General features: G+C 40.1%; 3 protein-coding genes, 1 non-coding gene and 1 pseudogene across 13 annotated transcripts; 3 read left to right on the forward strand and 2 right to left on the reverse strand.

Moving 5' to 3' along the window:
• Window positions 1-75,394: 75,394 nt before the first annotated feature.
• RABGAP1L (RAB GTPase activating protein 1 like) lies at window positions 75,395-239,236 on the forward strand. 9 transcript variants are annotated; one of them, XM_003587088.5, is made up of 9 exons: window positions 75,395-76,850; window positions 85,392-85,520; window positions 203,770-203,862; window positions 214,529-214,639; window positions 222,699-222,803; window positions 225,098-225,181; window positions 228,567-228,638; window positions 232,327-232,524; window positions 233,838-239,236. In XM_003587088.5, the coding sequence occupies exons 1-9, from the start codon at window positions 76,683-76,685 to the stop codon at window positions 233,988-233,990; spliced, it is 1,113 nt and encodes a 370-aa protein (XP_003587136.1). In that variant the 5' UTR covers window positions 75,395-76,682; the 3' UTR covers window positions 233,991-239,236. The 9 variants fall into 9 exon arrangements, with proteins under 9 accessions (XP_003587136.1, XP_059731788.1, XP_059731785.1 ...); XM_059875802.1 differs by lacking the exons at window positions 75,395-76,850; window positions 85,392-85,520 and adding exons at window positions 133,924-141,372; window positions 143,843-144,578; XM_059875803.1 differs by lacking the exons at window positions 75,395-76,850; window positions 85,392-85,520 and adding exons at window positions 133,924-141,372; window positions 144,366-144,578.
• On the reverse strand, window positions 128,207-128,278 carry TRNAG-GCC (transfer RNA glycine (anticodon GCC)). The gene has a single exon. It is a non-coding gene; the product is annotated as a tRNA-Gly (tRNA).
• On the forward strand, window positions 145,847-197,560 carry LOC132342514 (replication protein A 32 kDa subunit-like; annotated as a pseudogene).
• A 7,459-nt stretch (window positions 239,237-246,695) lies between the features above and the next one.
• CACYBP (calcyclin binding protein) lies at window positions 246,696-257,502 on the forward strand. 2 transcript variants are annotated; one of them, XM_059875559.1, is made up of 7 exons: window positions 246,696-246,870; window positions 248,178-248,336; window positions 250,927-251,146; window positions 253,698-253,794; window positions 254,026-254,125; window positions 255,386-255,483; window positions 256,937-257,502. In XM_059875559.1, the coding sequence occupies exons 2-7, from the start codon at window positions 248,307-248,309 to the stop codon at window positions 257,091-257,093; spliced, it is 702 nt and encodes a 233-aa protein (XP_059731542.1). In that variant the 5' UTR covers window positions 246,696-246,870; window positions 248,178-248,306; the 3' UTR covers window positions 257,094-257,502.
• A 6,216-nt stretch (window positions 257,503-263,718) lies between these two features.
• MRPS14 (mitochondrial ribosomal protein S14) lies at window positions 263,719-283,152 on the reverse strand. Its single transcript, NM_001003902.1, is given in 3 exon segments — window positions 263,719-264,065; window positions 270,862-271,020; window positions 283,021-283,152. Coding segments are annotated over 3 exon segments (387 nt in total). The 5' UTR covers window positions 283,066-283,152; the 3' UTR covers window positions 263,719-263,882.
• Window positions 283,153-288,358: the final 5,206 nt, after the last annotated feature.

Below are 288,358 nucleotides of genomic sequence, written 5' to 3' on the forward strand. Positions count from 1 at the left end.
CAAATTTTATTATGCATTTGAATCACCTGGTGATCCTGTTTAACTGCTAATTAAAATTCCAGTTCGTAGTTGTGGGATATAGAACCTGAGAGTCTGCACATCTCACTCACTCTTAGGTGATGCTGAACTGCCTCCACCAAGCGCATGTTGTGTATCAAGGCTTTAGAGAGCAGCAAACAAATGAAACCCCTGGCAAAGTTCTCGTGTTTTCTTTTACACAGTTAATCTCCTGTACCAACCATCAGAAGTGCATTTCTTTGCAGGGAAGGAAAGGAATCCAGTCTCTCCAGAAGACATTGCAGACTAATGTCTTAACTCTTCACTCTCAGAAGTAACACTGTTTAGAGAATGACATGCAAGACCTACTCATTTATTGCCTAAGCACTCTAACCTCCAGATACTTGGTTGGAACTAATTCAAAATGCAAGGACAAGTTTTATTTCTATTTGTAACTTGTTACCCATTTAGATTGTCTTTAAAATTTTACAGCATGAAATAATGAAAAGCTAACCAGATTAGTTACAAAAACTCAGAATATAAATTCTTTTATTTTTTTTTAATTTTATTTTATTTAACTTTACAATATTGTATTGGTTTTGCCATATATCAAAATGAATCTGCCACAGGTATACATGTGTTCCCCATTCTGAACCCTCCTCCCTCCTCCCTCCCCATACCATCCTTCTGGGTCGTTCCAGTGCACCAGCCCCAAGCATCCAGTATCGTGCATCGAACCTGGACTGGCGACTTGTTTCATGTATGATATTATACACATTTCAATGCCATTCTCCCAAATCATTCCACCCTCTCCCTCTCCCACAGAGTCCAAAAGACTGCTCTATACATCAGTGTCTCTTTTGCTGTCTCGTATACAGGGTTATTGTTACCATCTTTCTGAATTCCATATATATGTGTTAGTATACTGTATTGGTGGTTTTCTTTCTGGCTTACTTCACTCTGTATAACAGGCTCCAGTTTCATCCACCTCATTAGAACTGATTCTAATTCTATAACTTTTACTTGACTGAAATAAGACTTTTGGGGGGATGCATGGAATACACAGTGCTTCTCTCTGGATGTTTGAACTTTGCCCCACACTAATTGACTCTATTTAAACCTGAGTCCTCAGTGCACATATGTGTTCACTGGATCATAGTGTCTGTCCATATAGACAGGAAGGGCTTTATTTGTACCAACATAGAGTTGTTCACACCTGAGCAGTCATCCAGCCCAGTCGCACAGTTTCACAGTCCTAAAGGAAATGAAAGTGGGCATAAAATAAATTCAGCTTTGGAACATATGAATTTGGTTTAAAATGTAAAAATTATTGCCTAGAGAATAATTAAATGGGCAGAACCGTTTTTTCCAAATTCAGTTGGAAGTGGAAAACAGCATTGCCCTTTTTGCCTACCTCCCTTGAGGGTGTCTCTAAGAACAACCTCTTTCTTTTTTTTAAGGACATTCTACTTTTACCTAGTGCACCTCACTGCCCTCACAAGCATTGCTCTGAGACAACTAAAAGGTCATGAGGGCCGCTAGGAATTGTATAGACAATTTTCATTGTCATTCTGTTTGCACACAAGTAGATATCCCTCTCGGAGAAGGCAATGGCACCCCATTTTCCAGTACTGCCTGGAAAATCCCATGGACGGAGGAGCCTGGTAGGCTACAGTCCATGGGGTCGCTAAGAGTCAGACACGACTGAGCGACTTCACTTTCACTTTTCACTTTCGTGCATTGGAGAAGGAAATGGTGGCCCACTCCAGTGTTCTTGCCTGGAGAATCCCAGGGACGGGGGAGCCTGGTGGGCTGCCGTCTGTGGGGTCACACAGAGTCAGACACAACTGAAGTGACTTAGCAGCAGCCGATATCCCTCTAAAATGAGTGCTCATCCTATTGTTTGGGCTTCCCAGGTGGCGCTAGTAGTAAAGAGCCCGCCTTCCAGTGCAGGAGACATAATAGATGCAGGTTTGATTCCTGGGTCGGGAAGATCCCCTGGAGGAGGGCATGGCAACCCACTCCAGTATTCTTGACTGGAGAATCCCATGGACAGAGGACTCTGGTGGGCCACCATCCAAGGGGTCACAGAGAGTTGGTGCTTCTGTTTAGAGTTTAGTCGGTCCTATTGTTTAGTCTCGAAAAGGAACTTTATACTTTGCTAACTTCTTCAGGTTTTTTAGTTCTCTTTCTTTTCTCAACATTTTTGAGAAATAGACTACAATGCTGTTTTGATAAACATTTTTTTTTCCAGTGACTAATCCAGGAAACAAAACAAAGCAAACTGAAACTTTATACACTAGTTCAGTTCAGTTGTTCAGTCGTGTCCGACTCTTTGTGACCCCATGAACCGCAGCACGCCAGGCCTCCCTGTCCATCACCAACTCCCGGACTACTCTTGCCTGGAAAATCCAATGGACGGAGGAGCCTGGTAGGCTACAGTTCATGGGGTTGCTAAGAGTCGGACACAACTGAGCGACTTCACTTTCATTTTTCACTTTCATGCATTGGAGGAGGAAATGGCAACCCACTCCAGTGTTCTTGCCTGGAGAATCCCAGGGACGGCGGGGCCTGGTAGGCTCCGTCTATGGGGTTGCACAGAGTTGGACACGACTGAAGGGACTTAGCAGCAGCAGCAGCAGCATGTCCATCGAGTCGGTGATGCCATCCAACCATCTCATCCTCTGTCATCCCCTTCTCTTCCTGCCCTCAGTCTTTCCCAACTGTTCAAATGAGTCAGCTCTTTGCATCAGGTGGCCCAAGTATTGGAGTTTCAGCATCAACATCAGTCCTAACAATGAACACCCAGGACTGGTTGGATCTCCTTGCAGTCCAAGGGACTCTCAAGAGTCTTCTCCAACACCACAGTTCAGAAGCATAAATTCTTCTGTGCTCAGCTTTCTTTATAGGCCACCTCTCACATCCATACATGACCACAGGAAAAACCATAGCCTTGACTAGACGGACCTTTGTTGACAAAGTAATGTCTGTACTTTTGAATATGCTGTCTAGGTTGGTCATAACTTTCTTTCCGAGGAGTAAACATCTTTTATTTTTATGGCTGCAATCACCATCTGCAGTTATTTTGGAGCCCAGAAAAATAAAGTCAGCCACTGTTTCCCCATCTATTTCCCATGAAGTGGGGGGACCGGAATGCCATGATCTTAGTTTTCTGAATGTTGAACTTTAAGGCAACTTTTTCACTCTCCTCTTTCACTTTCATCAAGAGGCTCTTTAAACCTGCAACCTAAGACTTTTCTTTTTCATGCTTTTCCTGACTGTCTAGCTTTACTTTTATTCATAAACTCACCCGCCATTTACATTTGTAAGATGTCTGGAAACTCCTCCAGTCTCAGAAAGGCTAGATTCTACAGGCATATTCTGTAAATGAGGCTTGGTTCTCAGATGTTGGCCCTGATAATATTGATGTATTTTTTGTTACATATCCTAGTGACCCAGAGCTTAAAAGACAGACATATCTCTAGAAATCAATCTATTCTTTATTTGAAACCAGAAATCAGGTGTTTCTATTGTATTTAAAGTTTAAAGAATCACGGATTGTTCACCTTGGAAAATACTCTGTTGGTAATTCAAGCCAAGAGCCCTTATTTAAAAAGAAGGGGACTCGTGTAAGTATGACAGGACAAGCTATAAGATCCATGGCTGATCCTCAAGTTCAATGCAGGAGAAAGCAGTTTGGTTAGGAATTAAATTGAATACTTTGAGTATACTAGGCAATTCTTCAAAAGCTGTCTGTACTCTTTGGACCAGTGCTACAGTATACTACCTAATTTTTTTTTTTTTTTAACTAGGAAATGTTATAAAAGCCTTGAAGAGAGTTCATAGGTAAACAGTGAAACAATTTACAATAGTACATATGAAGACAGATTGAAGGAATTAAGAATATCTAAACTTGAAAAGGGTGCCTTCAGAAGTATCTCAGTGACATGGAAAACTGCAACCAGGTGTTTTCCATTTCCTTTGCAGACAGAACAAAAGGAAGTAAATGTATACTATAGTAAAAGGAGCAGCAGTTAGATGTGAAGCAGACCCACACAATGAAGCCACTAAACACTGCAATAGAAGGGATGTTCAGCTTCCTGATCGTCTTCCTCAAATTCTCTGGTTATTATCAGTATCTGTTTCCTGTGGTTGAGATTTGACATCTCAAGGCTTGAGTGCAGGCACGTCCAGAGATCGGCCTCAGCCCAGTGACCCTGCACCGTCTAATAGTGACTATTACAGGCAAGAGGGCAGCCTAACCGCGGCAAATTCCCTACATCATCAGTGCAACCAAGCTCTTTTATTAACACAACTTTTAAAAACTGCAACTAGCCATTAAGGAATAAATACTCAAAAACTAAATTAGTCAGCTTCATTATTTTCTAAGAAGCAAAAGCTATAAACATCTCTCTTCTCTATTCATTTTTCAAGTCTATTAATCCTTTGATCTCTTTCTCCTAAAGTACTAGCTATTTATATTTCCTAGTGATCTAAGCTTTTCCTGTTAAGACTGAGTCTTTGATATGATCAATTTGATTGGGAGAAAGGAGAAAAAAATTTTTCGAGAAGTTATACAAGAAGTGTATAGGTCAGCTTTGATCAAAATAGGGAGCAAATTCCTTAAGATCTTGAATAAATGAAATTCCATATATAAATTCTGGGAAGTCCAGTCTTGTAGACTACCATAATAATGTGTTCAGATATGTAGTGCCGAACTGTGTGTCAGGCATTGTTCTAAGTGCTTCGCATTGACTCCTCATAACAGCCCTCTGAGGTAGGTCACTGTTTATGAGGAAACTGAGGCAGATATAGTTTGTAAGGCACTTCTCTAAGTTAGTCAGTTAGGAGGAATTGAAGGATTGATTCAGACTTAGGAAGGCTAACTCTAGAGTCCATCTCAAACCCCCGATACCCTACTGCCTTTTATGTCTTTCATGAAGCTCAAGTATCTCTTGAACTGATAGTAAGGAAGACGAAGTTCTGGACAGTTGCAGGAGTCAGGGAGAGCCAGCCAGGTGGAGCACCTGGCCCTGGCCCCACCCCACCAGCTCAGTCTTTGCTTCCTCACACTTTTCGTCTCCACCCTCTGGAATCCCAGGCAGTTCCAGAGTGCACTCTGCCTCTCTGTTTCTCTCAGCCCCTGGGGGTCATGCTGTTGGCTTTCAGTGTCTTCCTCTCAGAACTCCTGACCAGTGTGAGTTTATTCCTCGAAATCTGCTCAAGCATCCACTGCTTTGTGAAGCCTTTCCCAGTTTATGCAACTGGAACTCGTGTTTCTACCTTCGACTCCCTCTGTGTTGTCATGTACCTGCCTCTCTTGCTGTAGTTCTCTTCATTTGACAGCTGTTTATTGAGCACTACTATGTGGTCACTCACGATGGTGCGATCACTCACCTAGAGCCAGACATCCTGGAGTATGAAGTCAAGTGGGCCTTAGAAAGCATCGCGACGAACAAAGCTAGTGGAGGTGATGGAATTCCAGTTGAGCTATTTCAAATCGTGAAAGATGATGCTGTGGAAGTGCTGCACTCAATATGCCAGCAAATTTGGAAAATTCACCAGTGGCCACAGGACTGGAAAATGTCAGTTTTCATTCCAATCCCAAAGAAAGGCAGTGCCAAAGAACGCTCAAACTACCACACAGTTGCACTCATCTCACATGCTAGAAAAGTAATGCTCAAAATTCTCCAAGCCAGGCTTCAGCAATACGTGAACCGTGAACTCCCAGATGTTCAGGCTGGTTTTAGAAAAGGCAGAGGAACCAGAGATCAAATTGCCAACATCCGCTGGATCATGGATAAAGCAAGAGAGTTCCAGAAAAACATCTATTTCTGCTTTATTGACTATGCCAAAGCCTTTGACTGTGTGGATCACAAGAAACTGGAAAATTCTGAAGGAGATGGGAATACCAGACCATCTGATCTGCCTCTTGAGAAATTTGCATGCAGGTCAGGAAGCAACAGTTAGAACTGGACATGGAACAACAGACTGGTTCCAAATAGGAAAAGGAGTATGTCAAGGCTGTATATTGTCATCCTGCTTATTTAACTTATATGCAGAGTACATCATGAGAAATGCTGGGCTGGAAGAAGCACAAGCTGGAATCAAGACTGCCGGGAGAAATATCAATAACCTCAGATATGCAGATGATACCACCCTTATGGCAGAAAGTGAAGAGGAGCTAAAAAGCCTCTTGATGAAAGTGAAAGTGGAGAGTGAAAAAGCTGGCTTAAAGCTCAACATTCAGAAAACTAAGATCATGGCATCTGGTCCCATCACTTCATGGGAAATAGATGGGAAAACAGTGGAAAGCGTCAGACTTTATTTTGGGGGGCTCCATGATCACTGCAGATGGTGATTGCAGCCATGAAATTAAAAGACGTTTACTCCTTGGAAGGAAAGTTATGACCAACCTAGATAGCATATTCAAAAGCAGAGACATTACTTGGCCAACAAAGGCCCGTCTAGTGAAGGCTATGGTTTTTCCAGTGGTCATGTATGGATGTGAGAGTTGGACTGTGAAGAAGGCTAAGCACCGAAGAATTGATGCTTTTGAATTGTGATATTGGAGAAGATTCTTGAGAGTCCCTTGGACTACAAGGAGATCCAACCAGTCCATTCTGAAGGAGATCAGCCCTGGGATTTCTTTGGAAGGAATGATGCTAAAGCTGAAACTCTAGTACTTTGGCCACCTCATGTGAAGAATTGACTCATTGGAAAAGACTGTGATGCTGGGATGGATTGGGGGCAGGAGGAGAAGGGGACGACAGAGGATGAGATGGCTGGATGGCATCACTGACTCGATGGACATGAGTCTGAGTGAACTCCAGGAGTTGGTGATGGACAGGGAGGCCTGGTGTGCTGTGATTCATGGGGTCACAAAGAGTCGGACACGACTGAGCGGCTGAACTGAACTGATGTGCCAAGTACTGTTCTAAATGGAAAAATCAGTCAGTCCAAACTTCTGAATTAATGAAGCTATCAAAGTTAAGGGGAAAAAAATAGGATTTTGAGCAGTGATTTTATCTAATGTCTCTTTTAAAAGGGTCCCTTTTAACATAGTGGCTGCTGTTTTAACAATAGACTAGAGGACCAACAGGTAGAAATAGGGAAACCAGAAGGCTATAGCACTAATCCACACCAAGAGGGGATGGTAGCTAGGGATAGAGTGGGAGCAGTAGAGATAGTAAGAAATAGGTGAATTATGGATATATATTGAATGTAGATTCTATAAGATTTCCCGATTGATTGATTGGCGGTTGTGAGAGAAATAGAAGATAATTCTCAAGGTTTTTGTCTGAACAAGTGGAAGAATGCAGTTGCATGACAACTGGGGTTGCAAAGATTGGAGGGAAACAGGTTTGTGGGAAAAATAGAGAGTTCAGATTCAGACATGACAGAGATTCCCAAACGGACATGCAAATAGAGATCTTGAGGTAGTTGGATAAATGAGTCTTGAGTTTAAAGGAGAAAGCAGTAATCAGTACATAGTATGTGTTTAAACAGGATTTGATGGGGTCACCTAGGGAGTGAGTGTCAGTAAAGGAGGATCAAATACGGAAGCTATGGCACCCAGCATTTGATGAGAAAGTATGAAGAATCCTGCAAAGGAGACTGTAGTGGTCAGCTTGGTAGGGGATATTTTCATGCCTTTCTTAGAGCATGCAGTGTTCAAAGGCAGAGCTGTGGCTTATTTCTTTATAGTTCCTAATATAGTTGTTGGTAAGTGTTAGTATACTGAAAGAAGGAATAGCTCTTAGTAGGAACACAAAGTGTGACTATGGAGATCTCAGGTGCATGCTCAGTTGCTTCAGTCCTGTCCAGTTCTTTGTGATTCTATGGACTATAGCCCGTCAGGCTCCTCTGTCCATGGGATTCTCCAGGCAAGAATACTGGAGTGGGTTGCCGTGAGATCTCAGGAGAGGGTAGTATTCAGAATGGAAAGCAGGTCCAGTAAAGCTTTCAAAGCCTCACCCAAATAGGTAGGATTTGGAAGCAGGACCTCATTTCCAAAGAGGGGATTAGGAACAATAAGGTCCCTGCCCTAAAAAAGTCTGGAAAATTGAACAAGTTCTCAGGTAAAAATTATAGAACCAGAGGTCAAATAGACAAAGGTAAAAGTTCGGAACAAAGGTAAAATAGACAAAGGTAAAAAGTCAGAACCAGAACTCAATAGGAGATAAAAACTTGCTCTGCACCTCCCAGAGTAATGGAAATAAAAGTAAAAAATAAACATATGGGACCTAATTAAACTTAAAAGCTTTTGCACAACAAAGGAAACTATAAGCAAGGTGAAAAGACAGCCTTCAGAATGGGAGAAAATAATAGCAAATGAAGCAACTGACAAAGAATTAATCTCAAAAATATACAAGCAGCTTCTGTAGCTCAGTTCCAGAAAAATAAATGACCCAATCAAAAAATGGGCCAAAGAACTAAACAAACATTTCTCCAAAGAAGACATACAGATGGCTAACAAACACGTGAAAAGATGCTCAATGTCACTTATTATCAGAGAAATGCAAATCAGAACCACAATGAGGTACCATCTCACACCAGTCAGAATGGCTGCTATCAAAAAGTCTACAAACAATAAATGCTGGAGAGGGTGCGGAGAAAAGGGAACCTTCTTACACTGTTGGTGGGAATGCAAACTATTATAGCCACTATGGAGAACAGTGTGGAGACTCCTTAAAAAACTAGAAATAGAACTGCCATACGACCCAGCAATTCCACTGCTGGGCGTACACACCGAGGAAACCAGAATCAAAAGAGACACCTGTACCCTGTTGTTCATCGCAGCACTGTTTATAATAGCCAGGACATGGACCAACCTAGATGTCTAGATGTCCATCCGCAGACGAATGGATAAGAAAGCTGTGGTACATATACACAATGGAGTATTACTCACCCATTAAAAAGAATACATTTGAATCATTTCTAATGAGGTGGATGAAACTGGAGCCTATTATACAGAGTGAAGTAAGTCAGAAAGAAAAACACCAATACAGTACACTAACACATATATATGGAGTTTAGAAAGATGGTAACAATGACCCTATATGCGAGACAGCAAAAGAGACACTGATGTAAAGAACAGTCTTTTGGACTCTGTGGGATAAGGCGAGGGTGGGATGATTTGAGAGAATAGCATTGAAATGTTTATATTATCATATGTGAAATAGATCGCCAGTCCAGGTTTGATGCATGAGACAAGGTGCTCAGGGCTGGTGCACTGGGATGACCCTGAGGGATGGAATGGGGAGGGAGGTGGGAGGGGGGTTCAGGATGGGGAACATATGTATACCCATGGCTGATTCATGTCAATGTATGGCAAAACCACTACAATATTGTAAAGTAATTAGCCTCCTAATTAAAATAGATAAATTAATTTTCTAAAAAAACTTGGTCTTAAGAGAAAGTCAAAGGACATCTATTATAAATGAGACACAAGATGAGATGAGCTAGGGTCAAAGCTATCTTCATGCTCAACCTATTGAATACTGAATTGTAGAAGTCCTTACCTTTCTGTGTGACTGAGACCTTGCACTAAAACCAGTAAGAATCAGTACACTAAGAATCAGTCTTCCAGGGTGGCACTCAGGAAGTGAACTTACCAGACCCCCCGCTTTGTTATTTTTAACCTGTGTTCCCCAATTTATTATTGAAGAATCTTACAGAGAGGTTGAGACACTTGCCTAAGCTCTGAAACTTTCGGTTTACAGGAGTAATGAATTCTACAGTGAATTTCCAGATTGTTTAATAGGAGTAATTTACTGTGTTTAAATGGGAATGAATTTCACAGAATTAATTTCTGGAATTTCTCCCTATAATTATAGAACTTTTACAACATCTCCTGTATTCTTGGGCTTCCCTGATGGCTCAGCAGGTAAAAAATCCACCTGCAAAGCAGGAGATGCACCAGAGACAGATTCAGTCCCTGAATCAGGAAGATGTCCTGGAGGAGGAAAATGGCAAGCCACTCCATATTCTTACTTATGCCGGGGTCCAGCCCCAGCTGATCCAGGGTATTCAAAGGAGAGACGGCATCGGCGAGGATCAGGAAATAACTGCTTAATTAAACATTAATTAAGGATATAAAGAGTAATAGAATGAGGATAGCTCAGTAGGAAAATTCAGTGGAGAAAAGAGGCCAAGTAGCTTGGTTTACGCGGGAGACCAATAAAACTTCAAGACAAGAAGTTTGCACCACTTACGTAGGCCGCAGGCGTCCTTCCGTTCTCCCGAAGGAGAGGAGACACTGAGGCCTCCCCGGGCGGATCTTAGAAGCCCAGGCATAATTAGTAAGCACGGCAGGTTCCGCGCTCCAGATGGAGACTCAGCCAGAATTTGAGAGAGAGAGTGACATGGGGAGACCAAGTTTCGGTGAACAAGGCCCGCACTTTATTTTCCAAAGTAGGTTTTTATACCTTAAGTTATGCATAGAGGATAATGGGGGAAGGGGTGGAGTCATGCAAGGACAGCAGTTCCTGGTCCTAATCGAAGCCAGGCTTTCAAACTTATCATATGCAAAAGTTCAGGTGATTTACATCATCTTCTGGCCAGGAGGCCTGTTAACATTTTAAGAAACTTATTTTTCTCTAAAGGTGATTATTCCAAAGTCAGGCACCAGCCTCCAAAAGAGCAATGGACAAAGCTGCATTCCTATAGGGCAAAAGTGAGGTGGGCTCAATCAAGAAAAGAATTAACTCAAGGGTCCAAGGTTACAAACATTGAGGCTACTACTTACATTTCTATACACCCATTATATCAATCAATACACTGCCAACGACACAGTAGGTAAGGAGTATGGAGACTTAGCAGCAAACATTGGCCCAATAAGTGAAAAACTCTTCACCAATACAATTTCTAATCAATCTTTTAACTACTCAAAGGAATTTGTGTTTAGACAGTTTAGAACATCTCCTGCCTCTCACAGTTGGGAGGCTCTGAACAATCACATGTGGCCGGAAAAACCTATTCAGGCAGGCTAGAGGATTTCCAAAGGAGTTTGTAGGTCGAAACACTGTCACACCCAGGAATTATTAACTGGAGCTGTAAGCTAACTCTTTTTTCAGAGAGAAGTAGTGGGGGACAGCCCCCCGTAAAGTCAGAGGTGTAGGTGAGAGCACAAAGCAGAAAGTAGGCAGACTCTGGTTTGGGGGGTAGATGCTTGAGAATTTCCAGGGGGACTCCTGAGGCTCGATCCCGCCTTTGCGTATGCCGAGCCTCCTTCCTCATGACCTTTGCCACGGGTGGAGTTCCTCACGCTGGCAGTGATAGAATTCCAGTTGAGCTATTCCAGATCCTGAAAGATGATGCTATGGAAAGTGCTGCACTCAATATGCAATATGCACTCATTATGCAATATGCTGGCTCCTGGCATACCTAGAAAACCCCATGGACAGAGGAGCCTGGGTGGCTATAGTCCATGGGGTTACAAAGAGTTGGACACTCCTGAGCAACTGACACACTCACTGTATTCCTATTGCTGCAATGTCCTTTATTAGTTAGGTCCCTTTGCTTTATTATAGCTCTTACTTTTAACTTGCTTTTTTGTTGTCCTTTTGTCATTCAGTAGATCTTCAGACCAAACTAACTGAACTAATTCTACTGTTTTTTCCTAAATGGAAATATCTCCTCCTCACCATGGCAGGTCAATCTGTGATTTCTTGTATCGTGTGTATTTCTTGACGTGAGGCCAGGATTTCTTAGAAAAGAACTTCCAGTATAAGTGATTCAACTATCTGCCTCCTTTAGATATATATCTTTCTTTTGGTCAGTTCTTAATAAAGGAAAAAGCTCCTCATCCATTTTATAGCTGGCATAATTGTGAATGACCTGAATTATATCCTGCTGCTGCTGCTAAGTCGCTTCAGTCATGTCCGACTCTGTGCGACCCCAGAGACGGCAGCCCACCAGGCTCCCCCGTCCCTGGGATTCTCCAGGCAAGAACACTGGAGTGAGTTGCATTTCCTTCTCCAGAATTATATCCTAGAGCAATCAAATGACTATTGTTCATGGTACCTGAAGTCCTCAGTATTTGTTCCATGGTCACTAATAAAAAAATGATACATAAATGATAGTATGATACATAAATCATAGTACTTAATTGAAGTTATACTGAAGCTCATTTACTTTTTGCTTTCTAAAAAGTGGATAATTATTATGGCTCATGGGTCAGAGGTTGTAGATTTTACATATCCCTGATGTATGAATGGATAAGTAGAAAAGGGAAAATTGTACTTTATTAAGGATGCTGTGGAAAAAATGCTTGACAGGAAACATCATAAAGCTATAGAAAATAGGACCTTTGCCAACTTCTAACTGTTTAGTATTCAAGGAAAATCGGTGCTCATCAGAATATTTTGTTACATTTGAGAATCTGTCATTTCTGTTTTGTTTTGTAAACATTTTTAGTTTCAAGATTAAGTTTTCATATTGTAGTAAAAAATTACTACTATTTTCAAAAGCATGTGATTGTCTCTTCTAGTAAGGAATGTGATTTCTGGTCAAGTGAATAATATATATTTATGTTAAAATTTGGGGCACATTTGTAATTGATGAGCAAATGTTGACTTTCATTGGAATTTTTAAAGGAAATGATATTAATAACTTGTTTTCTCTGAAATCTTTTCTGTTACTAGTTCCACAAAATTAACTTGCTAAATTTAAATTTTCTTCTTAGTTTTTCATTATGTGCTGTTCTTTTTTCACCATTAATCTGCCAAATTTTATTACTTTAAAATTTTGCTGTTGGCATTTTTATTGTGCTGAACTGAGTTTATTGTATTTCCCTGTAGATTCAAAAATAGACAGTTGTATATAGTTTCCTATAAAATAGAATAATACCACCTGTATATAAATATGTACACATATATACATGGAGATAAATCACTGAAGACATTTGTGAAATTGGACAGTAACTATTTTCAACAATTTTCAAAGTGGCCACTTAATATATTTTTCTACTGACAAAAGATGGGGCATATAGATTAGCCTGCAGTGGATCCTAATGTTTATGTTTTTATTAATCATTTTATCAGATATGCATCATATCTCTCCTTTATTTCTGCGTTCATTTAAATAAAAAGTCAGATGTTTCCGTTATAAAATTCACCCATGCAAAAGACTGTGAGTTTTTGGTGCATTGTTTTCTATACATTATGTTTTAGTTTCAATTCATATTATATAGAATTATATTTATATTTTATAATGTAGTATGCTTTTTAGAATTTGCCATATATTTATTTTTAAATATATAAAACTTAACTTATCTTCATATTTTAAGCACATGAGTTTTTTTGCTTCAGTTCAGTTGCTCAGTCGTGTCCAATTCTTTGTGATCCCATGAACCGCAGCACACCAGGCCTCCCTGTCCATCACCAACTCCTGGAGTCTACCCAAACCCATGTCCATTGAGTCGGTGAGGCCATCCAACCATCTCATCCTTTGTTGTCCCCTTCTCCTCCTGCCCTCAATCTTTCCCAGCATCAGAGTCTTTTCCAATGAGTCAGCTCTTCCCATCGGGTGGCCAGAGTATTGGAGTTTCAGCTTCAGCATCAGTCCTTCCAATGAATATTCAGGACTGATTTCCTTTAGGATGGACTGGTTGGACCTCCTTGCAGTCCAAGGGACTCTCAAGAGTCTTCTCCAACACCACAGTTCAAAAGTATCAATTCTTCTGTTCTCAGCTTTCTTTATAGTCCACCTCTCACATCCATACATGACCACTGGAAAAACCATAGCCTTGACTAGATGGACCTTTGTTGACAAAGTAATATCTCTGCTTTTTAATATGCTATCTAGGTTGGTCATAACTTTCCTTCCAAGGAGTAAGCGTCTTTTAATTTCATGGCTGTAGTCACCATCTGCAGTGATTTTGTAGCCCCAAAAAATAAAGTCTGACACTGTTTCTACTGTTTCCCCATCTGTTTCCCATGAAGTGATGGGACCAGATGCCATGATCTTAGTTTTCTGAATGTTGAGCTTTAAGCCAACTTTTTCACTCTCCTCTTTCACTTTCATCAAGAGGCTCTTTAGTTCTTCACTTTCTCTCATAAGGGTGGTGTCATCTGCATATCTGAGGTGATTGATATTTCTCCCGGCAATCTTGATTCCAGCTTGTGCTTCCTCCAGCCGAGTGTTTCTCATGATGTACTCTGTGATGTACTCTGCATATAAGTTAAATAAGCAGGGTGACAATATACAGCCTTGACATACTCCTTTTCCTATTTGGAACCAGTCTGTTGTTCCTTGTCCAGTTCTATCTGTTGCTTCCTGACCTTCATACAGATTTCTCAAGAGGTGGATCAGATGGTCTGGTATTCCCATCTCTTTCAGAATTTTCTGCAGTTTATTGTGATCCACACAGTCAAAGGCTTTGGCATAGACAATAAAGCAGAAATAGATGTTTTTCTGGTTCATGTCCTATTGAAGCCTGGCTTGGAGAATTTTAAGCATTACTTTACTAGCATGTGAGATGAGTGCAATTGTGTGGTAGTTTGAGCATTGTTTAGCACTGCCTTTCTTTGGGATTGGAATGAAAACTGACCTTTTCCAGTCCTGAGGCCACTGCTGAGTTTTCCAAATTTGCTGGCATATTGTGTGCAGCACTTTCACAGCATCATCTTTCAGGATTTGAAAGAGCTCAACTGGAATTCCATCACCTCCACTAGCTTTGTTCATAGTGATGCTTCCTAAGGCCCATTTGACCAGATTCCAAGATGTCTGGCTCTAGGTGAGTGATCACACTATCATGATTATCTGGTTCATGAAGATGTTTTTCGTACAGTTCCTCTGTGTATTCTTGCCACCTCTTCTTAATATCTTCTGCTTCTGTTAGCTCCCTACCATTTCTGTCCTTTATCGAGCCCATCTTTGCATGAAATGTTCCCTTGGTATCTCTAATTTTATTGAAGAGATCTCTAGTCTTTCCCATTCTGTTGTTTTCCTCTATTTCTTTGCATTGATCGCTGAGCAGGCTTTCTTTTTTTTTTTTTTGCATAGTTCAAGTAAAATCTGGTGTATTGATTTACTCATTGTAGAAGCATTGACCCTCTATTCTTAGTGGATTATTACCTACATTAATGTACTTGAAAGGACCATTCAGTAGAGAATTGAATATGTTCCAGTTTTTTATAACACATGATTGGTATTAATAGATTCCAGAGATTATTTAATATCTTCATTTATTTGATCACAAGTTCTAAAAAGCTATACTGAGCTCCATATCAGTGTTATTTTTTAAAGATATATTTGTTGCTTCTATTTCTGCCATCATCTTCAGCTAGTTTCCATATCTCTTAATTAAATAATGCTACAATGCAGCACACAATATTTTCAGTGACATTTAATATCAGGGTTGACTAAGAACTTTCCACATGTGACCTTTAGAAACATTTTAAATGATATGAAATAGCTATAAGCAGACTCTAAGGCATCTTAAGACGTGCTTGTTAGAGGCATTGTGCTATGGTTCCCACACTTGGCTACATATTATAATTACCTGACCCCCACTCAGATCAATAAAATTAGACCTGGGAGCGTTAGGAAAGCTCCCCAGGTGATTCTAATGAGTAGTTATCTTGCTAACTTTAGGTAATGCTCTGTTCTCAGTCTGAATTCATGTTAGAGACTCTTGGCAAGTTCTTAAAAATAGAAGTGGGCAGGTTCTAACCTGGAGAAATTGTTATCTGAGGTGGAACTCCTGCATCTGTGGGTCATAAAAGTAGCACAGGTGATTCTAATGAAAATCCTGGCTTGAGAACTACTCATCTAATGACAAAAGAAGTGCATCAGAAGGAAACTTAACCATTCCAGTTCTAATTCTGTGAATTAAGATAAATCACCTAATATGTTTGAGGTTCCTTTGTAAAATAGAGGTATTACCATTAGCTTATATAGCACCAGGTATTGTTCCAGTTGAACGAAACAGTGTACTCAGAAGTTCTTTGTGATAAAGCCTCTATGAGATGGTAGCAATGAGAGCTTACCATGTAGTGGCTTCTGTAAAGTGGTTCATATAGTTTATTTCTAAGTCCTGTGTTGTTTTTGGCAGAAAGAAAGCTACATCTATCTCTGAAGCAGAAAGAAATTTGGGTTCCTTGGCTATCTCCAGGGTATATTACCCTGGTTTTTAAAGTTTGCCCTACATTCTTTATTCAGACCAGGCTACTAGTGGCTCTCGGTCATAGGAGACCAGCAGTGGAGAGGAAGATGGAGCTGCCCCATCTAGAGATTTGAAACATTTGTGAATTCCTGTAATTAGTAACATTCTTCTCATACCTCCACAGAGACATGGTGGGCAGCCATGGAGTTGTTTACCTGATTTAACTTTTCATTCTCTTTTGCAGTGCTTTGCTCCTGTATCTCTTCCACCTCTACTGTCCCTAGTGTTTAAGCATCACCAACATTTACCCATATACTGAGTGAGGACAGAAGAAAGAGAAAGGGTCTCCAAAGATGAATACACTCATTAGTGGTTTCCCACCATGACACAAACCTCAGGACTTCCGCTATGGAGGGGCAAGATTCACCTGTACAGGGCATTTCCAAAGGTAAATACACTCATTAGTGGTTTCCCACCATGACACAGACCTCAGGACTTCCACTGTGGAGGGGCAAGAGTCGCCTGTGCAGGGCATTCCCTGGTGTGGTAGTCTAGATGCAACTTGCCACTGGATTCATCAATCAAGCAAAATTACATGCAGTTTCTTGAGGCTTTTTAATCCTCTCCACAGTATATTTGACTGACAATTCTTATTTTGTTTCATTTCTTGACATGACTCTGTGTTGCAATTACTTAAAATATCAGTTCTTACTTATCTCTGAAGACGGTGATTACTCTGTGATTGGTTTTGTTTTCCTGATGCACTATACTATAGTTTTCAGATTTGTAAAGAGATGGTGAACCTTCTGGGACAGAAAAAGATGAACAGTAGCATCCTATAATTTAGTGTTACTATCGAAGAGCTTACTTTTTTAATATTTAAGGAGGAACTGAGTGTAACATGTTTATCTCTTCAAATAACCTGAAAAGGAGGCTCAGCAACCAAAAAAAAAAAATATGTAGTTTATATCAAGAAATTTTAGGAAGAAATTAGTTTGAAGAACATTTCATGAATTTTAATTCTCATCAAAGATTTTTCCTTGATCCTGACAACCCTATTTATGTCATCCATTTATTCAACTAATTCTGAGTACCTGCTCTGTTCCAGGTAGGGTCCTAAGTGATGGAAATATACCAGTAAAGACAGGCAGGTTTCTACCCTCTTGTAACTTACAAGGAAATAGAGACTGGTGAATGAGTGATTACCCATCAACATTCTAAAGGAGATCAGCCCTGGGATTTCTTTGGAAGGAATGATGCTAAAGCTGAAACTCCAGTACTTTGGCCACCTCATGCGAAGAATTGACTCATTGGAAAAGACTCTGATGCTGGGAGGGATTGGGGGCAGGAGGAGAAGGGGACGACAGAGGATGAGATGGCTGGATGGCATCACTGACTCGATGGACGTGAGTCTGAGGGAACTCCGGGAGTTGGTGATGGACAGGGAGGCCTGGCGTGCTGCGATTCATGGGGTCGCAAAGAGTCGGACACGACTGAGCGACTGATCTGATCTGATCTGAGACTGAATGCTGTGATGTGGAGAGCGTAGGTGTTTTGAAAGAGATCTATTGAGGGGTGCCTAACCTAGCAGTGGAAAGCCAGAAACCCTCCCAGAGGAATTGGCATCTAATCCCAGACCTAAACAAGGAGAACAATAATTACGAGAAGACGGGAGAGTGTTCCAGGTAGAGAAAAACACCATACAGTAAAGTCCAGAGGTTCAGGGCATGGTCTGATATGGGGGAGTATCTTAAAAACCTATTTCTCATCTCCCCATGGCTGTTAGATCACTAAGGAGGGTGGGATATAGGGGGAGTTGGGTACCACCAGTGAAACCCATAACAAGCAGCAGGGGACAGAGTGCCATTCCCTCCTGACATGGTAGATGCGGTAGCAGCCCGTGAGAGCCTTATCAAAGAGGACTTTATAGTCTACCAGTAGGTCTAATGGAGAAGGCAGTGGCACCCCACTCCAGCACTCTTGCCTGAAAAATCCCATGGACGGAGGAGACTGGTGGGCTGAAGTCCATGGGGTCACAAAGAGTCGGACATGACTGAGCGACTTCCCTTTCACTTTTCACTTTCATGCATTGGAGAAGGAAATGGCAACCCACTCCAGTGTTCTTGCCTGGAGAATCCCAGGGACGGGGAGCCTGGTGGGCTGCCGTCTATGGGGTCGCACAGAGTTGGACACGACTGAAGCGACTTAGCAGCAGCAGCAGTAGGTCTAAAGCTTCTTACTGGGATTACCTAGATTAGCACTGTAAAGGGAATCACGTTTTTCCCTCCTGTTATAGGGAAAAAATCTCAGTTAAGTGTATCTCCTATGTTTCTTCTCTGTGTGTTTCCTTTGCTCGCACACTCCTAACACACTCATATGGAACACTTCTGACACTTTTAATCTCCCAATGTGTGGCTGTTTTTTCCCACACCAAGCATTGCCCTGCAACACCACTTGGGTGTCCCACAATTTACCTCAATCCCAACACCATCTACCTGGATATAGTGTCAGGTCCCACAGGTTAAAGTCTTGCTCCCCCAACTCTGTGCTCCCACCCTACCTCAGATTACAGGTGCAAGTAGTAGCTCCCCCAGGTCACCCACAGTTCTGTCCATTTTGGCTGGACATCAGAGGCTCCCTTAACCCCCTTCTCAAGTTCAATTAATTTGCTAGAGGGGCTCACAGAACTCAGGAAAACATTTACTTACCTTTGCCAGTTTATTGAAGAGTATGATAAAGGATACAAATAACAGCCAGTTGAAGAGATGCATAAGACAAGGTCTGAGTGGGTCCTGAGCACAGTGTCCCCATGGAGTTGGGGTGCATTACTCTCCCAGAGCAGATGTTTTCGTCAACCTAGGAACTTTCCAAATCCCATACTACTGGGATTTTTATGGAGGATTCATAACATAGGTTTAATTGATCATTAACTTTATTTTCAACCCTGCTCCCTACTTAGGAGGGTGTGAAGTAGACCTGGAAATTCCAAGCTCCAATCTTGGCTTGGTCTTTCAGTGACCAGCCCTCATCCAGGAGCCATCCAGGAACCCACCCACAGTTACTTCACTAGAACAAAAGACACTTGTATCACTCCGGAAATTACAGAGGTTTCAAGAATCCTGTGTCAGGAACTGGGGTCAAAGACCAAGTAGTACAACAGAGATGCTCCCAGTGTTCTTATCACTTTGGAAATTACAAGCGTTTCTGGAGCTCTGTGCCAGAGGCCAATATGTATTTTCTGTTGTCTCAGAAGCATATATTTAGTGCCGCTCAGGTTGGTATATTAATATATACCTTTAGTAATAAACTGATACACTCTCACATATCTCTTAGCTACTGGTCTTCTGGAACCATGTTTAGTCTGAAGATGCAGTATTAAATATCTCCATTGTTAATTCAGCTAACTTTTAAAATATCTTCTCACTTTAAATTAATAGCTTCAGATTTGAGGAAAGTGTATAGTGTACCATGGTCCTTTCAAACGCTCTCTGCAGACAGACTGTCTGTCTTGAATCCTAGCTTCAATGATTTATGTGTGATCTTGAGTGAATTAATGAACCTTCAGCAGTGTGTTTCAATTTCTACATCACTTACACATCTATATCCCTCTCATCTCTTACCTTTTTTTAGTTTAAAAGAAAGGTGAAGGTATAGGTACAAGAATTCTGATAGAATTCATATATACTTTCTGGCTTCTGGGTGAGTTGGAAGTTATGGAAGGTAGCAGGAGATAGGAGGAAGGAAAGAATCAAGATCAGCTGGTAGTTAGGAATTGGTGAGGATACTTTGTCCTTATGAAGGGCATCAGTAACACCCCTGCAGCATGGGATGGTTGACAGATAACTGTAGCTAGAAGACAACATAATCCAAGGCTCATCATGACTTAAGGGGATTTGAGGAGAACAAAGGGTGATTGCCAGAGTTCATTGCCAATAGGGCATCTTTATAGAAACTACAACATGTTTTCCAAGCCATAATTCTCCTTTTTTTGCCCAGGGACAATGTTGTCTGTTCACATTTTTATCTCATATTCTTTCCTATCCTTGGAAGAGGATAACTTATCCATCCTTGTAAACTTAAAAATGCTAGTATATAGTAAACAGTTCTCAGAGTGCCTGGCACACAGATTTGATGAATACTTGTCAAAAAACTGATTTATTTCTCTTATTTTACATGCTTTGTTTTTGAAAGGTTTATTTATTTCAGATGTCACTAACTTCTAAGCGTTCTTCCCAGAGTCACACATAATTAAGGACTCAGACTTTGTAGATATACCACTTTTCAGTCGTCGTTGTTCAGTTGCTCAGTCACGTCTGACTCATTGTGACCCCATGGACTACAGCACACCAGGCTTCCTGGTCCCTCACTATCTCCCTGAGTTTGCTTAAACTCATGTCCATTGAATCCGTGATGCCATCCAACTATCTCATCCTCCTGTAGTCCCCTACTCCTCCTGCCCTCCGTCTTTCCCAGCATCCGGGTCTTTTCCAGTGAGTCAGCTCTTCCCATCAGGTGGCCAAGGTATTGGAGCTTCACCTTCAGCATCAGTCCTTCCAATGAATATTCAGGGTTGATTTCCTTTAGGATTGACTGGTTTGATCTCCTTGCTGTCCAAGGGACTCTCAAGAGTCTTCTCCAGGACCAGTTTGAAAGCATCAGTCTTCGGCATTCAGCCTTATTTATGGCCCAACTCTCACATCATACATGACTGCTGAAAAAACCATAGATTTGACTACACAGATCTTGTTGGCAAAGTGATGTCTCTGCTTTTCAGTACATTGTTTAGGTTTGTCATAGCTTTTCCTCCAAGAAGCAAGTGTCTTTTAGTTTCATGGCTGTAGTCACCATCCACGCTGATTTTGGAGCCCAGGAAAATAGTCTGCCACTGTTTCCATTGTTTTCCCCATTTATTTACCATGAAGTGATGGAACCAGATGCCATGATCTTAGTGTTTTGAATGTTGAGTTCACTGAAAAAACGAATCCCTGGTGGTCCAGGAATTGGTTGACTTACCTGGCGGTCCAGTGGTTGAGAATTCACTGGATTCTGTCTTCTAATGCAGGGGATGCAGGTTCTATTCCTGGTCTGGAAACTAGGATCGTATGTGTGGCAGGGCAACTGAGCTTGCAGGCCGCAAGGAGAGAGAAGCCCATGTACCATAAGGAAAGATCCTGTAATGCTGCAACTAAGACCTGAGGCAGCCAGAACTAAAGTAAATAGATAGAATATTAAAAACAAACAGATCTAAGTCAAGCAAAGACAGTCACCCATGACTAAACTCACGCATTCATGTTACATTTACTTCTCGTCCCTCCCCCTTCTCAAACTCTTCTTCACCACTCGACTTAGGAAAAAATTAACAATTCTATAACAAAAAGGAGAATATTTAATAAAACTGGGGGAAGGAAGGGTGACAATCCTCCAAGTTTTTCGTATTTTATATTATTTTAGTGAATTAGTTGTAGACATAAGGGAGGACTTAGCCATGAGAGTTTTAACACATTAGGACTTAAATGAATCTGTATGCAAAGCTTCTATGAAAGTCTCAGAAGTTTTTTTTTTTTTGGTAAAGCTGTTTTTGGTTTTCAGTGCTACAATCCTGCCCTCTAGCGGGCAACCAGAAACATACCAAAAGCCAGAACATCGCATCATTTTACTTAACTACTCCATCAAAGTCCATTGTTTAGTCATTCTAAAAAAATTGAACTTGTAAACTACTTATAATACAAGAAGCACAGAATAAAGTAAAATACTTTTTTGGCTAACATTTACAATGTTCTTGCTATAGGACCTATATTTAAGAGCAGCCAGTACTCTTGCCTGGAAAATCTCATGGACAGAGGAGCCTGGTGGGCTGCAGTCCATGGGGTCACTAAGAATCGGACAGGACTAAGCGACTTCACTTTCACTTTTCACTTTCATGCGTTGGAGGAGGAAATGGCAACCCACTCCAGTGTTCTTGCCTGGAGAATCCCAGGGACGGCGGGGCCTGGACGGCGGGGCCTGGTGGGCTGCCGTCTATGGGGTCGCACAGAGTCGGACACGACTGAAGCGACTTAGCAGCAGCAGCATTTACTTCTTTGTATTTGTGTGGTAATTATCTGTCACTTTCTCTTTTCTGTGGGGGAAGAAAAGAATTTCAGTGCATATCACAGAAGTAAGAAATTTATCAAAGAGAAGCCAAAGGGATTCTTTCTGGTTACCTGATGTTACAAACTATGCCAAATCTGAATGACTTTAAAACAATGATTTTGGAGCAAGACATTATTGATATTATGTAGCTTCTTGATAAAATGGGCTGACACAGCATTGAATCTGGGGTATTTGTGCTAAGAATACATAATCTAAGTTTAATCATAAAGAAACATCAGACAGATCGAATTGAGGGGCATTCTACAAAATAACTGGCCGGTACTCTTGACAAGAGTCAAGTTCGTGAAAGATAAAGACTGAAAACTATCCCAGGAGAAAACCTAAAGAGACACGACAACTAAATTCAATGTATGATCAGGATTAGATCCTGGACCAGCAAAAAAATTGTTAGTGGGACACTTAAAAAAATTTGAACACAACTTTCTTGATTTTGGTGGTTGTAGTGTGGTTTTGTAAGATGTTAACATTTGATGAAGCTGGGTGAAGTTTGAGCAGAAAACTCTTGACACTATTTTTGCAACTTTTTTCCAAGTTAGAAATTATTTCAAAGTGAAAGTTTTTTTTAAAAATTGCGAATATCTATTTATTTTATTAACAATTTCATAACTAGGGGATTTGGGAAGACTTTATCTGTGTGCTTCATCTCTGATCCACTTGGCATCAGCTCGGGCACCTGAGGCTGGAGGATTCACTTTCAGGATGACATCTTCACTCACCAGGGTGTTCCTTGGCCTCTTTCTGTGCACAGCATGTGTCCTGCATGCTCTTTCCTCTGTGTTCAGCCTCTTAGAGCATGGGAGTCTAAGTGTAATGGCACTTCTTACTTGGTGACTGGCTTCCAAGAGGGCACTCCAAGAAATAGGATATAGAAGCCGTCAATCAGTGTCTTACAAGACCTGAGCACAGAATATTGGTATAGTTTCACTTCTATCATATTCTGTTGGTCAAAGCAGTAAGATAGTCTCACCAGATTCAAAAGGAAAGGACCAAGACTCTGCCTCTCAATGGGAAAAGTGTCTGAGAATTATGACCACCTTTCATTCATAACAGATATTTCACCAAAATCTCACTGGCTTTGCAATAGAGATGGAATTGGTGAAAAAAAAGCATGGGCATTTTTTTGTCCGACATACATAAATTCTAATCCCGGCTTTACCATTTACTAACAGTGTGATGTGTATGGTCCTCAATTTCCTTATCTCTAAAATTGTGGCAGTAACATAAATGCCCTAGAGTATTGAGAGAACTAGTGAAAACAGTATATAAAATGTAAGATATGGCAGGCAATAAATATGCAAACCTAACAATAATTGCTGCTGCTGCTGCTAAGTCACTTCAGTCCTGTCCAACTCGATGCGACCCCATAGACGGCAGCCTACCAGGCTCCCCCATCCCTAGGATTCTCCAGGCAAGAACACTGGAGTGGATTGCCATTTCCTCCTCCAAGGCATGAAAGTGAAAAGTGAAAGTGAAGTCGCTCAGTCGTGTCCGACTCTTAGCAACCCCATGGACTGCAGCCTACCAGGCTCCTCCGCCCATGGGATTTTCCAGGCAAGAGTACTGCAGTGGGGTGCCATTGCCTTCTCTGAATAATAATTGTTAGCGTTTATTGAATACTTAGTAAGAGCTCAGTTCATTGAATATGCTTTCTAAATGGTGTCTCAGTGAGTCGTTGCCCCTTCCTGGAGTGACGTGTCCCACACTGGATGGCTCAAAAAGAGCAGCACCCATTTTCTCCAGCTTCAGTTGTGTTCATCCTTGAGTCTGCTCCGTTTACCTGTCTGATCATTTTTCACTGCCTTGTTGCTTGGATCTCCATTTCCACATACTGTTTATTTCCCATTTATGCTGCTCCCTAAGGACCCAAGTGCTGATGCACATTTGGCACTTCTTTGACACTGCCTTCTCCGTGTTTGTTCTCAGTGCTGTCAGGGTGGTTCTTGACAGCTTCTCACACAATCTGTCAGCCCCTCTGAGCCCGCGATTGCCTGCTCATCAGAGCCAAGACACTCGTGTCTTTGTTTCCGTGAGTGCTCTGCTGTCAGCCTTCCTTTATACACGGTGGTGGGTGCTCAGTTGTTGGCCTACCCAGGAACACGATGATCTGCACTTTGGAGCAATTATTTAATTTGAGGCAATTACTTGTAGGTGTTCTTTAAAGTGAAGATTTTTCCAGGCTGTGACTAAATTTTGATACAGCAGCTTCCCAGGCAGTTAAGGAACTACTTCATACCCAGAAGGTTGTCGCTCAGTCTGTTGTCACTGGATAAAGGTGGTGACCCTTTATTTTCGCAGCAAGCTGAGTTTCTATTGCTTCACGTCCTGCAAGCAGTCAGATGGTTTTTGTGTTTTTAATATGGAGACAAATAATAAAATTTGGTTTTGATAGAGGTCACCTATTATTAGTCTTTCTCCTCCTTACTCTCAAAATATCAGTTCAGTTCAGTTGCTCAGTCATGTCCGACTCTTCGAAACCCCATGAATCGCAGCACGCCAGGCCTCCCTGTCCATCACCAACTCCCGGAGTTCACTCAGACTCACGTCCATTGAGTCAACGATTCCATCTCATCCTCTGTCGTCCCCTTCTCCTCTTGCCCCCAATCCCTCCCAGCATCGGAGTCTTTTCCAATGAGTCAACTCTTTGCATGAGGTGGCCAAAGTACTGGAGTTTCAGCTTCAGCATCAGTCCCTCCAAGGAAATCCCAGGGCTGATCTCCTTCAGAATGGACTGGTTGGATCTCCTTGCAGTCCAAGGGACTCTCAGGAGTCTTCTCCAACACCACAGTTCAAAAGCATCAATTCTTCGGCGCTCAGCCTTCTTCACAGTCCAACTCTCACATCCATACATGACCACAGGAAAAACCATAGCCTTGACTAGACAGACCTTTGTTGGCAAAGTAATGTCTCTGCTTTTCAATATGCTATCTAGGTTGGTCATAACTTTCCTTCCAAGGAGCAAGCGTGTTTTAATTTCATGGCTGCAGTCACCGTCTGTAGTGATTTTGGAGCCCAGAAAAATAAAGTCTGACACTGTTTCCACTGTTTCCCCATCTATTTCCCATGAAGTGATGGGACCTGATGCCATGATCTTCGTTTTCTGAATGTTGAGCTTTAAGCCAACTTTTTCACTCTCTTTTACTTTCATCAAGAGGCTTTTGAGTTCCTCTTCACTTTCTGCCATAAGGGTGGTGTCATCTGCATATCTGAGGTTATTGATATTTCTCCCGGCAATCTTGATTCCAGCTTGTGCTTCTTCCAGTCCAGCGTTTCTCATGAACTCTCAAAAAGTTCATGAGAAAAGTATATTTAAAGGCAAGTGTACTCTCAAAATACATTTGCCTTTAAATAGGAAGAATGACTTTAATCCTTTAAGAATTAGAAGCCACATTAAATAATACTCAGCTAAGGTATTCATTCATTCATTCAGCCATCTTCTCTTAACAGTGGTTATGAGTATGACTTCTAGACTTATACTGTATAGGTTAAAATCCACTAAAGAGCTGTATGACCTTAGGAAATATAATTTGACTTCTCTAAATCTAATTTTTTTGTGGGTAAAATGGAATTTCAGGTTGTTGTGGGACTAAGTAAGGATGTGTTTATGGTGTAATTAATTTAGATCTTTACATGTAGGAAATAGTCAATGGATATTGACTCATTTATTATCTTGCCCTTGGAGTTAGACTTTGCATATAAATGGTAAGTAGCCACGACAGTGTATTTACCTGTTATTTTCACTCTTAATAATTCTTTAAATACCTTAGCCCTTTCAATTCTATTAGGAACACTTATTTACCCCTCAGTGAAAAACAAATTGTTATAGATTACATATTTCTGAAGAGGGAGGCATCTTGAAAGTGTAGGACATCTTTTCCTTAAAAAAATTTTTTTTAATATATTTCAGCTTAATTAGACAAATGTTGGACCATGTAAGAGTAAGTGGGCAATGAAATAATGGAGTATTTAGTTCATTTTGTGGCTTGGAAGAGTGAATGGTTGCTTACAATGTACTTCATTGTTGGCTAGCAGGCTGAGGACCAAAGCTTCCACTGACATTGTCATCTTAAAAGAAACCTACTTGTGCTTCCTGAATGCTGGCCTATGGAAGTTACTATCATTTAATGATACCTCTAATTATATTCCTAAATGGGAATAAGTCTTATCTAAAAGAGAAAAATAGATAATTTAAAATATCTAACTAAAGTTGCCTTTTTTATTCTATTAGGAAATCAGGATAGATTTTGTAGTGAAATAAAGAACTTGGCAGAATAGCATGTTTTTTTCTAATTTCCAGCAATCTAGAGGTATGGAAATATTGTGTCTTTGTTTGTATAGTCTGGCCACACTATTCTACTTCAGTTTTTTTTATTTTTCTACTTCAGTTTAAAGCTTATGAAGTCTTTACTTTTCTTCATTTTTTATGATAACATCTAGGGTTTCACATAAGCAGGTACATTATGAACTTAGTTAAATAATTTATTTGTATAAAATTTTCTAATAAATGAAAGTTACCTCTTTAGCTGCCCAAACTTAAAAAAACTACTTTTTATTTAAAACACAGACTGTGCTTTCTTCTTAAGCACAGTGTTTCAAATATAACATAAGCATTCATTAATATTTCTGAGATTATCACAGTAAACTAATATTAGCTCTTGAAGGGCTATTGATGTCATTAGATGAGCCCAGATAGCTATATATATATTTTTTAAAGTTTGCCTTCTATCAAGTACAATATTTTGATTCTGGTAACTGTCTCTATAGGCTATGTCCCTAATCCCGTCTAGCACATACTTTGTCTTTTAGCTTGCTACTTCTGATACCTATAAACAATAAAATCATGTTGTTTAGTTGCTTTAGTCATACTGACTCTTTGAGACCCCATGGACCGTAGCCTGCCAGGCTCCTCTGTTCATGGGATTCTTTGGTAAGAATAGTGGGGTGGATTGCCATTTCCTTCTTCAGAGGATCTTCCTGACCCAGAGATCAAACCCAGGTCTCCTACATTGCAGGCAGATTCTTTACTAATTCTAAGTGTAAGTGAAATTAAAATTTGAATCAGTTTTTTCCTTGCTGTTAGCAAGAGCTGTTTTGGTTATTTACAGATCCTTTTTTCCCTAAATTCTTCTTTGTGTGTTCCATAGCTCAATTGTCCAATAGTTTGAGATCGTTGAAGAAAATGTTACTTACTATTATTTGATGGTGACTCTACAAATTGGTCTAGTTGGGTCCATATGGAAAAGAACAAATCCCAGAAAACTTGGAGATACCTAGTATAGTTTAATCATTTGGTCATCAAATAAGCACTTATATATTTTACACCAACACTGTGAGGTGAAAATGCCATTAGACTACTCATTTGGAAGGCTTTGGAGAATGATCCTAGCCTGCAACTACTAAATGCATATATAACTTAGGTAATCAAGTTCATACTCTGAAAAATGAGAATCGTAATACAGGTTGCTATATGGATCCCTAGATTTCACTCTTTGTGTGAAAGCATGGAGGTGGGGAAAATGTTTGGCAGGAAGGTCAAGAGCATAGCTAAGTTGGCTGAACATGGAGTGGAATACTCTGAAGGGGTCTGGGAAGGAGATGGAAGGGTGGGAGACGGGCTTAGGAGGAAGGCCAGAGGTTTATGGGGATTAGAGAAGTAGAGACAAGAGGTGCTTACATAGTAACAGTGATTGAAAAAAAAAAAACTAAGAATCAGAGACACTGTGGATTTGGTCTTCATGGCAGGTTGATGAGCACAGCACTCCGGTTGGACTATGCCTAGTGGTTGTGGTGTGGGAGATGGAGGGAATGTGAAGCAGGGCCTACAAGTAGGCAGCAGCTAGAGGGCGAGGATCCAAATTTAGATTAGGAAAGCAAATTCTGCTTAATCGTAACCCAAGTTGTTTTATAATTATTATTTTTGTTATTGTTATAGTACTATCTCTCTATTTTTTCTGCTGCTGCTGCGTCACTTCAGTCGTGTCCGACTCGGTGTGACCCCATAGACGGCAGCCCACCAGGCTCTGCTGTCCCTGGGATTCTCCAGGCAAGAACACTGGAGTGGGTTGCCATTTCCTTCTCCAGTGCATGGAAGTGAAAAGTGAAAGTAAAGTCGCTCAGTCGTGTCGGACTCTTAGTGACCCCATGGACTGCAGCCTATCAGGCTCCTCCGTCCATGGGATTTTCCAGGCAAGAATACTGGAATGGGGTGTCATTGCCTTCTCTGGTATTTTTTTTTCTAATGGTGGTCAAAACTAGTCTAGAATCATTGCTTGGTGTGGTAATGAACTCTTTGTCAATTTGATTTTGTCTCCTGGCCTGATTGTGCATTTTACTGCTTTGGTTTCTTAAAGAATTAACTCAGTACATTCAAAACTTTCAACCAAATATTTTGTGTTTATCATTCATCTCTTCTGCCATTACATCATATGTTCGGTCCTAGTCCTAATCCTTGCTTCTGATTTTGGAGATAGTAAAAGGATGGTTCATTAGGAATTCTTTGCATAGCGCATCTAGTACAATTCCATGTCCAAAAGGTAGTTTAGATTATACTTGTGACCAAGCTGAAGAGGGCATGCCACATAGTTATGGGAAGATACGAACTTATGGGAAATATCAGCTCAAATTTGAAAGGTCTTTTTTCTCTTGATTGATGACTTGCATGGCAAAGAAACAGCATATTCTGTGGCAGTTTTGTTTCTGCCTCTGTCATCTTGAGCATTTAAGATTCCTTTCTCTTGACTTCTATATCTCAACATCTCACTCAGAGTCAAAATTCAGCTCCAGTATGGCTTCTTAGCAAGCTGTTTAATTTTTTTTATTCCTGAAGAAATGTTGCTCTGGTTTTCAGGAAGAAAAAGACAAGGAAGTCTAGGAGATAGCTACTAATTACAACCTCTAGTTGTACAAATACTTCTTGAAAACCAACACTAAAACCACAAAACAATTAGCATGGTAGGTAGTAGAAATCCAGTGTGACGCTTACCCCCTCACATAGTCTGCCTCGGTTACCAGAAACACCTTTTGTTCTCTGTTTTGTTTTCGACGGGCAGTGTAACCATATAACACAGATAGGACTTGGAAATTTCACTTAATAATTTTAGACTTCAGTGTCACTGCAGTTTTGATCAAGGAACTTGATTTTTCCAGGCCTTGAACCAGAAATAGACTGGAGAAAAGTAATTTACTGTAAAAACAATAATTTTATGTAAGCACCAGTTAAAAAGGACCTAAAATTTATAATAAGCCTCTCAGAGAAGAAAAATACCTTTAAAAAATCTCATTTAATTATTATTGTATGTGGAAATGAAAACAATCAGATTTTATTAATGATATGTGGAGGTCTTGGGAAAATAACAAAATAGTGATAGATGTGATTATTGATTTTGACTCTCTTTTTCTGTTTCAGGGTTTGAACATAATCTTTCATGTAGCCTTGGCTCTCCTAAAGGTAAGTCCGTTTTTATGTTTAACCAAACTACCGTATCTCTCTGCCCTTGGAACTGAGCATCATTCAGTTTACAACCTTTGACTCATTCTAGATTCTTGAACACAAAAAACGACTTCTCTGAGGAACTCTGCTCTTCTCTCCTCCCATCTTTTGTTGTTGTGTATTTTAAGTTTGATTTTCTTATAATCCATTTAATCTTGATATCATAACACTCTTTTCAGCAGCATATAAAAATATTTCCATTCATTCGAGTTGGATGATATGAGAAAAAGTTAAAACCTGTTCTCTGTCAAAATGATGCCAGCTTTTTTCTTAAAATGCTTCTTACGATAATAACATCTCTAAAGGTAGCTAAACATATAATTGAATTATTAGAAAGCTTCTGTAATATGCTGACTAAAAAAGAAACTGCTACTTGCAATTTGCAGTTCTTTCTCTGATAGCTAGAAATTTATATGACATATCAGAATTCAATTATAATTACCTCTTTGGATTTTATATCAACATATTAATGCAACTTTTAAAGTGTGGTAACAGCAAGACATTTGCTGCAGAGTTGATGAAAATAACCTGATTGGTTTTTGTCCTTTGGTTAAAAATGAAGTTCTATTATTGAGGGTGAAAATTGCCTTGTTTATAAAAAGATGCAGGCTCACCCTTTTCCTAGTAAAATGTAGTTGTTAAAATTGCAGACACTGGACTCAGATAGATTTGGTTCTAATTTCAGCTCTAGTGTATGACCTTGGGCAAATTACACAGTGCTCAGACCCTGAGTTTTGAGATAATAATGAAAACTAATCTGTAGGATTGCTAAATAATAGGATCCATAAAATCCCTTAACGTAATGGAAAGTTGTATTGCCTAATAAATGGTAGCTGTCATTATTGTGATTACTGTTATTTTCATGAAGTTACTCAGAATTTATTACTAGATTCCCCATAAGTCTTCCACATTTCCCCAAAGATCGTAACTTGAAGCTTCAGAGAACCTCTTGATATTTTAGGAGAGCTTTCCTGCTTAACCATTAAATACTTTTATGAAAGCAAAGGCATCACATTACATGGGCCTTATATAACTCAAGACATGGCTACTGCTCCTTATCTCTTATTCTGTTAAAATGTACATACAGTGTACTTCATATTTTTCATTTTGAGTTTAGATATGAACAATTCATTTGACAAAGTTACTTTAGGAGTTCTTGTTTGAATTTTGGCGCTGACCCCACATAGAATCAGTACACATAGGCTGTACCTAAGTATACTTAACTGATCTGACTGCTCCTGCCTAGAAAAAGAATACCCCAAAACACATCTGACAGTGATTAATTTTTAGCTTCTAATCTGTCAGATGAAAGAATGTAAACTTGTTTATATAAAAATAATAAATTTAGGGATAGTGGAAAGTGCTAATGAACCTAGCCTAACCAATTTTCAGTATAGCTGCAGAGGGATTTCTCTCTATTTCTTATGATGAGGGGAATCAGAAAGGTAAGTAACATTACTTGAGCACTCAGTGCTAACACTTGAGCATTGAGTGTTAGCATAGATCATCTCATTAGCATATATTAAATATCCAGATGTTATTTGTAGGAGAACCATAAACTGTATCAGAGAAAACCATTTAATAATTCTCTCCCCCAGCTGATAATTGATAGAACCAAGGCCCCAGATTGTTTGAAATCTTTTGACTTAGCAAAGGTATAGCTGAATTAATAACATTTTTAAACAACATAAACATAGGTGAATGTCTCTGTTGCTCAGTATGATTTATAACATCTGTTTTCTGAATGGGAGCTATTTCCTTTTGGGTTAGAAACAGCCTGCTCCTGCTGCTGCTGCTGCTAAGTCGCTTCAGTCGTGTCCGACTCTGTTCGACCCCATAGATGGCTCCCCACCAGGCTCCCCCATCCCTGGGATTCTCCAGGCAAGAACACTGGAGTGGGTTGCCATTTCCTTCTCCAATGCATGAAAGTGAAAAGTGAAAGTGAAGTCGCTGAGTCTTGTCCGACTCTTAGCGACCCCATGGACTGCGGCCCACCAGGCTCCTCTGTCCATGGGATTTTCCAGGCAAGAGTGCTGGAGTGGGGTGCCATTGCCTTCTTCGAGAAACAGTCTACCAGGTGGCTAGAAAGCTACTCAGCTAAAACAATGATTCCTTATAGTAGCATCATTAAATTATTTAGGCTGTTGGCAGAATCCATTAGGTAGGCTAGGTATACTCCTAAAAATCTAATTTAGTGATTATATGATGCATTCAGTAGTCATAGCATAGTACATTATAATAGATGGGAGATGATCAGTGAGAATTAATCTGAGTGACTTCATATTGCCAGAGAAAACTTCTAATCAGAATAGATTCTTTGCTTTCTGACAAGGATTAAAAGTAAATGGCAGAACGTTTCCCTCCACCCTGACCACAAGCATAGAAACATTACAGAGCTAAAGCCCATTTATAACCCTACCTTAGAGGAAACCATAATAAAAATTTAGTATAAAATCTTTCTCCCATGCTCTAGTCTATTGAATATGTAAGCATGTATTACCTACCTACATGCACTCATATACATATACATGTGTATATAAATAAATATGTTTTAATATGGGTTTGAGGGTTACAGATAAGATGATGGGGAGGTAGTAAGTACATCTTGAAGTACAATGTGAAAGGATTAACATATATTTATTTTCTTTTAAAAATTCTGTTGAACAAGACTTTTCATATAATATTATAAATATCCTTCTGTGTTATAATACATATGTAGTGGTTAAAAGCACAGGGTCAGACTGGTTGAGTTTAAATCCCATCTTACACAATTTGTCCCGTGATCTTAGGTAAATTACAGTTTCCTCATCTTTAAAATGGGAATATTAGTAATACCTATTCCATAGGATTGTTGTGAAGGTTTAATGAGTTAATATATGATTGGTGCCTGTTAACTTAGTAAGCACTACAGTCACCCAGGAGCTATTATTACACATAGAACTTCCTTAGCCTTTTAAATGACTGCTTATTTTTCTATTGTATATATCATAATTTATTTAACCAATTTTATATTTAATTTTTATGGACATTAAAATTGTTTTTAGACTTCCCTGTTAAACAAAGCTGTAACAAACATCCTTAAATTCCATCTTTGCATATGGTATCTTTAGGATAAATTCCTAAGAATGTAATTGTTGGTCAAACTGTAATCACATTTTAATTTTTGATCCATATTGCAAAACTGCTTTCTGTTAGCAACCATACTCTTGAAAAATCAGAATTTCTAGATTCGTACCTTTATAGATCCTTAAATCAGGCAGAAAAACAAAGCAACTTAAAAAGTAATTATTATAATAATTTTGAAATTGCCAACATCCACTGGATCATGGAAAAAGCAAGAGAGTTCCAGAAAAACATCTATTTCTGCTTTATTGACTGTGCCAAAGCCTTTGACTGTATGTATCACAATAAACTGTGGAAAATTCTGAAAGAGATGGGAATACCAGACCACCTGATCTGCCTCTTGAGATATCTATATGCAGGTCAGGCAGCAACAGTTAGAATTGGACATGGAACAACAGACTGGTTCCAAATAGGAAAAGGAGTCCATCAAGGTTGTATATTGTCACCCTGCTTATATAACTTATATGCAGAGTACATCATGAGAAACGCTGGACTGGAAGAAACACAAGCTGGAATCAAGATTGTCGGGAGAAATATCAATAACCTCAGATATGCAGATGACACCACCCTTATGGTGGAAAGTGAAGAGTAACTAAAAAGCCTCTTGATGAGAATGAAAGTGGAGAGTAAAAAAGTTGGCTTAAAGTTCAACATTCAGAAAACGAAGATCATGGCATCAGGTCCCATCACTTCATGGGAATTAGATGGGGAAACAGTGGAAAGTGTTAGACTTTATTTTTTTCGGCTCCAAAATCACTACAGATGGTGATTGCAGCCATGAAATTAAAAGACGCTTACTCCTTGGAAGGAAAGTTATGACCAACCTAGATAGCATATTCAAAAGCAGAGACGTTACTTTGCCAACAAAGGTCCGTCTAGTCAAGGCTATGGTTTTTCCTGTGGTCATGTATGGATGTGAGAGTTGGACTGTGAAGAAGGCTGAGCACCGAAGAATTGATGCTTTTGAACTGTGGTGTTGGAGAAGACTCTTGAGAGTCCCTTGGACTGCAAGGAGATCCAACCAGTCCATTCTGAAGGAGATCAGCCCTGGGATTTCTTTGGAGGGACTGATGCTGAAGCTGAAACTCCAGTACTTTGGCCACCTCAAGCGAAGAGCTGACTCATTGGAAAAGACTGTGATGCTGGGAGGGATTGGGGGCAGGAGGAGAAGGGGATGACAGAGGATGAGATGGCTGGATGGCATCACTGACTCGATGGACGTGAGTCTGAGTGAACTCCGGGAGTTTGTGATGGACAGGGAGGCCTGGTGTGCTGCGATTCATGGGGTCGCAAAGAGTCGGACACGACTGAGCAACTGAACTGAACTGAACTGAGACAAATGAAATGCCTCAGTTTTGAAGACTCCAATGCTATGTACTTTCGTTTGGAAATATCTGGAATGTTTTTAGGGAAGTCAGTTGATTCTGGTTAAATTTTAGAAGACTGAGCCCTGTCTTGGAGGGGCTGTGTATATTATATAAAGGTTATTAATATACCTTTTATATTATTGGCTTTTCAGTGGTCTTTACTATGGTATGTTTCCTTACCATGCTATTGTAGCTTTTTTGATCAAGTCATTAATGAAATCTAGTTGACGTCTTTTCTATTTTTTATCTAACTTGATCTCTCAATAGTTCTCAAAACAGCATTAGCATAGTACTTGCTTTTCTTGCTACTCTTCTTCTGCCTCCTGAGAACAGATCCCATCTTCAACAGTTTATCCAGTGATCTTAGGTAACTTATTGGCGTCCCTGGTGGCTCAGATGGCAAAGAATACACATGCAATGTAGGAGAACCAGGTTCAATCCCTGGGTTGGCAAGATCCCCTGGAGAAGGAAATGGCAACCCACTCCAGTATTCTTGCCTGGAGAATTCCATGGACAGAGGAACCTGACAGGCTATACAGTCCATGGGGTCATGAAGAGTCAGACATAACTGAGCAACTAATAGTAACATTTTAGGTAACTTACATTTCCCCTGTCTTTAAAATGGGGATATTAGTAACACGCATCACATAGGATTGTTGTTAGAGTCTAATGAGTTTATATATGATTGGTGCCTATAACTTAGTAAGTACTGCAGTACATCTGTATGCTATTATTACATGTAGAAATTCTCTCTCTAACCCTTGGTAAAGAATCCGCCTGCAATGCAGGAGACATGGAGACGTGGGTTCTAGCCCTGGGTTGGGAAGATCCCCTGACAGAGAAAATGGCAACCCACTCCAGTAAACTTGCCTGGAAAATTCCATGGACAGAATAGCCTGGCAGGCTGCAGCCCATGGGGTTGCAAAAAAGTTGGCTATGACTGAGTGACTAAACAACAGTTGACTTACTGTCATTTTGTTAATTTTTTCGGGTCATTTTTGTAGCTCCTCTCTGTTCTTCTCTTTCTCTTTTCCCTTGATTTTTTTGGTGATTTTCTTTAGTATTAGATTTCTTTCTCATTTTCTTCTGTGTATTTATTAATAATATAAGTTTTTTCTTTGTGGTTACTATGAGGTTTACATACAACATCCTATATATGTACAGTCTCCATACGTATTATATTTTTAATGACACGTTTTATACCTTTTAGTTTACTACGTATATCTTAATTATTGTACTTTAATTTTATTTAATAATTTTGTCTCAGCCTTCGTATATGCTACCTAAGTGACTGATCCACTACCTTTAGTATTTATTTGCCTTTAGATTGATTTTTAATTTTATATGTTCTCATTATTAATTACCACTTTTTAAGTTTAGAGGGGTCCCTTTAACATCTCTAATAAGGCCAATTCAGTGGTGATGAATTCCTTTAGATTTTGCTTATCTGGAAAATTTGTAATACATCTCCTTAATTCTGAATGGTAACTTTCCCAGTAGAGAATTCTTGGTTGGCAGGTTGTTGGTGTGTGTGTGTGTTTGTTTTTTTCCCAGCATTTTTAATATGTTATGTCACTTCTTTATGGCATGTAAAGTTTCTGATGAAAAAGTTCTACTGATGGCCTTATGGGGTTTTCCTTAAGTAATTAATGACTTTTCTCATGCTGGTTTTAGGAGTCTCTGTTTATCCTTAACTTTTACCATTTTGACCATAATGAGTCTCAGTGTGTTTCTCTTTGGATTCATCCTATTTAGAACTCTCAGGGCTTCCTGGGTCTAGATGATTGTTTCCTTCCCCAGATTAGAGAAGGTTTCAGCCATTATTTCATCAAATAATCCTTCTGGCTTATTCTTTCTTTTCATGTGACTATTATTCCACTTGATCTTGTACCAGAGGCGCCTAACATTTCCTCACCTCTTTTAATTCTTTGTTTATTCTGCTGCTCTGTGGGGTGTTTTCCATTGTTCTTTTAGCGTGGTGATTTGTGCTTACATTTATTAATCTGTTCTGCTGTTGAAGCCTTTTAGTGTGTTTTTCAGTTGACTGTAATTTCTTATATTTTGTTTCTTTGTTGAATTCTCTCTATGTTCTTCCATTCTTCTCCCAAGATCAATGAGCATCTTTAAGATCATTATTTTGAACTCTTTATCAGGTAGCTTGCTTATCTCCATTTCATTAAGGTCTTTTTTTCTGGAGGTTTGCCACATTCTTTGGTCTGGAACACAGTCCTCTGTCTCCTCATTTTGCCTATCTCTCTGTGTTTGTCTGTATGTATAGGTAAAATGGCTGTCTCCCTCAGTCTTGAAAGAGTGGTGTTGGGAAGGAGATGTTCCCTGTGGCCTAGAAACGCAGTCTCCTGTGGTCACTAGAGCCAGGCCTTCTGTGGGTATCTGTCATGAGGGCTGCATGCACCCACTGCTTATGAAAAGGCTGAGATGCTGTGAGGGGAGAATGATAAATTGATAAATGATAAAATGATAATTTTTTTCCAGTTTAGCTTGTGTGATTCTGATTTGGATATCAAACAGAATCTACGTGCTGAACTGAAACATCTCTTTCTTTAACCAAACTTCTCTCATGTCAGTAGCCTGCTGCAGTAAGCCTGATTTTTGTATCATGGAAACGTCTTTCCAGAAATCTGTCTGGTATTTCATAGGAGAAATAATCTTTTGTATTTCATATTTTGGCCTCCTTCTAAACCTTCCAGGTTGCCCTGCTCTCAGTAGGCTGGGAGCTCTCTAATAAGCCATGCCCTGTGCGTCTCAACCTGCTTCCTTATCCAGTATCCTTCTACAGCTGAAATAACCTCTTCCTATACCATTGTAGGACATCCTTGTTTTCTCACCTGTAATAACCTGTCATGTTGTAATCTTCCATTTATTATCTACCAACTCATCTACCATTCCCTCTGGGAGTGGACCCAGTAAAACACATTGTATACTAACAACATTCGTTCATTTATGTGTTCATTCAGCAACGGACTTTTGAACACCTCCTGTGAGCCAGACACTGTGCTTAATGATATGGATACAACAGTGAACACACAGTCCCTTTCCTTAAGTTGTTTGAAGTAGTGTCTGACAGTCCTCTTAATGTATGGAAGCAAATCTCTTTTTCTTGCTTTTCCTTCTCCTCCTTCAAAGAAAAAATAAATCTTCCCACCAATTTTCAGTAAGAGACTATCCCAATTTATTTTAGTTATATCAGAGCATTGTGAGTCCCTTCAGCAATAGATCACTGATTCAATGGACATGAATGTGGGTAAACTTCTAGAGATGGTGAGAGACAAGGAGGCCTGGTGTGCTGTAGTCCATGGAGTTGCAAAGAGTCAGACACGACTTAGTGACTAAACAACAACAACAATAGAACTCAGTGATTATTAATCATTAGTGTACTTTGGAACCACCTAAATCCCAAGTAATTTGTTTAAATGGAACATTTCCAAATTCTTCCTCTCAGCCATACCCCTACCCTCTAGATCTGATGCAGGCAGTTCCAGAACCAGGAGGGTAAGAAGTACATGTGTGCTTAGTGGCTTCAGTTGTGTCCGACTCTGCGACCCCGTGGACCATGGCCTGCCAGACATTGAGTTATTAATGTACAGAGAAAAGATCCTCAGTCTTAACTCTATATCAGAATGTCCTGTAACTAGAGTAAGCTTTAAACATTTTCTGATCCTGAGTTGTACAGAACAGTTTCATTTGAACATCAAGGAACCCTAAGCATCAGTATTTTTAAAAACTCCCCCAGACACCCCTCTGTGCTGCTAAGCATCTACTATACTGTGATCAAACATTCAAAATTAAATTATTTAAAAGTGATAGTGAGGGATGAAAGAAAACACATGAGGAAGGAAGAGGAAAAGAAAACACATGTGCAATTAAAGGAAACATTCACAGTCACACTTAGAAAATGGATGGTTCTTATTTTCATTGTTAGCAGTTGCTAATGTGTCCATTTTGTCTCCATGCTCCTCCATCGCAATGCCCATCTGTAGGATTGTAGCATCTGCTCAGTGGGGCCATGAGAATTACTGGTAGGTTCCTGAGGAGTATATTATCAGTTCAGTTCAGTCGCTCAGTTGTGTCCGACTCTTTGCAACCCCATGAATCACAGCACACCAGGCCTCCCTGTCCATCACAAACTCCCGGAGTTCACTCAAACTCACGTCCATCAAGTCAGTGATGCGATCCAGCCATCTCATCCTCTGTCATCCCCTTCTCCTCCTGCCCCCAATCCCTCCCAGCATCAGGGTCTTTTCCAATGAGTCAACTCTTCGCATGAGGTGGCCAAAGTACTGGAGTTTCAGCTTTAGCATCATTCCTTCCAAAGAACACCCAGGACTGATCTCCTTTAGAACGGACTGGTTGGATCTCCTTGCAGTCCAAGGGACTCTCAAGAGTCTTCTCCAACACCACAGTTCAAAAGCATCAATTCTTCGGCGCTCAGCTTTCTTTATAGTCCAACATTCACATCCATACATGACCACTGGAAAAACCATAGCCTTGACTAGATGGACCTTTGTTGGGAAAGTAATGTCTCTGCTTTTGAATACGCTGTCTAGGTTGGTCATAACTTTTCTTCCAAGGAGTAAGCGTCTTTTAATTTCATGGCTGCAATCACCATCTGCAGTGATTTTGGAGCCAAAAAAAATAAAGTCTGACACTTTCCACTGTTTCCCCATCTATTTCCCATGAAGTGGTGGGACCGGATGCCATGATCTTCGTTTTCTCAATGTTGAGCTTTAAGCCAACTTTTTCACTCTCCTCTTTCACTCTCATCAAGAGGCTTTTTAGTTCCTCTTCACTTTCTGCCATAAGGGTGGTATCATCTGCATATCTGAGGTTATTGAGATTTCTCTTGGCAGTCTTGATTCCAGCTTGTGCTTCTTCCAGTCCAGCGTTTCTCATGACGTACTCTGCATGTAAGTTAAATAAGCAGGGTGACAATATACAACGTTGATGGACTCCTTTTCCTATTTGGAACCAGTCTGTTGTTCCATGTCCAGTTCTAACTGTTGCCTCCTGACCTGCATATAGGTTTCTCAAGAGGCAGATCAGGTGGTCTGGTATTCCCATCTCTTTCAGAATTTTCCACAGTTTATTGTGACCCACACAGTCAAAGGCTTTGGCATAGTCAATAAAGCAGAAATAGATGTTTTTCTGGAACTCTCTTGCTTTTTCCATGATCCAGCAGATGTTGGCAATTTGATCTCTGGTCCCTCTGCCTTTTCTAAAACCATCTTGAACATCAGGAAGGTCATGGTTCATGTATTGCTGAAGCCTGGCTTGGAGAATTTTGAGCATTACTTTACTAGCGTGTGAGATGAGTGCAATTGTGCGGTAGTTTGAGCATTCTTTGGCATTGCCTTTCTTTGGGATTGGAATGAAAACTGACCTTTTCCAGTCCTGAGGCCACTGCTGAGTTTTCCAAATTTGCTGGCATATTGAGTGCAGCACTTTCACAGCATCATCTTTCAGATAGCTCAACTGGAATTCCATCACCTCCACTAGCTTTGTTCATAGTGATGCTTTCTAAGGCCCTCTTGACTTCACATTCTAGGATGTCTGGCTCTAGGTGAGTGATCATACCATCGTGATTATCTTGGTCATGAAATCTCTTTTGTACAGTTCTTCTGTGTATTCTTGCCACCTCTTCTTGATATCTTCTGCTTCTTTTAGGTCCATTCCATTTCTGTCCTTTATCGAGCCTATCTTTGCATGAAATGTTCCCTTGGTGTCTCTAATTTTCTTGAAGAGATCTCTAGTCTTTCCCATTCTATTGTTTTCCTCTGTTTCTTTGCATTGATGGCCGAGGAAGGCTTTGATCGCAGAGGAAGGCTTTCTTCAGATGCTTATATCTTTCCTTTTCTCCTTTGCTTTTCGCTTCTCTTCTTTTCACAGCTATTTGTCAGGGCTCCCCAGACAGCCATTTTGCTTTTTTGCATTTCTTTTCCATGGGGATGGTCTTGATCCCTGTCTCCTGTACAATGTCATGAACCTCATTCCATAGTTCATCAGGCACTCTATCAGATCTAGTCCTTTAAATCTGTTTCTCACTTCCACTGTATAATCATAAGGAATTTGATTTAGGTCATACCTCAGTGGTCTAGTGGTTTTCCCTACTTTCTTCATTTTAAGTCTGAATTTGGCAATAAGGAGTTCATGACTGAGCCACAGTCAGCTTCTGGTCTTGTTTTTGCTGACTGTGTAGAGCTTCTCCATCTCTGGCTGCAAAGAATATAATCAATCTGATTTTGGTGTTGACCATCTGGTGATGTCCATGTGTAGAGTCTTCTCTTGTGTTTTTGGAGTGTATTATAGGAGCTCCTTTAAAAGGGAGACAGAAGAGGTACCCGGGTTGAGGTGTGGATTGTGCTTCAGCTAATTCATGTTGGATTATCAAGGTTGTTGCTTGAACCATAAAACCTAATTTATAAAGCAAAGCTCATCTACTGTTGGTATCTTCAAATCAAGAAAAGAGTCTTAATAGAAAACACCCAAAGTCTAAAATTTGGCCTTGTTCATGTATCTGGAGAAAACCATAATTTGAAAAAAAAATGCATGCACCCCAATGTTCATTTCATTTATTATACAAATAGCCAAATATATTATACAGATTTACAGAGGTCAAACATGGAAGCAACCTAAGTATTAATTGACAGATGAATGGATAAAGAAAATGTAGAATATATGTGTGTGTGTATATACACATACACATAATGGACTATTGCTCAGCCATAAAAAGAAAAAAATAATCCCACTTGTAGCAGTATGGATGGACCTAGAGATATCATACTAAGTGAAGTAGGACAGAGAAAAAGAGCCTCTTGATGAAAGAGAAAGGGGATGGTGAAAGCTCAACATTCAGAAAACGAAGATCTTGGAATCCAGTCCTATCACTTCATGGCAAATAGATGGGGAAACAGTGACAGACTTTATTTTCTTGGGCTCCAAAATCACTCCAGATGGTGACTGCAGCCATGAAATTAAAAGACGTTTGCTCCTTGGAAGAAAAGCTGTGACCAACCTAGGCAGCATATTAAAAAGCAGAGACATTACTTTGCCAACAAAGGTCCGTCTAGTCAAGGCTATGGTTTTTCCAGTAGTCATGTATGGATGTGAGAGTTGGACTATAAAGAAAGCTGAGCACCAAAGCATTGATGCTTTTGAACTGTGTTGTTGGAGAAGACTCTTGAGAGTTCCTTGGACTGCAAGGAGATCCAACAAGTCCATCTTAAAGGAAATCAGTCCTGAATATTCATTGGAAGGATTGATGCTGAAGCTGAAACTCCAGTACTTTGGTCACCTGATGCAAAGAAGTGACTCATTTGAAAAGACTCTTATGCTCGGAAAGATTGAAAGCAGAAGAAGGGGATGACAGAGCATAAGATGGTTGAATGGCATCACCGACTTGATGGACATGAGTTTGAGCAAGGTTTGGGAGTTGGCACTGGTCAGGAAAGTGTGGCATGCTGCAGTCTGTGGGGTCTCAAAGAATTGGACGCGACAGAGTGACTTAACTGAACTGAATTTACATGTGAAGTTAAAAAAAAAAATAGACTCACAGATGTAGAAAATAAACTTATGATTACCAAAGGGGAAATGGGGGAGGCGCAGAGATAAATTAGGAGTTTGGGATTAAAATATGCACACTACTATATATAAAACTAGTATATATAAAATAGATAAACAACAGGGACCTACTGTGGATTGTAGGGAACTATACTCAATATCTTGTGATAATATATAATGGAAGAGAATGTTAAAAAGAATACATACATATATATGTGCTTAAGTGAATCATCTTGCTATATACGTGAAAACTAATACAACATTGTAAGTCAACTATATTTCAATAAAAATTTACAAAATAGAAACACAAATTACCAATAAACATTTTTTTTAAGTAGGGAGTTTCCGAGAGCTCTTTGATGTAACCCATAAATAAAGTAAAATAAAATAGGGCCTTGTTTATTTGAAAGTAAAAAGGTCAGTTTTTATTCAGCACTGTGCTGGTTGGTTAAGTATTCCTTTGACCTTTCAAAATGCAGTTCCCCTTTTCCTTTCTGTTGACACCAGAAAGAAGGATCAATTCATATTCCAGAGGCTCTCTCTCCTTGCGGGACCATATTTGAATACCACACAGGGTTAGAAAACAAGAAGTGAAGAGCAAAACAACTTGAAAATAGAAAATGGATTTTAGTTCTCTCTAGTCTTTGGTTTACCAACTTGGGTTAAAAAAAACAACTGTTTCTGAGGTTGAAGTTGGTGACCTAATGAAGGACTGAAATTAAGGCTGTAGTTTCTGCAGCGGCTATATAGGTTACAAAATCAGAAGATAAAGACCTGAAAATATGAAGTAATGGGTTTGCAATGGTTTTTACACCTTTAGTTAGTTTTGTAACTTTCATGAAGGAATGCCTGTTGCCCTGTAGGTGGCAGCAAAACACTGCTCCTTTTGAAATAGAAACACTAATAGAACTGAACTGACTTGAAATTAGGTGACATTGCTGTTCCTTTGTACTGGTTTCCCCTTTCAACATAATTTGTTGAGTGAGTGTTTAGTTTGTTTTTAATTTTTTCTGTACTGTATTTCATTTTGCAGATAGATTGGTTTAGTATTCTATCCAGTGAATGCTAAAACTGCTAACAAACACAAATTTGGGCTTCTAGCTAATACAAGATAATCAAGGAATTTTAAAGTTTTAGAGTTTTATAAATAATACATTTAATGGATGAGGGATTTATATCAGAAAAAATATATCATCATCAGTCAGTTCAGTTCAGTTCAGTCACTCAGTTGTGGCTGACTCTTTGTGACTCCATGAATCGCAGCACTCCAGGCCTCCCTGTCCATCACCAACTCCCGGAGTTCACTCAAACTCACGTCCATCGTGTCGGTGATGCCATCCAACCATCTCATCCTCTGCCATCTGTTTCTCCTCCTGCCCCCAATCCCTCCCAGCATCAGGGTCTTTTCCAATGAGTCAGCTCTTTCCATGAGGTGGCCTAAGTATTGGAGTTTCAGCTTCAGCATCAGTCCTTCCAATGAACACCCAGGACCCATTCCAATGAGTCAGCTCTTTCCATGAGGTGGCCTAAGTATTGGAGTTTCAGCTTCAGCATCAGTCCTTCCAATGAACACCCAGGACTCATCTCCTTTAGAATGGACTGGTTGGATCTCCTTGCAGTCCAAGGGACTCTCAAGAGTCTTCTCCAACATCACAGTTCAAAAGCATCAATCCTTCGGCCCTCAGCTTTCTTCACAGTCCAACTCTCACATCCATACATGACCACAGGAAAAACCATAGCCTTGACTAGATGGACCTTTGTTGGGAAAGTAATTTCTCTGCTTTTCAGTATGTTATCTAGGTTGGTCATAACTTTCCTTCCAAGGAGTAAGCGTCTTTTAATTTCATGGCTGCAATCACCATCTGCAGTGATTTTGGAGCCCAGAAAAATAAAGTCTGACGCTATTTCCACTGTTTCCCCATCTATCTGCCATGAAGTGATGGGACCAGATGCCATGATCTTCGTTTTCTGAATGTTGAGCTTTAAGCCAACTTTTTCACTCTCCTCTTTCACTCTCATCAAGAGGCTTTTTAGTTCCTCTTCACTTTCTGCCATAAGGGTGGTGTCCTCTGCATATCTGAGGTTATTGATATTTCTCCCGGAAATCTTGATTCCAGCTTGTGCTTCTTCCAGTCCATCGTTTCTCATGGTGTACTCTGCACGTAAGTTAAATAAGCAGGGTGACAATATACAGCCTTGACGTACTCCTTTTCCTATTTGGAACCAGTCTGTTGTTCCATGTCCAGTTCTAACTGTTGCTTCCTGACCTGCATATAGATTTCTCAAGAGGCAGGTCAGGTGGTCTGGTATTCCCATCTCTTGAAGAATTTTCCAGTTTCTTGTGATCCACATAGTCAAAGGCTATGGCATAGTCAATAAAGCAGAAATAGATGTGTTTCTGGAACTCTCTTGCTTTTTCCATGATCCAGCGGATGTTGGCAATTTGATCTCTGGTTCCTCTGCCTTTTCTAAAACCAGCTTGAACATCTGGAAGTTCACGGTTCACGTATTGCTGAGGCCTGGCTTGGAGAATTTTGAGCATTACTTTACTAGCGTGTGAGATGAGTGCAATTGTGTGGTAGTTTGCGCATTCTTTTCATTGCCTTTTTTGGGATTGGAATGAAAACTGACCTTTTCCAGTCCTATGGCCACTGCTGAGTTTTCCAAATTTGCTGGCATATTGAGTGCAGCACTTTCACAGCATCATCTTTCAGGATTTGAAATAGGTCAACTGGAATTCCATGGAGAAATTCCATGACCTCCACTAGCTTTGTTCGTAGTGATGCTTTCTAAGGCCCACTTGACTTCACATTCCAGGATGTCTGGCTCTAGGTGAGTGATCACACCATCACTGATCACCATCGTGATTATCTTGGTGAAGATCTTTTTTGTACAGTTCTTCTGTGTATTCTTGCCACCTCTTCTTTGATCTTCTGCTTCTGTTAGGTCCATACCATTTCTGTCCTTTATCGAGCCCATCTTTGCATGAAACGTTCCCTTGGTATGTCTAATTTTCTTGAAGAGATCTCTAGTCTTTCCCATTCTGTTGTTTTCCTCTGTTTCTTTGCACTGATCGCTGAGGAAGGCTTTCTTATCTCTTCTTGCTATTCCTTGGAACTCTGCATTCAAATGCTTATATCTTTCCTTTTCTCCTTTGCTTTTCGCTTCTCTTCTTTTCACAGCTATTTGTCAGGGCTCCCCAGACAGCCATTTTGCTTTTTTGCATTTCTTTTCCATGGGGATGGTCTTGATCCCTGTCTCCTGTGCAGTGTAGAACTATGTATATATTGTGTAGCACAGCAGATTTCTCGAGGTGATTTCTCATTATTTCTCAGGAGACGGTCCACACTCCCAGGAAGGGAGGATGGTTGATTAAACGTGCGGCGTTCCCAGTTGTCAGTAATTAATATGACCTTGTTGTATCCTAGGAAATATGGGCTCACTTGACAGAAGTAAGAACAATAAAATTCAGTGTCCTTCTATGAGTACTTTTAGCACACTCAAGCCTTCTTTTCTTTTACTTAAAAAAAGGATCTCTCTCCGTCTTCATCCTCTGCTGTGCTTCTGCCTTTAACGAACGTGTGCTCTGCCTTCATTCCAAAGCTAACTTGCCACTTGCAGTCTTGGTCCCAGCTTTCCTGTCTCCTTTTGGAGAAGCTGTGGTGCTTGGTTAGGTCACCTCTCCAACGGACATTCCGTGAGTGCCTACTGCTGACGGGTCCAGGGTCAGGTGGAGCATCCAGAGACGACAGTGTGTGTCCTCAGGGTGTCCCAAGTCTAATGAAGATGGCAGATGAATGGACTGTTCTCATTCAGCATGCTTGTCCTGGGGCTTTAAAGAGGAGCTTCGGGAACCTAAAGGCAGGGGTCCGTGTTCGCTCCAGGGGAACCAGGAAAGATTTTCCAAAGATGACTGAATTTTGAGGCGAGCATTTAGGCAGCATGAGCAGCGTGTAAAAGAGGCATGAGGAGGAAGGGCTGAGGCAGGTTCTTTGCTCTGGTGCATTTGAGGGTGATGCATGGGATGAGGTCTGAAGGGCTTTGATTGCATTTGTGCTATCCATTTAATGTGGGTCTTAATCAAATCATCTAATCTTTCTAACACTTTATTTCCTTATTTACAGCTAAGGGGATAAGAAAACACTGTTTCTAAGGCTCTAAATTTTGTCTTGCTGACTGCTAATCTTTGCTATATGTATATATATATATGTGTGTGTGTGTGTATAAGTGAATGTGTCTGTACCCATATCTGTGTATGTACATGTACAACCACTATATATGCTATACACAGTCATCTCAGTTCTGTAGTGAATAGATAGGAATCATTACCACATTTGTTGTTTAACTCTTTGGCTGAAGTTGATGTTTGTCTCTCTTACAAGAGTTTTGAGAGCAATATAATAAAGTTAGATGCAAAAGAATAATCAATCTATTATAATTAGGAATGAATACCAACAAATTGTTTATAATCTTACTTAAAAGTCCCTTTTAGCAGCACCCTTGAATGTGAACAGTTCATTTGTACTAAACCAGTGAAGTGTCACAGTATGCATGTGTAAATGTGAGGGCGTATGTTTAGTGCATCAGTTCAGCCACTCAGTCATGTCCGACTCTTTGTGACCCCATGAACTGCAGCACACCAGGCCTCCCAGTCCATCACCAACTCCCAGAGCCTGCCCAAACTCATGTCCATTGAGTCAGTGATGCCATCCAACCATCTCATCCTCTGTCGTCCCCTTCTCCTGCCCTCAATCTTTCCCAGCATCAGGGTCTTTTCAAATGAGTCAGGATACACCTCTGTATTTCCATTATTCTTACCAGATGTTTCCAGACACCCAAGTATAAAATGTTGGATCCATATTTTAACAAGTCTAATGACTGTCATCTGAAATTCTCTAATTATACATTTATCATTTATGATGAACTCTTAAATTCACTTTAAAACTAAATAATAAAGTTAATTGTTACACACTTATTATTTGTAAAGCACTTAAAATATACCTGATGCTATACTTTTAAACTAATCTTTATGACCTTTAATTTTTTTTTCTTTAAAAAAAATAATTTTATTTATTTATTTTTGACTGTGCTGGGTCTTCGTTGCTGCACAGGCTTTTTTCTAGTTTTGCCGAGTGGGAGCTACTCTGGTTGTAGCACATGGGCTTCTCATCGCAGTGGCCTCACTTATTGCAGAGTACAGGCTCCAGGGCGTGCAGACTTCAGTCGCTGTGGCACGTGGGCTTGGTAGTTGCAGTTCCCAGGCTCTAGAGCACAGGTTCAGAAGTTGTGGTGCACGGGCCTACTTGCTCTGTGGCATGTGGGATCTTTTCAGACCAGGGATCAAACCTGTGTCTCCTGAGTTGGCAGGCAGATTCTTTATCACTGAGCCACCAAGGAAGCCCAATTTCTTTTCTTTTTTAAAAAATTCTAGTAAAATATACATAACATAAAGTTGGCCACTTGTACTGTTTCTAAGCATGTAGTTCAGTGATGTTCATATATTCACACTGTTGTGCAGTCGTCATTACTGTCCATTTCCAGAGCTTTCTCATCTTCCCAAGTTGTAACTCTGAACCCATTAATTACTCCCTATTTCTCCCTGCCCCAATCAGCTAGCAGCCACCATTCTACTATTTCTCTACAAATGTGACTACTTTAGATATCCCATATAAGTAGAATTACACAGTATATGTCTTCTTGTAACTGGCTTATTTCACTTATCATAATGTATAACCTTTCATTTCAATAGTGATCTTACAAAGATTGTTGAGTCTATATCCTCATTTACAGATGCAGAAACAAAGGCTTTGAGAAACTGAATAACTTGGCTCAAGTTATTCCTTTAGGTGAATGACACACCAGCCTCAGAACTGGGCCTGTCTTAAACTATTGAATTAATTCTTAATCATTAAACTATAGATGTGTAGGTATTTTACACTTTACAGTTACCCTGTGAAGAAGAGATTATCACTCCCATTTGATACTCAATCCCAGAGCTCCCACCCCAAATTCCATGCTTTTTCACGTTGCATAGCAGGGGATTATTATATTGTAGTAAAATCAACTTCCATTTCTCAAATCCATGTTGACATTGTACTATGAATGAAAAAGTTTTCTATCCGTATTGTTTGAAGACTAAGTAGGGGTGGAAGAGTTTTCCTCAACCCTCATAGAATCCATGCCTGGATCTGAATACTAAATTGACAAAGGCAGATTACCAGAAGAAAGCTTACAAATTTATTTAATATATTTTACATGACATAGGAGCCTTCAAAAGAAAGTGAAGACCTGAAGAACCAGTTAAACTTGAGTGTTTTCATGCTAGGTTTCATTAAAAGTGAACAGTTATGAAAAAGTATGATTAACTGAGAAAAATATTGTAAGACCTGTTTGTCTGAATTCTTTGCAGCATCTTTCTCTCTGGGAGATAAGGATGTTTTTCCTTCCAGGTGTAGAAGGGTACCTCTCACATGAGGGTGTTATGATCTGCTTCAGAGGAAAAAGATGGGGGAAGGTCTGGGGGAGGGTGGGAAAAGGCCACTTTCTCAGACTCCTTCAGCTTAAAGTATTCAGCATTCCAAAATGCCATATTTTGGGGTAGTGTGTTTTGAACTCCTTCAACTGCATGTTTAAAGATCAGATCAGATCAGTCGCTCAGTCGTGTCTGACTCTTTGCAACCCCATGAATCGCAGCATGCCAGGCCTCCCTGTCCGTCACCAACTCCCAGAGTTCACTGAGACTCACGTCCATCGAGTCAGTGATGCCATCCAGCCATCTCATCCCTCTGTGTATCCCTCTGTTGTCTCCTCCTCTTCTTGCCCCCAATCCCTCCCAGCATTAGAGTCTTTTCCAATGAGTCAACTCTTTGCATGAGGTGGCCATAAGTATTGGAGTTTCAGCTTTAGCATCATTCCTTCCAAAGAAATCCCAGGGCTGATCTCCTTCAGAGTGGACTGGTTGGATCTCCTTGCAGTCCAAGGGACTCTCAAGAGTCTTCTCCAACACCACAGTTCAAAAGCATCAATTCTTCGGCGCTCAACCTTCTTCACAGTCCAACTCTCACATCCATACATGACCACAGGAAAAACCATAGCCTTGACTAGACGAACCTTTGTTGGCAAAGTAATGTCTCTGCTTTTGTATATGCTATCTAGGTTGGTCATAACTTTCCTTCCAAGGAGTAAGCGTCTTTTAATTTCATGGCTGCAGTCACCATCTAGTCATCCCAATTTTGAAACGTCACTGGTTGAATGGGACAGAAACAGAGCCAGGCAAACTAGGAGCAATTGTTATGTCAACAAATAATTGAATTTAGGCTAATGAAAACAAACTAGCTATCAAGAATGATCATGAGGGCTTCCTTGGTTGTTGAGTGGTTAAGAATCCACCTTCCAGTGTAAGGGATGCAGGTTTGATTCCTGCTCGGGGGCCTGAGATCCCACATGCTGCAGCTAAGCCTGCTAGCCGCAACTAGAGAGCTTGCCTGCCACAACAAAGACCCAGCACAGCCACACAAATAAATATTTTTTTTAAAAAAAGAAGAAGAATGGTCATGAAATTAAAATATTCTCTGCTGTTGACTGGCTAGAATAATATTTGATTCCTAAACTCAGCCTATCCATTTCTTCTTTCATGGCCATTAAGATGTATAGAGCCATCCCTGGATGCTGTTTAATTCCCTACTCAAACTCTGTTTCACTCTGACTAATCATTGTGTGTGGGCTGGTCATAGGGAGATACTATCAAGAGATTTTGTGAGAGGATGTTACTGCCCAATAAGTTTTTATGACCCTTCTTATCTGCAAGAGTTGCTGGCATTGCTTTTCAGCATGAAATAGACTAATTTTGTTCATTAAGGTGCTGACAGAGTTGATGACTCACTGTGGAAATCGATAGATATTATCACAATAGGAGAATCAGTCAGAGGAGATTCAAGTGAAGCATACAAAAATTTGATACTTGGTTTATGCAGGTTGAGAAAAGGTTAAAATATACTCTCTTTACTGGAAATACACTTAACAAAAACTTCATAGTCTTGGTCTTTTTTCTCCTTTGCTGTTTTCCTTTGACTAAGGAAATCTGGGTTTGGCATAGCCAAATGAATTTATAACAAAATCATTTACTTGTGGCCTACGTAACTTTGATTAATTAGGGTGTAGGCTAAGCTGCTATTTAGAAAGCAGAAGAGCACATGAAAGAGAAACCATGAAAAATACGGTGGTTTAAATAAGATAGTCGATTTCTCTCACACATACGTACCAGTCCAAAAAGAGAAAGACTGGCCCAGAAAGGCAGGCAACCCAGCTCTACAGATGACTTAGCTAATGTTACAGCTCTACTATCTCCTAGGATGTCAGTGCCATATCCAAGTTCCAATTCAGAGAGAGGGGGAATTTTAAGCAAATGAAGAAGAAGAATTTTTATTTTAAGCAAATAGTGAGTAATTTGAATGTATTACTTTTGCTCATGTTCCAATGACAAGATGTTTGTCCACGCCACACTGAGCTGCAAGGGAACAAAGAAATACAGTCTGTACCACAGCAGCCACGTGTCCTGTTAAAGCAATTATGTCTGTGGAAGAAGGGGGAAATGTTCTAGAGAACAGTTAACAAAGTCAATCATAGTTTGCCTGCCCTTTGGCCATTCAGTGTCTGTGATCACCTTTTTTCCCACACTCCCTCCCCTCCCTCCCAAGCGAGACATTCAAAGGCCCCCATTCAGTTACTTTATCTGCTCAGAGTCAAGGGTCCCTGGGTGATGCACAGTCCTGTCTGTCACATCTGGGATGGTTCCTCACAGTCCAGTGACGAGGTATCTTTTTCATCTCACATCCAGTGTGCAGACGTGATAGGGAAAAGTCTATGTGCAACAAAAACTCTCATTTTGAAAAGAGAAAATGGGAAACACACTGTAATCGGTGGTCCACAGAAGCATCCAAGGTTCCCTCCTCCAGCAGTTAGAGAAGCCTTCCTGGTTAGCCCATCTGGCTGCCCACTGGTTCTCATCTCCAGCAGCTGTGCCATTATCCACTGTCCTCTGCGATGACATCTAAGTTAGTGTTCGAGAGTACACCCTCCTTGGGGATTGTTTTCAGAGGTGACCTCCTCCTCGTGGAGATTTGGAAGCCTGAGAGTTGTTTTAGTGATCAAATAAATAAGCTGGTCTTATTTAGGCCAGCCTTTTGGAAGTTAATCTCCTCAGTATTTTTGTAGGCTTTGGGATTTTTGCTTCCAGTCAGTTCATTATGAGTAAACTCATAAAAACCCAAATCTTTCTTTTAAAGATAATTCTTAAGTCTTGTAGTATTTGTTTGTTTGTTTTCAGTGGTCCGTCCTCATCTTACCCCATTTTATTAATGGTTTCAGGGAGGCCAGCTCTAAAACCACAAGTTTGGGTAGGAAGCCAACATCCTTCATTTGATCTTTGCCTCTTGACTGTCTCCATATTTTGGCTGAGAAGTCTTAATGAGAGATACTTATGAAAAATTATAGACCCTGTGTATCCTTCTACTGAGGGGACAGGCTAGACTTTCCAACTCTGAGGCGTCAGATCACTGTACTCGGTCAGTTCAGTGTATAGGCCCCTTTCCATCCACTTTCTCTAGAGTGACAGGTGGCACTTCTCCAGTGAAGACAAAATGTCTCCAGACAGTACCAATGTCCCCTGGGGAGCAAAATCACCCATGGTTGTGAACTGTTGCTTTATAACGTCTTAGAATCACCTTTATGTATATGGCCAAAGCAGAATTGGATCCATAGTGAAGAGAAAAACCAACTGATCAAGATGTGCCCAGGTGTTATAATTAGCAGTGACGTTAACATGGAATTATGACTTTGTTTCATATGTTCAAAAAGTTAAGCAAAGAAATTGAAGATATTAAAAAATAGACCCAAATTGAATTTCAGGAGATAAAAATTACTATGTTTAATAGAATTAAGAAATAGTAAATGAGATTAATGGTAGATGTGATATTATAGAAGAAAAGATTAATGAACTTAAAGACATAACAGTTGAAACTATGCAAAATTTAAAGTGAAGATGGGATTTTTAAAAAGAAAGGAATAATGAATTGTTAGACACTGCAAGAGCCTCCTGGGTGTGTTATTGGGGTCCCTGAAGAAGAAACAAGGGAAAAGGGGCAGAAAAACATTTGAAAAAATGATGCCTGATGTTTTTCCAAATTTGATGGAAGCTATAAAATCTACACATTCAAGTTCAGTTAAATTCCAAGCAAAAGGAACATGAAGAAAAATGTACCAAGGCATGTCATAATCAAATTGCTCAAAACCAGTGATAAAGAGAAAATCTTTAAATTGCCAAAGAAAAAAGACATAGTATCTACAAAAGAACAAAGATCAGTATTTAGCAGATTTCTCTTTAGAAACAGTGCTAGCAGTAAGACAGTAGTAGAACAGCATCTTTAAAGTATAAACAAGAAAGGGAAACTTATTTTAAAAAAAAACTGAGGCAAAATACTTTTACAGATAGACAAAACCTGAATGAATTCATCAGTAGCAAATACGAATTGCTGAAAATGTTAAAGGAAGTCCTTTGGCTGAGGAGTGAATATATAAAACCTTTTCCTGATTAATTATCTCTAAAATATAATTCACTGTTTAAACAAAAGGAATAACTCTGTATTGTGCAGTAATTGAGATGAAGCGGATGCTCACAGACACAGTTCAGAGCTATGGTGACTTGATGCTGAGTCCAGTTCCCAGATAAGGAGCTTTGGCGATGCCACTCTCTCCCCTTGGGGTGTGTGTTGCCTCTATAACTGCTCAGCTTGCTGCAAAACAAATGCTTAATGTTGGTTTTGCTTTTTGACTTTTTTTTTTTTTGTAAAAGTGAAAGTCCTCTTTGGATTTCTTTAGTTAGTGAAAACAGATGCTAATGTGAGTCTTTCATAAAAGTGAAGTGCTATAAGTGAACTTTCAGAAAGCACGGGATACCTGGAATAGAATAAAAGCCAGGAGGGGAAGAAATGGTAGTATGACCATTGTACAGCATGTATACTGTATGTGAAGTGTATAATATCATAAGTTAAAGAAATCCTAAGTGAAGTGAAAGTTGCTCAGTCGTGTCTGACTCTTTGTGACCCCATTGGATAGTCCATGGAATTTTCTAGGCCAGAATTACCCCCTGGAGTGGGTAACTGTTCCCTTCTCCAGAGGATCTTCCCAACCCAGGGATCAAACCTATGTCTCCCGCATTGTGGGTAGAGTCTTTACCAGCTGAGCCACAAGGGAAACCCTACTAAAATAACAAAACAAAGAATTACAACTAGTAAGCCAACAAAAGAAATAAGATAGAACCAAAAAAAAATTAAAAGAAACAGGAAGGACTTCCTTGGTGGTCCAGTGGTTAAGGATCTGCCTTCCAGTGCAAGGGACGCAGGTTCGATCCCTGGTTGGGGAACTAAGATCCCACGTGCTCTGAGGCAACCAAGTCCGGACAGCACAACTACTGGGCCCTTGCACTCTATAGTCCACATGCTGCAGCGAAGACCCAGTGCAGACAAAATAAGTAAATAAGCAGGAAAAGAAGAGGGGGAAAGAGTAGATCGAGCAAACAGAGAACGCATGTCAAGATGATAAACGTTTATGCACCTAATAAAGACTTCTCAGCAGACTGACCAGGGAAAAGAACTAGAGAAGACAAAATTACCAAAACAGAAATGAGAAAGATGATGTCACTGCAGATTTTACAAACATTAAAAAGGATTGTAAAAGATTATGAACTACTTTATGACAATAAATTTGACAGCTTGATGAAATGGACAAATTCCTCAAAAAATACAAACTGCCAAAGCTCATTGACAAAGAAAGCGATCACCTGAATAGCCCTCTATCTATTAAGGAGTACTGTTTACGTAATACGTTTAATTTTGAAACTTGAAATTTTTAATAACTGTAGAAATTGAAGCATGTACACATGGGTACTAGATTCCAACATGGGATTCCCTGGTGGCTTAGTGGTAAAGAAACTGCCTGCCAGTGCAGGAAATACAGGAGATGCAAGTTCGATCCCTGGAGGAGGGAATGCCAACCCACTCTGGTATTCTTACCTGGAAAATTCCATGGACAGAGAAGCCTCTCAGGCTATAGTCCATGGGTTGCAAAGAGTCAGACACAACTGAGCGCACGTGCATGCAATTTTGTGTCTTAAGATGGAGAAGCTGCTCAGAAAAGCAGCTGGTTGAATATATGATCAGAAGATTTCATTGTTTACTTCCCGCTTAGTCATAACTCTCTAGTTAGACTGATCGGGAGAAAAAAGGCATTCTGCAGAGAGGGTACCATTGATTCTAACCCCAGTTTTCTACCCCTCAGGACCCTTACTTCTCTGCTCACTCCTTTGGTGGGTTCCTCTTTCTCCTCAGCTTTTAGCAATAGATTTGTCTTTGGGCCTTCTGAATTTTTGAATTGCATAAATTCAGTTTCCAAAGAAGATAATTCCTAAATTTTGTCCTAGCTCAAGTTCCAGTTTTAAATCTTGAGCCACCTTGTATAATGTTTTCAGAGTCCCTTGACATTGCTTTTTCATTATTATCTTTATCATCATTGTGTAAAGTTTATTTTTGATTGGAGGATAATTGCTTTACAATATTGTGTTGGTTTCTGCCATACATCAACATGAGTCATTCATAGGTATACATAAGTCCCTTCTCTGTTAAACCTCCCTCCCACCCCATCTGACCCCTGTCCTGATCATTATTCATGTGTGGGTAAGGCAGCTATGTACACACAATCTCAGGGGGCGCTATTTACATAGATAATGACCTGCACATCTGTCGTGTCCCTGATTGTTATTCTTTCATTGAAAGTCTTTGAGCTAAACTCTAGCACTGTATCCTGAAACCATCTTTATTTCACATATCATGTCCCTTTGCTTTGTTTATACAGAGCCTTCCTAGCCCCTATGCTCTAGCTTAAGTCCTACCCTCTTTAAAGAATGGTTCCTGACTCTTTCTGTATGAAATGAGCATCTATGCTATGCTATGCTAAGTCACTTCAGTCGTGTCCGACTCTGTGCGACCCCAGAGATGGCAGCCCACCAGGCTCCCCTGTCCCTGGGATTCTCCAGGCAAGAACACTGGGGTGGGTTGCCATTTTTTTCTCCAATGCATGAAAGTGAAAAGTGAAAGGGAAGTCGCTCAGTCGTGTCCGACTCTTAGCGACCCCATGGACTGCAGCCTACCAGGCTCCTCCGTCCATGGAATTTTCCAGGCAAGAGTACTGGAGTAGGGTGCCATTGCCTTCTCCAGAAATGAGCATCTACTGCAATTATAAAATGCATCATTCACTCTTTTCTTTTATGTAGCTATTTCATATGTAGTTGTTCTGCATTCTCCAGTTAGACTGTCTATTTCTTAGAGATAGTCTGAAGCTTACTTTTTATCCTCCAAAGCGGTACCTGAGTTCCTGCATGTTCAGTAAGCATTCTCATTCCAGGATTGATGCACAGAGCAGCAAAGGGCCACAGGATTACCTCATCCTTTTTGCAGTTGTTGTATTTAAGTAGATTGCACGTCCTCTAATGCAATATTTGAAGTAGTTTTGTTTTTCCCCTAAAGATCTATGCTTTGTTTTCAAGTGTTGCATTGGAGAGAAGGAAACCACACTAACCCTTGCTTCTTTTGTTTAATATTTGATTGTTTATCCAGTAAATACAGATATTTTCACATAGACTATATATGTTAAAAACTCCTTTCTTTTGAATACAAAAGTCTCATGTTTCCCAAATTAAGTATTTTTAATTTAAATAATTACACACTGATTAAAATTTCCCTCAATTAACTTTACTAGTATCAAGTACTGCCTGGAAAATCCCATGGACGGAGGAGCCTGGTAGGCTGCAGTCCATGGGGTCGCTAGGAGTCGGACATGACTGAGTGACTTCACTTTCACTTTTCACTCTCATGCATTGGAGAAGGAAATGGCAACCCACTCCAGTGTTCTTGCCTGGAGAATCCCAGGGACAGGGGAGCCTGGTGGGCTGCCGTCTCTGGGGTTGCACAGAGTCGGACACGACTGAAGCAACTTAGCAGCAGCAGTGTCAAGTACAAGGCTCAGACACTGTTTACATCCTTTTTTCCTATATTTAATAGGACTTCACTGACTCCTAAAGACTGAAAATGGAGTTCAGATACCTTGGTCTATTCCTAAAAACCTTTTACACTCTTCACATGGGTGGTTCTCATTACCTATCTCTACTCTGGCTAAACAGAAGTAGACTCAAATTAGCCTCGTGCTCCTTGGACTTGTCTGAGCATAGCCTTTTACTCTTTGTAGATCTACATGTTTTGCAGGTCAGGCTCACATCTGACCTCTGTTATCATTTACCTTCCTCTATTTTTACATTACAATCCTAAATAGAGATAACTTAAGAAATACTGTTGCATTATAGCCTACTTATGTCCACTGGTGGGGGAAAAGCACAATATAGGGTTGTGAATTAAGCTTTATTTGGGGCAAAATGAGAACTGTAGCCTGGGATACAGTCTCTCCGATAGCTCTGAGAAACTACTCCGAAGAGGTGAGGGAGGAGGTCAGTACATATGAGATTTCGGTGAAGAGGGGGTACATAAAGTCAAGTACAGTTTTGGCAGAAGTTTACTGCTAGTCACAGGAAGGTTACTGCTAGTCAAGAGGAACAGCTGTGTCTGTTAATGATTTTAGTGCTTTTCTAGATAGGAGAGGATGCAAGAAATCGGTCTCATAAAATCTCCTGAAAATAATCTAGCCATCTGAAGGCCTGTTCTGTCAGTTTTCCCCAGAGCACAGAGTGCTACATTCCCCGTCTCCACCCTGAACTCCTTTCAGGGTGTGTTGAAGGTCATTGACTGCAGCGGCTAGTGACTTCATTCTTGTAGAACCAGACGGCAGGCAACAATTTTTAGTTGGCATTTGCTAAAGTGAGTGCTTTTAAATACCTGCTTCACTTAACTGCCTTTTAAAGAACTTGAGGGGAGCGCTTTGAAATAAGCTTGTTCATTTGTTACTGTTCCCTGGGTGAGCTCCGCATGTCTGTGTCGGTGGCACTTTGCATCATGGGCAGGATTACACTTTTTGTGGGTATTCTAGATGGGAGTGGGACGTTTGGGAATAGCAGATAAGAAATCTAAATGCTTTCCTAGTGCTTTCTGAGTTAGCTCTTCTCTAAATGACTTCAATCATTAAACTAAGATTTTTCCTAATAAGTGAGCTATTCAAGTAGAATTACAATTCACATTCAAATGTATGTTAGTCCTCAGTTTGATATTAGTGCCATCATTCTCTGTTGATAATTGAAAGGAGAGTGCATATCTTTGCATCTTTAGTATTTTCTCTTTTTTTGAGCAACTGTAGATTTTGACTACTTTTATTCTGTTCTTCTTTCACTTTAGTGCTCTTGTTCCATTTATTGTATTTACCTTGTCTCCGGTTTCTTTTCTTTCTTTGACATCACCTCAATGTCACCAATTTGAGATTTCTCCTCTTGTGGTAGGTTGTGGTAGCAAATGGGAGAGGCTGACCCCGGCAGGTGTGGGATTGGTAGTGGGTGTGTCATCTACCCAGAGGTGGTATTATTATACTAGAAAGGTAGAGGGGTGAGCAGATGAGCTGAAGGGAGTAACTGAAACAGGCTTGGGCCATTAGGTAAGGCTGGCCTAAAGTGATTTCTAGGAACCTGGGTACAAAGCCAAAAATAGACAGACCTGCTAGGATGCCAGTGAAATACAGGTAAAGGAGGGCAGCCCAGAGGTGGAGGAGAAGGGGGAGGAGAGGATGCAGGAGAGGGTACTAGTCTCCTACTAGGCTTCTACATAATCTCCAAACATTTAACTGGGTGAACTGACTCCATTTTAAAGGATGAGCCTTGAAAGAAGCTAGCAGTCAATTTATTTCAACTGTTTTATTTAACATGCCCTTTCCCAATATATTTTGCACGTTAAACTTCAAACAAAAACATAACTTCTGGACTTCTGTTTGTGTCCATCCTGCAAAGTATGTAGATTTGTCCATTGATATACCTCCAGGGAACTAGTCAGCCTAATGACTGAGCCCCCACCCTCCCCCAATTAAGCTTGTTTCTGAAGAAACTACCAAATAAGCATGAGCATAGCGCTAAGGAATACTGAGTTTTATTTACTTTCTTATGGTATTTACACTGTTTTATCATGTCTTTTCCTCTCTTCTTTTAGAAATCCTTAAATTCTTCTTTTAGAAATCCTGCTTTCATTTTGACAAAATTTAATGTCTTACAATGGAGAAGGAAATGGCAATCCACTCAAGTATTCTTGCCTGGAGAATCCCATGGACAGAGGAGCCTGGAGGGCTGCAGTCCATGTTGTCACAGAGTTGAATACGACTGAAGCAACTTAGTATGCAGCAATGTCTTACAAATACAGAGGTTCAGTAAAAGAGATACATACCTACCATCCTCTAGTTTAACACATGTCTTTAAAAATTAAGCTCATATTTTAACATATTCATAGCTCACTTCTTCATTTGAGATTCAGTCATTCATTCATTTCCTCAACATTTACTTAAATGATCTGTGACCACAGTGACTAGGAGTTGTTGGATAGTGAAGACGCAATGCTGAGTATGTTGTAGTCAATCTCCAGGGGAAGCAGAGGAGACAGACAAGTGTGCAAATATGGTCCTGAACAAATGGGACAGGATACAAAGGTGGAGGAGGGAGGTAATGACAAAGATAACTTGAAAGGGAAAGTGACATTTGAGTTTGGAGAGATTAGCAAGAGAAGACAAGGAGTGATATTTTAGGTAAAGAGAACTGCATACGTAAGGAACAGAAACATCATGACATGTAATACATTTGAGAAGAACCTTCATGAGAACGTTGAACATGAGGTGTTAAGTAACAGATGTAACTGGAATGGTGGAATAGGTCTAGATTGTCTGAAAGATGTCTTATGGTTAGGGTTGTGTGCTAACATTTGAACCTGTGCCAGACGGTACCCTTAAACAGGTATAGAGTTGGATAGGACATTTTGGAAGATAATTTTGGAGACAGTGAGAGAGACTGAAATGTGAAGAGATTGGTAATAAATATGGAGACTAATTAGAACACGGTTAAGGGGAGAAATAATGAAGGCTTCTTTAACCAAGGCTGAAACGGTGGAGATGGGAAGGAAGTGGCAAACTGCGCAGTATCTTCCAGGTGCCCTCAGGGAGACTAGGCAAGATGCTGACACAGCGCTAGTCTCTGCTTTCTCTCTCTATCATTCCTTCAGAAACGTCCCTGTCATGTTTGTTCTTCAATGTGAAGGAAAGGAGCTGCGTATGAAGTGTTCTTTGTTTTTGTAGAGAAGGCAGCTTAGTTACTGGACCTTACATTCTCACTTCCTGCTCATTTAGTGATAACCAGGGTGTCCCTAGACAATTGAATAGTGCTCCTGGATCAGCTTCTGCTTAGTTCAGCTTAATATATTGTGGTTTGAACTCCATTAATAATCAGACTTTCAGAGAAAGTGACCAAACCAATTGATCTTTTAACCAACTTTGTACCTCAAAGTCAGCAACTTTTAAGAGAGACAGTGTTCATATATCATGGGTGTTTTCTCTGTAGTGTGCCTTTTCCCCTGACTTGGTAAGGAATATTTTCTCTGACAGTTTTGTATCAGCAAGTTATATAAAGGAGGACATAATAAGCTACATGTATTTGGAAAGTTACACAAAGATAACGAAGAGCTGTTTTTTCTTCATGATGCTTCTCATATTCAAGCATGGCTCTGTTTCCATGACAACCACACCAGTCCAGGCTCTCATTTTCTCGCATTTGGCATTCTGCAAGAGCTTTATAACTTGTCTGCCTTTGATGTCTTCCTCTCTTAAACTCCCTTGCCCTTGGCTACTAGATTAGTTGTTCTAAAAATTGTCTTCACTGTATCTTCACCTATCTGTTGTCCGCTATAAGCACATTCTCTAGCATTTCATTTTCATCATAATCTAGCCTCAGATGTACCTACTGCCTCAACTGTGCCCACTGGGCGTGTTACCACACGCTGTCGTGTGGACATCCTAATTGTCCCACTCATGAGGTAAGATCTCTGCCATAAAGTCTATGATGCCGTTGAGGGTAGACAACACATTATGTGCTGGTTTTGTCATCTTTCTAGTACCTAGCACAACCCTGAGACCATGGTATACACACAGAGAATGGAATATTTCCTGTTTCAGGCCTTGCCCTTGGGTTCATTTATTCCTTTCTATCCCCACTGGGCTTAAGGGCTACTTCTGATTGTTTTGTGTTCAACTTCCTTCTCTTTCTAAAAGTAGTCAACAGTTATATAGCATATATTATCCACAGCTTGCAGGACACTTTAAAAACCATTATGATATCTTTGTTTTTAAATATAGAAATCTCTCCTTTACCAAAAACCACAGTGACTCAGCTATTTGCATGTCTAAAATGGTTTCTGCATTTTTCTGTGGCCAGTCTTTATAATGGTTATAGATTAATAGTAGGCTTTTTGGAGGCATAATATTTGTTATTAATCATGGTATTGCTGTAGTTAACCAGGTAGACCAATTTAGTTGGAGTATCTATCATCTCTTTCTTTAATGTGTATAGGCATAGGTTTGGGGGAAAAAGACAACTTGACATTCATAAAGGATACATTTAAAGATGCTCTTAAATTTCCTAATTTTTTAATACCTCTATGTTTTTTTATTCAGTTTATTAATAAAATTGAGATAAAGTAACCATCTTGCCCTGAGAACATATAATAACTGAGAAGAATGAGACTATAAGCTAAGGTTACTCACCATCTGCTACATGGGAGTAACTAAATTCATTCCTTAGCAAACTCATAAGGTAGTATGTTGTGGCCTCATGGGGTCGTTCAGAGAGCTGAAGCAATAAATATTAAATCTATAAATGTCAAAGAGTCACTTTCATTGACTCTTGGTTGCTAAACAAAAGAGAGATTCAAAAGGCCCTGTGAAATAATAATCTTCTAAAGTAAAAATGAGTGAATGAATGAAAGAAGCTAAGAAAAGAACCTTATTTTATGGTTATATTTTTCTAATAGCTTGTCAATCAAGATAATTTAAAAGCTCTCTCTCTTCTCCCCTGTGAGCTTTGCCATAGTACTTTCTAGTTGCAGAGAAAGATGATACATAAGAAAGGAATAAACAATTTCAAATAGTAATAAATGTTATGAAAGAAATAATACAGAGCAATCTAAGTGTTACAACTATCTGCCACTAGATAATCTGGTAAGAAAAATCCTCTAGGAGCAAAATAACATTTGAGTCAACTGTTGCCGTGGAACCAACCATATGTAAATTGGAGGCAACAGCAAGTGCAAAAGCCTTGAGGCAGGAAAAGCTTTATATGTTCAAAACAGAAAGGAGGCTAGTGTGACTAGAGCCCAGTGAGTGAGTGAGCAAGATGTAAAGAGGATGGAGTTGTGGTCAGGGATTTAGGCAGGGGCTGAATCAGTAGAGACCTATAAAGAACAGAAATACATTGGCATTTGAGTAACATGGAAAGCCAGTGTAAGTTTTAATCAGGAAGAAATTGGATGTGATTTATGGTTTTAAGACATTGTTTTGATTGAGGAATTCTAGCGTGTGGAATGTAGATTGAAAAGAGGCAAGAACAGAAACAAAGAGACTAATTAAGATGTTATTTCAAGCCCAGTCAGGAAATGATGGTGCCTTAGATCAAGGTAGTGACAATTAAGATGGAAAAAGAGGACAGATTTCAGATAGTTTTGTGGATAGGGCTGCCAGGACTTACAGATAAATTGGGTTTAAAAGGTAGAAGGGAAGTGAGAAATCAAGGATGTTGCAGAGATGGGGCAAACTGATTTTTCAAACCACGAGCAAATCCTCTATTTTAGCAGTGATGATTCTACAACATATTATGGGAATGAAGTGAGGTCATGCGTGGAAGCAGATGATACAAGGTCTGGCCCACAGTAGGAACTTACAAGGTTTTTGTTTTTACCCTCACCTTGGGATATTTTTATTAGGAGCTTATAGTCTCACAATACTATTTATTTTAGTCACCAGATTTCAAAAGCATATGAGTAGAATATCCATTGGTGAGTGTGATGTGAGATTCAATCATTCATCAACTCGGTAAGTGTTCCCTGAGCTCCTTCTATAGGCAGTTCCTCTACTGAGTGCTGGAACATTCTGGTGAGGGAAACTAATGCAGTTCTGGAACTTTTCTGTCTGGCAGGGTTGAGATTTCCCTAACAGTATAATTATACAATTAGTTATTAAATCACATCTGGGATGATTAAGAAGACTATCCAAGTATACTGTGAGAACAGTTCTTCATAATTTCCATGTGTGTTAGTTGCTCAGTCGTTTCCAACTCTTTGCAAATCCGTGGACTGTAGCGCACTAGGCTCCTTGTCCATGGGATTCTCCAGGCCAGAATACTGGAGTAGGTAGCCATTCCCTTCTCCAGGGGATCTTCCCGACCCAGGGATCGAACCTGGGTCTCCTGCACTGCAGGCAGATTCTCTTCATAACTTCCATAGCTCCCTAATTTACTTCATTTATTCCCTTGTTTCATCTTGCATATGACTACCAGTGATTCCTAAACCCATCCGTTGGCTCCATATTCTATTTCCCCCAGCCTATGGAACATCTCCAATGGATTGCCACATATTCCTCACTACCGATTTCATCCTCCGTACTTTGTCCCCAGCACTTTCCCTATTGATTAATGTTTTTACCAGCATCCCAGTTTACCAAGCTAGAAACAAACATTAGTAACTTCATAGTATTACTATGGAAAGTGGGACTCAAAGAGGTTAACCTTCCTAAAGTCATGCAACTAATTGGACCTGGTTTTAAAGCCAGGTCTCTCTGATATCTCAGCTTTTGTTTTCTCTGTGACAACAGTTTGCAGGATTGTTATAATTTTTAAAGAAAAAAAATGGAGGAAAACATTCTAGAAAGAGGGAATAATCCTTTATAAGGCTCAGATGGACTTCCTGGTGGTTCAGTGGTTAAGACTCTGCTCTTCAGATGCAGTGGGCATGGGTTCGATCCTTGGTCAAGGAACTAAGATCCACATGCTATGTGGTACAACCAAAGGAAATTGAAAGGCTCAGAAATATTAAAACATCAATGTCTCTATCCAGAGAAATGCTTATCTATCCCTCCCATGAATAATAATATTTTGTCCATTTCGAATGCTGAACCATTTCAACAAATAGTTATGGAATAGCCGCTGTGTCTTAAGTAATTGCCTCTATTAAGTTTTTAGGACAAAAAGAAGGCCAATAGATGATACCTATCTCTAAGTGTCTCAGTAGGGGAGAAGGACCCTAAGTGTTGATTTTGATACTTAAGGTAGCAGCTCATTGAAGTATAAGACTACAAGTGTTATGAGAGAGATAGCAAAGTTGGAAAGAGACCAAGCAGAAAGGCCACGCACCCCAACCCCAGGATCGAGGGAGGGTTCCTGCCGGAGGTAATACAAGAGTTGACTTTTAACCAATTAGGAAAAGGTAAGTGAAACTAGAGGGGAAGCACAGCTCAAGAAAAGGAGAGAGCAAGAACAAAGATATTAAGGTATGCAGTTACCTGCTGTGTAGAGGGAGGGTGACTTCAAGTAACTTGAGTATCACAGATTATAGAAGTCCCAGCATGTCATATTAAGGCTGAACTCAAATCAGAAGCATTGGGAGGAGGGAGGAGGGTTCAGGATGGGGAACACATGTATGCCTGTGGCGGATTCATTTTGATATTTGGCAAAACTAAAACAATTATGTAAAGTTTAAAAATAAAATAAAATTAAAAAAAAAAAAAAAAAAGAAGCATTGGGAATGAAGAAGAGAGGATAGTTTTGAGAGATGATGAGGAGATTAAATCAACCAGACTTGAATGATGGGTTGAGTGGGAGAAGTGGAGTTAAAAAGAGGACTCTAGGATGACCCCCCAGAGAAGGCAATGGCACCGCACTCCAGTACTCTTGCCTGGAAAATCCCATGGATGGAGGAGCCTGGTAGGCTGCAGTCCATGGAGTTGCTAGGAGTCGGACACGACTGAGTGACTTCCTTTTCACTTTTCACTTTCATGCATTGGAGAAGGAAATGGCAACCCACTCCAGTGTTCTTGCCTGGAAAATCCCAGGGACAGGGGAGCCTGGTGGGCTGCCGTCTCTGGGGTTGCACAGAGTCGGACACGACTGAAGCGACTTAGCAGCAGCAGGATGACCCCCAGGTGTCTGCTAGGGTGATTGGGTAGATGAGGATACTGTTCACTAGGATGGGAAATGTAAGAGGAGGACCTGCACTGGGGAAGAAATGGTGACCTTGGACATGCCAGGGTGAACTTGCATGTGAGGCTGCCTTTGCCCAGGAAGAAGAGATACATAAACTGGGAGCTCTGGAGAGAGGGCTGATCTCGGGATTGGGTTGTCCAGTAGTCAAAAAAAAAAAAAGGTATGGGTAAGATCACCAGGGTACAGTGTACATAAGTTTATGTTTTTGTCATTTCTTTTAGAACCAAGACATGTTAGTCAGTAATTTATCTCCAATTAAATAAATAAAATTTTTAAAATGACACATTGGTAACTCTATGTGACTATGACTGTGAAAATCCTGTAGTTTCCACTGGACTAACTTGACTAGGCTGTAGGATCTAGCCTCCACCTCCTTCTTTGTTTCAAATAACTCAAACTAGACTTAAAATACTTATATATCAGATGTGTAAATTATAGTTGCAGGTGCCATTTAGTAGCTACATGGTCTTGAGCAAGTCACTTTACTTCTTTTTTAAGCTCAGATGCCTCCTTTGTAAAAATGGGTGTGTGTGTGCTTAGTCGCTCACTTGTGTCCGGTTCTTTGTGACCCCATGGACTGTAGTCCACCAGGTTCCTCTGTCCATGGGGATTCTCCAGGCAAGAATACTGAAGAGGGTTGCCATGCCCTCCTCCAGGGGATCTTCCCAACTCAGGGATCAAACCCAGGTCTCCCACATTGCAGGTGGATTCTTTACCTTCAGAGCCACCAGGGAAGCCCAAAATGGGTGTACTTGGTTGTTAAGATTAATTGCAGTAATACATACTGTAAGGCCTTGGCATAATTCACGGCTGTTGTGTGTGTGCCAAGTCACTTTAGTCATGTCCAACTCTGTTCAACCATATGGACTGTAGCCTGCCAGTCCATGGGATTCTGCAAGCAAGAATACTGGAGTGGGTTGCCATGCCCTCCTAAGGGGATCTTCCCAGCTCAAGGATCGAACCTGCATCTCTTATGTCTCCTGTATTGACAGGCAGGTTCTTTACCACTAGCACCACCTGTGAAGCCCAATTCATGGCTGTTATAGGCTCCAAATAAATGGATGATAATAATAATAATAATAACTTTTATTATTTATACTTTCAATCACTTAAATGTTTATCAAGAATTTGTGATGTGTAAGTTGTTTTGTTAGGATTTGCTTGAAACAAATATGTATGTGAGGTAGGGGAAGGAGCCCACCAAGTAGGAAAGACCCTCACACACTTGTTCATTTATTACCATCATCCTGCAAGACAGCTTGTGGCAACACTCAGGTATACAGGGCTGAACATGCAAGGGAGGTGGAGAGAAAGCCAGTCACCTTCAGTGGAAGTAAAGGAAAAAATCACCTCCACTCTCACCAGCTTGCTACTTCTGAAATTCTACTGAATCCATTCGAAGTCATGAGTGGGAAGAAGGGAAGAGGGAACTAGCATAGTCTATTAGCATCTTGATTTCAGAACATGGACTTAGCTGTTCCAAAAAAAAAAAAATTGAATGTCCTCATCTTGACATATTCATTTTGTGGAAACAAATTCACTTGCTAATACATGAGCTGACCCATATAACTCCTCCACTGAAAATATTATTTTTCACAGTGACAGCTGTTAAACTACACCTAGCATTCTATGTAACACAAAGATTCCAGAGATAGAAAATTTAATAGAAACTGGAGATGGACCATGAGAAGGAGGAAGAGGCAATTCACAACTTATCAAGATGAATATAGCACCTCATTATTTTCAACAACAATGACAAAACACAGAAAAAAAGTAAAATGCCGGTCTAGCTTGAGATCATCAAGAAACAGTCTAGATTCAATATGTCATCATTTTAATCTCTATTTAAAATTAAAAGCAGACCTTTGGGGTTTCCCTGGTGATCCAGTGGTTAAGAACTTGCCTGCCGATGCAGGGGACACGTATTGCATCCCTGGTCTGGGAAGATCCCACATACCATGAGAAACAGTCCGTGAGCCACAACTACTGAACCCACGGGAGGCAACTACTGAGGCCTGCACTCGTAGAGTCTGTGCTCTGCAACAAGAGAAGCCATGCAGTGAGAATGCTCTGCAACTAGAGAGTTGCTGCCACTCAGCACAACTAGAGGAAACCTGCGCCAGAAACGAAGACCCAGTGCAGCCAGAAATGAATCATTAGGTTGGTGCAAAAGTAATCACGGCTTTTACACTGTTGAAGTTTGCCGTTTGATATTGAAGTACATTCTTAACTAAATGTGGTTATGTTATACATCATTTTAACGTGCATTTGTCACTTTATTTTTTTTTGCTAATGACTTGTTATTTGCTGTGTGTTTTGTATTTATTTTAGACTATAGAAATTATATTAGACAAAAAGCAAATTTGAGCGATTTTCTTATTTAAGTTCAAAATGGGTCATAAAGCAGCAGAGACAACTCGCAATATCAACAATGTATTTGGCCCAGAAACTGCTAACGAATGTATAGTGCAGTGGTGCTTTAAGAAGTTTTGCAAAGGAGATGAGAGCCTTGAAGATGGAGTAGCCAGCCATCAGAAGTTGACAATGATTAATTGAGAGCAATCATCGAAGCTAATCCTCTTAAAACTATTAATACACAAGAAGTTGCCAAAGAACTCAGCATCAAACATTCTGCTGTCATTCTGCATTTGAAGCAAATTAAAAAGGTGATAAAGCTTGATAAGTGGGTGCCTTATGAGCTGACCACAAATCAAAAAAATCATAGTTTTTGTTGTCTTCTCTTAATCTATACAACAGTGAACCATTTCTCAATGAGACTGAGAGGTGTGACAAAAAGTGGATTGTATACGACAACCAGTGAGGACCAACTCAGTGGTTGAACCGAGAAGAAGCTCCAAAGCACTTCCTAAAGCCAAACTTGTACCAAAAAATGGTCGTGGTCACTGTTTGGTGATGTGCTGCCCATCTGATCTACTTGAGCTTTCTGAATCCTGGCGAAACCGTTACATCTGAGAAGTGTGCTCAGCAAATCAATGAGTTGCACTGAACACTACAATGTCTGCAGCTGGCATTGGTCAACAGAGAGGGCCCAATTCTTCTCCATGACAATGCCCGAGTGCATATCACACAACCAACACGAGGTTGGTTTATCAAAAGATAAACAGATTGAGCTAGGAAGTTTTGCCTCATCCGCCATATTCGTCTGACCTCTTGCTGACTCCAGCATATCGACAACTTCACAGGGAAGAGGCTTCCACAAAGAGCAGGAGACAGAAGGCGTTTTCCAAGAGTTCATGGAATCCCGAAGGATGCATCTTACATTACAGGAATAAACAAACTTATTTCTTGTTGACAAAAATGTGTTGATTGTAATGGTACCTATTTTGATTAATAAAGATGTGTTTGAGCCTGGTTATTATAATGACTTAAAATTCATGGTCCAAAACCACAATTACATTTGCACCAACCTATTAATTAATTAAATAACTAATTAAAAAAAAATCAGACCTCTGCTACCATTTATGCCTTCTGCTTCAATTTGAAAATAAAGATGAGCCTCACACAAACTGTCCAGAGGAGGGAATGAATGAGCCAAGTTAGCTTCCATTTTCAAGCTCATCACTAACATGGCTTCAAAAAAGCTGCTTTTATGTAGACACTGTGGCCTAGCGGCCAAGGGTGTAGCTTCTCTGTATGATTGAAGAAGAGAGTGCTTCTCAGTTCAAAACTAGAAGGCAGATGTGCTTTATTATCACAAGTGTGTGTGTTTAGAAGTGTCTATTATCAAGGTGGACTTTTGGAAGCCTCCTCTCAACTCAAATTTAAGTCTCTTAGGTTCATTCATATCAGATGGCAGGACCAGGCTTCAGACCAGTTCCATTAAAATGGTGGAGCACAGTCTTCCTTCTGAGAGGGTTTTTTTTTTTTTTTTTTTTTTTTAAATGAGCTCCATTACCGAAAGAGAGCAAGTTACAGAGCAGGAAATGCTAGGTTCTCTGCAGTGCAGTGGGGCTCTGGCTTCCTGGCTCTCTCTCCTTCAGGCATGTTTTATGATTGTGAGCAAGTCACTTACCTGCTATCTCAGTCTTTTCATCAGTAGGATGAATGTGTGTGTTAGACTTTGATGTTTCTAGGGTCTAAAAACATTGCATTATTTTATGATTCTGTTAATCATAAAATCATTATTTCATGATTCTAGAGTTATCAAGTACATTAGTGTGGGTAATACTTTATTGAGAAACACTGTCCAACGGAATCATCTCCTTGGAGCAGGAGGTAGGACTGTGAACAGTCTAGAATGGTCCAGAAACCAGCTCATAGGAGACCCAGTTATCAACAAGGATAATTAGCTTGAAGAAAAGGAAACTGACTGTGTTTAGATATTTTCACTAACATCGCATGGAAAAAAATCCTGTATCCTGTATTATTATAAAATTCATGATCCAGCTGAGTGCCTGGAAGTTTCAGGTTTCTCACTTACCATAAGTGGTCCTTTTTAAACAAATATAAAGGTCCAGTAATACAAATAGGCAGTCTTTTGAGCTAACTGCCAACAAAGATAAGGAAACAGAGCAAAATGACCAACTCCCAAAGAGACTGTAGAAGTTCTTGCATTAATAAATTATGACTTCTCTTAAATCTGATCACAAGAGTAGGTAACAAGGTAATAATGATACTGCCATGACTATTCAGAACATTATTGAATTGCTTTTGGTGGGGAAAAATTCTCTCTTCTACTAAAAAAGTAAAACAAAACAAAAAAACTCCTTTAAGATAGCTATGCTTAAAGTGTCACAAGAATCTAAACATTCCTAGAAAACTAGGTAAGTCTGTAATATTTTACAAGGATCTTTTTTCTTCTTTGAGTTCCAATAATCTTGTAAGCTGAAGTACCCATACCAGCCATGATATTAGTTAATTATGTATTTTCTTATTTTGAACTCTAATTCCTCAGTGTGTGAGTCCCAGCTACAAGATAAAGAGACTCATTTCCCTGTGATCCAAGTTGTATACTTGATCTCACTATGTTTCATTTTAGCCTTTTCTTCAAATAGCTTGAATAATCCATAAAGACAGAAGCAGCCTCTGATGTTCTTTCTACCTCCAGAAGCACAAGGAACAGTGCTAAACAGAACCAAGACTTGAATGGCAGAGTGAGTTGTGGGGTTTTTACAGTTCCAAGATACCATACTGCTGCTGCTAAGTCACTTCAGTCGTGTCCAACTCTGTGCGATCCCACAGACGGCAGCCCACCAGGCTGCCCCGTCCCTGGGATTCTCCAAGCAAGAACACTGGAGTGGGTTGCCATTTCCTTCTCCAATGCATGAAAGTGAAAAGTCAAAGTCGAGTCGCTCAGTCATGTCCGACTCTTCACGACCCCATGGACTGCAGCCTACCAGGCTCCTCCGTCCATGGGATTTTCCAGGCAAGAGTACTGGATCGGGGTGCCATTGCCTTCTCCAAGATACCATACTACTCGATATTATTTATTTTTGTTGGATCTTTTAAAAAAAACATGAAGGTGTTAGTCACTCAGTCGTGTCCGACTCTTCCCAACCCCATGGACTATAGACCGCCAGGCTCCTCTGTCTATGGAATTCTCCAGGCAAGAATACTAAAGTGGGTAGTATCCATTCTTGTTGGATCTTAGGAACTTGCCAAACTGTTGAGGCCTCAGCTTTTTAAAAGTAGTCTAGAAGACAAAAAAGAAATAGAGAATTGAGTTTTTGAAGTTTTACCTGTCCTAGTTGAGAAGAGCATGGATTCTTTCGCTACTTATTATTCGCCATCTAAATCTCAACTAAAGAGGCAGTTGGTCTTACAGGAGCATCTCTCATTGGTATTTGGGTAACTGTCTGTTAAAACATCCAGAGCCTTTTGTCTTTCTAGACTCTAACCCAGGTGAAGACGATGCATTTTACACTTGCCCTCCTCTTTTCTTGACTTTCTAGAAAGAATGAAAGAAATTCTAGGGTTATCTAGTGCCCACCCTGTGTTAAGCACTAGGAGATAATTCCTTTCTTTTTTTTTTATTTTATTTTTAAACTTTACAAATTGTATTAGTTTTGCCAAATAACAAAATGAATCTGCCACAGGTATACCTGTTTACCCCATCCTGAACCCTCCTCCCTCCCCATACCATCCCTCTAGGTCGTCCCAGTGCACTAGCCCCAAGCATCCAGTATCGTGCATTGAACCTGGACTGGCAACTCGTTTCATACATGATATTATACATGTTTCAATGCCATTCTCCCAAATCTTCCCACCCTCTCCCTCTCCCACAGAGTCCATAAGACTGTTCTATACATCAGTGTCTCTTTTGCTGTCTCGTACACAGGGTTATTGTTAGCATCTTTCTAAATTCCATATATATGCGTTAGTATACTGTATTGGTGTTTTTCTTTCTGGCTTACTTCACTCTGTATAATAGGCTCCAGTTTCATCCACCTCATTAGAACTGATTCAAATGTATTCTTTTTAATGGCTGAGTAATACTCCATTGTGTATATGTACCATAGCTTTCTTATCCATTCATCTGCTGATGGACATCTAGGTTGCTTCCATGTCCTGGCTATTATAAACAGTGCTGCGATGAACATTGGGGTACATGTGTCTCTTTCCCTTCTGGTTTCCTCAGTGTGTATGCCCATCAGTGGGATTGCTGGATCATAAGGCAGTTCTATTTCCAGTTTTTGAAGGAATCTCCACACTGTTCTCCATAGTGGCTGTACTAGTTTGCATTCCCACCAACAGTGTAAGAGGGTTCCCTTTTCTCCACACCCTCTCCAGCATTTATTGCATGTAGACTTTTGGATCACAGCCATTCTGACTGGTGTGAAATGGTACCTCATAGTGGTTTTGATTTGCATTTCTCTGATAATGAGTGATGTTGAGCATCTTTTCATGTGTTTGTTAGCCATCTGTATGTCTTCTTTGGAGAAATGTCTATTTAGATCTTTGGCCCATTTTTTGATTGGGTCATTTATTTTTCCGGAGTTGAGCTGTAGGAGTTGCTTGTTTCAGAGTGACTTGACTAGGTAGGTGATACTTCCTTTTCACAGAGGCCCAGAGAGTAGTAAGTACCTCACTTGTGTCATTCAGATAGTAAATGTGACTAATGGATGATATTTATAAGCAATGCCCTGCTTTGCTCTTAGAGATCTGTTTAATTCTCATTGCTCTTATATTTGGATCCAGGCCAATCCCACGAGTCTAAACCTACTTCTGTCTGTATCTGTTGCAGACATGGAGACATGACTAGATCACCACACTCAGTGTGTTCCTCCTCCTCTTACCCTGCTTTACCTTTGTGTTTGAATGCCTCCCTCATTTGAAGTGTTTTCCTCCTGCAGATTGGGAAGTGTTTTCCTTTTTTCACCTTTGTAACCACACAATTGCACTCATCGCACACGCTAGTAAAGTAATGCTCAAAATTCTCCAAGCCAGGCTTCAGCAATATGTGAACCGTGAACTTCCTGATGTTCAAGCTGGTTTTAGAAAAGGCAGAGGAACCAGAGATCAAATTGCCAACATCTGCTGGATCATGGAAAAAGCAAGAGAGTTCCAGAAAAACATCTATTTCTGCTTTATTGACTATGCCAAAGCCTTTGACTGTGTGGATCACAATCAACTGTGGAAAATTCTTCAAGAGATGGGAATACCAGAACACCTGATCTGCTTCTCGAGAAATTTGTATGCAGGTCAGGAGGCAACAGTTAGAACTGGACATGGAACAACAGACTGGTTCCAAATAGGAAAAGGAGTTCGTCAAGGCTGTATATTGTCACCCTGTTTATTTAACTTATATGCAGAGTACATCATGAGAAACGCTGGACTGGAAGAAACACAAGCTGGAATCAAGATTGCCGGGAGAAATATCAATAACCTCAGATATGCAGATGATACCACCCTTATGGCAGAAAGTGAAGAGGAACTAAAAAGCCTCTTGATGAAAGTGAAAGTGGAGAGTGCAAAAGTTGGCTTAAAGCTCAACATTCAGAAAATGAAGATCATGGCATCCGGTCCCACCACTTCATGGGAAATAGATGGGGAAACAGTGGAAACAGTGTCAGACTTTATTTTTCTGGGCTCCAGAATCACTGCAGATGGTGACTGCAGCCATGAAATTAAAAGACGCTTACTCCTTGGAAGCAAAGTTATGACCAACCTAGATAGCATATTCAAAAGCAGAGACATTACTTTGCCAACAAAGGCTTGTCTAGTCAAGGCTATGGTTTTTCCTGTGGTCATGTATGGATGTGAGAGTTGGACTGTAAAGAAGGCTGAGCGCCGAAGAATTGATGCTTTTGAACTGTGGTGTTGGAGAAGACTCTTGAGAGTCCTTTGGACTTCAAGGAGATCCAACCAGTCCATTCTGAAGGAGATCAGCCCTGGGATTTCTTTGGAAGGAATGATGCTAAAGCTGAAACTCCAGTACTTTGGCCACCTCATGCGAAGAGTTGACTCATTGGAAAAGACTGTGATGCTGGGAGAGATTGGGGGCAGGAGGAGAAGGGGACGACAGAGGATGAGATGGCTGGATGGCATCACTAACTCGATGGACGTGAGTCTGAGTGAACTCTGGGAGTTGGTGATGGACAGGGAGGCCTGGCGTGCTTCGATTCATGGGGTCGCAAAGAGTCGGACACGACTGAGTGACTGACTGATCTGATCTGATCTGAACCCCTGAAGTAACTATGCACTCAGCGTTCTTAATTACAGTTTCATAAATTAAGTCAAGTATGCTTTTCATTTTACAATGGAAATCTATTTATGTCCTGCACATGGCCACAGTCAGTGGAGTGGCTCAGGAAGCACACTCAAGCCCAGAGCTCTAATTAGGGCGGCACCACCACGCACCCGCTTCCAGCACCCCAGCACGAGGCCGCTGTTCTTAGATGATGCTTTGGGACCGCTGCCTGGCCCTCTTTACCTCTCTCTCACTCTGCCTCATAGGATGACTTGTCCACATTTCCCATATTATCTTCAGTTTGCTGTTGAACTTTGCAGAATTTTCTAAAAAATCTCCTAGTATAAGGAAATATGAGAAATCATGTATTATTAACTGGTTAATGCAGAAGAGTTGCTTTTCTATCATTTGTTTCATTTTTGGCCTACTGTATAACTCAAAAATTTGTCTTTCAAAAGTTTACTGTATTTATTGCTGAATCTGATGAGCAATAAATAATTTACTTGGGGAGTTGGGGAGGCATAAGGGGAAATGCTCACTGAAATTACTCACTCTTCTAGGGCTTCAGAAATCACTATTTACATTCTTTCTTTTTACCAAGTGATAATGTACAATAATTACTTTACCTGATGCTGATCAACAGCCTATTAAGGGGCAACCAACCTGAAAACAGTGAGATCATTGGCAGACAACGGACACCTGCCAGGCTTGGTGGGCCTTCTGTACCACATCTTCCCACCTGGCATTTGATATCACCACCTTTGCCCTTTCCACCAACTTTGCCATGTTCTGGGTCCATGGCAGTGTTGTGGTCACTCAGTGCTGTAGCTCCCTCCTCATCTTCATCCTTACTCTCTACTGGCCTGTCCGGGGAATGAAGCCCTAGGACCTAGTTCCGACCAGGAGCTCCACCTTCTCCACCCACCACTGTTGCCAGTTCTGCACCTTCTGGTTCAGGATCTTGCTTCAGGGACCGGTAGGAGTAGTCAGCTAGACCTGCCCCCATGTCCTCCTGCTCCTTCCTCTAATCCCCTGTGCCTTCGGTAGGGCCCCAGTGTGATCCCAGTTCCTCAGCCTGATTGGAGGAGGTGTGCCCTGGACCCAAGACACGACCCGCTATAAATACTTCTGCCATCCCAGCAGGAGTCACCCAGAGCCCCAGGCTGACTGCGCCTTTTCCCTCTTCAAGAATAATAGGTACATTAGGGGAAGAATGATGAAGAGATTGGGAAAACTGAAACATATTACCACCTGTTTGTAGTGCTTTTTACACAGCATCTTGTTAAATATACCTACGTGTTTGAAGTGTAACCTGGTTTGCTCATTAAAATATCATATTTTAATTATTACACTTAATATTTAATTTACACTTAATTTCTTTTGTGTGCATCAGAGCCAAACCCTAGAGTTCCAAAGTCTTTTGATTACTTTTTTACTTCTTTTTTACCAGAGTTCTTTTGGATAATAAATTTTTTGTTTCTGGTTTATATAAATTTAAAATAATGCTTCTGCTAGTGTTCTTTGAAAGCAAGTCACATACATGGGAGCAACTCCCCTATCCTTTAAAAAAAAAGTCGATAATAAAAATCCTTTAAGCTAAGGAGTCACTGAATTCTTCCTTCTTGTTCAAGTCAAAATATTCCCTTGCTCTTAAATGTGAAGTTACTAAGGCAGTGCTCTTCACACAGTAACACAGTCTTTTCAAACAAAGCTCATGCAGAACTCCACTATGTAAAGAAGATAAAAATGGAGCTGTTTCTTATGTGTGGGGGTGGGGGGTTGTTTGTTTTGATGGGGGGTAGTTAGGGATATGAGAAGCCCAGAACCTCTTCCTTCTTTCCTCCTTCTGGCTGAACCAACTGCCATCCTGGGTAACCTATCAGACATTTTCTCCAAATCCTTAGCGATCTGAAATATATATATATATATATATTTTTTTTTCCTAATGGCTTTGATAATTTTACATTATAATCTGTATATTTTTTGAGAAATGATTTTTGGAAGAAATAGAAGGGTTGACAGCAATATATACATATCTTATTTAAGATGTTTTGTTAATTAATACTTTACATGTTTAACCAAAATAATGTTCTCCTGAAGTTTTAGAAAAAGAAACCAAACAATATTCTGTTAAAGAGGGCAACATTTCCCTTAATCTTCAGTTCTGTAATTAATGTATTTTGGTAATCACGATCGATCGTGATTTATGTCAATAAATGAGATCCGTAACTCTTATTTGTCAGATTAAGAAACTAAGACTGAGAAGGAACTTGCCCTGGCTCTCCGAGCCCCATTACTCTGTACCATGCTACAGTTTTATATGGAGAAGCTGGTCTGGTATTCATGACCAACTCCAGAGATTTAGCACCAAGATTCTGGGTATGTGTTAGTTAATTGTTAGGATAAAGTTAAGAAACTACACTGAGTGGGGATCTTGTCCTTTTGCCTTGATTTTGCGACAACTGATCATTCACACCAAGGAAATTAATGTAAAACTGCAATACTGAGATTGTAAAATTTTAAACTATGGATAACTCTCAGTTATCTTATTACAAGACAGGACTAGACCAGAAGGTATTAAAACAATGTTTAGAACTATTAACTGAGTGTTTATCAAAGTCTTTAGATTAGGAAAGTTATTTCTACTTTGAGAATCTCAACTTTAATAGTTCCTTAAAGGTATGCTTTTATTATGATGATGTAGGTTTTTATGCTTTATCATATTGTATATTTATAAAAATCTTCATTTTCACTGTGTTGTACACCTGAAACTTATATAATATTTTACATCAACCATACCTCAATAAAAAAAATTTTAAAAATCTTCCTTTTAGTTGCAGCTAGCCTTCCCAAAATGCTGAGTTACTTTTGCATATCCTAGCACTGCAAAAAGTCATTACTGCATAAACACTCCAACTTGAGGGTGTGTCATTTCTTGGCTGCTCGGTCCTTGCTCTTCTGTCCATACTTTGTCATCTTCCCCTAAGCCTCTGTTAGAAATTTCAGTGATCTAACGAGGATTGGAGCCTCCCACTTTAAATATGTGGTATAAAATCAGACTGGTATCCATCGTTATGAGAAAGCAGGAGTGAGTAAAGGTCAGTCTTTTAGCCGGCAGGCTGTCTGATTTTTCTGTGAGCATCACATGTTGGGAGAAGCTAGTTCATCTGTCTGTGGGTTTAGGATTCAACAGCATAAGCTGTCAGCCTAACACTGATTGAAGGTGGACTGGGAGGGGAAGTGCATCTGCCCAACGGCTCGCCATTGGCTTCCTATTACAGCATTCTCCCCCGAGACACAGTCTGCATGCTCATTCACCTACCTCCTTCTCTTCCCTCCCCTTCCTTCCCTACCCCTTCATTACTGATTCACAGCGAGAGGCAGCAGCAGCAGCAACAGCAGCGCTGCTTGTCACGAACCAAGGATTGCAATGAGCTCATCCTTTTCTCCTTGCAGCTTCACAACTGCCCTGGCTTCCTGGCTACCGCTGCTGCTGTCTCTTCTTTCTCTCTCTCTCTCTCTCTCTCTCACACACACACACACACACACACACACCGTCTCACACACACATATGCACAGCACACACTCACACACTCTCTCATGCTAGACCCTTCTAAGCATCTTGTCCATTTTTACACATGTATGTGAACTCTCCTGCATCACTCTTGGCCATTTTCTTGCGTTTGATTGCTTTTGCCATTTTTTGTTTTGTTGTTGTTGTTGTTTTTAATTTAGATCAGCATTTGATTTCATTTCCAGTCTACTCTGGGGCTCTCTCACAGTGGATAATTTAACCAAAATGTTTTTCTCGTGGAGACGTTAGCTGGCAATTCCCACCACAGACTGGTTTGTGCGTGCTCCCGGGGAGACCGAAGCCTGGCTCCCCTCCCACGGCAGTTCTCAAAATTGTGGATAAGAGATCCCGCTTTCTCATTCTGGATACCTACTTACTGCTCATGGAAGAAGGGGTGCCCTGCCCAGCCCCAGCTGCTAAGCTCACAGCTCCCGTCAAAAAGTCCCAGGACATGCACGACGAGAGGAGCAAGCTGGTGAATGAGTATGCGTGTCGAGTGCTGGAACTTCTGGGGATGGGGCATCGTCTGTTTGTGCCTCGGCTTCTGGCGGTGAGACTGTTTTTCATTGAACTTCATTTGTAGAGAATCTGCCACCCTCTGTGAGAATTCCTTGTATCCCCGGAAGAGGCTTGTGGTCTCCTATTTCCTTCCCCACTCTACCGGGAAGGAAGTGCTGAGTGGCCACTGCCCTGGGGCTCTGTCCGAGCCTGGTCCACGCCACTCCTTAATTGACTGGAGGAGATATGGCTCTCCTCTCTGAGCCCACATCAGTGGCATTATCTCTCTGGCAGCAAAAAAGAAAAAGGTCTTATGGCTGGCCAGGCTCAGCAATAAAGCAGGATACCCAAGTGCTTAGTGGAGGCATTCTGTTATTTATGTCTCCAAAGGGTTAAATTTTACAACAGACATTATCCTGACTTATCTAGACTATGTGTGGTTTCCTTTCTAACCTCTCTATTTGATGTCCAGTTTGATTGTTTTAGTAGGGAATTTTATTCCCTAAAAATCATTGATTAGGAAATTACAGATTTCTCCCCTGGAATGTTTGAACTGTTTATCTGGAACCAGCTTAGGGCTGTTGGGTCTGTGCTGAGTCTGGGAAGTCTGATTTGTTTTTTTTTTTTTTAAATTAATTTCCTGAAGAAGAGAAAAAAAAAATCACTCTTCCTCACTTCCTGTCAAGGGTTAAAATTAAATACCCACAATCACTGGTGCAGGGTTCTTTTTAGCAGTTTGAGAACTATACCTAGCAACTGTTCTATAATATAATTGGTCTACAGTAGTCCTATACCATTATTTGGTAATTGGGCAAGAATAATTTCACTCTGTCTATTTTAAACAATGGAGTTTAATACCATTCTAGACTGTTCCTTCATTTGGTTCTGTCATATTTGAGTCTTTTCAGAAGTACAAGATTGACTTGACTGAATTTAACTCTCTCTCACACATATCTCCCTCTAGTATAGTTCATCTTTGTTTATACTTATCTTTACAAGTATTAACTCAGTCTTAATGTATCTATTTGCAAATAAATAGGATCTCTCCTATATCATCATAACAGACATGTTAGGTAGCTGTGCACGTAAGGGGTTTCTCACCCTGAAGAAAGTCTATTTATCACTGCAAGGTGAAGTTGGATGCAGTGACCAGCATACAATTATAGGGAAGGGGGTGGTATTTTTTGAGGAATACAGTTCCTTTGTAATTTAAGGAAGAAGAGCTCAAAATATATGTTTCAATGCCCAGGTGAGGTCGTCAGCGCTCACTTGAATTTTGTTTCCCTGAGTTACATTTTTTTTCTTAATAAAGGAAAAAACTGAAGAATCATGATTCTATTAAAAAGGATTTTTTTTAAAACAGTGAAATAAAAAGCATTTTAGGAGCTTTGACACTGAGAAGTGCTAAAATATATTTCAACAAATGATCTGCTTCTCTTTAATGAATCAGTTTTTTATCTAACGCATTTCTATATCCTTACAGACTGCTTAACTTTGTGTCTCACAGGCTTCCACTGATAACTTTACAGAGATCTGATACTGCCTTTCGTTGGCATTTACATTTTTAGCATTTTGAAGGGAAACATGAAATCGATAATAGGAAATATATCTCATACCTACATCTTTATCAGGGATGGCTTTAAATTGCCTGTAGTGTAGAATGATTGTCAACAGTAAAAGCTGTAATCTTCACAAGGTTCACATCTGTGGGGGGCTCATAGATATCTATATGTTGCAACTGTACAAAGTTGGCTCGGTTGCCAAATTAGGTACCCAAGTAGGTACAGCCCTTATGTTGTTCTGGGCTCGAACATTATAGGTCATAGAGCCACTTGCAGTCTATGTGAAAAGTGTATGCTGAGTTATCTGTAGGGCCCTTTGGAAATCTCTGACTTTATTACACAGCTTAAAAGATTGTTGATAGAATTAGGGTACTCTACATTCTGAGAAATCACATCACATGCCCTTTAATGAGCAATATGGCTATGAATTGGGATCAGCTATCCAATGAGTTATTATTCAAAGTTTAGTGTATACCAGAGGGATGTCCAGTTGTTCAGCCTTGTGTTATTGGACTGCCTAATGATATGGGATCGATGGTTAATCTGCCCAGGGGGGTCCTAAGAGGAATCCTGCCACGTGCAATGTTGTAATCTTTCCATTACCAGTGAGGGAAGGAACTGAAGTTTAGGTTTTTAGTCATGTTTTCAATATGACTATGTAGGGGCTGCTGCTGCTGCTAAGTCGCTTCAGTCGTGTCTGACTCTGTGTGACCCCATAGACGGCAGCCCACGAGGCTCCCCCGTCCCTGGGATTCTCCAGGCAAGAACACTGGAGTGGGTTGCCATTTCCTTCTCCATTGCATGAAAGTGAAAAATGAAAGTGAAGTCGCTCAGTCGTGTCCGACCTGTGCGATCCCATAGACGGCAGCCCACCAGGCTCCTCCGTCCCTGGGATTCTCCAGGCAAGAACACTACAAATCCTGTTTTGCATTTAAGATCCATGTAGTATTTTTTTCATATGAGGCCAGTTGCTTTTATTAATGAAACAGATCAAATTAAATGAAGATTTACCAAGACAGTGTTGTGGATTTGAACTCTGAGCCTTATATTTTGTTCCTTGAGGCACAGAGGGACCATCGAACTACAGGAACACCAAGCACATTTGGAATTTTTGCTTATGGTCCCTCAAAGGTATACTTAGTAAAGAATAATTTCCCTTTAATAAATCAAGTACCAGTGTTCCACTTTAGATATTACCACAAGACGTAGATTCTGTGTGTAGACCCACCAAGCATACGTTTCTTTGGTGAAATTAAAATACCGAAGCAAGGGATTCAGGTATCCTAGATACCAGCTAAGTAATGTCCTCTTCTAAAGCCCACACTTCCAAATGATTCTCAGACCTCCAGAAACTTTGCTCAATGGAACGGAAATCCTGTTAGACTCTATGCCTCAAGGAAGAAAAAGCCATTTGTGGTGAATATAGTGAAGGTGAGAAAGAGAACTGTGCCTACATTTTTTCCCCCAATAATCCTCTAAAATAATCAAATCTAGATTTTGCTGCTGATAGAGGCCTTTAAAGAAAGATTTGTCTTTGGAGAACAGTGAGAGGTTTGGAATAGAAGCATCTGGAGCTAACACTCAAATGTTAGAACTGTTCATTACCACCCACCCTGCCTTCTTCTCTCTCTCTTGTTTTTTTAATCACTTGAAAATGTGATACTCTTGCACTGAATTTTTCAGTGGGAAAAACACTCCCAAAATGGTATTAACAGTGGCACACAGCCAGAGTTCATACTCCTCTGTAAGTGTGTGAAATTTGGAGAAAGAGGAGAGAAGCTTTTACTCATGTTCAAAATCTTCCTGTCCTCCTAGATTTTTTTTTCTTCTTTTATATGACATGGGAAATTATTATCAGATCATTATATAACATGTCAGTGTTGGCTATAGTTTCAGTACTGGTACTCTGGGCCCTGTGCATGGTGAAACTGGAGGACTCTCAGGCCGAGGATTGATATACATCTATAGCCAAATGCTCCCACTGTCCCTCCAGTAGCAATTTAAGGTTTAATTTTGATCAGATTTCTAATGCTGTCAAACTGTATCCTAGTTGTGTTTTTTTTTTTTAATTTGTAAACTTCCTTAAAACATTAATTTTAAGGAAAGAAGGAAAAAGCAGATGAGAACATTTTTCTCCCATTTTTACCTGTTGTTGATTGCTGCAAGGATTGATCACTCACTGAAGAGACACTATATTGGATTGGTCAAAAGGTTCATCCAGGTTTTTCCATAAACCCGAACAATCCTTTTGGCCAACTCAGTAACTCTTAAAAGAAGTTAAAGACTCAAGTATAAAGGTTGCCATGTTGGGACTTCGCTGGTGGTCCACTGGCTCAGACTCCATGATCCCAATGCAGGGGACCCGGGTGTTTAGGGAACTAGATCTCCCATGCCACAGCTAAAGATGCCACATGCCACAATGAAGATTGAAGATGCTGCATGCCACAGCTAAGACCCAGCACAGCCAGACAAACAAATAAAGATTGTTTTTCGTTCATTCGGTAATGTCCAAATCTTTGCAATCCCATGGACTGAAGCCCATGTATACTTCTGATCAGTTCAGTTCAGTCACTCAGTTGTGTCTGACTCCTTTGCGACCCCATGAATTGCAGCACGCCAGGCCTCCCTGTCCATCACCAACTCCCGGAATTCACTCAGATTCATGTGCATTGAGTCGGTGATGCCATCCATCACCGACATCTCATCTCATCCAATGAGATGCCATCTCATCCTCTGTCGTCCCCTTCTCCTGCCCCCAATCCCTCCCAGCATCAGGGTCTTTTCCAACGAGTCAGCTCTTTGCACGAGGTGGCCAAAGTATTGGAGTTTCAGCTTTAGCATCAGTCCTTCCAGTGAACACCCAGGACTGATCTCCTTTAGAATGGACTGGTTGGATCTCCTTGCAGTCCAAGGGACTCTCTAGTGTCTTCTCCAATATCACAGTTGAAAAGCATCAATTCTTTGGCACTCAGCTTTCTTCACAGTCCAACTTTCACATCCATACATGACCACTGGAAAAACCATAGCCTTGACTAGACAGACCTTTATTGGCAAAGTAATGTCTCTGCTTTTCAATATGCTATCTAGGTTGATTATAACTTTCCTTCCAAGGAGTAAGCGTCTTTCAATTCATGGCTGCAATCACCATCTGGAGTGACTTTGGAGCCCCCAAAAATAAAGTCTGACACTGTTTCCACTGTTTACCCATCTATTTGCCATGAAGTGATGGGACCAGATGCCATGATATTACTTTTCTGAATGTTGAGTTTTAAGCCAACTTTTTCACTCTCCTCTTGTACTTTCATCAAGAGGCTCTTTAGTTCCTCTTCACTTTCTGCCATAAGAATGGTGTCATCTGCATATCTGAGGTTACTGATATTTCTCCTGGCAACTTTGATTCCAGCTTGTGCTTCTTCCAGCCCAGCGTTTCTCATGATGTACTCTGCATATAAGTTAAATAATCAGGGTGACAATATACAGCCTTGACGTACTCCTTTTCCTATTTGGAACCAGTCTGTTGTTCCATGCCCAGTTCTAACTGTTGCTTCCTGACCTGCATATAGGTTTCTCAAGAGGCAGGTCAGGTGGTCTGGTATTCTCATCTCTTTCAGAATTTCCCACAGTTTCTTGTGATCCACACAGTCAAAGGCTTTGGCATAGTCAATAAAGCAGAAATAGATGTGTTTCTGGAACTCTCTTTCCATGATCCAGCGGATGTTGGCAATTTGATCTCTGGTTCCTCTGCCTTTTCTAAAACCAGCTTGAACATCTGGAAGTTCACAGTTCACGTATTCCTGAAGCCTGGCTTGGAGAATTTTGAGCGTTACTTTACTAGCATGTGATATGAGTGCAGTTGTGCGGTAGTTTGAGTATTCTTTGGCATTGCCTTTCTTTGGGATTGGAATGAAAACTGACCCTTTTCCAGTCCTCTGGCCACTGCTGAGTTTTCCAGATTTGCTGGCGTATTGAGTGCATCACTTTCACAGCATCATCTTTTAGGATTTAACATAGCTCAACTGGGATTCCATAACCTCCACTATCTTTGTTCGTTGTGATGCTTTCTGAGGCCCACTTGACTTCACATTCCAGGATGTCTGGCTCTCGGTGAGTGATCACACCATTGTGATTATCTGGGTTGTGAAAATACATCTGATACCCCCCGAAATATAAAAATCAATATGTATCTCAAAATAAGTCCTGCATCTCCTTTCTAATTTGCATCTGATAATCTTTTGACTTTTTAATAGTGGGTATGCTTGAAGTAAGCTTCCCTGGTGGCTCAGATGATAAAGAATCTGCCTATAATGCGGGAGACATGGGTTCAATCCCTGGGTCAGGAAAATCCCCTGGAGAAGGGAATGGCTACCAGTATCTTCTCCAGTATCTTGCCTGGAGAATCCCATGGACAGAGTAGCCTGGCGAGCTATAGTCCATGGGGTTGCAAAGAGTTGGACACAAATGAGAAACTCACACTTTCAGGCAATCTGGAGCTTCACTAACACCAGCGGTGTCTTGAAAAGGGCAGTCACAGAGAACTCTGAATTCTGGTTTCCAGAGACTTCATTTGAGTTGGGCTGTATCTTTCTTCTTTTGTATGATCTCAGAAGCTGGACTTGAAACTAGGCCTTGGGCAGTATTAGAAAATTAGGTGACCACACTGCCTGCAGGCGATAGACTGTTCCACACCATTGTGGGTCATCTGTCTGTAAGTAACTAGAGGTTAGTTGCACTGACAATAGAAAAGGTGTGCTTAGAGGTTTTGAATGATGAAGAAAGCTACCAGTCCTGTTTCCCTACAAACTCTATAAGCAGCCTGTCTTGAATTTTCCCAACAATTACCAAAGAGATAATCATCAGAACCAGTGTTACAGGTGAAATAGGATGTGGTATGTCTGGTATAACTGGTAGGTGGATGCTTTCTCAATAATTCAGCAGTTGATATTTCAGTTGAAGAGGCCCACTTTTGGGCTGAATTTGTTTCCAGGAACTGCCTTTCCCAGTTAAGGTGAGTTGATAGCACTTTATCCTGCTAAATATTCTCTCCACTACTTATTGCCACCATCTTTCAGTATCTGTGAGGGAGGAAATAAGTCTGAGGTGTACTGAAGCTTGTTTTTTCCCTTGGCACTGTTAACCTGGCTCTGTGTTCTGATTACTAGTTTACGAATCTAAACTTGGGCCAACCTAGTCCCCTGTGAAAATGCCTGCTGTGTGAATTAATATTTTATTTTACATGTTTCTATTTAAAAGAGAAGCGAAGGGGAGAAAAAATTATATAGAGAGAGTGAAAGAGAGACGAAAGGAGGATTCATTCAGTTATTCAGTAAATTTTAGCTGAGTACCTCCTATAATCTAGGCATTAGTCTTACCACTGTGAATACAGTAAAGAACAAGACAGGTAAGTCCCCTTTCTTTAGGATGAAAGCAAATGAAAAACTATAAAACGACTGGATGAAGAATGACTTGATGGGCTAGGAGGAAGAATTTAAATGCTCAGAAAAGGTCTAACTCAAATCTTATATTTGTGCTAAAATCTCAATCACAAAGTTATTATCATAATGAAGATGAGGGAGAAAAATATTCCAGACAGAGATAACAGGCAGTAGCCTTCAGTTAGGAATGAACTCAGTGTGTACAAAAAAAAAAAAAAAACCCAAACAAACCAGAAAGAAGGCTAGTGTTCTTGGAGCTTGAGACCAAGAAGAGAGATGCAATTCAACATCATGTTGAAGGGGAAGGCAGGGCCCCAGATCATAAAGGGTCTTGCAGGTAATGGTAATGGTTTGGATTTTATTCTGAGCATAGTAGGGACCATTGGAGAGCTTTACACAGAAGAGCAGCATAATCTGAAAAAGTATCTAGCTGCTGTAAGGAGAGGGAGAAAGAGGGAGACCAGTTGGGAAGTTACTGAATGACTCAGCTGAGAAACAACAATGGCTTAGACCAGGGTGGTGGTGATGACAACTCATTATGAGCAGAATTCCTCTGACTTCCTCTGTCTTTCAATGTAGTTGTTAATCAGTTTTATATTTGAATTTAAATAAAGTAAAATTTGAACTTGCATGTAGTTCTGTGATTTCTAGCTACCATAATTTTTTGTTTTAATCATTTTCTTTCTGTCATTTTTGACAATTAAGTGCTGACTCTTAACACCTAGTTTCTTTTTGACTTGGCCTATTTCAGTGTACCCAGTATGCCTCAGTCTCATAATTTGTGTCTCAGTATTTGCCAATGATTACATGTAGTTGTTTATTAAAACATTTATTGCCTTTCTTGTTATAAGATCTTTCCCACAGGAAATACAGCAAAATATAAAGAAGAAGAAGAAGAAAAAACTATAACCTCACTCTTCACCATTTTCTTTTCTTTCCTTTCAGTCTTTTTTCTGTGCGTGCATATATTTTCTGTGCATGCATATAAGTAGTTGTTACTTCTTAAGTAAATTTTGCAAAAGTAGCTTTCCTAAGAAGTTCAGTAGTTAAGTGGTTTGCTTCATTTACTTTTTTAAAAGTCTTTAAGATATGGAACAATTTCTTATTTGCTATTGTCATTAATTGAAAAGTCATTCTCTCATTAGGTGTTTGTTATGTAACTCTTCTGTGCTTTAATTGTACTGTCTGTGTCTTCCCAGCTTGGGGGGGATAAAAAAAATCCTTAAAATGCCCACCAAGTTAAAATCACAGATGTGTCCCAGAGTTCAAATTTTTTCCTTTTTCTGGCGGTTTTTTTTTTTTTTTCCCCCCAGAGCCATAATGTGGTTAGCTTTGCCAGGATCCATCATTCTAATCTAGAGGTTATGTAAATTAAATATGTTAGCTTGTTAATTAATTCCATTGTCACTTCTAGGATTTATGGTGACTTATTTCAGCTTATATAAAGCAGTTAGAAATCTCTTCCTAAAAATTTTTGGACCTCACCTAGATCTTGGCCAATAAAAGTTACATTTAGGAAAATAGAAATTGCTTTTGCAATGTATTTGTTATGAATGTAGGTTAAAATGTAATGGACGATTCTTGGTGATTGTTTTGTAGACCTCAAAGGAAGATCTTCTGCAGGCTGATTTTGAAGGCGCCTTAAAGTTCTTCAGAGTCCAACTTCCAAAGAGATACAGGGCAGAGGAAAATGCAAGAAGGCTAATGGAGCAGGCTTGCAACATTAAGGTAAGATAATAAAGGTGGAACCTGAATGCAGAGTAACGTGGCAAATTATGGAAAACCCTCTGTTTGTTGCTGGATTCTGACTGTGTTGAAGGCGCTGTGGTATCTGACCTAGTCTCTCTCAGACATTTTTGTCAGGGTGGTCTGTATCTGTAGTGGCTGTATCTTCTAGTAGGACTTAGAGTGAGCCTTGGCTGGTTCGGATCGTAACAAGAAGAAGACAAACATTGATCTTACAAGTGGGCCTCTAGAGGAGCCTGCTCTGATAGTGGTTTCCACAGCAGCAGACTTAGTATTTAGATTTTGCCATCTATTTTAAGATCATTTAGGGCCAAGCAAGAAACGCACCCTTCCCACCAATTTCCTGTTGGCTTGGGGATCTGTCAGAGGAGGATTTCTAGGTGAATCAGTTTCTGGAGTTGAAAGGGGTTACGTGGCTCTGGCTCCATCAGGTCTATGCATGGGCTTTTTGTGCTTAACTCTTACTGGATTTTAAGTTGGGTAAAGTCATTCTCATTTTCAGTGGATGTTCTTGATTTGGAGTGCAATGCTTTCCAGTGAATACCTGTGTCTATTGAGGAGTTTCCTGTTAGATGTCCCATTGCTTTCTTCTGCTTCCTGCTGCTACGCAGATAATGAATGTACAGTATACAGGACTTATGGTGGTGGTGTTTGTTCCTACCTACTTATATTTTGAAATTCATGGCTATGCTTAGTGGCCATCTCTGATGGTAGATGTTGTCCATGGGTTTTTGGTCTGCCACCTAATTTCTCTCTGGTTTTTGTTCTGTTTTGTTGTTTGATGTGAATTATTTAATCCAGTTGTTATTTTTTGATGTGGGCGCAAAAATAGTACTTAAAAAAACTAGGTGAAAGAATCAAATAAGTTTTAGAGGTGTTTGTTGATGATCATAGCCAGAAAGTTGATAATTTCCTAATACAGAAAAATTATACAATCAAGTTTTATAATAATGTTAATTAATTTTGGGGCTTCTTTTATATTTATAATTAATCCAGTAATTCGCCAGAGTCCATCATATTACTAATTTCTGTTCCTTTACAGAACTAAGTTAAATAAGCTTGATTGTGAGTTTGACAAAACTAGCTAAATAAATTTGATTATGAGTTAAAGAAAAGGAAAGCACCCTGGTTAGGCCATGCTTTCCTTTCTTTAAGGGACTTTGAAAGCTCTGTCTTGATCTGCCTATTTCCATCCCACACCTGACAGATATATGTGGCTATATTGCTCCTTATCACATGTCTGATAAAACTAAACACATTTTATAAATAACTTGAAATAGAAATCCCTATCTAGAGAATTGTGGTATCGAGGTGAGATAGCATTTTTAAAGGTTTTTTAAATCTATATTTGTTTTTTGGTCTGGGCTGGGTCTTTGTTGCGATGCAGGCTCTCCAGTTGCAGTGCCTGGGCTTAGTTGCCCTGCAGCCTGTGGGGTCTTAGTTCCCTGACCAGGGATTGAACCCACATCCCCTACACTGGAAGAACGATTCTTAACCACTAGGGTAGTACCAAGATAGTACATTCAAAAAAAAAATTTGGAACCAATTTACTGATGTAAATTCTTGTACCTTTGGCATATTCTAGGAAATCTTCTTAACCTAACCATGACAAAAATATAAATTTGTTTTCTGAACAAAGATCCCAGGTCTTGTAGACTTTACATTCTTACAGAAGGAAACAGACAGCAGTAACCAATGAACATAATAAAGAATATACTTAATATGTCAGAAGGTGATAGCTATGAAAAGAGAAAAAGTAGGGCAAAATAAGCAAGATTGGGTTGATGGGGAGAAGAAGCATTACAGTTGTTAGATAGAGTAGATCTCATTGAAGGTAAAGAGATGAGTTAGTCATGGAGATGTCTAGGGGAGGAGCACTACAGCAGAGGCAACAGCTAATTCAAAATCCCCGAGGCTGGCTCATGCCAAGTAAAGTTAAGGAACAGCAAGAAGACCAGTGTAGAGCTGGAAAGAAGGGAATGAAAATAAGGGCAATAGGGGAGGAAGTTCGAGAGCTCATAAGGCCGCTGTAAGGGCGTAGGCTTTGCTTTGTATGAAGTGAGGAGCCCTTACAGAATTTTGAGTGGAAGAGTAATAAGATCTGTCTGAGGTTTTGGAGGATCACAGTGCCTACTGTGTTGAAAACAGACAAGAGGAAGGTAAGAGTAGAAGTAGGGAGATCAGATGTGGGTTTGCAGTAATCCTGGTGAGAAATGATGGACTGACCAGGGTGATCATAATGGGGAGAGACACAGAGTGGAAGTGGTTGGAACCTGGACATATTCTGAAAGAGAACCAACAGGACTTCATGATGTATCAGACATGGGTGTGAGAGGAAAAAAGGAGCCAAAATGATTCCACAGATTTGGGATGAAGCAATTATAAGATAGCGTAGCCATTGGCTTATTAGGCACATGACTGAAAATGTGCTTTGACATAGACTTCCCTTAGCACAATGCCCAGTGTAACACTTTTTTTTTTTTGGTGTCATTAGACTTGTGTTTGAATTTTAAGTTATTTTAAACTAGATTCTAACTGTTCAAAAATAACAAGTCAATGTTGAATGTAAGTAACTTAAGAGAAAAAGATTACATTGTCTTTCAAATGAACTCTGTATTCAAAGAGATCATTTTCCAAAGGTATTAAGAAAGATAGACCTCTAAAGTCTTCATCCTGAAACGCAAACTTTTAAACCCTTTATGACTGTTTTATTTGACTAAGATCAGATGACTAAGCAGAAGCCACGTTTGTCTGTAAATGTTGAAAATATATTCCAATGGTCATGGTGACTGAATTTTGTGGGTGGTAGGTTTGAAAGATAGGCTTCATCCAGATGATTGTTCCCGAGCTGTCAGAAGGAAGTACTATAACCTGGGGCAATGCTGTAGGGACCTATTAAAATAAAACATTCATTTCTAAGAGTAAGAGAGTAGAGAGTTAAGAGGTACAGGTAAATGTTTTCAAGGGAAATCTAGAATGATGGGGAAATCACTGAAAACAAAAAACCCAGGAAAGTGATTTTAAAATATGAAATGTAACAGGGAAAGACTTTTGCCCAGTATAATTTTGAAGCTCCTCAGAGGATGGAGGAAACTAACAGTTGTCAAGCCAGAAACATGAGATCAGAGAGACACTGAAACATAAAATGTCAGAAAACAAGTTCAAAATATGACCTGAATGGATTGTTCCTGGGATGAAAGTGCTGTGTGTAACCATAGTGATTTATTTGCACATGAACAGATAGATAAGAATTCTTTAAAAAGTAATACTAGGGTTGTTTTTGTGTATTTTGTTAGTTTTTTGTGTTTTCTAAGGAGAGTACCTTTTTCTTAGATACAGTACCCACAGGGTTGTTTGGTTGTTGGTTGATCAGTCACTGTTGTATGTGACTCTTTCCAACCCCATGGACTGTAGCCCACCAGGCTCCTCTGTCCATGGGGTTTTCCAGGCAAGAATATTGAAGTGGGTAACCATTTCCTTCTCCAGCGGGTCTTCCCAGATTAGGGATCAAACCCATAGCTCCTGCCTTAGCAGGCAGATTTTTACCACTGAGCCACCAGGGAAGCCCACCTACAGGAACACCATTTTAATTTGTAACATGATTATAGGGTGGATGTGAGGTTTAGTTGAAAGAAGGAAGGCATAAATAGTACAGTATTCAGGGTTTGTGCTGGGACTAGAAGGTAGATCTCCCAACATGAAAATTTAAGATTGTTAACCAACACCTGCATTTTGAAATAGCCTTTATATCAAGACCTTAAACATTCATACATAATCGCACATATATACCTGCAGTGATACTTAATCCTTATGTATGAAGCACTCTGTTGTTTTTTCTTCTACTGTATTATATTCTAATTCATTTTAAACTTCTCTCCTTCTCCTTCCAAATCCCCAAACCAAAAAGCTAGTCACAACGCACTAAATGGATTTCACAGCAGCTTACAGTTTTGAAAAAGAACTCAGGCCTGTTCCACTACTGCTCCCTCCTCCCCTTCCCCCATTCTGATCGACTGCAACTGTGAGAGGTTGTGGAGGGTGAGGTGTTACACTGAATAATGAAAGTGGGAGTCTGGTAAGGATGTGAGTCATCGTGCCATCTTTATAGCAGCATATGCGGGCAACTGGAAATGTTAGGAAATGATGGACAGACCAAAGCTCCATATTAGATGGAACATTTAAAGAAAAAGGCAGCTACAGTATGGAATAGGCAAAAAAGTTGAACTCATGATTTCTTATCCACAACCTGTATAAGATTAAGAAAAGAATTCCTGTTGAAAGTAATCCATTTTTTAAAATTTTAATTATTTGTATAATATTTGTATATGATCTTTGTATATAGTCTTTGAATGGACATGTTCTCATTTAATTACCCTTCAAAATGAATCTGTCCTCTAATTCAAAGAAACTGGGTAGCCAGTAATTTCAGTTAACTGACTGGTTTTAAAATAAACGCAACAGTTATAGGTAAAAAATAACTTGTGAGCTCTGTGTGTTGATAAGAGGATTTATTGATAAAGCACATTGGATTGGATAAATAACTTTATTCTTCTGAAACCTGTGTGATACTAAATATCAGGAATATTTTTGGTTTTTTTTTTTTTTTTAATTTACTAACATGACTTTAAATCATTCTGATATTTCTTCTGTTCCTTATGATCCAGCGAGGCTAAAATGAGAAAATATGTTTACCCATCAGACTTTACTTTGAAAAATCATTTAGTTACTAATATATGAATATCTTACACTTTCACAAGAAGGCAAATTTTGTTGAATATCATTATTCAGTTGTTAGCTTATAGTTTAAATTTTTGCTGTGGAGAGCTTCTTAAACTTGGATCTTGGCTTCATGGACTCTGAGTCACTAGAAATTTGAATTTCTTTATATAACCTTCTAAGCATCCTGTGTTTCCTAGTGAGACAATATATAGCTTTTATTGGATTCTTAAAGGCAACTCAGTGACTCAAAGAAGTTAACTTTTGTGTTGTGGGATCATCTTAAACATATTAAGAAAATAGATATTTCTTTACAGCATAAGAATTTATAACTGTACCTATATATATTCAAGTATATATATATCAGTTCAGTCCCTTGATTGTGTCCGACTCTTTGCAACCCCATGGGCTGTGCCACAGGCATCCCTGTTCATCACCGACGCCCAAAGCTTACTCAAACTCTTGTCCATTGAGTCGATGATGCCATCCAACTGTCTCATCCTCTGTCATCCCCTTCTCCTCCTGCCTTCAGTCTTTCCCAGCATTAGGGTCTTTTTCCAATGAGTCAGTTCTTTGCATCAGGTGGCCGAAGTACTGGAGCTTCAGCTTCAGCATCAGTCTTTCCAGTGAATATTCAGGACTGATTTCCTTCAGGATTGACTGGTTTGAGCTCCTTGCAGTCCAAATATACATATAACCTTTATAATAATTCCTGTTTTGTTTTTTTTTTTTTTGCATACTTTTATTCAACATTAGTCACATATTGTATTAGGTTAAATTGATTAAATTACCATTTTCTTTGGTCAAATGCTTGCTAAGTTGCTTCAGTTGTATCTGACTCTGTGCAGCCCTCTGGACTGTAGCCTGCCAAGATCTTCTCTCCGTGGCATCTTCTAGGCAAGAATACTGAAATGGGTTGCCATTTCCTTCTTCAGGGGATCTTCCCAACCCAGGTTCAAACCTGTGTCTCCTATATCTCCTGAACTGGCAGGTGGCTTCTTTACCATTGGCGCCATTTGGTCAAAAGCTGCCAGTTATTCAACATTGTATATGACTTAATTCAATATTTCATGCCTCCTTATGTTTCAAATAGACTATTTATGTGATGATGACATATTAAAAATTAGGCTTTTTTAAACATAGAGGTGTTTATTTAGTGGTCATTGCTCTGATAAAAACAAAAAGATGGGAAAAAAAAGATGAATTAGAAGAATAAAATATAACGGAAGTCAGAGTATTATAATACGTTAGTCCTGTGGCTGTGAAAACCTTTCCTGAGGATTAGTCTCCAAAAGTGGGGGAGCACGTCTTTTTTTCTCCAGTTAACTTTTGTTTGGAACAGTGTTACAAGTGCCACAGTTGTGATGAACCCCATTAGCAGTGAAGTTCAGCATATCGTTCAAAATATTCTTTTGGTAGATCTTCAAAATAAAATGTTTGAAAAAGTAAAATAGCCTATATTACTTGAATTTTATTGGTAAAATAACTTGAACGATATTAAAACTGCAGTCTGACATTAAACTGAAAGAAGGAGATTAGAGGGAAAAGGTCATTTACTGAATAACTACTATGTGCCAGGAGCTATGCAGGAAGACTTCTCAGAGGAATTAAGAGTTAAGGTGAGACTTAAGGATTAGCAGGAATTAAGGAGTACATCAGGGGCTTCCCTGGTGGCTTAGATGGTAAAGAATCCACCTGCAATGCAGGAGACCTCTGTTTGATCCTTGAGTTGGGAAGATCCCCTTGGGGAAGGCATGGCAACCCGCTCCAGTATTCCTGCCTGGAGAGTCCCATGGACAGAGGAACCTGGTGGGTTACAGTCCATGGGGTCGCAAAGAGTTGGACATGTCTAGTGACTAAGCACCAGAGAAGGCAGTGGCACCCCACTCCAGTACTCTTGCCTGGAAAATCCCATGGATGGAGGAGCCTGGTGGGCTACAGTCCATGGGGTCGCTAAGAGTCGGACACGACTGAGCCACTTCACTTTCACTTTCATGCACTGGAGAAGGAAATGGCAACCCACTCCAGTGTTCTTGCCTGGAGAATCCCAGGGACGGGGGAGCCTGGTGGACTGCCGTCTATGGGGTCGCATGGAGTCAGACACAACTGAAGCAACTTAGCAGCAGCAGTGACTAAGCACAGCACAGCACAGCAAGGAGTACGTGGAGGCAGGGGGAGGGAAGTTCCATGCAGAGAATATGCAGAGGCTCAGAGGTAATAAGAATAGATCGAATTGTCCAAAACCTAAATGCAGTTAGAAAATAGAGTTTGAGGAGGGAGGGAATGAGAGGAATAGATGGAAGACTAGAGAGATAAGCGGGGGCCAGACAGCTGGTACAGAGCCATGTAACCCTGTAATCCAATGGTAAGCAGCTTGGATTTTATCCTGGGGGGAGGGGAACGGATTGAAGTTTTAAATAGGAGACATAAATGATCAGATTTACGTTTTAGAAAGGCTTTTCTGGCTGGTGTGTGGAAAATGGATTAAAATGGATAAGGTTAGATATTGGTAACAGACCAATTCAAGAGTGGTTGCATTAATCCAGTTAATAAGTGACCAGCCTAGTATTAAAGAGATGTGGACAGATTCCAGAAATGTTCGTGAGATAGAATCAACAGATTCTAGTGATTAAATGAGAGCTTAGGGCAGAGAAGGAGAGTCAGTAATGACTCTAAGGATTCTTACTTAGGCAACTTGGTAGTAATCACTTTATGAAGGCAAGCAAAGAACAGACTACAAGGATGGAGGATAATGAGTTAAGTGTGGGACATGCTAAGCTCGTGGTGTATAGCCGCAATCTCAAATCCAAGTACATAAAACTATCCAATAAGCAGCAGGTATGGAGTGGAAGTCAGATCTGAGCTGAAAGTAGGCATTTGGATGTCATCAGTATTTGAACTATGGGAGTTGGTGAATTTTCAGAGGAGCAGAGAGAAGGGTTGAGGATAGATTCATTAACATATAAGAGAGTCACTGAGGCATAGAAGCTAGTGAGACTGGAAAAGCAACACTCAGAATAGTGTGAAGTGTGAAAGCTAAGGGAAAAGGTATATTTTCAAGATGGAAGAAGTTGAACAACTAACCAGATACTTAGAGTTCACATAAGATACTGAGAGTGGAAGTGGATGTCATGCAACAGTTAATGATAAAGAGGTGCTTTAGTGACAGCAGTTCAGTGCGGTGATGATGTATAACAGCCAATGATTCAAGGAATAAATGGGAGGTGAGTCAATGGAAAAGGGAAGATGAGACAACTTCTTCTAAGGAGTTCAGCTTAGGGAGAAAACAGAGGATGACAGCCAGCAAGCCAGAGCATAAGTACACGAAATGTGAGGTTGAGATGAATTTTTGGAGGATGGGGAAGATGGCTTTAAATGCTTTAAATTCCCTCAATGAATCAATGTCTTCATATAGTATCTACTACATATCAGGCACTGTGCTAGGCCCAGGGAATGCAAAGTTGAACAAAAGCAGAAAAACTCCCAGAACTCATGGAGTTTATATTGTGCAGAAGATATTAATTAATCATGCCTTAATAGATACACAATTACAAAGTGAGACAAATGCTCAGAAGGGATATAATAAAGATATATGAAGAGCAGAGAGCAAAGGAACCTGACTTTGACCCAGGGGATTAGGTAAAGCTTTCTTGCACTGAAATGATAAAGCACTTCAGACTGAAGGAAATGTGCAGACGCTGTGGGGTGGGAGTGTGGTATGTTTAAGAAATAGGAGATGGCTCAAGGAATGATGACGGCTGGTATCCAGGGGCCAGACCATTCATCTTCAAATAAGAAGGAAAGGTCCACAAGAGAAAAAGCTAAAGATTCGGTATATATCAACAGAGACAGACCTCAGATGAAAGAAGGTACTTTTTTTCCGTTACAGCAGGAGGGACTGAGTAGATGGGGAATAAAAGCAAATGTGCAGGTTAGGGAAGGGAAGGGAAAGATGAAAGAAATGGAATTCTCATATTCCATTTAAAGGTTTCTCTTATTTCTGTTAAGCAGCATCCAGAATCAAGGGAATGTAGTAGAGCTAGAGCTCTAAAGAATACAGACAAACTTTTAGATGTTATAGAGAATGGAAGAACTAACTGAGAAAACACAAAAGAATTCTTGGGCTGAATTGTTGGAGATCGTGAATTCATAATGGCAAAAATCTGCAACTGTTTTTTGGAGTTTCTCTAGAAACACCCACCAATCCAAATGTATACCTGAAGAAAGCGATTAGTTTCACTTACAGCTGAGGTTTTCCACCATCAGACAAAAGAAGGGCAGTGCAACCTGGGCAGTGGTGCACTAATAAGTCAGACCTTTGGGGGCATGAGAGGGAGGAGTGAAGGGAGAATCTCTGATCTGTAGCTTTTGCCAGTTTCCAGGTAGAATACTTCCACCATGGCCAATTTCAAGGTACCAGTGACTTAACAACTGGCACACAATTTCTATTAACAGTCATTTCTGTTGGACTGGTAGCTTCTAACACCAGCACGCCATGGGGTCAGAGAGATAAGGCTCGTAGCAGGAGAGTGGTTAACATGATAGATAATGGAATAGAACCAGTGAAAGAGAGAGTGACAGATAGGGATTGAGAGACTATAGGACAAGGGGGTGAGGGAGAGGGACAAAGAACTGAACTCTAAGAACGCAGAGAGTGGTGATTACCCAAGAGAAATGCGTCTTTTCGCCAAAAACACTTTTATTTTAAGGACAGTTTAGTGACATTAGACGATAATACCGACCTGTGCTCAGAATTTTCAGTTGGTAGCTCAGGCTATGATTTTTCCAGTAGTAATGTACAAATGTGAGAGTTGGACCCATAAAGAAGGCCGAGCACTGAAGAATTGATGCTTTTGAACTGTGGTGTTGGAGAAGACTCTTGAGAGTCCCTTGGACTGCAAGGCGATCAAACCAGTCAATCCTAAAGGAAATCAACCCTGAATATTCATTGGAAGGACTGATGCTGAAGGTGAAGCTCCAATACTTTGGTCACCTGATGCGAAGAGCCGACTCATTGGAAAAGACCCGGATGCTGGAAAAGATTGAGGGCAGGAGAAGGGGACGACAGAGGACGAGATGATTGGATGGCATCACCGACTCAATGGATATGAGTTTGAGCAAGCTCCGGGAGATGGTGAAGGACAGGGAAGTCAGGCATCCTGCAATCCATGGGGTCTCTAAGAGTTGGATACGACTGAGCTACTGAACAACAAAAGCTCAGGTTTCTTAGTAGCAGCAAAATCACACCAGTTGCTAAATATTTTGCCATCCATGGCTAGTTCATACAGTTTGCTTCTCTCTGTCCTAATAAAATTACCACCATCACTACCATTTTACTCTAATTGTAGAGATTTAAAATGCATTGTAGGAGGAATAAACAAAAGGGCAGAGACTGTAAGAGTAAGGGAAATAAGAGTAAGAGGAGGGCTCTAGTGGCTAAAAACAAAGTCCTACCCTAGCATCTTCCTCTTTCACACCAAAATCATCTTCCTAACCCTGCTAAAGAGGGGCCCACCACTGACCATATGTTACCATGGTAACTACCTGCCTCCAAAAACTTGAAGGTCTTCGTTACCTATATATTATACTATGATGGACCATTATCCGTTCTCCCAAAGTGGGTTAATACAATTTGATCTTGCCTCTCACAAATCATGCTTTTCATGGACTAGAGGTAAATTCATTTGTCTGGAGATTTAATATTTTTCCCTCTAAGAACTCCATATCTGTAACCATGGTTTTGAAGTTAACTGTTTGAAAATAACTTTCTCACTAGAGGAAAACTATAAAGAACAGTTGTATTAAAAGCAATTTACCTCTAATTTCTTCATGCCGTTTGCTATTTCTTTCTGGCGATTGTTGCTGTGTATAAACAAGAATGTAATCTCCCAAATAGAAGCTTTTTCTGAATTAGCAATGAGGCCCCACAGAGGCTTTTCTTGACTCCATGAATCTAAAAGACACACCATTATGTGCATTGTGGAAAGGGCTCATGTTATGGAACCATATCTCGTGTTCCTTTCCTGTAGAGACCACTCACAGCCACAGTTTGGACTCTTCGGTTTCAACTGTCATAGTGTTCTGCCAGATTAGTGTTAGTTTTGTTATAGGCTACAATGATGTGATCATTAACAAATAGATAGTGAAGGAGTTTTGGTATCACAACATTTGCCTCACTTTTCCTTTGAAGCTTCTATTAACATTGATAACCCTCAGTGTGCCTTAAGATTGAGGGAATTGTTTTATTTTCCTCCGAACAAGGATTAATAAAATTTGATCCTGCCTCTCACAAAGCACACATTGTAGGAATGAGCAGAACATGCATTAATGTTCTCCATGCTCTGAAACAGTTCATAGCAGGTAGAGAAAACAGGCCAGAGCTCCAGATGCCCAAGCCTCAGCCGCCCTTCATCTTTAGAAATCTCTGCTCTTCTGGCCATTCCTAATCAGCTGGAATACATTTGTATCCTTCGTTGCTTCCGCTATTTTATTCAACCATCATATCTGCTTCTGCCTTTCATTCTCTTTCAGTTTATTAAGGAGAAACCATGTAAACACTTTTAAATTAACTTGATGGGTGAACCTGGATATTGCATGATGAACTGATCTATAAAAATCATTTCATTGTCCTAGTCCAAGAAAAGTAAGATAAATGGATATAAAAATTGATTTTTATGTAGGCATCTCTTTTTTCAGAAACACAAATACTAAATCATAAGAATACTTGCATCTCAAACTTGGTACAATGTCCCTAGAGCTCTCCACATACAATTAACAACAAAAAGGACATTTCAGAACTACTCTTTCAACTAGAAGTTTCCCTCCTCTCAAACTTTTAAGTATTCTTTTTCCCTGCAGCTAATTCAGTCTCAGCAGTCTTCTAAAGACTTAGTAAGACAAATGGTTATGCTCTTAAGTGAGAGTTTTCATATTTCATATAACTTTCTGCAGTGCTTTGCCAATTATCCAGTTGTTGTGATTTATGTTTATCTGTGTAGGAGAATAAAGTTAGAACCCCTCTTCCTTCTCTGGAAGGAGTGGTAATAAATAACTTTCCCATAGCTATTTACAGTGAGAGGCACATCTCTTTGTTTTCCTTTGTTGAATTTGTTACAGTATTGCTTCTGTTCTGTGTTTTGGTTTCCTGGCCATGAGGCATGTGGGATCCTAGGTCCCCAAACAGGGATGGAACACGTACCCCACTCCCCTCACCATTGTAAAGTGAAATCTCAACCACTGGACTGCCAGGGAAGTCTCCCTCTTTGATTTTTTTTTTTAAACTACTTGAATTCATGTTGAGATTATATTTCAAGTATACTTCACAGTTTGTGTTTGGGGATCTGATTTAGACAAGAAAATAAATGTACTTCTCTGTGCCCCTGTTGCTGCTCATTGATAATAATTTAAGTTTTTTTTTTTTTAGGTAGCAATAAAAATAAATTATAAATGTCTTAGGTGTTTAAAATAGGTTAGCTAGGAAAGCTGAGCCATTGGAACTTGGGGGTGTTTCAAACACTTCAACTAAAGCCGTGTCAGACGCCAGTGCCTCTCCTCTGGGGTGCATAAAGTATAATTATATTTACTTAGTTATTCATATTCTTGTTTCATGAACTCATGGATCCATTTAGCATTTAGCTGGGAAATGACCAAATCTAATTATTTAATAATACTCTGGAGAGCTTACTTATTTTACTATTACACCTTTTTCTCCCTCTCCCTGCTCAACCGTGAAAAGTTCTTTTCTTTTTAAATGAAACGTATCAATGAGAATAGCAACCCAAAAAAGATAATGGAGATTTTTTAAGTGTTATTCACATATCACCAACTGTTTGTCAGGCTTTCTGAAGCTCCACTTAAAGGCAGACAAACTTCTAAGGGGAAAATTATATACCTTGATATAGTTGTTGTGCTGTGCTGTGCTTAGTCACTCGGTTGTGTCTGACTCTTTGTGACCCCAGGGACCATAGCCCTCCAGGCTCCTCTGTCTGTGGGGATTCTCCAGGCAAGAATACTGGAGCGGGTTGCCATGCCCTCCTCCAGGGGATCTGCCCAACCCAGGGATCGAACCCAGGTCTCCCGCATTGCGGGCAGATTCTTTACCTTCTGAGCCACCAGGGAAGCCCTCTGTAGTTGCTAGTTGTGATTACATGGGACGCTCCTTTCTCATAGTCAGTTCCTCTGGTCTGGTGACATTCTATTGCTGCCACCTGTGGAAGCGATTTCTTTCATCTGGAATGTTTGGCCTCTTCCTTTTCTGTGCCTGTACCACTTTCTACCTAAATTTCTGTAATATGTGATTCAAATGGTTTTGTCATCACCATCATCACTCTTATCATCATTATTACGTGAGGGAATCTTGGCATACAAACCACCTGAACAGGTGGTAAAACTTACCACGACATACCACTTGTCACAACTGAACGAGACAGAGTGTTCCGTCTAGTTGTTCAGGTTGGGGGAAACTTCAGTCACTCGGTTTGGCACAGGCTCAGTGCTTTCAGCAGTGTGTTCTTGGCAGTGTTTCATTCATTCTCCTTGCCAGGCACTACATAATCCTGTGTTATCCTTTGTCCTTAGGGTCACTGTACTTTTTATTAGCTCTTACTACCTACTGAAGTTGTTCACTAAGTTGGTTCCTAACCAACAGTACTGTTTTTTCTGGGTCTCATGTCTGTCCCCCACTTTCATGCCTGTGGTAGTTTGGTAGAGCTGCTATAATAAAATACCACAGATTGTGTGGCTTAAACAGCAGAAATTTATTTTCTCACAGTTCTGGAAGCTGGAAGTTCAAGATCAAGTTGTTGGCAGTTTGGCTTCTTCTGAGGCCTCTCTCCTCACCTTGGAGATGGCTTTCTTCTCTCTGTGTCCTCACATGTCCTGCCTGTGTTACCTGTGTTCTTATCTCCTCTTCTTACAAGGATACCTTCCCTAGTGGCTCAGACGCTAAAGAATCTGCCCGCAATGTGGGTGTACCTGGGTTCAATCCCTGGGTCGGGAAGATGCCCTGGAGAAGGGAATGGCAACTGACTCCAGTGTTCTTGCCTGGAAAATTCCATGGACAGAGGAATCTGGTGAGCTACAGTCCATGGAGTTGCAAAGAGTTGGACATGACTGAGCAACTAACACCACTACTGTACTACTACAAGGATACCAGTACTGGGAATTAGGGCTTCAACATGTGCATTTTGAGAACATACAGTTCAGCTCCTAGCAGTGTCTTTCTCACGGTCAGCAGAATGCTAATTTTTCTGAAAGTGTTCCCTTCTTAACTTGAACTGTATCTCCAGCATCTGATGACACATGACAGTTTCCTGTGTTTGTCAGTGTACCCAAGTTCTCCCATTTTCTCCTAAATTCTCAGATTTTCTAAAATATCCTATTTTTCTTCACTGTCATCAGCCCACTTGGCTGGCAAGGAATTTCCTCTGGCATGCATGTTAGCTTAATTTATCTTGTGTACCCTCTTCTGGTGTGGTCCACATGCATTAACTTGCGTATACTCCTATCTCTGTGCTGTGTGCTGTGCTTCGTTGCTCAGTTGTATCCGACTCTGAGGCTACCATCTGTCCATGGGAATTCTCCAGGGAAGAATACTGGAGTGAGTTGCCATGCCCTCCTCCAGGGGATCTTCCCGCATTGCAGGTGGGTTCTTTACTGTCTGAGCCACCAGGGAAGCTCAGTCCTGTCTCTATATAGTATCATACCTTATACAAACCATAAGCTCCCCCAATTCCCATCAGTTCCTAAAGGAGAGGCTGTGAGTTGTACAAGTAAATAAGTTACATCTTAGCAGAATGTCTAGTGATAGAAGAAAATCTCGATTCTGTTGTAATAGAATGAGTATTTTAAGCAACACCATGATTTGGATACTGTTTAAGACCAAAGGATTTAGTTTATTTTCTAAAATCATTTATATACAACCTTTTATTCAAAAATGAAAGTAAAGTGGAAGTAGTCGCTCAGCAGTGTCCAAATCTTTGCGACACCATGGACTATATAGCCTGCCAGGCTCCTCTGTCTCCAGAATTCTCCAGGCAAGAATTCTGGAGTGGGTTGCCATTCCCTCCTCCAAGAGATCTGCCTGACCCTGGGACCGAACCTGGGTCTCCTGCATTGCAGGCAGATTCTTTAGCATCTGAGCCACCAAGGAGAAGCCCTTATTCAAAAATATTTCATGAAATTTTAGGATGGCTTCCCAAGTGGCTCTAGTGGTAAAGAATTCACCTCCAGTGCAGGAGACACAGGAGATGTGGGTTCAGTCCCTCGATTGGGAGGATCCCCTGGAGGAGGGCATGGCAACCTTCTCCAGTATTCTTGCCTGGAGAATTCCATGGACTGAGGAGCCTGGTGGGTTACAGTCCAAAGGATCACAGAGTCAGACACAGCTGAGCGACTAAACATGCAGGGTTGTAGACATTACGCTTGTAAGGGAAATTTTTGGGGTTAAATGGTTTTTTTTGACATGGTAGGATCTTAGAACCTTCAGAATTTGTAGTTATAGGCCCCTGACATTGCTTGTCTGGACTATTGTAGCTGCCTCAGACTGACTAACTGGCCTCTCTGGCTTCAACATTTTATTTTTTAATTGAAAGATAATCACTTTAAAGAATTTTGTTGGTTTCTGCCAAACATCAACATAAGTCAGCCACAGTTATACATATGTCCCCTCTGTCTTGAACCTCCCACCCCATCCCACCCTTCCAGGGTGTTACAGAGCCCCTGTTAGAGTTCCCTGAGTCATACAGCAGATTCCCATTGGCTGTCTGCTTTACATATGGTAATATAAGTTTCCATGTAGTTTCTTTTACTTTTCTTTTCCATGTAGTTTCTGGAGTTTCTTTTACTCACTACCACCAGTTTTCTGCCTGGAAAACCAACCTCATCTTACCGCTCCTCACTTCAGAGAGCACTGCTGGTTCTCAGCTTGGCACTCATCCCCAGGTTTCACATCAATATGCCATATGTTTTCCTGACCTCGTCACATCTTGTCTCTTCTACCTGGAACTTGTAATGACTATCCTGAGAAAGTTACTCGATTTCCTTGAGTATGAGTTTTCTCATTATGAAATAAAGCTGCTGCTGCTGCTAAGTTGCTTCTGTCGTGTCTGACTCTGTGTGACCCCGTAGACGGCAGCCCATCAGGCTCCACCATCCCTGGGATTCTCCAGGCAAGAACATTGGAGTTGGGTGCCATTGCCTTCTCCGTGAAATAAAGCTAATACCTACTAAACAAAAATGAAGAATTAATAAAGCTAAACATATCTGTGAAGCACTGGCTAAATTATTTATCCAATCCTTTTGCAGTTATGAGGTCAAGCAAACCCCTATCATCCTTTCATACCTAGAACTGACACCACCCGTTCTGGGAGCCTAGGCTGCTGTTTAATTCTGGCAGTTCCTCCACTAGAGCACCACAGTTGGAGTTAAGAATGTGGTTTTCTGAAGCCATGTGGTTAGAGTTAAACCTTGGCTTCTCTATTTCATTTTATCTGGTGTTACCTGTACCTCAGTTATCTCTTCAGTAAAATGAGGATTATATTGTCTATATAATAGGATTACTGTGAGGATGAAGTGGGATAATATATGTAAGAAACTTAGCAAATACTATGCATCATTAGTATACAAAAAATGTTCATCGTTATTACTGTAATCGGTTTGAGTTCGTTTCTCCCATTGTGAGTTCCTCAAGGGTTTTTCTCTACCTTGCTACTCTCTAGATGCTTTGGGCTGGTTCAATGCCTAGCATAAAAGCTGGATCAAAGAGGTCACTCATTAAATATTTATTCAGTTAACATAGCCTATTCATTCCACATGAGGAATATTGGGCTTTAAATCCTCTCTGAAAATACTTGGGAAATAGAAAAACCCTCATGTGTCCCACTGAAAAATATTCCTGGTTTCTTCCTATAGAAAAGTGGAGTATCTAAATTTCTTGGTCTGAATGCAGCTTTAAGAAGGATGTCCATCATATTGTATAGATTACAGAGATCATGTAATATAAATTGGTGAATTTTCCACCTTTCAATACCTTTAACACTTAGATAGACTACACAGAAGGTCAGCTTTATTCCCTGATGCTTAGGTAACCAAATACTCTTCCTTATATTTAACTATGCAAGTTTTCAGATTATTAGTCAATAATTTTAGAATTCTAAAAGTTTTTTCAAGTTTTATTTGCATAAACCTCTTGGTTGTCTGTGGTCAAAACAACTGTTGCAAGAACTGAAGCCGAGGTGTATATACCACAAACTTTTGAAATAGGGTCGACGTGGGACTTCCCTGGTGGTTCATTGGTTAAGACACTGAGCTTCCACTGCAAAGGGTAGGTGCAGGTTTGATCCCTCATTGGGGAACTAAGATCCCACATGCTATGTGGCAAAAAAAAAAAAAAATTAAATAGGGTAGACAGTCAAATTTAATAGAGTGTATAATCAAAAGACTGCTAATACAGATCCCAAATGACAGACTAATCTGTTCCGTCTTTACATAAGAAGTTATAGTCATGTTTTGTGTTTTTTATGAAAAAATGCTCTTTTAACATATTTCATAATTATTAATTATATTTTATTCTTCATGAATTGAAGTCAGGGAATATCAAAAATATAGCTGCATGTTTATGCTCTGCATTGATCTATTGTTGAATAGCAAGTCATCCCTGAACTTACTGGCTTACAACAACAAAATTTCCCACAATTCTGTGAGTTGACTGGCTGGTTCTGCTGCTGTTATCTCTGGATTCATTCATGTGGTAGCATTCAGCTGGTGGGATAGCTCAGAGTAGGGTCTCCCTTTCCACATGGTTTTTCATTCTGGGCTGCTTCTCAGCATTGTGGTCTCAGATTTCCAGGAAGGCAAGACCCAGTGCATAAGCACCTTTCAGGCATCTGCTTGTGTTACATTTGTCAGCGTCACATTGACCAAAGCAAAGCACATGGAGAGCCCTCCACAGGGAAGATGATGCCAGGAGACGTGATTGATTGGGAGCCTGTCTTGTAACAATCTACTACACACACTCAGGGTAAATTTGTGTTTCAGTACATAAAAACAAACCAACCACCCCCCACATTAACTTCGTTTCTGATGAGAGGACTGAGTTTGATGTGGAGAGGAGACTTCCTTTCCATTTAATGTATTTACTTTCATTTATTAATACTTTTTATTTAATTATATCTATATCCTTTGGTGCAGTTTCTTTTACCATAGGCTGATACTGCTTCTTCAATTGGAAAAAAAAAAAAAAACTTTTTCTATAAACCATTATCAGTTTGGGTTCCCTGTTAGGAAGTAATAGTTGCTTTTGAATTGTTAATGAAACTTGAGTAGAGATACTCTGATTACAAAGAAAATTCAGTCTGTGATATTAATTTTATTGTACATGAGAAAAGTTCACAGGAAACTTAAAATTCTTCAGGTTTACTGTGACATAGCTACCAATAATTTATAGGGGATTTGAAATAAATATTCTATTTTATTTTCAGGATATTTTGGTTATATTTCCATTGTACTGTGTGTTATCTATCCACCATGTTGACCAGAAAGAATGGTTTAGATGACATAAGTCACTGGGAAGAGAGGAATGCATTTGCTTAAGACAATCGCACACAGGTATATTGCAATCAAAGATTTAGAGACAAATCTGAATCTCCTAAAATACCTACTTTTTTGGCCAAAGTAGAGCAGCAGCTCGCCTTTAAATTCACATACTTTGATGAGAAAATTAAGGTTGACTATTGACATTGGTTTTTCAAGATAAATGTCTCACATTATTTTTCCGAGGGTAGGATGAGTTCACCTTATTTTAAAGAAAGGACAATCTGATACTTTCTCTGACACAGAGCAATGAAAATATGGTGGAACCAAATGAAAGTTTGCCACAAGATACCAGCCTAGCTATTCCGTGCTTTGCCATGGCGGACTCTTTCTTTGGATCTAACGTATTTAATTGAGCTCAGGGTTTGGCTGTGGTCATCTGATCCCAACAGATGTAACTTCAGACTTCTAACATGGATGATGTAGTTAAACTCATCTTCATGTAAGTTTTTCATGGTGGACCATGCATAACTGAAAAAGAGCTAGTTTCCTATCTAGAGAAGAGGGTAAAAGTGTGAAAGTGAGTGTAACATCACAGGATCGAAACTCTAATGACTTTGTTTTTGATGGATCCAGGATCTGGGGAGTAGGGAATGGACACAAGAGAAGAGACTGTGTAATATATTCCCAGTATTGAGAGGGAAATGCCATTAAAAAACGAAGGAAGACAAAAGAAAGTGGGGGAAAGATCTAGTACTTTCTCTTTTGAAAAATCGGATCCGCTAGTAGAGTACAGAAGGTGTCCCCAACTGCCGAGGATCTAATGCCTGATGGTCTGAGATGGAGCTGATGGAATAATAGTAGAAGTAAAGTGCACGGTAAATGTGATGCGCTGGAATCGTCCCCAAACCAGCTCCCTCCTCTGCCCCACCCTTCTGATCTGTGGAAAAATTGTCTTCCACAAAACCTGTCCCTGGGGACCAAAAGATTGGCGGCCAGAGTACAGCATTTATCAGGAAAACTGCTGCAGGAGACAGATCTTGCCTTTACTGCCCAGAGATACTTGCTGCTGTGAAGAAGTGCGCAACTTAATCTTGCCTATTGGCTGATGTTCCCTACTGTTTTCTATTAACTGAGCCCAAAATCAGATCCAAAGACATCCTCCCCAGAGAGTAGGTGGATGGATGGTATAAACTAAGTGCTTGCTATGGGCTTGTGGCTCGAGGAGATGGCAGGCCTGTCTCAGGCTCTCCCTACCATCGTGTTGATAATATCCTCGTGCTGGCACTGGGCACCCACGCAGCCTGCTCCTCCCTGCCTCCCTCTCAGATGTCCCTGTGTGCTCCTGCGTCTTACTGGAACATCAACAGCCCAAGTACCTTTCAACTGCTTGCTGGTCCTACTTATTTCCCTCTCTCATTCTGTGTAACTTCCTTTTTTCCTTTGAAGGAACCATTGATTAGCATTAACTTTGAAATGTTTGAAATGAGAGAAGCCATAACAATGACACCTTCCTTCCTTCCTTCCTTCCTTCCTTGGATGCCTGGCATGTTTATCATTTAATCATCACCTTAACATCATGAAATGCGCTTACTGATCTGATTGTACAGATCAGAAAACAGGTGCAGAAAACAGTGGCCTCTAACAAAGGCCACTTGGTCAGTAAGTAACAGAGCAGAAATCTGACTCCAGGCAGTCTGGTTCCACAGTCTGTGCTTGACTATCATTGCTCTATATATTAATCTTATACTACATAACTTTTGAAGGTGGTCATTTTAGAAGTTGTTTACTGTTGCCAGTATTTATTGGTCACTTACAGGATGTAAGACTCTTCTGACTCACTGATTGTGTTCAATTGCACCTATTCATTCTTTTGCTTAATAGGTATTTTTAAATTTCTTGTGCACCTTCTGTGTCCCAATCCTGCATTAGTCTTTCTATTCAACAATAATCACAACAGACAAGACTTCTGTCCTGATGCTCACAGGATAATGGAACAGGTGGAATAATCCCAAAATAAAGTATAATCAAGCGCTGTAATAAAGGTTTCAAAAGGAAAGAGAAGTTTGTTACAAGAGAGAAAATAGTAAGAAGATAGTTTAGACTGAGGAATGCAGATCAAGGAAAACTTGTGACATTTTCTGCTGAAGCTGTAAAAGATTAACAGTGCTAACCAGCTGTAGAGGAGTAGTAAAGTATGCTATAGAAGGTCTTTTGTTTCTGGCGAAAGAGTGGACTAGATGTCAGTATAAACTCTTGTGATACAGAACATCTAAAACTTCTGGATAAAATAGTTGAAGTATATTTTTAAATGTGTGGCTGAGTGGGGAAATAAGGAAGAATTTTAGGAGCCAGAAATTCTGTGAAAACCTGAATTCTGAGATACAAGTAAATTCTAAACCTATATTTTGTTCTTTGGGCCTTTGCTAATCCTTGGTGGCCTAGATTTAGACTTTAGCAGGCCTTGTGCAGAAGACAAAGTCAAACCAAGACTTCTGTGTCATGGGTGAGTCTGAGGGAAAAGCCCATCCCCTCCTTACCTCTTCTTCAGAGGGAGACAGTTGGGAGAATCACCCATCTTGGCCTTGGTACTTGAGCGAGTGAGGGTCATACACATCAATCACATTCTTCTATGTGAAAAGATATTTCATGGTAAAAGGAAAATGAATTTCATTATTAAAGAAAAAAACAAACAAACCAAAAAACAACAACCAACCATTTTCTGGGCAGAGGAAAGGCTGTGTGGGAAGGCCGTTATGGAAAAAGGCACCTGACCTTTTCAGGGAACTAAAAAGCTGGTGTAGACTGAGCAAAATAAGTGCTGACAATTGAGGTTGTTAATGAAACCTAGGACCAGATCCTTGCTTGTCTTCAAAGGCTTTGGCTCGGATTTTGGATTTTATCCTAAGTATAATGCAAATCTTTTGGAGAGTTTTCAAGAGATTATCTGATTCATGTAAGAATGAATAGATTAGAGAAAATATAAAAGTAAAGAATTCTTCTAAAGGCAAAAGCAGAGAAAAACTACAGTAATAATAATGAGATGAGACATGGATTTGACTTGGATTAGGGACAACTGGAAGACAGTGATGGGTTCAGGATGTATTTTGAAAGTAAACCTGCTGATGAATTAGATGGTGAGTAGAATATGCAAGGCTGTCCCCAAGCATCTGTCTTGAATAACTGGTTGTCCAGAGGTCTTTTTCTGAATTGAGGAAGTCAGGAGGAGATAGGAAGAGGGAAGATCATGAGTTTGGCTTTAGAAATGTTGAGTTTTAGGAATGCTAAGTTTGGCAAGTAAACGCAAGTGGAGACAGCACCACTATTCAATATACTAGAACTTCGTTATTCAGTTGCCAAGTCGTGTTCAACTCTTTGCAACCCTATGGGCTGTAGCACACCAGGCTTCTCTGTGCTCTGCTATCTCCCCGAGTTTGCTCAAACTCATGTCATTGAGTCGGTGATGCTATCTAACCATCTCCTCCTCTGCCTCCCTGTTCTCCAAGATACTTAAAATATGTTTATATAGTTGAACTCATATTCGAATAAGCCATCCCTAAAATGCAAGAACTGAATATATTTGCATATGAAGTATAATATTTTGGGAAAGACACTGTCAGAAATTGACTGATTGTTCACCAAACCTGTTCTCTTTTCTTCCTGCTGATACAGCTTGAACTGCATTTCCCAGCCTCCTGTGCAATTGCATGTAGTCATCTGGGCAGAGGATGGGCATCATGGGCAGAGGAATGAGAGTACGAGTGATATACATTTTTATGTTTCTTTCTGGCTGTTTGAAAGAAAAAAAAATTCCCATACAGCTTCTGTGCTGTCTGCACTTTTGCCAACTGATACACTCAAATGCCTTTGGAAACCACATATTGAAGATGATAGAATCTCTTCCTAAATGATAACATAGTTCAGAAAACCCCCAATCATACCCTCCTGCTTACTGAACTCTACATGAACAAAAAAATACACTGCTTTTATTTTAAATTACCAAGTTTCTGTAATTTAGCCACTAGCTTCCTTGGTGGCCCAGACAGTAAAGAATCCACCTGCAGTGCAGGAGACCTGGGTTAGATCCCTGGCTTGGGAAGATCCCCTGGAGGAGGGCATGGCAACCCACTTCAGTATTCTTGCCTGGAAAATTTCATGGACAGCAGAGCCTGGAAGGCTACACAGTCCATGGAGTCACAAGAGTCGGACACAGCTGAGCAACTAAGCATAGCATCATGTTAAAAGATAACGGATTTTCTTTCAAGGTGGCATCAAGGACCTAATTTCTTGTCCATTCTTTTTTTTTTTCTCTCATTTTTCTTCTGTGTATATTTGATATCATATGTAACTAGGCAGTTTGAAGGTTAGGATGTTAGAAGGTTTATATAGGGAGTAAGGGAATTTGAGAAGCTTGAGGTATGAGAGAGGAGCTGAAGATTATAAATGCCTCCTGTTCTCCATATAAGATAATTATCACTCCTCCTCTGTCTAGCCAAGTAATTCATTTCAAAGATTTACACTCCTGTAGCCACTTTATCCCACCCACTGATAGCACCCTCTTTGCAAAACAGAGTTGATAAAGACCATGATCACCTCTGCTTTTCCTCATTTGGTATTTACAGAATCAGATTCACACACTGGGATGCAAGAAAGTCATAAGTTAAAACTGAGAAACATCTTGTCTTCCTTTATACCTCTGATAATAGATGCCACAGGATCTCTCATGGTGAACACTTCAGGGAGAGATGCAAAATGTATCAGAATGTGTGTACATGTTTCATAGGACACGCTGAAATCAGAATACACCCCTCTGAATCTTTGGCTGTTGGATTAGCCTGATAAGACGTTCTCTTACATCATTTTCTCATAATTTATCTATCAGTCTATTTGCTTTTCTGGACCTTCATGACTCCTTCCCTCTAGGGAAGTGAAAATCACTCAGTTGTGTCCCACTTTTTGTGACCCCATGGACTATACAGTTCATGGAATTCTCCAGGCAAGAATACTGGAGCCTTTCCCTTCCCCATGGGATCTTCCCAACCCAGGGATCGAACCCAGGTCTCCTGCATTGCAGATGGATTCTTTACCATCTGAGCCACAAGGGAAGCGCACCCCCCCCCCCACCAAGGGCAGGTAGGAGGTAAATCCAGTTCCATATTCTGATCACCCAGCATAATACCTGGTGTATTGTAAGTGCTTAGTAACTCCTTGGTTAAAAACCAAATGAAACTTTGCTAGTTAACAAACATTGTAAATCAACTGTACTCCAATAAAAAATAATTTTTAAAAAAAGAAAAAAGTTAAAAAAAAACAAAAACACAAAAACTGTTGCATTTTTAAGAGTTCTGTCTATATTTTAGACACAATTTCTTTATCGGATTTATGTTCTGCATTTCCCCCCCGAACATGTGCATTATTTGTAAAAATCTGGAAGTAGAAACAAGCAAATGTCCATCAACTGATGAATACAGAAAAAAATTGTAGAATATCTGCACAACATAATTCGTGTCCATAATAGTAAAAGAACACCTAATGAATGGTTTGTATCTGGCTGATAGGAAAAGTGTTCCTAGTGGTGTGCATTATATGGATTTTCACTGTAGAGAATTTCCTTTTAACCACATCAGTAATGTACCTTTAAGATACAGGTCACTATCTGGCCATAGAAAGTATTTTTATGAAAAACATAATGATAATTTTTTTGTATAAGGAATTTATCAAAATTTGCATTCTCTTTGTTTATGAATATATCTTCAATTTGTAAAAAAAAAAAAAGTCAGATTATACATGATTGACAGAGTTTATAGTTTTGCAAGAATCAGGTAAATTGCACGTACAGGGACAGGTTGGGCACATGCCCCTACAGGAGCTTTAAGGAATACGTTATGGCTCTGTTGGTAATTGCCTCCTCTTCAGTTCTAGTGGCATATGGCTAGGCTTGGGCAAACAGATGTTTGTACCCAATCAGGCACTTACTGTGTCAGCTCAGGTGTTAAGCCAGGCTGAAGTTTACAGCTGTGCCCTGCTTGAAATTCTAAAGCCATAGCAGTTTATACTCTGAGTCTGGTGTACCTCTCATCTAGAATATGGCATTGTTGACTTCTGGAATCATTTTCTTTCCCAGTCTATGAGCTGATGATAAAACCTGTTCTCGTGGGGATTGTAAGCAAAGTGAAATTCAGTCCTGAATTGTCATAAGTGAAATGAAAAGCTTTCATTTATGTGGTATTAGATGACAGAAATGTGATTATAAGTAAGTCCTCGTTTCTTTTAGGCACACTGGCGCTGAGCTATAGTGGGTCCTTTACATAAGTCAGTACATTGATCACCTCGGTTCCTTGGACTACTAGCAGTAGGTACTACTTGATATAACCCTTTTCCCAGGAATTTCTGGCTGGCTAGACTAAATTCTCATGCCTTTGATGTTACAGTATATGGATTCTTATCTTGGTAGTGATTACAGTTAAGTATAAAAGAAAATCTCAAATTCTATAAAATAATCATTTCTTTATGACTTCCAAGAAGCATTTTGATTATCAGAACTGAGGAAAGCTTACTGCAATAGGCAGGCCCAAGCTAGGAGTATCTGTATACCCACAGGCCTTTTCTAAGGACTCCTACCTGTAGCCTCTTCCCGAAGATGTCAGCTCTAGGCATTGCGTGCAAGTGGCCATGCTCTGTATTGCTAGACCTTACCACCTACATTTGACGTAGAGCAATCAGAAAAAATAAATGCTAAAACAGGCTGTGTGGAGGCTGATCCATTAGAAGACCTAGCACCAGTGCTTTACCTTACTGATGATGGTGACCTAGTAGGCTGGTCAGATCCTCTGCCAGAAAAGTGTATACTTGAGGTCGAGAGATTTATTTGATAGGAACAGAAGTCAAATGCTTAACTAGAACAAAGGTAGACAGAGATGATATGAGTCAGCAAGAAGCCATGAGTAAGCAAGAGTGATGAATAAGTGAAAGTTAAGTCATGAAACTTTTTTTTTTAATTGTGTGTGGGGGAGATACAAAGATTTTACTTAACATCTGTAGGCAAAGAGCATGATCAGTAGGTTATTGTTGCCAAAGACACAAGGAACTAACCAAATGCTTACACACTTGCCTGAGCAACTTGAAATTCTCAATCTGTGTTCCTGTACTTCTCATGAGGCCTGCTTAAGCAGCTTTCCATGACTTACTATGAGGCCTAGCCGTGTGACATGCTTTTATTCCATATTTTCCCATGAAACATTATAGTAGTATTCCCGCTCATACTCCTCTGTTACACACACACACACACACACACACACACACAATATACAGCCACACACAGTTACTTGGGATACCTGATTGAGTGTCTGTTCCTTGTAGCCAAAGGATCCTAAATGACACACCTGCTCTATAGGTTCAGCTTTTATTACTTGGGCTCCACAGCCAAGACAAGGACTGAAGAACAATAGCAGTTTTATGCCCAATGAAGAGGGCACAGACTTTGAACAGGAAAAGGCAACCCTGATGTGATACAGGGAGGGACCAGAGAAAGGTAGGTAACATTAATGACCTGAAACATGGCTTTAGAGGTGACTGTGTGGAAATGTATATTAGCAAAAAAGTGTAAGAATATGATTATTATTTCTTCTTTTCTTCTACTAAAGTATGAGTTTCTGAAGCATTCACGGCAGTGTGCCTCTCTAATGCCTAGAAGAAGGCCTTGCACGTGGTAGGTGAAACGCTAAATTGAGCACATAATGGCCCAGCTATTGATTTGTCTTAAAGTTTAGTATTTGCTTTGAATTGACTGGTAAAAAAAATATATATATATATACTTTCAGGCAGACTAAACTAAGCCAAAGAGAGAAATGTAAGTTAGAAGTGAGAGTAGAATTTCCAGAAGCTTCTGGGAGAGGTAGAGATAGTGTAGAATAGCCTAGAAACCATGGGAGGAATTTCAGAAAGCTGGATAAGAAACTACCTTCCCCATTCACAAGGCTAAGGAGCAGAACATACTGTTGTCAGAAACACCTGTAGAACACAGGACAGCAAAGCCTTTCACCAGAGAGCATGACATAGAGCACGATAGCGGAGGAGAACTGGCAAAAACAAATTCTAGATTCTAGTTTTTCAGTGACAGAATATCAGGGCATCAGTGCACTAGGAGAACCAAAAGAAGAAACAAGAAACATGAGCCTCATCTTCAAGGGAAGGAGGAGGTATACACATCGCCAAACCACAGGATGTGATGAAGAACAAATAAACGCAGTTGAAGAAAGATGCCTACAGCTGCCAATCTCAGAAGAAACCGAAAGAACTCTCTGAGGGACAATCCAGGAATGCCCAGTTTAGACTGATGGGACAGGGCATGTGGATGGCAGCAGGAGCGTCCTTGGCCCTGGCTGGGCATGAAGAAGAAGCTAGGCAATGGCCTCAGTGAAGAATCACCCAGGCAAGGCTGAAGAGAGAAACAAAAACTTACTGGGAAAACACGAACAAAAAAGTAGGGATCACATCTTTAACATAAGGCAACGTTAGAGTTAGAGGAGAAAGCTTTAAATAAGGCACAGAGGGACGATTCATAACAGCAGTGTACTACTGTCATCTATAAAACAGAAACAGCAAGTGGGAAATATGGAGAGAAATATGTGCTATGGTAGGAGACTTTAATTCACTCCTCTTGGTTAGTGAGACCAGGTGGCCCAAAAAACAAGAAAATGAAAACCCAAATAAAGATAATAAATGAACTAACTCTTTATTATTAATATTTGTCACTTTGTGTCCTAAAAGCTAAGAACAGACCTTTTATACTGCTGAATAAAAACAAAATACACTGTAAAGAAAATATCAATGAATTTCAAAAGGCAAAACGAATACATATAGCATTCTCTAATCACACTGTAATAAAACTAGAAATTAAGAACATAATTATAAATTGTTAAAATTTTTTATTTAAACAACTCTTGGATCATAGAGGAAATCATACAGATTATAGAAAATCTAGGAGGAAAAGCACTGTATGTCAGAACTTATGGAACAGCTAAAAGTAGAATTCAGAAAGAAGCACCTATCTTAATGAAGAAAGAAAATAGCTGAATTCAGTCTAACTCAAGAAGTTAGAAAAATAATCAATAAAACAGACATTAAAAAGCAGAAAATCAGAATAACGATAGAAGTTAATGAAGAAGAAAATTAATCAGACTAGTAAATAAAAGAGCTGGTTCTTTTTAAAAAAATTAATTAAATAGCTAAATCTTTAGCTAACCTAATAAAATTGAAATGTGGGTGGGGAAGAGAATATAGAATGAGAAATAATAATGAAGAAAGTATAGGAAAGAATAAGAGAATTATAAGAAAATATTTTGCTCAATCCTGCACAAATTAACTTGAGAACCTGGAAGGCATGAATGATTTTCTAGGAAAACAGAAATAATCAATACTAATCTCAGATTATTAGTCAAATCATTAATCATCAGAAAATCTAAACTGACTATTTATCACAGAATAACTCCCCCCGCCTGCCCCTCGCCCCAACCCTCTCAGGAAGAGCTTGAGTGAGGCCAAGGTGATGTAGCAGGGACTGCTCATAACCTTTCAGGACCACATCAGACCAGAGTTCCCAGATAACATGTGCTTTAGCAAACATGGAGATTTCTCACAGGAGACCTGGGAAAACAGTAAAAAGTTGTTGTTCTTGGGGATCAGAACTGGGACTGAGGGACAGTATGAGAAGGATGTCTTGCTTCTTGTGTACTTTTATTATTTTATACCATTTGCAAATGTTTCTTACTCAAGTGTGAGGAATTTAGAATACCTTTGTTTCACATTGGACAAGTTCACAACACCCTTTGGCTTTTGTTTTTTTTTTTTTATTTGCCTTAATTTTTTGGCTAGACAGAATTTCTTTCTTTTTTAAAAATATTTATTTGGTTGTGCTGGGTCTTAGTTGAGGCATGTGGTATCTAGTTCCCTGACCAGGGATCGAATCTGGGCCCCCTGCATTGGGAGCCCAGAGTTTTAGCCACTGGACTACCAGGGAAGTCTTAGACAGAATTTCTTAAATGCCCTTCAAAGATGTCCCAACCAAATTCCTGGAACCTGAGAATGTGATGAGATATGGCTTCTCTGATTAGATTATGTTATATGTCACAATTGACCAGAAAATAGGGATATTTTCCTGATTTATCTGAGTGGGCCTGATCTCATCAAACGAGCCTCAGATGCAGAGAGCTTTCTTTGGCTGATGGCAGAAGGGAAGTCAGGGAGGGAGGAATTATGAGAAGGACTCCATACACAACTGCTGCTTTGAAGTTGGAGGGGACCATGGGAGAAGGGAGGCAGACAGCTTTGAGGAGCTGAGGGCAGCCCCCCAGCCAACAGCTGGCAAGGAAACAGGACCTCATCCATCCTCATCCATAGTTCCACAAGGAACTGTGTTCTGCCAGCAACCTGCAAGAGCTTGGAGGCGGATTCTTCCCCAGAGCTCCCAGATGAGAGGCCAGCCCAGTAGGCATCTTGATTTTAGCCTTATGAGACCCCAGGCAAAGCCCAGCAGAACCCACCCAGGGTCCTGACCTTCAGAGTTGTGAGATAGTAAATGAAAGCTGCTTTCAGCTGCTAAGTCTGTGGTAATTTGTTATATAGTAATAGAAAACAAGTAGAGTAAAATTGCATTTTAAAACCTTCATACAGGAATCTGCAAAGATGGTACAGATGAGCCTGCTTGCAGGGCAGGAATAGAGACACAGACGTAGAAAACAGGCCTGGGGACACGGGGGGTGGGGAGCAGGAGAGGGTGGGACGGATTGAGAGCGTGGCACTGACATACACACACCACTAGGTGTAGAATGCATGGTGGAAAGCTACTGTAGGGAACGCAGCTCAGCCCGGTGCTCTGCGATGACCTAGTGGGGTGGGATAGGGGAGTGGGACGGAGGTTCAAGAGGGAGGGGATATATGTATACACACAGCTGATTCATGTTGTTGTACAGCCGGAACCAACACAACATGGTAAAGCAATTGTACTCTAATAAAAAAAAAAAATTAAAAACACAGCCTCCGTACCTGTGGGGCTTTATGAGGACTTAGAGGCGGGACCATCTTTTCTCCTGTGTGGATGTGGCGGAATCGTGCAGATCAGCCTCAGAGCCCCCAGCACAGAGACCTCATGTAGAGTCGGGCTGCATGACTCCTGTGAGGTGCCATAAGTAAAACATACTCTGCTGTATTTTCATTATTTTCTCTAATTGTGTTGAAGTCCAATTTTCTTATTCTTTTTAGTCAGTGACTCAGTGTATAGGATGATAATTTTATTATCTTAATGAAGAGAATAAAATTTTTATAGCTGTCTTGTTCCTCTCTCCCCCCATTCAGATTATATAGTCTTGAAAGCGATTTTGGGGGCATTTCCATTTTAAATAATCTTTTCTGTTTTCAGTGAAGAAATTGGAATTTTTTTCCTTGGATACTTTAGGAAATTAACTCCTACCTTTCTAAAAATTCTTTGTTTATGTGACCTGGATTTTATTTTATTTTATTTTTTTTTTGACTGAACTGAATTTATTTTTTTTTCTCTCTCTCTCTCTCTTTTTTAAATTTTATTTTATTTTTAAACTTTACATAATTGTATTAGTTTTGCCAAATATCAAAATGAATCCACCACAGGTATACATGTGTTCCCCATCCTGAACCCTCCTCCCTCCTCCCTCCCCATACCATCCCTCTGGGTCGTCCCAGTGCACTAGCCCCAAGCATCCAGTATCGTGCATTGAACCTGGACTGGCATCTCGTTTCATACATGATATTTTACATGTTTCAATGCTATTCTCCCAAATCTTCCCACCCTCTCCCTCTCCCTCAGAGTCCATAAGACTGTTCTATACATCAGTGTCTCTTTGCTGTCTCGTACACAGGGTTATTGTTACCATCTTTCTAAATTCCATATATATGCGTTAGTATACTGTATTGGTGTTTTTCCTTCTGGCTTACTTCACTCTGTATAATAGGCTCCAGTTTCATCCACCTCATTAGAACTGATTCAAATGTATTCTTTTTAATGGCTGAGTAATACTCCATTGTGTATATGTACCACAGCTTTCTTATCCATTCATCTGCTGATGGACATCTAGGTTGCTTCCATGTCCTGGCTATTATAAACAGTGCTGCGATGAACATTGGGGTACATGTGTCTCTTCCCTTCTGGTTTCCTCAGTGTGTATGCCCAGCAGTGGGATTGCTGGATCATAAGGCACTTCTATTTCCAGTTTTTGAAGGAATCTCCACACTGTTCTCCATAGTGGCTGTACTAGTTTGCATTCCCACCAACAGTGTAAGAGGGTTCCCTTTTCTCCACACCCTCTCCAGCATTTATTATTTGTAGACTTTTGGATCGCAGCCATTCTGACTGGTGTGAGATGGTACCTCATAGTGGTTTTGATTTGCATTTCTCTGATAATGAGTGATGTTGAGCATCTTTTCATGTGTTTGTTAGCCATCTGTATGTCTTCTCTGGAGAAATGTCTATTTAGTTCTTTGGCCCATTTTTTGATTGGGTCATTTATTTTTCTGGAGTTGAGCTGTAGGAGTTGCTTGTATATTTTTGAGATTAGTTGTTTGTCAGTTGCTTCATTTGCTATTATTTTCTCCCATTCTGAAGGCTGTCTTTTCACCTTGCTAATAGTTTCCTTTGATGTGCAGAAGCTTTTAAGGTTTTAAATTTGTCATTAGAGCAACTGCTAATCATGAAAGTGCAATCCAATGACACTATAATGCTTTTTTGACTAGTTTTTCTAGAGTCTTACTTGAGTTGCTACATGCATGCCATGCTTTGTCACCTAAGTCATGTCCAACTCTTTGCGACCCCATGGACTGTAGCCCACCAGGCTCCTCTGTCAGTGGGATTTTCCAGGCAAGAATACTGGAGTGGGTTGCCATTTCCTTCTCCAGGGAATCTTCCCAATCCAGGGATCGAACCTGTGTCTCCTGCTTTGCAGGCAGATTCTTTACTGCTGCGCCACCCAGTTTTGTTCTAATGGCAATTTTACCTGTGACTGAATAAAAATTGTTTACCTTTTAAATTGCCAGACACTAGAAGTTATCTTTCGATTAATTATTTGAGTTTAGTGGTGTGGGAATCAGATATTTAATTCATTGGACTTTCATAAACTTTGCCTTGAAATGTCAACTCTGAGAACCACAGAAGAGAAGAATATCTGTTCAGGTCTCTAAAGAGCTTAGGAAGATTCGAGATTGCTTCTGTGGTCTCCATCACTTCAGCTTCTGAGTAGAAAATACAGTCACAAGCAAGTCAGTGTCAAGAGCCCAGCATGATCAACAGATTCAATAACAGGTAGGATGTCTAATTCTGAGTCTTAATGTCATCTGTTTTTGGTCAGTTACGTTGTTCAATTTTTCTTTCCTAGCCTGTTCCAGGGGTTTGTCAATAGTGTGCTGAGGTCAGAGACTGCTTCTGCCTCTAATATAACATCTCTGGGCAATGTGTTATAAAAAGATTTATCTATAATAAATGTGAAACCCAGGAGGAAAAATTTAAACAACTGATTTTAATGACTGTACAGGGTGTGCCTAGCAGACAGAACAAACAGTTTCTATTTTTCTTTAATAATGAAATTTCTTTAAAGACGGTATTGGTCATTTTTAGCAGAAATGTTTTGTTTTTCATGAGGGAATGAAGTTAAATATTTTTGTTTTTTCACGAGATGTTTCTAAAAGGAAGAGAACGATATTATTGTTAGTTCTGTAGTAGATGGAAGCTTTCAGAGCAGCCGCACTAATTATATTAATGCTCAGTGCCAAAACATATAAAATAACCCTCACTGACTGGTGTCTGAATTATGAAAAGGTAAAAACCTGCATAATAGAAGAACACCAGGCTCCTCCGTCCATGGGATTTTCCAGGCAAGAGTACCGGAGTGGGTTGCCATTTCCTTCTCCAATTTGAAAGAAAACAGAGTGCTTTTCTTGAAGTCCAGTAATCTTTTTATCTAATCAAACTACTTTATCTTCTTTATAAGCCATACTTTACAGTTACTGATTTAAAAGAAATTCCCTCTAGTGGAAAATCTGATCTCAGAATTGTGCATAATTTAGGGGGTCCACACTCCCAGGTCTCAACTCAAAGGCTAGCTTTGCTCCAACGTCCAAGCCTGGCTCTGGTAGACTGTTTTCAAAGACTCTTGATGATCTCTGCTAAACGTTCATTTAGGAATGGTACAGATCACCCTAAAATCCTGGTTGACTTGCTCCTGAGGTCAGGGTTTTCCTCTGGCATGTTACCTTCCAAATAATGCTTCTACTACGCTAAATATAAAAAATTAGTTTGCCATCTGAACCCTCCACCTAATAATATGTGTCAGAGGTGTGCTGATGGGTGATGAATTTGCTAGCCCCAAAAGAGAAAGAAACGTGTGGGAATGAGGCTTTGAGAAGTATTGTAAGCTGCACATGGTAAATCCAGCATCCGCACATTATAGTTTGCCTTCAGTAATTTGGACCTCCTCAGCTTTGGGGCAATAGTGCATATATGTGGTCTAAAATAAGCTTATTTAACAGAGTTCCATCAAGTAAATATAAAAATCTCAATTTTCTTATGGTAATAATATTGACCTTACATTTTTGTTTTTATTTTTTGTTCAGTGGTTTCAGGAATGAATTGCTTGGTAGGAAATCAAGCAATACACTTCCCAGCCTGATATTATGTATGTATTGAGGCTAAAGAGTATTGTACAGAGGAGTGCCCTTTTTCATAAAACATTAGGGGTAGAGAGGGTGGAGCCTTTCCATGTTTTAATAGCAAAGACCTCTCATTGTAAAAAATGGGATTATCCCGTTAGAAACCATATAAATTACTGAAGGAAATATGACCAAGAATATGTTTTGGTTAAATAGATGCCAGATGCCCATTTCACTGGATGATTACTATTCTAAATATTTTTCCATTAGCTAGTTTCAGCTCAGGAAATAGATTAGACCCTTAATGGCCTAAGCAACCAGGAAATGCACAATATATTTATAGATTTCACCAGTGAATTTGAAATAAAACTTGTCTGTTAAAACTTCTGATTGCAATACTCAATGTAAATTTTTTTAATGCTTTTTAAAATATTCTCTCTTGAGTTCAGTTCAGTCACTCAGTTGTGTCTGACTCTTTGTGATCCCATGAACCGCAGCACGCCAGGCCTCCTTATCTATCACCAACTGCTGGAGTCCACCCAAACCCATGTCCATTGAGTCGGTGATGCCATCCAACCATCTCATCCTCTGTTGTCCCCTTCTCCTCCTGCCCTCAATCTTTCCCAGCATCAGGGTCTTTTCAAATGAGTCAGCTCTTTGCATCAGGGGACCAAAGTATTGGAGTTTCAGCTTCAACATCAGTCCTTCCAGTGAACACCCAGGACTGATCTCCTTTAGGATGGACTGGTTGGATCTCCTTGCAGTCCAAGGGACTCGAAAAGTCTTCTCCAACACCACAGTTCAAAAGCATCAATTCTGCAGTGCTCAGCTTTCTGTATAGTCCAACTCTCACATCCATACATGACCACTGGAAAAACCATAGCGTTGACTAGATGGACCTTTGTTGACGAAGTAATGTCTCTGCTTTTTAATATGCTATCTAGGTTTAATATGCTTCCTTCCAAGGAGTAAGCGTCTTTTAATTTCATGGCTGCAGTCACCATCTGCAGTGATTTAGGAGCCCCCAAAAATAAAGTCAGCCACTGTTTCCACTGTTTCCCCATCTATTTGCCATGAAGTGATGGGACCGGATGCCATGATCTTAGTTTTCTGAATGTTGAGGTTTAAGCCAACTTTCTCACTCTCCTCTTTCACTTTCATCAAGAGGCTCTTTAGTTCTTCTTCACTTTCTGCCATAAGGGTGGTGTCATCTGCGTATCTGAGGTTATTGATATTTCTCCCAGCAGTCTTGATTCCAGCTTGTCTTCCTCCAGCTCAGCATTTCTCATAATGTACTCTGCATATAAGTTAAATAAGCAGGGTGACAGTATACAGCTTTCACGTACTCCTTTTCCTATTCTCTCTTATCCCAACCCTTTTAAAAGTCTCATAATCTCAGTAAAGAGAAGTTACCTAAAATCATATTTTGAGGAAAGCCTAAGTTTATATTAAGTGCTGGGAGTCAATTCCTGCTGAGCCTGGATCCTGTGTTTTAGTAGTAGAAACTAATCCATTTCTGGTCTAGTGTTGGAAATCTGTAGCAGTCTAACAGGGCAGCTACCATGGGCCATTCTGATGGCCCTGTTCAGGCCTAGAGCTTCTCCAGTCCGAAAGGCACTGGAGGAAGCTTATCATCACCTTCTTTAGCCCTTAGAGTTTAGCTGTGCTCTGTGAAAGACTGGAGTGAGTGTATCCGGTACATAGAACAAAGGCAAGACAGGCTTTGGCTTCCTTTAGGGCTCAGGCGGTGAAAGCGTCTGCCTGCAATATGGGAGATCTGGGTTCGATCCCTGGATCCGGAAGATCCCCTGGAGAAGGAAATGGCAACACACTCCAGTACTCTTAGGGCTTCCCTTGTGGCTCAGATGGGAAAGCGTCTGCCTGCAATGCAGGCGACACAGGTTCGATCCCTGCGTTGGGAAGTTCCCCCGGAGAAGGAAATGGCAACCCACTCCAGTATTCTTGCCTGGAAAAGCTCATGGACAGAGGAGCCGGTAGGCTACAGTCCATGGGGTCACAAGGAGTCGGACAGAGCTGAGCAACTTCACTTCACTTCACTTCCCTTCCCTCCCAGTACTCTTGCCTGGAAAATCCCTTGGACTGAGGAGCCTAGCAGGCCACAGTCCATGGGGTCGCGGAGAGTCGGACACAACTGAACGACTTCACTTTCACTTTTCAGTGCCCTTGCTTAACAGTCAGGAGGGCTGATTACCACCTTAACTTCACCACTGAATAGCTTTATTGGGGGCCTTTGACATAAGCAGTTAAGTTAGAGGACCCCAGAGGCCCAGTACAGCTCTTACACCATCAAGTCTAAATTCCACCTGTGATTTCATGGAATCTTGAAGTAAGCATTCCATTCCCCTTCAGTGGCCATTGTTTTCTGCACCTGGTAAAGAAAGACACAGGCTCTTGAGAGTGAGTGAAAAGAAAGGCTCAAATCAAAGACATTTTAAACAAAATGAGATTAAAAGGTATTTGTTTATTTTTTATGGGAAATGAGGGATTAATCCATGGATTTTCATTGTGTATAAACGTTTCTTTCATTGTCTTCCTACAGTATTTTAATAGCCTGAATTCCTTGAGTTTTTCTTTCTGGCACCCCAGATGTTTAACGCTGTCTTCTGTATGTAGGAAAAACAATAACTGTGTGTTCTCTTGAATTTCGCTAAAGTACCACTTAAAAAAGTAAAGTGTAAACTGCCTTTTAGTATTTGCATTAAGTCAGTTTTTCATGATTGATTGATGCTTATGCAGTGACCCATTTTTATTTGTTTGTACTAACAAGAGCATAGCTTTCATAAATGGACAGTTCAAATGAAAAGATATTTTGTATTATTGAAACTGAGCAGGAGACTCTGGGGCTCCAGGCCACGGACCCTTTCTCTGTCCCCTGTTTCTTGTTTGTAAGGTATAGACTCCAGCTTCCATGACCTTCCCTCAGTCCCAAAGGGAAGATTCAAACAGTTGCTAATCAGAGAAGGGAGGGAGTGAAGACACAAAGGAGGCGACCACCTGAGGCCAAATCCAAGAAGCCATAGACGCTCATCAGGAGAGGTCAGATTAAAGGAGTGCAGGCCCTGCACACACCCTGATACTTATTAGCAACTCTGCCCTGGAATCATTGCTATAAAACTCTCAGGAAAACCTCCCCGTTGGGACACATAGTTTTAGAGGCATGAGCCTGCTGTGTCCCCCTTTGCCTGGCAAAGCAATAAATCTTTTCTATTTCACCCAAAACTTTGTCTCCAAGATTAGATTTGGCACTGGTGGACAGAGGCTGAGTTTTTGGTATCCCTCTTAACTTTAAAATATTATGTAGCCCTATTCGCATCCATATGCTCTCAGATTAGACTGACCAATTACATATTGGAATACCTGGACCAATTTAAAATACAACTTAAGGAAATTCCTTGAGTCCAGTGGCTGGGACTCCACGCTTTCACTGCCGAGGGCATAGGTTCTATTCCTGGTCGGGGAACGGAACCCCGCAGGCTACATGGTACGTGCAGCATAGGAGAAAGAAATGAAATAAAATGCAACTTAAAACTCATACAGAGGCGGTAAAGGTTCACCACTACATTTTATAGGATTTGCTTTTGTTTTTCTATTTTATTTATTATATTTTTAAGTTAAATACCTTTAGATTAAAACACCCCAGGAAAAACACATGAAAAAACCTTTCCAAATTTAAGTTTAAAACACCACACTCTTCCTCCAACCCTGCACACCACCTAATAGCAGCAAATCAAGTTAATCAAGTAGTATAAACCAAAAAGAATGGAGACTCTATCCACCTGATTTTACAGATCTTCACCAGCAGCAGTTTCCCCTTTGATGGTATTGTCAATCAAAAGTTCTTGTACCCAACACACAGTGAGACCAGACAGACCAAAATATCAGAGTTTGGAGCCCGAAAAGTTTATTACAGGGCCAAGTGAAGAGAACAAGTGCTCTTGCTCAAAAAATCCTGAACTCTCTGATGGTTTTCAGGGAAAAGTTTTTGTAGGAAAAATTTGGGCTGAGGGTTGCAAGTGTGTGACCTTCTTCTGATCTGTTGGTGATCAAGTAACAGAATGGTGTTGGAGGAATCTTGTACTCAGCCTGAAGTTACCATCCTCTATCTGAGTGGGGGCCTTAATTCTAGCAGAAGAACACAAAGGTATTGTTATATATATCCCTTGAAGACCCTGATGCTGGGAAAGATTAAGGGCAGGAGGAGAAGGGGGAGACAGAAGATGAGATGGTTGGATGGCATCAGCAACTCAATGGACTTCAGTTTGAGCAAACTCCTGGAGATAGTAAAGGACAGAGAAGCCTGGCATGCTGCAGTTCATGGGGTTGCAAAGAGACACGACTGAGTGACTGAATCACAGCAACAGTCCCTTGATAAGGAACAGAACCCTTCTTTATCAGTGTGCTCTTATTTCTTGACTGCTCCTCCTTTGTTTGTGCATTCCTCTTGCTGGCTCATACAGTAAAGTGTCTGCCTGCAATGCAGGAGACTTGGGTTCGATCCCTGGGTTGGGAAGATCCCCTGGAGAAGGAAATGGCAAACCACTCCAGTATTCCTGCCTGGAAAATCCCATGGACGGAGGAGCCATGTGTCCATGGGGTTGCAGAGTTGTACATGACTGAGCGACTTCACTGTTAGTTAGTAACTGTTTGAATCTGCCCTTTGGAAATGAGAGAAGGTCTAGGAGGCTGAAAACTTTTTCCTACACACAAGAAAAAGCGAACACAGAAAGCATTTGTACCTGGCGGGGCCCCACAGGCTCCTGCTAGGTTTCAGTAGGAAGCACTGATCTTATCAAACCTCTATAACTACATCCATCATCTCTCTAGCTCTTGTTCTGTACAGATCCCAGAGGCTGAGGTCTACAGTTAGTCAGACTTAGTTTGCTATACCCTGCCACACTCCATTAAAGAATTACTTTTTTCCCACTTGGCATTGTTTCTTCTTCCTTCTTATACCACTTTCTCACTTTGATCTTCCTCTCATTTTTAAAATGTAATTTGTTCTTACTTTTTTAGTTGCCTAAGTCCTAGGCTTTGGTTTCCCCATCTTGTTGCAGGAAGGGGACCCCTTTCAGGACGTGAAATGGGCTCTTATCTAACACTAAGAAATGAATTATCTGAGGAGACACATGTACTGACAAAGCAAGAGACTTCATTGGGAAGGAGTGCCCAGGCCAAGAGCATCACGTGAGGGAACCCAGGAGGACTGCTCTGCCGCACGGTCACAGTCTCGGGTATTATGGTGATGGGGTTAGTTTCCAGGTTGTCTCTGATCAGTCACTGTGACTCAGGTCCTTCCTGGTGGTGCATGCGTCACCCAGCCAAGATGGATTCCAACGGGGATTCAGGGAGCTTGGTGTGGGACTTACGGACTGGTGTCTCCTCTCTCCCTTTGGCCTTTCCTGAATTATTCTAGTTGTCGGCATTTTGTTATTTCTGTGTTCCTTACCAGGACCTCCTTTTGTAAGATAACTCACGCAAGTGGTTACTCTCATGCCTGGCCGGGGCTTGTGGTTTCAGTCAGTGGGTTCCCTAACAATGTATAAATCAGGAACTAGATTTATAGTCGGTGCCAATACTCTGTGAATTCATAGTGGTATGTACTTATGAATAAATAAAATTGTCACCATTTTGATGATAAATACATCAACAAATTATTTGTTGGAAATGAGGGTGGGGAGAAAACCTTTCTTCTACCCGCTCAGGTTTGGTTTCTTGGGAACTGTGAATTAAACTGACAAAAGTCGTATATTTCTTCATTGATGTTAATATTTTTACATGATTGGAAACTTCACAGAAAAGAAGTGAAAAACCAATGAAGCATTTGGACCTGGGGCCCACTTGGCTTCCCATGGCACAGTGGTAAAGAATCCCCTTGAGAATGCAGCAGACACAAGAAATGTGGGTTCAATCCCTTAGTTGGGAAGATCCCTGGAGTAGGAAATGGCAACCCACTCCAGTATTCTTGCCAGGATAATTCGTGAGCAGAGGAGCCTGGTAGGCTACAGTCCATGTGATCACAGAGAGTTGGACACGACTGAGCAATTGAGCATGTACACCCACAAGAAATTGTGACAAGACAGGAAAAGGGGACTGGGGCTTCTAGGAAAGTGAGTTGTGAGAAGATGACTAGAAAATGCGTGAGGAAAGCATGGTAGATAAGGGTTGTAGAGGAGACACATTTACTGAAGGAAATTTCCTTTGCAAAAGAGAAATGTATGTCCTGCTTTTGGGATTCCCAGGTGGCACAGTGGAAAAAAGTTGCCTGCCAATGCAGGAGGTGTGGGTTTAATCCCTGAAGATCCCCTGGAGGAGGAAATGGCAACCCACTCCAGCATACTTACCAGGAAAATCCTGTGACAGAGGAGTCTGGCGGCTACAGTCCATGGGGTCACAGTTGAACACAGCTAAGCATGCAGGCACATGCGCTTCTTTTCGGCAGATAAGGGGAGGACAGGAGCTCCTCCTACGTCTGCTGTTTTTCAGTTGCCTTCAGCTTTAAATAATCCTTAAGTCACATCAGCATATTTTGGGTGTTATATTCTGACCACCTTCAGAAACGTAAGAATCTGAAAACCATTCAGAACCTCATGTCTCTGAAATTCATTAATTCTACTGTAAGGAAGGAATCAATAATTGTCCCTCTATCCTTTGAGGTTCTTGGTTGAGACACCTCCTATAATAAAACACAGATTCATAGGATGAAAACAAATAGGAGTTTGATAACATGCACACATCCTATATACATGGGAGATATCCAGGAAAACAGAGCAACTTCCCGACATTGCCCAAGAAACCATCTTTGATAGCTTTTCCAGCTAGAGACAAAAAATGTTTAGGAGGACAGTCATTTATGGGAGGAAAAGCACAGTAAACAGGGACAAGGTTATTATGCAGAGCTTAAGTGCTTACCTTCTCCAGTGGTAAGAGTTTCTAGAAATTTAGAATCATCCTTCTCTTCCTGGTATAGAGAGAGACTATAAGTGTCTCTTACAAAAGGATAGCTTTTACTTGGTTTTCAGATCTTTTCCTATGTCTGCTATTTTCTTAAAATTAATAACTCTAAAATTATCATTATGCCAAAGAGGCATTTTTAGGGTGAATATTCTGTTCCCTTTTGCAACTTGATAAAATTGATTGATGACATTGAATAATATATATTTCAACCTGTAATTAATTAATACTGGTATATAAACAGTACCTATAACAATGAGGTACTCACAGGTGATTTTTTATTTTCCAATTTTAAGAATATTTAGTATCAAAATATCAAGTTGTATATATTAAGTACATTTTTGTCAATTATACCTCAGTAAGGACTCCATTAAGGAGAAGGCAATGGCACCCCACTCCAGTACTCTTGCCTGGAAAATCCCATGGACGGAGGAGCCTGGTGGACTACAGTCCATGGGGTCACTGCGAGTCGGACACGACTGAGTGACTTCACTTTCATTTTTCACTTTCATGCATTGGAGAAGGAAATGGCAACCCACCCCAGTGTTCTTGCCTGGAGAATCCCAGGGATGGGGAGCCTGATGGGCTGCTGTCTATGGGGTCGCACAGAGTCGGACACCACTGAAGCAACTTAGCAGCAGCAGCAGCAGCAAGGACTCCAAGGAGATCCAACCAGCCCATCCTAAAGGAGATCAGTCCTGGGTGTTCATTGGAAGGACTGATGCTGAAGCTGAAGCTCCAGTACTTTAGGCCACCTCACACGAAGAGCTGACTCATTGAAAAAGACCCTGATGCTGGGAGGGATTGGGGGCAGGAGGAGAAGGAGACGACAGAGGAGGAGATGGCTGGATGGCATCACCAACTCGATGGACATGAGTTTGAGTGAACTCCGGGAGTTGGTGATGGACAGGGAGGCCTGGCGTGCTGTGATTCATGGGGTCACAAAGAGTTGGACACTACTGAGTGACTGAACTGAACTGAACTGAACTCAAGACTGAAAAGCGGGCTTCCCTCGTAGCTCAGTTGGTAAAGAATCTGCCTGCAATGCAGGAGACCTGGGTTTGATTCCTCAGTTGGGAAGATCCCCTGGAGCAGGAAATGGCAACCCACTCCAGTATTCTTGCCTGGAGAATCCCATGGACAGAGGAGCCTGGCATGGTGTCGCAAGAGTTGAACATGGCTTAACGACTAAACCACCATCAAGGATGAAAAACAAAAAGAATATTTGAATGTTCTGGTTGTAATCTCTGAGGCAAAGACTTTGTCAAAGTGAAAGAAAATTTATCACAGTATAAATCAGTGGCTTATTTTTTGCGATATTTATGAAGCAACATCGTTTGAGTTGAAACTAGAAATTATTTTCAAAAGTCTGATGGTTAGAAGTAAATTTGCAATCAAAAATAATCCCTCTCTTAATTTACTATGTGTTCAGGGTTCCCAACTCAGGTCAGTTTTCACTTCCAGGGGACATTTGGCAATGTTTGGAAAATTTGTCCCAGCCTTAGGGGAGGGGCGCTGCTGGTTTCTAGTGTGTAGAGGCCAGTAATGGTACAAAGTATCTTAAACAGGACAACTCCATGCAGCAAAAAGTTATCCATCTCAAAATGTTACTAACGCCAAGGTTGAGAAACTTTTCTGTATGTGACTGTGACTCAGGATGAATTCTGCAATTTGATGCGTCTATTCATGTTTAATTCTAGTAGGTCTTAAAGATAAAATAATGGTTGTTAAAAATGTCACATCTCAGGTGCTTCCCTTGTGGTCCAGTGGTTAAGACACTGTGCTTCTACTGCAGGGGACATGAATTTGATCCCTGGTTGAGGATCTAAGATCCCACATGCTGCAAGGTCAAAAAAATATAAATAGAATAATTTCTTTTAAAAAAAGAAAGGAAAGAGGCTGTATGAGATTAGATCTTCACAGTGGATTCTTGATTTTGGTCTGAGGCAATATTATTACTATGGTAAAACAAAAAGAGAAAGCATTTAAAAGATTCTAGTAACTGGTACTAAGGGTCCCATCTGAGAAGGTTTAAAGACTGAGTAATCATTCTTACATAGCTAAGTCTTGTATCCTCAAAGTGGAGTCATGGACTGTTAAGCTAAAGTGGATTTGACCAATCATTTAGTCCAATGCTGTTGCTTTAAAATAAAATAAGAAGCTGTGTATCTAAGCTCATATGGTGTTTTGGTTGCAGAGCCAAAACAAGTCATGATTACAATCAAGCTACAAGGCACTTCCTTCCCCTCCATGAAGATAGTCATCACATTTGCAGGTTCTTTTCATTGACTCATTTAAGTTGACCCTCACTAGCCTCTGCATCAAGGTTTGTTCATTGTGGACTTTAAGAAAACTCAGTGAGGAACTGATTTTGTGAATAAGGGAATTGGCAGTTGCAGCCCTATAGCATTTACACAATTGCAGCATGATATTAAAAATGGTAGGCTAGGGAATTTCCCTTGAATCCTCAAAATGATAGAACTGGAATTCTACTTACTATCCTCTCTTTCCCAACAATAGTTGGATTTCTACAGCCATTTCCCCTTCAGTCATTTGCCTCTTTGCTTTTTTAAAGAAGTTTCCATTATTATACCTAATAGATTCAATAGCATTCATCTTTACTCATTGTGTTGCTATAGTGAAAAGAAGAAAGTGTTAGTCAGTCAGTCGTGTCCAACTGTTTGTGACCCCATGGACTGTACCCCTCCAGGCTCTTCTGTCCATGGAATTCTCTAGGCCAGAATACTGGAGTGGGTTGCCATGCCCTTTTCCAGGGGATCTTCCCCACCCAGGGATTGAACCTGGGTCTCCCGCATGGCAGGCAGGTTCTTTACCAACTGAGCCACCAGGGAAGCCAAGATCTGTTTTTTTCTTTTTTTTTTTTTAAAAAAAAAGGTTTTTCCAAAAGGGTGATGTTAAAGAACAGAATTTTCAGAGATCTTAACAATTTAAGTAGCATCATGAAGTGGTAGCTTTACTAAAATGCCATGTCACAACCAGATACATTTTTTTTTTTTAAGTGTAACCAGGCATGTGACATATCTCAAAACTGGGAATTTGAAGAAATATTGTTGGAGAAAGAAGAGATCACCATTAGTGGTAGTAATTAGAGTATATCCTGATCTAATTTGAGATTTTCAAAATAATTAGGCTGTTGAGTGTAGAGGTCAGTATAATCATTACTGTTTCAATAAAATTAAAATATTAATGTGCTGAAATAGCATCTCATTTGGTACCAGTGGAAAACAAAATGTTTAACCATTATTGCAAAAAGCACTAAACTTCTGTTACTGCCTGATTAGCTGGTTAATGTGTTTTCCTTTATACTTTTCAAATGCTGTTCTCTAATTTTTTGTTCAAGTTTTTTTTTTTTTCTGAAAACATGCTAATTTCATGTGCTTTAGCCCTACAGAAGAGAATGTTGCCTAGCAACCACCAGAATAACTAATAAGCCTATATCTTGTAAAGCCTTAAAAGACTTATTTGTCTTAAATTTATGTATTTCTTTATTGGGGTGGCTTAGACGGTAAAGAATCTGCCCGCAATATGGGAGACCCGAGTTCAATCCTTGGGTCAGGAAGATCCTCTGGCAACCTACTCCAATATTCCTGCCTGGGAAATTCCATGGACAGAGGAGCCTGGAGGGCTACAGTCCATGGGGCTGCAAAGAGCCTGACACAACTGAGTGACTAACACTTTATTGATCATTAAAATCAAGAGGAGGTTTGTTTCACTTTGAATTTCTTCCAACTTCTGCTTTTATTGTTAATTTATAGATGTTGCCTGTTTTGTAACAAAAACAAAACATATAGTATATTTAACATGAATGTCTCTTTTCTCCCATCAACCTCTTAACATTACCCTGTGTTCGTCATTTGCTTTAGTTATTCTTTTCTGATAGCATGGCCTATCAGTGATACTGCTGACTAAAGAAATGTTTTCTAATTCATTGGATATAGAATTCTACAATATTCTACAATATTGGTTTTTAATGCTAAGAAGCTAATATATTAAGTACATTAAGGTTTTAAGAGAGGGAAATGCTTAAAGATTTAGTTGAAGTGGTTGATATTACATACAGTGATTTTATTTTTGGTTATTTGACCCAGAAGTACCTCAGAAGAGTTATCTGAGCTAAGGGCTTAGAGTGGGAGGTGGTGCTGCCACATTCAGTCTCCTGTCAAACTCGTCACTTAGCCTTGGCATGTTCACTTGTCAGAGGTTTAAGTCTTCCCACTATGGCATACAGAGCTTTGCCATTGTTACTCAGTTGCTCAGTTGTGTCTGATTCTGTTGAGACCTCATAGGCTGCAGGACACCAGTCCTCTACTGTCTCCTGGAGTTTGCTCAAGTCATGTCCATTGAATTAGTGATGCTATCCTATCATCTCATCCTTTGCTACCTTCTTCTCCTTTTGCCTTCAGTCTTTCCCAGCGTGAGGGTCTTTTCCAGTGAGTTGGCTCTTGGCATCAGGTGGCCAAAGTGTTGGAGCTTCAGCTTCAGCATCAGTCCTGCCAATGAATATTCAGGGTTGATTTCTTTTAGGATTGACTGGTTTGAACTTCTTGCAGTCCAAGGGACTCTCAAGAGTCTTCTCCTGCACCACAATTAGAAAGCATCCTTCCATTTTAGTTCACTGATTCCTAAAATATCAATGTTCACTCAGTTTACCTTGATTCGTGGACCTAATATTTCAGGTTCCTAGGCAATATTGTTCTTTACCACATCAGACTTTACTTTCACCGCCAATTCACCGTCAGACACATCCACAAGTGAGCATGGTTTCTGCTTTGGCCCAGCCTCTTCGTTCTTTCTGGAGCTATTTCTCTGCTCTTCCCTGGTAGCATATTGGACACTTTCTGACTTGGGGGAGTCATCTTCTGATGCCATATCTTTTTTCTTTTCTATACTGTTTATGGGTTTTTGAGGCGAGAATACTCAAGTGGTTTGCCGTTCCCTTCTCCAGTGGACCATGTTTTGTCAGAATTCTCCACCATGACGTGTCCATTTTGGGTGGTCCCTCAGAGCATGGCTCATTTATTTCATTAAGTTACAAAGGCTGTGATCCCCGTGATGATTTTGGTTAGCTTTCTGTGATTGTGGGTTTAGTTCTGGAGGCTGTGGGATTGTAGTTCTTGTTTCTTCTGTCTGTCCTCTGATGGATGAGAATAATAGGCTTATGCAAGCTTTCTGATGCAAGGGACTGGCTAAGGGGAAAACTGGGTCTTGCTCTGGTGGGCAGGCCATGCTCAGTAAATATTTAATCCAGTTTTCTGCTGATGGGTAGGGCTGTGGTCCCTCCCTGTTGGTTGTTTGGCCTAAGGCGGCCCTTTCCTGGAGTCTACAGGCTCTTTGATAGGGCTAAAGGCAACCTCTAAGAGGACTTATGCCAATGCATGCTTCCCAGGACTGCTGCTGCCAGTGCCCCTGTCCCCTCATCAGGCTACTGCTGACTCACACCTCTGCAGGAGACCCTCAAACACTCACAGATATGGCTCAGTCTCTTGGGGGGGTCACACTGATATAAATACATATCAAATAAGATGCATATGTGCCAGAGTCAAACAGTTTAGGACAAAAAAATAATCTTTTAAGAGAGGTATGTATGAAAGAGGGACTTCCCAGGTGGCACTAGTGGTAAAGAAGCCACCTGCCAGTTCAGGAGACATAAGAGTTGCAGGTTTGATCCCTATGTTAGGAAGATCCCCTGGAGAAGGAAATGGCAAGTCACTCCGGTATTCTTACCTGGAGAATCCCAGGGACAGAAGAGCCTGACAGACTACAGACTACTAGTAGACTCTACTAGTAGTCTACAGACTAGTAGACTACAGACTACTCTTTGTGACCCTATGGACTGTAGTCCATAGGGTCACAAAGAGTTGGATATGACTACAGCGACTTAGCTATGTATGAGAGAGAAAGATAGACAAAGAGAAAAACGAAGATAGAGAAGAATGGTGAGGAGAATAAGAAGTTATGGTTGAAGTTTAAAAACTCTTTGAATCTTAACATGTTAGTTTTAAGACCAGCTTACTATTTACTAAGTAAATAGTAAGTTATCAAAAGTAAGTAAGACCAGATTATTTACTTACTAAGACAGTTTTTCCAGAGGAAAAGAAAAAAAATTTACAAGATCACTAATAGTGACTAAAATAGTTAATAAAAGTAGACACTTGTTAATGCTTCAGTTCTGTTTTTCCAAGCACAGATAATGGGCGATTTCTTTTATCCTTTATAAAGTTTAATGCCAGAACTCTTTGCTTAACATGAAGTTTATTTAGCCTGCTTTATGAACCAGTTTTCTTGTAAACTATTTTAGGCAGCTCTCCTTTATACGTGGGAATAGAAAAGTGAAAATTGGATAGACATTTGATAACTGAAATTTACATAAAATGAGACTTGTATTTATTTTAACTCTTAATTTTAACTTATTCCCATAGCCTAGCTATTTGATATAGATGATAAAAAATAACACCCACCAATTAAAGTCACTAATTAGAGTTTTTCCCTCTTTCCCTGTTTTTGCACTCCTTGAAAGAGAAATACAAGTAGTGAAATGACAAAGAACTAGTTGGCCATTAGAAGAAGCAAAAGACATTATATACATAAATTAAAGTTGTCCACAAGCCATTAAAAAAGATTTGTATCCAGTTTTACAGTCTGACCATTTATTCAGATTTGCTTGTTTAGAAACATAATTTCAGCTAGTTAATTTTTTGTTTCACCATTATCTCAATTGTAGTTAAACATTGGTCTAAAAATATGTCATAATCTCATATTATATTGCACAATTAAAATTCTCCCTAAATGTATGCTAAGTTTAATATAAAACAACAATTCCATAGCATTTTAATATTTAAAATTTGTATTTAAGAACACACTCAGGATTTTTTTTTTAAAACTTTACAATATTGTATTAGTTTTGCCAAATATCGAAATGAATCCGCCACAGGTATACCTGTGTTCCCCATCCTGAACCCTCCTCCCTCCTCCCTCCCCATACCCTCCCTCTGGGTCGTCCCAGTGCACCAGCCCCAAGCATCCAGTATCGTGCATCGAACCTGGACTGGCGACTCGTTTCATACATGATATTATACATGTTTCAATGCCATTCTCCCAAATCTCTCCACCCTCTCCCTCTCCCACAGAGTCCATAAGACTGATCTATACATCAGTGTCTCTTTTGCTGTTCTCGTACACAGGGTTATTGTTACCATCTTTCTAAATTCCATATATATGCGTTAGTATACTGTATTGGTGTTTTTCTTTCTGGCTTACTTCACTCTGTATAATAGGTTCCAGTTTCATCCATCTCATTAGAACTGATGCAAATGTATTCTTTTTAATGGCTGAGTAATACTCCATTGTGTATATGTACCACAGCTTTCTTATCCATTCATCTGCTGATGGGCATCTAGGTTGCTTCCATGTCCTGGCTATTATAAACAGTGCTGCGATGAACATTGGGGTGCACGTGTCTCTTTCCCTTCTGGTTTCCTCCACACTGAGGATTTTAATACAGGATAATAAGGACAACATAATAAGGAATGTGGGCTTCCCAGATGGCACATTGGCCAATGCAGGAGACTCAGGAGAGGCGAACTTGATCCCTGGGTCAGAAAGATCCCCTGGAGTAGGAAATGGCAACCCACTCCAGTATTCTTGCCTGGAAAACTCCATGGACAGAGAAGCCTGGAGAGAGAAGAAGTCCAAGGGGTCACAGAGAGTCGGACACAGCTGAGCAACTGAGCATGCATGCAATAAGGAATGCATAGCCAGACATTCTATAAATTAATGGTTGCTTGTTTTGCCTGATTCTTTATGTATCAGGTTAACTAATAAACTACTTAACCTGGTTAAACTAGGCCTTCCTCACCTAAATATATGAAGCTTTACTTAGATCTCAGTGAACATTTAAAATAAGGAAGATGTTTTGCAGAATATGTATATCCTTAGGCCTGAAGGTGGTTGTCGTATTAGAATCAGTGACTGAAAATGAAACTTTTAGTCAGCTATGCAGGCCCTAATATTCCATCTTAACTTCCTGCTTAGTTTGAAGAGGAATTAAAGCATAAAGATTATAGCTATTTTTATGATCTCTATGATTTTAGAGAGAGAGTCTCTATGATGATACTTGCTAACACTTCTTAAGCCTGAAATGATCACTTTTTTGGAAAAAATTTTAGATGGAATATAAAAAGTAAATTCTTATCAAAATGAATAAAATTAGAATGCTTTGGGCATTGCTACTTATGACTACTGTTAAAAAATTATCAAAAAAATTATCAATACCTTTTTATTATTTTACTGTCAGCCAATTAAGCAATTCACTGTTGCTCTTAACACAAAGAAGAAGCTAATTTTTAACGTCGTAAACACCGCCATTGACAGTTCAAAGAGTGCTGTCTCAGTTCACATGGTATTTGTTGTTGTGGCAGACTCTGAGTATGTACATCGCAGTTGTCAGTAGTTTGCCTCCAGTCTTTTTTTTTCTTTAATTTGCAAATGCCTAGTAATAAACGTTATTAGATGCAATGAGTTTTTAGTTCATATTTTCAATATACAGTGATATAATATTAAAAACAAAATTTTAAAACATTTAATATAACATTTAAAACAAAAGAGAAGAGAAATACAGAATCTCACTTTAGAAATTTTAAAGTTTCTATTTCAGGATCTCCAAGTTGAACTGTTTTTCTTCTCTGTTAAATTCATGTTATGAAGAACTTGTTGTAGGTGGAGAAAAAACAAAAAACATGAAAAAAAAACACCCAACACCCAGAGCCTTTGCAATCATGTATATCAGTTTTAATCATGGTTCTGATTTACTACTGGTAAGACCTCAAATAAACTCTTACGGCAGTGGTTTCCCCTTCTGTAAATTGGGGATAATAAAACCAGTCGAATAGTATTGCCGTTAAAACTAAAAGAAATACAAAATAGTTAAAGCACCCCCCCCACCCCTGGCACAACAACTGTTAAATGTGTGTTATTTTTCCTCTCCTTCCACCTTCACCCCCAATCAAATTCAGTTGATATCTTTGAACCGAAGTAGATTACAGGTTTATTGGTCAGTTCTAAGCTTGTGGATAAGCTGTTACTCTAAACTATTGCATAGGATATTTCTTTTGACTCTAAGATACAAATGAATGCTGGAAAATCTTATTATAATACAATTATGAAGAAGGATTATGTATTTGCACATGATAGCCCATTGTAAGTGTTTTCTTGATCAGGTTTTAACAGATGGATATCGTTATACAACAAATGCTGTCTTTGTTCCCTGTTCTTGTCACAATTGCTCAATTTAATAAAAGGTAATTGATTAGGCTCTGTTTGCACTGTAGTCAGGAAACTGGAGAGGGAAGTTAACTGTAAGAGGTCCCCTCCCACCCCATTATCAGTCTTTTACCTCCACTAACCTGCTTCAATTATTTCTGACAGAAGGATTTGTGTAAATTACCAAATGACTCTCAAACAAAGCAACATCTAGAAAGATTAATTGTGTTGGGAAAACAGGTACAGGATTGAAGTTGTATGACACTTTTTATTTCTCCCTCCTGAATTTTTTAATTGGACAAAAAAAATAGAAATGGAGGTACTGACTGCCCTCATACACTGAGAACAGCCCCCGCCTCATTTCTAAAGGTTATATTCCATCTTCTCCGTTTTTGACAGATGATCTTACCCCTCCAGCCTTTTCTCTTTTTTTCTTTTCTGGCCACATGGCGTGACTTGCAGAATTTCAATTCCCTGACTAGAGATTAAATCCAGGCCATAGCAGAGAAAGTGCTGAATCCTGACCACTAGACCACCAGGGAACTCTCCATCATTTTTACTAATGTTGATAATAATAGCAACTGTCACTAATCAGATACTTTATGGTGGCTTAGGACTTTTATATGCATTATCTTATTCCTCATAACATTGGTACTATTATCATTTTCTCATTTTATGGATGAGAAGACCAATAGTGAGACAGCCTGTGGAACTTGCTCATGGTCAAAAAGCTAGTATGTTGCAAAGTATTGTATCAAACCTGGGTATTTTGAATCCTGGAGTCTATGTGTTAACCATTATACTGTGCTTTCTCTAATGACCTAATGACAAAAAAAAAAAAAGTGGAGGCTAGAAAGACAAAAACCCTGTAGTCTGCACAATCTGCCCTTGGCCTACATACCTTGTATTCCAAATTTGTTGACCTGAGATTAGAAACCTACCACAGGCTGATTCAAAACTGCCTTTGAAACCTTATTTCCTACTGTATCTAAATATCAGTTCACCACTCTGACCAGGCTAATTTTATTTTTTCTCTTAAAAAAATTACTTTTCTTATGAAAATGAATCCATTTTTTTCCCCACGAAGACTTTCCTGTCTGCAGAAGGACTTAATTCTATTATAATCCTAATGTGACTTGACAAATACAGTGCATTGTATTGTGTGACCTGAAGTGTGTGAGTGTGAAGGAGATCCCAGCATGGAAGGAGCAATGGTGTCTGGCTCAGGCCTGATTCTCCCTGCATGTTTGCTTACTTCCCTTATCTTACTTTAGTCATGAAGCACACGGCACGCACTTTGCAGCCAGACAGGCTGGTTTTGGAATCCTGTCAATTCCATTTCTGACTGTTGAGAACAGAGTCAAATCCCTAAACTTCTCCACACTTTAGTTACTTCATCTATAAAGCAAGGATATTTGTAGTACCTAGTTTGTTGACTTATGTGAAGATTAAATGAGAGTCTGTGTCTAGGGCAGAGTGAGTACTTGTTAAACACTAGCTATTACAGAATTTTAGGGTAAGTTGTTCAGTCGCTCAGTCATGTCTGACTCTGCAACCCCATGGACTGCAGCACACCAGGCTTCCCTGTCCTTCACTATCTCCCAGAGCTTGCTCAAACTCATGTGCATTGGATCAGTGATGCCATCCAGTCATCTCGTCCTCTGTCGTCCCCTTCTCCTCCAGTCATTATTATAACTAGTTATATTTTACTATATTACAAATCTATAAGCCCATCTCATGCATGTTGTAGGCATTCTGTAAATGCTGCTGTTTTTATTTTTATTGATATAATTCACATACCATGAAATTCTTCCAGTTTTAACTGAAGAATTTTAGCCAAGTCTACGGCTTCATGCTTCAGTGTATGACCTACTACAGGGATCTGAGGGCTTATTTGGAAGGGAGTTATCCAGGTTGGGTCACCAGCCCTACAGGAAGAACTTGAGACAAATGAACACTTGAATGAAAAGGAGCTTACAGTTCATTGTTCCCTAAACCTACCTTCTGACCTTGTGAAAAAAAGGAATCTGAAACATACTCCGTGTGGAATGGTTTGATTTAGTGGTCAGTAAAACTTTTAAAAAGTTACTCAAATGCTTTAGAAATTAAGGTGAAGGTATTTGTAATTACAATTCAGTTGTATATTCTGCTCAAAATGAGACAAGATGCAGCATTACTTATATTCCTGGATTGTGTTTGAAACCATCTTCACTGAGGGTGATATTAATGGCAAATAGCAGTGAATGCTGTCAGTTCAGTTCAGTCACTCAGTCGTGCCCAACTCTTTGCAACCCCATGGACTGCAGCACACCAGGCTTCCCTGTCCCATCACCAACTCCTGGAACTTACTCAAACTCATGTCCATCGAGTTGGTGATGCCATCCAACCATCTCATCCTCCATCGTCCCCTTCTCCTCCTGCCTTCAGTCTTTCCCAGCATCATGGTCTCTTCCAATGAGTCAGTTCTTCGCATCAGGTGGCCAAAGTATTGGAGTTTCAGCTTCAGCATCAGTCCTTCCAATGAATATTCAGGACTGATTTCCTTTAGGGTTGACTGGTTATATCTCCTTGCAGTCCAAGGGACTCTCAAGAGTCTTCTCCAACACCACAGTTCAAAAGCATCAATTCTTCAGCACTCAGCTTTCTTTATAGTCCAACTACTTTCATGCATTGGAGAAGGAAATAGCAACCCACTCCAATGTTCTTGCCTGGAGAATCCCAGGGACAGGGGAGCCTGGTGGGGTGCCGTCTATGGGGTCGCACAGAGTCGGATACGACTGAAGTGACTTAGCAGCAGCAGCAGCACATCCATACATTACTGGGAAAACCATAGCTTTGACTATGTGGACCTTTGTTGGCAAAGAAATGTCTCTGTTTTTTAATATGCTGTCTAGGTTGGTCATAGCTTTTCTTCCAAGGAGCAAGTGTCTTTTAATTTCATGGCTGCAATCACCATCTGCAGTGATTTTGGAGCCCCAAAGAATAAAAGTCTGCCACTGTTTCTGCTGTTTTCCTCATCTATTTGCCATAAAGTGATGGGACTGGATGCCATGATCTTGGTTTTCTGAATGCTGAGTTTTAAGCCAATTTTTTCACTCTCCTCTTGCATCAAGAGGCTCTTTAATTCTTCTTCGCTTTCTGCTATAAGTGTGGTGTCACCTGCATATCTGAGGTTATTGGTTATTTCTCCTGGCAATCTTGATTCCAGCCCAGCATTTTTCATGATGTACTCTACATATAAGTTAAATAAGCAGAGTGACAATATACAGCCTTGACGTACTTCTTTCCAGATTTGGAACCAATCTGTTGTTCCATGTCCCATTCTAACTGTTGCTTCTTGACCTGTGTACAGATTTCTCAGGAGGCAGGTCAGGTGGTCTGGTATTCCTGTCTCTTTAAGAATTTTCCATAGTTCGTTGTGATCCACACAGTCAAAGGCTTTGGCGTAGTCAATAAAGCAGATGTTTTTCTGGAACTCTTTTACTTTTTTGATGATCCAGAGGATGTTGGCAATTTGATCTCTGGTTCCTCAGCCTTTTCTCAATCCAGCTTGAACATCTGGAAGTTCATGGTTCACATACTGTTGAAGCCTGGCTTGGAGAATTTTGAGCATTACTTTACTAGTGTGCTACTTTGCTAGCATTGCTTTGCTAGTGTGCTGCTTTGCTAGCCTTATTTTTCTAGTGTGCTACTTTGCTACAATTACCACACAATTGCACTCATGTAATTGCACTAGCAAAGTAGTGGTCAAAATCTCCAAGCCAGGCTTCAACAGTGAATGCTTAGGAGCACTTGAAATTATTATTTTTGGTTAGGTAAAATTTAAGTGAATATGTTAAGAAACAAAATTCAAGTGAGTAAATTTTAAAGATCTCACTGGCTTTATTCAACAATTCACGCATGGGAAGCAGCCAGTCTAGGAGATAGAATGGCGCTCTGAGGAGTTGTACTTTTATAGGCACGACGGAGCAGAACCCAGAAAGTTACACTAGACAAAAAAGTGGAGTGGTTACTGCAAGATCACTTTCCCTTAGGGGAAAGTCACCTGGTCTGCCAGGCAGATCACCTAACTTGTGCTGATCGGGTGCTTCCTGGTTTAAGATTTCATTTCTGGGAGAGTAGAAACTGTAGCAGCCTTTGGTGACATGGGGTTTTAGCATAAGGGACTCCATGTTGGACCTGTTTTGTTTTTAATAGTTAGCTGTGGGTTTTCGAGTTACAAATATGGTAGAAAGCTGACTTGTTAAAACTTGTAGCCACTCTTTCATAGTCTGGAATGTACCTCACCATCATTCTTTGCAGTGAGATGCAAATGAAGAAGTAAGACACCCAGTATAACAGTTAAGCAAGTATTTGTGTCCCACTGGTTTTTGTTTTCTTAGTTTAACTCTAGGGATTTTTTTTTTTTTAAATAATCTGTGTTTTCTGAGGTTTTGAATTTGCCTAGCAATTACTGGCAAAGATAAGAAAGATAATGAGCTCAATGGTTGGAATTTGACACAAGAATAATGGTTTTCTTTATTTACATTTGCATGATTTTGAAAAGAACCACGATTTCTTTTATTTATCTTCTACTTCTTGTTCTTTTCCCTTTGTAAAACTCAGTATGTTACTGGACTATTCTGAAATCCAAAATCTTCTAAAAAGTTTTCTTCTATTGATACTTCTATGGTTTCTCTCTCATTTTATCTCTTCTTCCTCCACTGAGAGCACTTAGGTTTTAGTAATGTGCACTCCTACATGTAAAGAGAAACCTTGGAATATTGCTTTTCTGTGATTAAGAAAGGGTAGAATTTTGTCTTTCTTAGAGTTCTTTACCTCTGTGTCAATACCATGAACATTTGCGACAGTCCGTTAAAACTGAGTTGTGTATACTCCATGAATATTTATATTGAATTAAACCTATTATATTATTAATTGAATCTATAAAGATGTTTATAGATTCTATAAACATAGAATCTATATTCAGTTCAGTTCAGTTCAGTCGCTCAGTCGTGTCCGACTCTTTGCGACCCCATGAATTGCAGCACGCCAGGCCTCCCTGTCCATCACCAACTCCCGGAGTTCACCCAAACCCACGTCCATCGAGTTGGTAATGCCATCCAGCCATCTCATCCTCTGTCGTTCCCTTCTCCTCCTGCTCCCAATCCCTCCCAGCATTGGAGTCTTTTCCAATGAGTCAACTCTTCGCATGAGGTGGCCAAAGTACTGGAGTTTCAGCTTTAGCATCATTCCTTCCAAAGAACACCCAGGGCTGATCTCCTTCAGAATGGACTGGTTGGATCTCCTTGCAGTCCAAGGGACTCTCAAGAGTCTTCTCCAACACCACAGTTCAAAAGCATCAATTTTTCAGTGCTCAGCCTTCTTCACAGTCCAACTCTCACATCCATACATGCCCACAGAAAAAACCATAGCCTTGACTAGACGATATTACTGAAATCTATATTACTGAATGATTAGACGAACCCCTGGGGAAGAAAAAAACGGTCTCTACCAGGCTTTGTCAGTACGTGGTGGAGGCACAGGAGACCTTTCTGTCCTCCAGGCCATATTTTTGTCCTGGTGGTTTTGTCTTCTATCTTATCCTGATTTTATGGCTGTTGTGATGAGAATGTTCAACAGGTAGAACCTGAGGCATGGGAGAAAGGGTCTTTAAAGCCACTCTTGTGAGGTGAGATAATTTTTTAATGATGTGTGTTCATTTTTTAAATGTATTTATTTGCTGCTTTGATGGTGGATAACAAAATACTGCTCCCATAATTAAACTACTTTACTTTGCTGCATTTGGGGAGAACACAGAAATAAAAAATGTTCACATCTTATTCAGGCTTCTCTTGATTTTTGTTTTGGCTTTTACTAAATTTGTCTCTTGAGAATAGATGTTCTCTGAAGGCCAGGAATGGTTTCTTAGACTTACACTCATTTAGTATGACCCAGTTATATTTTTGTTAAATAGGAATAATCCCAGAAAAATGGCCATTGGAACAAAATCAGCTAACAGAGTAAAATCTGTAAAAAAATTTTAAAACAGCATTCAAAAATCATTGGAGATATTTATTAATACTTTTTTTTTTATCTTAATGAGATCTAGAAGCCTTTTGAAAATTATTTTATAGCCAGTTTGGCTTCTGAATAGAAAGACTATAAAGAGTAACTAATAAAAAGTGAAGCAACTGTCACCAAATCTTTTAAAAGCAAAAGAGTTGATATTAGAAAATCCAATTTAGGGTACAAAGTAGACAGCATTTGTTGGGACACATTATAACAACCGTGGGGGGTACTTTCCTAACATTTGGGATTAATGTTACCCTTTGTGTTTCATTCTGATAGAGATTAAAAAGGTATTCTCACCTTCAAATCCTCCAATAAGCCTATTTACTGGAGCAGAAAAGGACACACTGCTTTTGACTCTGAGCACACTGAGCATACAGGAAAACCTCTCATCTATTCCATCCCTCTCAATTTACATGACCACGAGGAAATTGAAACCTTGGGAGGTTAAGTGACTTGCCCTGGGACAGACAGCTAGCTCGTTCCTGCTGGAACTGGAGCTCCTATATTGGTTACCACGAATGCTTTATTTTCTGCTGCTCACTTAATACACAATCCTCTCCTGGTAAATTTTAGCAGCAACTGGTGCTGTCGGCAGTACACTCCTTGATCGCAGGTAATCCCCCCCACCCCATACCTTTCTTTCAGTGGAGCTGAGTGGTGTGAAGTCAGTGACTGCAGAAGCTCAGGTGGGAACCATCCGGGGAGATCCGTGGGTCTCAACTCACTGGGGAAAGGCAGATGAGTCAGAAAGATGTCTTGCAAGGCAGTGAAGTACTGTATGTAAACATGACTGTGTACAGTGACTCCTGAAGTCTGAAAGGGGGGTAATAGCTGTTTATTTCTGAGACTGGAGGAAAGAATCTTTAGGAAAAGAGGAAAAGGTAGGATAAAGACAGTTTTTTAAAAAATAGATCATTGGTTTGCTAAAAATTTTTTTTAATTGAAGGATAATTGCTTTACAGAATTTTGGTTTCTGGCAAACATCAACATGAATCAGCCATAGAAGTATGCTTTTTTGGTGGGGACCACAGATATACATTTAACCATATGAAAAAAGGACATTTAAATTTTTGTTTCCCAGACTGTAAACTCTGGAGGAACATTTAAGGGTGACAGAAAATGAAGGATACATACAAAACTGTACAGAACCCTTGCTCTAGAAAGCATATGCAGCGTGGCTATTGGAGAAGACCTCTTGGATTGAGGCACAAACTGTTACGGATAATTCTAAGGCACTCTGGCTAATTAGAACAGTATTTTGAAGATAATAAATCAGGAGCTTTGTAAAAATACCTAATTGTTTACCTAATAACCCACGTGGAGCTCTAAAAGGACTTAATTGTTTGAAGTGGTTAGCTTTTTCGTCATTTTAAAACCGTCTTTACAGCCTTTGATTATGTTTCTAAAAGTGTTTTGCACTCTTATAGCCCCAATGCCTTAACGGTTTTATGACTTTATAACACAGTACCTAAAACGATTTAATACTGTTTTCCCTGGTCCTTTCTTTTTTTTTTCCTTGGTTATGAGTGTTCTTAACCAAGAAGATTACCTATTGTTAAACCGAATGTGTTCTCCCAGGCTGCACAGGCAACTGCTCAAATGCAGTCATAATTCTTGTTTGCCCCTGGGCGGTTGCCAGCAGGGAATAAGGCATTATGGGAAGTGGTTTCTTTACCTTCCACAACAGGTGTCTTTGTCAGCGCACCTGATTCAGATACCATTGTGGAAGCACTGAGTCACTGGAGCCAAGGAAAATATGAAAGCCAGAGGAATTGCTTTCACAGCTAGAAAGTGGTCCTGCGAGATAAATCGGAAGCTTTCTGGTGCTAGTGAATGCACGAAGGGAGTCACAGTATCTTTTCAAGTACTTCTGAAAAGATAAAAAGGAATTAAAAAGGTATGAACTGCCTGACGCTTTAGAATACCTCATCTCCTGATGATCATTTAATCTTTACCTGGTTAGTCAGTGTTGAGTGTGGGAAGAATTTTTAAGAAAAATAATGCTTTAAAAGGCACAACTGCCTTGTAGGGGAAAAAAAAATGAAGTGAAAATGCTTTACCAGCTCCAGCATGGGTCAAACACAGTTTGAAGCTGTTTTAATCTTGAGGATTTATTTAAAGCATTGCATTTTCTGTTTAAATAAGCCTATTAGTCTTGCTTCTGTTTCCTGGCAGTAAGGTGTTTTAGCCCTTCTGTGTGTGTGAGAGTGTGTGTGTGCGTGTGTGTGTTTTGTGTACGTGTGTTTTGTGTGACTGTGTTTGTAATCCGGAATGCTATGGTAGCTGCAAAACTCTTCTAATCACATTTAAATAGAACAGGGTACTATTTAAGTAATCATATTCATCTAGGTGGAAATACTTTTGAAAGACAAGGAAAAATAGGCACTAGAAATTTCATTCCAAGTCTTGTTTTCTGAAAAACAAGCAAACTAAATAACATAATACTGCTATGGGTAATTAGGACTGAACATTGTATTTGATTAAAGATAAACATTCCCAGTTGATTTCTGATTCTAACAAATATTTCTCATAGTATTGCACTGTCATACTCTAGAAAAAGCAGAGAAGATAATAGCTTAATTAGAAATACTGGCAAAACAACTTCGGGAGGAGCTTTATCTGCCCTCCTCCCTTTTTATTTGCTTAATACTTTCCCCATGGAATTAGCCTACATTATATTTCCTGGTGATTTAGGCAACCTTGTATTGATAATTTGGACAGTTTTCACATTTTTCATCAGGGCACATTGAGGTTCATTTACTGTCTTCAGCTTTACTTAAAAAGACGCTTCTCATAGCTAAGGCACCAATAGTTCATTACTATCTGCTGATTTGGGTAATTAAAAGAAATCTCTAAGCTTAAAAGTAGACAAAGAGAACTTTTATCATGGGAGAATAATAATCAGTTTAGAAATGACAACCTTGTGTTGTTTTCAGAATAACAGTGGAAAACTAAATTCTCTCAAAATCAAGAATTCTGTTTAAAATATTTGTTGCTTTTTTAGTGGGAGAAGAGGAAATGGTTATTAACTGATATTGCAGTCTGTTTCATTTTTATATTTTGGTACTTTTTGTTTTTAACAGAAATACTCAGAGGGGAAAAGGAACCTTTTTTTGTTTTTCACACTTCTTGAGATAATTTTTAATTACACCAAGAATTCGATAAACTCTGAAAAATTAAATGTTGCCCTCTATTTATTTTCTGTGAACGTGAAAAAAATAAGCAGTAAGAAAATCTACATCTTCTCCAAGAAGACAAATCTTGATATAAGTAATACTGAAGTAAGAAGATAAACTTAAAAAAAATTCTGATTATCAAGAACATAACATCAATTTTTGTGGTTTTGGGTTTCCTTTTTTTCATTTTTGCTCTAGGATATTTCCAGTTAGGAGACTTTTTTGAAGTTTAAAGAAGATTTCCAAAAACTAAATTTTCCAGCTGCTCTGTTAAGAATGCAGAAGGTGTTTATAGTATATACTTCCTCCGTAGATAAGAGACCTCGCTCAGTTTTCTACTGGGGGTGAATTGCTAGACAAGCCTATGATAGCAGCTGCTTTTTTTTTTCCCCTCCTCTGGATTTTTGACACTCCACCCCCTCAAACTCAGGTGGGTGTGTGCACTGGCACCAAGCTGCAATAGGATTTTCCCCTGGATAGTCTGGTCTGGAGCTGGGACAGCAGCTGCTGCTGTGGAAAGACAGCTGGCAAGATGATGGAAGAAGTCTCCATTATGGTAGCCTATGACGCCCATGTTTTCAGCCAGCTGCACGACGAAGACTTCCTCACTAGTCTGGTGGCCATCAGCAAGCCCAGGTCTATGGTAGGTGGGGCCTTGCACATTCCTCTGGGGCTGTTATTTCTTTTCTAATATGATAGTTGTACTCGTGTAGCAGTTGAGGCATAACTTCCTGGGAATTAAAATAGAAGTATTGCTGTTGGCATTGTTACAGCTGCACCAAGGTCTACAGGTTTTCATGGTTTTATTTATAAAACTAAACACTGTTATACCTTAGTAGTACTTTTCAAGTATCCCAGGAGTAAAACTTAGGTTAATGGTTTCTTATGTAGTGAGGTTGAAAGAAGTTTTATAGTGCCAAACATAATATTCTCTCATGTGTTTGCCTTGTATGTACATATATGGTTATTAGGTGAGGGATACCTACATTTACACATATATAATTGAGTATTTCTGAAGTGGAGCATTTTTACCAGTGGGCCATAATAGAGACATTAAGAACTGAGCTATCTAAAAATCAAATAACTTTTGGAGTCTTTACATTATTACTAGGAACTATTATAAGTATAATTTTTGTTAGGATTTAAATTTGTAATTTTTTTTTTAAACCATTCTCCAAGAGTCTTAGTTTGCATGTCCTGGTGTAATAGAAAAACAAAGTCCTTGCAAATGTTTGTTGTTTCTTCTCTGTAGATGTCATCCTTAGTCATTGATCCATATCTTTTAAACATACTTTCCTGACTGTTGTCATAGTGACCTCTTCTATTCAGTAGTACTCATCATAAGCAACAGAATGAGCAAGTATAATAACGATTATCTTACTAGTTGTTTTTGTTTGTCACTAAGTTGTGTCTGACTCTTGTGACCCCATGGACTATAGCCCGCCAGGCTCCTCTGTCCATAGGATTTCCCAGGCAGAAATACTGGAGTGGGTTGCCATTTCCTCCTCCGGGGGTCTCCCTACGCAGGGATCGAACCCATGTCTCCTGTGTCTCCTGGTTTGCAGGTGGATTCTTTTACCATTGAACCACCATCTTTCTAGTATGAAACTATAATTCTCTAAGACATAGGAACCTTAATGCAATGTGGCAATTTCTTCAAAGAATATATTGTAATAAAAAAAAAAAAGGTGGAAGGGGAATTCATAGGTTAATTTTCAAAGACTTAAGGGTAGTATCAGCTTGATGCAGTATACGGACCTTGTTTCGGTGTACTGATGACACCATAATAAAATCTGTAAGGTAATCAGGGAAAATTTGACCACTAATTAGATAGTTAGTAATATTGGGAAATACTCAATTTTGTGTGTGAAGTAATATTTTGGTTGTGTTTAAAGTGATTTAGAGGGATGTATGGAGATAGTTAATGATGATAAACAAGATAAGGTAAGGATAGTTAATGTCTGCAAAGATTCAGAGTGGTCCAATAGAGAGGTTGGTGATGTGGGTAAAACTAAATGAATAGGTGTTGATAATTGAAACAGGAAAGTAGTACATAGGAATTCATTATACTTTCTCCTCTCATAAATGTTTTATAGCTACAGTTTAAAAGAATCAGCTAGACCAAAAAAGCAAAACAAATACAAAACCATAATATACTTTTTAAAGTGTTCATTAGTAAAGAAATATCCAGCCTATTACATTCTTTTCCTGTTTAATATGCATAATTTCTATTTTTATAATTAAATATATTATATGGAGATTATTGCCAATCCTTAGTTAACCATAAATATGTATATGTACCAAGTCAGGATAGGTTAATTCACAGTTGTGAATAATCTTTAAGCTTCATTTTAGCCATTAATTTAAAAATATTCCATCATGAACACTTATCCAAAAAATTCAGAATTCTGTTTCGCTTTTTTCTAATGGTCCTATCAAGGTCCTTTTAAGGGATCTGACCTGAGTCTTCAAAAATGTGTAGGAATTTTCCAGGCTAAAGGGGAGAAGAACAAAAACAAAGATGTAAAGTAACCCAGTGTAGACAGAAGATTCAGAAGAGGTAGGTAGTGACCAGGTCACGGGGAGCCACATGTGCTCAATAAATTCAAGACATCTGGGGTGTGTGCTTATACACGTACAGAGAGGAAGAGAGAAAATGAATAAATGAGTGAATATTGATGTGCTTACCAGGAAACACTCTTCCATATTCTGCATATTGATATATATTAGGCCTTGATGCAATTCCAGCTCCCCCAAAGGGGATTTAGCCCATGGAAAATCTCAGAGGCATGATAAAGACACAAAATATAGCTCTATACACTGAACGTTTAAATAGTATAAATGTCAGGATGTTAATTACAGAACGTTCTAGAGATTCTTAGTTCTCTTTATTGGGTTTGAAATTTGAAAGAGTTTATTTACTGGTATCATCTTTTGGAGGTGATAGTTTGGTTTTAGTTTGTCTGGGAAAGTTATACTAAAATTGTGGTAAGATAAAATATTTATCATTTGCTTTTGATTCCATATTGAGTTTTCTTCTTTGTCCGAGATGAACCCTTTAAAAAATTGTATGAAAGAGATAAATACTCAGATTTTCCACAGTATAAAATAAATTGCTTCTCAATGTGATTTATTACAGCACTGTAAAGCAAATTATAGTCTTGCTAACATATAAAATCCCCTGAGTTTAAGTTGACTATTATAAGGGTATTTAGAAACTTTCCTAGTACAGGATTAATTAATATATTTCTGTAATTGGACTTTGTTTCATAATGAGAGTTATCTTGATTTCTTAAATGGTAGTAATGCCGTTAGGTACAGTGGTTTTCATGTGGACACTGAATCTTTTCTTGTTCATAAGTAACTCTGTGGCTTTTGTGACATCTTTGATGGAGACACATAGTGAAAAATACATCTCATGACATTGTACACACAAGACTGAAAGAAAATTTGACTAAATCATACTTACTGTTGCTACATGTGATGTATTCAGTTTTTTTTTTTTCTACTCTGTTATATATATGGCTGCATCCTGTTGATTTTTTAAAAATGAATGATAATGAAGAAAATGACAGATCCCTTTATATAGGCCCTTTTGATAAAACAGATAAGAAAAAGGATAAGGAAGTCAAGGATAAGGAAGTCAAGCATAATCTCGCTTATCATCCAGATCATTCATACATACACAACATAAGGTTATGCAGATCAATACTGTATTTGCTAAGATAAGCTAAACAAAAGCCTAGAACTTGTAAATTACAGCATAAATAAGTTGGTATGTAAGGTGAAAATTCAGTCTAATCAAAATGACTCAGAAGCATTGAGAAAGCTGCCTCATTGGACACAGTATTCTTGCCTTTTCTTAAATCCAACAGCTTACTTTTCCTCTTGTTGTTCATTGGCTGAAATTAACTCTTTCATTTTGAGACAAAATTGTACCCATTTCCTCATCTTCCTCTTACTGCAAGGTGCTCACACAAGGAATAATAACAACCGAAGGAGAGAGACTCTAAAGTTTTCCTCAGTCAGGGCCTTCTGTCTCCTAGTGGAATCACCGGAGTTCCTCTCTCCACGTCCACCATTTCTAATTATCTTTATACCTGACTAGTGTAAATAAAGGAAAAAGATCACATCTATTACATTTGTTATGCATTCCAGAAGGAAGCTTTGAATATGTATTTAAATTCAGAATGTATGATTTAATGTTTAAACATGAGTAAAAATTACCAATGCATACTCTGTCAAGCTTGAATATTTCAGGTTAAATGTTAACTTATGTTCTGGTGAATTATTTCAACTTTTTAATCTATAACAAAGGGAACGTTGCTTTAGCCAGTATGTAATATTGTAAACATTTTGGGATTACTGCAATATGCTGGGTATGAATAGAATATCCTTTACCCAAAGATCTCATAATAAAGTAAAAGAGACAAGCAAAATCAATATTTATGGGGATGATATTTACTGTTATAGGATAGAATGAAGTGGAGAATAGTTATTCAGTGGAGGCAGAATTCCAAAGGGGATGGAAGCAATTAACTGAAGCTTTAAGGCTGATAAGGTGTTTGCCAGCGAGTGGAAAGTAGTAGGGTCTTTCTGAGCAGGGTGAAAACAGCTTGTGCAAAGGCCAAGGGATTAACTGTTTCAGAGGCTTTAAGGTTATAAGGTTCCCAGTTCAAGTTTTACATCTGCTGCTTACTGGCAAATTACTTAGTTTCTCCAAGCATCTGAATGAGGGATATAGTAGCATTACATTACTTGGTTATTTCAAGGATTAAATGAAAGCACTTAGCAGTGAAAGCTCTAATCGTCTCCCCTTGTAACTGCCTGAAGAAAGCCTGAAGGCTGAGTATGGTGAGTAGATGAGGCGTCACAGGGATGTGCAAGAAAGCGTTGTTGTTGTTTAGTTGATAAGTTGTGTCCGACTCTTTGCGACCCCGTGGACTATAGCCTGCCAGGTTCCTCTGTCCATGAGTTTTCCCAGGCAAGAATATTGGAATGGGTTACCATTTCCTTCTCCAGGGGATCTTCCTGACTCTTGGATTGAACCCACCTCTCCTGCATTGGCAGGCAATTCTTTACCACTGAGCCACTAGGAAGGCCCATGGAAGAAGGCAAGGGGTAGACAAATGTACTAGTTGGGTTGCCCTAGTGAATTGCTTTGTTTGGTAGGGGGTCACCATCAGGATATCAGTCTTACAGAAAACTTGAAGTCTATTGCCATGAAGATGGTATAGAGCAGTGGTCCCCAACCTTTCTGGCACCAGGGACCGGTTTTATGAGACAGGGTGTAGGGGATGGTTTGGGAGTGGTTCAAGTGCATTGCATTTACTGTGTACTTCATTTCTGTTATTATTACATCAGCTCCACCTCAGATCAAGCTTTAGATCCCAGAGGCTGGGGACCCCTGCTGTAGAAGAGCTTAGGTTTGAGCCTCAGGATGGTGAGAAGGCAATGTGGCATTAATTGGAGGGATTTATATGGGTGAGACCATCTGTTGAGTAGATGTATCGATTATTGCAGGAATGGGCAGTAACAGATTGACAGGCGCCACATTGCCCATGGAAAAAAATTTTAAAGGTCATTACAGCAGGTTAAAAGAATTGACAGGAGTCTGGACTTCTTGACATTTTGGCAGCAACAGTGTAAATAAATAAATTCGCTCAGGCACGATGCTCAGTTCTTGTAGTGGATAAGTACAGTAGAATTACTTAGGAGGCAGCACCAGCTGATCTATTCAAGAAGAGTAAATGACTGAGATAAATTGTAAATTACTGTCATGTAAACTTTCCACCTTATAAAATTAAAACTGGAAAGAGTGTTACTATGTCAGTTTGAATAGGAAAGTTGGATATCAAGACATGTAATGGAGAAAAGATGGCCCATTTTGGCTTTATCGTGTTCCACATTTAGAAATTCTAGATCACAGCATCACTGTAAGAGACTTGGTTGTTTGGTGGTTTGTCCATTAACAAAGGCTTTTTACCCAGACTAACACATGTTTATACTCGATTAGCACTGGATATAATATTCTTAACAGACACATACCAACATAGCAGCACTGCGCCAGGTAAAGAAGGGAGGTCTTCAGGGAGCTACAGTTTCTCTGTTGTATAACTGAGAGATGAGGGGGAGCTTTCTGAAATGACTTCCTCCTTACCAGGTTGGCATATAAATTTCATCTCACATGCCAAATTGAAAAGAAAAAACTCAGAGCAATTCCTTGTGCCAGAGATGGAGAAAACAATGAAATTAGTAGTTATTTCTCAGTCTTCATTCTGTATACAAAAATATTGATTAGAATAAAGCCATTTTTTTAATGTTATTATCTGAATACTTTACATTCTGATTGTTATTTCAGTGAACGTATTTTGGTAGTACTTCATCAACTTCAGTTTAGCAAGGAAGCCATTTCCTCCCTCATTTGGTTTATCAGTTTTGGTATAAGCTGAGATTCTTACAGTTGCAAGTAATAAAATCTTGAGCTGTCTTAAACAAGAAGCAGAATTTATCATGTGGGCACCAGGGGATATTCCTTTAAACACAAGAGCAGGAGTTCAGCATAGCCAGTAGTGGCAAACATTTTCCATTATCTCTTTCCATCTAATGAGCTTGTCTCTTTGCATCTATTTTATCTCTTTCCCCAAGTTTCATTTCATTCCCTTGACAGAATATAGTCGCCATACAGCATTCAGATTTATAGTTCTGTCATTTGCAGAGTTAAGTTGTTACCCATGAATCACAACTCTACATTCTTCAGAGAGAATCTGAGTGACAGGGGAGGTAACATAGTCTAGAGTTGAGCCCAGGAGCCAGAGTGTCTGGGTCAAACCCCACTTCTTCACCAATTAGCTCATTTACTTGGGGCAGGTTACTTGACCTCTCTGAGTTTTCTTTCTCTCATCTGTGAATTGAAAGTATGTTAGAGGCACCTTATAGGAAGTTAATACATTAAAGCATTTAAGAATACCCAGGACCTAATAGAGGTATATGTGTATGTGAAGGTGAAAGTGAAGTCGCTGAGTCATGTCGACTCTTTGCTACCCCTGGTGGACTGTAGCCCACCAGGTTCCTCTGTCTGTGGGATTTTCCAGGCAAGAATACTGGAGCGGGTTGCCATTTCCTTCTCCAGGGGATCTTCCCAAGCCAGGGATCGAACCCAGGTCTCTCCTGCATTGCGGGCAGATGCTTTAACCTCTGAGCCACCAGGGAAGTCTGTGTATGGTGCTGCTGCTAAATCGCTTCAGTCGTGTCCGACTCTGTGCGACCCCAGAGACGGCAGCCCACCAGGCTCCCCCGTCCCTGGGATTCTCCAGGCAAGAACACTGGAGTAGGTTGCCATTTCCTTCTCCAATGCATGAAAGTGAAAAAATAAAGTGAAGTCGCTCAGTCGTATCCGACTCCTAGCGACCCCATGGACTGCAGCCCACCAGGCCACTCCGTCCATGGGATTTTCCAGGCAAGAGTACTGGAGTGGGGTGCCATTGCCTTCTCCGGAAGTATGTGTATAGATTAATATAATTCCAAACTGATTCTCCTTTATACAGTCTTGAAATAAGAGATTAACATTTAGCAGAACTTTATAAATTCACTTTCTAAAGCTCACTTAGGTTGTTTTGCTATTAAATATGAAATGATTGAACCAGTTGCTATGACAGTCGTTAGAGCTCTTCTGCATTGAATCCTGTTTCAGAAGTTGAGAAGTTATCTTCTATACTTGATTCTTGGAGTGAGGTTGATTTGTGAGTTAACTCAAAATATCTTTTTTGGAGGTGTTTTAGGAGCAACTGACATGAAACATATAATACCTAAAGTTTTTGTTTTGTAAAATCATAGCTTGTCCACAATGACTGAAAAATAATATTCTAGTTTTTTATTTGTTTTAGCACCCATATTTGCATTCAGTTTAATATTTAATAAAAAATATTCATTGATCTACTCCTGTGTGCTGTGCTGTATTTTTGGCCCTGGGAATCTAGGTGTGACGTAGATAGTAGAAAGACCTATATCAATTGCAAATCTTATATTATTTGGAGAGGTAAGACACAAATATTAGCTAATAATAACACTTGTCAGCCAGTGATAAGTATTATGCAGAGACTTGAAATGGAATAATGTAATTAAATTGTTTAATTGGAGGCTTTATGTTGGGTAATCAGTGAGTGCCTCACTGGTGTCATTTGAGATCTGAATGCCATCCAAGGGAAAATAAGGAGAAAAAGAGTGGCTTAGGCAGAGGAAACCTCTGAGAGAAAGCCCCAAAGTGGTACAGAGCTTGATATGTTAACAAATACTACAGTAGATTATTGCCTACATTCATAATTTTAATTTCAGAGGTTAGTATCAGAGGTTCAGAAAAATATAGATATTTTTCCATCTAAGGTCAAGGACATTGTATTCTGTCCACAATTTCCTAACATAACATTTTTTTAAAAAATTGTTTTTTTAGGCCCCCCTGCACTGCATGTGCCATCTTAGTTCCCTGACGGGATCGAGTCCATGGCCCCTACAGTGGAAATGCGGCATCTTAACCACAGCACTGCCATGGAAGTCCCCACTAACATAACATTTAACTTACATTTTCTGAGACATAAAGGCTTTAGGTAACTTTTCCTTTCCTTATGACTGCCTCGGAGAAATTTGACTGTGCCTGGCAGTTTCTCTCTTCTCCTCCTCTGTTGTTCAGTTGCTCAGTCATGTCCAACTCTTTGTGACCCCATGGATTGCAGCATGCCAGGCTTTTCTGTCCTTCACTATCTCCCAGAGTTTGCTCAAATTCACGTCCATTGAGTCGATGATGCCACCCAACCATCTCATCTTCTGTCGCCCCTGTTCTCCTCCTGCCCTCAATCTTTCCAAGCTTATGGGTCTTTTCCAACGAGCCTGCTCTTAAAAATACTTGTGAAACTTATGTGATTATTTGACTAGTCTCTTACTAACCCATAACCTCCATGAGAACAGGGCTATGTCTGTTTTTGTTTACCACTATATCTCTAGCTCAGCCTTGTGCCTGGTGCTTTATATGCTCTCTGTACATATTTAATCAATAGTATTGGGGGAAAAAAGAAGCACCGCATATGTGTAATCATGGTCTGCAGTGGATAATGTTTGTAATGATTCAGTTCAGTCGCTCAGTCATGTCCAACTCTTTGTAACCCCGTGGACTGCAGGACCAGGCTTCCCTGTCCATCACCAACTCCTGGAGCTTGCCCTAACTCATGTCCATTGAGTCAATGATGCCATCCAACCATCTCGTCCTCTGTCTTCCCCTTCTCCTGCCCTCAATCTTTCCCAGCATCAGGGTCTTTTCCAGTGAATTAGTTCTTTGCATCAGGTAGCCAAAGTATTGGAGCTTCAGCTTCAGCATCAGTCCTTCCAAGGAATATTTAGGACTGATTTCTTTAATGATTGACTGGTTTGATCTCCTTGCAGTCCAAGGGACTCTCAAGATGATTGGATACCTTCATAAATATCTGTACACATAAGATAGCAAAGGTTATTTCAAAATCTTTTTCTCCTTAGACCTTCATACTAAATTTTTATAAAATTTATTGTAGAATTAATTAGTTTAGAGTCTAGTTGAATGGGTTTCCCTGGTAGCTCAGATGGTAAAGAATCTGCCTGCAGTGCAGGAGACCTTGGGTTCAATCCCCAGGTTGGAAAGATCCCCTGGAGAAGGGAACGGCAACCCACTCCAGTATTCTTGCTTGGGGAATTCCATGGACAGAGAAACCTGGCAGGCTACAGTCCATGGGGTGACAAAGAGTCAGACACGATTGAGCGACTTTCACACAAACACTAGTTGAATACTTAAATATTAGTTTTTCACTGTCTAAAAAAATAACGCATTGCTTATTTCTTTAGCTTATTCGGTGGTTCATTGAACATGCATACCTCCTATGGGCAGTGCACTGTGTTAACCTTTACGGTATCTTCAAAGAGATAATAGTCTAATCTGGAAGAGAGCCTTTCCTTGGTGTGCCTGTCACATCGTGTACCTGGGGCCTCACTGAAATGAATATTCTATCTGCTTCCCTGAGTTGGACCTTGCAGGTTGTTTTCATTTCTCTTCACTTGGCACAGAATATCTGCAGTCCGGTGTTGTAATGAATGAATAAAGGAGTTGATGGAAAAGACAGTATGGGAAATAGAGATACTGTCGAAAGATGTGAACACTTTTTAGCACTTTGATTTTTAAACTTTTACAGTTTTACCTTTTTAATAAGTAGTATAATCACATGGTTTAAAATTTCAGTATATATAAAATAGAGTCCAGTGAAATTGTTCCTGTTGTCCCAGTGGTGTTCTTTTTCAGAAATATTTTATGCAGATACAGGCAAATTGGTGTGTGTTCCTCCCCTCTCTTTTTACAGAAATTTTGGCATCCCATTCATGTTCTGTACTTTGCTTTTCCATATGTGTTAGAAATTCTTCTATGCCAGTACATCAAGGATTTCTTATGCAGTTGATAGATGCATAGTATTTCACTGTATGGAATTCTGTAATATGTTTAACCAGCTCCCAATGTATGTGTGTTTAGAGTTGTTCCCAGTATTTTGCTACTACAAACTGGTGTGGTAAATAACCTTTTGTATGTCATTTCACAGAAGTGTTAGAATATCCATATATCCAGTTCCTGGGGGTGGAATTGCTGGGTTGAAAAGTATGTGCATTTTGTAATTTTGATACATAAGCCAAATTGCTGTCCTTCAAAGATGTATCGTTTCACCCACCAGCAGTGTATATCTGTGCCCCTTTAAAGGTGAAAACTTTTGATTAACATTCTAAAGAAAAAATGGAAAAATTTCAGGTGGCTATATGGAGAAGAAAGATGTTACAGGTGAAGAGAAGAGCACTTTGAGAAGCACACAGGAGAAATAGCATGTCTGGGAATTTTATCCTGTTTGATCTAGCTAGAATATGAGAATATGAGAGGAAGGCCAGGAAGTGGTAAGAAAATAGGTGTTGGTCATGGAGGGTTTTGTGTGTAATGCTAAGGGATCGATATTTTAGTTCTATAGATGAAGGTTTTGAGTAGGAAAATGATGTACTAAAGTTGATTAATACATATTACAGAAAGAATAGCTGTTTGTATCATTTATTTAAAGAGAAGCATACCAAATAGCTCTATTCCCTAAAGATCTTACAACTTAGTCTTTTTTTTAATCATTAATGAGTAAAATAATGTTGATTATACATGAAAATTTGGAAAAAAATAAATAAAAAATAAAAGGCAGAAATTACTAATAATTTTACCACTCAGAAATTCTCTCTATCCAGAGAACTTCTGTGGTCCTTAAAACAATGAAAGAGAATCAATATATGTATTAGGTTAGAAAAGACAGTGATCTCCAAAGACAACCACTTGTTAAGAGATTGTGATTTCTCCCAGAAAGGAAGAAAAGAAAAAGGGATAATTTACAGCAGAGTTGTTAATGTAAGCGTATAAAGTGAAGGCCTTATCTTAAACATACAGGTGCCTATTAGAGACAAAGAACCATTTTTGTTTTCTTTAAGGACCTTTGTTGTTTTTCAGTCACTCAGTCGTTTCTGACTCTCTGCGACCCCGTGGACTGCAGCATGCCAGGCTTCCCTGTCCTTCACTCTCCCAGAGCTTGTTCAAACTTATATCCATTGAGAAGGTGGTGCCATCCAACCATCTCATCCTCTGTCATCCCCTTTTCCTCCTACCTTCAATCTTTCCCAGCATCAGGGTCTTTTCTAGTGAGTTGGCTCTTCACATCAGGTGATCAAAGTATTGGAGCTGCAGCATCAGTCCTTACAATGAATATTCAGGACTGATTTCTTTTATGATTGACTGGTTTGATCTCCTTGCAGTCCAAGGGACTCTCAAGAGTCTTCTCCAACACCTTACTACAAACCTTTAAGTAGATCCTGATTGCATGTACTGTTTGTCCTGTTTATGACATTTCATTGGCAGGTACTTCTCTAATTAGGATCTCAGCAATTATCAGCCATGCAAAATGTCTGCTAAGTTTCAGAAAGCTGGAGTGCACTGTTCATACTCAGGAGATCTCTTATGGAATAATCCTAGTAGTTTTAGTAACCAGGTCTTCGTTTTGTAGGGTCCATTGAAACAGTTTGTGGCAGATCCTTTCCAGGCTGTTCTTTGAAAACAGGATTTGAGAACATCATCTCCGAGTCACTGTTGTCCTCTTTAAATGCATGTGTCCTGCCAGTGCGTGCTTCACAAGTACATTAAAGTACCTTCAAATAATTTTCCCCTCCTTGATTAGATCCTAAGAATTATGAGGGGAAGAGGAGGAAGGTCCTAGGTACATTTACTGAACTATCTGTTGGAGAACTCCAAACTGATAGATTGTGACAATAATTTTGGTGTTTTGGGATTCAACATATCCCAAGATAGTGGTAAAACTCATGCAGTATGTGATAAATGCTGCAATCAGCAAAATTGCTTAATTGTTAAAAGGTGACTTTTGGTTAGAAGCCCAAAAGCTCTGAAGTACCCTCTAACCTAACAGTCACACTTGCATTAATTTGACTTCTTCATGTGAAATGATCATTTTTATTGCTCCTGCCTAAAAGGTGCAAATTGCTTTCTCTCTTGGGTGTAGGCTGTTGAGCTTTCTTCTTATTAAAGAGACAGGAAATATATCTTCTGTTTAAAGGATTAATGTCATCTGTAAATGTGTACTCTAATTTGTCATTGACTTGAACTCTTCAAAGAAGATAAGAAAAACAAGGGAGAGCTTAGCACTCAAGACTCTTGCTCTTGGATGAAATGTTTTCAAGGACCAGCCTTTCCAATGATGGAAGGGTGCAGAGAGGATATGAGAGAAGACTGGAGAACATCAGAATATATTTTGTCTCTAACCAAGATGGCCATGACAGAGTTGGCTGGACTCACGAGTTCCTTTTTCTCCTACACTTTCTTCAGGAAGTGAGTACTCTTTAGATGGAAATGGAACTTAGCACACTGCATTTGATGCAAGAAGGTTGAGACTGGACCCAGGGGAGAAAAGAGATCATTTGTTAACAGAAACTTGCCAAGACACAAGGAGTTTTTTAAAACCCTACCAGGTCAAAACATGGTAGATATTCTACAAAATTAGGCAAATAAATAATTGGAATAACTGAGCGAAAACTATTCATTTCTGTTAATTAGAAATAAGAGAAACTGTCCTGTGAACTTTCCAGAATTAAGAACACTGAAAATATTTAAAGGGTATACAAATTTGAAGTGATATTGATATCCTACAGTAAATTACCACGCCTCCCCTAAGCAATCTTCAAGGGGAAAACAGAAATAAGAACGATGTAAAATAAAGGTACTAATTCCATCTGGAGTGAAATGAAGGCATTCAGCCTACTCAAGCTTTCAAACTATATAGAAGTTTTTTTATATGTTGAACATGATATAAAATGACTATGAATTCATGCTGAACAATTTCACTCACCAGTGACCTATTTAGACCAAACCCGTAGGATTCAGCTTGCTTCTGGCTGCAGGAGCCAGGGCCCAGCTGTGCAGAATAAGTGTGACATTTGACAGGGTGACCACAGCACTGCTGACGTTGGACTGATCCACCTTTTTCTAAGCACCTCTATAGCCCAGCTGCTTGCATAGATCCTCGGTCTTCCCCAGCTTTAGAGAATTTTTCATAGGACAGTAAGGTACGTATCTTCAGTACCCCTACAAGGGGAAGGAATTAATTTCCTTTCTTGACTATGCACTGATTTCATGTTAGGAGACTTAGAGTAAGAATAGAAAATTAGTAGACTCACAAATTAAGATGAAAGGGATTGACATAATAAGGAACGTAAGGCTCAGGGTCCACAAGTTCTGTAGTATTATATTTCATCTTCTTTTATTATCTATTTATTTTTAATTGAAGGATAATTGCTTTACAGAGTTTTGTTTTCTGTCAAACCTCAACATGAATCAGCCATAGGTATACATATATCCTGAGTTTCATCTTAATAGTGATAAAATGATTCAATAAAAAGAATCACATTATTTTAAAACTTTATTTAATTCAATTAACTCATTATTTTTTTTAAGTCATTTAACCTTCACAACAAAACTGTAGGCTTATTTTACAGATGGTCAAGCTGAAGCAGGGGTTCAGAAGATAACTCAAGGATACACTGCAGGAAAGTAGCAAAGTCAGAATTTGAACACAGGCTCCCTTGCTCTGGGACAGTGTTCTTAATTATTATTGAAAATGCATGGCATTAAAAAAAAAGATAAAATGTTTTATTTGCATTCAAAACAAAATACATGGCATTATGCTTTGTTCTCACTCATTAGTTATTATAAGTATAATACTATACTTATAATTATTATATGTTATTGTATAATCTTGAGATTATATATCCCTTTGATTATCAGAATCCTGAACTTTTCTACACCCAAACAGTTTCTAAGGAAGATGGTAAGTTAGACGTTAAATCTATAATTAGAGTTTCTTTAATTTCTTGAAGGTGAATGATTGCTCTAACAGTGATCAGCCCTGTTGTTATTTACTATCTTTCGGGTAATGTGGATATTAAGGTAAACATGCGTACTTAAATTCTAAAAGCTCCATGTTTGACTCTGAGTTCTATACATGCAAAGGTTCTTCCTGTAGCAAGCATGCTTACAATGAATAAGTAAAGCAGTTAATAGTTTTGTCTGTTTTGAATTTCCCTAACTGTGGAAAAAGCATATGCTAACAAGAAAGTTATTGTTTGAATGTGGAACTGCTGCCGTCTTACTTGAATCTCACTTTTCAGTCTATTTATTCAAATACATCTGTGAACTTATTGTTGTAATGGGGAAAAAAAAAAAAAAAACTTTGATAGTCCAGAAACTGGCACTTGAGAAGAAGATTGGACAGGTACAAAGATGGCTTATACTAAAAATTATCTTAAATGAAGGATACTTAATTATACAAAGGCAGCCAAAAATATCAAATGTATAGAGGGCCCAGCGTGGATAGCTAGTCTTTTGGTTGACAGACTCAGGACCCAGAAAAGTCTAGCTGAAACAGTGTGTCCATGAAGCATAGTAGGGCAAAGAGTAATATGTGGGATTCAAATCCAGAAGAATTGTGTGTAGTATAGCATGTTAATAGCATTTTATAGATATTTTTAGTTATTAAAAGCTAACTTAAGTCTTAGTATTAATAAAATTAAATTTTTATTAACTATGTCCTTTGCACCCAGTAATACTAGTGGAGTTAGTGCTAAGCTTACAGAAGAGAGCCAGGTAAAATGGGGTTCCTACCTCCATGGGATTTACAGTCTAATAGGCAAAATAGATGTTAAACAGTTATCAAAAAACGTTATGAATTTTATGAAGAGAGGGGAAGACCTGAGTCCTAAGGGAATTTTTAGGGAGATCTAGTCCAAATCAGAGGGACTAGGCTCTGCGGGAACACAGAGGGAGAAGTGATCTAAGTTGGGTATGAGGGACCTGAGGGACAAGGAGGTTTTAACCATCTGAAGAGAATGAGGGGAAGGGGTCTGGTGTTCCAGCAAGAGCAGCAAGTGTATCCTAAGTTTCAGGAGTGAGCAGGAAAACTTAAAGAAACGGAGCAGAGAGTGCTGGGTGAGGGAAGCAAAGATTGGCTCAAAGTTAGTCTAGAGAAGAGAGCGGCCTTTAATAGCCATGTTAAGGAAACTGGACTTCATGTGCAGGGCGATGGAATGCTGTTTCAAGGTTTTAAGCAGGGAAGATCTCAATTTTATGGCACTTGTCAGAAACACTAAGCTAATGATTTAAACGTGGCAATGCATTTGACCTTTCTGCTTCTGAATTTTCTCATCTTTATAGTGAGAGTCTTGGGTTAACCATTTCAGATCAAAGATCTCTAATGTGCATGTAAATCTTCTGAAAAGTATCATGTCTAGGAAGAAGTAACACAGTATTTTTCGTCTGTTCTGCTCTGATTCTATTTTTCTTCCTTTCAGATTTAAATATAAGTTTTGCTATGGAGCATATTTTAGTATTTTAGAGTACAGAAAGTACTCTAATGATTCCTCTGATGTGGTTGTTTTTTTTCCCTAAAATAGAATTTTGTCATCAGAAAGGTAATATAGATGTATTATGGAAAAATTTTTAAATGTGGAAAATAATGAGAAGGAAATAATAGTGATGGATACCGTGATACTAAAATACTTGGAATATAGCTAGAATGAAGGGTGCAGGCTGGTATTGTCATTGTTGTTCAGTTATCCTGCCAACAGCACGCCAGGCCTCCCTGAACCTCACCATCTCCTGGATAGGCTGGTTTGAAATCTTATCAAAAGGGAAATTCCGCTGCTGGGATAGCAGAACATTGGAGGTCCAATAATAGTCTTCAGGTTTCTGAAGGACTATTGTGTGGAAGTTGGAATAAAAGACAGAATCATGGTTAATGAGTATAGGCTGCTAGAGATCCAGATTTCAACTCAGAAATGGGAAAAACAAAACTAACTATTAGAACTTTCACCAGAAGGTTAGTAAGTTCTTCTGAATGCCTGTAAGTGTTCCAGTAAAGTGCTATGTGTGTTTAAACAGTATATAGTCACTTAGGGATAATACTGAGGACATCCCAGTATCAGCTAGGAAGTTAAACTATATGAACTTTGAGTCCACAATCAAGGCTTTTATTTTCAAATCTTAATTCATTACATATTTTGAGGAACACATAACTGACTTGAATAATTTAATACTTGTTAAAGGAAGAAAAGTAATTTAAGCTACTAGGTGTCTTGACTTTGAAGAGATGCTGGAAGTTTTAAAGTAATTTTTAGGTATGTCATTTTTTGGTATACAGTTCAGTGGCATTGGTTATATTCATCACTGTTTATCTCCAAAGCAGTTTTACCCACCTCCCCCAACAACCCTGATTACAGAAACTCTGTCCAGTAAGCAGTTCTTCTCTATTGCCCTCCTTTCTTCTAACCCCTCGTCACCTCTCATCTACTTTGTGAAATGCTTATTCTAGGTATTTCATACAAGTGGAATCATAGAATGTTTGTCGTCATGTCTGGCTTATTTTACTTACTGTAATGTTTTTGCGGTTCATCCACGTGGTATCATATTAGAACTTCATTCCTTTTTATAACTGAAGACAGCTTGTTACATGTGTATACTATACGAGCACATTCTGTTTCTCTGTTCATCTGTTGTTGGGCATGTGGATTGTTCCCTTATTTTGGCTGTTGTGAATAATGCTACAGTGAACACGGGTGTACAATTATCTGTTTGAGTCTTTGTTTTTGATTCTTTTCAGTATATACCTAGGGGTGGAATTGCGTCAGTTGGTAAAGAATCCTCCTGAAATGCAGGAGGCCCTGGTTCAATTCCTGGATTGAGAAGATCTGTTGGAAAAGGGATAGGCTACCCACTCCAGTATTCTTGGGCTTCCCTTGTGGCTCAGCTAGTAAAGAATCCACCTGCAATGCAGGAGACCTGGGTTCCATCCCTGGGTTGGGAAGATCCTCTGGAGAAGGGAAAGACTACCCACTCAAGAATTCCATGGGCATCCATGGGGTCACCAAGAGTTGGACATGATTGAGCAACTTTCACTTTCACTTTCAAGTTAAATATAGAATTATCCTACGAGGAATCACCACAGTGCTTTCCATGGGGGCTGGACGACTTTGCATTCCCACTGGCAGTGTAGGAAAGTTCTAATCTCTCTACTGCCTCACTAACATTCTTAACACTTTTCTGACTTTTTATTTTTGTTTTTTATTCTAGCCATCCTCATGGATATGAAGTGGCTATCTCGTTGTGGTTCTAATTTGCATTTCCTTATGATGACTAATGATGTTGAGCATTTTTCATTTGTGCTTATTAGCCATTTATGTATCTGGAGAAATGTCTACTCATCTCCTTTGCCCATTTTTAACTGCATCAGTTCAGTTCAGTTGCGCAGTCTTGTCCAACTCTTTGTGACCCCATGGACTGCAGCACGCCCAGCCTCCTTGTCCATCACCAACTCCCATAGTTTACCCAAACTCCATGTCCATTGAGAAGGTGATGCCATCCAACCATCTCATACTCTCTCATCCTCTTCTCCTCCTGCCCTCAATCTTTCGCAGCATCAGGGTCTTTTCAAATGAGTCAGCTCTTCACATCAGGTAGCCAAAGTATTGGAGTTTCAGCTTCAGCATTAGTCCTTCCAATGAACACCCAGGACTGATCTCCTTTAGGATGGACTGGCTGGATCTCCTTGCAGTCCAAGGGACGCGCAAAAGTCTTCTCCAACACCACAGTTCAAAAGCATCAATTCTTCAGTGCTCAGCTTTCTTCACAGTCCAACTCTCACCTCCATACATGACCACTGGAAAAACCGTAGCCTTGACTCGATGGACCTTTGTTGACAAGTAAAGTCTCTGCTTTTTAATATGCTGTCTAGGTTGGTCATAATTTTCCTTCCAAGGAGTAAGCGTCTTTTAATTTCATGGCTGCAGTCACCAACTGCAGTGATTTTGGAGCCCCCCAAAATAATAACTGCATTATTTGGTGGAATTGTAAGAGTTCTTTATGTATACTGGATATTAAACCCTTATTAGATATATGTTTCACAAATATTTTCTCTCATTCTGTAGATTGTCTTTTGACTTTCTTGATGTTCTTTGCATAAAATTTTTAATGTTGATGAAGTGCAACTTACTTTTTTTGGTTTGTGTCAAAGATATTTTTAGTTAGTTAGTTCAGTCACTCAGTCGTGTCTGACTCTTTTCGACCCCATGAATCGCAGCACGCCAGGCCTCCCTGTCCATCACCAACTCCCGGAGTTCACTGAGACTCACGTCCATCGAGTCAGTGATGCCATCCAGCCATCTCATCCTCTGTCGTCCCCTTCTCCTCCTGCCCCCAGTCCCTCCCAGCATCAGAGTCTTTTCCAATGAGTCAACTCTTCGCATGAGGTGGCCAAAGTACTGGAGTTTCAGCTTTAGCATCATTCCTTCCAAAGAAATCCCAGGGTTGATCTCCTTCAGAATGGACTGGTTGGATCTCCTTGAAGTCCAGGGGACTCTCAAGAGTCTTCTCCAACACCACAGTTCAAAAGCATCAATTCTTGGGCGCTCAGCCTTCTTTACAGTCCAACTCTCACATCCATACATAACCACAGGAAAAACCATAGCCTTGACTAGACGAACCTTTGTTGGCAAAGTAATGTCTCTGCTTTTCAATATGCTATCTAGGTTGGTCATAACTTTGCTTCCAAGGAGTAAGCGTCGTTTAATTTCATGGCTGCAGTCACCATCTGCAGTGATTTTGGAGCCCAAAAAAATAAAGTCTGACACTGTTTCCCCATCTATTTCCCATGAAGTGATGGTACCAGATGCCATGATCTTCATTTTCTGAATGTTGAGCTTTAAGCCAACTTTTTCACTCTCCCTTTCACTTTCATCAAGAGGCTTTTTATTTCCTCTTCACTTTCTACCATAAGGGTCATGTCATCTGCATATCTGAGGTTATTGATATTTCTCCTGGCAATCTTGATTACAGCTTGTGTTTCTTCCAGTCCAGCATTTCTCATGATGTACTCTGCATATAAGTTAAATAAGCAGGGTGATAATATACAGCCTTGACATACTCCTTTTCCTATTTGGAACCAGTCTGTTGTTCCATGTCCAGTTCTAACTGTTGCTTCCTGACCTGCATACAAATTTCTCAAGAGGCAGATCAGGTGGTCTGGTATTCCCATCTCTTGAAGAATTGTCCACAGTTTATTGTGATCCACATAGTCAAAGGCTTTGGCATAGTCAATAAAGCAGAAATATATGTTTTTCTGGAACTCTCTTGCTTTATCCATGATCCAGTGGATATTGGCAATTTGATCTCTGGTTCCTCTGCCTTTTCTAAAACCAGCTTGAACATCTGGAAGTTCACGGTTCACATATTGCTGAAGCCTGGCTTGGAGAATTTTGAGCATTACTTTAGTAGCATGTGAGATGAGTGCAATTGTGCGGTAGTTTGAGCATTCTTTGGCATTGCCTTTCTTTGGGATTGGAATGAAAACTGACCTTTTCCAGTCCTGTGGCCACTGCTGAGTTTTCCAAATTTGCTGGCATATTTTTACTTGACATAAAACATCATAAAATTCATAAGAACGCCTGTTTAAGAGAGTGTTTATGTAATTTAATAGGAGTGCAGACTGTTCAGTTGAATACGTGCAGAATAACGCATGTAGATATACATGATTGTTGCTCAGTCATATCCAATTCTTTGTGACCCCATGGACTGTAACCCACCAGACTCCTCTGTCCATGGAATTTTCCAGGCAAGAATACTGGAGTGGATTGCCATTTCCTACTCCAAGGGATCTTCCTGACCCAGGGATTGAACTTGCATCTCCTGTGTCTCCTGCATTGCAAGCAGATTCTTTACCCACTGAGTCATGCAGAATACCATGGTAGCTAAATTGAATGAAAATTTGTAGGAGTTATTTTGTTTCCTTCTCTAAGCTTTATCTTTCTGTGAAAAGATTTCAATTTACTTATGAAAGATGTTTTGAAATTTTTAACTTAATGCTTACAGAATCTGAGAATGTGCTTGTAAGACTAGCAGTAAATTTTGTGAGCATATTATCTGCTTAGTAATGACATCATCTGTCTTATTAGATTTCAAGATGTTGAAAATAGCTCATTCAAATACTCCTATTATGTGATTGAATGATTACTTATTGTTATAAAAATCAAAGCTCCTTTGTTACTCCTATGATTCTTTACAACTGCTGAATATAGAGACACATGATTAAACAGAAAGATCCTTACTGCTTCCAGGTATTAGGCTGTGCTTGCCTTGATGGTGTAGAAAGGAGATAGAGGTGACTCTGGAGATAGTGATTTTTAAACTCCTCCAGAACTAGGATGGGTTTTAGTCCAGATATCCCAGTTTTCTCCCTGGAGCTTCTGTGTTACTGCTAACTAGACTCAGAATAATACAACAAGCCCTGGTCAGTTAGGGAATGTCGTCTTATTGCTCTCTTTCTGGAATTGTTATTCACAGTGGCTCCTACCCTTGGCAGACCTGATTTTGTTTTGTAGTCAAATGAGTTGAATAGATAAGATTTGACTTTTACTTCTGAACATTTAAAGTCCAAATTGAGCTGAGTAATATGCATTTATGTTTTCGCAAACTCACTGTTTGATAAAATAAAAACATAAAAAATTGATCGATGGCATTGTCCATGGCTGGCAGGTGTTAATGACATACAAGCCATATGTTCCATATCCACATGAGACAGATGATTGTGTTCTGTTCTATAGATTTTACTGCTTTTCTCTGCCAGTGGAAGTGGTTTAGTTGCTCAATCGTGTCCGACCCCATGGACTGTAGCCCGCCAGGCTCTTCTGTCCATTGGATTTTCCAGGCAAGAATACTGGAGTGGGTTGCCATTTCCTTCTCCAGGGGATCTTCCTGATTCGGGGATCAAACCCAGGTTTCCTGCACTGCAGGCAGGTTTTTTACCAACTGAGTTACCAGGGGAGCACTTTTCTCTGCCAATAGCCTCTCAAATTTTTCTCACAAAAGTGGGCCAGGTAAGAGCATATGAACATACTAGCTCACATCCATTATCATGGAAAAGTAGCCCAAAGGATTGGATACTTGTTTTATCCTTATACAAGCTAGAGCTGTGCATTTTTAAGTATCAAGGGTGTGTACCATGCCTTATTACAGGAAATACGTGAAAGCCAAATATGTGGTCTTTGATCTCAAGAATTTTCAGTGTCTTCAGAAAAGAACACACCCACATCTAGAAATGTCTTAAAAGAAAAGTGTAGATAAGTATAGATGAGTTGGACACAAACTGAATCTGTTTTTGACAGTGCCAGCTGTGTCTAATCAGATAAGTTTATTATGGAAATATGTATCAGTCTAAAAGATAAGTCATGTCAGGTAGTTGAAATTAACTGTGAATTCATTCTCTTCTAGATTTTCAAGAAAGAAATCCTTTAACAGTAAGATTTATCTCAGATGTTTATAGCCTGTATGTTTTCAAGTTTTTTAACCTAGAAAACAGTGAAAATTAATATGTGCCGTTCTAATGGCAGCAACTCCTTACTGCTGTCATTTGCATTGTTATCTGGTATACCCAGTAAACAGCACAATAATTGAAAGTTTAATTTATGAACTCTTAGGTCTCTGTTGTATATGACACAGATTCTGCCTTGCCTCTAAGTAGAGGTGTCCACTCATAGTCCACTTTGCATGCTTATTTATCAGGGCCACGTGATGAAGTCATATAACTATAGGGATTTTGATTGTTTCCCCCACAGGTTTTGACATGCTCATCATTGCCATGTGAGTAAGATAGGAACAGTAAACATTGTGTTTCTAGAAATAAAAGGTTTGTCCCTGTGGAATGTCAGAACAGGCAGCTTCTGTCTTGCCTGAAGAACATAGCTATTTTTGTGTTATAATCTTCCTGATAATGTAAATATGTTTACCAAACTCTCACCTTGTGAAAATTCTACAAAGCTTATTAACTTCTGTAGGGTTAATAACTGCCTCTCACTTTCAGCTCTCTCCTAGTTGATTACCTGTCAGCATCTAAGTCAGGTGGCAGGTAAGAAAATACCTAGCTTCTTTCTATGAATGAGCTGTCTGCAAAAGGTTTCTTTTTGTAATATTTATCTTAAAGTTTTATTGGAGAACTACAGGGGAAATGGCACCCCACTCCAGTACTCTTGCCTGGAAATCCCATGGACAGAGGAGCCTGGTAGGCTGCAGTCCGTGGGGTCGCTAAGAGTCAGACATGACTGAGCGACTTCACTTTCACTTTTCACTTTCATGCATTGGAGAAGGAAATGGCAACCCACTCCAGTGTTCTTGCCTGGGGAATCCTGGGGACCGGGGAGCCTGGTGGGCTACTGTCTATGGGGTTGCACAGAGTCGGACACGACTGAAGCGACTTAGCAGCAGCAGCAGCAGCAGCACAGGGGAAAAAAAAAGACAGATTTTTCTTTGGTCCTATTTAAATGCCAGTGATTATATAAAATGAAAGACTACTGATTCCTTGTTTTAGAAAATAAACGTTGACACCTAAAAGATAGAAGCAAGTTAGAAAGCTTTCATGACTTTCTGGAATGTTCTTTCAACACATATCCTTCATATATATACTAGTGTCCAGGATAGATTTCCCACCATATTTATCTACAGTTGGAAACAGAATTCGTTGCATACATTTTTCTGTAATTAGATAAGAATGTTCTTATTGCTGATCTGCAAACAGTTCATAAAGATAGCTGTTGCCTAAGATACTTCACAGTTAACAAATGTTGAGTGGTGAACTTTATTCTTCATTTTCTAAAATGTAATGGTAGTATCCTAAAAATCCAGTGATTTTCTCACATACAGTCCATGATTGTGAGATCCAAGGCTAGAAGGACGTAGGTAGCTCTGCCATCCTCACAAGCTATTTCCATCTCTTGAGTCTAAGGAGTTGTTAGAGCCTTTGCCATCTCATGGCCAATAGGAGAAAGGAAAGCTACCAGGGCTTCCCTGGTAGCTCACCTGGTAAAGAATCCACCTGCAATGCAGGAGTCCCTGGTTCAGTTCTTGGGTCGGAAAGATGCCCTGGAGACTGGATAGGCTACCCACTCCAGTATGGGTGGGCTTCTCTGGTGGCTCAGTCAGTAAAGAATCCACCTGCAATATGGGAGAGCTGGGTTTGAGACCTGGGTTGGGAAGATCCCCTGGAGAAAGGAGAAAGGAAGGGGAGGACAAACCCCTTCCCTTTTAAGAGCAGTAGTACCAAACGGAGTGCATAACCTTTGCTTACAGTCAGAGTTAGTCATATGGCCTCCCAAGTTGTGGGAAAGGCTGGGAAAGATAATCGTTTTCTTTTTCTCGGCTTGCTCTCTCTCTCAGAAAAAATTTTTATCTTATATTGAAGTATAGTTGATTTACAATGTTGTGTTAGTTTCATGTGTACAGCAAAGTGACTCAGTTATGCATATGCATGTATCTTTTCTTTTATATATAGAAAAAATAATCAACAAGGACCTACTGTATAGCACAGGGAACTCCACTCAGTATTCTGTAATAATCTATATGGGAAAAGAATCTGAAAAAGACAATCTGTAGACGGGAGCCCAGTTGAAACTCAGGAAGGGTAATTATTTATAGGCTTATGCATCTGTCACCTCATCAAGTTTTAGAATATTCTTGTCACCCCAAAATTACCCTCATCATCATTTGCAGTCAATCCCTATCTCATCCCCAGACATGGTAATTTGGAATGTACTTTCTATGTTTATGGATTTACAGTCTGTTAATTTGATATCAATGGAATTAAACAACTGATAGCTTTTTACCTTGCGTCTTTCACTTAGCCTGACGATTTTGAAGTTCATCTCTGCTTTGTTCCCTTTCGTCGCATAATAGTATTCCATTGTATGTGTATCCCATATTTTATTTACCCATAGTTGGATGCTAAACTAGTTGTGTACTAGTTGGTTGACTTTTTTTACTTGCTTCAGTTTTTAGCTACTGTGAGTAATGTTCCTATGAACATTCGTATACAACTTTTTGTGTTAACATGTGTTTTCATTTGTCTTCTGTGGATGCCTAAGAGCAGTTGCTGAGGTGTATGGTAAGCCTGTGTTTCATTTTTAAAGAAACGGCTAAACCGTTTTGCAAAGTGATTCTTAACATTTTACATTCCCACCAGTAGTTTCTGAGGATTCTAATTTCTCCATTTCTTCAATAGCATTTAATATTGTTAGTTTTTTTCATTATAGACCATTCTAGTGGGTGTGTAGTAGTAGTTCATTGGAAGTTTTTGTTTACATTTTCCTAATTATGTTGAGCATCTTTGCATGTCCTTATTAGCCATTTGTATTTCTTCTTTGATAAAGTGACTGTTCAAATATTTTGCCCATTTTTTAATTAGGTTTTTTTGTCTTCTTGAGTTGTGAGAGTTCTTTATATGTTCTGGGTATGTCCTTTATCAGATAAATGATTTTTATATATTTTCTCTCAATCTATGACTTTTCTTTTTTGCTTCCTTAATGATGCCTTTTGAAGAGCAAGAGTTTTTAATTTACCATTTTTATTATTTTACAGATTATGCTTTGGGTGTCATATCTTTAAAATCTTTGCCCAATCTAACAAGAAGATTTTTTTCCAAGGTTTTCTTTGAAATGTTTTAGTTTTGCCTCTCATATTTAGGTCTATCTTCTATTTTTCTTTTGTTTTGGGGGTGCGAGGAGATATGTTGTGAGATAAGAGTTTATGTACATTTTTTTTTTTCAACATAGGGATATCCATTGTCTCAGCACCATTTGTTGAAAAAACTATTGCATTTCCTTAGCAAACTTGTCAAAACTCCGTTCAGTTCAGTTGCTCAGTCGTGTCCGACTTTTTGAGACCCCATGAACCACAGCACACCAGGCCTCCCTGTCCAAACAACTCCCGGAGTTTACCCAAACTCATGTCCATTGAGTCGGTGATGCCATCCAACCATCTCATCCTCTTGTGTCCCCTTCTCCTCCTGCCCTCAATCTTTCCCAGCACTGGGGTCTTTTCAAATGAGTCAGCTGTTCGCATCAGATGGCCAAAGTATTGGACTTTCAGCTTCAACATCAGTCCTTCCAATGAACTCCCAGGACTGATCTCCCCTAGGATGGACTGGTTGGATCTCCCTGCAGTCTAAGGGACTCTCGAGTCTCCTCCAATACCACAGTTCAAAAGCATCAATTCTTCAGCACTCAGCTTTCTTTATAATAAGTCCAACTCTCACATCCATACATGACTACTGGAAAAACCATAACCTTGACTAGATGGACCTTTGTTGGCAAAGTAATGTCTCTGCTTTTCAATATGCTGTCCAGGTTGGTCATAACTTTCCTTCCAAGGAGTAAACATCTTTTAATTTTATGGTTGCAATCACTATCTGCAGTGATTTTGGAGCCCCCCAAAATAAAGTCTGTCACTGTTTCCACTGTTTCCCCATCTATTTCCCATGAAGTGATGGGACTGGATGCCATAATCTTAGTTTTCTGAATGTTGAGCTTTAAGCCAACTTTTTCACTCTCCACTTTCACTTTCATCAAGAGGCTTTTCAGTTCCTCTTCACTTTCTGCCATAAGGGTGGTATAATCTGCATATCTGAGGTGATTGATATTTCTCCCGGCAATCTTGATTCTAGCTTGTGCTTTTTCCAGCCCAGCGTTTCTCATGATGTATTCTGCATATAAGTTAAATGAGCAGGGTGACAGTATACAGCCTTGATGGACTCCTTTTCCTATTTGGAACCAGTCTGTTGTTCAATGTCCAGTTCTAACTTTTGCTTCCTGACCTGCATATAGGTTTCTAAAGAGGCAGGTCAGGTGGTCTGGTATTCCCATCTCTTTCAGAATTTTCCACAGTTTATTGTGACCCACACAGTCAAAGGCTTTGGCATAGTCAATAAAGCAGAAATAGATGCTTTTCTGGAACTCTTTTGCTTTTTCGATGATCCAGCAGATGTTGACAATTTGATCTTTGGTTCCTTTGCCTTTTCTAAAACCAGCTTGAACATCTGGGAGTTCATGGTTCACGTATTGCTGAAGCCTGACTTGGAGAATTTTGAGCATTACTTTACTAGTGTGTGAGATGTGTGCAATTGTGCGGTAGTTTGAGCATTCTTTGGCATTGCCTTTCTTTGGGATTGGAATGAAAACTGACCTTTTCCAGTCCTATGGCCACTGCTGAGTTTTCCAGATTTGCTGGCATATTGAGTGCAGCACTTTCACAGCATCATCTTCCAGGATTTGAAATGGCTCAACTGGAATTCCATCACCTCCACTAGCTTTGTTCATAGTGATGCTTCCTAAGGCCCCCTTGACTTCACATTCCAGGATGTCTGGCTCTAGGTCAGTGATCACACCATTGTGGTTATCTGGGTCGTGAATATCTTTTTTGTACAGTTCTTCTGTGTGTTCTTTCCACCTCTTCTTAATATCTTCTGCTTCTGTTAGGTCCATACCATTTCTGTCCTTTATTGAGCCCATCTTTGTCAAAACTCAAATGACTGTAAATGTAAACGTTTGTTTCTGGACTCCCAATTCTATTCTGTTGATCTTTGTTTATTTTTGGCTAGATTTTTAAGGCTTTCACAGTAATATATCTGACCTTATCTTTTTGCTTTGTCATCAAGTCTAGACAATGATGGGACTTAAAATGACCTCGTAACACTTAAACATCACTGAAAAGAATAATACAGGAGCTAAGGAAAGTTTTATATGTTCATAGGTTAAATACAAGTTCAGAAAGCGAAAAAGGTCAAAACCTTTTACAAAATAAGAAATTATAGTCACGAAATTGTAGTATTTGTTGTATGAAAATACAAGTTAACCAACAGACCTTAACCAACAGTGGCTTAAATAAGGAGAATTTTCATTTTTCTTTCAGTTTGAGTATGCACAGTCCAAATTGGATGTAGAGGCTGCATTGAGGTGTCTCTACTGTTGAAATAACTATTGACATTAGTACGGGTAACAGATGTTATTTTCAGTAGTTAAGTGTTGTTTTGAGGCACTCTGCCCTCCGATTATTAAAGCTACTTTTTTCCTTGGCAGGTTCTTCAGATCCTGGCTCTTTTTCTCAGCACTGCTTTCTCATCACGAACTTCTAAGAACATGACCTACTCCTATACCAGGAGAGAAATAATTCTGAATAAGGGCCAGGCTTTTGGTCATTGTGAGATTTCAGCTGGAGAGGTCTCCTCCAGCTGAAAAATCTAATGACAACATTATTTCTAAAACTAGAACTCGTGCGTGTTATCCACATCTCAAAGACACTAAAACTTGTTGTTTCCTGGTAAAGGAATTCAATATAGTTGTTACAGTGCGGGCTCTGTCTGGGTTCACATCCTTTCTGCGTCCCTTTAGGCAAACAACTTAACTGTGCTGTGTACTTCAGTTTTCTGTTGTGTAAAATATGAACAGTAATAGAGTGTATCTGTAAAATTGTGAGAATTAGATAGGATGAAACAATGTTATATGCTTATAACAGCATATGGCACCTAGGAAAGGCTCAGTTAATGCTAGTCATTACTGTTACCTATTAGGTATTTGGATATTAGAGAAAACTGAAATAACCTTTAAGGCTGATGGTTTGTGTGAAACATAGTAGATATTCAGTGAATGTTTGTTGGATAATAGTTAAAAATATATGAAGTGCCTTTTTTGAAGGCATGGAGCCTTTATTGAAGAGATAACTAGTTTTCAAAGACAGTGAATAGACAGATTTTAAAGAGTTGGTTTATGTTAAATGTATAGTACATCGCCACGATTTTCATGATGCTGAATTCTGCTAGAACCTTCCCAGTGAACAGGGGCTCAAAGTCTTACCCTTAGTACCATGTCTGCATAAATGATATATAGTCAAATTACACAATAGTGTTAATCATTTGAGTATATTCTACAATGAACAAAGATTTAGAAGTCAGTTGTTTGATTATAGACTTTGTCACCTCTCAAGTTTCATCAAGAAAATATTTAGTCAAAACTTACGCTGTCAAATGGTTCCACTGGGAGATGCAAACGTGACTGAGTTCTCACACCTGAGTCAGAGGCACCTAAGGCTTCTGAGGGCTTCACTCGTCAACTAAATCCAGTCTGTTTCATAAGGTACAAAATACTACAGAAATCTGGGAAAGGGAAAAAAGCACCTTTCGTTTCATAATCAGGAGGGATTACTTGATGAAAGAAATGGCATTTATGGGGAGGCTATAAATAATGACCTTGCTTCCTACTTTCCAGAAAATTTAGGGTAAGCAGATTCTGCTTAGATACATTTTTCTACCCCAAACTTACCTAGCTTATTTTCTCCAGGCTTTGGAAAAGATTTGTCTTCCTGCTGTTGTTCAGTATTACTTCTTTCAGCCTTGCTCCCAATCTGATCCCTTCCCATCTCCCCCAGAGTCTCACACCACATGATAATCTCACTTGACATAACAGTTTCAACTTCTCCTCTGGTGACTCTTTCTTTAAACCTGGGACATGTTATCTTTCTCAGAGTAAAAACAAACAAACAAACAAACAAACCCAGAAAGTTCTTGGGTCCCCTTGTACTGATAATCACCTTTGTCTCCCTTTCCCTTAAAGACAAAGTTTATAAATAAAGGGTTTATACTTGTCTCAACTTTTTCTGCATAGTTAAAAACACTGTTATTCATTATGAACTACAGTTGACCCTGGAACAGCACGGAGGTTAGACGCACCTGAAACTCTGCACAGTTGAGAATCCATGTATTTCTTACAGACAGTCCTCCTATTGTGTGGTTCCTCCATAGCCATGATTCTGCATCCATGGATTCAACCAACATGGACCATGGAGTGCTATAGTGTTTACTATTGAAAAAACAGCCTGCTAGTAAGTGGTCCTGCGCAGTTCAAATCCATGTTTAAGAGTCAGAAATATTTCAAAAACAGAATTATAGAATAAGTACCCATGTATTTGTGCCCCAAATAATAAATAGCCATTTTTTGTCATACTTGAGACCATATTTTAAGAAATAAAACAATGTAAAAATGTAAATGAGTTAAACGCTCATTTACTTTCCCACTGTCCTCCCTTCTAGAGGTTCTGCTGCCCTAAAATTAGTGTGTATCCATTCCATTAACTTTGTGATACTGTTACTACGTTATATTTAATAAGAGCTAGTAGTTATGTGGCACTTACTATGTACCAGGAACTATTCAAATCACTTGTCATGTTTCATTTTAGTCAAGGTGCCACAAAGAAGCAGGACCAATAGCATTTAGAGAGAGCAGGAGAACATTTTATTTTAAGGAAGTGTCTTACTAATGTGGAAACTGGCAGGTGTTAAATCTGAAGGGCAGGCTGGCAGGCTGGAAATTGAGGCTAGAGTTGATGTTGCATTTTGAGTTTGAATTGTGCAGGCAGCAGGCTGGAAACTTGAGCGGGATTTCTGTGTTTCCATCTTGAGAATGTTTCTTCTTTCAAGAAACCTGGGTTTTTACCCTTAAGGCCTTCAACTGATTGCACAAGGACCCCTACATTGAGAGTAATCTGCTCCACTCAAAGTATACTGATTTCAATGTTAATGTTAATTTCATAACAGCATCTGCGTTGGTGTTTGACCAAACTCTTGGGCACTGCAGCATTCCAGACTGACACACAACCTTATCCATCTCCTGTACTAACTGCTTTCATCCTAATACCTGGCATACAGTTATTGTTCTCATTTTTAGATGAGACTGAGGTACAGATAGATAAGGGATTTGCTCAAGATCACACCAGTACCAGGTGGTTGAACCAGGATTCCAACCCAGGAGACCTAACTTTAGAATCAATGTACTTTATACTGTGCCACTTCTTCATAAATAATAAATACTATATTTATGTGGCTTCCCCAGTGGCTCAGACAGTGAAGAATCTGCCTGCAATGCAGGAGACCTGGGTTCGATCCCTTGGTTGGGAAGATTCCCTGGAGGAGAGCATGGCAGCCCACCCCAGTATTCTTGTTTTATATGTCTTTAAATTTTATGTAAATGATTTTATACTATACCTACCCTTTTTAAGTTTGCTTTTCCACTCAGTATTGGTTTTGAGATGTGCCTGTTTTATTACATACACATCTACTAGCAGTCCGTTGTATGACTATAAATCTATAACATTCCTTTATTTATAAACATTGAGTTATTTCTAGTTTCTGCTATTTAAATAATCCTCCCCTGGACATTATTTTTATGGCCATATCCCACAGCATGTAGAACTTCCCTACCAGGGACCGAACCCACACCCCCTGCAGTGGAAGAGCGGAGACTTAACCACTGGACTGCCAGGAAAGTCTTCCCCTCGACATTTTTGTACATATGTATCTTTGTATATCTGATCAAGAGTTTTTTGAAGGTGTATACTGCAAAATGGAGTTGTTAGTCCGTACGACATGTACAACTTCAGCTTTCAGTATTGCCAGCTTGTTCTCAAAAGTGATTATTCCAGTATACACTCCAGCAGCATTATCTGAGTTCCTGTTTACCCACATCATCATGTGCACTTGGTATCTTTAGATTTTCTAGTTTTTTGCCAGATTTATATCTGTGAGTGAAATGATAGCTCTGTACATCTTAAACTTACATAATATTTTATGTCAACTATATCTCACTTAAAGCTAGACAAGGAGAAGAAAGGGGGAAAAACAGATATCTCCTTGTGGTTTCCTTATTTTGCTGATGACTGGTGAGATGGTGCCTTTTTTAATGTGTTAATGGTTTTTTCTTTGAGTTGCCTATTCATATCATTTGCTCATTTACTTAATGGGTTGTCTGTTTTTCTACTGGTTTATATAGGTATTTATATATTAATCCTTTGTGGGTTATACTTGTTATACACATCTTTCAGTTTTTTCTTATCTATGCACTTTGTGGCATGTTTCAGTTTACCAAAGTTTTTAATTTTAATGAGTTAGACTTATCTTCATTCAGTATTTACTGAGAACTTGTTGTGTCAGACACTGTACTACTCTGGGAATATGATAGTAAATAAAGAAGACAATGTGAAACTTACATTTATGTAACAACAGGTAATAAACACAGTAAGTAAAACTATGCAGTGTATTATAAGATGATATGTAATACGGGAAAAGTAGAGCAAGGTCAGGGGAGATCAGTAGCTCTGGCAGGGGGCACAGAGTTAAATGGAGAGATTGGGGTGGATTTCACTGTAAAGGTACATTTGAACAAAGCCTTGGCTGTGGCAAGGGAGTGATCCACAGGGCTGTATAGAAGAAAAGGTGTTGAAGGGAGAGGAGACAGCCAGTGAGAAGACTGAGGCAGGAATATGCCTGCTGCACTAGAGAACTGTAGAAACTGAAGCATAGTGACCTAAGAGGGGAGTGGAGGGGACCACGAAAAGAGAGGGGAGAGAGCCAAATGCTAAGCTGTGTAGGCCACAGTAAGGCATGTTCCTTCTGTTTTCTTATGATTTGTGCTTTTGGCTTTTTATTTTAAATTTCTTCCTTACTCAGAGGTCTAGGTGATGATGATGAAGATAGGTAATATTTATTAAGTACTTAACTGTGTGCCAGGAACTTTTTAAAAACTGATTTTATAGATTTATGGAGATGATAGTTCTATATGTAAATTTTAAACATTTACTAATATTTGTTTTTCTTATTTATGTATTTAGTTCATCTGTACAAATTAATTTTTTTTCTGCAGTGTGAGGTAGAGAACCTATTTTTTTCCCTCTCTTTTTAATGTTATCAGTTCTTTCTTTGTGCATCTATCTAGATGATGTTATAATTTGTCTCTTTTAATCGATTGTTAATTACAGTAATATTTCTTATCTAATACTATTAATATTTTGAATAATTAGTAAGATCACATGGTTTAAAATCCAGGATATAAGACTGCACTTGTCTTCTAAACCAGCTCTTCCTTCTCACTTCTCTGTGCCAAAGAATGGTATCATCCAGCCAAAAAACTTCAGAGTTGGTGTAGGCAATGTTCTCATCTGCTCAGTGACCAAGTTGTGTTCATTTTTAACTTCTTAACATTTGTCCTCACCTCTTCATTCCTTTCTCATCACTTAATCATTCTCTAAACTTCTACTAGGGCATGGCATTCTTTTGTTTAAAATCCTTCAGTGATTCCCTAATTCATAGAATCTAGAAGTCTGAACTCCTTACTCTGCCCTACCAGGTCCCTCAGGATCTGGCCTTTTCCAGTCTTTACACCCCACTTATGGTTGATTCCCTGAGAACCGGTCCTTCTGGGGGGCCTTTCTCAGTTTATTCCTCTTAGTTCAGCTGTTCAGCACTTATTTTTCTAGGTCCAAGACTTCCTATCTCGGTGATACTTGTCCTGACTTGTACCCCATACAGATCTTGGTTAATCTATTGTCACTTTATGGTCTTTCTTCACTTATGTATTGGATGGAGGAACGAAGGAACAGACAGGCAATAATTGAGATGCAAGAGAAAGATTATACAGAAAGAAAATGATATAAGCAAAAAAGCCTATAAATATTTCAACTTTGGCTGTTAATTTCATTATTTACCTAGAGCCCTGAGTAGAACCTTATGGAAGTCCAGAAATGTTTGCAATGATTGTCTAATGATTGACTGAAATCAATTCTTTTCATCTCTAATATTTTGTAACTTTGTTGCCATTTTTCTTTTTCTGTAATCTTTTTTCTGTAATTTCCCTCCCTCCTTTTTGTAGATTTTTTAAAAATTCATTTATACATTGGATTGATAAATATTTATTGAGTACCTGCTGTGTACATGGTCCGTGCCAGTGCTGGAACTAAGTAAAGCCCCATCCTGGAGAATCAGTCTTGTTGGTAGGGGATCAGTTCAGTTCAGTTCAGTTGCTCAGTCACGTCCAACTCTTTGCGACCCCATGGACTGCAGCACACCGGGCTTCCCTGTCCATCACCAATTCCTGGAGCTTACTCAAACTCGTGTCCATCGAGTCAGTGATGCCATCCAACCATCTTCCCTTCTCCTCCCGCCTTCAATCTTTCCCAGCATCAGGGTCTTTTCAATTGAGTCAGTTCTTCGCATCCAAGTTTTAGCTTCAGCATCAGTCCTTCCAATGAATATTCAGGACTGATTTCCTTTAGGGTTGACTGGTTATATCTCTTTGCAGTCCAAGGGACTCTCAAGAGTGTTTTCCAAAACCACAGTTCAAAAGCATCAATTCTTCAGTGTTCAGCTTTCTTTATAGTCTAACTCTCACATCCATTCATGACTACTTGGAAAAACCATAGCTTTGACCAGACGGACCTTTGTTGGCAAAGTAATGTCTCTGCTTTTGAATATGCTGTCTAAGTTGGTCATAGCTTTTCTTCCAAGGAGCAAGCGTCTTTTAATTTCATGGCTGCAGTCCCCATCTGCAGTGATTTTGGAGCCCAGAAAAATAAAGTCTGTCACTGTTTCCATTCTTTCTCCATCTATTTGCCATGAAGTGATGGGACCAGACGCCATGATCTTAATTTTCTGAATGTTGAGTTTTAGGCCAGTTTTTTCACTCTCCTCTTTCACTTTCATCAAGAGGCCCTTTAGCTCTTCTTTGCTTTCTGCCATAAGGGTGGTGTCATCTGTGTATCTGAGGTTATTGATATTTCTCCTGGCAATCTTGATTCCAGCTTGTGCTTCATCCACCCTGGCATTTCACATGATGTACTCTGCATATAAACTAAATAAGCAGGGTGACAATATACAGACTTGACATACTTTTTTCCAGATTTGGAACCAGTCTGTTGTTCCATGTCCCATTCTAATTTTTGGTTCTTGACCTGCAATCAGATTTCTCAGGAGGCAGGTATGGTGGTCTGGTATTCCCATTCTTTTAAGAATTTTCCCAATTTGTTGTGTCCACACAGTCAAAGGCTTTGGTGTAGTCAATAAAACAAAAGTAGATGTTTTTTTGGAACTCTTGCTTTTTCAATGATCCAGTGGATGTTGGCAATTTGATCTCTGGTTCCTCTGCCTTTTCTAAGTTTGGTAGGGGATACAGACTTGTAAACAAATATAGCAGTGCTTTTGCATAGTTATACTACTACTTTCCTCATTTTTCCACTGTGACCCCTACCTTGTTAAGGAAGTTTGCTGCTCAGTGGGTTTTTAACAGTTGTGTTTGGCGAGCAAGAGCGTGAATGGAAGTGATTGAGGATGGAGTACTGGGAAGAAATTGTCTGAGAAGCCACTTTCCTCTTTTAGTTACTGCTCTCTTCCTGTTCCCCACTGTCAGTATTGAAGAAAGATTCTGTTCTTCAGACTCGTTAAGAAAAATATGACTAAGCTTTTGTACTTTGGTCAGATTAGAAATTAGAAATGTAAATTCCTACTGATGATAGAGCAAAAATTCAATGAGCTTGATTTTGTACTTGTCAAGTGATGATTTACTTGGTACTTACTTTCTTCATTTTCCATGTTGAGAAGGAGATAAGAAAAAATGTGTCTCAAAGAACTATGATTCAGAATTTGAAATAGAATGAAATCCATTTATAATGGTGTCATTTACAACATGTGCACTAGGAAATAGGACAAAGTTACTTTATAAATCTTTTTGTCTAACTTTTATTAAACGCTTGCCCCATGGTATATCTAAACGTGGATGAAAATGGGCTATGTTATATTTGGGGCTTGCTACAGCTGTTAAATTGGAGAAGGAAATGGCAACCCACTCCAGTGTTCTTGCCTGGAGAATCGCAGGGACGGGGGAGCCTGGTGGGCTGCCGTCTATGGGGTCGCACAGAGTCGGACACGACTGTACAACTTAGCAGTAGCAGCAGCAATAGCACAGATGTTAAATAAGGCTTCCCTGGTGGCTAAGACAGTAAAGAAATCTGCCTGCAATGCAGGAGACCCAGGTTCAATCCCTGAGTTGGGAAGATTCCCTGGAGAAGGGAATGGCAACCCATTCCAGTATTCTTACCTGGAGAATTCCATGGACAGAGCAACAGGTGAGCTACAGTCCTTGGGGTCACAAGGAGTCAGACACGACTGAGTGAGCACACATGCATAGGTGTTAGATATCTCTATAACCTGAAACTATCACAAAATTGTTAATCAGTGTGGCTCAGACGGTAAGGCGTCCGCCTGCAATGTGGAAGACTCAGGTTCAATCTCTGGGTCGGGAAGATCCCCTGGAGAAGGAAACGGCAATCCACTCCAGTACTCTTGCCTGGAAAACTCCATGGACAGAGGAGCCTGGTAGGCTACAGTCCTTGGGGTTGCAAAGAATCAGGCATGACTGAGCGACTTCACTTCTTCTTATACCCCAATACAAAATGTTTTTGTATTAAAAAAAATTTCTTTTAATCTCTCATTGTAACTTTAAGTGATTAGAACATCAAGGATAGAATTAGATTTCTAAACCAGTGTTTTAAATGGAAAGGACCTAAATCCAGACCAAATTTCATTGTGTCATTGCCATAATTATACACAAGAGCTTTAATAATGGATGCATTAAAATATCTTTTTATTATGGAAATTTTTGTTGTTCACAAGTTTTTTTTGAAGTATAGTTGATTTATAGTTTTAGTTTGAGGTGTACAGCATAGTGATTCAGTATTTTCATAGATTATATGACATTAAAAGTTATTACAAGATAATGGCTATAATTTCTTGTGCTATACAATATATCCTTGTTAGTTACATATTTCATACATAATAGTTTGTGTCTCTTAATCCCATACCCCTAATTGGTCCCTCCTTCTTCCCCTCTCCCCGCTGGTAAGCACAAGTTTATTTTTTATGCCTGAATCTTCTTGTTTTGCATATATATTAATTTGTATTATGGAAATTATTAAATACACACAAAACTGGAGAGAAGAGAACCATTAATACTCATGTATCATCACCCAGCTTCAGTAACCATCAGTCTCCCACTTTTCTTTATTTCATTTCTCCTCAACTTTTTTTGCTGGGGTATTAAAAATTTCAGATATATTATTTCATTCATCAGTATTTAAGTATACATCTTAAAAGATAAGAGCTTTAAAACTGTAACCAAATATTGGTAAGCATTCCTACTACATTTAATGGTAATCTGATGATACATTTTTGAAGTTCAGGTGAATATGAAGCCACCGAAGTCCAAGTAAAGGAATTTATCAGTTTCAGTTTATCAAATGGGGAATAGTTTGTTCTTTTTTTAGACCCTCAATTTCAGTGAGGTTTTGCTGTTGTTCCAGTTTGGGTTTCACTGGAAACATTTTGAAAAATCATACCTTCATCGTTCCCTCTCTCAAAGGAGAGAGAGAAAATAAACAATATGGATGCTTTTAATACCTAATTTTATTTATTTTCAGGGTACTTCACAGTATACATGTACCTCCTCCAGACCAGGCTCTGGGTAGTGGGAATGAATATATGTGTCCAGTGAAACTCAGTGTTTTCTTATGTGATGAACATTTCCCATTTCTTTTTAAGAAGAAAGCTGATGGAATGTCTTTTGCATTATATTTAAAGAATAAAATTCAGAATCCCCAGTGCTAATGGTAAGATTGACATTTTAATACTCTCATTCTAAGCCTAGCTTCGAATGCTTTGAATAAGGGAAGTCATTTCTTATGGCTTCAAACAGTTAATGCTTTTTTCACTGATCCTCTTTCAGGGATTTTCTTTGTGAGGCTTTTGAAGCCTAATAGAAGCCAGTGCTTTGAGCTAAATCAAAGCTTGCTTCAGCCCTGGCAAGACATATTTTTTTTTTAAAAAGAGAGAGATTAGGGAAGACAGCTATTGTCATGTGTTTGACTCAGCTATACTGAACCAGCATTAGTTATCTCAGCCAATGGGAGTTTTTAAGAGGGAAGGAGGAAGGCAGGGAATTTTCGTATCCATATAACATATATAGCTCTGCACTGCTCTTTGCCTCAATATGCTAAAGATTCTGGTTAATTGGTAAACTAGCCATCTCAAGTTGTAAAATAAATGGGTAGTAACTTTAGATGTCTATTTACTACTTGCGTAACAGTCCCCTGGCACTGTAAGAAGCCAGAAATGACTCCTGTTTTATAACAGAAGGTTTTGATAATATTTAACATAAAAAAACCCATGTTGATACATTGGTTCTGATCACTTCCTGGTTGAGCATACAACCAAATGGCAGAAATACCATCTGAAAGGCTGCATGTGATGGTCTCTACTGTTGACACTGTCTGCCTCCCATTTTGTGTCCAGGTATATGTAGGTTTTTGAGATTTGCCTACTTAGTGTTAAATTAAGACTTTAAGCTTCTTGCTGTTTTTAATAAGGCCGCTTTCCTTGGACTTCCCTGATGACTCAGATGGTAATGAATCCACCTGCAATGCTGGAGACCTGGGTGCAGTCCCTGGATTGGGAAGATCCCCTGAAGAAGGGAATCGCTACCCACTCCAGTATTCTGGCCTGGAGAATTCCATGGACTGTATAGTCCATGGTGTCGCAAGGAGTTGGACACGACCAAGCAGCTTTCACTTCTTCACTTCCCTTCAGCTTTCCTTAGGACTGATCGTGTTCCTTGGGTATGTGGTTGTTTGCCTGTCCAGAGCAGTTCTGAGCTATCCGTGCTCAAATTCTATTGTTCATTGTGCTCTGAGTGATAGATGAGCAGGAAGATAGTGAACCAGATAGAACTGGTAAACTGTAAAGGACCCAGAGAAATCCTCTGGTACTTCTCTTTCTCCAAGTAGGATTATATCAGAACAAGTCTGCAAAGTCCATCCTTTTCTTTAATATTTCAAATTATTCACTTAATTAAAGAAATTTTTTTAAAGGTAAACTCTGAGCCAGGCACTGTGTTCAGCTTCTGTCTTTAGACACCTTCAGTCAGCTGTTTGGTCTATCTTTGACGTTTGTAACCTTGATACTTTTGAAGATTACAAGCTAAGTTATTCAATAGAATGTCTCTCAGTTCAAGTTTGTCCTGATGGTGCCTCACGATTAGATTTAGGGTATACATTTTGACCAGACTATCCTAGATATGGTATTTTTTTCCCTTTTTTATTTTCAGTACGTGGAATCATTCATTGCAGCACACAGGCTTCTCTGGAGTTGTGGCTCAGAGGGCTCAGTAGTTGCAGCACATGGGCTCAGTTGCCCGGTGGTACGTGAGATGTTTTTCCCTGACCAGGGATCGAACCTGCATCCCCTGCATTGGAAGGCAGATTCTTAACCACTGGGTAACCAAGGATGTCCCTGGGGCACGATTTTGATTTGTCCAATTACTGGTGATGCTCACTTTGCTCATTTGACTAATGGTGGTTCCTACCAGGTTCTCCATGTAAGGTTCTGTTCTCCTACATAACGAATAAGGTTTTTGTGGAGAAGGCTTTAAAATGCTATAAATATCCCTTTCCTAATCAACATAATTTAAATAATTTAATTTAATTCACGTCTATATGAACTTGTGATTTCCTGTTATTTTGTTCCTGTAACTATTCATTTTAATGCTCAAATATCCCTTTGGGGACCATTAGGAGCTCCTCCAAGATGATGTCTGTGTCCTGTGACATGTTCCCATTTTTCTCTGAGCAAAACTTGGTTTTGGAACAGCAAGATATTCCAGGCTCTTTTTGTGCTTTCCTGGCCCTGACCTTGAAATCATGTATTTAAGAAGCCCTCGTTCGCTTTAGTAGAGAGTGATAATTTAGAAACCAAGATCTCTGCAATAGAGGTACACCACCAGGGAGGTGTCATTGCTTCTAGGCCCCCTGAGCAGATGGAGCTAGGAAATACACACTACACATGCGCGCGCGCACACACACACACACACACACACACGTGAAAACTCTGACTTTGCACCTTTACCTCCACTTTGAAGCCAAACTACAGGGCTCATTCTAGTTCTTTTTTCATTAATATTTTTATGAAATGTTTTTGTTGAAATACAGTTCACTTACAGTATGTTAATTTCTGCAGTATAGCAAAAGTGATTCAGTTATATATATGTACACTCTTGTTGTATATTATTTTCCATTATGGTTTATCTTAGTGTATTGAGTATAATTCTCTGTGCTATACAGTAGGACCTTGCTGTTTATTCTTTGTATAGCAGCTTGCATCTGCTAAGTCCAGCCTCCCTCCGCATCCCCCACTGGACCCTCTCCCCTTTGGCCACCTCCAGTCTGTTCTCTGTGTCTGTGAGTGTTCATTCATGTCATGTTTTAGGTTCATGTGTGTCGTAGTTTAGATTCCACTTACAAGCAGAATGGTATTTCTCTTTCTGACTGACTTCACTTAGTGTGATAATCTAGTTGCATCCATATTGCTGCAAATGACATTATTTCATTCTCTTTATGGTTGAGTAATATTCCATTGTGTATATGTACCAGATCTGCCTTATCCATTCATCTGTTGCTGGACATTTAGGGTGTTGCCATGTCTTGGCTATTGTGAATAGGGCTGCTATGAACATAGGGTTTCTTTCCATTGTTATAACTACTTTCTTTGACATTGAGCAACCTGGATCCTTAACGTGTTCCATCAATCCCTTTGTATGCACAAGGCTGTTATTTCTGCTGCCCCTGCTTCCCCCACATTGTGAGGCTGCCTCCTTCCTTCTGCTGGAGCTCTAACTCCCCATGTCAGATTGTACCTCTCTTATGGATGTCTTCCCCTTGGGTTGCAGCACACCCACGCTAGGCTGCCTCACTGTGTAAATGCCCTCCTCACCCTTCTTGGGCTCTGATGTCCCACACAAGGTCATCCCCTTGCATGGTTACCCTCCTCACTCTTTTTTGGCCCAGTCTACCTGCAGAAGGCCATCCTGCACTCTGTTTTCATGGGTTGACTACAAAAGGAGATTGGGTGGACTGATGAGTCCTCAAGGATGTACCCTAATTAGCAGAAACTAGGGCAGAGGTTCTCCAAGTGTGTTCTCTAGACTAGGTCCATCAGCATCACCTGGCAACTTGTTAGGGATGCGCAATTTCAGGGCTTGCCTCAGACTTGATGAATCAGAGGCTCTGGGAACAGGGCCCTGAAATGTGTGCTTTAACACGCCCTCCAGGAGACTCTGATGCACACTTGTATTTGAGACCCACTGTCCTGGGGAAGACAGATTTTTCTACTCGGTATTCCAGTCTTCATTGAGGTTGTCTCTTGAATAATGAAGATTCCCTGGTTGTCACGTGTGCTTGGGGACCATTTTTAGGGTTTTGGAGCCATCCGAACACTTCTGGTCTTGCATCAGGGTCAGACTGAAGTATCTATCCAGATCAACTCACAGTTTGTGGAAAATTATAAAGTTGTAGAAGAATTAAACTCTTCTTTGTCTTCTTGGTTTAGAAACCTTTTCTGTTAAAGCCTAACAGAAACAGTTAAAGCAGGGATCAGCAATGGTAACAGTTACAAAGCAGTGGAATTGGTACATTTTTTTTTTAATGTCACATATAAGAAAGTGCAATTAATGAACTGTTTCTCTCCTATACTAGCTATGTTTTCTGTAGTCATCAAAAGTGTGCCATGCAAACCTTGTGCACTGTTGTGGAAACTTAAATTGGTATAATCACTGTGAAAACCTCTCTTTTTTCCCTTGAATGACCAAAAATATTTATACTAGAAAACAGAGCATGATTGATTCAGTGTTGTGACCTTCACCTCACAGGATTATCAGGGAATCTGTTCTTTGTTTAGATTCCTGGGCTAGATATTATATCCTTTAGCTTTTCTGTCAGCAAAAAGAGATAATTATGACAAAGTACCTGAAGTAAAAATTTTTTCAATTCATATTAAAAGTTCCCTTAAATTAAAACTTACACGCTTCTTAAAAGGTGATTGATGTTTCTGATTTGTATTTTTCTTTGTTCTCAAGGAAGACCTTTACTACTGTTCTCAAAAAAATTTTGTAAATATTTCTGGGTTCTCTGTTTTGTGTTCATATGAGTAAGTTTTAAGAATATCTAGGTGTAATACCTTTGACTTTTTTTGCACTAAAAACAATAGATACATAAACACATACCTACTTCTGCTTACAAAGTCTAAGAGATGAAGTAAATCACTTAATTTGAACTTTGGCTTAATTTTGGCTTGTCCTTACATATTTGCATTTATAAATAATCTCTTGAAAATGTATCACAAGAAATCATTAGTTTTGAAAAAGGAAATTTGAGAAATTTAATTTCTCATAAAGGCCAAAGGAATTATGGTTTTTAGCAAGAAAAGAGCCATTTGGATTAAGTTAAAGCATGCTTTAGCTTATCAAATTTAATAGTAGGTCCTATCTATGCTATGAACCTGTATCACCATATACTTTACATAAGTATCAAAGTGCTTTATAAAACTATCTTAACTATTATGTTAGCCAATAGAAATTTGCTCATGAAAATAGAAAAAGCATTTATGCAGAATTGGGAACTACCAGAATTTATTAATAACTTTGGGCCTATATTTATATATTCACCTTGGGTCACTTTCATTTTTTCAACTACTAACCTGCATTTTATAGGGTATGTTATCTGTTACATTATAAATAACATTCACAAAGTCTCAGGACAACCCTCATGAATATCAAGATCTATAGAAATGAGGGCTGGGGAAAGAGAACTCCATGTATTTTTTTTATAAGATTAATTTTAAAATAGTAATATCTCATTCAAAAATAGATACCTGGCAGTTAGAAACTCAATCTCATTCATAACTGTTCGTGTTACTAGCACCTGGAGCTAGATGATAAGAAGGTTTTCAATATGTACTTCTTGATGTAAATGAAATTAGACTATGTGAATCAGCAGTGAAAACCGGTTGGTTATCTTAACTTGGAACTCTGCTATAGTTTATTCTTATATCCTGTTTTTGGAACTATCACCATGAAGATTATGGTAAAAATAAGAAGCCCATGTAGGCCCCAAAGGTCTATTATAATATTCCCACTTACCTTGCTGGCTAATGCTCTTGACACTATTCTGTTGAATTGTATTAGACAGTGTTCAGATTTTGTATTTGCCTGAGGCATTTGTGAGTAGAAGCCAAGTTATAGGGAACAATGGGGAACAAAGAGTGAAAAGGTACCTCAGAGATAAAATTGAGTCACTGACATATAAAACAAAAAGAATTTTTTTTCCTTTGTCAGCCTTCACATATATTTTAAAAGATTGTGTTCATTAATCTGAAATAATCTGAATTGAAGAAGCTATTTCCCCTTGAGCTAAAAGCTTATAACATAGATTTTTATCTATAAGTCACTTAGAGTGAAAAAGTTGGCTTAAAGCTCAACATTCAGAAAACTAAGATCATGGCATCTGGTCCCATCACTTCATGGCAAATAGATGGGGAAACAGTGAAAACAGTGTCAGACTTTATTTTTGGGGGCTCCAAAATCACGGCAGATGGTGATTGCAGCCATGAAATTAAAAGACGCTTACTCCTTGGAAGGAAAGTTATGACCAATCTAGATAGCATATTCAAAAGCAGAGACATTACTTTGCCAACAAAGGTCCATCTAGTCAAGGCTATGGTTTTTCCTGTGGTCGTGTATGGATGTGAGAGTTGGACTATGAAGAAAGCTGAGTGCTGAAGAATTGATGCTTTTGAACTGTGGTGTTGGAGAAGACTCTTGAGAGTCCCTTGGACTGCAAGGAGATCCAACCAGTCCATTCTAAAGGAGATCAGTCCTCGGTGTTCTTTGGAAGGAATGATGCTAAAGCTGAAACCCCAGTACTTTGGCCCCCTCATGTGAAGAGTTGACTCATTGGAAAAGACTGTGATGCTGGGAGGGATTGGGGGCAGGAGGAGAAGGGGACGACAGATGGCTGGATGGCATCACCAACTCGATGGACGTGAGTTTGAGTGAACTCCGGGAGTTGGCGATGGACAGGGAGGCCTGGCGTGCTGCAATTCATGGGGTCGCAAAGAGTCAGACGTGACTGAGCGACTGAACTGAAAGCCCTTAAAAGTAGAGAGGAATTGGGCAGTCTTTTTAGCAAGTTCTGGTTTGTCCTTTCCAATCACAGTAGCAAATATATATATACACACATACATACACACACACACGTATGAATATATGGGTATACCTCTCCATTTGAACTCCAACCAAAGAGATTTGAATACAGTACTGTTTATTTATAGAATTCTTTGCAAATGCCTAAGTCAAGATCTCTCACCAACATCATTGGACTCAGGGTTCCATCTCTATGTGTAGCTGACAATCTTCACATAATTTTGTGTAATAAAATATAATTAAACATTTTTTAAAGTTAAATTAGATCCCTCCTCTCCTTGTCCTTTTCTCTCTCCTCCTCCTTTTCTCTCTCCTCCCTGAGTGTAATTAGTTGTTCCACACTTTTCCACGTCCACCATTTGGAAGAAGTTTGTGACATCCCAGTGACTTGATGAATACACTCTTCATTTCACTGCCTTTCCTATTTCAGTCATTTGTTTTAAAATGATATATGATATTAGAATTATGAAAGACAGCAACAGACTAAGCCTCAAAACATCCCTTTGAGTGTTCTTCCTCATGCTAGTTATATAGTCAGTTTCCCCCTTGTAAATTATTATAGTGAGGAATTTATTAGGGAAAACATCATTTAAAAAATTTAACAGCTGCTATAAACTGTCATTTGCAGTGCTCAGCTGACATTCAAACAGCTGCAGTCTATGAGTGAGCTTTAACTTTCAGCTGCTGGAGGTCTTTCAACTCCTGTTCCCATGGAAATGAGGAGGGCTGGATGGGTGGAAGGGAAGTGAGGGCTGACTTACACATTTCCCCATACATTATTTTTCTTGCCTCCTCACAATTTCCATGGAAATGAGGGCGTAAGTGCCACTCCACCCCAAGCTTTGGAGAGCAATTGTTCATGTGTAAACAACAGTGGATGGACCTTAAACAGGCATATACAAAACTAATCTTAACCTTTCTTCCACCTGTGCAGCCAAGCCTACTTGCAAACATATTCTTATTTGATCTATTTTCCCATTTAAAATGATTTCTTTTAGTTAACTTTTAGAAAGTTAGTTTGATATTAGCTTTATTCAAAGTGAGAATTGTCTTAGACATACTGTCAGATATACATATATATCTGTCCTGCCTATATTAAGCATTTAGTATGCATGATGTTTTTACTAATGTCTTTCCCCCCAAGATTACAGAAATGAATTTCAGTTTATGAAACAGCATCTAATTGCATAGCATAAAAAGTTTCCTCAAATAGTCTCATTCTTATGCACTACTTTAGAAATTGCCCCACAGAGCAGAGCTAATTATTGGCTCTGTCAAACATATCAAGGAAAACTGCCATTTTTAATTGGTTATCACAGTCTTCTCATTTAGGTAACAGAAATATCCTATGTTAAGTGAATTTCTGTATCTTTCTACTTATCAGCTATCTGTCATTGTGTCTCCTATAATACCCATACTCAAGGAAAATATATAGGCACAGTCTTTATCTCTTTTTTTATTCCAATATTTTGACTACTTAACACGGTCCTTGTGAACCCTGAGACATGAAGAATGTGCTTAACCTGACAAATCTGCATTAAGCATCTACTGAGTATTCAGCTTTTTGTTTCAATTAAAGCAGGAGATACCAAGTTTAAATAAAGCAGTTGTTTGTTTGTTTGTTTTTACCATAAGGCATCCTAATTGGATTAAGAAAATTCATGCCCAGGAAAAACTAATTATAGCCATATGTGATTGTTAAATAAGTTGTATAGACTAGTTTGAAAGAAGTTTTAGGAGGGAAGGGTTCTCTTGGCCTGACCAAAATGAGCAAGGAAGACTTGCTTTAAAGGCCTCTCTATTATTGGTTTTAATGGTCCTTCCTTTGTATTTCTACTGTCTCCTTTTATTTTTTTGTAATTTATTATTTTTTAATTTATTAATTTTATGGGTGCACCATGCAGCTTGTAGGATCTTAGCTCCTCAACCAGGGATCAAACCCAGGCCCTCTTCAGTGAAAGCGTGAAATCCTAACCATTGGACCGCCAGGCAAGTCCTGTACTGCCGCCATCTAACAAAGGCCTTTCCTCCTGAGCTGTTTTCATAACTTTATAAGTATTTTTTCAGTTGTCACCTTCCTCCTTTCTTTATCCCCCTTTCTAGTTTAGCGTAGACACCATTTCCAGTGAACATTCTTACTAGCACAGTTATGATCTTTCTGTGTCTTAAAACCTTACTGACTTCTTATCATTTCTGGGACCAGACTTTTTTTTTTTTTTAAGGTAGTTCTGATGTCAAATATTCTACCTTCTAAGTCCTATAAGCTACCAAAACAATTAAAAAATTCAGTATTCTATGTTCTTTCGTACTCCAGATTGCTTCTCATATTCAGAATGGTTACAAACATCTGCTAAGCCCATGTGCCCAGTGTTTAGTTCAGAAAATATGGTCACACAACTAGCAACTACCAAAATAATTCACACTTTCATCAATTTGGCAATGACCTAGATCTTCTAATGACCTGGCTCCGGGGTATTCTTTCCAGCCTGCTCTGCAGGCGCCATACACCAGGCTCCTAGGTCCTCACTCAGACAAACATAACTGCGTGGCACAATTAGTAGGCCTATGTTTTTAGCTCCATGCCTTTTGCTTACAGCACTTTCTTTCTGCTTCCTTTATGGGATGAGGAGAGAAATAAACCGCAGTGAGCTGTTTCCTCCTTAATCTTACCCCTCTCTATAGCTCTTACAGTCCTACCCTACTGTTAGACTCTACAATTTAAATGAAGACACTACAGGCTACACAGTGTGATATGTGTTAGTTTTAGTCTATACCTTGGACTTGATTAATATTTGAAGCACCCTGATATGGAAATGGAGAAGGAAATGGCAACCCACTCCAGTATTCTTGCCTGGAGAATCCCAGGGACAGAGGAGCCTAGTGGGCTGCCGTCTATGGGGTCACACAGAGTCGGACACGACTGAAGCAACTTAGCAGTAGCTGCAGATATGGGAATGGTAGTTAGTTGGCATTAGAAAAATGCCAATCAGGAAATAACTACTATAAATTCAACTTACTTATATTTAAATCTACACTAGAGGGTTTTCTCGGAGAAGACAATGGCAACCTACTCCAGTACGCTTGCCTGGAAAATCCCGTGGACAGAGGAGCCTGGTAGGCTGCAGTCCATGAGGTCACGAAGAGTCAGACACAACTGAGCGACTTCACTTTCATGCATCGGAGAAGGAAATGGCAACCCACTCTAGTGTTCTTGCCTGGAAAATCCCAGGAATGGCGGAGCCTGGTGAGCCACCGTCTATGGGGTCACACAGAGTCGGACACGACTGAAGCAACTTACCAACAGCAGCAGCAGAGGGTTTTCTAATTAGCATAAAGGATGTCAAATAATTTTTCATTGAATTGGCTAGAAATACTATATGTAGGCCCCTCTGGCCTTATATAGATTGCATGTAAGATTCTGGCAAGCTAGCAGTCTTAACACCTGCAGGATGGCACCTGCAGCTGAACATGCTGGGCTTGTTGACTACCACCTAACAACTGATGCTTCCTGCTTGGTAGAAAGGTAGTAGGGAAAAGACTTATGGCCGTGATTATCTCCAGTCCTTGGAGGCTATTGATGCCTACCAAAAAGAAAGAAAAGAAAAATGCTGATGAAGATAAAAAGAAAAATCCTGACACTTATAGAAAAGAAAAGTGAAAGTGTTAGTCACTCAGTTGTGTCTTGCTTTTTGAGACACCATGGACCATAGCCCACCAGGATCCTCTGTCCATGGAATTCTCCAGGCAAGAATACTAGAGTGGGTTGCCATTCCCTTCTCCAGGGGATCTTCCTGACCCAGGGATTAAACCCAGGTCTCCTGCCTTATAGGCAGATTCTTTACCATCTGAGCCACCAGGGAAGCCCAATGCTTTTAGGTGGTCAATAGCAAAACCTCCCCGAGGACAATGCCTTCTTACATACTCGCTCCATTTTAAAGTTTGTCCTAAATTTCCTTGTAGATTTGTGAAAATATCCTCCTTTAAATTGCAATAGCGGGAGTCTCAAATTTAAATTACGGCATTAATCAAATTCTGTAGATTATTGTGTTTCTTTTTTTATTCTAAGTTTCTTGATGAGAGGATTGTGTCATAGCTGTCTTTGTATCCCATGTAGTATCTGGCATAGTGCCTTGTACACAGTAGATATTTGTTGAATGAATGAGCACATACACACACTTCCCAATTCTATGAGGAACAGAACTAACTTTGGGTCATGGGGCCACTGAGAGCCAATGTGTGAGTTCTCAGAGTTCCATGAATTCAGATTTAGAGTCCTCAAGGAGTCAGTAGTAATTGTCCTTGTCTGTAACTGTATCAGCTCTGGTTGTCCCATCAGTACAAAGATACATTGGAACTGTCATCAGTAGTAGAGGAAGGTAGCATTGTCTGTATCATCTTCAGAAATCCACACCTAAATGTATCTGTTTCTGTTTCTTTTTTTTTTTTTTTTAATGTTATTTATTTCATTTATTTGGCTGTGCTGGGTCTTGGTTGTGGCATATGCAGTCTAGTTCCCTGACCAGGGATTGAACCAGGCACCCTGAATTGGGAGTGCAGAGTCCCAGTCACTAAACCACCAGAGAAGTTCCCATCCAGTTGCTGTTTCTGCCAACTCTGGCTCTAGAAGCTATAGTTGGAAAAATCTTTAGAAAAATTACTTTTTCTTGTTTTTTATCTCTTAGCCAATTTGAGGCAGTGTATATAGCTAATCAAGTATATAAAAAGGTTAAAGTGACAACAGAAGACCAGGGAAAAGAAATTAAAAAGGCATAAGAATAACATATAAATATAAAACAGCAAAATAAGATGTTTGTAAAATGATAACATCATATACTAGTTCAAAGCCAGGACTTCAGATCCAGACTGCCCTGATTAGAATGAATAGCCACCTGGCTAGCTCTGTGACCTCTGGCAAGTTATTTAACCTTCCTGACTCTCTGTTTCCTCCTCTGTAAAGTGAGGGAAATTAATAGCACCTACCTCACAGATGTGAGGCGAAAATAAATTAATACATGTAGAGTGCCTGGCATATAAGGAAGTGATACAGCCCAATCTTTGCTCTAAAGGCAGAGGAATGCTAATTTCAGTCCATTTGAAGTCCTTCTGTCTGTGTTTACACATTGTGCCTCAAATGAGTGATCTTCATGCCTTGAGTCTCCCACAAATTGGTGCTTATAGTCTCTTGTGGAACTTTCCACATTCTACCCTAAATTATGCAATTATTTGTAAGCTGCTTAGAAGCAAAGACTGTCTTCTTTGTCTTCCTCTTAGCACCCAGAAGAGTGCTTACATAATAGTCTGACTTACACAACGGCTCTTCAGTAACTCTTTGTGGAGCTGTGCAGGAAACAGCAGTAGGTTGGTCTGTGAGGTTGGTCCCTGGAGGCCCTGTACCTTGGGCTGGTGCCCGCGGACCTCGCATACCTCTTCAGCCTCAGCTAGCCATTTCTCTCCTCACTGTGCTCCAGCGGGCCTTCAGTCCCTCCAGCTGGCTTCATGGGCATGTGCCCTGCACGACTGCGTTTGGTTTAATGCTCTACTCTCACCTTGAAATTCTCACTTTTTGAACAGGCGGCCTTGATTTTTATTTTGTGTTGGTCCTGGCAAATTATGTAGCTGAGCATGCTCTTTGCCATCCTATGCCCATCATTCCCTCTGCTGGGAGCACTCTCCCTCCCTACTCTTCACTGGCTGACTTAACTTTTTTTTAATTGTATTATTTATTTATGGCTCCACTGGATGCAGGGCTTCTCTAGTTGCTCCAAGCAGGGGCTACTCTAGTTGTGGTGCTCAGGCTTCTCACTGTGCTGGTTTCTCTTGTTGGTGAGCAGGGGCTCTAGGGTGCGAGGCTTCAGTAGTTGGGGCGCAAGGGCTTAGCTGCTCCATGGCACGGGCATGTGGGAGCATCGCAGACCAGGACTTCAACCCGTGTTCCGTGCATTGGCAAGCAGATTATTAATCACTGGACCACCAGGGAAGTCCCTGACTTAACTCTTCACTTCTCTTCAGCTTTGTTGTCATTGCACAGAGAAGCAATCAAAATTTAGAACCCTGTCCACTTTTATCCCCCAACCTTAACTTAACAGTGCTCACCTTATGTAAGTGCGCTGTTTATTTCAGTTGTGTGGTCATTTCTTTGAAGACTTCCTCCCCACCAGACTGAGCACCTGGAGGGGCCGCACTGAGCATTTGTTCTTGGCTGGCTTTGCCTGCAACACGGTAGTTTATCAGTATCTATCTGTGGAGTGAAGGAGCAAATGGGAGGTTTTTAAAAATGCAAAGGAGGGATGAGTTTTTCTTCCCATGTTAAACACTTGGTATATAAAATGGCAGTGCAAGATGGGAGGGAGGTTCAAGAGGGAGGGGTATATGTATACCTATGGCTGACTCATGTTGAGGTTTGACAGAAAACAACAAAATTCTGTAAAGCAATTATCCTTCAATAAAAAAATAAATTCAGAAAGAAAAAAAAATGGCAGTGCAGTTATCATGCATTGAATACTCCTGCTGATGATTTCTAGCCAGTTTGACTTCCTTCCTTCCAGGGACTACCTTTAAGGTAGGTGACTACAGTAAAGGTTCTCAATTTCTCTCGCTTTCCCACTGCTTTCCTTTTCAGATAGTAGGGTACGGTAAAGGTGAATCTGAAGACAGACATACTCAGCCTGTTTTATACAACTGCTGTTTGGCATGTGTGTGTGTGTGTGTGTGTGTGTGTGTTTAATGAGGACCGTTTTTTAAAGTCTTTGTTGAATTTGTTACAGTATTGCTTCAGTTTTATGTTTTGATTTTTTTGGCCCCGAGGCATGTGGGATCTTAGCTGTAGGATCAGGAAGCCATGCCCCTGCATTGGAAGGCAGTCTTAACCACTGGACCGACAGGCAGGTCCCAGCATATTAGTCTTGAATTAAATTTTGTGTAGCATAAATATCTATAGCTTCCTGCCTACAGTGAATATTTTCAGCAAGAATGTATATTTACTTCTGACCTAATTGCCAATGGCAACTGACATAAAAATACCGCTTCGGGTTTCTCAGCATCTGCAGTGCAAAGGCCAGCACTATTCCAGTGAACGTAGCATTTGGTGGTGGTAAAGAACAGTGTCCTACATAGCTCTGCTACCATTCTTCCCCTCCTGTCTCATTGTCTAGTTTTAAATAAGCTTAATTAGCTCACTCTGAATGCATAGCTGTATCAGCTTTCTGTGGCCCAGTTTGGGGACTACAGCTGGTTAATCTGCTCCCTGGAATCAGACCAATACCATTCCACATGTGACCAGATTTAGTATATTACATACTACCTTACAGTCTTAATTTTTAGCACTGGGTAGCATTCAGTTATTTTTCAAATGCTACAATAAACATTTTCAGTGATATATTTCTCTCCAAAATCTAAGAGAAAATAGAATTTCTATAATTCAGTCTAAAATTGAAGTTAACCAATATAGTGAGATAAGGATTTGTGTTGCTTTAAAGAAAAATAGGCTAAATGTCTTTTTTCTCCTTCACATACAAAAAAAATCTTAGAAAAAGACTTAAAAACTAATAGGAATGGTTGTAACCCTGTTGCAACTGTTGCATGTGGGTGAAAAAAAGAACCTGTCTTTTTTTTTGTTTGACAAATCTGTACATGCAGCAGGGGGAACAGAAAGAAACAAATATGAGAACAGTATATAGAGAAGGGCATTCTCATTGAAGCTGTAGGCCTCAAAAACTGTTCCATCTAAGCTCTGACTGATTCCAATACCTTAAGGTAATTTGGTTTAAGCTGTAAATCTCTTGAGTTGTTTATGCCTCAGTGCTTTTTTCAGAAGGCTGGGAGAGGAGGAAAATATATCATTTCAATCTGTCCCCTCTTGAGACTTTATGGAATTTTAAGCAGGCTTCTCTCAGAGTGAAACTCCCGGCTCAGTCACCTCCGGGTCTGTTTGACCTTCCCTTTTTTCCTAGCTTGCCCAGAAAGTTCAGGGTGAACGTGTTTATAGTTTTCTGAAGGCGGCTACACACAGTCCCCTGAGGGCTTTGGATCTCCGACAGCTTCCCAGGCTGAAAAGAAATCCAGAGCTCGAGGTCAGCACATTGTACCCTGTACCATATCTCAGCTGCTTTCTGCTACTCTGGCTGATGAGGTATTCAGAATTGAAAATGTTGAGATTTCACAGGTCACTATTGTGGGGATTATCAGAAATGCAGAGAAGGCTGCAACCAACATTGTTTACAAGATAGATGACATGACAGCTGCACCCGTGGATGTTCGCCAGTGGGTTGACACAGATGACGCAGTGGTGAAAACACTGTGGTCCCTCCAGAAACATATGTGGAAGTGGCTGGTCATCTGAGATCTTTCCAGAACAAGAAAAGCCTGGTAGCCTTTAAGATCATGCCCCTGGAGGATATGAATGAGTTCACCACACATATTCTGGAAGTAGTCAATGCACACATGATGCTGAGCAAAGTCGAACAGCCAGCCTTCACAGGGAGAGCGCCTATCAGCAATCCAGGAATGGGTGAAGCTGGGAACTTCGGTGGGAATAACTTCATACCAGCAAATAGCCTCACGGTGGCCCAGAACCAGGTGCTGAATTTGATCAAGGCTTGCCCAAGACCTGAAGGATTGAACTTGCAGAATCTCAAGAACCAACTCCAACACATGTCCGTAGCCTCAATCAAGCTAGCTGTGGATTTTCTAAGCAACGAGGAACACATCTGTTCCACCGTGGATGATGATCATTTTAAATCCACAGATGCAGAATAACTGGATCTAATTGGGTACCCCAGATATTTTCCAGTTGGACCTTTATTTTGCAGCCTCTTGTCTCCAGCTGTGCATATAGTCTACTTCTAGAAAGTAGATTTCATCTATAAAAGATCTCAACTGACATCCTTTTGAAACTTATTACTACTCTTCTGTGTTTTTGATGGGCTTCCCTGGTAGCTCAGATGGTAAAGCGTCTACCTACAATGCGGGAGACCTGGGTTCGATCCCTGGGTCAGGAAGATCCCCTGGAGAAGGAAACTGCAACCCACTCCAGTATTCATGCCTGGAAAATCCCATGGACCGAGGAGCCTGGTGGGCTACAATCCATGGGGTTGCAAAGAGTTGGACACGACTGAGCGACTTCTGTGTGTCTGTGTGAAGGTGTTTATAGTTCCTGCTTTGTGCTGGTTAAGATGGCACATATCCTAGGTTCACTATCTCCCAGTCAGCTGTTAAAATAGAGCATCTCCATCATCCTGCAGCTGCTTCACTCAGCTAGCTGCAGCAGGTGACTGATAAAGCTTAGCAAGGCTCTTGGGTTTGAGAGCCTTGTGTGCTGAGTGGATGACAGACATATAACATACTGCAATGAAGGCTTTACCTTTGGTGTCAGAAAGGCACCTTACCTTGGGGTTGGTGATTACTTTGGTCCCTCTGCGTGTCACTTAGTCTTTCTCAGTCTGCTCAACTTACTGAATGGACATAATAAACCCAGCCCAAATGTGACTGCTGGGTTTCTGGCCCGTGCATCTTGTTGAGGGTGAACCATGGAAGAGCAAGTTGGGGTGTAGGGGATGGGTTGTGTCTCCTGATTGAAAACATCTCAAATATGAAACATCCAAAATACATGAAATTCACAGTGGGTTATGTAGATTGAGCTCAGTAGAAGTCTTGGGCTGGGCACTGTAAATTTGGAAGTTGTCAGAACATGAATAATAAAGAAATTACCTCCAGGTATTATTTATTGATAGGAAAGCTCTAGAGCAGAAGTGCCAAGAAGTTCCATATAAATAGTACATAGATTATTTATAGACCTGGAGATGAGAAATTAGAAATGAACAGATAAGCAGTTTCTATAAAATGCTGTGTCTCTTAGAGTTACTACAGCTCTGGGGCCAGACAGATTATATTAGAACATGATAAAGAAAGTAGAAATCAATATTTCAGAAGCTTTCATAGATACTCTGATGAGCACACTACATTCAGGAGTAAGCCACAAATGCCGGAAAGTGACTCACATCATACAATTATTCATGAGTGAGAACAGGAGCCTGTCACAGGAGTGTGCACCATTAGGCTTGAGTAATTGGGGAAGCTGAGCACGCCTGACGAAATGAAAGTGCAGCATTGTCGACCATGTGTGAATTCAGGAAAAGTGTGTCGAGTAATTTGATGTCTATAAACATTGGGAGTTACGTTAGAATTACTCCAGGAGATGAATACGTTTCTTGGCCTCACCCCTTAAATCACTGTATTTCCTTAAGTATTGGAGTACAGCTAATGTTACCAGAGGCTCGGGGCTGGGGTGGTGGTGGGGGTGGGTGGAATGGGTGCAAGGGGGTCAAAAGGTACAAACTTCCAGCTGTAAATAAATAAGTCCCAGGGATGTAACGTACAGCATGGTGTCCATGGTTAATACTGTATAGCATATTTGAAAGCTACTGAGAGAGTACATCTTAAAAGTTCTCATCACAAGATGAAGTGAGAGTAACAGTAGAGACGGATGTTAACTAGACTGAATTTGGTGATCATTTTGCAGCGTGTACAGATATCAAATTGTACATCTTGAAAATGATAGCATGTCATGTGTCAGTTATACCTCAATAAAAATGAATGCAGTGAATAATCATTTATAGGCTCTTAAGTTCTCTGAAGGTTTCCCCCAGTTGTTGTTCAGTCACTCGATTGTGTCCGACTCTTTGCGACCTGGTGGACTGCAGCACGCCAAGCTTCCCTGTCCCTCACCATCTCCCAGAGCTTGCTCAAACTCGTGTCCGTTGAGTCAATGGTGCCATCCAACCATCTCATCCTCTGTCGTCCCCTTCTCCTGCCTTCAGTCTTTCCCAGCATCAGAATCTTTTCCAATGAGTCAACTCTTCACATGAGGTGGCCAAAGTACTGGAGTTTCAGCTTTAGCATCATTCCTTCCAAAGAACACTCAGGACTGATCTCCTTTAGAATGGACTGGTTGATCTCCTTGCAGTCCAAGGGACTCTCAAGAGTCTTCTCCAAGTACCCTGGTGGGGGGGGAAGGTGAGGAAATTAACTGTTTCCCTCCTCTTAGTACTAAAAACTCAAAAAGAGTCAGGGTAGCTTCTTTTGCTGAACACCATGAGGAGGGTGAAGTGAAGCCTAAAGGACATGCTCCCTCTTCTCAGATGTCCTCTCTTGATTTCTTCCCAGTTATTTCATTCTAAGTCCTTTAGGTTTCTGCAAACTTACTATTAGGGTTTTGGTTGCCACTGATCCACTTTCTGTTCACAGATCTTGATGGAAGTGACTCAATTAAAAATTCTCAGTCTGAGCACCAGCCCCCCATAACCAAGAAATGTGGTGCTATACTACTTTTTGTATGTTTTTCTCTATCCAGTGATTAATATATTAAATTAGAATCATTGATGTTTAGTTTAAGAAATTATCTGAAGTAAGAGCAGTAGTACATAATAGTTAATACCTTTGGCCTGTTAATTTTTTAGGCGCTCAGACCTCTGACAGTCAGGAAAATATTGACTGGATCTTATCAGCCTTTTTAAAACATAGTGATTTACTTTGCCAGCATTTGTATAGATTAGTAAATAGTTTTGTATTTACTTTTGAAATAAAGAAGCAGATTCATCAAGCCAAAAATAAATGCCTCTTACAAGTGAGTGGCCCCTTGTTAAAAATTAGCAAAGGGAAGTACAGGAATGTTTGATTGGGCAAGGAAGTTTACATAAACCAGTCATAATGAAAAATCCTTATTGAGGTGCTCTCCCCCTACCCCAGCAAATTTCTTCCTGATCACCCTTGTACCTTTATGAACATCTGCTGTTGGACTTACGGAGCTATATGTAATTAGACACATAATTAGCACTATGTCTAGACTGTCAACTTCTCAAGAAGCTTTGCCTCAGTCATCTGGTCCCAGGCAGTAGATCTAAGTGGTCAAAGAGGACAGAGTTTGCAGGCAGACTGCCAGGATCCCATTTCTGACTCCATTTACCAGCTATGTGATGTTGGGCAAGTTACCTCTCTTGGGCAAATACTCTCCAAGTATTACTTGGATTTTATTTGTAAAATAATTTTTTTTTAGTTTATCTTAATTGTTGGGAGGCTTAAATATAGTTTTCTAATATAGAGTTTTCTAAATTATATCTCTAAAACTATAAGGAAATTCTCTGGCATGAAGGCATTTCATGTTTTTCTTAATGCTGATTACTACTGATCAAAGGCCTTCCTGGGTGGCCCAGTGGTAAAGAATCTGCCTGCAATGCAAGAAATGCATGTTCTATCCTTGGGTCAGGAAGATCCCCTGGAGAAAAAAATGGCAACCCATTCCAGTATTCTTGCCTGGGAAATCCCAGGGATAGAGGTATTCAAAATAATGTAATAAAAATATGAAGTGAGGTGATAACCTAGATGGGCATGATTACTGAAGTAAAGATTATTAAGACAAATTCACCTAAAATTAATTGATATACAAAAAAAACTTGTATATACATATGTATGTTTTCTATCAGAGTTATGTAAAAACAGGAAATCAGTGCTTTAAATGAAAAGGAGAGAGAGCATGGAAAGTGGAGAATGTTGAACATACAGTAGTTGCTCCAAGATTTCAGTTACCCTAGTCAGCTGCAATCCTGCTGCTGCTGCTAAGTCGCTTCAGTCGTGTCCGACTCTCTGCGACGCCATAGACGGCAGCCCACCAGGCTCCCCTGTCCCTGGGATTCTCCAGGCAAGAACACTGGAGTGGGTTGCCATTTCCTTCTCCAATGCATGAAAGTGAAAAGTGAAAGTCAAGTTGCTCAGTCGTGTCCGACTCTTGGCAACCCCATGGACTGCAGCCCACCAGGCTCCTCCGTCCATGGGGTTTTTTCCTAGGCAAGAGTACTGGAGTGGGGTGCCATCACCTTCTCAGGCAATCCTAAAATACTAAATGGAAAATTCCAGAAATGAACAAGTGAAAAATTCGTGAGTTTTAAATTCTGAGCTGTTCTGATTAGGATCCACTGTCCTGCTGCAGTCCTCCCAGGATGTGGATCATCCCCTTGCCCAGCGTAGCCACACTGTGTTCCCACCAGGAGTCACTTAATAGCCACCTCGGTTATCAAGTCAGCAGTCTGGTCTCACAGTGCTTGTGTCCAAGTAACCCTTTTATTACAGCATGTGATGATTGTTCTATAATTATTATTGTTACTGTTTCTATGTATAGGAAAATATAGAGTGTATGTAGAGTTTGGTCCTGTCTGCAGTCTGACAACCGGTGTGGATGAGAGGGAACTACTGTATTCTTATTCATTCTTCGCCTTCTGTATCTCCTACTGAGGCCAGCTTGATTAACCTTGAGAAAGAGTAAAGCAAATTAGTAATTACAGTCATTCCTCAGTATCCGTGGAGAATTAGTCCCAGGACCCCCCATAGATACCAAACTCCATGAATACTCAAGTCCCTTACACAAAATCACATAGTATTTGCATATAACCTACACACACGCTTCCCTATACTTTAAATCTCATTGTTCAAGTGCACAATTACATTAAATTTATGTAACTTAAGGGAAAAGATACCTATACTACTCTTGAGATAGTAGGTTGTTTAAATTTTAATAATTCTTAATGACTTTCTGTTTTTTTAATTAAAACTACTTACTGAAGAGGTTTTTTAATATTACGTTCCCTAAAATAAAATCAATTTTGTCAGTTTTTAAAACCACAACTGTCTATTTTCTTTGATTATCTCATAAACGACAGGAGTTTCATATCAGCTCTCCTTCCTCCTCCACCTTTTTCTCCCTTTTACTTTGTGCCAATCACAGGTGGATGCTCAATATCACCCCACAACACAAGATAAATAAGCCTGGAAGGTTTCCTAGCAACATATTGTTCTGGGAACCTGCTTTATTTTCCTGAACAAGATGAAGCCAAACATCCTAGAATCTGAGCCAGATGGGAAAGGATTAGCTTACTGAGGGGTGTTTAATGCATTTTTAAAATATTTCACTTTGAAATGAACCTCTTAACATAAGTAACAAGATTGACTTTTAAAAGGACACTCTTTTACATGTTAACAAAAAACCCTCAGTCATAAATAGTTTCAATTGAAAAAATACAGTTTTAGAAGAAATTCTCTAGAGACAAGGTTATACTATGTAATTGACTTACTGGTGAATGAATCCATTTCAGAACCATGTAGAAATGCTCCCTCCTAAGACTGATGTTCCTGGGCTTCCCAGGTGGCATTAGTGGTAAAGAACCCACCTGCTAGTGCAGAAGATGAAAGAGACGTGGGTTGGATCCTTGGGTTGGGAAGATCCCCTGGAGGAGGGCATAGCAACCAACCCACTCCAGTATTTTTGCCTGGAGAATCCCCATGAACAGAGGGACCTGGCGGGCTACAGTCCGTAGGGTACAAGACAGACATGACTGAAGCCACTTAGCACGCATGCAAGACTGATGTTCAACCTGGTACCCAGTGGTACCAGTATTCAGCTACACAAAAATATTTACATATTGTATAATACTTCCTTCTCATCTTGTGGGTAAGTGGCTGCTGGAGTAGGCTCCCTCCTCCTCACAAATCCTTTCACTTCTCCCCTTGACCCCGCCTCCTAGGGATACCGGGGAAACCCCTCTCACTGCTTAAAACGCTGGGACTTCTTCCTTTTTCTCCCCAGCTTCAGGCAACTGCAGTTCCAGTGATTTGCCACTTCATCTTGAGAATCTGTTTTTGGTTTTCAGAGTTTATGATAAGTACAGAGAAAAGAAAACTGGATAAAATTGTCCCTCTCAAAGTCAAGAAAAATAATGTTGTTGCTGTTTTGTTAGTACATGATCATTTATATTTTCCTCATTGTTTTTCAGTGATCTTAAGGCCATACTGTTGGCAGGTGGCATTTTTCTGCCTTGCACTCACGTTGGTCACAGTGTTTTGTTGAAGGTCTCTGGAGATGGAGTAGTAAAGATCAGAGTTTCTTATGCCAGTATTCAGTAATGGTTTTGCAATTCAGTGAACATGCTTGAAAGCGCCCTTTCTTGTCTTCCTGGGTAGGCAGTCCCTGTCAGCCAAATGAATATTGTCGTCATATTGTTGAATGATTTGCACTACCCAATGGGCTTGGACTGTGTGAAACTTCCCAGTTGTGATGAAAAGCAGATAATTCCAGCACTCACAATGTGCCTGGATGGGAAGAACAAAGTAATTAGAATAACTTAGTGTCTTTGCTTTTTATTTGACAAATTCTCTGGCCAAATACTAGAGAACTGAAACAATCCTTATCCCAGGATACCATAAGTTTATTTTATTTTCCTTCTGCTGCTTTCCATCCTCTCTTTCACCCTCTCATACACATACTTACATGTTTTCTCAATGCCAGGTTTTGAACGTGACAAAAAGCAATCTGTTGAGGGCCTCCTAGGGGCCAATTACTTGGGTAGATGTCGTGATGGAGGCTGAGGAGCATCAACACATGGTCTTTGCCTTCACTCAGTCCCCAAGAATTTAGCCAAGTAACACACTTGTTTTCATTTTAAAAGTTTAGCTTCATGTTAGGACCTAAACATTAAGGGGAGATTTTGATGTTTAAAGGAATTCTGTAAGTTTTGATTGATCAAGAATAACCTAAAAGTAGACTTAGTCTATTATATAAAACATATGACAGATTCTAATGGATTAATTTTTATAATATTTTCTAGAAACACTGTTTTTAAAAATCCCATGAACCAGGCATTACTTTAGATACTTTATGTCATTTAATTCTCTTGACAACCGTTATGAAATAGAAATCGTTTGCCTACCAGTTCTCGAATCTGCTTTCTCTCCAGTATGTAGGTTCCATTAAAAATTTTTCTTTGTTGCTCAGTCTTTTTATAAAATAATAATTATGATCTTTAACATGGCAGAAGAATGAATTTTACTTTAAGAAAAGCAGTTAACAGAAGTAATAGCACTGTTAAATACATTAACAAGAAAAAGGGATGCTATGTCAGCAGTGCTGTGGAACCGACAAGGACCAACTACAACTTCTTTTGGTAAATAAAGTTTTGTTGGAACATGACCACACTCATATCACCTATTGTTTACATATCACCTATCTGCAGTTTTTGTGTAGCAACAACAGTGGAGTTGTACCCTAGACCGTATGGCCCACATAGCCTAAAATATACACTATGTGGACCTTTACAGAAAAACTTTAAAAGTGAAAGTGTTAGTCACTCAGTCATGTCCAGCTCTTTGGACTGTAGCCTGCCAGGCTCCTCTGTCCATGGAATCCTCCAGGCAGGAACACTGAAGTGGGTAGCCATTCCCTTCTCCAAGGGATCTTTCCAACCCAGGGGTCGAACCCAGGTCTCCCGAATTACAGGCAGATTCTTTACACATCGTGAGCCACCAGGGGGTCTAGATTTCCACCCTACATCGAGTCAGGTGTCCTCCTTTAGAAAGCCAGAGACTTCGTTGGGAAATACATCAGAAAATGGTTTCCTAAATGATTTTTTTCTAACATGGTTTTCCTCTCAACCCTGCAGGTACCAACCAAGAAGCTAAAGAAATATGAGAAAGAATATCAGACAATGCGAGAGAGTCAGCTGCAGCAGGAAGACCCAATGGATAGATACAAGGTATGGGAGACACAGGGCACCTGTTTGAGCCAATATCCTCTTTCCCCTAGAGCCACAAAAACTGGGGGACATTCGTTCCCTCTATTCCTTCTTGATTGATGTTAACTGTGACTTTGCTCAATGTCCAGGTATGTTTTCATCTCAGGAGACTCCTGAGTAGCCAAACATAATATTTCTTTTCTTTCAGTTTGTATATTTGTAGGTGACTTCACCTGTTGCATTTATACTGGGAGTCTTCATAAGAAGCTGAAAGAAAGGGAAAAAGAAAAGAGAGAAAGTGGCTATCAACTACTTTCAAAAATGAGAAAAAAGAAAAATGGCAAAGTATGGTTTTAGCTGTGCACGGTACATCCACAAAGACTGTTAGAAGGCGAACTGTTCCAAGACTGGCCCGATAACGTTTCAGACTCACCCCTGTCTGGAGCCAATGTTAAAGACACAAACTCATTCAAAAGTAAAGAATAAAAACCACAAAGGTATATTGAGTACAGTCATGGTGTTTGTCGCAACATTTATTTCCACGAACAAGTTTATAAAAAACAGTGACATTTTACAGAGTGCAGTTCCAAAATCAAAATGATTCAGTTTAATATCCCAGCTAGTTGCAGTATTTTTAAAAAATTGGGCTGGTTATAAAGATGTCCTCAATGGTAATTAGCAACAGTTTCCATAAAGCAGTGTTGGGGAAATACTGACCCCACCCTTACTTTTTTCTGACTGAAATATTAGTGTCTCTCTTCAGCATGTTTTGATTCTTCAGATTCCTACAGACATATAATGATTCCCTCTCCACATCAGTACATTAGGACAAGAGAATACTGCATTCATACACCTGAGTCCCAGCGATGCTGAAACAACTTGCCCCAAAAAGTACAGTGATGACATCATTAATTAAGCCACTCACTGTGAGATGACTTCCACTTCTGTAACTAGAGTTGCTTTTATGTAGTCAGAGAGCTGGACACAGGCCACTGCAGTCATGCAGTCTATCTTGTTTCTGTTGCTGAACTGAACAGCATGGAACGTTGACATAAGGGAGTGGTGGAAGGCGTGTATGGATTCTGTAGTCAGATCTGAATTCAAAACCTGAATTTCTGAAAAATGAGACAGGATTTGGAGTCCAAGTTGGGGATTTTAACCCCCATGCCACTGTTCAGCATCTTAGACTGATTATTGGACCTCTTCCCCATCTGTAAAATGTGTAGTATACACGTTTCCTTGAAGGATTGTTGTGAAGATGAGGTACGTTGTATGCAAAGTACCTAGCACAAAGTTGTTCAGTGAAATGGTTGTTATTAGCCTTATTAGGCCTGCTGCCTCTAATTACCCAATTATTGCTAGAATACTATCCCCTTAATTTGTTTCTGCCCCACCAGTCCCTCACTTATCTTTCTCCTAATTCTCCCAAGTATTGTTAACCTAATAATCTAACATCTGTATGTTTTCCCTTTGTTTATAAAACTGGCTGACAGTAGAATCCCACTGCTATGCAGAACTGTTACCATATAAAGTACTCATAGTTGGAAGCTAATTTCTACCCCTCAATAAAACCAATTTTAATGTAGCTTATGTAGCATGCTGCTGTAGAAAGCTTTGAAGTAGTAATTAAAAAATATTTTTAAGAATCCAAAATGAAACTCTCCTGCTGCTTGCATCATTCTGATTTTCTTATTGCTGCCATCATTCTGAGTGAAGTCTGGGAAGCGTGCTTTAAATAGAAGACAGGGGAATGAAAAGACTAAAATTGTGTTCAAATTCAGTCTGGAACTGAACTTGTTATTGTTTCTTATATCCTTTTTGTGTCAAAGCAGGTACGTATAAGTGAATAGTACAATGTGTATTATTATTTTTTTTAAAGTGACTATCATACATATACTATTGATGTGTACAATTTTTACTGAGGAATCAAAGTAGAATTAAACTTTTTTTTTTGGCGTTTGTTTTGAACACAGGTACTACTTTTTGGCTTAAATGCTCTATTTATGTATATAAGATATCCTCTATAGCTATTTTTGTATTATTGTAATAGCTTGCTAATGCATCATTCAGCTAATATTCCTATACCCTTTTAATAATGTCTAAAAATTTGTACTGGAGATAAACTTGGTAAAGTTATCACATTATAATTACATTTTCAAGGTGACAATTGAGCGCATGGTTTTAACCCATCAGGAGATTTGTTCTTTCAGATAGTCAATATCTAGTTTAAGAAGCAAATTACAGTTGTATTCATTAACTTAGGAAAGTATCTTAGAAAATACATTTTAGCATCTTATAAATTTAATCCTGTCAAGAGTAAGATTTATGCCCTGGGTATAAGCACTTTATAATTCACTGTTCATGTCCAGGGACTGGGAACCTAGATATGAAAATTCTCAAGAATAACTTGGGGAAGATCTTTGAAGGCATTGAGTCAGAACTTACACAGTTCACTAACAGTCCCTCCTCAGCAGTTACGATCTATAGTGTTTAAAATGCCTTGCTTGCCCCCTAGCTTGCCCCCTAGCTTAATTCAAGAGAATTAAGAAGGTTGTGTCGATTTAAAAAAAAGACCCAGAAATGTCATACCTTATGATATTCCAAGAGATTTTTTTCAGCTTAATACTGTTTCTCTTGGGCATGGTGGGGTACTAAAAGAGCTGTTTCAGGGAAACCAGACATGGATTTAAAGATCCAACAATGTAGAGATAACTCTCAGCACTCACATTCTTGCTGTGTCTATCTAAACATGTGTTTTGTGTTTATTTTTATGACATATGAAAATATCTACTCTTGAGGTTATGTCAGGATACTTACCTGTACCTAACACTTGATGAAATGGCGTCGGTATAAATTTAAATTTTGGAACCCTAAGCACAATGCAAATGTTCTGGAATTTGATAATGGTGACAGTTGTACAACTTTGAGAATGTAGAAAAACCACTGAATTGTACATTTTAGAAAGGTGAATTTTTGATATGTGAATTATATCCCCCCCCACACACAAGAAAACCCCGCCAAGCTAAATGTCCCAAGAGAATTAACATCTGCCTACCGTGTTTTTTCATAAGCCTCAGTCATACCAGAGGTACCTGTGCAGAAACCATACTTAAAGGAGGGAGACCTCCTGTCAGAATTAGAGTTAATCAATAACTATAGATCCTATATGTACTCATATTTATAAGGGAAAGGCCAGCCAACAAAAGTGGATGATGGATTCATCTTTATATGTGTGTGTGTATGTTTATATACATATATGTATGCACATAGATAAAACCTATAAATAGGTAATGCATATATATGCACAGTGCCTGTGCTACCTGATCTTGAAATAAGTTTGTATTTGAAACTCAGTGAGCTCTATAATGACTGCTTACAGCCTCTGGTGTACTTTTTCTATTTTATCTTCATGACTAGATTCCAAGATACAGAAAGGAAACTTTATTGGAAGAAGAATGCAAAGTATTTATTATAAGCCTCTTTTATTATCCATCTTAACTTTGACCTGGCCAGATTTGTGCAGTGATTTTTATTTGCTCTGATGATTTGGTTTGCATATTTATAAATTTTGGATTAAGTGAAATACAAGATAAAGAGTTGTCTGTAGAAATACATCATGTATACTTTCATCTTTGTATAAATCCCCAGAAAACAAACATTCATGGATATGTGCAGCTGTTTTAGTCATTTTAAAAAATTAGTAGCCAAGCACCTAATAGTGGTTATCAATTTCAGAAGTTAAAGTATTATTTTTTATTTTAAGATGATGAACTGTTTTCATTTGGGGGAAGTTAGTTTTCTAATGATGTAATCATTAATGGCAATTTTAGAGAACTATAGCCTTCATCTGTCTTTAGAAGATGATATGCTTTTCTTGTTTAATTAAAGAAAGAACTAGTTGTACAAATGTGAGTTAAGCCTTCAAAAAGCACAGCTAATTAATTAAATTCAGTGAATTTCCCAAAGTGTAATGAAGGTTATATTATTACCTATTCTAGTTGGGCAAATCCTAGAAAGAACCAGGAATGTTTAAAACTCTCTTGGGTTTGGGAGACAGTATTATAAATATGTAGTTTCTAATTGAAGGATCTTATCTATATTCAGTATAATTAAATTTAGAATGTTTAACTTCTTTCTTGAGGTTAGACATAGTACTTTTTTTTCTTAAACTAAAATGTAATTCAAACAGAAAGAAAATGATTCCTGTAATTTCACAGAAGGTTTTACTTGCTCATACTAATTTCTGTAGAGCAGTTGTCCCTGCATGTAATTTAAAATTAAGCTGTTTAATTATAAATAGTACAAACAAGGTTTTCTAAATAAAACTTAATTTGTACTTGTATTATTTGCTATCCTTACATATCTGAGGAAATAATTTACAACAGTGATCGTATTTTGTTTTTAAATTATGCTAAAGTTTAAATAATGCTAATCATATCTGGAAAAAAAAGATCCTCACCCCCGCCCCGTTTCGTTTTGTTTTGTTTTCGTATTGGACCCTTCCTTACTCATAGAAGTCAAGAGAAGTGAATCCATCTTTGAAAAATGTTTTTCATCCAGTGAAAATAAACATACTTTATTATTTTTCACATCACAGAGATGTTACTGGCTTTTGGAAATATTTGTTATGAAATCACATGCTTTTAATGAACAGTGATAGTCAAGAGGAGGGTTTCTATCTGTGACAACTTAATTCTAAACCTCGGATGCTGCCACTCTTTCCCTCTTTGCTCTTGGCTAACTCATGCACTCACTGCTGTAGGATGGTGGAGAAGGCAAGCCTGAGCTCTCTTGATGCTTCTGGAGCCACTTACTAAGAAGGAGCAGGTGGTTTCTGATGCTTTCTGATGATTGAAACTCAATCACCTTGTCTGCTGATTGAGTTATACTTAACACTCAGGGGAGACATAAAGGTTATGCGTATTAAGAATCTTTCAGTATGTTTACCAATGGTTTTAGAATTAATGCTCCAAAATTTTTCTTCAATTTTTAGTACATCTTGTTTCTTGTTAAAGGAGGATGACTGGAAAATTACATCACACTCCTGTTTCTACATCATCTGTAACCCATTTGCTTTTCAAAAATTTGATTTATACGCTAGAGTAGTAGAGAGATTTATAAACCATATGGCCTGTGGGCCAAATATGGCCCACTGCCTGTTTTTGTAAATAAAGTTTAATTGGAACACAGCCGCATGCTTATTATCTATCACTGTTTTTACACAACAATGGCAGAGTTGAGTAGCCGCAACAAAGACCATATGGCCTACAGAGCCTAAAATATTTACTGTTTGGGCATTTACATTAAAAGTTTGCTGACCCTGTGCTAGAGTATAATCTAAGATGGTTCTTAAATGCTAAAAGAAATTCAGTCTGGTTTGCCAACTGCCAGTTAGTTACTACTGACAAGATTTTCTCTTTAGTTTGACATTTAAAATTGTTTAAATTTCCACCAGAAAGATAAAACTGGCTGTGTTGGGTGAAGGAAGAGCATGAAATGATTTCAGATATCCAGATTTGCTTTCTCAAATCTCATCTACAATGTAGACATTTAAACATTATTGTCTGTAGGCATTTGTCTTTGAATGTCAAAAAACTGTTGGATGAAATTTGAATTTGATGACTATCAAGGTTTTTGAAAGAGGCACCCAGAAGAAGAAAGGTGAGAGTTGAGTGTGTTGTTGCTAATAAAATTGCCCTGGGTCTTTTAGGGAAACATTTTCTCTGGACCCTGGAATGTCTTTAAAATCATGTGCCAACAATTCATTATAGCAGCAGATAGCACACCCAAAATACTGAGCTAGCGTTTATAAAGCCGCCTCCTTCTCCATCATTTTTTCCTTTAAGGCTGAGTTTATTTTCTTCTGATTGCCGGTTCACATTTCTCTGGTTTCTCATCTTGGGAAAAAATCACTTTCACCATTCCTTATACTGCTTCACCCAAACTCCAATCCCCAGACACCAAGGAGACCTGGGACCTCCGTTTTTCTTCTGCATTTCCCTGCCCAACAATATAATTCTGTTGCCTGAAGATGAAATATTTTGCAAGGTTGCTGGCTTTGTCATGCCTGAAGATGAAATATTTTGCAAGGTTTCTGGCTTTATGATTGAAGGAAGTTCCTTCCACCCAGTTCTTAACAACACAGTGTAAACAACTCACACCCTAGTTGCAAATAGTTCCACGGACAGCGTTTGCATCAGTCACTCGGACTGCAAATAGCAGTGTGGAGAGGGAGGAGTTTAGTGTATCACTCTTCGCTGCCATTGGCTGCCTCAAGTATCATTTCTTCCATCAAACGTTAGCTGTCCTGGAGAGAGCACAGAGTAAATGACACTCTAAGGAAAAACAACAGAGCAAAATAGCATTACCAAGTGTCTGTTTTTTGTTATCACCATTTCCTAATTGTATTAGTAGGTGTGCAATTTCATTGGATATTCTTTTTTTTTTTTCAATTGTCTTTGTACCTATGATTGAAAACGATAGTTGGTCTGTGACTTTTGAGGAGGTAAGTTTTTTTGTCTGTGTGTGTCTGTAACATCAGCGTCTGTCTCTCCGAAAAATGCAGTATCCTCCTCCCCCAAGATACTAATCCAACTTTCCTGGCTACACATCTCCTATGGAGGAGGGGACGAAACTAAGGAGAAAAGTTGCTCTCTGCTTTTTGTGCAAATGTTGTTAATTGTGTGACATGGAGGAGGTTTCCAAGAGTGTGATGTGAATTTGTAGGGTTATGTAAGCATTATCTCCTGTAGTCTTTTCCAAAAGGCAAGGGAAGCAATTTGCCTGTGTTGTCTATGGGCTCTGAGCGGTCAGCACATCTGCTTGGGCAGACGTGTGGCGTGTGAGCATTTCTGCCCTGGCTGAGGTTAGGGGGCCACTTCCAGTCCACTTCTGGTGGACGCCCTTGCCAACATTTCAGAATGAACCAGGCAACATTACTACCTTTCTCAAAGCTAACCCTATCTTCTTTAGTATAAAGGCAAACTGTTTCTTGAATCAGTCAGTTCTAAAAACAGTTCTGACTCCTCAGAAAGGCTGGAAGAGACAGCCAAGTCATGTCGTCTTTAACCCATGGTAAGTGTGGGCAGGTTCCTCTTCATGGAAAATCTCCATCTGACCACCCCAGGTTCATACTTCGGAGGACGATACTGCATTTTTGGCCCCAGAGCTTGCTTCCCCACGTGTCTGTGAGTGCAGAGCAGGAGTCCACACTCCCCACCGTGCTGCTTGCTTTGCAGACACTGAACTGAAGCTTCTTGCTAGAGCAAAAGCCAGTAGGCTTGCCCCCTAGGCTATTTGGCTTTTTAGGGACCCTCGTGCGTGCGTGCTCAGTCGTGTCCGACTCTTTGCAACCCCAGGAGCCACATAGCCCACCACGTTCCTCTGTCCATGGGATTATCCAGGCAACACTACTGGAGTGGGTTACCATTTCCTCCTCCAGGGTATCTTCCTGACCCAGGGATCGAGCACACATCTCCTGCTTTGGCAGGCAGGTTCTTTACCACTGAGCCACCTGGGAAGCCTAACAGACCCTCAGACACCCATAATTTCTCCCAGATCTTCCCCTTAGCATCCCACCCCCTGAGCACTGTGTCAAAGGTTCGAGTGTGACAACCATGGTAAGAGGAAATGACCGGTCAAGTTTCAACTGTGTTCATACCTCTTTCTTATATGACATAACCCATCAGACATTTATCTCTAATCAATAGTGAAGTAGCTACCTGGTGTGTTTTTTAAGTCCTTTGAACAAAGTGTGTGTCCACTAGTATTGTATTGTATGCCTTTCAAGTGAAGTGAAAGTTGCTCAGTCGTATCTGACTCTTTGTGACCCTCTGGACTATAGTTCATAGAATTCTCCAGAACAGAATACTGGAGTGAGTACCTTTCCCTTCTTCAAGGGATCTTCCCAACCCAGGGATTGAACCCAGGTCTCCCACATTGCAGGTGGATTCTTTACCAGATGAGTCACAAGGGAAGCCCGGAATACTGGAATGGGTAACCTATCCCTCCTCCAGTGGATCTTCCCACCCCAGGAATCGAACCGGGGTCTCCTGCATTGCAGGCAGATTCTTTACCAACTGAACTATGAGGGAACCCCTCACCTGGAGGTTATTTTAACTTGGTTCTAAGCCTCTGACACTGCAATGTGAAAAACTGGTAGCTGCAGCATTGCCACTTGTGCCAAATGAATGCTTTAAATAAATAGTCGAGGGAGCTCTGTGCCTTGGAGACCTCCAGGTTCAACTTCAGGAGAAACAGGACACTTGGGAATAGGTATTCAAGTCATCTTACCATGGTCTCTTTTGAAGGGATTTATCAAGAAATGAGAAAAATCTCTTCCTGGCCTGAAGCAGTATGCCTTGTGAAATATGTTCTGATGCAATTGTGCTAGATATTGCTGCTTCTTCCTGACAAGGAGGGAATTTATTGGAAAAGTTTCTGAACCATATTTTTTTTAATCTAAGTTTCCACCCAGTATGTAAGTACTGGGGGTCATAGTTTGATAGATCAGAATGAAAGGCTAATCTCTGTCCCCTGCTAGAATTTGGATGACTTCAGCACAGATTGAAAGATTCAAGTGCAGACACATACAGTATTTGATGGGTATAATTTTCCCCTACAAATATGTACTATCTTTTCAGGAATATATCTTGGGGAAGAGTTCCTGGAAAGGTGGCAGTTTTGAGGGCTTCCATTGTACCTTGGTCACAGAGAAGCATCCGTTACAGTTTCACATGCTTCTATTAGGAGTAAACTTTTAAAAAGTTCTTGTTTTGGCATTTTATCCTCTCCAATGAAATTGATATTCTGAATTACTTTTTATTTTTTAACAACTTTTTAAACACATGTATTATAAATTTATTGTAGACAACTTGGAAACATTAACAAAAAAAGACAACAATAAAATAATCCACTATCCACAGTTAATATTATTTGAGTTGTTATAAAAATGGGATTTTCTAGTTACTTGTCTAATTTTTTCCCCGTAAGATAGCATACAGGCTACCCCAGTGGCTCAGTGGTAGAGACTCCACCTGCCAATGCAGGAGAAGCGGGTTCGATCCCTGGGTTGGGAGGATCCCCTGGAGAAGGAAATGGCAACCCACTCCAGTATTCTTGCTGGGAAATCCTAAGGACAGAGAGCCTGGCAGGCTACAGTCCATGGGGGTCACAAAAGAGTCAGACAGCACTTAGCGACTAAACAACACATTAATACCTACAAAGATAGCATACACATTTCTCCTGTCATTCTATATTTTTTACTTATGTGTTAACACTGTATTGGGATTGTTTTTTCTTTCTCAGTAGCTCTTTTTAAAAAATGTTTTGACTGTTCCCAGCTATCCCAGGCTATGTTTTCCAAAGGAAAAGACAGAAATGGGCCCTGTTGACTGAGTGTAGTCAAAGTGCAAGTTTGTTCTTTGGCTTCTCTGCTGGCCCTGTTTTTGGATCGTCTGCCTCCATGAAGAGTCTCAGGCTTTGTCCTTACCGTCTGTTTCTTAGCCCGTTTCTAAAAAACAAAAAGAAAAAAATTAGGTTTTCTCATTTTCAAGTCCAGGTTGTTCTATAGAAGATAAAACTCACCCCCTGCCCCTCCCTCTCCTCTGTCCCTCTGCCCCCCATTCCAGGCTGATACGCTGCCTTCCAGGGCGGAGCTTCGTCTTCTGGTGTGCAACACCGCTTTGTCTTGAGTTTTTGCCGCGCTTGCAGAAAATGCTGTTAGGAGTGTAAATCTGAAAAACAGGAAGGTCTCATCACATTGATGTCTTTCCTGTCAGCTCTCTTTTGAATCATCTGTAACTGCTAACAATAGCAAAGACAGCACTTTTGATACTTTAAAATGGAGGACACTAAATTGCTCTTGGAAAAATAGAGTGAATGTACACAGTATATAATGACTGGTTAAGGGGAGTCCATGCTTCATAAGGATGAGTGACTTGCTTCTTTCATCATATAGCTGTTTCACATTTTTTTTCTGGGAGTTCAAGGGAGAAAAAACCAACTCAGCCATTTATTTTACCCAGAATCTTTTAATTTGAATTTTTTTTTTTTTAAAGCAAAACAAACTTTGAGACATTATCATAAGGACTGTTGCTTATACCAACAAAGAAATTGGCCTTCATAAAAGTAAATGCATTCATATCCAAAAAGAATGAAAATATCAGTTGATAGCAAAACAGACCAAACTGTGTATCTTAAATATACTCAATTAATTTAAACACTGAAAGGGAAAAAACATTTCAGAGAAAGGCCTAGTGGTTTACCCAATTTCATCCCTACTGTCTTGCCGTTTCCTTTATGGTCCAGGGTGGGATTATTATGCATGTTTCCAGCGAAGACTTGCCTGTGTCTGTGTTCTGGGTCTCTGAAAATCTCACAGGATTGGGGGTGGCTTTGGAAAGTTTGCTTTTCGTGGCATGGTTTTTATGATGAAGCCCTGTCTGGGGGGCTGAAGGGGTTGTAAGTTTCACTGGGTAGAGTTCTGCAGCTGCACCGCTCGCTTAACCCACCGTTGTTTCCCAGACAGCAGTCCTGCCTTCCTGTGCCACTCGCGCCTTCTCCTTCTGACACTTTCAAAAGTTCACTTTGTTGTTTTTGTCGCTTGTCTTTCCTCACCAGTTCTATTGGTGTCGATAGTATGTCCAGGCACTAATGCCCACCTCTGGCTGTCGCTCTTTTTCTGCAGAGGGAGAACCGGAGACTACAGGAGGCCAGCATGAGGTTGGAACAAGAGAATGATGACCTTGCTCATGAACTAGTAACCAGCAAGATTGCTCTGCGGAATGACTTGGATCAAGTAAGCCTGGTTTCACTAGGTAGAAATAAGACTGTGGTGACCTTCAGGGCAAGGACCAAGTTGCTCTCAGAGCAGTCCCACCAGGGCTTGCTCTGTGCTTGATGCTGAGTCAGCTGCTTGATGGGAGAATGGGTGGGTGGCATGCAAGAGAGTGGCAGGTGGGAGGGGACTGTTATACTCCTTGGAGATGGTAAAAACACAAGCCTTTAGGGTTTTGGTCATTTTCAAACAGCATGTGTAAGATACTTAAAAAAAAAGAAAAAAGCTCTAAGCTTTTCTGGTGTCTCTCCTCTTAATCTCTAGTTGTTTTAGTCACTAAGTGGTGTCTGACTCTTTCACAACCCCATGGACTATAGCCTGCCAGGCTCTTTGGTCCATGGCATTTCCCAGGCAGGAATACCAGAGTGAGTTGCCATTTCCTTCTCTGGGGGATCTTCCTGACCCAGGGATTGAACCCACATCTCTTGCATTGGCAGGTGGATTTTTCATCACCGAGCCAGCAGGGATGCCGTCTTCATCTCTTCTTTTCCTAAGCCAAGGACTTACAGCATCATTACCTGAGACTTTCAGTCACCAGGAGTATATTAATGCCACTCTAACGTTTATAGTTACTATACTTTTTGCTCCAAGATTTCTCATCTGCAGTAAACATGAGGATTTTATATGAACCATGTACGTTGAGATATGTGTATTGGTGGTCTGACAGGCATCCTAGGGGCAGAGAGCCAGGACTGCCTGGGTGTCAGTCCTGGCATCACCACTCACTAATCACATGACCCAGGGCCATCCTTAACCTGCCTGTAGGTTTCAAAAAGTGTTTCCCTCATAGGAAAGATGTGAGAAATAAATGAAGGAAAGCACTACAGTAGTATGTGTTCAATAAACATTAGCTGTTGCTAGGAAACCCTTAAATTCTTAACTTCCTCATCCTTTCCAACAGTACTCATAGCTTTAGGACTTCTTGTTTTTCCATTGCTAGTGTCTTTTGAAATAATTGGCAATATAGAAGGAATCTTGCACAGTTTTAAATCATCATACTATTTTCTAACTTTTAAAATGTGATTATTCCCAGTGGGGTCAAGAAGTTGAAACTTAGAATGGCTGAATTTGCTTTAAAAAAAAAAAAAAGAGACTTTACCTGTGCTCTAACTATGCATTGGCAATATTTAAAATACAAATCCATTAATAATAAAATGTGATTGGATATTTAAAATGGAAGGTTTTTTTTTAATGTTTGAAAATGGTCCCTGCCACAACTCCTTTTCCCATATAAACAGCTAATTTTGCAGCTTAGAAGTTTTAACCACAGTAAGTTGTTGGTGTTCATGTTGTTGTTATTGTTCAGTCACTAAGTCGTGTCCAACTCTTTGTGACCCCATGGACTGCCGTGCACCAGGCCTCCCTGTCCTTCACCATCTCCTGGAGTTTGCTCAAACACATGTCCATTGGGTCAGTGATGCTATCTAACCATGTCATTTCCTGCTGCCCCCTTCTCTTCCTGCCTTCAGTCTTTGCCAGCCTTAGAGTCTTTTCCAGTGAGTCAGCTCTTTGAATCAGGTGGCCAAATTATTGGAACCTCAGCTCTAGCATCAGTCCTTCCAGTGAATATTCAGGGTTTGTTTCCTTTAGGATTGACCACAGTAGGATGGGAGATAAAAACCACTGTTAAGAAAAGTGCTGAAAGTGGAGAGGAGGAAGCTGAAGGAGTCAGCACTAACTGGAGTTTCAAAATAAAACAGAAACTGTGCTGCTTGGGACAGGATGTAGAAGGTAGAAGCAGCAGCCCTGTGAGGGGTGGGGATTGCCTTTTGGACCACAAACTGCATCAGCCAGCTCATCTGCAAGCTGTCAGAGGTGAAATGAAAAATGTGTGACTAAGAGTAAGAACCAGAGAAGGCAGAAGGGTCCCATTCAACAGGGCCATTGACCCAGCATGACCTTGACTATTTTGCTCCTATCATAAGTAAGACCATTGTGGTGACTCAGCACTATAAGGAAATTTTTGGCTCCATATTAACTTTGCAAATGACCTTGACCGACACTTGATTCTGCCATTTTGAATATTCTATCCATTAAATAGTTTTCTTAAGATGGCTAGCTGAATGAAAAAGTTTACACTAAATCTGTTGTGGTAATCATTCCACGATGTATGTAATTCAGGTCATTTTTTAATATACCTTAAACTTACACAGCACTGTATGTCACCTCTATCTCAATAAATCTAAAAGAAAAAAAAGTTTTAAGTAGTTAGACTTTATAGGGATGCAATGAAACAAGTTAGAGTTGTAAACTGAAAGTTTTATGGGAAATGTATCACTATATGTTGAGGGACAGCAAAGAGTCGGACACGACTGAGCGACTGAACTGACTGACTGAGCCTTTAAAAAGTAAAATAATAATAAAGTTAAATATTTACTGAGTTCCTACTATGCACCAAGCACTTTATTTAGCAATTTATAAGCATCATCTCATTTAATTTTCCTAATGACTTGTTAGGCAGGTAATCTTCCATTTTATAAATGAGGCAACTGGCATATCTACCATTACTTGGAAAGCTATCCTATAAAAACAGAGACTTACGTGAAAATATATAAAAGCAAAGTTGTTTACTGCAGTGTTACTTACAAGAATGAAAAAGTGAAATGAAGTATATGTCCAATAGAAAGAAAGGATGAAGGCACATCTGTAAAATATATTTTTGGAATAATTTTTAAAAACAATGAGAAGATAATGATATAATATTTTTAAAAGAGTAAATTTATCTGTGTATAATGTTTACATCTAAATTGCAAGGGATATACGCTGGCCTAGGGCCAACCTGGAGGAAAGGAAAGGAAAGGAGGCTGGAATCTACCTTGTGACAGGAAAAAGGCCGACAGGGAAATAGAAATACATCAAAATGTTGCTACCAGAGGAACTTACCTGGTGGCTCAGTGGATAAGAATCCACATGCCAATTCAGGGAACACAGACTTGAAAACACAGGAAAATTCCACATGCCTGTGTGTCACAACCGCTGAACCTGTGCTATAGGGGCCCACAAGCCGCAACTGCTGAGCCCATGTGCTGTGACAATTGAAGCCCTCACAGCTAGAGCCCTGTGCAATAAGAGAAGCTACCACAATGAGAAGCCCGTGCACTGCAAAGAAGAGTAGCCTCCCCGTTCCCCACAACTAGAGAGAAGCCTGATGCCACCAAAAATCTTGGCTTTCTCTGACTACTGAGGCCTAATAAAAAATCAGAGACAAGAGTCTGGGGGAACTAGAAAGGTGAATTTAATCCTCAGCTGGTGGAAGGGGGAGACAGCAGGCACATGCCTCAAAAATTGTGCCCCACTTCCATGAGGAATCTGTGCTGTGCTTAGTCACTCAGTCTTGTCCGACTCTGCGACCACATGGAGTAGCCTGCCAGGCTCCTCTGTTGTTGGGGATTCTCCAGGCAAGAATACTGGAGTGGGTTGCCATGCCCTCCTCCAGGGGACCTTCCCAACCCAGGGATTGAACCCAGGTCAGTGGAACCCAGGTCTCTCGCATTGCAGGTGGATTCTTTGCCATCTGAGCCACTAGGGAAGCCTGTGAGGGATCTGGAGGATTCTACGGATGAGGGCTTGCCCTCAGGGGTCGGTGATGAGGAACAAAAGTGTAAAGATCTTGTATTCTTCCTCTTGCATTGTTTCAAAAACAGTTGCAGACTAGCCTCAGCCTGTTAATTGGGTCTGGCAGTCCCATAGCCTAGTAGTTGACTCCATTGTCTTTTGTGTATTGTACTGTAGCCTTCTTTTATAATGCAAAAAGAGAGAAAACGACCCGGAGTGCTCTGCAAAGAGAGTGCGGTAAAGGTGAGCACCAGATACAGGATGTAATTAGCATAGAGTTAAAGGATAGTAGGTGCAGAAAGCAGCTCCTGCAGAGCCAGGGGGCAGAAAAGCAAGCTTAGTTATAGGCTACAAATTCGGACCCGTTAAAATAAAAACTAGCAGTGATTAGGCCTGCTCACTGTTCTCTCCATCTTCTTTGTTCTCAGGAAAGAAAAGTAAGACTCATTCTTCTTTTTTCCCTTTTCATTGCAACAAGCCTAAGTGCAGCAATGAAGACCCAAGGCACCCAAAAATAAAAATAAAGAACAAATTAATATTTGAAAACTCTAAAAAATGTTGCTGTTAGATATCTCTGGGTGATAAGAGTAAGTCTAATTTTTATATTCATTTTTATACTTTTTTCAATTATTTATCTTTTCTAAGACCTTAAATTACTTAAGTACCTTGGGTTAGAGGCTTCCCTGGTGGCTCAGACAGTAAAGAATCTGCCTGTAATGTGGGAGACCCAGGTTCAATCCCTGGGTCAGGAAGATCCATCCCCTGGAGAAGGAAATGGCAACCCAGTCCAATATTCTTGTTTGGACAATCTCATGGACAAAGAAGACTGGCAGGCTACAGCCCATGGGGTTGCAAAGAGTTGGGCACGACTAATATTTTTACCCTTGGTTAAGTAATAATATGCCTTATAATGTTAATGATCAGAAAAATATATTATTTAAAAAATTATTTCTCCACCCCCCAAAAATTCATTTTGTAGAATAGTCTGGAAAAGTTGCTAGGGTCCTCCTGAAATAATTAATTATTGAGTACCTAAGTATCTCATGGAGCTACTAGATCAGTCCCAAAAGAAAAGATTCCTTCATTTATTCCTTCTCTTTATTTCCCCCTCTCATGCCTGTCATTCTCTTTTTAAAACAGTAGTTAAGACCTGGCCCCTCTGCCTTTTGAAGCTTATTATCTAGATGAAAGAATCAAATTGCTATGTCATTGAATTGCTAATTCAAAACTTGCTATCTCCTCCTAAAATCTGATCCTGCAGTTTCTGCCCCAGTGGGGTTTATATTGAAAAGCTGTCGCTGCAATTTAGGCACCTGGCCCCTCCAGACTTTGAGGAAAGGCATTAGCTTGAGCCTTTGCCTGCCTTTACCCAGTTTGCCCAGTACTTTTTCATTCCCAGCTTAATCAAAATCAAATCTCTTAATTCAGATAGCAGAACATTGGCAAAACTCAACATTCAGAAAACGAAGATCATGGCATCTGGTCCCATCACTTCATGGGAAATAGATGGGGAAATAATGGAAACAGTGTCAGACTTTATTTTTGGGGGCTCCAAAATCACTGCAGATGGTGACTGCAGCCATGAAATTAAAAGACGCTTACTCCTTGTAAGGAAAGTTATGACCCACCTAGATAGCATATTCAAAAGCAGAGACATTACTTTGCCAACAAAGGTCCGTCTAGTCAAAGCTATGGTTTTTCCTGTGGAGTATGGATGTGAGAGTTGGACTGTGAAGAAGGCTGAGCTCTGAAGAATTGATGCTTTTGAACTGTGGTGTTGGAGAAGACTCTTGAGAGTCCCTTCGACTGCAAGGAGATCCAACCAGTCCATTCTGAAGATCAGCCCTGGGATTTCTTTGGGAGGAATGATGCTAAAGCTGAAACTCCAGTACTTGGCCACCTCATGCGAAGAGTTGACTCTTTGGAAAAGACTCTGATGCTGGGAGGGATTGGGGGCAGGAGGAGAAGGGGATGAAAGAGGATGAGATGGCTGGATGGCATCACTGACTTGATGGACGTGAGTCTGAGTGAACTCCGGGAGTTGGTGATGGACAGGGAGGCCTGGCGTGCTGCGATTCATGGGGTCGAGAAGCGTTGGTCGGACACGACTGAGGAACTGAACTGAACTGAACTCAGGCTCCCTGGGCACCAGCAGCTCTTTATGTTTCTCTCTGACAGAGCCTTCTTTCTTGACAACTTGCCCCCGACCCTCTGGACCCCTTCAGTAAGGACTTCTCAGCGATCAGAAATGAAAAAAAGATACATCTCCAGTTCAGTTTTGGTTATCTGCTTTCAGGCCCTTCCTGTTCTTTCTGTTCCCGAGGAACAAAAATCAGAGACACAACCAGTGCTTTCCCAACGCAGACTGGGCCCAGGTCCGTTCTGACCACAGGGAGTTCGTGTTGAACCAAACGCTGCATGTCACAAGCGACACATTCTTTTGTTCTGTTTTCAACTAAACAGTTGCCTTGGTCAGTCCTTTGAGAAATCATTTCTGAAAGAGCCCCATGCCTAATGTTAGAGCGGAGCCTTCTGAGAAGTTGATTCATGTTGTAATCACAGATCAAGTGCCTGTCTCTCTCATTTATATGTCATCAATTCAGTTCAGATCAGTTGCTCAGGTCGTGTCCGTTCTGCAACCCCATGAACTACAGCACACCAGGCCTCCCTGTGCGTTACCAACTCCCGGAGTTGACTCAAACTCATGTCCATCGAGTTGGTGATGCCATCTAACCATCTCATCCTCTGTCGTCGTTACTTTGTGGGTAACTTGTCATCTGGTTTGCAGCTCTAGAATTCTCTGTTTTAAGTGTCCATAGTCAGTATCAATCATCTAATAGGGCTTCCCAGGTGGCTCAGTGGAAAAAAAAAAGTTAAAAAAATCATCTAATATCTTACAATTTATTAAAACTTAACTTGCAGTATACACGTTGCTTTTTTTGAGGCCCACCTCTACTTTTAGGATGTGTTTTTTGCCATGTAGATTTTCTTCCTGAAATCTAATGAATGTATCAGAACAAATTTCAGTCCTCAGAAGGGAATTTTTCACTTTAACTACCCGGCAGTTCCAAGTCATCTGAAAACAGCTATGAGCACTGGGCTGTGAGGACATCAGGAACTGGAAGACAGAACCGAGAAGCTGAAAGGTAGTTTCTCTGCCAGGACCCAGCAGACTGTGCTGGCCCGGCCATCTGGACACGTGGGAGACACGGCGAAACACAGACAGAGGGCCACCCGGCCAGTTCTCACAGTGACTTAGCGTTTTGCTGCTGTCAGCCAGGGATGGCTGCTTCAAAGAGCTGCCTGTCTTCAGTGCCTGTAGTTTTCTCTGCTGAACTCATCCTGTGGCCCCCTCCCCCAAGTCTGCTTCTCCGATAACTCAGAGAACCACGTCCATTCACTCAATAAACACTTACGGAGCATGAGCTCTGTTCTGGTCCTGGGCTTGGTGCTGGCGGTGTAGTGATGAGCACAGGAAAGAGGGCTCCTGCCTCCTAGAGCTTGCAGCCAAGTGGGCAAGGCACGCACATCACACACACAGTTTGTCACTGTAGATCGTGCAAGTGCTACCAGGGGAAATATGAGTTCAGATGAGGGTGGGGAACCGATTTGGATGGGCTGAGTGGGACGGGGCTCAGGCCGCCCTGTGCTGCAGAAGTGAGCTTGAAGCTGAGGTGAGGGTGAAGTAAGGGCCCTAATGTGTAAACCAGGCAGACACACGTTAGCTAAGTTAAATGTACACACACAGTGCTTTCACAGTGAATTTTGGCTCTGTATCCAAATTAAGAGCAGAGCACTCTCTCTGAGTTTTCTTGGCTGTCCTGGAAATACGGTCTTGTGTGCCTGAATTCCTGGTCCTTACTTCAGTTTGCCTCTGGGCTGTCCCTGTTATGGGTTTTTGGTCTTCATTTGTCCTTAACTGTACTCACTGCTTTGTGAGTAGCCTGGTGGGCAAGGTTCCCTCCACTGATCTTTAAACTTTCTCACCTGACTGTGCTTCACAGATCAGCCTGTCTGCTCCTCCTCTCTGGCTCTGCCCCACACATCACCAGGTAGAAGCTTCCCAGGGAGGCTCCAGCCCTTCACCCTGTCCTACCACAGCCTCAGAGTCTGTGCTGTTATGGCTGCTGGAAATGCAGAAGAAGCACTTAGAAGGAGCATAGCCTTCCATGCCTTTCACATCTGAATTCAGATTGTGACTCTGATCTTAGATGTGTGTCCCAGTCCAGTTTTTTGATCTCTTCAAAGCTTGCTATCATTACCTGGAAAATAATTTTTGCTATGAGGATTAGAGATAATGTGTGCCGAGCATGCAGTACCTAGTTGGCATTCATTGAAAGCAACCACCCCGACCCTCCACCCCTGGGTGAGCCAGAAGGGAAGAAAGGATTCTGGGGATGTTGTCCCAGAAAGTATATACATGCTTTCTTCACCTTCTTCATGACTAATGCGCTCTGGTTTGCAGGCAGAAGACAAGGCAGACGTGCTGAATAAGGAGCTTCTCTTGACCAAACAGAGGCTGGTGGAGACCGAAGAAGAGAAGAGGAAGCAGGAGGAAGAGACGGCTCAGGTAACAGGCATGGGTGGAGGGGGGGGGGGGGTAACTAGTCTTTACGCAGGTGCATTGGTTCTTGGACTTGATTAATACTATAAACAGGAAGTAAAGTTGTTGTTGGTCAGTTGCTCAGTTGCATCTGACTCTTTGCGACCCCATGGACTATAGCACACCAGGCTTCCCTGTCCCTCACTATCTCCCAGAGCTTGCTCAAAATCGTGTCCATTGAGTCGGTGATGCCATCCAGCCATCTCATCCTTTTGTCATCCCCTTCTCCTCCTGCCTTCAATCTTTCCCAGCATCAGTTAAATATGAAGTAAAGTTAAATTTGTTCTAAATCAAGGCTGGTGCTGAAGCGGTACATGTGAGTAGCACTGAGTCATTTCTCCTGAAGGGTGTTAGGAGAGGTGGCAGCATTTCCACCCTGGAACAGCTTTCAGGAATTTGCCTTCACTGAGATGTCTAGCAAGAGTGTTAAGTCTTCTCCAAGTTTAAGAACTTGTAAATTTCGTGTGACATCTCCAAGATGACTGACTTCTCTGAAGTCATTTATGAGGATCATTAAGCCAGATGCCTACAGAGATCTCTGCTGAGATTTGCCTCCATCAGTCTTGCTTCATTTTCTGGATTGATGACTTTGAAGAAGGAACACCAACATTTCTGTTCCTGGCAGAACTCTCAAATCATATTCTCTGAGGGAATAGAAAGAAACCCTTGGGAATCAGCCTTGAAGTTAGCTCCCTTCTAACTTCAGGTGGTGAGGATGATCAGCTGGAAGACACGCCATTGCCCAGGAGCCCCAGAGGTGACAGGTGACAGCTGGAGTCAGAGCTTCCAGCTTCCGTAAGGAAGAGCAGGCTGTTTCACCAGTGGTCTCCATCTCTGTCTGTCCCAGCCAGGCACGATTAGCTCAATTATTTTAATGAGTTTCATTCGGAGACATCAATAATAATAATAAATATAAAACAGAACACAAAGCATTTCAAAGACCTCCTTCCAAGCAACCAGGAAAAGTTCCAGTAAAGTTACTAATGAAGGGATGTGTTATTTAGCATCTTCCGGAATTTATAAAAAGTATTCCATGATTTCCATTTTTTTCCCCTAAATAATGAAATGTTTTGGCAATTACGGTGGACCAGGAATTTTTTTTTTAACGTAATCAAAAATATTCAGGGGCTGATTATTGGTTTGATCTTGGCATTTTGATGGGTTTTACTCTTTTCTTGATTTCCTGCTTTTTGAGGGCCTACTTCAGTACTTTAGGTAAAGAATAAAGCTATTAACAAAGGAATTTAATCCATGATTTTCCTTTTGTGTGTGTGTGTGTGTCTTATTTTAACTATGGTTCCCAAGTGAGATCATTCTCATTTGTCAAATGAGTTAACTACAACTTAGAGAAACTGAGGGAATTACTCAAAGCCTCTCAGCTACCTAAGTTGACCCTGAGTCAGTGGAACCTTATGGCAGAAGGGACAAAGGGCATGGTTGATGTCCTTGAATTATGGAAGATAAAGAACGGAGACCAATAAAAACAAATAAGTTTGAATCAGTATAACCTACAAATGCTCTTAAAATTTTAGAATGTAGCAAATATGAAGAAACTCCCAGGTCCTCTAATGAGAAGTTCAGCTATCAATTGCAATAACTTGTGGATTTGGAAGTACCAAGTATCCTCTGTTCATATTTTGGGATGCTGCAAAGCAGAATTCATCCGCTGTTTTCTGATTGTGTACTTGCAGAGTAACCAGGGTTGGTTTTCGTTTGGTCATCTTGGGAGAATTGAATTCTTTCCCTTTTATCTGGTGACATCTAAGCCTTTTCATTGCTCTAACCTTCTTCTTGAGCTGCCAAGCTACAGAAATAACTGTGGTTTTAGGTTCAGCATTCATAATTCAGTATTTCTGTGACTGTAACAAGTACTGCCTCGTATGTCACTTTAACTTCTAAAGTCAGTGTTTCTTTAGTCCACACCTCCATTTTTTGACTCCAGTCCCAAAAGCCTCTTGTTTCTACCTCCAGAGAGGTAACAACAGAGTCAATATGAGATGAGAAAGAAGGCTAAAATGTTTTTTCAGTAGTCTCTGACAGAGCATCGAGAGTACATGCAGTGTTTGCCGTGATGTTTTTTGTTTTAGACTCATGAGGATAAAGATAGCTTCTGAACAGACCCTTATTCGACAGTTGTTTACCTTGCTGTTGACTGGGAATCAGGCAAGTCAATATCCATATTACACTCGAATATGGATATTGGTGGAAATGTGTAAAGATTTTGATTGAGTCTTGATGTTTCTCATTCTTACTCTTTATAGCTAAAAGAAGTCTTCAGGAAACAGCTAGAGAAGGCGGAATATGAAATCAAGAAGACTACAGCTATCATTGCCGAGTATAAACAGGTAATGTACCCCTGTGGGCTTCATCACTGTAGAAGTATTTGTTTCACTTTTTTCTTTGAGGAAATTTTGTTTGTTTGTTTTTAGAGTTTCCAGAACAGTTGCTGCACTGCACGGATTATATTTGTTGGCTCATTTTCCCCTCTGAAACAGACAGTGGTTAGACATGCTTGCTGATAACATGGGAAGTTTAATTGAGCAAAACAATCTGTTGGTTGTTTTCAATGTTTGATAGATTTAGAGGAATGAGAAATCTTATTACCATTGGGATCCTGCCTCTGCCTTACTCAGAAGCTAATTTCCAGTAGATCACATTTGCCAAGCACTAGAATTTAGCGTTTGTGCAGCTAGGAGATCCGTGCGTCCTTTGCTGTCACCGTAGAGAACACGGGAGCTCTTTTCTGCATATGCCTGTGTGTCTTTATCCAACAGGGGCTAGTGCCTAGCAGGAAACCTCTTGTGAACCTTAAAATGATCTTTTAATGGGCGGGGGTGGGGGGTGGAGGCAGGGGCTATTCTCCTTGAGGACGTTTCTGATCTCATCACCAGACAGGGTCTCAGAAAGCCTCCATTCCAGCTCCAGTGGTCCCTGCTGGTTAGGCTGGGGCACAGCCAGGAATCCGCTTATTGTCACAAGACCCTGACTCGACTGTTCCAGCTTTCCCAAATTATTAAGGCACCATATGCCACCTACTTATCCAGAAATTTCCTTAGGGTCTCCTGTTTCACAAAGAAGCTAGAAGTCTAAGTCTTACTTTTTTTAAAAGTGGTTTTTTGCTTGTAAATAAAATGTATGTCCCTCGTGGAAGTGCAGAAAAACACAAAGAAAACAAACCTCCCTTAATGTTTCCAACTAGAAAGAATCACTTAACGCACTGAGTATGCTTTGTTGCTGTTGATATATAAATAAGAACGGCAGTCATATTGTTCAAGCTTTTGGAGGAAAACTAGTTCATTTGTTATTATGAATATCTTTCCACAAGGATTCCCCCCTTTCTTGGAAGATTGCTTAGAACTAAGGCCTCAGAGCTATCTTACTCTGTTTTATAATCTGTTTATATCTATATGCTTATTTATCTATACATATATATAATCAATATATGTTTATTTAATGCCTGCTGCATGTGAGGCTTGATACTTTGGAGGAATAAAAGAGAAATTGATTCAGTTTCTCTTCTCTGGAAGCTGATCTTGTAATAGGTAAAACTTGGCCATAATTAAGAGGAGAGGGAATTATGTATGAGAGATAAGGAATCCCTTCCTGGAGAAGGAAGTGATTTGAGTTGTGCTTCAAAGGTAAGGTGAGGTTCAGGCATCTGGAGATGGAGAAGGAAAGTCTGGAAAGGTTGGAAAAGCATGTGCAAAGGCATGGGAGGTTGGTTAGCCACAGTTTTGTTTAGCAAGAGTTTCAAGTACAGGCAAGAAAAGCAAAGATGAGTTGGGGCCGAGTTCAGGGAACGTCTTCAGAGACAGGCTGAGGAGTTTGTATTTCATTCTGTTTGTAGCAGGACGGTGGCATGACTGGGAGCATGGATCTGGCCCTACTCGGTCCCAGGGAGAACTGTGGAAGCAAGTGGAGAGATGCACAGGCAGAGAAAGACACAGAGCAGCCAGAGGCCAACAGCAGAGGCTAACGGAGACAAAACAGGGTCCTGAGCTACAGTAGATAGCAGTGGAAAGGAGAAACAAGAAATACAAGAGAGTTAATAAGGACATTCTGAATTTGGATAGCCAGGAGGAGGGCTGGTTAGACGTTAAGCAGTACGAGGAACGTCAAAGACCACGTGCTTGTCATCACTGCAGGTGCATTTTTTCCATCACATTAGGCCATAGGTGGCCTCCATATGCAGCACTTTTCAAAGAGCAGTCCTCGGGATGATTCTTGAATATTATCTGGCAAACACTTCAAGCAACAGGCCCATCTCTTTGAAAATAATTATACATATAATCCAAATGCATTCTGTAGTTGGAATTGGCTACCTGTTGGCTATATTTCAGAAGGTTTGGGCTTATTTAAAATGGTTTATGGTTTGCCAGAATTGCTATAGAGATCACTTCCTTTTAACATCAGCCAGTACAGTCCTGCCTATTGTTTCCAGGCCTGGATCTGGAGAAACTGGAGACTGAAATCAGTAAGTTCTGATCTCTGAAACTATAGCCTGGGATTATTTAAGTGTCTGTTTTGATAATAGAGGTGGACCTTTTATGTTTTTAGTCCAAATTGCACTTGAAAATTTGACATACCCTAAATGTTTTATTCCATTTTTTTTCCAAAATAAAAAGATTCTTACTTCACTCAGGCTTAGTAATACTTGACCTTCCAGTTTTATAGGTGTATATATATAGTATATATAGGGCTTCCTAGGTGGCACAGTGGTAAAGAATCCGCCTGGCAATGCAGGAGATGCAAGAGACATAGGTTCAGTCCCTGGATTGGGCAGATATCCTGGAGGAGGAACCCACTCCAGTATTCTTGCCTGGAAAATTCCATGGACAGAGGAGCCTGGCAGGTTATAGTCCATGGGGCCCCAAAGAGTCAGACATGACTGAGACACTGAGCACAGAGAGAGAGAGAGACAGAGAGAGAGATATATCAGTGTACACACACACACACACATGCACACACACAATTTGGGGGACTTTAAAAGCACTTTTTCTCTGTTCCCTGTACTTGTTAGCACCTTGTTTCAGAATAATGAGATGTTTTTTAATGGCCCTATATTAAACCTTTATGTAAATTTTCTTTCCCAGTGATTATCACAACACAGTACTTTTCAGTCATGAAGAAACTGAGGCTTAGAAAGATGAGTGAATATACCCAAGGACACCATGCTAGGAAGTCATAGAGCTAGACTTCCAGGCATTTCATTTTATTCTGTGTTGCCAAACCTCTTGTTTAAAGTTTTAAGTCTCTATTATTTTCTGGTCACTTTAACTTTTAAAAAATTCACTCTGCCACTTCCTAAAGAAACTTGTGATTGAAAACAGAAACTCTTTGTGTTGTAGCAGACAGGAGACATTTCTGGTTCAGAATTATTTTCATCAGATTCCTAGAATAGTACCTTGGCCAAAGTAGACAGTCAGCAAGATTCTACAGATTGATTCCAAAGTGAGGACAGGAATTCTCTGGAACCAGTCACAAAAGCTAGTGACAGACATAAATCAAACTTATCCCCTGTGTTTTTTCTACTGACTGAGATAGAAATGTGCTTATATACAGAACAGGCTTAGGCTTTCTGCGGCTCATTGTGGGAATGACTGGCAAATTTGCAAAATTTCATCTAGTGTCAGAGATGCTGGAGTGATATATGGGTAAATGAACAGCTATGTGCACATGCTACATGAGTCGTTGTACTTTCTAATAAAGCAGCTCTTTTCTTTCTCTTAGATCTGTTCCCAGTTGAGTACCCGACTGGAGAAACAGCAAGCAGCCAGCAAGGAGGAGCTGGAAGTGGTAAAGGTGAGAAAGAATGAAACAGTTCTGTCATACAGTGTCTTCCCAATTCATGTCATCTTAAGTGAGTACTTGATCCCAGTATATGATGACACACCACAGGCAGGACAGCCTGTAAATACAGCCCCCACCCCACCTTTGTTACAAAGGATTTAGGAATTATGGAGAATAGGATTCGTCTCTGGACTGGGATGTGGGCCAGATGAAAGCCCATAAACCTTGTGGGCTGTCAGAGACAGGTAACAGGAAAAGAGGTTAGATTTCAGCCTTGGCACACGAGGCCCCTGAGCTTTCTTGCATGTTGGCAACCTGGGAACCCTCAGAAGCCCGCATCCCAACTGTGCCTGGATTGATGTGACTTCAGTGTGCAGCCCAGGAGGATCATCCCATTAATCTCTTAAAACAGCAGACGCCATGGGCAATATAGAACTCAGCTGGAGGTGGATTTTTCCACCAGTGTTTTAGAGATGTAAAGGAAATCTGTAGCATTTATAGGGATCCCCTGGTGGCTCAAACAGTAAAGAATCTGCCTGCAATGCAGGAGACCCGAGTTCTAATCCCTGGATCAGGAAGATTCCCTTGGGGAAGGGAATGACAACCCACTTCAGGATTCTTGCCTAGAGAATTCCATGGACAGAGGAGCCTGGTGGGCTACAGTCTATGGAGTCACAGTCAGATTTATTTATATGCCGCCCCCTCGTGGTAGAACTCCTTGTGTTTCTTTTCTGTTTGAAAAAAGCAATAGCTTACTCTACAGAACCAGGAGTAAATTAAGTGGATTGGTATTCTTTAAGCAGCAGCGTCGGCACAGCCCACTCTTGGGACCAGTGTTACAGAAACCTGATGCAATTCAATTTGAATATATTCAGGTTTATACAGTACTAGTAAGTAAATGCATTCTAGACACTTTTGCATATCATTTAACAACTTGACAAGTTATTTAACCTCGGCTCAGACAGTAAAGAATCCACCTGCAATGTGGGAGATATGCGTTTGATCCCTGGTTAGGAAGATCCCCTGGAGGACAGCATGGCAACCCACTCCAGTACTCTTGCCTGGAGAATCCCCATGGACAGAGGAGCGTGGTGGGCTACAGTCCATGTGGTAGCAAAGAGTCGGCCATGACTCAGTGACTAAGCACAGCTTTATTTTGTGTTCTGTAAACTAGAGATATTACCTACCTCGTAAGGTCATTTTGAAGATTAAATAAGATGATGTATATAAAGTGCTTAGTCTAGAACTTGGCACGCAGTAAATACTCAGTGAATACATATTTTATAAATTATAACCTGAAAATCTGAGACATGAGAACTGAAAAATCTGAACCTTGCTCTGGGAAGGTGACTTTTGGGGCTTTGGGCCTGGGAGACATGCTTGGACATACCAGAGAAAGAATTTAATGACCAGTGGAATGAAGAAGCAGCTAATGAAAAGATGACACCAAAGCCTTTAGGCCTACATGGTGGGGTCATGCACGGTGACACAAGTGTGAGCACGGTTGCTTTGTGTGTGTGTGTGTGTATGTGTGTGTGTGTGTAAAGAGAGGAGCATGGTTATGGTTAGGGACATCCTGAGCTTGTAACAGTAGGGCATCAAAATAAAAATATTCTATAATATCCCTGATCTCTTAAATTTTTTGAAGATATTTTAAGAAAACAGCAGATCTATTGTTGCTATTGTTCAGTGCTCTCTGCTTGATTGACAGTCCAGGCATATAACCTAGTGACTTTTATCATCTTGAACAATAACGACCATCTTTCCTTAAAGTTGAACAAAAGGACATATCTTGAGTTGGCCAAAAAATTCATTTGGGTACTTCTATACCATCTTATGGAATAACCCAAACGAACTTTTTGGCCAGCCCAATACTTGTTTGTTGCTAGGGGAGACCTAGGTTACTCATAATGACCTTCCTTGTCTAAGTAGGCAAATTTACTTGTACTCTTTAAGCGTCTTCATTTGTAAATGGGGATGATAATAGTACCTAATCATATGGTCAGATCAGATTAGATCAGATTAGTCGCTCGGTCATGTCCGACTCTTTGCGACCCCATGAATTGCAGCACACCAGGCCTCCCTGTCCATCACCAACTCCCGGAGTTCACTCAGACTCACGTCCATCGAGTCAGTGATGCCATCCAGCCACCTCATCCTCTGTCATCCCCTTCTCCTCCTGCCCCCAATCCCTCCCAGCATCACAGTCTTTTCCAATGAGTCAACTCTTTGCATGAGGTGGCCAAAGTACTGGAGTTTCAGCTTTAGCATCATTCCTTCCAAAGAAATCCCAGGGCTGATCTCCTTCAGAATGGACTGGTTGGATCTCCTTGCAGTCCAAGGGACTCTCAAGAGTCTTCTCCAACACCACAGTTCAAAAGCATCAATTCTTTGGAGCTCAGCCTTCTTCACAGTCCAACTCTCACATCCATACATGACCACAGGAAAAACCAAGCCTTGACTAGACGGACCTTTGTTGGCAAAGTAATGTCTCTGCTTTTGAATATGCTGTCTAGGTTGGTCATAACTTTTCTTCCAAGGAGTAAGCGTCTTTTAATTTCATGGCTGCAGTCATCATCTACAGTGATTTTGGAGCCCAGAAAAATAAAGTCTGACACTGTTTCCACTGTTTCCCCATCTATTTCCCATGAAGTGATGCGACCGGATGCCATGATCTTCATTTTCTGAATGTTGAGCTTTAAGCCAACTTTTTCACTCTCCATTTTCACTTTCATCAAGAGGCTTTTGAGTTCCTCTTCACTTTCTGCCATAAGGGTGGTGTCATCTGCATATCTGAGGTTATTGATATTTCTCCTGGCAATCTTGATTCCAGCTTGTGTTTCTTCCAGCCCAGCATTTTTCATGATGTACTCTGCATATAAGTTAAATAAGCAGGGTGATAATATACAGCCTTGACGAACTCCTTTTCCTATTTGGAACTAGTCTGTTGTTCCGTGTCCAGTTCTAACTATTGCTTCCTGACCTGCATACAAATTTCTCAAGAGGCAGATCAGGTGGTCTGGTATTCCCATCTCTTGAAGAATTTTCCACAGTTTATTGTGATCCACACAGTCAAAGGCTTTGGCATAGTCAATAAAGCAGAAATAGATGCTTTTCTGGAACTCTCTTGCTTTTTCCATGATCCAGCGGATGTTGGCAATTTGATCTCTGGTTCCTCTGCCTTTTCTAAAACCAGCTTGAACATCAGGAAGTTCACGGTTCACATATTGCTGAAGCCTGGCTTGGAGAATTTTGAGCATTACTTTACTAGCGTGTGAGATGAGTGCAATTGTGCAGTAGTTTGAGCATTCTTTGGCATTGCCTTTCTCAATCATATGGTAGCTCTAGGGTTAAATGAGGTAATTAATGCATGTAGACTGTATGCCATGGGCTTGGCATCCAGTTAGGATAATGGTAGAATAAAATTTCTAGAACACATACAAGAAAATGCTATAACACTTCCTATCTCCAGAGTTTTTCTATAGTTACTTTAAGAAAAAGTAGCACCTATCTTCAATAGTTGGGGTTTGTGCTGATTATAACCATTTTGGTCACAGCCCAAGAAAAATACTTTCATAAATGGGCCTTCATTTGATGACCAGAAGCAGTGCCCAAAGAAAAATCATATCACAGTGTCTCAGAACATGATCTATGCTATGAAGCACAGTTGAATACTGGTTATCTCTTTTGGGTATTTCAGGGTAAAATGATGGCATGTAAACACTGCAGTGACATTTTCAGCAAGGAGGGTGCTTTGAAAGCAGCGGCCGTAAGCAGAGAGGACCAGGGCATTGAATCGGATGATGAGAAGGACTCTCTTAAGAAGCAACTGAGGGAGATGGAGCTGGAATTGGCACAAACCAAACTGCAGCTGGTGGAGGCCAAGTGTAAAATCCAGGTTGGTGATTTGGTAAAAGACCAATAAGAAAAAAATAAAAGTTAGTGGTCCAAGATATTCTAGTATTAAAGCTCAGAATCATGGAATGTTATACCATATATGATGAATACATTTTCTGCCCACTAATGAGTTGTATTTTACGTCACTTTTAAACACTGATATAAACCAGTCAATCCTAAAGGAAATCAGCCCTGAATATTCATTGGAAGGACTGATGCTAAAACTGAAGCTCTAATACTTTGGCCACCTGATGCAAAGAGCCAACTCATTGGAAAAGACCCTGATGCTGGGAAAGATTGAGGGCAGGAGGAGAAGGGGACGACAGAGGATGAAATGGTTGGATGGCATCACCAACTTAATGGATATGAGTTTGAGCAAACTCTAGGAGATAGTGAAGGAAAGGGAAGCCTGGCATGCTGCCGTCTGTGGGGTTGCAAAGAGTTGTGTTGCAGAGTCGGACACAACTGAGCAAAACAAAACTAAACAAAAATAAACACATAATTTTAAATTTTTAATAATTAAATTTCACACACACACACATCTTATGGGAACTTAAGCATATGCCTTTTTAGTTTTCCCTGAGATTTTTTTTGCCATGGTCCTTTCTCATTGAACTTGGTCACTTAGCTGATGCTTAGAGATGAAAAGCCAAACCCCTCCTGCTCTCCTTGCCCTAACAGTTGAACGTTGGCCAACAGCTATTCTTTTCTTTGGAGTCCCTTTTCATCTTTACCTGATTTTGCCAAGTCCCTTTCCCCATAATCTCATTCCACTTTGGAGGATATCAGAATTAGGAAAACAGTCCTGGCTTCTGATGGACCATTTCCTTCCATCAGTGATCTTCACCCTCACTGCGTCCTGCCATGGCATCCACTGCACTACACTAATGATCCTGAACTTTCTGCACCAGACCTTGTACATTCTCAGGGCCACAGGCTGTGTGTTGGGACCCAGACCTCATTCATGCTTACACTATCAGTAGAACTTCTTTCCATCCATATGCTTATGTTTACCTGTGGTTTTAAACATCTTCTCTCAGGTTGCAGCCTAAATTCGACCTAAATTGCAAGGGGGAGGAAAGGGTAAAATGAGGTTTCCTGTCACTGATCAGAGAAAGCACAGATTCTGCGTTTTAGTGGTAACTCTTTTAGCTCTACATTTTTTTTTCCTGCATTCAGAAGCCAACTAAATCTCACCTGGGTGTGTAGGAAGAAAACTACGGCCATGTGGATTCCAAAAAGCTGCACTCTGATTTTAATTTTGGCAGAGAGAAAACATTTCTATAACTCAGATGACTTTCTTTCTTTAATTAGGAACTTGAACATCAGAGAGGAGCCCTTATGAATGAAATCCAAGCTGCAAAAAACTCTTGGTTTAGCAAAACCCTGAACTCTATCAAAACGGCCACGGGCACGCAGCCGCTGCAGCCGCCACAGGCCACCCAGCCCCCCAAGGAGAGCACATAGTTCCAGCCTCACCCGAACACAGGAGCACAACGATCAAAGCGACGGAAACCCAGGAAGAGTCCTGGTGTCCCTTTGAAAGGAAGGGAGGGAGGCCAGAAAGCAAGCCAGGATCTTTCAGTAGCTCTCAATCTTTCTCGTATGACACTTTTCAAAGGGATGTTATTTAAACTAACCTGATTTATGTTGAATACCTGTGTTCGTGCTTCATAGAAGTCCGTGTTCCGATCCATCATAGTATTATTACACATTATTTTATATGCCTGATATCTGGTTGGAAACAAGTAATTCAGAGCTAAATGCTTTTTATTTAGAATTATTCATAATTATTTTTATCTTACATGAAAATGGAGATGTCTTTTATTCCAAGGTTGAATTGATAGGAAGATATTTGTCACAGCAAAAAAAAAAAGATTGAAACCTAAACCTCATAACTTTCCAGGACTTCTTCAGATAAAGCACACTGTGGGGCCAGCCACGACCACTGTCAGGTTTCCTCCTGAAAGTGATTCCCTGGACAGCGATAATCCTATCTGAAGGAAAGAGCAGATCTGGGGTTGGACAGTTCCCAAAGAGAAATAGTTTATTTTTATTTTCTGTGGGGTACATCTGGAAATTAAGTGCCAAGAACCATGGAATAAGATAGGCTATTGAGAACACACACTAGATAAAAAAGAACTGAGTTTTTATAAATGCAGGATAAAATAAATCACTTTGGTCCTGGTCTTCTAACAGGTCCTTTTCAGAATCCCACAGGAGAATCGCGAGTTCCTAAACAAGCATACAGTTGTGCCTTCTGGCAAATGTGAAGTCATAAGTGGATATTACGAGTTTCATCTTTAGGAGACCTTTACCAGAGAAGCCTGAAAGGCCCAGGAACAGTTACTGTGCTTAGAATGGAATGTAGAACCAGGGACAGAGTATTCGTTTAATGTTGACATATACTTTGCGAAGGAAACACTAATATACTGTAACTTTGTTAAAGTTATGAAATGGGAAATAGAGGTCAGCTTCATATCACCTTAATTTAATACTAGGCCCCTTTTTCTGAGTTCTGTAGCTTCCTAAAAATGTGCCCTTGGTACCCCTAGATGAAGAGATGCAAATGCATTTGTAACATTTTTGACTGCATATAAAACCTTTATAGAAATACTTATCTCATGGAAAGGCAAAGCTATTGTGTAAAAGTTGATGGAAATATTTTTTTTCAATTATATTTAACATGTCTTTATAAATAGTCTTTGCAGGAAATCCTTTGGTAAGGGAAAAACCAATTTTCCCATTTTTTAAGCTGTTTTGGAGGCCTTCGGTCCTTTTACGTCAACCAAACTACTGTCGTCTATGTACAGTAACATTTATTGATGCTCATCCTTGGCTTCACTGTCGAACATATTCTTTGCAGAGGATCTTAAACCCTGTAGTGGCAGAGTGACTCTCATCTGCGCCATATGTTTCAGTTAAAAGTGACACACTCTTGGAAGTAAAAATCATGTAAGAGCCATCTCAAGTCCAGGAGCATGCACTACAGGTTGCTCACGGTGGATCCTCTCCTCTAAAATAATCATTAAGCTCTAAAAAGTGAAGTTCCCCTCATCGGTAAGTGTTCTTCTGTCATCTATAGCCTATAAAATTGATGTGGTTGTTTGCTGTCCTTCATTACACTCATCAAATAATACTTTCCCTACAGAATTCCCTTTTTTTTTTGTCCTGACATCTTTCATCATAGTTTTCCTTTCACCCCAAAGGAAAATAACTCAGCATTCTGAGTATCTGTGTTGACTTTAACATTCCATTTATGGTGGTTTAGAAAAGTTAATATTTTTTTGTAAAATATAATGGCTAGAAAATTGCATCTTGGTACTTGTTTTTGTAAATCATTTAGTAAAATTTGTTAGCTTTCCTGGTACTTTATGCTTTGATCCCAAGAAGCCTTGTACAAGTTGCCTTATCAGATGGCTAGCTAAATTAAGGATGTTCTTTTGTGTTTTGTGAATCTCATAATTCTACTGTACAGAGCTCTTTTTACATTTCACTGAATGCCTAAATTGCATAATTTTCCTTAAATGGTAGTTGAGAGAGAACTAGCTCCAGGCTCACTTCTTACCTGCAGACCTGGCTCAGCTTTATACTCCCTAACATTTGTTTCTTTAAACAAAATCACCAGGTACAAACATTGTAAACATTTAATCGGTTGCATTTTAACAGATTATAATGGCCATCTATAGATTTTTTTTCCTCCTCCAGTTCCACATCATACTTGGGTGTGTGTATTAGTATCATAGTCTAAACTGTCTCTCACTACAATGCCTTTGGGTGAGTAGCAATAGCAAATACAGAAAGAAAGAAAATGCAAAAGTTGGTATATATTATTCATACAATGTTACAATAGCACTATCCCAGACCACATGCCTTTCACCATATATTGTTTAAAAACTCATGCATTCCAGCATTAAGTATCTGCTAGTTTTAATTTCGGAGAAGGCAATGGCACCCCACTCCAGTACTCTTGCCTGAAGGATCCCATGGACGGAGGAGCCTGGTAGGCTGCAGTCCATGGGGTCGCTGAGGGTTGGACACGACTGCACGACTGAGCGACTTCACTTTCACTTTTCACTCTCATGCATTGGAGAAGGAAATGGCAACCCACTCCAGTGTGCTTGCCTGGAGAATCCTAGGGATGGGGGAGCCTGGTGGGCTGCCGTCTCTGGGGTCGCACAGAGTCAGACACGACTGACATGACTTAGCAGTAGTAGCAGTTTTAATTTATCTTAACTTGAAGTATATTTGAGAATTCATACTCTTCTTTTGGTTTTAGAAAGAGGTTGACCAGCTCAAATATCCAGGAAAACTTCAAATATTTTAGTGTTTTTCATCTTTTCCTTGGATACATTGTATAAAACATTCCTCCAAAAATCCAACATTTGCAGCATTCTGAAAAGTGAAGAGTTCTCCTTTCATTAAATTCTTCAATATCAGAGAATGAAGTTCAATTTGATAATTCACTCATTAGCTTTTATATCTTGAGAATCTTTAACACATTCCTTAGAGCTGAAAGAAACCAAGTTGAATTTTGCAGTGCATATGTTTTCTAGCTTCCCACATCCTGAGCCATGGCACAATTTGGTTATATTTAGTTACATATAATTTAATGCAAAGAAATTCTCCATTACTGTGTATGAGTGCCTATCAGAAACACTAATAGGAATGTCACGTAGGCCTATGGCCTATCCTTCCATGCAACCAATAATTCTCTTTCCCTCTCCCAAATATTAAGTTCGTGGTTTGTTTTTCATTGGCTTTCTTAAATTTCCATAATAAAGTAGAAAAGTAATCTTTGTACTGATTTTGGGATATTTAATAGTATTTATCTGGTTTCATTGTTTTCAAAACTTTCATCCTCTTATACTATGTATTAATATTTATGTTTCTCAAACCCTTACTCCATTTTCCTAAAATACTTTCCAGTTGATAACGAGTGGCTTCATTTCCTAGCTGAAGTGAGAGAAACAAGAGAATACACAATGTAGGGCACAAGAGATGAAAGGTCCTTAAAGAAACGGATTCATTTCTGAGGATAAGAATCACATATGTAACTAACGTAAGGGATTGAGTTTTCTTTTTCTTTAGTTGAGATCAGTCTACTAATTATTCTGGTAAGGTGGTTGTCCAATTTCATGATCGTATTAGGGAAAAAGACGCTTTTAAAAAGTGAAATGTTTTATCTTTCTGGCACAGAACACTTTAATACTGAGTAAGATGATTCTGTTGTATAACTTACTCTTAAAAAAAAAATTCTTCTTCTCTTGTTCAAGTATAGGTAAACGAGAGCATGAACTATTGTTTGATTTGAATGCTGTGAGATTTGTGTGTGTGTGTGATTAGTGATTGGTATAACTTTATATGGCTTATCCCTGCCTCTTTGGTATACCCTGGTACCATCCAACTGAATATGCACACGGTGATCAGATACAGAAGGCCAGACCCAGCTCAGTGGCCTGTGTTTCCTACCACCAGATACAAAACTCTTGCCCTCTAGTTGCCATGCTGATGGTCACACTGAACTGGAACTGCTCCAGAACATCTTCCTGTCTCGTCGTGGCTTCCATGTAACACAGGCAGAGCCCTTAGGGATTTTCTTATCTTTCAAGAGCTACCAACATGAAAACTTGCATGTGGGCTGCACCTCGATAGGAGATGATCATCTTGAGTTGTAAGGAGAAAAGTGGATATTCGTGAGTAGCTTAGCAACTATAGGCAGCTGTCAGACATTCCTGTCTTAGCTTCCATCGAAAAGACTACATGTCGAGCTTATCTACAAGTGTGTTTGCTCCCTGCTATAAAAACATCTTCATCAACGTGTCCCACTCTCCCTGCCTCCACCCCTGGTTTTTTGTTAGTGGTATTCTGGAAACTTTAAAAAAAAAGAATCATTGAGTAGAAAGTGAACATTTTAAGTTACTTTCCTTTTTCATTGGCAATAAATTAACATGTAAAATCTCTTCTGTTGAAATGTAACTTTTAATAACTATATATTATATATGGAATAAAATATAGGGAACTGAATGATAAGGACATAAATTCATCAAGACTCTGGTGTCATGAAAGCACAAGAATAAAGTCTGGAATTGGTCCCAGAATCCAAGATCGTAATAGCCTTTGCATCAGTTTCTCTATTTTTGGTATTCTGCATAATGTATGGATCCTTAGTTCAAATAAGAAAGAAAGTTTCTCAGTCAGCCTCACTTCATTTCTTTCAACTCCTACCTTTCCCTTGCTGAGGAGGTAGTAGAAATTCTATGCTATCTGTTTTTACAAATTCTATGATTTTGCCCATGGCTTCTCCAATGTAAACAGGTTCCAGAATAAAAGAGTTGATTAGCTCAAACAGTGCTAATTGACTACGAAAGAAATTGGTGAGCAGCCTCTCTCCTCTATCAACACTGACCAATTAGATGTTTCCATTATTCCATGTATTATGTATAGTACACTCTATAAATGTAAATGTAATGCTTGTTAAGAAAAGTGCAATTTATTGTACATTGTCCCAACAAATGTTTACTTTTATAATTGTTATGAACTTGAATTGGATTAATATCTTGTTTTCATGTGTGAATGAAGCCTTGTGAAATAAACAAATGCAACCGAGAAGGTAGCAAGGTGACTGTTTTTGTGAGCCAGTGATGTTCTCAATGCTTTGTGTTGCCCCTTTGGCCCCATTAAGCAGTAATAAACATTTGTTCTAAAATCAATCTATGTCTTTTTGATTTTTTTTCTAGTTGACTTTATTCTGAATCATCTGAACCTGGTGTTGGTGAAAAGCTTCTTATCTGATACTAGACTCTAGTCACTGTAGCAAGGAGAAATAGGAGTTTGCCCTGCAAAATGATATCCTGTACAGCAGGCACAGCCAAGTGCCCTGTATGCCTCTCTATAGAGATTCCTTGGTTGCAAGTAAGAAACTCTCTCAAGCTAGCCTAATAATAATAAGGTAGTTAATTAAAAGGGGGAAAGTATATTTAGCTCATAATACCAAAGGCCAAAGTTTTGGGCCTGAAGAGGCACAGGGACCAGGGGCTGGAATGCCATTAGGAATGTGAGCAATTGTTCTCATAATCACTCTTCTGCTTGACAGGTGATGCTTTGGTGCTACTGCTGCTGCTGTCTCTGAAAAGAGGCACCCCCTGCTTCAAAGTGTGTAATCTCCAAGTTTATATGCCCTGTCTTCAAGTGACCGGCAGAGATGGGCTGGCATCTCAGTGTCCCAATTCAAAATCTTGCAACAATCTGATTGGCTACTATTGGATTAGGTGGCTGCTGCTCGTCTTTCAGAGTACAACCCAGTGGGTGACATCACGTAATTCATGCAGAACTTTGAAAACTCCATAGGCTCTCCTGAAGTGGAGGCAGGGTACAGAGAATTGTGATTTGCACTGGGTTCTAATTTGCATTTTGTTTTGGGTGTTCCTAGAGCCAAATGAAAGCCAGATTAGTCAGCTCCTCTTAGAATTCAGCATGTATTAAAAAAATATTAATCAGAGATTGTAAAATTAGTTTTGTGTCCTGAACCCAGACTACAGACATCTTTTGTTTGGCCCATGTAGCAATGAAAACAATGAGAAATTTTACATAAAAAGTAAAACTGTCAAATTATCTAGAAAATATCTACTGAACTTGGCAGTTACAAGGTCATGAATGGTCCTGTCATGAAAAGTAAGTGGAACTCGCTGTTCATTATTGATTAAAGGTCCTAGAAGTTACCTGTTAACCTGTAGGTTTTGTCCAGGAGGGACACAAATCCCATTTTCTTTCCAGTGGAATAGATGACTCCAAAAGTTAAATATAGTTTTACTACTCTGTAGGACAGTAAGTAATTTGTGTCTAACTTTGCAACCCTACACTAATATTCCATTGTTAAATTGTCTATAAATACTTAGCGCTGCAAATGCACTTTTTGGCAGTTTTAACAAGGCTCTGGTTCCCTCACTGCTTTATGCAATGAGTTGTATAAAATATTTGTTAATATTCATTTTTTACTTGCATGAGAATCAATTTCACCTTTTTGAAATTAATGCTTTTAACAAAACTTTGGCGCGCTGTCAAAGGGACACTCAGCAAAATCTTTTAAGATTTTTTTTGATGTGGACCATTTTTAAAGTCTTTATTGAATCTGTTACAAAACTGCTTTTGTTTTATGTTTTGATTTTTTGGCTGTGAGGCCTGGGATCTTATTCCCCCTACCAGGGACTGAACCTGCACCCCCTGCATTGGAAGGCAAAGTCCTAACTGCTGTGCCACTAGGGAAGTCCAGAATCTAAGCTTTTGAAAGTTTACTTGCAAAGAAAGTTTGTGAGGAAGTTCAGGCTTTAGAAGAACAAGCTTGCCAGATAGAAACTACAAGAATTTATAGAAAGAAACTACACAATTTCCAAACATAGAGTCTATAATTAGTTTGTTCATGGTTCTCATACTATCCATATTTTTAGACATCAGCATAGCAAAAATCAGATACAAAGTGTTTGATTTTAGGGAGTCTAATTTTAGAGGAAAGGCTCAGGTTCCCGAGTTTCATTTATTTGAGGGACTAGAACTGGACACCGTGACCCTGATGTGTGTGTCATTGATGATAGTCTGGCTTTATCTCAGGACACAACGTTCACTTTCTTCCCCTTGATTTGGGATCTCAATGGCACCCCACTCCAGTACTCTTGCCTGGAAAATCCCATGGACAGAGGAGCCTGGTAGGCTGCAGTCCATGGGGTCGCTAAGAGTCGGACATGACTGAGCGACTTCACTTTCACTTTTCACTTTCATGCATTGGAGAAGGAAATGGCAACCCACTCCAGTGTTCTTGCCTAGAGAATCCCAGGGATGGGGGAGCCTGGTGGGCTGCCATCTATGGGGTCGCACAGAGTCAGACACAACTGAAGTGACTTAGCAGCAGCAGCAGCAGTACCATTCAGGTATGACCTAAACCAAATCCCTTATGATTATACAGTGGAAGTGAGAAATAGATTTAAGGGCCTAGATCTGATAGATAGAGTGCCTGATGAACTATGGAATGAGGTTCGAGACATTGTACAGGAGACAGGGATCAAGATCATCCCCATGGAAAAGAAATGCAAAAAGGCAAAATGGCTGGGGAGGCCTTACAAATAGCTGTGAAAAGAAGAGAAGCAAAAAACAAAGGAGAAAAGGAAAGATACAAGCATATGAATGCAGAGTTCCAAAGAATTGCAAGAAGAGATAAGAAAGCCTTCTTCAGCAATTAATGCAAAGAAATAGAGGGAAACAACAGAATGGGAAAGACTAGAGATCTTTTCAAGAAAATTAGAGATACCAAGGGAACATTTCATGCAAAGATGGGCTCGATAAAGGACAGAAATGGTATGGACCTAACAGAAGCAGAACATACAAGAAGAGGTGGCAAGAATATACAGAAGAACTGTACAAAAAAGATCTTCACGACCCAGATAATCACCATGGTGCGATCATTGACCTAGAGCCGGACATCCTGGAATGTGAAGTCAAGTGGGCCTTAGAAAGCATCACTACGAACAAAGCTAGTGGAGGTGATGGAATTCCAGTTGAGCTATTTCAAATCCTGAAAGATGATGCTGTGAAAGTGCTGCACTTAATATGACAGCAAATTTGGAAAACTCAGCAGTGGCTACAGGACTGGAAAAAGTCAGTTTTCATTCCAATCCCAAAGAAAGGCAATGCCAAAGAATGCTCAAACTGCCTCTCAATTGCACTCATCTCACACGCTACTAAAGTAATGCTCAAAATTCTCCAAGCCAGGCTTCAGCAATATGTTAACCGTGAACTTCCTGATGTTCAAGCTGGTTTTAGAAAAGGCAGAGGAACCAGAGATCAAATTGCCAACATCCGCTGGACCATGGAAAAAGCAAGAGAGTTCCAGAAAAGCATCTATTTCTGCTTTATTGACTATGCCAAAGCCTTTGACTGTGTGGATCACAATAAACTGTGGAAAATTCTAAAAGGGATGGGAATACCAGACCACCTGATCTGCCTCTTGAGAAATCTGTATGCAGGTCAGGAAGCAACAGTTAGAACTGGACATGGAACAACAGACTGGTTCCAAATAGGAAAAGGAGTACGTCAAGGCTGTATATTGTCACCCTGCTTATTTAACTTATATGCAGATTACATCATGAGAAACGCTGGACTGGAAGAAACACAAGCTGGAATCAAGATTGCCAGGAGAAATATCAATCACCTCAGATATGCAGATGACACCACCCTTATGGCAGAAAGTGAAGAGGAACTCAAAAGCCTCTTGATGAAAGTGAAAGTGGAGAGTGAAAAAGTTGGCTTGAAGCTCAACATTCAGAAAACGAAGATCATGGCATCTGGTCCCATCACTTCATGGGAAATAGGTGGGGAAACACTGGAAACAGTGTCAGACTTTATTTTTCTGGGCTCCAAAATCACTGCAGATGGTGACTGCAGCCATGAAATTAAAAGATGCTTACTCCTTGGAAGGAAAGTTATGACCAACCTAGATAGCATATTCAAAAGCAGAGATATTACTTTGCCAACAAAGGTCCATCTAGTCAAGGCTATGGTTTTTTCCAGTGGTCATATATGGATGTGAGAGTTGGACTGTAAAGAAGGCTGAACGCCGAAGAATTGATGCTTTTGAACTGTGGTGTTGGAGAAGACTCTTGAGAGTCCCCTGGACTTCAAGGAGATCCAACCAGTCCATTCTGAAGGAGATCAGCCCTGGGATTTCTTTGGAAGGAATGATGCTGAAGCTGAAACTCCAGTACTTTGGCCACCTCATGCGAAGAACTGACTCATTGGAAAAGACTGTGATGCTGGGAGGGATTGGGGGCAGGAGGAGAAGGGGATGACAGAGGATGAGATGGCTGGATGGCATCACTGACTCGATGGACTTGAGTCTGGGTGAACTCCGGGAGTTGGTGATGGACGGAGGCCTGGCGTGCTGTGATTCATGGGGTCGCAAAGAGTCAGACACGACTGAGCGACTGAACTGAAGTGTACCCAATTACTCCTGATGGCAGCAATGCGAGGAGGCAGTTTGCTTCTACATGATACATGAAGGGCAATTATACAACTGGAGAGAAGCAGCACTGAATTTCTGTTGACTCTTAAAAATGGGAAATTCTGAGGTGTTTTATGTGCTGGCAGAAAAGGAAGAGAGAAAAAGCTCTGTGATGATCTGGAGGAAAACCATTCCAGACTGAAAGCAAGCGCAGAGCACAGACCTGGAAGTGAGAACAAACTCAGTGGATTCAGGAGTGACCAAAATGCCAGTGTTTTTAATCAGGGAGAGGGGAGCTGGTGAGAGATGAGTTCCCCTGGATAAAGGAACTCAACAGTGAGATTTAAGGTCATGCAGAACAGTCTAGGTTGTGTAAGGAGTGTGGACTTTATTCATTTGAAAAGATTACCTTGGCTACTCTGGAAAACTAACTGTAAAGGCACAGTGGGGAAGCAGAGAAACCAGCTAAGTGGCTAACAGTCCAGACAAAGTACTCACGCCTTGGCCTTGGGTGGTAGCAGTGGACATCGTGAGAAGTGGTTTTATTTTCAACATACTTCGAAGATAAAGCCACCAAGACTTGGCAGAGCATGGGATGTAGGACTGAAATTGAAGGCTCAAGTATGACTCCTTGGCCTGAGCCACAAAGAGAATGAGGTGACCATTCACAGAGCTGGAGAATAACTGGAAAAGCTGATCTGGGGTGTGAGGATGAGAAATCCGGAGGTATGTTGTTGTTTTTCGGTTGTTTTGTTTTTCAGACAAGCTGAATTTGACGTGCTTATCAGACATCCAAGCAGAGGCAGAGCCTGGAGCTCAGAGGAGTGGTGGAACTGAGCAGTGATGTCTGAGTCACTGGTAATTGGTGGTATTTAAAACTGTGACCTTAGGCTATCTGGTGGGAGAATTTGCCCCAGCTGCATAATCGAGCAAATTTAAAAATCATTGGGTTAGGTCAATTTCTCACACAGTGAAATGGGATATTTATTCCTATTTAATTAAGTACCTAAAGAATTCCAGGTTTCCAGTTAGACTTTTTTGTTTTGGCTGTGCTGAAGGGCTTGTGGGATCTTAGTTGCCCGATCAGGGATTGAACCCAGGTCCAGCAGTTAAAGACAAGTCCTAACTATTGGGCATTAGGGAATTCCCTAGACGCATTAAAACAAAACAAAACAAAAAAACTTGAGATATAACTAAAAAAAACAAAAAAAAGAACAAAAACAAAAACAAAAAAACCCCAACAAACCCACAGATCTTAGGAGTTAGTTCTATGAATTCTGACAATGGCATGTATCAGTGTTTCTATCAACCAGGGAAAATTCCCTCCTGGACCTACTTAAATATACCTTTTAGTTAACTATATCGCTTCCCTAGTGGATCAAACAGTAAAGAATCTGCCTGCAATGCAGGCGATTCTGGGGTTCCATCCCTGGGCCGGGAAGATCCCCGGAGAAGGGAATAGCAATCTACTCCAGTATTCTCGCGTGGAGAATTCCACGGTCAGGGGAGCCTGGCGGGCTACAGATCACTAGAACATACAAAAGAAAACGCAAATTACAGTTCAGTGAAATTTCTACAAAGTGAACACATCTGTAACCAGCATCCACAGCAAGAAAACAAAATACTGTTTGAACCGCAAAAGCCCCCTCGTGGTTCCTTTCTGTCATTGTCTCTCCTGCTTAAGGAAAGACTAGTCCGATTTTTAATGTCTCGCAGTTTTAGACTTCGTTTAAAGGGAACCAAACGATAGGACTTCCTCCTGGCGTCTTTTCCTTTAACATCAGGTTGGAAATTCGTGCACGTTGTGCATACCTGTCATTTGTTTTTGTACTGCCCTTCACATTCTTGACCATAATGGTCCGCCTGCTTTTTAATACTCCTTTTCCTCCTTTGACTTGCAGATTCTAATCTCTACCTCGGACGACGTTATAAAGCCGAATGCGGGCTATTTGACTTCTCAGGGGTTATTGTTTATGTTTTCGACGGGCTGCCAAGAGCTATAATAATCTGAAAAGAGGGTTTCTTAAGGGTCTTAGGAAGCCAGATAACGGGAGCTAGAACAGGAGCAGAACGCATCCCCAGGAAAGCTTGGCTCATATTTTCTAAGGTCGATGTTGTTCAGTCGCTAAGTCGATATCTATGGTCTACCGGCTCACTTAAACCGACTCCAAACCTGGGTGACAACTAGAGATTCGCAGAATGGTCGGTGAGGACTCCACGGGAAGTGCTTCCACGGTGTACGGAGGGAAGGGGGCAAAAAAGAGAGTCGCTCAGTCACGTCCGACTCTTTGCAACCCCATGAACTATTACAGCCCGTCAAGCTCCTCTGTGCACGGGGTTTTACAGGCAAGAATACTGGAGTGGGTCGCGGGGCCGCAACCCCTGGGCCCACGGAGATAACCATATATTACTACGCTTACTACCCGAGCCGCGACGCGGGTCCGGGTCACGTGCAACCCCTCCTCCTCTCCTGGTCCGTAGTGACGTCACCACGTCGTACACGCTAAATCGTGACGTCTCCAGGTGCAGCTGTATTACTTGCCCCGCCGCGCTAACGGGTCCGGTCACGTGGCCAATGCAACTCCACCTCCTCTCGCGGTCCGTGATGACGTAACCACGTGGTACACACTAAGTCGTGCCGTCTCCAGAGCGCCAGAACGTAGTGAAAATTAAAATTATTCCCTTCAGGACTCTGCAGTTAACGTTCTCGTTCCCTCTCACATTAATATAAATAGGTTTCCTTTTCTCCCCCTTTTTTTCCTGGCCTCGTAGAAGTTCACAAATTAGTGTTACACAAGATGGCCGCCTCGATGGCCCCGGAACCTAGAGCGCACGGAAACAACCGACTCTGTCAACTTCCGGTTTGGACCCCACAGATTTCCGGGGTTGGGTTATGGTTATTACCGTACGGAAGGCAGCAGTTCCGAGCTGCGACTGCGCGGGCGGGACAAACGGGGTCAAAGTATACTCCGTAGAGTTCCCGGGCTGGGAGGTGGAGGTGTTACTCTTCTCGAACTGCCGGTTTGATCGCGAGAGTTGAGTGTTGCTAAGAGACGAGATGGCTGGGGCGGGGCCAGGAGGGGCGAGGAGGAGCCGAGCCCGGTAGGCGGTGTTTGAGGCTGGCTGGGCGGTGGCGAAGGACTCGCGAAGGTTCCAGAGGCGCCGCGTGCGGGAGGCGGGCCGAGATCTCGCGCAGGGTCAGGTGTGCTCGCTGGCTGTGTCCGCCGCTACTCGTGCCGGTGTTGTCTGCGCTCGCGGTGAGAGCGCTCGGTGCCGCGTTTCACGTTCTCCGTCCTACGCCGCTGCAGCCCGGGCCTTGCCTGACGCAGCCCGATCATGTCTTCAGCTTTGGAAGAGGTAAGGAGTTCGGCCCCATCTTCCTCGCTCGGCCTTGCTGGAGCTTTCCGCTCCGTCTCCCGCCCGTTTCCCGTGCCGAGCTGCCCTTCGGCCGGTGGCGGCACCTGCCAGTCAGGCCGCCAGCCTGCGTCCTCGGATTCCCGCCCTTGCCGCCTAGCCTCCCATCCGCCCAACTGCAGCGGCCTCGGTGCCGACCCGGCCGCTGCGGGCCTCGGGGCCTCCGCTTCCCCCCGGAAAGTTGCTTTCCGACGCCTCCACGGCTCGGTGTGGGTGAGCGGGAGATGTGGTTCCAGGTGGCAGGTAGGTGCGGTGGTGGACCTGAGGGCTGGTCACCTTCACGTTATCCTCAGGCTCCTCCGCTCGGGTTAACACGAGCCTGAGGACGTGAAGCTTCGTTAAATTACAGCTGATTGCAAAAACTGTTGTTCTATGGTAGAGGGCGGTTGGAAATGGGAAATTCTCGGTCCTAGCACTTAAATCTCTTAGTCATGTTTTCTCTGCACGGACTTTGGACAAATTATGGTGCTTCTGTGGGCCACAGTAGTATCCATTTCATAGAGTCGTAAAGACCAAGAGTTCTAAATGTTGAAAACAGCAGTCTGCTATAGGCGTTTTCAAAAAATAAATTGAAAAGTTAGTTGTAACTTAGTAGTGGTAAATAGCTTTTTCTCTTTTAAGCCCTGTAAACTGAACAAAGGCAGTATTTTTGGAGACTGCGCAGTTGCAGAACGGGAATCATAAACTTGATTTGCTCTTTTTCTGACTTAAGATGTCAATACTGTTATTCACAGTAAAGTGTTGAGTATCCCCTGGCTAGATTTGTTCTTTGGAAATCTAATGGTTAATATGAGCAAGACTGGGAAATCTCACAATTGACTTTATTGAATCTGAAAATTTGCTTTAAATGAAGAAAACGCGCATGTGTGTGTTATTCTAGATAACTTGCCACAAGTTTGTTATGTGTTAAATATAGGCCTGATGGTACCATGTGCCCTGAGGAAAGAGTCTCTGAAGTGGCTTTTTTGTGTTTCAGTCGCTCAGTCCTGTCCGACTCTTCGCGACCCCATGGACTGCAGCATGCCAGGCTCCCCTGTCCCTCACCAGCTCCTGGAGCTTGCTCAGACTCATATCCATCGAGTCAGTGATGCCATCCAACGATCTCGTCTTCTGTTGTCCCCTTTTTTACCCTCAGTCTTTCCCAGCATCAGGGTCTTTTCCAATGAGTCAGTCTTCACATCAGGTTGGCCAAAGTATTGGAGCTTCAGCTTCAGTCGTTCCAATGAATGTTCAGGATTGATTTTCTTTAGGATTGACTGATCTTGCAGTGCAAGGGACTGTGAAGATTTTCTTCTCCAACACCACCATTGGAAAGCAACAGTTCCTCAGTGCTCAGCCTTCTTTATAGTCCATAAAGAAGTGGCTTTACAGTCCTACATATGGATAGTTCTGCACTAGTCATCTTCAAGGTAGGGAGCTTTCTAATTGCAGTGTATACAATTTAGGGACAGTTTGGATTTTTGGTTTTGTTTGAGATGAAAGTCACAGGTTTTAACCATTTTCGAGTGTACAGTGCAGTGCTTTTTAGTATTTTCAGTGTTGTGCTGTCATCAGCACTGTATAATTTTTCAACTCTCAGAGAAATCTGTCAAGCAGCCATTAAGCAGACACTTCCCATTACTCCTCCCGCCAGCCCCACCAGTCTAGTTGTGTCTCTATGGATTTGCCTGTTCTGAGCATTTCATAAAAGTGGAATGTTACAATATATGACCGTTTTGCTTTTTGGCTTCTTTTACTTAGCATAATGTTTTCAAGTTCATTCCTTGGTGAAGCATGTATTTCTTTATATGGCTGAAGAGTATTCTTTTGTTTGGATATACCACATTTTCTTTATTCATAAGTTGATAGACACTTGGATGATTTTCACTCTTCGGGCCCCTAGAACAGTGTTGCCCTGAATACTTGTGTACACCTTTATATGTGGATATATGGTTTTCAAATCTCTAGGTATATATCTGGGAGTGGAATTGTAGGGTCGTATGGTAACTAAGAAACTGCTGAACTCCTTTCCGAAGTGCATCATTTTACATTGCCACAAACAGTGTGTGGAGGTTTCAATTTCTGCACGTCCTCAACAACACTTGTTGTTTGCTGGATTTTGTTGTTAGTCATCCTAGTGGATGTGAGGTAGATTTAATATGTTTACTTAATGATGTTAAGCATCCTTTCCTGCGCTTGGTGGCCATTTGTATATCTTTGGAGAAATGTCTACAAGTCCTTTGCCTGTTTCAAGGCACTTTGGTTTTAATGCTTCCTAGTGAAGAATTTGGAAATAAAAAAAGTATGTTTATGAATAGGGATAAAAGGGAGATGTGATTTTGCATAAGGAAAACAAATGAATACCTAGACAAATTAAAATGCTGTATCTAAGGTATGTGTACAGGAAAAGTCCCAAGGGATCAATTTTACTGGTCATATCTCTGCAAATAACAGAGAACTGAGGAATTACCTTAAACAGGCTTGCTGTAAGTTGCTTCAGACTTTGAGTGGATATCTTATTTTTGTAGTACTATAGAGTTTGGCTGTAGAGAGGGCTTAGGGATCTCTTGCATAATTGTCTGTTTCTTTTTCTCCTAGAAAAAGGATTTCTATTTCAGTCAAGAAGTAAAACCTCTTGTTTAGACTATACATTTTCATTTGTTAAGTCCTTACTCAGAATATACTCATTGTGCATTTTAATTTTTTTGTCATCTTTTTATTATGATGTGAATTTTTAAAACCATGATAACGGAAAAGATTGATTTGAACTAAAAGGAACTTGGTACTATGCTTAAAAGATGAGCTTGCAATTTTTGTCTTAGTAACATGAATTTTGGGAGGCGGTGATAGAATTTGTACAGGAGACTGGGCACAGTTGGACTTTTTATACCAAGTTCGCAGTTACAGATAGGTGAGACAAGCGCATCTGAGTGAAATGAGATAAAAGACCTGGGGTAAAAGGCATCTATACGGAAAATGCAGAAAGTCTTTGCATTTTCTAAGACTCATAAACACTTTAAAGCTGTTCTTTGGGTATTATACCAAGTTACCAAGCATTTAAATATTTTTATATTGAACCTTACATGATCTCTGGCTATAATGTCAGTCTTCCTGTCAAATTGCTAGTATCAAGTGAGAATGTAAAGTCATTTTAACAAAAATGAATCCCTTGTTTATAAAGATCTCATGCGTTTGCAGTAGGTCAGAAGATAAGTGGGAAAAAGTTTTTAAGCCCATTAATTTTTTAATAGTGTCTTGGTCTCTCTCTAGAAAGAAATAGAAATCGGCCATGTGTTGGCGTGAGAAGAAGGAACAGGTGGCATTCGCAGTGATCAGGAGTGTGGTGGATTGTTTGCCCAGGTTTTCCCCCTACTGTGCAACCCAGTCCCAGACTTCTGATGGTAAAATTAACCAGGAGCTTTAGAATCAGACAACTTATTAGAAGAAATTTGTCTTTTTTTATCTTTTGTCTTAAAATAGTAAGCTTTTTTATTTATACTATTTGAGGTGGGAAGATCATTGAGGACCAATCATTGATGGAATGTAGAGGATTACCTCAGTCGAGTAGCTGTATCATTTCACCATGCTTATCATGTACTCATTTATTTTAATATTTTAAAAATTCCTAGTGTCTGATGACAGGATTGCATGTTACAGTGAAATCCATGAATCCCTTTTTGTTGAATTTATTCATCTTATCAGGAAATACTTATAAATCACAAAAGTATCTTGTAAATACAATTTTTAAAACAAAGGCAGATAGCAAACAGTCTACCAAACTGGAAAAATCTGGCTTGATTACCTATTGTTAATTCCAAGTTTTCCTTTTTAAAAGAAAGGGACCTTGAGTTATTTACAATTCAGTAGGCTGGAGGAAAGACTCCTAGTTGCTACCAATCCTAGACAATTTAAGTGACCCTCTTATTCTTAGCTCTTAGTTCAGTAAGTTGAAATGATCAATATGCACAATATCAGACTATCTTTTTTATCGTATCTAATTTATCTTTTATTTTAACACAGCTCCAGAAAGATCTAGAAGAGGTGAAGGTGCTGTTGGAAAAAGCCACTAGGAAAAGAGTACGTGATGCCCTGACAGCTGAAAAATCCAAGATTGAGACAGAAATGAAGAATAAGATGCAGCAGAAATCACAGAGGAAAGCAGAACTTACAGAAAATGAGAAGCCAGCTGCTGTGGTTGCTCCTATTACAACAGGATATACAGTGAAAATCAGTAATTATGGTATGACTTGTCCCTCACATCACATCCAGCTCTTTCTGCCTCTGAGGAGGCCTGTTCTTCAGTAGTGACTAACAAAATCATTTTTGAAAAGTTCTGAGTGAGTGTTTTTGGTCATTCGAAATAGAGGACCTGTCAGCTCTTATTTAATAAGATGGTTTTTAAGAGATTAAAAAGGAACCTATTCTGAAATATATTCAGTATATGTGGACTCAGCTTTGTATCTATATATGTTTATCAAAGAAAATTTGGATAATAGAAAAAAAAACATGAAGGAGAAAATAATAGTAATTCTACTATTCAGAGATATTCTAGTAATAACCGTAATACTGTTTAGAATACAATATTTTATAAGGGATATAATGCATGTCCCAAAAAAACACATGTACAATTAACATTTTTAAACTAAAGTGGAAAAGCATTAATCAATACTTGTTTATTTTACCACAAATTGTAAGCATTCAGTATTTCCAACTCATTGGTAATAGTGATATATTGATATATGTTAGCTTGCTATGTATTTAAATTTTTTTCTTGTGTGTATGTGTATATACACTTTTTTTTTGGATTTGCTGAATTTTCATAGATATCTTTTTTACTGGAGTATAGTTGCTTTACAATGTTGTATTAGTTTCTGTTGTACAACAAAGTGAATCGGCTATGGGTATACTTACGTCCCCCCTGTTTTGGATTTCCTTCCCATTTAGGTCACCACAGAGCACTGAGTCGAGTTCCCTGTACCATGTAGTCAGTTCTTATACCTGTTTTATACACAGTAGTGTATATATGTAAGTCCAGTCCAGCCCACCACCGCCACCCCATTCCCCCTTGGTATCTGTGTGTGTTCTCTCTGTGTGTGTCTTATTTTTACTTTGCAGATAAGTTCACCTATACCGTTTTTCTCTTTCTGACTCACTTCACTCTAAGACAATCTCTAGGTCCATTCACATCTCTGCAAATGGTACAGTTTCATTCGTTTTTATGCTGAGTAATATTGCATTGTATGTATGTACCACATCTTCTTTATTCATTCCTCTAGATGGACATCTAGGTTCCTTCCCTGTCCTGGCTGTTATAAATAGTGCATCAGTGAACATTGGGACGCATGTGTCTTTTGAATTATGGTTTTCTCTGAGTATGTGCCCAGAAGCGAGACTGCTGGATCGTACAGTAATTCTGTCTTTACTTTCTTAAGGAACCTCCAGACTGCTCTCCGCTGCGACTACACCAATTTACATTCCCACCAACAGTGGAGGAGGGTTCCCTTTGCTCCATACCTTCTCCAGCATTTGTTGTTTGTAGGTTTTTAGATGAGGGCTAGTTTCATATATATGGACAGCTTTTTGCCTTCCTGTTTCCTATTTCACTTTGCCAAACCACCACCCATATTAACTGAGGAAGGGAATCCAGTTAAATTCAAAAAACATTTCTGAGCATCTAATATCTTGTATTGTACTTGGACTTGTGAATACAAAACAGTGAGCAAGACCCAGTCCCCGCTCATGGTGTGGTTGGGACATACACACCTGGTACCATAACAGTGTCATAATACCATTTTTCCTCAGTTGACTGTAGACTTTTATTTTGGAAGCAGTACAGCTTGAAGTCTGAGTAATGAGCTCTCATGAAGGCAGGGATAATCTTTTTTTCTTTGTACTCTCAATATCTAACACATAGTAAGTACTTAATAAATACTTGCTTAACCGAATAAAGCTTTATAAAGTATTATGAGACTATAGCTGATAAAATAACTCTGCTGGAAGGTAAGAGTCAGGGAGAATTAGAAGAAACATCTCAGTTTAAAAGGTGCGTTCAGCACTTGTGAAGAAAAGAGAATTGTATGAGCAAAGGACATAAAGAGAGATATGAAGGTCATCATGTGTTTAGAGTATTGTCATAGCAAAAAGCAGTTTTAAGTGCTGTGTTTAAGTGATGTGCTGCAGTACTGTAGGAAATATGCTAAGTACTTCTTTGACTATAGAAAACTGGCCTGAAGGTGGTAGGGCTGTGGCATCTTAACTAGGAATCTAGGTTTGTGTTTAGGGAGAAACTTATCGGTGGGGAGGATGGGTTGAATGAATGGGAACAAACTAAATTAAATTCTCCAGAACCCTCTAGCACATTTTTTTTTTTTTTAACACTACATTTCTATTATACTGGACCAGGTAAGAAAATGTCATATATATAGTACACAATAAATAAATAAAAATGTTTTGTTATGTAATATGCTTTTTATATGATGTTTGTGTGTTTTCTGTAAACCCTCTAGGTTAGAGACTAAATAGTTTGATAATATATACTGAAGTAACATTTATTAGATGTTGTTAGTCAAATTTGGTGTATTTGGATGAATTTGACTCTAAATTTATATTCTGCTTTATCAGGGAAAGGGATTGAGGAAGCTAGGATTGCATTTGTTGAACTGCTTAGAGAAGTGGGTATGATTATGGAATTAGATAATTAACTGAATTTTTTTTATGAACTATATGCATTTGCTGTTCTAGAGATAGTATCAGGCTTTACTTCTGTTGTTTTCTGTTGTTATTGTTACCAGGATGGGACCAGTCAGATAAGTTTGTGAAAATCTACATTACCTTACCCGGAGTTCATCAAGTGCCTGCTGAGAGTGTGCAGGTGAATTTCACAGAGAGGTGAGTTCTCACAGTGGAGAAGATTGCTTTATAATGGGTCCTTTCCTTTGCAGTTTCTAAAATTCTGCTTGAGTATTAATTATCCTTTACATCCGCTTTAAAAGTTGAGTCTTCTGCTCTGAGATGGCCAAATGCACATCCTAAAATAGAACTGTGGCTTTTTTTTCCACAGGAACTGATTATCACCTTTTAGAGAACTAGAAGGATAATGTACTTACTATTGTGTTGTAGGTCATTTGATCTTTTGGTAAAGAACCTAAATGGGAAGAGTTACTCCATGATTGTGAATAATCTCTTGAAACCCATCTCTGTGGAAGGCAGTTCAAAAAAGGTAAGTTTACGTTTTTGGTCATAATACTGTGAAATCTTATGAAATGAAGATGAACTGGAATTAACTTATCCTGCTGCTTGTTTTTTAAATAAAGTTTTATTTGGACATACCATGCTCACCTGTGTACATGTTGTCTGTGGCTGCTTTTGTGCTACAATGGCAAGTTTAAGCAGCTACAGTATACCGTGTGGCCCACAAAGCCTGAAATGTTAAACTTATCTAGTAGCTCTTTACAGAAAAAGTTTGCCAGCTCCTGCTCTAGAAAAGTAGATTATAAGAATACTGCATTAGAATCAGGAGGGTATTGAACAAACAGAAAATAGTTAGAATGAGACTTGGGTTTTAATGCCAGGTTTATCACTTGCTGTGACCTTTGGCAGCTCACTTCATCACTTTGTACCTCAGTTTTCTCATTTGTACAATGGGAATAAAATCTGTTTCACAAAATTGAAATAAAGTGTCTTTGAAAATATTTTTCACTGATTCATATAATCTCTACCTAATTTAAATAAAGTTTAATGCCTCTGGTATATAGACGCGCCATTCTGCTGTGTTTACATAGTTAATGAAGCAGCTGAAAGGTAACATTAGAATATAGTTCAGTGATTAGCTTATGACTCCCTGCTCCTTTCTTTGTCCACTAATGGCATAGCTGAAGGTAGTACTCAAAGAACTCCTAGAGTCATATGAATGTTTGTTGAAAGGGTTATGTGTTCTTGCTCTTTTTGCATATTCACCTTCCAAACTCCTTAACCAATACTGCCTGACATGGTTTTCTGCATGACTCTGACTGCTCTTACCATATTACTCTGTCCTTCAGTCATCAAAATCCAGCATTCCTCCTTATTTTCAAATAACCAAAATCATCCCTTCTTGCAGCCTTTCTCCTTGCCATGTCAACTGCCTGGAAGGCCCTCTTTTGCTGGATCTTGGGCCACGGCTCAAATTTCACCTCAGAAAGGCTTTCCGAGTGAAGTTCCTTCCCTAGTCCCCATTAATATCCTCTTTAATCTCCCCCAGTCCCATTAATACCCTCTTTTGATAGCACCTAGTATTTGAAGGTATTCCAGTTTTACTTGTATATGATTTCATTTCTCCATAAGTCTTCAGACTCCAGCCTATTTATAAAACTATTACTAATACCTAAACAGGTCCTGTATATAACAGTAACTCAAGTAATTGAATAAATAATTATATTCTAAATATTCATGCTTATCACCATGTGTTCTAAGTTGTACCTGTTTTCTACTTTTTTCCTAGGTCAAGACAGATACAGTTCTGATCTTATGTAGAAAGAAAGCAGAAAACACGCGGTGGGACTACCTGACTCAGGTTGAAAAAGAATGCAAAGAGAAGGAGTGAGTCTGTTCTCATTTGAGGATTATAATGTATTTTTTACTGGGATTATAGATTTTCATTGATAGTAGTCTGTAATTTTGTATTGCATTTGTATTATAGTCTATAATTTGACCACTTACCTTATGTCCTCTGACTGACCAGCCCATGTCTTGCTTCCAGCTTGTCAGAGGGCACCAGAAGGGGGCATGTGTCTAGCAGGTTGCTTCTTAAGGAGGTCTTTGTACTTGTGGTTGGTTGTTTTTGCCAGTTCTTAACCCCGGGCTGTGGTGCTTCTATACAGGTAACTGCTCGTTCCTGGGAGACTGCATTTCAGTAGCTACAGAGTAGCCCAGATGCCCATATACAGTTTTTGAGTTCCACAAGTTTCTGCTATATAATTAGAATTTCACTATCACTGGTGGGCTTCCCTCATAGCTCAGTCGGTAAAGAATCTGCCTGCAATGCAGGAGACCTGGGTTCGATCCCTGGGTCGGGAAGATCCCCTGGAGAAGGAAATGGCAATCCACTCCAGTATTCTTGCTTGGAAAATTCCATGGACAAAGGAGCCTGGTGGGCTATAGTCCATGGGGTCGCAAGAGTTAGACACGACTGAGCGACTAAACCACCACCACCATCACTGGTACAGAGTGAAAAAGAGAATATTTTTATCTTACTTAGTAATGGCTATTCTGAAAAACATTTTTATTCAGAGCTGCTTCCATTCTAGGTCAAACATTCCTCTGTTCTCCTGCAGTGGTAATGTACTACATTGTGTCAATTAGCCATCAACATCTCTTATTCCCCCTTCCCATAGCCACTGGGCATTTGGGTTGTGGTTGGCTAAGGTTAGGCATTATCTGTGGAATTGCTTTTAAGTCTAGAATGGGTCACTTGAATATAGGAACCTGTCTTACTGTTACTATATCCCAAGAATCTGGCACTTAATGAGGTGAGTGGAAAAGTTAACGGGCCCAGTTTGCACACTGATTAAACTAGAAGTGTGCTTTTATACCACCAAGCCCAAGACTCTTGTATTTCAGTCTTAAGAGGAAGGCTTTTCTAATTAAAATATATATGTGCTTCAGTATGTGTCTATGTGTTATAATGTATGTTTATTTTTTCTCAATGAAATTTTTATAATACATGAGGAAACATGGTTTTAAAACATTAAAACAGTTCAGAAAGGTAAATGATTATTTACTTACCTTTTCTGCTAAAACTCCAGGAAATGCCAGGGTCCCAAGATAACAACCCCTTACCATTTTTGATGACATTCTTTGATGAGCTAGCTGTGGGTGTATATTGTCTTAGATAAATTCATGCATGTTTTGATTCTTTCTTTTAGGATACTGTCTGGCTCTTAACACGTGTACTTCCTACAGCCTAATTAGTCTCTCTGTACTTAGTAATCATAAGGTATAAACTGTTATATATATATTCCTTCACTATTTATTGTGTATTTTTTTTTAATAGAAAGCCCTCCTATGACACTGAAACAGATCCTAGTGAGGGATTAATGAATGTTCTAAAGAAAATTTATGAAGATGGAGATGATGATATGAAGCGAACCATTAATAAAGCCTGGGTGGAATCAAGAGAGAAGCAAGCCAAAGGAGATACAGACTTCTGAGACTTTAAAGTCTTTTGGGAACTGAGATGTGGAAAAATGATGTTTCCAATAAGGAAATGTTGCTGAGCTGCACAAATAAATCTGACATATAACTACTTACACAGCCGCCTTCTAAGTAAAGGCAGTGAATTCTCCATTTCCTGCTGGAGGATTTATTTAAATAAAATACGCTTATTAAACACTTCCTCCATGGATGGTTTCTTTAGTAACCAGGCCATTTTATTCAAGAAGAGTAACGTTGTATTCTGGTGTGAAATGTAAAAAAGCGAATCTTGCCTAATGAAAATGCCGCATCGTGTGTATTGTTCAGCTCAGAGGTAGAAAACAAAGTTCATGCTTGCCTTTCAGTTCCTAACATCAGCTCCCGCCAGTGTAAGAATAAAAATAAAGCCTGAATTTTTACATGAAATGCAAATTTGTACCTGTGTTTTAAGGTTGTTACAGAGGTTGATTGCTTTACTCCCACAGCTTAAGTAATTCACATAGCATGTATCACAATGGCCTAATCACAAATATTTTTCTCTAGGCTTAAATATATTTATGAATAAATTAGAACTAAATCTAAACATAACAGACAAACACATTTGTATGGTACTAATAAGGATTTTTGCTATGGATCAGATAGATGGCTTATAAAAACAGTAACCCTAGAGCAATAATAAATGTGCACATCCATGTATTTTATGCTCAGAAAAGTTAGTAAAGCTATTCTGTCCAAGAGTATGTTAGAAATGTCAGGTTTTTAGGGGTATTGTTTATTTAAAGGTTATTATTCCTCCTAAAGTGACAAGAGCAAGATGCACAACCCCCCACAATAACCAAAAACATTGAAAGAATTCTAAAATTATTAACAGTTTCTTAGAAAAAGGAATGTAAAGTGACCTTTAACATACAAAAGTACCTTGTTCAGAAGAGAAATAATTTTAAAACAGTCTAAAATGTACTGACTGTTACGGTATGGGGCAATATATATATGGTAATGGATTAAAAAGGTTGAGAAGCTTAAAACTTGTATAGAGGAATACTTGGTAGTATTTACCAGAATTATATATGTATTTATCCTCTCACAATTCTACTAGGCTCTTTCCCAGAGATAACACTGGCAAAAATTTGGAGTGATACTGAGGTATACACAAGATTGGAGACACCCAAATGTCAACTCATAGGGGAATGAGTGAGTGAACTAGTACTTTGAAACATCTACACAGAAAGTACTGATGATAGTCACCAAAAAATGAAGATGGTTTCCATATACTGATACACAGTGATCAACCAGGAGACAGTAAGTGGAAAAGCAAAGTGCAGAACCTTGTTTCTGTTAAACCTACCTTAGTGTCGGCCAGGGTGAGAAATGTGAATATGTAAAATATATATATATATATATATATATATATATATATTTGCATATAAATAGACAATGGAAGAAAAAACTCTAAACTAATAAAAATGGCCACCAATAGGGAAAGAAAAGAGATGGGATGGGAGCAATCCTGTGAATGTACCTTTTCCCATTGTTTTGACCACCTACAATTTAAGAATTTAAAACCTAAAAACCTGGGGATGGATCAAGATGGCAGAAGAAAAATATGTGGAACTCACCTCATACAAATACAGCAAAAATACACCCACCTAAAGAATAATTCTCACCAAATGCCCACTGAACACTGGTGACAAATCTCATAGAACCAAAGTGGCAAGAGATATCACCATGTAGCTGGGTAGGACAAAACTGACCAGTTTCCTCACCCTGGGATCCTTCACCAGCTGAAAGGTCAGCTGGGAAAGAAAGCCTCAGGTGCAAACGTGGGGTGCAACACCCAGCTTGTGGCAGGCAGGGCAGAAAGAGATCAGCACGGAGGGTCATGCCACCTCTGCACTTCCTAGCCCAAGCGAAGGGAATTGTACAGTATTTTATAAAAACCTATAAGGGAAAAGAATCTGAAAAAATAACCGATACGTGTATGTATAGCTGAATCACTGTGGTACACCTGAAACATTATTGAATAAGTCAACTACATTTCAAGTAAATCATGATCAAAACAAAATACCTTAGGAATGAACTTGGTGGCTCAGCTGGTAAAGAGCCCTCAATGCAAGAGACATGGGTTTGATCCCAGGTTGGGAAGATTGCCTGGTGAAGGCAGTATTCTGGCCTAGAGAATTCCATGGACTGTATAGACCTTGGGATTGCAGAGTCGGACAGGACTGAGTGACTTTGACTTCAGGAATGAATCTAATCAAGAAGGTGAAATACATGCTGAAAACTATAATAAACACTGATAAAGGATACAGAAGGAGGTTCAAAGAAAAAAACATGCCATGTTGTTGGATTAGAAGAACTAGTTAAAATGGCCATACTACCCAAAGCAGTCTACAGGTTTAATGCAATCAATGTACCCATGACATTTTTCACAGAACTAGAACAAGTAATCCTAAAACTTATATAGAACCACAGAAGATCCAGAACTATCAATGCAATCCTTAGGAGGAAAAACAAAGCTGGAGGCATAACCCTCCTAGACTTCAGACAGTACTACAAAGCTACACTAGGCAAAATAGTATGGTGTTGGCACAAAAACAGACATGGATCAGTGGAAGGGAACAGAAAGTCCAAAAATAAACCCACAAACCTGTGGTCAGTAATCTTCGATAAAGGAGGCAAGACTATAATGGAGAAAAAGCCTCTTCTGCAGTTGGTGGTGGGAAAGCTGAACAGTTGCATGTAAATCCAGACTTATTTCAGGAAAATAAATTAAGTTCCTTACAGAAAAATGACAGCTGATGCAGAAAAATAAGGGAATTTAGAAAATCACCATTAATTGAAACAGAGGTCAGGGTAACAACCATCAGTGAAATGCTAAAATCATTAATGACACCCCTTCAAATGCAGGGGTGACGCTGCCCCTCCCAAATCCACTGAACTTAAATCAGGAGGCAAGGGATGAGACTGCCGGCCAAGAGAATAGTGGAAGCAAAGGCATCAAACAGTGAAACTGTGGCCACTTCAAGTATCAGAACTAAGAAGCACACAACAAAGGCCTATCAAGGAAGGCATCACATACGTGAAGGAGCTAACACTTAAATACCAGTTTTAAGCAAAGGAATGAGAGTTTGCTCTACAGATAAGTGACTGTAGAGCAAAAGTTGGACAACCAGATATGAGCCTTCTGATCCATTCCTAAAATATTAAACCTGAATCTGGTCAAGCTACTGGATGTAAATACCACTTTATAGGAATAGACTAAGTTAAAGGACACATAAAGAAGCAAACAGCCAAATGTTGACATTCTATAGGACCAATAACCTGGCTCCTCCAACAAATGAATTACATGAAGAAAAAAGGGAGGAGTAGAGATGGCAAAAAAAAAAAAATGTTAACAGTACTTGAACCTGATTCAAAGGAAAAGGTAGGTTATCAGTGATATGCCAGAAGTCAGCAGCTTTCATGGTCTCCTTATGATCTGTAATCAGTAAAGTCACTCAGTCATGTCCAGCTCTTTGCAACCCCATGGACTGCAGCACTCCAGGCTTCCCTGACCAGCATCAACTCCCAGAGCTTGCTCAAATCCGTGTCCATCAAGTTGGTGATGCCATCCAACCATCTCATCCTCTGTCGTCCCCTTCTCCTGCCTTCGGTCTTTCCCAGCATCAAGGTCTTTTCCAGTGACTCAGTTCTTCGCATCAGGTGGCCCAAGTACTGGAGTTTCAGCTTCAACATCAGTCCTTCCAATGAACATTCAAACTGATTTCCTTTAGGATTAATGGTTTGATCTTCTTGCAGTCGAAGGGACTCGCAAGAGTCTTCTCCAAAGCCACAGTTCAAATACATCAATTCTTTGGTGCTCAGCTTTCTTTTTGTCCAACTCTCACATCCATACATGACTACTGGAAAAACCATAGCCTTGACTAGATGGACCTTTGTTGGCAAAGTTATGTCTCTGTCTAGGTTGGTCATAGCTTTTCTTCCAAGGAGCAAGCGTCTTTTAATGGCTGCAGTCATCATCTGCAGTGATTTTGGAGCTCCCCAAAATAGTCTGTCACTGTTTCCATCGTTCCCCATCTATTTACTTGAAGTGATAGGACTGGATGCCACGATAATAGTTTTTAATGTTGAGTTTTAAGCCAGCTTTTGCACCCTCCTCTTTCACTTTCATCAAGAAGCTCTTCAGTTCCTCTTCACTTTCTGCCATAAGGGTGGTGTCATCTGCGTATCTGAGGTGAATGATATGTCTCCCAGCAATCTTGATTCCAGCTTGTGCTTCATCCAGCCCAGCCATTTCACATGATATATTCTGTATGTAAGTTAAATAAGCAGGGTGACAATATACAGCCTTGACGTACTCTTTTCCCAATTTGGAACCAGTCTGTTGTCCCATGTCCAGTTCTAACTGTTGCTTCTTGACCTGCATACAGATTTCTCAGGAGGCAGATAAGGTGGTCTAGTATTCCCATCTCTTTAGGAATTTTCCAGTTTGTTGTGATCTACAAAGGCTTTGGTGTAATCAATAAAGCATAATTTGATGTTTTTCTGAAATTCTCTTGCCTTTTCAGTGATGCACTGGATGTTGGCAATTTGATCTGCGGTTACTCTGCCTTTCCTAAATCCAGCTTGAACATCTGGAAATTCACAGTTCACATACTGTTGAAGCCTGGCTTGGAGAATTTTGAGCATTACTTTGCTAGCGTGTGAGATGAGTGCAGTTTTGCGGTAGTTTGAACATTCTTTGGCATTGACCTTCTTTGGGATTGGAATGAAAACTGACCTTTTCCAGTCCTGTGGCCACTGCTGAGTTTTCCAAATTTGCTGGCGTATTGAGTGCAGCACTTTTCACAGCATCATCTTTTAGGATTTGAACTAGCTCAACTGGAATTCCATCACTTCCACTAGCTTTGTTCATAGTGATGGTTCCTAAGGCCCACTTGACTTAGCATTCCAGGATCTAGGTGAGTGGCTCTAGGTGAGTGATCACACCATCATGGTTATCTGGGTCATCAAAGATCTTTTTTTGTATAGTTCTTCTGTGTATTCTTGCCACCTCTTCTTAATATCTTCTGCTTCTGTTAGATCCATACCATTTCTGTCCTTTATCGAGCCCATCTTTGCATGAAATGTTCCCTTGGTATCTCTAATTTTCTTGAAGAGATCTCTAGTCTTTCCCATTCTGTTGTTTTCCTCTATTTCTTTGCACTGATAACTGAGGAAGGCTTTCTCATCTCTCCTTGCTATTCTTTGGAACTCTGCATTCAAATGGGTATATCTTTCCTTTTCTCCTTTGCCTTTCAAGTTTCTTCTTTTCTCAGCTATTTGTAAGCCTCGTCAGACAACCATTTTGCCTTTTTGCATTTCTTTTTCTTGGGGACGTTCTTCATTCTCCTGTAGTGTCACAAACCTCCTTCCAGTGGTTCTTCAGGCACTCTAACAGGCACCTAATCCCCTAAATCTATTTCTCACTTCCACTGTATAATCATAAGAGATTTGATTTAGGTCATACCTGAATGGTCTAGTGGTCTCCCCTACTTTCTTCAATTTAAGTCTGAATTTGGCAGTAAGGAGTTCATGATCTGAGCCACAGTCAGCTCCAGGTCTTGTTTTTGTTGACTGTATAGAACATCTTTGGCTGCAAAGAATATAATCAATCTGATTTTGGTATCAACCATCTGGTGATGTCCATGTGTAGAGTCTTGTGTTATTGGAAGAGGGTGCAGCCAAATAAAAAAGTTGTCTCCTTTTCTACTTTGCTAATTCTACTACCTTAGTTCAGGCCCTTGTCATCCTGAACAATTAAGATATCCTCCTAGCTGTCTATCTTGCTTGTAGTCTTTCCCTTTCATGGCCACCCACCACCACACAGCTGTCATTCCTTTGCTTAAAACTCTGACAGCTGGTATTTAAGTCTTAGCTCCTCACATGCGATGCCTTCCTTGATACAGCCTTTGTTGTGTGCTTCTTAGCTCTGATATGTTGAAGTGACCGCAGTTTCACTGTTTGATGCCTTTGCTTTCACTGTTTTCTTTGCAGACAATCTCATCCCTTGCCTCCTGATTTAAGTTCAGGTGTCAGCTCCAGGAACATCTTCTAGACGGATGTTAGGTAGGTGCTTCTGTACTACCCCATGGATATTTTAACACTGGGCTGAGTTACAGCAAAAGACAACTTTTTCTCCCTTTATTCATTTCTGTTACAGATGAAATAAATATGAATACAGCAAATACATACCATTCCAGCAGGACTTTTCCTCCTGGGATAGGTTTTGAGGCCTTAAAGAGGCACATTTTGTTCTAAGGGCTCTTGAAGATGGAGCACGAAAACAAGTAGTGATTCTCTTTTGGCTGAGCCATCACACAGAGGTTGAGCATTAGTTAGATAATCCAGAACATCACATTTACCTTCCAATGTACTGTCTTTACAATCAACTAAAAGTAAAGTGAGCTGTGCAGATCTGGGTAGCCAGCCCAGGATTAAAAATTGCCACAGATGAGCTACATGTCAACGAGCTGGAGGAACAGTAAAACAATACCGCTGGATGAAGTAATGCTCTTTAAAAAAATTCGAACACTTACATGTTGCTAAAAGATTAAACTTGAAGGAAAAGACAACCATACAGAACATATTTTCACAAACTTCTTTTTTTTTTTTTATTACTGTTTGCACTATGCTTGGGAACAATATGTTTAGAAAAATATTATTCACTGACAGAACACTCAAATAAAAATCAGATTTTTATCTATTAGAAAAGTCTCTTCTTGCCTAAATGGTTTTCCTGCAAGGTCAGTAGGTTCTGGAGCTGATCACCATATTGCTCGCTGGATCCCAGACAGTTGCCCATGATCAGCTAAGTGACGGAAGACAATACGGCTGAGCCTCCAGCGCCTCTTTACGCCTCGTGGACGGGACGTCATGACACATCGATTTCTGATTCTAACGGGGCAGCTATCCCGGGGAAGGGCAGCAATTTCTTCATCAGCCACCTCCTAAGGGAAGTCACAATGTTATTTACACGGATCACACGCCTTTATTTATTCTAGATGATGAGTCAATGCTCAGACGAGGAGAACACAAAAGGCTAGATTCATTAATGCAGCCAAGTTTGGCAAAAGAGCCCTGGATACCATGATGAATTTTACTGAGTAGAAACAAACAGGCCAGAAAGAAACATGACAGAATTGTTTGACATACTTGCAATGTAATTTTTCAAAATTAAATTGAAACCTAACGAACATAACCAAGAATCCACAAACTAAGTGTAAAGCTCAAAAAGCTTTCACCAATAGAAAACAGCTGTGTAACCAGCAACTAGACTAAGAAACAGTATCAGTACCCAAGACTTCCCTCTCCTTCCTTTCGGTCACTGAGCTCCTGGCTAACGTTCTCATTTCTCTTTTGGAAAATACATGAATGCATTTCTGTTGTCTCCCCAAATGATTTTCCCAGCTTCACTGAGAAAATCGATATATAACACTGTGTAAGTTTAAGATGTACAATGTGATGTTGTGATACATGTATATACTGTGAAAAATAATTACCACAATAAGGTTAACACCTCCATCACCTCACATAATTACCCTGTGTGTGAGAGAACATGAAGATTTACTCTTTAAGCAACTTTCAAATATGTAATACAGTACTGCTAACTATGGTCCACATGCTGTACTTACTTAACCCCAGAACTTATTCACCTTATAACTGGAAGTTTGTACCCTTTAGCCAGCACCTCCCCATTTCCCCTAATCCCCAGGGTCTGGTAACTGCCATTCTACTTTTTCTATGATTTGGTTTTTCAGACTCTAAATATAAGTGAGATCATACAGTATTTGTTTTTCTGACTTACTTCACTTAGCATAATGCCCTCAAGGTACATCTGTGTTATTGCAAAGGGCAAGATTTCTCTTTTTAATGGCTAAAGAGTATCATACTCTGGGCTTCTCAGGTGGCTCAGGTGGTAAAGAACCTGCCTGCCATGTGGGAGTCCCAGGTTCAATCCCTGGGTAGGGAAGATCCCTAGGAGGGCATGGCAAACCGCTCCAGTACTCTTGCTGGAGAATCCCATGGACAGAGGAGCCTGGTGGGCTACAGTCCGTGGGGTCGCAAAGTCAACATGACTGAGCACACATGCAGTATCACACTACCGTACTCTGTGCTGCTCTGTGCGTGCAAATCACATTCCTGGAGTGGCTCGTTCACCCGCTGATGGACAGTCAGGCTGCATCCATGCCCTGGCTACTGTGGATAATACTGGAGTGAACACGGGGATGCAGCTCTCTCTTCATTTCTATCTAGTGACTTCATTTCCTTCAGGTTTATACTCAGAAATGGAATTGCTGGATCATACATGGTAGTTCTAATCGTTAATATTTTGAAGAGCCTCCAAACTATTTTCCACAGTGGTTGTACCAATTTACATTCCCACCAGCAGTGCACAGGGTTCTTTTCTCCACATCTTCACCAACACTTATCTCATCTTTTGGACAGTAGCCATTCTGACAGGTGTGAGGTGATAGCTCTTTGTAGTTTTTGTTTGCATTTCCCTGATTAGTTGAGCATCTTTTCATGTACCTGTTGGTCACTTGTGTCTCTTTTGGAAAAATGTCTATTCAGGTTCTCTGCTATTTTTTAATCACTTTTTTTGGGGGGGTGCTATTGAGTTGTATGACTTCCTTATATTTCGGGGATATTAAACTCTTTATCAGGCACATGGCTTGCAAATATTCTCTCTCATTGTGTAGGCTGCCTTTTCATGTTGTTGCTTTCAGTGCGCTGTAGTCCACTTGCTTTTCTTTGTCGCTTGCGCCTTTGGTGTCACAACTAAACAGAAAATCACTGCAAAGATCAATGTCAAGGAACGTGTACCCCTTGTTTTCTTCCAGCAGTTTCACACTTTCAGTTCTGTCTTTTAAGTCTAAGCCGTTTTGAGTTTCTGTAAGTGGTGTTAAGATAGGGGACCGATTCTACTCTTCCGCATCTGAGTATCCAGTTTCTCCAACACCACTAACAGAGAAGCTATCCACAACACCCACTGAGTATTTTGGCTCCCTTGTCAAATACTTGTTGACCACTTATCTGTGGATTTATTTCCAGGTTCTCATTTCTGTTCCACTGGTATATGTGTCTGTTTTTATGCCACTACCATACTGTTTTGAATATTATAGCTTTGTAAATCAGGAAATGTGATGCCTCCAACTTTGTTCTTCTTTCTCAGGATTGCTTGACTCTTTGACGGCCTTTTGTAGTTCCATACAAATTTTAGGATTATTTTTTTCTATTTCTGTGAAAAAAATGCTATTGGAATTTTTATAAGAATTGCACAGACTCTATAGATGGCTTTGTGTAGTATGGGCATTTTAAAAATATTAATTCTTCCAACCTATGAACATGGAATATCTTACTTATTTGTATCTTGATTATTGTAAATGTTTCTTTTAATGTGCTGCTGAATTTGGTTTGCTGGTATTTTACAGGGAATTTTTCCATCTCTATTCATTAGGGATACTGACCTGTAGTTTTCTTTCTTTGTAGTGCCCTTATCTGGCTTTGCTATCAGGGCAATGCTGGCCTCATAAAATGACTTTGGGAGTGTTTGTTTCCCTCTTACTCAATTTTTTGGAAGAGTTTGAGAAGAATTGGCACTGCTGCTGCTGCTGCTAAGTCGCTTCAGTCGTGTCCGACTGTGTGCAACCCCATAGACGGCAGCCCACCAGGCTCCCCCGTCCCTGGGATTCTCCAGGCAAGAACACTGGAGTGGGTTGCCATTTCCTTCTCCAATGCATGAAAGTGAAAAGTGAAAGTGAAGTCGCTAAGTCGAGTCCAACTCTCTGTGACCCCATGGACTGCAGCCTACCAGGCTCCTCTGTCCATGGGATTTTCCAGGCAAGAGTACTGGAGTGGGGTGCCATTGCCTTCTCCGGAATTGGCACTAGTTGCTCTTTAAATGACTGGTAGAATTTATTCATGAAGGCATATGGTCCTGCACTTTTTTCTGATTACTGATTCAATCTCCTTACTCATCATTGGTCACTTCAGATTTTCTATTTATTCATAATTCAGTCTTCATAGGTTTTATGTTTCTAGGAATTTATCCATTTCTTCTAGGTTAGCCAGTTTGTTGGCCTACAGTTGTTCTTATCAATTCGTTATGATTCTCTGTATTTCTTTGGTATCAGTTGTAATATTTCCTCTTTTGTTGCTGATTTTATTTGAATCTTCTCTTTTACTATGTTAGTCTAGCTAAACGCTCATCAATTTTATCTTTTCCAAAAAATCAGCTCTTAGTTTCACATATCTTTACTGTTTTCCTGGTTTCTATTTTCATTTATTTCTGTTCCAATCTTGGATTCTGCTAATTTTGGGCTTATCTGTTTTTCTAGTCCCTTGAGGTATTAGGTTATTTCCCATAACATTTTTGAAGTATGCATGTGTGAAACCTCAGAAGGCCAAGTAGAAGGAAATGTTTGACATGAAGATGAAGAGGAGGAAGCATAGGCGCACACAGAGCCTTGACATCAACAGTAAAGATTCTGACTGCTGGAGATGCAAAGACAAGTGATCAGGTGAGATTTACATTTTTAAAACATCATTTGCAATGTAAGGAAATAAATATGGTAAGGGCAAAAACGGTTCGGGGGGAAAACATAGATTACTGCAGTAGCTAGCACTAAGGTTTTGTCAGGACAGATTTATTCTTATGTATGTGCTTAAATGTATGTGTATTGTGCATGTGTTTGTGTGGGATTAGACCCTTACTAAACTATGATGGAAGCAAAATAATTACTCTAACATATTAAAAACACATAAATGAGAAAATGTATATGAAATCCGCTCAGTTTATATTGGGCTTCCCTGGTAGCTCAGAGCAGGTAAAGAATCCACCTACAATGCATGAGACCTGGGTTTGATGCATGGGTGGGGAAGATCCATTGGAGAAGGGCGTGGGAACCCACTCCAGCATTCTTGCCTGGAGAATCCCCATGGACAGAGGAGTCTGGTGGACTGCAGTCTATGGGGTCACAAAGAGCTGGACATGACTGAGTGACTTCACTTTCACTTTTATATTAATTATTAAACAAGTTTATATTAATTATTAAACATTAAGAGTAGTTCCTGACCTCCAGAAGCTCACACATATGTTGCTATTAAGAAATACTGACAAATACAAATTACAAAACACTGACGGAGAAAAATCAAAGACGAAAATAAATGAAGTGATATACTTTAAAAAAAAAAAGAAAGAATGATAAAATTATATGAAACATGATTAAGTCAATGAATGGTAAATAGTAAGAGCTACAAAAGGAACTGAACAGGAGAAATGATTGGGCTGGTAAAATGAAGTAAAGTTTTATGGAGACGGAACATGAAGAACAGCTACAAATTGTTTACGTATATATGAACATAAAAGGTTTAAGGCAGTGTACAAATGAGGAAACTAGGCAAAGGGAAAATGAAACAAAAGAGCATTCTGTGAGAGCCTATAAATTCATTAGCACTGGGACAGAAATTCACCTTGTAAGCTAGTTGGCAGGCAAGAAAGAGCCATGTAAGTTCCAAGGATTAAGAGAAGCTCTGCACAGCTACTGATGGTTCTCAAACCAGAGACTCTTCATGGAGGTCTTCATAAATTTGTCCTCCCTAACATCTTAAGCTTTGTTTCTCAGGAGCCACTTCTTATTACTGCCTAAATATAGGCAAGTAGCTTAATGTCATTACAATAAAAGCTATAACAGAGTGGTCCAAGGCACTCCGTTCTCTGCTTCAGTTCAGTTCAGTTGCTCGTTGTTTCCGACTCTTTGCAACCCCATGAATTGCAGCACGCCAGGCCTTCCTGTCCATCACCAACTCCCGGAGTTCACTCAGACTCATGTCCATCAAGTCAGTGATGCCATTCAGCCATCTCATCCTCTGTCGTCCCCTTCTCCTCCTGCACCCAATCCCTCCCAGCATCAGTCTTTTCCAATGAGTCAACTCTTCACATGAGGTGGCCAAAGTACTGGAGTTTCAGCTTTAGCATTATTCCTTCCAAAGAAATCCCAGGGTTGATCTCCTTCAGAATGGACTGGTTGGATCTCCTTGCAGTCCAAGGGACTCTCAAGTCTTCTCCAACACCACAGTTCAAAAGCATCAATTCTTCGGCACTCAGCTTTCTTCACAGTCCAACTCTCACATCCATACATGACCTCAGGAAAAACCATAGCCTTGACTAGACGGACCTTTGTTGGCAAAGTAATGTCTCTGCTTTTGAATATGCTATCTAGGTTGGTCATACCTTCCCTTCCAAGGAGTAAGTGTCTTTTAATTTCATGCCTGCAGTCACCATCTGCAGTGATTTTAGAGCCCCCCAAAATAAAGTCTGACACTGTTTCCACTGTTTCCCCACCTATTTCCCATGAAGTGATGGGACCAGATGCCATGATCTTCATTTTCTGAATGTTGAGCTTTAAGCCAACTTTTTCACTCTCCTCTTTCACTTTCATCAAGAGGCTTTTTAGTTCCTCTTCACTTTCTGCCATAAGGGTGGTGTCATCTGCATATCTGAGGTGATTGATATTTCTCCTGGCAATCTTGATTCCAGCTTGTGTTTATTCCAGCCCAGTGTTTCTCATGATGTACTCTGCATATAAGTTAAATAAGCAGGGTGACAATATACAGCCTTGATGTACTCCTTTTCCTATTTGGAACCAGTCTGTTGTTCCATGTCCAGTTCTAACTGTTGCTTCCTGACCTGCATACAGATTTCTCAAGAGGCAGGTCAGGGGGTCTGGTATTCCCATCTCTTTTAGAATTTTCCACAGTTTATTGTTATCCACACAGTCAAAGGCTTTGGCATAGTCAATAAAGCAGAAATAGATGTTTTTCTGGAACTCTTTTGCTTTTTCCATGATCCAGCAGATGTTGGCAATTTGATCTCTTGTTCCTCTGCCTTTTCTAAAACTAGCTTGAACATCAGGAAGTTCACGGTTCACGTATTGCTGAAGCCTGGCTTGGATAATTTTGAGTATTACTTTACTAGCATGTGAGATGAGTGCAATTGTGCAGAAGTTTGAGCATTCTTTGGCATTGCCTTTCTTTGGGATTTGAATGAAAACTGACCTTTTCCAGTGCTGTGGCCACTGCTGAGTTTTCTAAGTTTTCTGCTTATCTGGCTGAATTTAGATAAGATTTAAAAAGAATCCATGATAATGAAAAACCTGTATATTATTCTCCAAATTTATATGAATGAAATAATTTTTACTCTAAGCTTTTGATAAGTTTAATGGCCTTGAGTATGAGTTATAGACTCTGATAAGACTCTTGAATGCAGGTATTTTAGCTAACAGTTAGGCACAGGACTTATGCTTCAGGAAGCCTGAGCTGACATTCTCTTTTTCAAGAGAAAGAGTATGACAAGAAGTCAAACCTATATGGAAGGCCACCTCATGGGTAAAGAAATTCAGAAGCAGGCTTAGGGATGGCCTTGGATAAGGAATAGTGTAGGTCATGTGCTGGGCACGCTGAAAGACTGGGATGAACTGGAGAGACACTATAGGTCAAATAACTCCAATTTCTGTGTGGTCACCATGCCTCAGTACTTTCTAAGTATCACCTAATGAAATGGTTGAAAGGCTAGTTAAGAATGAATAATTTTTTTATTTGAAACTAATCAAAAGTTTCAATGGTATTTGTTTATGTTGACCAAGAAAACGAGATTCTAGTCTCCACAAAGTATACTAAGTTTCAACAGTATGAAGTGATTTGAGTTAACGATTTTCTGGCAGATACTCATCTTAATTAGCTAACCTGAAGGTGTTTTGGAAGAATAGTATTCTTCCTGAGAGAATTGATCCGTAGCCTCTCATCTGCATACTCGTAGGCCATTTTTCTTCTCTTTACATCACGCAACATTCTCCAGTCGACATAGTAACTTCGAGCTTGGCCTGAAGCTGATGAAGGAACCACCTAAAAGAGACAAGGAATAAGTGAAGGAGAGTCAGACCCAGGGTTTGCCAGAGGATCAAAACCCAACTCCACCCACCAGGGGACAGTGACCAGCCTCTCAAAGAGAGAAAACCACTGTTCCGCAACCCACACAATAATCTGCAAATTCAGGCCAGACACTACCCTGGGACTACCTGGCCCCTGGCCCTTGGTGGGTGGACACTGCTGGGATGCAAAAGGATGTCTCCCACAGAGGAACACTTCTCTAAAGTCGAGAAGCGTAACCAACCTACCACATACATAAAATACAAACAGCACTTGAGATAAAATGAGGTGACAGAGAAATATATATAAGGTGAAGGAACAAGATAAAACCTCGTGAGAAAAACTAAGTGATGTGGAGGTAGGCAGTCTACCCAAGAAACACTTCAGAGTAATGACTGTAAAGACGATCAAAGGACTTGGCAGGAGCACAGATGCAGAGAGCAAGAAATTATAAGCTTTCAAAAAAGAATTAGAAAATACAAAGAACAATGAAACAGAATTAAAGAATGCAATAACCAAAATGAAGGATATCTCACAGGCTAGTAAAGTAATGCTCAAATTCTCCAAGCCAGGCTTCAGCAATACGTGAACCGTGAACTTCCTGATGTTCAAGCTAGTTTTAGAAAAGGCAGAGGAACCAGAGACCAAATTGCCAATATCTGCGGGATCATGGAAAAAGCAAGAGAGTTCCAGAAAAACATCTATTTCTGCTTTATTGACTATGCCAAAGCCTTTGACTGTGTGGATCACAATAAACTGTGGAAAATTCTGAAAGAGATGGGAATACCAGACCACCTGACCTGCCTCTTGAGAAATCTGTATGCAGGTCAGGAAGCAACAGTTAGAACTGGACATGGAACAACAGACTGGTTCCAAATAGGAAAAGGAGTACATCAAGGCTGTATGTTGTCACCCTGCTTATTTAACGTATGTGCAGAGTACATCATGAGAAACGCTGGGCTTGCAAGAAGCACAAGCTGGAATCAAGATTGCCGGGAGAAATATCAATCACCTCAGATATGCAGATGACAGCACCCTTATGGCAGAAAGTGAAGAGGAACTAAAAAGCCTCTTGATGAAAGTGAAAGAGGAGAGTGAAAAAGTTGGCTTAAAGCTCAACATTCAGAAAACGAAGATCATGGCATCTGGTCCCATCACTTCATGGGAAATAGATGGGGAACCAGTGGAAACAGTGTCAGACTTTATTTTGGGGGGCTCTAAAATCACTGCAGATGGTGACTGCAGCCATGAAATTAAAAGACGCTTACTCCTTGGAAGGAAAGTTATGACCAACCTAGGTATTATATATAGAAAATGATAAAGATGCCACTAGAAAGCTACTATGGCTCAATGAACTAGATAAAGCTGCAGGATAGAAAATTAATACACAGAAATCTGTTGCATTTCTCTACACTAACTACAAAAAATCTGGAGGAGAATTAAGAAAACAACCCCATTTATCATTGCATCAAAAAGAATAAAATGCCACCCTTGTGGCTCAGATAGTAAAGACTCTGCCTGCAATGTGAGAGACCTGGGTTCGATCCCTGGGTTTGGAAGATGCCCTGGAGAAGGGACAGGCTACCCACTCCAGTATTCTGGCCTGGAGAAGTCCACGGACTGTATAGTTCATGGGGTCACGAAGAGTCGGACACAACTGAGCCACTTTCAGTTCACTTCAAATCTACCGAGTGCTTCCCTGGTGACTCGGTGGTAAAGAACCTACCTGCCAATGCAGGAGACATGGGTTCAATTCCACCATCAGGAAGATCCTCTGGAGAAGGAAACGGCATCCCACTCCAGTATTCTTGCCTGGGAAATCCCATGGACAGAGGAGCCTGGTGGGCTACAGTCCATGGGATCTCAAAAGGGTTGGACACAACTTAGCAACAACAATAAAACCTACCAAAAGAGGCAAAAACCCGTACTCCAAAAACTGTAAGACCCTGATGAAACAAGGCACAACACATGGAAATATATACCATGTTCTTGGATTGGAAGAATCAATATTGTGAAAATTACCAATTTTATTTTGAAAATCACCAATACTACCCCAGGCAATCTATAGACTCAATGCAACCCCTATCAAATTATGAGTGGTATTTTTTACAAACTAAAATTTTTTTTTTTATTTGTATGGAATTATAAAAGACAGAATAGCCAAAGTAATCTTAAGAAAGAAAAATGGAGATAGAGGAAATCAGGCTCCTTGGCTGCTGACAATACTGCAAAGCTACAGTAATCAACAGAATATGGTCCTGGAACAAAAACAGATTAGCAGAACAGGACAGCAAGTCCAGCAATAAATCCCTGCACTAGGGTGAATTCATCTACAACAAAGAATATACAATGGAGAAAAGACAATCTATCCAGGAAATGGTCCTGGGAAAAGTGCACTGCTACATTTTCCTAGAAGAAAACATAGGCAGAACAGTCTTTGACATAAATTGCAGCAATATGTTTTTGGACCCATCTCCTAGAATAATGGAAATAAAAACAAAACTAAACAAATGGAACCAAGTCAAACTTATAAAGTTTTGCACAACAAAGGAAACCTATAAACAAAATGAAAAGACAACTCATGGACTGGGAGAAAACATTCACAAGTGATGTTACTGACAAGGGCTTGATTTCCAAAATACACAAACAGCACATGCAGCTCCCTAACATGAAAACTAACAACCCAACTAAAAAATGGGCAAAAGATCTAAATGTACATTTCTCCAAAGAAGACATGCAGATGGCCAAAAAGCACACAAAAAGAAGCTCAACGTGATTAATTATCAGAGAAATGCAAATCAAAACTACAATCAGTTATCACCTGATACCAGTCAGGATGGCCATCATCAAGAAGCCTACAAATAGTAAATGCTGGCGAGAATGTGGAGAAAAGGAAACCATCCTATACTGCTGGGTCAGAATGTAAACTGGTACAGCCACTATGGAGAACAGCATGAAGTTTCCTTAAAAATCTAAAAACAGAATTACCAGCAATACGATCCAGCAATTCCACTCCAGGGCATATACCTGAAGAAAACCCTAATTCAGAAAGATACATCCACCCCAGTGTTCACTGCCGCACTATTTACAATAGCCAGGATATGGACACAACCTAAGTGTCAATCACAGATGTATAATAAAGATGTGGGGTATATACACACACCATGGAATATTACTCAGCCATAAAAAATGAAACAAGGCCATTTGCAGCAACATGGATGGATCTAGAGATTATATTAAGGGAAGCAAATCAAAGACTCATGATATCACATAAATGGAATTTTTAAAAAATGATACAAATGAACTTATTTACAAAATAGAAATGGACTCACAGATATAGAAAACAAACTTACGATCATCAGAGTGGAAGGGGGGAAGAAGAGATAAATTGGAGAGTGTGGGATTAACAGATACACATTAGCATGTATAAAATAAACAATAAGAATTAGGGGCGGCGGCCGGGAGGAGCTACCCCCGCATCCGAGGTCAGGGGCGGCGGCTGAGAGGAGCGACCCCACGCCCCCACACCCGAGGCAAGGGGCAGCAGCCGGGAAGAGCTACCCCGTCTGAGGCCAGGGGCGGCAGCTGGAAGGACCAACCTCACGCCCGAGGCCAAGGTCAGCGGCCTGGAGGACCAACCCGACGCCCAAGGAATGGTGGCTGCGCAGGCGCAGGACGGCCTAGAGAAGCTATCCCACGTTGAAGGTCAGGAAGGGCGGCGGTGAGGAGATACCCCTCATCCAAGGTAAGGAGCAGCAGCTGAGCTTTGCTGGAGCAGCCGTGAAGAGATACCCCATGCCCAAGGTAAGAGAAACCCAAGTAAGATGGTAGGTGTTGCAAGAGTGCATCAGAGGGCAGATACACTGAAACCATACTCACAGAAAACTAGTCAATCTAATCACACTAGGACCACAGCCTTGTCTAACTCAATGAAACTAAGCCATGCCCGTGGGGCGACCCAAGACGGGCAGGTCATGGTGGAGAGATCTGACAGAATGTGGTCCACTGGAGAAGGGAATGGCAAACCACTTCAGTATTCTTGCCTTGAGAACCCCATGAACAGTATGAAAAGGCAAAATGATAGGATACTGAAAGAGGAACTCCCCAGGTCAGTAGGTGCCCAATATGCTACTGGAGATCAGTGGAGAAATAACTCCAGAAAGAATGAAGGGATGGAGCCAAAGCCAAAAGAATACCCAGCTGTGGATGTGACTGGTGATAGAAGCAAGGTCCGATGCTGTAAAGAGCAATATTGCATAGGAACCTGGAATGTCAGGTCCATGAATCAAAGCAAATTGGAAGTGGTCAAACAAGAGATGGCAAGAGTGAATGTCGACATTCTAGGAATCAGCGAACTGAAATGGACTGGAATGGGTGAATTTAACTCAGATGACCATTATATCTACTAATGCGGGTAGGAATCCCTCAGAAGAAATGGAGTAGCCCTCATGGTCAACAAAAGAGTCCGAAATGCAGTACTTGGATGCAATCTCAAAAATGACAGAATGATCTCTGTTCGTTTCCAAGGCAAACCATTCAAGGCTGAAGAAGCTGAAGTTGAACGGTTCTATGAAGACCTGCAAGACCTTTTAGAACCAACACCCAAAAAAGATGTCCTTTTCATTCTAGGGGACTGGAATGCAAAAGTAGGAAGTCAAGAAACACCTGGAGTAACAGGCAAATTTGGCTTTGGAATACGGAATGAAGCAGGGCAAAGACTAATAGAGTTTTGCCAAGAAAATGCACTGGTCATAACAAGCACCCTCTTCCAACAACACAAGAGAAGACTCTACACATGGACATCACCAGATGGTCAACACCGAAATCAGACTGATTATATTCTTTGCAGCCAAAGATGGAGAAGCTCTATACAGTCAACAAAAACAAGACCAGGAGTTGACTGTGGCTCAGATCATGAACTCCTTCTTGCCAAATTCAGACTTAAATTGAAGAAAGTAGGGAAAACCACTAGACCATTCAGGTATGACCTAAATCAAATCCCTTATGATTATACAGTGGAAGTGAGAAATAGATTTAAGGGCCTAGATATGACAGATAAGAGTGCCTGATGAACTATGGAATGAGGTTCGTGACACTGTACAGGAGACAGGGCTCAAGACCATCCCCATGGAAAAGAAATGCAAAAAAGCAAAATGGCTGTCTGAGGAGGCTTTACAAATAGCTGTGAAAAGAAGAGAAGCAAAAAGCAAAGGAGAAAAGGAAAGATATAAGCATCTGAATGGAGAGTTCCAAAGAATAGCAAGAAGAGATAAGAAAGCCTTCTTCAGAGATCAATGCAAAGAAATAGAGAAAAACAATAGAATGGGAAAGACTAGAGATCTCTTCAAGAAAATTAGAGATACCAACGGAACATTTCATGCAAAGATGGGCTCAATAAAGGACAGAAAAGGTACGGACCTAACAGAAGCAGAAGATATCAAGAAGAGGTGGCAAGAATACATAGAAGAACTGTACAAATAAGATCTTCACGACCCAGATAATCATGATGGTGTGATCACTGACCTAGAGCCAGACATCCTGGAATGTGAAGTCAAGTGGGCCTTAGAAAGCATCACTACGAACAAAGCTAGTGGAGGTGATGGAATTCCAGTTGAGCTATTTCAAATCCTGAAAGATGATGCTGTGAAAGTGCTGCACTCAATATGCCAGCAAATTTGGAAAACTCAACTGACCTTTTCCAGTCCTGTGGTCTTTGCTTTCATTCCAATCCCAAAGAAAGGCAATGCCAAAGAATGCTCAAACTACTGCACAAGTGCACTCATCTCACATGCTAGTAAAGTAATGCTCAAAATTATCCAAGCCAGGCTTCAGCAATACGTGAACCGTGAACTTCCTGATGTTCAAGCTGGTTTTAGAAAAGGCAGAGGAACCAGAGATCAAATTGCCAACATCCGCTGGATCATGGAAAAAGCAAGAGAGTTCCAGAAAAACATCTATTTCTGCTTTATTGACTATGCCAAAAACTTTGACTGTGTGGATCACAATAAACTGTGGAAAATTCTGAAAGAGATGGGAATACCAGACCACCTGACCTGCCTCTTGAGAAATCTGTATGCAGGTCAGGAAGCAACAGTTAGAACTGGACATGGAACAACAGACTGGTTCCAAATAGGAAAAGGAGTACGTCAAGGCTGTATATTGTCACCCTGCTTATTTAACTTATATGCAGAGTACATCAAGAGAAACGCTGGACTGGAAGAAACACAAGCTGGAATCAAGATTGCCGGGAGAAATATCAATAACCTCAGATATGCAGATGACAGCACCCTTATGGCAGAAAGTGAAGAGGAAATAAAAAACCCCTTGATGAAAGTGCAAGTGGAGAGTGAAAAAGTTGGCTTAAAGCTCAACATTGAGAAAACGAAGATCATGGCATCTGGTCCCATCACTTCATGGGAAATAGATGGGGAAACAGTGGAAACAGTGTCAGACTTTATTTTTGGGGGGCTCCAAAATTACTGCAGATGGTGACTGCAGGCATGAAATTAAAAGACGCTTACTCCTTGGAAGGGAAGTTATGACCAACCTAGATAGCATATTCAAAAGCAGAGACATTACTTTGCCAACAAAGGTCCGTCTAGTCAAGGCTATGGTTTTTCCTGTGGTCACATATGGATGTGAGAATTGGACTGTGAAGAAGGCTGAACGCCGAAGAATTGATGCTTTTGAACTGTGGTGTTGGAGAAGACTCTTGAGAGTCCCTTGGACTGCAAGGAGATCCAACCAGTCCATTCTGAAGGGATCAGTCCTGGGATTTCTTTGGAAGGAATGATGCTAAAGCTGAAACTCCAGTACTTTGGCCACCTTATACCAAGAGTTGACTCACTGGAAACGACTTTGATGCTGGGAGGGATTGGGGGCAGGAGGAGAAGGGGACAACAGAGGAGAAGGGGACAACAGAAGATGAGATGGCTGGATGGCATCACTGACTCGATGGACATGAGTCTGAGTGAACTCCGGGAGTTGGTGATGGACAAGAAGGCCTGGCCTGCTGCAGTTCATGGGGTCGCAAAGAGTCGGACATGACTGAGCGACTGAACTGAACTGAACAGGCAACTATATTCAGTATCTTGTAATAACCTATAATGGAAAAGAATTAAGGACACACACACAGCACCAAATATAAGCATACTGTAAATCAACTACAGTTCAATAAAAAAAATAAAAAAAGACACAAAGCGGATTCATCCTCCCACCTCGTCGCTTATCTGCCCAGTGACCATACCCCCACCCCAGAGGTACCCAGTTACTAATTTCTTTTCTGTAGCCTTCCAGAGATTTTTGCCTATAAAATACACGTACGTACTCCCTCTTCCATGTTTCTTCTCCTACCCGTTTTTTTCACATTTAACAATAGATTTTAGAGCTCTTTCTATATCCATGTTTAAAAGCTTCCACATTGTTTTAGGTTGCATAATATTCCACTATATGGAAGTGACCAGGTTCAGGAGATACTATCTCAAAATAGGGCTTCTCTGGCATACTGTTTATTTCAAGCAAAAGGAATCTGAGAAACAGCAGGTGCAAGAAGGACTTTCTGACCTTCCCCTGAAACAGGTCATAAGACGCTCACATGAGAGGGTCCCTCCGTATACCCAGGGCATAAAAGAAGCATGCTTATCTCTGGAGCCTGAGGAACACTGAGAAGAATCTAAATAACTGGCCATGCTAAGTTTCCTTTAGTTTTCTATACATAGCTCATGCCTTTAGTCTTACCACATTTTTCCATGACTTACCAGGCTTCATTAACCCTAGCACAAAACCCACTTAGGTTTAACTCCTTTGGTTCTTCTTCCCTTATGAAAACTCCTGTGTTGGGTAAAACTTACAAATTTGTATGCTTTTCTCTTGCTATTGACACAAGGGCTCCAGCTGAGAACTCTTTTCCTCCCCACAGATGCATCATGATTTATTATCCTGAGACCTACTGGTGGACAACTAGACCATACCTGACCAGTTATCATTATAAACAATGCTACAATGAAAAATGTCTTATGTAAATCATTTCATATGTGTTTATATATATCAGCAGGGTAAAGTCCTGGAAGCAGAACTGCTGGGTCAATGGGTACTTTGCAATTGTCACTCAAAACCCATTTCTTAGCGTGAGTTGTCCAGTAACAAGACAGAGGGTCCTCGTTGTCGCGTGTTTACGTGGTGATAGCCAACAGTTCTAACAGTACACTCAGAGTGCAGGCCGTTAGGAACTCAAGTCTTTCCCAAACCAGAGCAGATATTATATGTTCATTAAATTACAGCTATGGAAGATGATGATGGCTTCTTATAACTGCTGTTTTAGAAAAAACACATGTACAGCATGATACAGAACATAAAGCTGAAAATGAGACTACTAGACTAGAAAGATAACCTTTTTTCAACCTGTCAACAAAAGATAAACTGCCTTCAATGCTCAAAGTCTCAAGGGGAAATACAACTCTAAAATCATCTTTTAGAAACAAGATAGCATGTATCAAATCGATATTGAAATTTCATTCATGACTGAGTCAAATGAGTACCATGGTCACAGTGGCTGGAAATAAGCGTCATGGAAAGAGGGCTCAGGCAAGGCTTGGAAGGACTGACAGAATTCTGATACAGTTAGGAAGCGGGGGAAGGCAGAGAAGGTGAAGTTTTTCCAAACCAAATGAGGAAATGGACAAGATTAGAGTGGTAAGGTTCAAGGAGGTCATTCCAGCTGAAAGAAACAATTCACCTGAAGGGGCAGTGCAGTGTCTGCTGTTACCTATGAAACTAAAAGCAAAAGAGAATTAGAAACCAAAATGAAATATTTTCCCCTTCTTTTCCAGACTATCCCTAATCAGTGTTCTATCATCTCCTAACACGTTTCTATTTATTTAAGAAGAAACAAGGAACTTTTTATTCTTTCTGTACAACTTTTTTTTTTATGACTATAAAGGCAATACACTTTTAAAATAAACATTTACTGGTCTCTTAATTTCTTCTGTAATAGTTTATGTCCTTTGCCCACATTTCTATTATGCTGTATTTTCTTGCCAGTTTATAACAGTGCTTTACATGTTAAGATTGCTTCTATTCTGTCCTGTACATATCCTAACCTACCCCTCTCTCTCACCCCTCTTCACCTAAAACTATTCCATTGGCCTTTCTTCAACTCATGGTCTACCATCATCAGTATCTTCTAAATCCTCGACTTCTCTTAACAACTCCTCCAGATACTTGCTCAATACTTTCCCCTATAGCTCTTTTTCTCCCATGACTGGGAGGAAGCTTTCTTGCTCTTTACTGCAGCTTGCAGACTGTCCCTCCTTCCTGAGAGGAAGCTGTGACTCTTGTGCCAAGGGGTTACACTTCCACCACTGCAGTCATCTACCACAGCCCCCACCATTCCCTTTCATTTTTCACTGTCAATCCTGGCTGTCACTCCTTCTGTCTTAATTCCTGGTGATCTCAACACAAGTGAAATCACACCCCGATCTCTCCATTCCTCGAACTCTCTTCCTCCAGGCATTTTGTCCTCCACTCCTCTTTCCCTATTTACTTCCCATGCTGGACCTCTTTTATTCCCAGGAGGTGAAAGTTGTCTATTATCCAACTGTGTGTATCTCATACTCTATCACTTCTTTCCAGCATGTTTCTTCTAACAGCCTAATAACAGCCCCTCTGGAACTTTTAATCCGTTGCTCCTACCAGCTTTTCACCTCTCAGCTTCGAATTCCTATCTCCTGCTTGTGTCCTTAGTCGCTCAGTCGTGTCCGACTCTTTGCCACCCCATGGACTGTAGCCCGCCAGGCTGCTCTGTCCATGGGGATTCTCCAGGCAAGAATACTGGAATGGGTTGCCATGCCCTCCTCCAGGGGATCTTCCCGACCCAGGGATCAAACTCAGGTCTCCCACAATGCACACGGATTCTTTACAGTCTGAGCCACCTGAATTCCATGGTCTGTAAACACAATACTGTCTTTCATACACCCTCCACTCCCTGATCCCTCTTTCACTTCACCTTATTGGCTCTAATCCTTGCCACTATTCTTCTGATGTACTTTGACTATTTTACACCATCTCTTCTTTCTTTAAATCCCTGACACCTGCTCCCACATCCCCATGTTTAGCTGATGACTTCACTTTCTCTTCAATTATGAAATCAAAAGCATCTATAATCAGATATATAGAATAGACTTGTGGTTGCCAAGGGGGAGGGGGCATGGGGAAGGGCTGGATAAGGCCTTTGGGATTGGCAGATGCAAACTATTGTATATAGAATGAAAAAACAACAAGGTCCTACTGTATAGCACAGGGAACTAAATTCAATATCCTGTAATAAACCATAATGGAAAAGAATATGAAAAAATATGTGCAACTGAATCACTTATGTTAATAAATTAACATAACATTGTAAATCAACTAGACTTCAACAAAATAAATTTAAAAAGCATCTGCAATCATATAAACTACATTCCCTCCTACTATTAAAGATCTGCTCTAATACAGTAGCCACTAACCACACATGACTAGTGAGCCCTTGAAAAGTAACTAGAAGAATGCAATTCTAAATTTTATTTGATTTTAATTAATGAAAAAATCTAAACTTAAGCAAGGCAAACACTAAAAAGTTTTAGTTTTGATAGGACTACACTTTCCATCTTAATCGTGAAAAATTTAGAATCCAAACTAAGATGTACTCTTAAGTGTAAAATACAAACCTGATTTTGAAGATTTAGCATTAAAAAAAGAATGCAAGATCTCACACATCACATTTATAGATTACATGTTGAAATACAACATTTTTGATAAACATATTTAAAATATTTTAATAAAATTAATTTCATCTGCTAATTACTTTTTTAAATGTGGCTACTCGAAAACTGTAAGTTACAAATGTGGTTGGTATTTTATTTCTATTGGACAACGCCATTACGGAGTAACTGTTCATGTTCTGAAGACCAAATAATCTAATACTAAACTCATCACCTCTTGCCTACACAAGCTACAGCTTCAGCAATTCTTCCCTCTCCTACATTATCTATTTTCCCCCCTCTACAGAATCTTTCCCTTTGACACAGAAACACGCACTGACTTCTGTCACGCTAAAAATAAAAAATACCACAAAACACCCACTCTTAACCCACCTCCTCTTCAGCTATTGACCCAATTTTTTGTTCCTTTTTGCAGCAAAACATCTTCAAAGGTTCGTCTATGTGTGTAGTCTGTAGTTTGCAGGAAAGACAGAATGTATTTCTTTCCTCCCATTCTGTCTCTAATACTTTCACCCCCACCACACCATCGAAACTGCTATGCTGCAGGTTCCAACAATTTCCACGTTGCTAAATCCAACAGAGGGGCTATCAGGTGCCGCAGTGGTAAAGAATCCGCCTGCCAATGAAGGAGTCCCAAGAGACGCCAGTTTGATTCCCGGGTCGGGAAGGTCTCCTGGAGGAGGGCGCGGCAACCCACTCCAGTATTCTTGCCTGGAGAATCCAATGGACAGAGGAGTCCGGAGGGCTAGTGTACGGGGTCGCAAAGAGTCGGAAGCGACTGAGCAGGCACGCACGCAAACCAAACAAGCAATTCTCAGCCCTCTTTTAATTGACTTTAACCAGAGTTCCCCACTCGCTGCTCCTGGAGTGCTTCCAGGCCACCACCTCCCTCCCTCTGTTCAAGTCTCCTTTGCTCGGCTTTCTTTTAACCTTTGGGAGGTTTGGGGGGCCTCATTCTTCAGACACCTTCTGTCTCCACCTACACTCGTAAAGTGGAGTCCGTCTGCAGGCTTTCAACGCCAGTCAGCTCTAAGTTTACAAATAACCCAATTTACATTTGCAGCTCGGCCCTCCCCGGAATCAAGTAGGAGAAGGAAGTGGAGAGAGAGAGAACCCTGGAACAGGTCTGCACTGGGCGCTCCTGGTGGCAGAACAGTGGAGGACCTCTGGGTTTGGAAGTTCAGAGAAGGGGAGGAGGGTATAACGGCGCGGGCCAGACCTGTCGGACGATCCGCAGCAGAGATCCGAGCATGGAAGTAGCCATCTTGTTGACCGCAAATGTCAAACCGCTGCAACTTTATTAACACTGCCGCAGACAGCGAGGACACGAGGGGCGGGACCTGGGCCGCAGGGGGCGGGTCTTTAGCGTTCGGGAAGAAGGGGATAATTAATTGGATTAGCGTTCTCGCGGTATTCAACGGAATTTGGGCAAAATAACAATCTGGAAGCTTAGCTGTGATACTGATAGTGGATTGCGACGCTCTTCACCTGTTTCCTCCCTTCTTGAGCAGTTTACACACCCTCTTAAATTACCTTTGTCCTCATTCACCTCCTTTTCTTCCACCCTTTCTTACCTATCTGTTCATTGTCACCAATGTCTCTTTCTCTAAATTCTCGCTCAACCTGCTTCTCCTGTATCCTCCATTAGTTTAGGATGCTCCTTGCTAGAAGCCCACAGTTAAGGCCAGTTTTTCTCTGTCCAGTTCTTCTTTCTTCGTCCCTCGTGTAAATTTTGCAGATCTCTCTTTTCTCTCAGCTATAATGGTCTTATAATCATGTTGGTAATGGCAATGCTGTAGTCATGTATATGTCTAGGACTTAAAATATATATTTTAAAATATGTATATTGTGTATTAGAACTTTAGGTGAAAAGCACTTAAAACATCCCCCTCCCCGGAGCAGGGGGATGGGTAGCACGGAGCTTTGCCATTTTGTTAAAATTGCTGTTTTCAGTCTGTAGTACAAGGAACTTTAAGTTCATGTTTATAACAAAAGTCCTTGGGTCTGGAATGAACCTTTTGTGGGGCTCCTTTGTATAGCAAGCAAGGCAAGTACCACCCACCTGCTGTCCTCCTAGACGAGTATCAGGGAGTATATGTTAGCTTGTCAAAGCTAGTATATTAATAGATGTGTTGATTTATGAATCTCTGTCCCTGTGTGCCATTTACCTCTACATTATTGGACAGGAGTCTTCTGGAAAGGGAAGTTGAGTGCAGACTCCTTTCTTTAGAGGTTCAAGATTTTTGGAACATGGCTTATGATCTGGGGAGGGCTTGACTGAGGCCAGCTGGCAGGAAAGACCAGCATGAGCTCCTGTTAGGGTAGAATCAGAGAATTCCTGGACCAATGTCAAGCAGGCATCTAGTCCTAACTCTAGTGCATTTGATAAGCTTTCTTTTCTCTCCCTACAGCTGAGGGTTATCTCCTGCAATTGTAATATGGAAGAACCTTTGTATTCTATTACAAGTTAATCACCAAAGGGATGCTACCTATAAGCTTAAATTATACATAATGGCACATTTCTGTGAAACTTTCTTGATGGCTTAGCTGTAAATAACCTGCCTGCCAATGCAGGAGATTTGTGTTCCATCCTTGGGTTGGGAAGATGCCCTGGGGGAGGAAATGCAACCCACTCCAGTATTCTTGCCTGGAAAAAATATCCCATGGACAGAGGAGCCTGGCAGGCTACAGTCCATGGGATTGCACAGAGTTGGACAGGACTGCATAACTAAGCACACAGGCACATTTCTGGGAACCCTGTCTTTCAGATAATGAGAATTAAGTTTAAGAAAAAAAGCTTTATTTAGTTCACAGGAAACGTCCTGACCTGGCCCCTCTGTGAATGACTGAAGGAAGGAAGAAATCAACACATCCACTCTGGAATCTGGCTGGAGCCAGGACAACCCCCTCCTGTTTTAGTACAAAAGAAGCCTAAATTGTAACTTCAGGAAGATAGTTCTTTGGGGCGCTAGTTTCCATCTTCTCCATCTGCCAACTTTCTGAATAAGGTCGCTGTTCCTTGTCCCAGTAACTTATCTCTTGATTTATTGGCCTGTTGTCTGGTGAGCAGTATGAACTTGGACTCAGTGATGTTGCCAAAATAGTAACACGATCAGCTAACAAAATAGGCGAGTCAACTTTATATGCAGCAGTCTTTTGCTTTCTTTCTGTAAAATTCGTTCTGACAGCATCTTTAAACAGCTTTGTAACTTTTTTAAAAATTGTGGTAAAATATACATAGCATAAAATTTACCATCTTAACTATTTTTATGTGTACAGTTCAATGGCATTAAGTACATTCACATTGTTGTACAAACATCATCGCTGTAGATCTTCAGAATATTTTTATCTTCCCAGACCAAAGCTCTTTCCCCATTAATCAGTAACTTCCCATTACCCCTGCACCCTAGACTCTGGCAACCACCATTCTGCTTTCTGTCTCTGTAAGTTTGACTACTCTATGTACCTTACATAAGTGGAATCATACACCTGTTCTTTTGTGTCTGGCTTCTTAATATCTTCAAGGTTCATCCCTGTTGCAGCATGCTTCAATACTTCCTCAGTTTTTATGACTGAATAATACTCCATTGTATGGATGTTACAGCATATTGTTTCTCTGTTCATCTGTTGATAGTCACTGACTTTGCTTCCACTTTTTGGCTATTGTGAATGCCTCTGTAGATATGTATGTATTTATGTTATCTTAAATATGAGCCATGCCATGTAGGGCCACCCAAGACCGATGGGTCATGGTGGAGAGTTCTAACAAAATGTGGTCCACTAGAGAAGGAAATGGCAAACCACTTCAGTATTCTTGCCTTGAGAACCCCATGAACAGTATGAAAAAGCAAAAAGATAGGACACTGAAAGATGAACTCCCCAGGTTGGTAGGTGCTCAATATGCTACTGGAGATCAGTAGAAAATAACTCCAGAAAAAATGAAGAGATGGAGCCAAAGTGAAAACAATACCCAGCTGTGGATGTGACTGGAGATAGAAAAAAGTCCAATGCTGTAAAGAGCGATATTGCATAGGAACCTGGAATGTTACATCTGTGAATCAAGGCAAATTGGAAGTGGTCAAACAGGAAATGGCAAGAGTGAACATTGATGTTGTAGGAATTAGTGAACTAAAATGGACGGGAATGGGTGAATTTGACTCAGATGACCATTATATCTACTACTGTGGGCAAGAATCCCTTAGAAGAAATGGAGTAGCCCTCACAGACAACAAGAGAGTCTGAAATGCAGTACTTGGATGCAGTCTCAAAAATGACAGAATGATCTCTGTTCGTTTCCAAGGCAAACCATTCAATATCACAGTAATCCAAATATATGCCCCGACCAGTAATGCTGAAGAAGCTGAAGTTGAACGGTTCTATGAAGACCTACAAGACCTTCTAGAACTAACACCCAAAAAAGATGTCCCTTTCATCATAGAGGACTGGAATGCAAAGGTAGGAAGTCAAGAAACACCTGGAGTAACAGGCAAATTTGGCCTTGGAGTACAAAATTAAGCAGGGCAAAAGCTAATAGAGTTTTGCCAAGAGAACGTACTGGTCATAACAAACACCCTCTTCCAACAACACAAGAGAAGACTGTACACATGGACATCACCAGATGGTCAACACTGAAATCAGATTGATTATATTCTTTGCAGCCAAAGATGGAGAAGCTGTATACAGTCAGCAAAAACAAGATTGGGAGCTGACTGTGGCTCAAATCATGAACTCCTTATTGTCAAATTCAGACTGAAATTGAAGAAAGTAGGGAAAATCACTAGACTATTCAGGTATGACCTAAATCAAATCCCTATGATTATATAGTGGAAGTGAGAAATAGATTCAAGGGATTAGATTTATAGAGTGCCTGAAGAACTATAGACAGAGGTTCATGACATTGTACACGAGGCAGTGATCAAGACCATCCCCAAGGAAAAGAAATGCAAAAGGCAAAATGGTTGTCTAAAGAGGCCTTACAAATAGCTGTAAATAGATGTAATAGATGGACAGGGAGGCCTGGCATGCTGCAGTCCATGGGGTGGCAAAGAGTCAGACATGACTGAGCGACTGAACTGAACTGAACTGAATGATATCTTAAATAGTATTACTGTGTTATTAGCCTCTTTTTATTTAGAAGAGATTAAAGCTATGCTCCCTGGCTATTGGACAAAAAGTGGGGAAGGCTGTTGACCTTACGGTTCTGGAATTCTAAGATCAGGAGAACCATCATCATTCATTCATTTATTCCTTCAGTTCAGTTCAGTTCAGTTGCTCAGTTGTGTCTGATCTTTGTAACCCCATGAACTGCAGCATGCCAGGACTCCCTGTTCATCACTAACTCCCAGAGTTTACTCAAACTCATGTCCACTGAGTCGGTGATGCCATCCAACCATCTCACCCTCTGTCGTCCCCTTCTCCTCCTGCCTTCAATCTTTCCCAGAATCAGGGTCTTTTCAAATGAGTCAGTTCTTCACATCAGGTTGCCAAAGTATTGGAGTTTCAGCTTCGGCATCAGTCCTTCCAATGAACACCCAGGACTGATCTCCTTTAGGATGGACTGGCTGGATCTCCTTGCAGTCCAAGGGACTCTCAAGAGTCTTCTCCAAAATCACAGTTCAAAAGCATCAATTCTTCGGTGCTCAGCTTTCTTTACAGTCCAACTCTCACATCCATACATGACTACTGGAAAAACCCATGGCTTTGACTTAGATGGACCTTTGTTGGCCAAGTAATGTCTCTGCTTTTGAATATGCTGTCTAGGTTGGTCATAGCTTTTCTTCCAAGGAGCTAGCGTCTTTTAATTTCATGGCTGCTGTCACCATCTGCAGTTATTTTGGAGCCCCCCAAAATAAAGTCTGACACTGTTTCCACTGGTTCCCCATCTATTTGCCATGAAGTGATGGGACCAGATGCTATGATCTTAGTTTTCTGAATGTTGAGCTTTAAGCCAACTTGTTCACTCTCCTCTTTCATTTTCATCAAGAGGCTCTTTAGTTCTTCACTTTCTGCCATAAGGGTGGTGTCATCTGCATATCTGAGGTTATTGAGATTTCTCTTGGCAGTCTTGATTCCAGCTTGTGCTTCTTCCAGCCCAGCGTTTCTCATGATGTACTCTGCATGTAAGTTAAATAAGCAGGGTGACAATATACAGCCTTGATGTACTCCTTTTCCTATTTGGAACCAGTCTGTTGTTCCATGTCCAGTTCTAACTGTTGCTTCCTGACCTGCATACAGATTTCTCAAGAGGCAGGTCAGGGGGTCTGGTATTCCCATCTCTTGAAGACTTTTCCTCAGTTTGTTGTGATCCATACAGTCAAAGGCTTTGGCATAGTCAATAAAGCAGAAATAGATGTTTTTCTGGAACTCTCTTGCTTTTTCCATGATCCAGTGGATGTTGGCAATTTGATCTCTGGCAATTTGATCCTCTGCCTTTCATAAATCCAGCTTGAACATCTGGAAGTTCACGGTTCACGTATTGCTGAAGCCTGGCTTGGAGAAATTTGAGCATTACTTTACTAGCATGTGAGATGAGTCCAATTGTGCGGTATTTTGAACAT

Source organism: Bos taurus, chromosome 16 (assembly GCF_002263795.3).
Source record: "Bos taurus isolate L1 Dominette 01449 registration number 42190680 breed Hereford chromosome 16, ARS-UCD2.0, whole genome shotgun sequence".
NCBI lineage: Eukaryota > Metazoa > Chordata > Mammalia > Artiodactyla > Bovidae > Bos > Bos taurus.

What these genes read in the sequence shown, in the direction of transcription:
- CACYBP (XM_059875559.1), top strand. Translation starts at nt 248,307, where the DNA reads ATGGATAGTTCTGCACTAGTCATCTTCAAG. An exon ending in TGGAAGGCAGTTCAAAAAAG is followed by an intron (nt 254,126 to 255,385) that starts GTAAGTTTACGT and finishes CTTTTTTCCTAG; the next exon opens with GTCAAGACAGATACAGTTCT. An exon ending in AAAGAATGCAAAGAGAAGGA is followed by an intron (nt 255,484 to 256,936) that starts GTGAGTCTGTTC and finishes TTTTTTTAATAG; the next exon opens with AAAGCCCTCCTATGACACTG.
- RABGAP1L (XM_003587088.5), top strand. Translation starts at nt 76,683, where the DNA reads ATGGAAGAAGGGGTGCCCTGCCCAGCCCCAGCTGCTAAGCTCACAGCT. An exon ending in AGGAGCTGGAAGTGGTAAAG is followed by an intron (nt 228,639 to 232,326) that starts GTGAGAAAGAAT and finishes TGGGTATTTCAG; the next exon opens with GGTAAAATGATGGCATGTAA. An exon ending in AGGCCAAGTGTAAAATCCAG is followed by an intron (nt 232,525 to 233,837) that starts GTTGGTGATTTG and finishes TTCTTTAATTAG; the next exon opens with GAACTTGAACATCAGAGAGG.